At 32.4% G+C, this 288358-nt stretch overlaps 1 protein-coding gene across 1 annotated transcript; it reads left to right on the plus strand.

Moving 5' to 3' along the window:
* The first annotated feature begins 67434 nt into the window (after window positions 1-67434).
* On the plus strand, window positions 67435-71822 carry LOC126878614 (uncharacterized). The gene is made up of 3 exons (XM_050641437.1): window positions 67435-67697; window positions 68768-70043; window positions 71790-71822. The coding sequence occupies exons 1-3, from the start codon at window positions 67435-67437 to the stop codon at window positions 71820-71822; spliced, it is 1572 nt and encodes a 523-aa protein (XP_050497394.1).
* The last annotated feature ends 216536 nt before the right edge of the window (window positions 71823-288358 follow it).

Consider the following 288358-nt stretch of genomic DNA (forward strand, 5'->3'; position numbering starts at 1 on the left):
GCGAATGCTGTAAAAACATCTTCGCTTTTCCATTTTCTTTATGAGGTAAATCCTTACATTTAATTTAACTTAGCAATTGCAATTATAAACCCTTAAAGCAACAAAACAATAAATGCCGCTCATTATTCTCAACTGCAGCTTTTGTTCTAAGCCCTTAAATGATTCCAAGCCAACTCTGGCCATGAGGAAAAGTTAATATTTTGAGTGTCCTCCCCAAACACATCGGTCTGGGTAAAGGATTACGTATGTACGTCACGAGGCCGCTGGAACGAGGGGCGGCAGAGGCTGCTGCAGGAATAACGGACAAGAAATCTTTTCTGTTGATGGCGTCTAACGCAAGAAAGTGTGAAATTGGAAATCCTGATATTATTTTTGATCCTGAAACTGTAGGTGATTTAACATTTTGAGAAATTGCCGCTGGAGCGTATGTCGACTGCGCCAAAATTGTACATGAAGAGAATTTTTTACTTTCGGTAGATTTGATTTAGTCTGTCTGATATTGTCTTTTGTTAGTTAAGCGAAAATCAGATATATTTACTTTTTTCTTTTGATTTTCGTATTTCTTTTATCGTAAAATCTATTTAAGATTAGCGCGTCATCAATATTACTTCGAGTACACCCTTTTTCGAAGGTTCTGCGAAAATTTGGCAACAGTGCGTCGGCTGTAAATCAGCTTGACAATAACTAAGATGAAGGCTCAATATTGTGACGACTCATAGGTGTGCTAAATGGAAATAATAGGAATAATTTTATTATAAGTGAATAAAAATTTATACAAATAAACCAAAATAGATGAAAATTTTATTACAAGCGTGTATTTCGGTTTTATACTTAAATTTAAAATTTAAATTTTAACCTATTGATGATATTTCTAAAACAAAATCCTCTTAAAACTTCATATACTTGGATTAGAATTAGAAATATTTTTATGTAAAATATACTTACCTAAAAAACACAATTACCAATTATATATTTTTTCAAATAGTCCGACAACTTAGTTCTATTACACAAAAATATAATAAATTAATTATAAACAAACACTATTTCCATATGGATCAACAATAACGAATTCTAATATCTTCTTAGAAAATAATACACTACTGCACTGAACAGATATCGATATAGATAACAGAACAGGTAGTCTGGGCTGATTATCGGAGAATAGGCCATTTTTGGGAAAAGTTATTTACCAGCAATTTTATTGCTGGAATCGAATCTTATTATTGTATGTATTAATAATATAGGTATGCAAAGTCCGCATATAGTGTGCTACTTTTTTTATAAACAAAATGGCGCCCGAAAATCGTGTTTTTTTCAATTTTTGCTCTATAACTCCAAAGATTTTAACTTTACACCAAAAACACTTAAAAAAAATTCACCACAATTAAATTCTGCATAGAGACGTCTTTTCTCCGATTTACTTCGACGAAAACTTTCCCCGGAAAAAGCAGGTTTTTCCAACAAAATCTTTAATTTTCAACTAAACTTTTAGATAAGTAATTGTTAATCAATAATTAAATAACTTGGTAGTGTAAAAGCCCTTTTCGCATAGATTATAATTCCAGAATCCGATGGAAATTGAGTGAACAGTTTAGTAACAATTGAATTGTTAATTAAAAAGTTACGGTCGCTATAATAACGACAATAATTATGATGCATGAGAATAACTATGATTTTTTAATAAAAAGACACTATACCTATCTAATTTACTTTACAGAATTGAAATTGAGCTATTTAAGCGGCCTCAGGAATATTTTAAAATTATAAAGAATTTTGGGTTATAAACAAATAGAATATCTCGGTAAATATTAAACTAAATTAAATTATAAAAACGGTATTCGAAAAACAGCGGCAGGACGCTTCTTCTAAAAGAAAAAACGTTTAACTATGATGAGCAGTTCTTGAGATACAACCGGTCAAAGTTGACCGGAATTTACGGCAAAGATATAAACAATAGGATCATAATTTTCAAACCGTCACCTTTTTATTTTTATCCTCTTTCTCCACACCAATTTTCATATCCTTAAATTACCCATAACATATATTATTATAATAAAAACTATCGATAATACGTGTGAAAATTGCCAAAAATAGCAAAATTCCAATCAAAAATTAGGTTGGAGAAAATGTAACCCTCAAAGTTCAAAATTGGTATACGTTAAAAAATGCATTTTCTCGGCTTCCCATGGAGCAATTTCCTTCATTCTTTTTTTGTTCCCAAGTAACTCGAGTAGAGCCATAGAGAACTAACGCATTATTAAATGTCAAACTTGCTTTTGTTTTGTTATAATAAATTAATTTATTTATTCTAACACAAAATTTTAATTTGTTTAAATAAAAATTGTTTAAATAATTATGCAGCTTTCAAATGAGAATATTTATGTTTTTAACTTTAAAAGGTACACTTGTAGTAAGTTTATCTAAAAAAAAGCCTACAACTGGAAAAAATATGTAGTTTTCTGTTCGTTTAAATAAATTAATCTATTATAACAAAACAAAAGCAAGTTTGACATTTAATAATGAGTTAGTTCGATGGTTCTACTCGAGTTATTAGGGAACAAAAAAAGAATGAAGGAAATTGCTTCATGAGAAGCCGAGAAAATGCATTTTTTTAACGTATAGCGATTTTGATCTTTGAGGGTTACATTTTCTCCAACCTAATTTTTTATTGGAATTTTGCTATTTTTTGGCAATTTTCACACGTATTATCGATAGTTTTTATTATAATAATATATGTTATGAGTATTTTCAAGATATGAAAATTGGTGTGGAGAAAGAGGACAAAAATAAACAGGTGATGCTTTAAAAATTATGATCCTACTGTTTATATCTTTGCCGTAAATTCCGGTCAAATTTGACCGGTTGTATCTCAGGAACCACTCGTCATAATTAAATGTTTTTTCCTTTAAAAGAAGCATCCGGCCGCTGTTTTTCGGATACCGTTTTCACAATTTAATTTGGTTTAATATTTACCGAAATATTCTATTTGTTTATAAGCCAAAAAATTGTTTATAATTTTAAAATATTCCTGAGGCCGCTTAAATAGTCCAATTTTAATTCTGTAAAGTACATTAGATAGGTATAGTATCTTTTTATGAAAGAATCATAGCTATTCTTATGCACCATAATTATTGTTGTTTTTATAGCAACCGTAAATTTTTAATTTACAATTCAATTGTTGCTAAACTGTTCATTCAATTTCCATCTGCTTCTGGAATTATAATCTATACGAAAAGATCTTTTATATTACCAAGTTATTTAATTACTGATTAACAAATACTTATCTAAAATTTTAGTTGAAAATTAAAGATTTTGTTGGAAAAACCCGCTTTTTCCGGGGAAAGGTTTCGTCGAAGTGAATCGGGAAAAACACGTCTCTATGCATAATTTAATTGCGGTGAATTTTTATTTGAGTGTTTTTGGTGTAAAGTTAAAAACTTTGGAGTTATAGAGCAAAAATTGAAGAAAACACGATTTTCGGGCGCCATTTTGTTTATAAAAAAATAGCACACTATCTGCGGACTTTGCATACCTATATTATTAATACATACAATAATAAGATTCGATTCCAGCAATAAAATTGCTGGTAAATAACTTTTCCTTGTATTTTGCTAATTAGCCCAGAATAAGGTAAGAGAATCGTGCTATTGTACTTAACGCAGGTTTGTCAAAATGACAGTGACAATTTCTCTATGTTTCCTAATCAGTTATTAGTTATATGATTATTATTTTCGATTTATTGTTATACAGTATGTCCCTGTAAGTTGTATCCATATGGAAAACTTTTTTATTATTAATTTTACGAAAAAAAGTTATTCTTCATAAAAAGCTCTGCATGATCCAAAACCAAAGATTCAACCGCCAGATATAAAATTTTATGAATATTATACGAGGTATGTCAAAAAGTTTGAATTTCACTCAAGATTTAGCTTTATTTTTCACAATATTGAAAATTGCTACATATTATGAAAAGTTGTTTGAAATTAAAAACTATATACTAATATGCAATTACATCCTTCTAATTGAAAAATGTTTTTTTGAAAAATTATTATGGATAACTAATATTATTTTCAGTTATTTCAAGTCTGATAACTCTTTTATTATTAATTTTACGAAAAATAGTGATTCTTCATAAAAAGTTCTGCATGCTCTGAAACCTAAAATACAACCATCGTATGTCAAATTTTATCAATTTTATACGAGGTATGTCAAAAAATATGAATCTGGCTCAAGAGTAAAATACTTTTATTTTTCATAATATCGAAAGTTGTTATTATGAAAAGTTATTAAGAATTAAAAACCATGTTTCAGTTTGTAATTACATCCTTCTAATTGAAATATTTGAACTATTAAGGTACTTTACATTTGATCTAAATTTATCTTTTTTGATATACCTCGTATAAAATGGACATAAGATTGTTGTATTTTAGGTTTTAGAGTGTTTTAGACCATGCAGAACTTTTTATTACGAATCATTTTTTTCGTAAAATTAATAATAAAAAAGTTATTAGAATTAAAATTACTGAAAATAATGTTAAATATCCATAATTTTTCAAGAAAAAAATTTTTCAATTAGAAGGATGTAATTGCATATTAGAATATAGTTTTTAATTCCGAACAACTTTTCATAATAGCAATTTTCAATATTGTGAAAAATAAAGCTACTTTACTCCTGAGTGAAATTCAAACTTTTTGACATCGTATAATATTCATAAAATTTGATATCTGATGGTTGAACCTTAAGTTTGGACCATGCAGAGCTTTTTATGAAGAATAAATTTTTTTCGTAAAATTAATAATAAAAAAGTTTTTAATTACGTATTTTTTATGGGAAATAAGCCACAATTTTACTAAAAAATGAATTTATTAACGTTTCGAAGCCCAAATCGGGTTTCGTTGTCAAAATACAAAATACTATTAAAATAAAACAAACATGTTGTTGCTAAGTAAAAAAAATTCTTCTAATAATTTATTTAATCTGACTCATTTATATTGGCAATTCAGACGTATATTATACATTTTAAAGTAGAAGACTTTAAAATGATATCGCCAATATTTATGAATTGCGTTCCTGGGACGACTTTACTAAAAGATAGTTCATTCGATTACATGAAATCAATCCCAACTCAAGAATATCCGTCGCAAAAAAATCATAGCATGTGATCTGTCTTTAAAAAGACAACCAAATGCAACGATGACAGTAAAATTCTCGCGTTAGAGATTCCGTAGTAAATCACGAGGGAAAACCAGGAAAAAACCTCGTGATACTATCCCGACATCGTAAGTATTTGGTCTTACATTTAATCTACCTTCAAAAAACTAATACCAAATTCTGACTTTAATGTGTTTAAATTATAAATAATATTAATATTACATAGATATACAATAAGTAATACTAAAATATAAAATTTGTACTCGATATGTTATTGACTTACTAATCGTGGTATTTTCTTTCTATTGACTTCCTCTTTCAGTATGGGTAACCACATCCTACTGCATTCTACCGAGGAATTTGCGACACAATTGGTTTCATTTAGCATAGAGTCGCTTCTTTGATTTTTCTCTTTTTACTATCTGATTCTTTCAGGACTATACTTGAATCTCTCCACTGAACTCTATGTTCATTATCCCATGCGTGTTGACATATCTGAGATCTATCAAATTCTCTGTTTTTAATATAAGACTGATGTTCACTTATTCTAACGTTTAATGGTCTTGATGTTTCACCTAAATAAAATTGTTCGCATTCACATATTTAGGTGAAACATCAAGACCACTAAACGTTAGAATAAGTGAACATCAGTCTTATATTAAAAACAGAGAATTTGATAGATCTCAGATATGTCAACACGCATGGGATAATGAACATAGAGTTCAGTGGAGAGATTCAAGTATAGTCCTGAAAGAATCAGATAGTAAAAAGAGAAAAATCAAAGAAGCGGCTCTAATTATGCTAAATGAAACCAATTGTGTCGCAAATTCCTCGGTAGAATGCAGTAGGATGTGGTTACCCATACTGAAAGAGGAAGTCAATAGAAAGAAAATACCACGATTAGTAAGTCAATAACATATCGAGTACAAATTTTATATTTTAGTATTACTTATTGTATATCTATGTAATATTAATATTATTTATAATTTAAACACATTAAAGTCAGAATTTGGTATTAGTTTTTTGAAGGTAGATTAAATGTAAGACCAAATACTTACGATGTCGGGATAGTATCACGAGGTTTTTTCCTGGTTTTCCCTCGTGATTTACTATGGAATCTCTAACGCGAGAATTTTACTGTCATCGTTGCATTTGGTTGTCTTTTTAAAGACAGATCACATGCTATGATTTTTTTGCGACGGATATTCTTGAGTTGGGATTGATTTCATGTAATCGAATGAACTATCTTTTAGTAAAGTCGTCCCAGGAACGCAACTCATAAATATTGGCGATAACATTTTAAAGTCTTCTACTTTAAAATGTATAATATACGTCTGAATTGCCAATATAAATGAGTCAGATTAAATAAATTATTAGAAGAAATTTTTTTACTTAGCAACAACATGTTTGTTTTATTTTAATAGTATTTTGTATTTTGACAACGAAACCCGATTTGGGCTTCGAAACGTTAATAAATTCATTTTTTAGTAAAATTGTAGCTTATTTCCCATAAAAAATACGTAATTATAAAAATGCCACAAGGAAATAGCTTCAGAAAAACAAAAAAGTTTTTGCGGTACAGGCCCGTTGTTGTAATATTTTAGTTAATTATAGAGTAATTTCCACATACTTACATATTTTTTAAATTGGGCTCAGTACCGCCATTCTTTACCATATTACGAATATGAGCCAAATATCTCAACAAAATATTCAAAATTAAAGCTGAAATCTTGGAACGCGTTTTCTGTTTTGATGACGTGCTGATGTAGCCTCTTAACCTAAAATACCAAACACATCGTAAACGTAAGCATTTTCCCAGAATTTTCTTTTTCAATTTTGTACGAAGTTTTATTTATACTGGTGTAGAGAACCATTGATATTTCATTATTTTATTTTACCCAAATTTTTATTATTAAAAGGTTTAATAATAGTGAATTATGAATTCATTAAATAAAATATGAATTATTATTTTAACATTAAAAAAGGCACAAATAGGCGGCATTTATGAATAAAAGACAAAAACACCTAAAATATGCAAAATGGGCAAACAATGCATTTTGATTATTATCCGAGATTTACTTATTGTGAAAATTACTTCTTGTTTCAGGGGAGCCCAAAAGACCAACCTCTCATCCTCTCCACACCGAAGAAAGCGATACAGTTCTGAAGATATCGATGAAACAGGGTTTGCTGGTGTTATTCAAAGAACACCTCCACCAGTACCCCCGGCGTTGTTAAGGAGAATTGGTGTAAAAGAAGTAACAGGGCTCGGAAAGGTAAGTTTTTATTTTATTTCAATACGTGTATGGAACGTGTAAAAGACCCATGGCCGGTGAAAAATTGTGTTAAATAATAATTTAACTTTCTGAAACTACATTTGAATCATGTTACTACATCAGGGATTAATATTTTGGTCCATTGAGCCTTCTCCGTTTGTGCCCCCATTTATTTTGCTATATCTGGAGCCTACGTAATTTTAATTCAGATTTTATTTTCGGTATATGACGGTATGTTTTCTACGTTATATAGAGTTTCTCTTTTTTAGTAGCTAGGAGGTGAATGGGAAGCGTACCCGTTATGACCAGTAGGGAAATCGTAGAAAGTGTCCGGTACGCAATTGCTACCTTTAGAAGCACTTGTCTTTGTGACTTTGTAAGCAGTTCTTTATATTTAGCCATTCTCGAGTCTTCTTACCATATGGAGGCGGCATATAAGAGGGTAAGAAGTACAACCTGAAGGCATAGGCTTCTTTTGAGTGGACTTGGACCGCCGCTGTTTGGCATATTTTTTATTAATGACGCAGTTCTATCTTTTATTCTATGGACTACTTTCGTCAGCTGAATTAAATTAAATCTAAACAATTAAGCAATTAGCTAAAAAATAGGTAATTACATTATAGGGGAGTGCATACTTATAGATTTTCACTTCGGAAAAAATCAAACAAGATAGAACTTTTTGTAATTTCATTAAGAAATGTTTAATAAACAACATATCAAAACAACAAAACAAATGAACTACGAAATTAGATGTTTTTTTAAATAACTCCGAAAATATAAATTTTAGAAAAAAACTGACTTAATTAACCATTGAAAAATTCAGAAAATTATACGAAAAAAATCTTATATAAAGAATTTTCTAAAATTAAATCTGTATCTTCTATAATTTTTTATTTATAACGTCAAAGTCACCCTTCTCACAAACATTGGCGCACTGTAAACTAGCGTACGGCGAAGTGCACGGTTGAGTTATTTTAATGTAATTCTTCAACTAATGGATCGAATGAAATTTTACAAATTGAACTTGAAAGAAGAATAACTAAGCTATCTTATGGTTATAATAAAAAGACATAAAATGTATGGGCATAAGTACGGTGGGGGCGGAAAATGAGCCTGACATGAATTTTGTTAAAAAATGATTTAACAATGTGCAACTAATAAATTTTTTTTATAAAACCCTCAATTTTGCACAACTTACCTTTCAAGTATCTTACTAAATGATGTTTTATAAAAAAAATCTCAAAAATTTAATTCAAATGATATGACGTCTCAAAAAATGTACTTTTTGAAATCTTTGTAACTTTATAGAATTACCACCATTTTAAGACCACCATATATATTACAGTTTTATAAGTGCTTTTTTAAAGCTTAGGATGTAGTCTTTAAAATGCACTGAATTATTTTACTTTAGAGATGTAATATACTATTTCTTTTTGAGAAAATTAAGAAAGATAACAAAAATGTAATACAAAAATCGAAAATTACCAACTAAAATTTTTTTTATATAAAGTGATCAAAACTTTTTTCTGCAAAACTTACCTAAAATACATTTAATAATAAGCTTCAACAATAATAAATGTTTTTAAAATTTTTTTTTAGCTCTTATACAGTATGTCTGCGTAACTTGAAACCTATTAATAACTTTTTTATTATCAGTTTTACGAAAAAAAGTTATTTTTTATAAAATACTCTGCATCGTATATAATCTAAGATGCAATCATCAAATATCAAATTTAATTAATTTTATACGAGGTATGTCAAAAAATATGAATTTCACTCAAGAGTAAAGTACCGTTACATTTCACAATATCGAAAATTGTTATTAAGAAAAGTTGTTTGGAATTAAAAAATTTGTTTTAGTGTTTAATTACATCCTTCTAATTAAAATATTATGAATAATAAAGGCACGTAACTCTTAAGAAAAATTCATATTTTTTTCATACCTCGTATAAAATTAAAAAAGTTTGATATATGATAGTTGTTTCTTAGATTTTAGACCAGAGAGAGCATTTTATGAAGAATAACTTTTTTTCTTAAAAGTGATAATAAAATAGTTATCATAATTGTAATAAAATGATGATGATTATCCGTAATTTGAGAAAAAATTGAAAACTTTATTTTCGATTAGAATGATGTAATTGTATATTTAAACATAGTTTTCAATTTCAAACAACTTTTCATAATTTTTTGATATTCTGGAATATAAAGGTACTTTACTCTTTAACGAAATTCATATTTTTGACATAACTCGTATAAAATTGATAAAATTTGATATCTGATGGTTGAATTTTAGATTTTTGGCTATCCAGAGCATTTTATGAAGAATAACTTTTTTTCGTAAAATTGATAATAAAAAAGTTTTCCATGTTGTTCCTAGCTACTCAGACATACTGTATAAGAGCTTCTGTATAAGCATTTTCAAATTTCAATGCCATATTCGGATTCAGCATAATCAAAAACAAAATAGAAACATATTTGATCAAAGTAAAATGATGAATTTAACGATATTTTTAAAATGATTTATACAAAACAATTGTTATTGGTTAAACAATTAATAAACAATTAGCGGCCAAATCTGCGAGTAGAACTTTTTACTTTAACATGTATATAAACTACCAAAAAAATTTTAGAAAAATATATAGTCTAGTAAAATAAAATTACACTACATGTAAATCAAAATGTAAATTCGTACAGGTTGAAACAAATTTTATATCAAAGTTTAGGTGGGTTCAAAAGATATTTTCAAGAAAGTATCCAAATCATACAAGGGAATCATTGTTTAGATAATTAAAAAGGGGTCATTTTTGCAAAAAACTTACTTTTTTAACTGCTGAGGTCATTAAATTACTAATGAAGGTGTATAGGATTGTTTTCTGCAAAGATGAAGGATAAATTTTTCACATAAGACTTACAAAATTAAATTTGACCCCCTATTTATTTAAATAATTATACATAAAACTTTTAAAAAAAAATTGCAAAAAATTATTTTTATCATTTTAAATAAGCACTATAAAATATCTTATTTTACAGGAGAAGTTGCGCTATATTATCAGTATTAACCAAAAAAAAACTGGACCAATAATATTTAAATATTTTTTGAGATATTGAATTTGTTTATTAAATGTTACTCTATTTTCAATTGCAAAAACGCGGTTGTTTCCAAAGAAGTATTCACCTGTATTAAATCTTATTATTTTTATTTTTTTGTATGTTTTCGATAAATGTATTGATAAATTCAAATTTCAATTAAACTTCCCCCTAAAATGGCATTTGAAAATTATTCAAATTTGTTTATAACTTGTTTTTTTAATAACGTCGCGGGGATTAAACATTTTGAAATACTGTTTCGATAATTGGATTCCTGGGAATTTTTCACTAATTAACAAGCCTTTTTGCCTTTTTTTCTCTTCTTTTTTTTTCTTGGAGTTTTATTACTACGGGCCCTTTTAGGGTTAAGTTTCATTAAGAATGTCGAATCTCTAAGTTGTAGATTCTAGACCTAAAAATATTAAGATTGGTCTAAAATCACTTAAATAAAATGTGGCTACTTACTGAGTTACAGGGTGTTTAATTTAAAAATTTAAAAATTATTTTTACCAAGTATTTTCAAACTATTTGACATATCCTTATCATACTTGGCAGAAAGTGTGGGTAATATACATTCTACTAAATTGTGATAAACAAAAGTTTCTAGCTACTACCAGAGGCGTACGACAGGGGATAGTTAATGATTGACCCTTCCCAAATTCTACGCCACTAAGGGAATTACTATTTTAGTGAAATTTTTCGATTCTCTAATACTTTCTATGTAAATAATATACTCTTGACTCGTAACGATTTAGTCATTAGTTTTCGAGATATTGGACGTTAAAAATGAAACGGCATAGTTATTTTGATTCATTCATTCATTCATTTTAAACTTCCAGTACCTCTCAAACTGATGACTTTATCGATACCAATAAAGTTATTTACATACAAAGTATTGGAGAATCGAAAAATTTCGCTAAAATAGTAATTCACTCAGTGGCGTAGAATTTGAGAAGGGTCAATCATTCACTATCCCCTGTCGTACGCCTCTGGCACTAGCTAGAAACGTTTATTAATCACAATTTAGTAGGGTGTATAATAGGTACACTTTCTGCCAAGTATGGTAAGGATACGTCAAATAGTTTTAAAGTACTTGGTAAAAATAATTTTTAAATTTTTAAATAAAACACCCTGTAACTCAGTAAGTAGCCACATTTTATTTAAGAGATTTTAGTTAAATCTTAATATTTTTAGGTCTAGAATCTACAACTCAGAGATTCGACATTCTTAATAAAATTTAACCCTAAAAGGGCCCGTAGTAATATAACTCCAAGAAAAAAAAAAGAAGAAGAAAAAACGACAAAAAAATTTTGTTAATCAGTAAAAAATTCCCAGGAACCCAATTATGGAAACGGCATTTCAAAACACTTAATCCCCGCGACGTTATTAAAAAAACAAATTATAAACAAATTTGAATAATTTTCAAATGAAATTTTTGGGGGAGTTTAATTGAAATTTAAATTTGTCAATGCATTAATCGAAAATATACATAAAAATAAAAATAATGAGATCTTAAGCAGGTGAATATTTCTTTAGCAACAACCGCGTTTTTGCAATTGAAAATATAATAACATTTAATAAACAAATTCAATATCTCAAAAAATAGTCAATATTTTTTGACCAATTTTTTTTACTTAATACTGGTAACATAGCGCAACCTAGTCTGTAAAAAAAGATATTTAATAGTGCTTATTTAAAACGCTAAAAATATTTTTTTGCAAATTTGTTTTTAAAGTTTTATATACAATTATTTAAATAAATAGGGGGTCAAATTTAATTTAATAAGTCTTTTGTGAAATATTTTCTCTTCAACTTTGCAGAAAAAATCCCGTAGACCTTCGTCGATAAGTGGATTACCTCAGCAGTTAAAAAAGTATTTTTTTTGCAAAAATGACCCCTTTTTAATTATTTAAACAATGATCCCCTTGTATGATTTGGATACTTTCTTGAAAATATCTTTTGTACCCACTTAAACTTTGATATAAAATTTGTTTTAACCTGTACGAATTTACATTTTGACTTTTTTTATTTTATTAGGCTAATAAGCTTGTTTGAATTATTCCGAAACAATACATGTTTGCGTTCTAATTGAACTCCCCTATCAAACAACTTACTTTATACTTTTTATTTCTTTTGTATATACTGTTTAATAATTTTGTACTAGAAGGCTTTGGTGATATACAATCTTCATACAAAGGGATGACACAAAGTATACATTTATTCACGTTCTAACAAAGCCCAATAAACTTGTATACCTCACAAATTAAAAAAAAAAAATAGAGCTACACCCTTTATCTGCGTACATACGAGACGAATTAGCCCCCAACATTTGATGGAAGAGTTGAAAATTAAAAATAATGGGCCTGTTTAAACTGACACTCTTCTCATCTCTCCAAAGACCGAACAACAAAAAACGCCACTTAACAGCGTCCATATACAACATTGCAGACGTACATAACTTGGCAATTTATCTAATTAGGTCCAAAAAGTGACTAGTAGGTTGCAACGGCCTGGCCTCTGGCCTGCCATATTTTGATGGAGGGTCAGAGGGCCATGCCCATTGGCGGCGCTTGATGGACGGTCATTTATCGTTGTTTTTGCGCCCGACGGAATATTACTCAAAATAGTCATATATTAGGGGACCTATTTTCCCCTTTATAATTGTTTATGGGAGTGCACAGTGGGTTTACGCTTTTAAAATATGGTTTGTGAAATTTATTAATTAAAACACCGAAAAAAACAAAACTAAAGAAGAGACAGCATCTCAGAAACTTATGATGTTTTCGATGTATGCAATATGGATTAGTAAAGGGCTCTTACTGAAAACTAGATGGTTTGTAACGGTATAAACGTTACCTTGTTATTATTTTGTTTTTGTATAATTAATTATTTTATTCTACTTTCTTTAATATTTCGTTAATCATATTCTTTTTGGGCTCGTTTTATTCGTTTCTCGTTAAAAATTTGTTGTCTAACAACAAGTTTTTAACGGGAATAAAGAATTTCCTATCTTTATAGATAGGAAATAGAGCCCTCTATTTCTTATCTATAAAGGCCTTTCAATGGGTCTATTGAATAAAAAGAAGTATTTGCTTTTACTTACAAGTATTTAAGTATTTACTTAATAGTAACTGAATAAAGTCATTTCTTTAATGCTTTATTTAATTACTATTAAGTAAATACTTAAATACGAGGAAGTAAAAGCAAATACTTATTTTTATTCAATAGACCCAATGTCAATGTCAATTACTATCATTATATATGTCAATGTATTATCAATACACAATGTCAATTATTATCATTATACATTCAATGTCAATGTCAACCCCACCGTTTCAGTAGTGTCATTATCCCTACTTCAAATATGGTGTGAGAATTTAACAATTTTTACTATTTAAAAGAGATGTAGTGGATAATAAATCATTTTATTTCAAACAGACGATCTCCTGGGGTGAGTAGTTACACTATTTTACTGTTAGCCTACACTCATAATTTTTTTTACCAGTTTTTCATATTACTCCATCTCCCAAAGGACATGTTCTCTCGATATTATACATTTTAGATATTTTCTTTTACTTAGTTATATGCATGTGGTAATCATATAAATAATTTAATTACTAAAAAATAAAAATGTATACCATTTTTATTCAGTTGCGATGCGAAGGCAAAACAATCTTACTTTTCAATTAGAATACGGAGCGCAGTCCAGTCCTCTGAATCGCGATTTTCGGCTCTTATTGGAGCCTCATCGGAAAGAACGTAGGCACTGTTCTCCGCTCCGTATTCTAATTGAAAAGTAAGATTGTTTTGCCTTCGCATTGCAACTGAATAAAAATGGAATACATTTTTATTTTATAGCCGTATTACTCCGTAGAGTAACCAGGTGCATTTTCCGTTGGAACTTTACCAAGCTGCAGACGGGGGATGTGAATTGCATAGTGTAGAATTCCTTCCCTTTGTCTTCACTGCAGGATCCATTTGGCTTGCAAATTGTAGAAGCCTTGGAGGTGTCACCAGGGAAATTTACCAATAAGTTTTCAATTTAAAAATCTTTTAGTAATATTTTTAATATTTTCAATATTATTAATTTTGCTATTAGGATTGAAAACTACTTCATCTTTCAAATTTAATTACCTACTAATCATTACTATTAATTTCTAAGTCGAGTAATCATATAGCTAGTCTTATAATCTATGGAAATGGAAGGTGTGGACACCATCATGTTTTTTCACACTACTGAAATCGACCAGTAGCAAATAATTTAAAAGAAGAATCCGTTTTTTGTAGTAAGTTTGAGACTGTAATGCTTTTTCTACGCTGTCTCTCTATCAAATCAATCCATCCCTATTTTGGATGACATGTAACGCATTAACGAAATTCATGTTTCTCGACTCTATCAGTCTATTCGTTTAATAAAAATAATAAGAGAATGTTAATATTTTTGAATATATGGAACCGGAGAGACCTTATGAATTTTTAATCTCCATATTATAGTCCAAATAATGAAGCTTCAAACAGGATAAAACCTCGCAATTCTTACAGAATGAATCGATTTACTTGAAAATTTGAGAATAAGTAGTGGATAGTCCAAGAATCAAAATCTATATGATGCCGAAAGACGCTTTTACCATGGGGGTGGTTGCCACCCCATCTCGGGGGTGAAAATTTTTTATTATATTTTAACCGCAAAAGTTGGTAAAAACATTCAATCTAAACAAAAAACGTTTTATACATTTTTTTGATAAAGTTAATAGTTTTCGGTTTATTTGCTATCGAAAGTGTTAGTTTTACATAAAAAAAATAAATGTTTTTAATAAGATTTCTTCTAATAACTCCAAAAATTTTCGTTTTATCAAAACAACTTTACTTAACAAAAATGTAACTTTTAAAAAAATAAACAAAACCGTTTTTTAATATTCTTTAAGACCAATAGTAATTGAGCTATACTTTATTATATGTTATCTCTTCTTCGTAAAATGCTAAATATTGCAGTTTCAAAGTCAAAAGACCGGAAAACTATGCATTTTTGGAGGATATCTTGTTAAAATTAATTTAAAGTATTTAAAAATATCTATCTCCAGAAATAACAAAAAGTCTGTAGCTAAAAAATTAAGTGACTTATAATGAAAAGAATGTCAGTCCCTATTTTTTTCAGCGAAATAGTGATCGGAAGCAACCTCCTAATCACCACCTTAATTAAAATTAATCATTGACCTTATTTGGTCTTCTTTATTTATGTATTGTTTATGTATGTAAAAATGTTTAAATATGAAATTGTAGCTTGTTTACTTCCCAAGAACCTGATCTGCAAAATTTTTTCTATGACTGAGGATTTTAAAAAGATTTAATATTAATAGGCTTATAGAACTGGTAAAAACCATCAAAATACTTGTTTACCAAACTTTCTAAGATAAAAAAAATCTTTCGGTTAAAAAATCAATATTATACTTTATTGAAAAAAAAAGGGAGAAATCCAATTGGTAGCATAATAATGTAAATTAGTGGTGTTTTTAGTAATTGGCCTTCTTCATTCTTCTTTATTTGTGTATTATTAATAGATTCTAGAAGTTTGACTGGCTTACAGTGATTAGTTTTTAAAAAAACTCGAGTTAAAAGCGAATAACGAATTTTTGTAGTTTGTTAAAAAATGCCGTTTTCTTCAAAATAGAAACATTAGCATCAGAGATACGAAAAAATGTTTAAGTATGAAATTGTAGGTTATTTAATTCCGAAGAACTTGGTTTGAAAAATTTTTTTCTACGGCAAAAATTGAGTGAATCGTAAATGAGTATTTTCGAAAAACATTGATTTTTTCGATATAAAACTAAGTTTTTATGAACTGTTGTGGTCAAAATATAATAATTACTTATTCTCAAATTTTCAAGCAAATCTATCCATTCTGTAAAAATTGGGAGGTGAAAAGCTTCGGTTCTTGGACTAATAAAAACCTATGTATTTTTTTCTAAGAAAAGGGAAAAAACAAAAATAAAAAACGTCACAGATATGTAAAATGGATACGTCTCTACAGGAGAAAGTCTAGAAAAGTGTAATTAGTGTAATTAAAGTGACTGGATATTAAACCTTCTACATTAGGCGGTTCGTGTTGTACAAAATAAAATATTAATTCTTATAATCCTTATTAAAGTTCATCCCAAAAGTCCATCATTGTTCCAGGGTCATCCCGATCCTTAATTAAAGAACGGAATCTACGTCTGTGGCGGCTCATATTTTCGGTTTTCCCTTGTCACAGACTGGCTTGTTTTTGCTGGCTCATTGGACACACACACGGCCAACTTGACATGGCACTAAATTATTCAATACCACTCTATCTCTCACTGCTATTTACGTTGTTTTAACTCGACTGACAACTATGGCTCTGTCGGCAAATATTTTGCAAAAAGCCAATTGATCGACGAATATTTTCGATTGATAGACAAATACTGGGATTGTTTTGAGTTTTTGTGAAAATGTTCGAGTACGAATGGGTAAAAGGAAAACGGAGCAGACGGCAGACGATGGTTATGTAATCTTGACGATGTACATGTACAGGTTGTCCTGATAATATTTGCCTATATAAAAAGAAAAACTTATCTGTTTCAGAGTTTGAACATTTTTGCCTATTCTGAAATCAGAAATTACTCCAGTATTTGCAAGGATCATCGTACAATTTTTCTTCCTTTTCGTTTGTATTTTAGTATTTGTTCAGTTAGCACATATACAGAGTGTCCAGAAACTCTACCGACAAAAGAAGACAGGAGATTTCTCAGATAATTTTAAGACAATTTTACCCAACTCACCTAGTCCGAAAATGCTTCTTAAGGAAGCTATAGCTCTTTGAAGATGGCGTCATAAAATTAGTTTTTCTTAAATACCTCCAGAACGCTTCTATTTAGAAAAACGAGAATTGGTATGCTTATTTACTTTTCAGAGGTGAATCGATTTCATCCATTGCAAATTTCTGGTACCGGTCATAGGCGTCCGTTTTGGGTAGAGCAACGGGTATTTTATCGCATAACTTTTTGTCCTTAACTTTTATGCATTTTTGACACCGGTTTATTAAATTGTGAGGTATTCTCGTACTAAAAGGTACTCTTGCTTTAAGTCGGTAGGATACACCGTTTTCTAGAAAAATCGATTTGAAAGTTTTTCGTTTTTGTAATTTGAAAAAAAATTGAAATATCTTTTCAACAAAAAACGAAGTTATTTACCAACATAAAGTAAAACTAACTTTTAGTACTCGAATACCTCATAATATAATATTCTAGTGTCAAAAATGCTCAAAAATTTAAGACAAAAAGTTATGCTATAAAATAACTGTTGACCTACCCAAAACGGACGCCTATGACCAGTACTAGAAATTCGCTATTAATGAAATCGATTTATCTCTGGAATATAAATAAATGTACTAGTTCTCGTCTTTCTAAACAGTTTTTGTTTATTTTTTTTTTAATTCAAAAAGTGAAAAATTTTCAAATCGATTTTTCTAGAAAACGGTGTGTCCTACCGACTTAAAACAAGAGTACCTTTTAGTACTAGAATACTTCACACTTTAATAATCCAGTGTAAGAAATGCATAAAAGTTAAAGATAAAAAAAGTTATGCGATAAAATAACCGTTGCCCTCCCAAAACGGACGCCTATGATCGGTACTAGAAATTTGCAATGGATGGATTAGATTTATATCTTGAAGATAAATACGCGTACCAATTTTTGTTTTTCTAAATGGAAGCGTTCTGGAGGTATTTAAGAAAAACTAATTACAAGACGCCGCGCCATCTTCAAAGAGCTCTAGCTCCCTTAGGAAGCATTTTCGGACTAAGTGAATTGGGTTAAATTATCTTAAAATTATCTGAAGAATCTCCTGTCTTCGTTTGTCGGTAGAGTTTCTGGACAGCCTGTATATTTATTATATCAAAATTATTTTTTAACGTTATTAACCTAAGTAGGACCAGCAGTCTTGAAAACTGAAATTATAAATGCCATTAATCAATTCAAAACACATAATAGTCCATGTCCAGATGTAAAAATGGGAAAGTTAGATGGGAAAAACATCAAACTAGTAAAAAACTTATACTGAACCAAAACGCCAAAGTTAGGATCAAAGGTTCTACGTCCGCAGTAGAAGTAGAGGTAGAAGTCCGAAGTAAAAATTAGGAGGGTAGTTAGAGAAGGATGTGTTCTGCCATCCCTGATATTTAATCTTGAGTCCGAGTTTCTATTTAAAGAGAACCGGAGTATTCCAATAACGAAGTCAAGATAATTGACGTCAATATCAACAGCATCAGATACGCCGATGATACGGTGTTGATTTGTTGATATCGGAATCCGACTAGGGTCTACAACGACTCATTGACAGTACCAACTCGATCTTTAAGCAATTTGGTATGAAATAAACATTACGAATACCAAAGTGATATCTTCTTCTTCTTCTTCTTCTTCTTCTTCTTCTCCTTCTTCTTCTTCTCATTCTTCTTCTTCTTCTTCTTCTTCTTCTTCTTCTTCTTCTTCTTCTTCTTCTTCTTCTTCTTCTTCTTCTTCTTCTTCTTCTTCCTCTTCTTATACTTGTTGTAGATCTGTCGATCTGTTAATTCCGACGTTGAAGTATTTCTTGAGAGGTAGACTGCCAGGTATTTCTCCATCTTTTTGGTGGTCTCCCCGGTGAACGCTTGCCTGCTGGTTTTCCTTCTAGCGCAATTCTTGGTAGTCTGTGCTCCTCCATTCTTTTTACATTACTGAACCTTTCTCTTCGTCTTTGCCTGCTCCATCTGAATACATCTTGCACGCCACATTGTTCCCTGATGATGTTGTTTCGTATTCTATCTCTTCTTGTCTTCCCTGCTATTGCTCTTAGTGTCTTCATTTCGGCTGTTCGTAACATGCTTTTCGTTTTATTGGTGTCTTCTTTTGATTCAATGCCATAGGTCATGACAGGTCTGATGCAAGTTTTATAAATTCTAACTTTGCTATCCATTCTCATAGTATGGGTTATTCCAGACCACATCTCTCAAATATCCGGACAAGACAGCGGCCTTGTTAATTTGTCCTCTTAGGTCTCTGACTGGATCATGATAACTTGATAATTCTACACCTATATATTTGAACTGGTTTAGCTGTTTTATGGGTTTCCCCTCTACCACGAGCTTGCATCTTATTGGGTCTTTCGCAATGGTAATGCATTTTATTTTATGCGTGGAAATGTTCATGTTGAGTCGTCGACATGCTTGATAGAATCGATAAAGTTGTCTTTATAGGTCATCCTCGTCCTCTGCAATCAGGGCTGCATCATCCGCGTAGCACACTATACTGATTTTGCTGATTCAAAGTGATATCAATCCTAAAAATCCAATATTTAAGTACCTAGGATATTGATCGATAGCAGCCTAAATCCTGATCTAGAAGTAGGATCGAGAATATGACAGGCGGGAAAATATTTCTAAAAAATCAAGAAACTACTATGTGATTCTCGAATACAACACGAACTTCGACTACGGTAATCAAAATGCTACGTCTAGTCGACTTATTTCTAAGCAGTTGAGACGTGGATAGAGATGGCGGTTTTTGACAAAACACCGGTTTTCGGTTATACTGGTTTTTCTTTGCTTACGGTTTAACCTGGCTGTTATAACCGGTCAAAAAAAATCGGTTTTTCCAAAAACCGGTTTTCGGTTTTTGTAATCCAATACAATGTTACAGTTACAATGCACTTTAGTTTGCGATACTCCACTCGACTCGATATTCGATATCAATATGATCAAAATTAGTACTATCGAAAGAACAACAATATCAATATAAATAAAACACAATTTTTAATAAAACCATTTTATTCTATTAATTAATTAATTAATTTATTATTTTATTATTACTATCTATTTACCGATTATTATTAAATATAAATATTAATATATACATATTGCAATAATATACAATTTAACCCAACCAATTTAACTTATAAAAAATTTCCCAGACTCTTTCAAATGGGCTTGAAAAAAATAATATCAACATAAATATTTTACTTAAAGATAAATTGGATAATGCAATCTATCTTTTATTTTTACTACCATCAAAAAAAATTTATCATGTATTTCTTTTAACACGTTTGTATATTTCTACAATAGGTACATTTTAACTCATTTAATACTTCCTGTATGGGTTATCGTTTTGAAAACCTAGGGAAATCCTTGGAGATTCGTATTCGTATTCAGTAATTCGATATTCATAGTCAGAACATTATTTTTGGTAATCAGAAAAAGTCATTCACCCACTTTCAATGTCAAGAGTCAAGTGTGAAAAATAGATGATGTTTGCGTCTACTTAAACCAGATCACTTCTTATGTAAATATTATGATTACAAATACCTTTTCAACGAAATAATATAATAAAACCTATTTGTTTCTGGCTGATGTGAGTTTGCTTTTTCAGTTTGCTTCTGTATATATAAAATAAAATTTGAATTATGGTTTTGTTTGGAATAATTACTTGAGAATAATAATTATGATTGGGACCCAAAATAATACCTAACCTACTCCTAATCACCGTAAAAACCTAATAACCTGTTTTTACTTTAAAAAGAAAAAACCGGTTATAACCGGGACAAAAAACAACCGGTAAAACCGGTTATTGCGAAGTAAAAAAACCGGTTTTAGGTTAAAACCGGTAGGTTTTTCCCATCCCTGACGTGAACCCTTAAAACATCAACAGTTAATAAATTAGAGGTCTTTGAAATGTGGATCTACCAGAGAATCCTCAAAATTATATGGACGTCGCATACCTCGGACGTCGCAATCTAAGAAGAGCTGCATAGAATAGGCAAGGAACGAGAAATGTTCAAAACAGTCAAAATTAGAAAAATATCATACCAAGAGAAAAATATCATATACTGAGAAATAATAAGTAGCAATATGCTCAACTAATAGTGAAAGGAAAGATCGAGGGAAAAAGCGGACTAGGAAGGAAAAGATTATCGTGGCTTAGAAAGATCCGACAATGGGCACGGCTAAACTTTGCATAACTAATAAGAACAGCCGAAGACAGAGAAGAGTTTGCAATTGTAGTAGTTTACCTCCATTGAGGAGAGAGCACTTTAAAAGGAAGAAGTACATATTATTTATCCTTTTTGGTTACCTGTATGTTGTTTCCATTTTGCAATGTATTCTGTTATTTTATTAGTGCTATGGGCCGAGCGCGAAAGCGTCGGTAAAAATCAATATTGAGCAAGAACGACTAAAGAGGATAAAAAGTAAAAAAAATTAAACCTTGGATATGCCCAAAGAATGAAATTGATTTAGGAAAGTATATCAACAGAAACTTAGGAAAATAGGAAACCAACAAAAAGAGATGTAAACAACCCAAGAAGAAGTAGATGATATAATAAAACCTTCAGACAGCACTAGATGCCCTAGAAGAATGGTGCATACATTAAAAAATATTGCAGGTAATCCAGAGACAACTAAAGGAGTGACCTTTAAGAAGAGATGCATCATACCAGCTGAACAACTAGAGGAGTTTAACTTACACTCCCATCGGATGGTCAAATAAAGCAAAGTAATTCGAGGTCACCATGGATAAGGAACTCACGTTCACATTCCATGTTAAAAGAACAGTAAACCACAGGAGGCCAAAATAGTAGAAGCCGATATCAAAAGTTTAACTGGGAAAAGAACCAAATTATCATTCATAATAAAGACAAGGATCATTAATAGCATAATATTAACCATCATAACATAAGCATCTCTCGCATGGGGACAGACTTACAAGGCTTGTTTTTTGTAAATCTCAAGTTATCGGTCTCTTATTCTTGCTTTGCAATTTCGTTTCGTTTTGTTTCCATTAGTTTTTTATTCAGATCAGATTAAATGTAAGGGGTCTAGGACGTTTCGCCACGACAACCTTACTAGTCCAGGAACCGAAGCTTTTCACCTCGCAGTTTTTCCAGAATAGATCGATTTACTTGAAAATTTGAGAGTAAGTAGTGGATAGTCCAACGATCAAAATCCATATGATGCAGAAAGGCGCTTTTACCATGGGAGTGGTTGTCACTTCATCTCGGGGATGGAAACTTTTGACCGCAAAAGTTGATAAAAACATTCATTATAAGCAAAAAACGTTCTATACTTTTTTCGATAAAATTAATAGTTTTCGATTTATTCGCTATCGAAAGTGTTAGTTTTATATCGAGAAAATCAATGTTTTTAGATATACTCATTTACGGTTCACTCAATTTTTGCCGTAGAATCATTTTTATCAAACCAAGTCCTTGGGAATTAAATAACCTTCAAACAATTTCATCTTTAAACATGTTTTCGTATCTCTGATGCTAATCTTTCTATTCTGAAGAAAAGGCCATTTTTTCCATATTACAAAACTTCGTTATTCGTTTTTAACTCCGTTTTTTAAAAAAATAATCATTCTAAGCCAGTCAAACTTCTAGAACCTATTAATATTACATAAATAAAAACGGCCAAATAAGGTAAATGACTAATTTTAATTAGGGTGGCAATTAGGAGGTTGCTTCCGATCACCTTTCGCTGAAAAAATAGGAACTGACCAGTCATGACAGTTTTTTATTAAATCAACAGCAATGAAAACTTTTGAAAACACCCGGTATGTGACAGAATGCCTTGGATGACAACCCCAAATAACCTTACATAATTCATTACTCAATACACAATTTTCCACACTCAAGACGTATCAATTTATCTGATTAATTTTAATCCGAGGGCAAGTTTAATCAACCCTTGTCGGTAAAAATAAATATTCAGCCCTAAAGCAAAAGGGGAGGGTTTGACTTTCACGCCTCATCACCTCCCCTCGCAAATCAACTTCTACGTTTGTGGTGAGTATGATAATTCAACTTGATTGGGGTTCATTGTGGCCTCTCCGAAGACATTCGCCACAAAAAGGGGCGATACAGTGTGTGGTGTTCGTGATTTTGTGGAGGTATTTTAGCTGAATCGACGATATTCGATACGGATGATCCATAATTTAGTTTGTACTGTAGAAGTTAATAGCTATACGTTCATTAAGAAACAAAATTTAAGATATTTTTCAATTTAAAATATCGTATTGTAAAGTACCAACAATAGTTCATTCAGATTGGCACTGACATTTATTATGTTATATAAGAAAAGGTCCTTGAACACCAAGATCTGCCAGAAAAAAACAAGCCCACAGGGCTTCCAAATCGTTATCGCGCTAAGTTCCTTTGACAGGTAAACGGAACAAGAAAATAAATATAAAAATTAAATCAGGTATGAGAATATGCACAAAGAATATGAGAAATCTATATGATCCAGTTAAGACCCAAAACGCCATATGTGAGACAATAAACGATCACGACTTATCTACTACTGTGGGTTAAAATCAAAGGTAATTTGTTACTTATGGTTCAGTACTTTAGAGAAAAAAGACGGCTTTGTAACCTCTCTCACCACCCTTTAAAAACAAGCGCTTCTAAATATAACAGGAGCCTTAAAAAGTACGGAAATAACTTCTTTAGATGCTACCATCGTTCTCCCTCCGCTGAAATTATATATTTCGGCCATAGCCTTTATGACCATCCTGAGACTCAAAGCAAACAATACTTGAAGGTGGAATTATGTATTGAATACCCACACAAACGTTACTGGGACTATACTTGAGGAACCCATGTTTATGATCAACTCAGATATGATGACACCAGAACTAATCTTCATTGAAAATATTAACACAATAATTATACCATCTAGAGAACAAAGAACTTAATATGGTTCACTGATGGATCTGAAACTGCCCAAGGTACTGATTCAGAAGTCTTTGGGCAAATATGCAATTATAATGAATTTTATAGCCCAAGTCAATATAAAACTGCGTTCCAGGTTAAATTTTTTGCTTTGGTGGCCTCTACTGATGGAATCATAGATGAAGACCACAAAGCAAAGAGAATCAACATTTACACAGATAGATATCAAAGCAGCTATTCTGGCAGTAAAGAACCTACTCACCAAATCAAAGATCTCTTCAATAACGTGGTAAAAGATAATAAAGTGCGATTAGTATGAATCATGAAGCCGGGTGATGAAGTGGTTCATGGGAATAAACGAGCAGATCTCTTAGCAAAACAAGGAACGAGAGAAACCTTTGTAGCTCTAGAACCTTTCTGTGGCATCACTAAAGATGCTACAAAAAACAAGGTTCAGAAGTGGCTCACACGAAATCATCTAACGAAATGAAATAATCAAGAATATTGGTACCATGGTGCACAAAGTGCGAAATGGAAAAAGAGACCCATACACGTACTATGCCATTGCAATGAACAAAGTGTTGCGAGGCAGGAATTCAGTGGTTAACTGAGATTTAACGAGCGGAGGTCCTAAAACTACCAATAAAAAACTGCTAGCCTTCATTGAGGTCACAGCACTTATTAAAGTTTAACGAAAAAACAAGGTATTGTACAAAGGTTTTATGATCTAGTGCCTGAAACTAACGGTCTTGACTCATTTAAGAAGAAGAAGGGCTTTTGTAGTGTAAAAAATACTCTGGAAAAATTATGGAGTTAGATAACAACACTCTATTGGCATAAATGGAGGTTTGAATAAAGAACCAACCTTTTGACTGCCACCAACAATAAGAGGTTACCTATTGACTGCCGGCAACGCGCTTTTCGCGTTCTTCATATGATTTATTTTATGGGTCTAATATTTCGCTGGCATTTGGAATAACCTCTTATTGTGGGTGGCAGTCAAAAGGTTAGTTCTTTATTCAATGAAAACTATAGAAAAGTTCTAATGCATTAATTTTAAAAGACGAGGCAAATTATCGGATTATCGAAGCACCTAAAGTACTTTTAGGTGCTTCTTAGTGATCATCCTCCTCTATTTTTTCTCCTTGGCAAGGATGTAGTGGCATCATGTAATTTGTTTGACTATTTCTGTCGAATTATCTCTTTCATGTGCGTGCTGTTTTGCTTCGGAGAATGAGTAACCAGTCATGTCCCCTATTTGGTCCGACCATCGTAATGGAAATCTTCCTCTGGATCTTTTGCCCTCTACGTTGTCTTCAACTCTCATTCGTTTCATGCCTTCTCTTCTTCTAGTTATATGTCTATATGAGAATATCTCAGTATATTTTGGTTGATACTTGTAGTTTGTGGAGAGTTTTATGTAAGTTCTGCTAGTATTGAATTATTTTTACGATGTGCGTTCCACGGTATGTGCAACATTATACGGTAGATCTACATTTCAAATACCCTTATAAGCTTCGAATCTGCTTTTTGATGGTCCATGAAATATTAGTGATAATATTATTGATTAAATACAATTACTGCCACATTTTAGATTTCATCGACAGAACGCTTTACGACATAACGTTAAGAATTGTCAACTGGGTCATAAAAAGTGTTCTAACAAGAATTATTAAACCTAGTATACATATATATTTTTGTTTTTATTGCCAATCCCTTTGCTGCTTAAAGTGATTTTGTTTTTTAATATTTTTATTGCAGGTAAATAGACAGAGCCATTTTCTAAAAGAAATAAATTATCAAATTAATGCATTACAACTTTTGAAGATTACCTCAAATATTTGCTGATGTCATTGCATCCCTATTCAAACCAATTTCGTCCGGTTTAACTCAATGTGTATACGCTCACCGGTGATCTAATTCCCAAGAACCTCTTTGTACCAGTTAAATTTCGCATTGTGCATGTGCTCTCCAAATCCCCCGCATTAATAGCCACGATGCTGTCCAGCGCCGAGCTCGATTCTGAAACTTTTCCTTGGGCTGTCCCTCCAAAGCGCGCTTAATCTTTTATTTGTGTTTGAAAGTTTTCCTGTCAGTTCATTAGGAGGAGTTCGCTGTTAGCATCCAGTGACCTTTCTGGACAATTGCTTTATTTCAAACTAACTGGATTAGAAACGAATAGGTATGTAGAAAATTGGTTGGGAAAACGGAATCGAGACCAACAAACAAACAACAAATTTGGAAGATTCTGATGAGTAATTTAGCTAGTTTTTTTTTATTTGATTAGTAACGAATAACTCACAAAGCGCTATTAGGTCTGGATCCCGCGTACGAAAAAAAAGTTGATTAATAGCAAGCTGAAAATTTGTCAATAGCTTAAGGGTGTCTAGTCGGACAAACTTTGATATATGGGAACACTGGAACAGGGGAAGTTTTAATTGTGGAAGAGGTTAAAAATTTGGAACGTTCACAACACGAAAACGGCACATGTATTTTGTCCGACAGAACAGACTTAAACTCTTCGAACAGAGATTAAACTCTCATGCAAAAATCAGGCTGCTATTTATCACCAAATGGGCGTTTTAATGAGTGGAACATGTAGAATATAGCAAATGCCAGGAATGATGACAGGTGATAAATAACAGTCTGATTTTTGCATGAGAGTTTAATCTCTGTTCGGAGAGTTTTAGTCTGTTCTGTCGGACAAAATAAATGTGCCGTTTTCGTGGTGTGACCGTTGCAAATTTTTAACCTGTTCCACAATTAAAACTGCCCCTGTTCCAGTGTTCCCATATATCAAAGTTTATCCGACTAGACACCCTTAAGCTATTAACAAATTTTCAGCTTGCTATTAATCAACTTTTTTTCATACGCGGGATCCAGACCTATATAGAATTGATACTTCTACTGTTTTATTAATAATAAATTTTAAGTTTATTTTAAGCAAAATAAAAAGTATTGCAAATCTTCAATTCAAATAAATTATTTTTATGGATACTAAAATAAAACATTTCTGCCTCGAACCCGAATAGGAGCTCTCATCCTTTCTGTATAGACTGGATCAAAACAGCAATTTTGTTGCACTGTAATTGTTTCCACTCGCTTATTAACGCCTGTTGTAATGCTACCACAGTTTAAAACTCGCCATAATTTTGCGTAACAACTCTTCCGAGGGTGTCCCATAAGTGCTCTATCGGGTTAAGATCTGGACTTTCAGGAGACCAGTTAGTAGCTGAATACCAAAATCTGTAAAGTATTGCAGTAACAACCAATAGATAAGAGCCCGCATCGAAAAGCTAGATTCACCTTCAAACAGATGGGATCCCTCTTCAATCGCCACAACCTCTCTCTTGGTATAAAAGTAATAATGCTACGTTGCTACGTCCTCTCTGCCCTTTTTTATGGTGTTAAATTGTCGACCTTGAACGAAGATATGTGCAGAAAATTGGAAGAATTTGAGATGTGGCTATATCGGAGAATCCTTGTGGTGTGACCGAGTTAGAAATGAGAAGGTACTCAGAGGAATGAAGTAAAACCACGAAGTACTGGCCACCATCAAATTTCGAAAGTTACTTCGGACACATTATGCGAAATGAATCTAGAAATGCCCTTCTACAAGCCATCCTGCAAGGAAAAATATTTGGAAAGTGGAGTCCAGGAAGAAGAACATCCTGGTTGAAGAATTTCAGAACCTGGTTCAACACAACATCTGTGCAGCTGTTCCACGCTGCGGCAGATAAGGTAAGTAAGTAGATTGCCACGATGATCGCCAATATTCGCCACGAATAGGCAAGAAGAAGACGTTTCATATTTTCATGGTTGGATTTAGTCAGTGATGGTGATCGGTTCTATGAGAATTTTCGGTTTTACCGTGGTAGGTCGCTAGCCTCACCCCCGAACCCTCCTCCTTTATCCGGGCTTGGGACCGGCAACCCGTTGCTAAGCTACTCAGTCCACCCAACAGCGGACAGGCGGAGTTAAATAAAAGTCAAAATGAACTAACATTGGAAGAAGAAATCAACTTGGGAATCAGACAAGGGGATAGCTGGAGCCCATTGCTTTTTAATTTAGTAATGGACAAAATCATAGAAAACATTAAAGTTACTGGAAAAGGATATAAGATGGCAGAAAAACAAATAAAAATCATCTGTTATTCTGACGACAATGGACAAAATCCCTGGTAGTGCCAAGGGAACCCATAAGATGCAAATTAGTAATTAACAACGAACTAATTGAACAATTCTCGAGATTCAAATATCTGAGAGTCGAAATATGTAGTTGTGGAGATGTTAAAGAGAGCGTTAGAAAGCAAGCAAATAAAGCTAATTACGTGTCAGGATGACTGAGGGATGTCATCTGTAGAAACAAAGATATGAGGCTGGAAGGGAAAGTACGCATATAACAAATCATGTGTAAGACCGATCATGACGTACGCGATAGAAACAAGATGTGACACAGCAGAAACCAAGAGGATAATGAGAACATCAGAAATGAGAACGTTGAGGTAAATAACTGGGAAAACACTGAGAGACAGAATACCGAACGACAGAATAAGATATCTCTGTAACATACAAGATATAGTACGGTGGGGAAGACAGAGACGACGAGAGTGGAATCAGCATGTAACGAGAATGGACAGCGAGAGAATAGCCCATATAGCCAGGGATTCGAAGCCAAAAGGCAAGAGACCAATAGGAAGGCCCTATAAAAGGTGGCGAGATAGCTCGCAGTCAACATCACAGCTACGAATACAAGCATAAAATCAGTTAAGAACAGGCCAAGAGGCCTGATATAAGAAGAAGAAGAAGAATCAGATTTAGTCAGTACACGAAATGAAAATCAATACAATTAATTCTTATGATATTTTTTACTAAAACATAGATTTTCTAATATACTTCATGTCTGTATCAAAAAACTATCCATCTTAATATATTTAAAAGCATTGGCCATCATCGGTTGGCCGTGCTTTAGGAATCACTCTGAATATTTCACCTTATCTCCCGTTTTCCCCCTTCCTTATCACGGCCCTCTCGCTGATTTAAACTGACCATGTGTGGTTGTGGCTGTCGTATGTTATACGAGTGTATCGAATAGATTCGGATGTTTCGGAAAATGGAAGATTTTATTGAAAGTTTCCATTGCGACTGCCGGCTAGCGAAGATAGAAGTAGCGTTAGCGAGATTGGATTTGGTTTATGTAGGGGATCATTTACCATTCATTAGGTAAACTTGTTTCAATGCATAAATCACGCTATAGTTTAAGTTAGTCTGTATCAAATAGAAATAGAATTAAAAAAAAAATAGAAAAAAATGTGTCTCCACAAATTTATGTGTAGTTGTATTTTCTTATACCGGGTGTTTCATTGGGAAACGGAAATACTTTAATGATGAATAGAGGTCACCAAGGTGTACTAAATTTTTTGCCCTACCGACTTTTATATCCGAGTTACAGGCTGTTTTATCGATTTTGCTCATTTCTTTCCTAAGCCCTAACTTTAGAACCACCCTGTATATTTTTTTATTATTTGGTACACATATGTCTCATTCAAAACCCAAACGACCGACATACTAACCACAAGAAAAATCCAGGGCCGGATTAACAAAAAATTATAAAGTAATTGTGACCTTTAAATAACACCGTAAGTATTGAAATTTTGAAAATCTGTTTGCATATTTAAAAAGAGCTCAAAAAACTAAGTCTAATGGTTTGCTTCGATTTTTCAGCCCAGTTTTAGACTTTAATTTTGAAAAAATTATATTGAAGTTTTTAAGAATTCAACATTAAAAAGCAAGTATTATTAACTTTTAATTACAAATTCTTAAAGTTATTGAATAAATACTCATTTTAAAATGAATCAATACTTATTTTCCACATTAGAAAGACCCAATTATTAATTGCAAGAAAAATCCAGGTCCGGATTAACAAAAAAACGTAAAGTACCTAATTTTGACCTTGAAACAACACCCTGTATATTGACATTTTCAAAAATTTTTTTGCACATTTGAAAATACCACAAAAATCCGAGTTTATCGGTTCAGTTTGATTTTTTGTGCAAAAATTTATTAACTTTTAAAATTAAATACCTATATTAACTTTAATTTTAATGAATAAATACTGATTTTAAAAATAATCAGTTATTATTTACTGCGTTAGAAGGACTCACTTAATAATCACAAGAAAAATTCAGGTCAGTATTAACAACAAAATACGAAGTAATTGTGACCTTGAAAAAACACCCTGTATATTGAAATTTTTTAAATACGTTTGCACACCTGAAGAGTGCACGAAAAACTAAGTTTAATGTCCCGCTTTAATTTTTTGTGCAGACAATTTAATGACATTACTTTTGAAATTATATCGACATTTTTATTATGAGATCCCAGAGTTCTTAAAAATTTCGACATAATTTCAAAATTAAATTCATTAAATTGTCTGGCCAAAAAATTGAAGCGACCGATTAAACTTAGTTTTTTGTGCTCTTTTCATATAGTCCGTTCTTTAAGGGTAAAATATTGTAAAACCTCTAAATTTTAAAGAACCGCTTGGATTGACATGAAATTTGGCATACACATGGCTAACAAGTCAAAGAAACAAAGTGATATTGTGCCGATATGTGCTTTTGCCCTGGATTACCTCAGGACAAAAGCACACATCGGCACAATATCACTTTTTTTCTTTGACATGTACGCTATACGCATGCCAAATTTCACGTCAATCCAAGCGGTTATTTAAAATTTAGAGCAAGAACCGTGAAAGAATGGACTAATACGTATAGGGAACACAAAATTTTACGAAAACTTCCAAAAAAATAAAGGAAGGATGAAAATTTGGGAATAGGTAGTTGAAATCGTCTATTATTATATAAGAAAAAGTTTACAATTCTACATCCCCTCCATTTTACAAAAATTGGGAAATACGGGGTGAAAAATATTTTCTCGAGAGTGAAAAAATATACGTTTAAAATAATTCCGGAATAGTATAAAATGACTAATTCTAAGTAACTTTTGTTCTATAGAGTTTTTTCACTAAGTTAATACCTTTCGAGTTATTTGCGAGTGAATTTGTTCATTTTTAACAAAAAAAAAACATGTTTTTGGACGGTTTTTCGCAAATAACTCAAAAAGTAAGTATTTTAACGAAAAAAATATTCTTAGCAAAAATAGACAAATAACAAATAGACTTATAACAAACTGAAAAAAAAAAATGGTGTATGCATGGGGTCTGTAGACCCAGTAGAAGCAGATTTGTAACCAATGAAAAGTAGGTATTTCTTCGTCAAATTCCAAATCGAATATTTCAATTTGAAATAACCAAAAAACGGAGCACTTTTTGGAGAAAATTGATCACAACTTTTTTAAAGTATTTAAAAAAAGGTTTATTTTTGTTTTTAAAAACACTTATAACATTAAAAGTAAGTGAGTTACGCTCAAAATATTGCTGGTCTTCTTTATTTTTTTGTTACAAAAATCGCGAAAATCGTCCCCTAATTAGCTTCTTAAATAAAATTAATCGTTACCGTTTCACAAGTTCCTTTACTTGTGTATTTTTTATATTATCTATAAGTTTTATTGGTTAAAAGTGCTTCTATTTGAAAAAACTGGGTTTAAAATAAAACATTTTTTCTTAATTTTGAAAAAAATGGAATTTTTTATGGAATTAACTTACTATCAGTAACACCAAAAATCTAGAAGAGTAATAAAATGGTCGTTTTGCTTTTCTGAAGATTTTTGATTTTTTGTTTTCTTGTTAGACAAAAATTGGTTATGCTATGGCTGTTCAAAATTTTTCTAAACTCGTGATTACTCGTTCAAGCAATTTTAACTACAGCTTTTTCAAAAATAAGCCCTTTGAAAAGATGAAACCTACAGATCATATAAATAATACATAAGCAAAGTAGCTTGTCAAGTGGTAATGATAAAATTTATTTTTGATGCTAATTAGAGGGTGATTTTCGCGATTTGTTTTACCAAAATTAAAAGGGACTAACAATATTTTGACCGTAACTGACTTACTTTTAATGTTAGAAATTTTTTTTTATAACAAAAATAAAACTTTTTTTAAACATTTGAAAAAAGTTAAAATGAATTTTCTCCGAAAAGTGATCCGTTTTTGGGTTATTTCACATTGAAATATTTGATTTTTAATTTGACGAAGAAGACCCTACTTTTCATTAGCTACAACTATGCTTCTGTTGGATCTACAGACCTCAGGCGTATACCATTTTTTTTCAATTTTTTACAAGCTATATTTTTGCTAGGAATATTTTTTTCGATAAAATACTTACTTTTTGAGTTATCTCCGAAAAACCGTCCAAAAACATGTTTTTTTTATTAAAAATGAACATATTCACTCGCAAAAACTCGAAAAGTATTGACTTAGCGAAAAAACTCTATAGAAGAAAAGTTGTTTAGAATTAGTCATATTATCCAATTCCGGTCTTATTTTGAATGTTAATTTTTGACCTTCGAGAGGGGTATTCCCCTCCACTTTTGTAAAATGGAGGGGATGTAGAATTGTAAACTTTTTTTATATAATAATAGACAATTTCAACTACCTATTCCCAAATTTTCATCCTTCTTTTATTTTTTTTTGGGGTCATATTGTTCTTTGATCGAGCTACTATGTGCAAATGGATTTTGAAAATTTCAATATACAGGGTGTTTTTTCAAGGTTACAATTAGTTTATATTGTTTTGTTAATCCAGACCTGGAATTTTGTTGTGATTTGTAAGTGGGTTGTTCGAATATCGTAAATAAGCATTGATTATTTTTAAAATGGGCATTTATTTAATAGCTTTAATAATTTATTGTTAAAAGTGCTTTAAAAATCTGCTTTTTAATTTCAGTGTTCTTAAAAGTATTAACGTACTTATTTAATTTCAAAATTAAAGCCATTAAATTTCCTTCACAAAAAAATTAAAGCAAACCAATAAAATCAGATTTTTGTGGTCTTTTTAAATGTGCAAATAAATTTTGAAAATTTCAATATACATGGTGTTGTTTCAAGATCACAATTCCTTTATGTTTTTTTGTTAATCCGGACCTGGATTTTTCTTGTGATTAATAATTGGGTGGTTCCAATGTGATAGTTCCAATGTACTGATTAATTTTAAAAAGAGTATTTATTCAATACCTTTAATAAATTATAATTACATAGTTAATAATACCTGCTTTTTAATGTCAGAGGTCTTTCAGTAAAACACCGGTAGATGACTACATAATTACACCATATTATGTACTAAAATAGCAAAAACCGAGAATATTACTTAACTCTCTCAAATAAGTATTCTTCCGAATGAAAAAATTATGATATGGACAAAGCTTCCATTTTCTTAAAACTATTGTATGGAATTGAAAGCTGGACACTCACTAAATCGTTATTAAATAAACTTCAACCTTTAAAATGTGGGTGTATCATGTTAGCGAGGCGTATCAATTTGTCAATTGATAGATTGACGAATGAAGCGGTATTACAACTTTAAAAAAACAACCCAAACCGTTAAAATACGAAAATATTATAAATATGCCATTTACCTTTTTTGCAATCACTGATTTACTTTCATGTCTTGCCGAAACGTATAATATAGTCCGTCTAGAAAGTATCCGGAATTTTATATTTTTCCTAATTTTAATAGATTTCCTTTTTGTAACATTTTAAGACAAAAGTAATGCATCAAGTAGGTTGTGCCGATAGTAGTTTATGGACAAAATCGCATGACAACACCATCTGTCAAATATTGTTGTTTGTAAACATACTATTTGTGAAATAATGTCGCAAGTAGAAAAAAGAGGTGCTGGAATATTTGTATAGAAAGGGTGTCCGAAACGTTAAAAAATTAGTGCAATTGACTGAACTCGGAAAAAGTGCAGTGTATGAGACAATAAAGAGGATAAAAAATGACATATATATGAGACATAGAACAGTTTCGGGTAGACCGCGTAAGATTCGCGGAAACAATTTAAATGCTTTAGTGGCTTTAGGACGACAAAATCCGCGCCTAGGGTTTCGAAAATTAGCGAACAGATTTGGAAATCAACGAAGAATAAAAGTGTGCCCAGAAACGGTCAGCATGTCACTGAAAAAGCAAGGCTACATATCAAGGAATCAAAAAACAAATCCCTACAATGACACCTCTCCAAATGCAACGAAGAATAGATTTTTGTCAACATTTTCGAGAAGATAATTTTAATAATATCTGATGAAAGTTGTTTCCAGCTTGGTGCAAATCATCTAAAAGTCTTATCAAGAGAAAATGTTACCGTTCAAATTTCCAAATTTCCCACTAAAATAATGGTTTGGGGAGCAATATCTCAGCGTGGTGCTACACCTCTCTGTATAGTTAATGGTACTGTTGATAGTGCGAAATATTGTGACATCCTAAATGGTTTTTTTCTTGAAATGACTCATGTTTTATATCCAGAGGGGTGGCGTTTTCAGCAAGATAATGCAAGATGCCATACTTCTGCTTATACTCAAGGATGCAACAACACGAATTGGCAACAATTCCGTGGCCAGCAGCATCTCCAAATCTTAGCCCCATTGAAAACTTATGGGGACTGATGGAGATTGAAGTGGAACGAGCAGCGCCACGAGATAAAGACGGTTTGATTCGGCCAGTTTTACAGGCCTGGAACACCATTACCGAAAATTATGGCTTTGACCTGGTTTCGGGTGAACCTGGACGTTTAGTTAAGTGTTTAGATTTAAATGGAGGTTGTATAAGTAAATGAGATGAAAATTATTTGTTGAAATTTTATATTTCAAGTGATAGAAATAAATACCGTAAAATTATAATTCTGCTTTCTTTTTTCCGAATACTTTATAGACGGACTATAGTTTCTATTTTATCGTTATTTCTGTGCCTAACACCTAATACATTTTATTACTCTTTCCCACAATGTTGTATCACCGTGTACGTACCTTAAACCTTAAGGTCACTTAAAGGATATATGTATTCCGTACTAAAATATAGTTTGCGAGGGGGAGACTGGTCGATTGGCAATCTGAAAGTTGTGCAAGCATCCAGCCTCTTCTTCATCCCGGTCTCGTATCCAATCTGTTTAACGTGCTTCATTGAATTTTATGCGCCATTGATTTGGTTGTAAAAGGTAATATTTTAGTTTTCTTATTATCTGAGAAAAGCGTATACCCTCAACAGATCGCATTGTGGTTTATAGAATTTTCATTACGAAGCACTTTTCAATTCGCTATGGAAAAATAAGATAGGTAAGCGAAGGAAAATCTGAATCGATTACGCTCTTTACAAATATTAAAAGTCTGTTTAGATATATTTAAAATAGTATCGCGATTTTTCAAATTTATTTAATATGCAGTCAATTTTGCAGAAGTCTTATTAATATCTGAATCAGCTAAACATTGGCATATGTTAATGTAATTTGCTCTATTGTTACAGACCATGAAGATATAAATTTTAAATTGGACAAAGAAAATTAAATCAAGGTGAGCTTTGGTATAATACTCTTTTCCATAAATTCGTTGTCCTCGTTCTCGCTTTGATCGTAATAATAAAATCATTTATAAGAAAATCATTCTATGAGCTGTATGGTTTTAAAGTCTATCAATAGGAGCACCCTAGTAAAAATAGCACTACATATATTAGTCCTGTCGCCAGGGGGGGTACAACGGCCTCCTGTATTCAGATGGACTTACCCAAGTTTTTTTTATGTATTTTGACCTGTAGAACACGAATTTTTTGGGTAACAGTTGATCCGGATGTCGATAAGATTGTTATAAACCAAGAACTTGAGGAATCACATAACAGCGATTTCTCGCAAAACAAAACATTTTTTTGTATTTTTTGGGCCACTCTAACCAAAAAATGCTCCTACAAATTTTTTCGTAGGATGCATAGTTTTCGAGATAAACGCGGTTGAACTTTCAAAAAAACGAAAAATTGGAATTTTTGAACCCGAAAAACTTTTGATTAAAAAATAAAATAGCAATTCTGCTTCCCGCATTTGAAAGTTCAAGTCAAATTATATCGGTTTGAATTATTTGTATTGCTAAAAATGTATTATTTTATTGTTAAAACAAAGCTATAAACACCTAGTGCTTGAGTGATGTTTCAATGATTTCTCATTTAAAATCGAACGAGTACGTAGAGAAGGTAAAAGTGCAAGCGGGGCTATTTCTAAGTAGCATGCATTAAAACGCATGTATTAGGCACGGGAAACACTATGTGTTTATAGCTTTTTTTAACAATCAAAAAATAAATTTTTAGCAATGCAAATATTCAAAACAGATATAATTTGACTTAAACTTTTAAAGTTTCTTTTTATCTCGAAAACTATGCATCCTACGAAAAAACTTGTAGGAACATGTTTTGGTTAGAATGACCCAAAAAATACAAAAAAATGTTTTGTTTTGCGAGAAATCGCTGTTATGTAATTCCTCAACTTCTTTGTTTATAACAATCTTATCGACATCCGGATCAACTGTTACTCAAAAAATTCGTATTCTACGGGTCAAAATACATAAAAAAAACTTGGGTAAGTCCATCTGAATTAAGAAGGCCGTTGTACCCCCCTGGCGACAGGACTATATGGCGAAACTGACATGTTAGCACTGAGAAGAATCTATATAGCCAGTGTACGACCTATAATGATACAGTTTGTAATTTCGTGACCGTGAATTTTTAAGAAGAAACTTTTTTTATTCCTGGGTGTGTCGTTCTGATAAAATAAAACACTTTATTTTTGCTTAAGCCTTTCGGCTAATTGCCATTTTTAATAAGCACTTTAAACTTTAATGATTAAAACATTACACGTAATATTATATTTTCACATACACGTTATATTTTAACATTCATAAAATGCATGCTTCATTATCGATGTTTTAAATGAGAATGAAAAAATTTAGCCTGTTCGCACCATATGTAGACACTTCAAATCGGTTTCAGGTCGTAAACTAAAGATTATGTATACAAGAGATTATTTTTAAACGTATGCAATTGTTTAAACAATATTTCACAAACAATAATCAAATTAGTTTGATATTTGTGGAATTAAAATATTAAAATACAACAAAATATGGAGTAAGAAAATAATATATTAGACAAACATTGGTAGCCGCAATATTCGATATTTTTTGACAGGTCAATGGAATGCCCAATCAGAGCAAACGTGACCGCTGTCCTGTGCGTAGCACCTAATATTAGTGTTTATTTAAAAAATTTCTGACGCTGTGGTAGATAACCGTTTTTAATTTTGCAAATTGCAAATGAAAGGTACGGTACTTTTCTATATGCAAAAAAATTCAACTTGTTACGTGCTTTATTTTCAGTCCTGCAACATTTTGAAAAAATGATTTTTTTTGCAAAAGCTGGATTTCAAAATTTATTTTGCAAAATTTATTGAACCGATGTTAACGAAATTTACAGTATTCTTTTAATATATCATAAAGTTTTTCTGGGTGAAATATGAAGCCCCTAAGGGTAGCAAAAATGGTTAAAAAACGTAAAATGCGAATACTTGTTTTTTTATGGTTTTTTCGCAATTATTGCTATTTTGCAATAAGAGTGACAATTTTTAAAATTTTTAACCAATCCTATACTATAGGAAATTTAATTGCGCAACTTTTATGTTAGTGCAAGTTTTATCGGAAATGAATACTTTTAAAGTTATAATCAAATAACGAAGGAAAAAAATCGAATTTCTCCTTCATTTTTTGACATTTTGATTATTTAAACAATGTTCTGGCGCTTTTTGAGCGGGAGGATAACTCAATTACTATTATATGAGTTAATTCCAAGCAATTTCTGCAACAAAATATGAGTCACCTCTAAAATCCATCTCAGAACAGATGCGCCCTAGACTATAAGAAGAATTACAGGAAATATTCTGAGAGATCGAAAGAGGAGTGAAGACATTAGAAGACAATGTAACGTACAGTGTATTAATGAATGGACACTAAGAAGAAGACTATTCGACAAGGCTAAGAGACATCCAATAATTAAATGGACAGGGCTAAATTTTGAAGAGTTGCAATTCTTCCATAGCACCACACACATTGGTGCTATATAAGAATTTTAACAGTTTCTCGGGTGGAGAAGATTTGAAACTCCACAATTCTAGAACATCTCAGTAAGACTACTTAGATTTTAAAAAGGATCAAGAAGAGAAAGGTGGAGTATTTGGACATGTAATGACAGGTCTCAAAATATAGGTCGATACACAATATTATGCAAGGAAAAATAGCAGGCAAACACAGTCCTGGACGAAGAAGAACTGCATGGTTAAAAAACTTGCGAATTTGGTATGGTGTTGATACAAGCATATTATTTAGGATGCCCGTAAATAAAATTAAGATAGCTATAATGGTAACCAAGAAGAAGATTTATATGAAGAAGATGTAGTTAATATTGTTTATATGCGATATCTCATTATTGTCGTCTATAACTTCAGTTGTTCGAACGACATTAAAAAAAACTCTTAACCTCATTAAATCAGTGTCAGATCTAGACATTTTCCTTGGTGGGTCCCCGTTCTGACATAAAAAATATAAAACCAAACGGCATAAAACATAGACCAGAAAGGATCTGTTTTTAGGTGGATGTGAGAGGTGGCATTCGGATTTTTGCGGATAAAATTAGGTGATAACTTCGTTAATAATAATTGATTTATGCTCTTTCTTAAATATTCCCGGAACATTAATAAAAAAATATTTAAAATATTCAAAAAATTTCGTTTTTTTTTTCTAATTTCTTTGCTTATAACTTTAAAACGATTCATTTTGGAAAACAAGTCGTATAGGAATAAAACAAAGATAATTAAATTTTCTATCACGATTGGTTAAAAATGTCTTAATTTAACAGCCTTGCTGCAAAATAGCACTAAATATAAAATAAGGGGGCAAAACAAGCCTGTCTTTATTCAATGTTTTTCCATCACTTAGTTTACACTTGGAACCTTCCTAATTCGCTTAGAAAATTTTTGTACATAATGTACTAAATTCGTCCACCAAATTTTATTAAAATTGACTTACTAGATTTTGCATAATAATTTTGCAATCTAAACTTTTTTTTTAGATTAAAATTTTTTTAAATCGTGCACAACAAAAACTAGAACAGACAAAGATTTGTCAATTTTTTTACATATAAAGAAGCACTCCACCTATCTAATGCGCTTTACAGAATTAAAATCTGATTATTTAAGCAGCCTCAGCAATGTTTTAAATTTATAAACAGTTTTTTGGCTTATAAACAAATTAGTGCTGTGGCCAGGAGGGGGTGCTACGGGCTCCTTTCTTTAGATGGACTTACCCAAGTTTTTTTATGTATTGTGACCCGTAGAACACGAATTTTTTGGGTAACAGTAGATCCGGATGTCGATAAGATTGTTATAAACAAAGAACTTGAGGAATACATAAAATCGATTTTTCGCAAAATAAAAACATTTTTTTGTATTTCTTGGGTAATTCTAGGCAAAAAATGTTCTTGCAAGTTTTTTCGTAGGCTGCATAGTTTTCGAGATAAACGCGGTGGACCAATCGATAAATTGCAATTTTTGAAGGAGAATAACTTTTGATTAAAAAATAAAATAGCAATTCTGCTGACAGCATTTGAAATTTTAAGTCAAATTATACCGGTTTTAGTTATTTGCATTGCTAAAAATTAATTTTTTTATTATTAAACAAAGCTATTTGTTTATAAGCCAAAAAATTGTTTATAATTTTAACACATTGCTGAGGCCCCTTAAATAATCCGATTTTAATTCTCTAAAGTGTATTAGATAGGTACAGCACCTCTTTATATGTAAAAAAACTTAGCCAACTTTTAAATGGTCTACTTTTTGTTCAGAAAGATTTTAAAAAATTTGAACTTTTTTAAAAACATTTATATTGCAAATTTATTATGCCAAATCTATTAAGTCGATTTTAATGGAATTTGGTAGACCATTTAAGTAAGGTATAAGAATTTTCTAAGCGAATTACTAAGGTTCTTGCCCATCAAAGTGGTTAAGAAACATTGAATAACAACAGGCGTATTTTGCCCCCTTTTTTTGTATTTATTGCTATATTGCAGAAAAGGTAATACCTTAAGACAGCGGTTCTCAATCTTTTTGAGTCATGTACCACCAAATACTTCTTAATATTTTTGGTACCACCTAACTGAAATACCTATATAGCTAGGTGATCTAATTAACTATAATAGTGGTGCTGATTTTGGTTGTTTTTGCGTTTTGTGTACCACCTCAAATAATGATATGTACCACCAGTGGTACATGTACCACAGATTGAGAACCGATGCCTTAAGACATTTTTGACCAGTTGTCTATCATACAAAATTCAATTATCTTTATTTTATTTCTGTACGACTTTGTTCCAAAACGAACCGTTTTCAAGTTATAAGCAAAGAAAGCAGAAAAAATCGATGTTTTTCGAAATTTTTAAATATTTCAATTATTTTATTAATGTTTCGGGCATATTTGAGAAGGAGCATAAGTCAATTATTATTACTGAAGGTGTCACCTAACTTTATCTGCAAAAATCCGAATGCCACCTCTCACATCCAAAAATACACATTTTTTACAAATTAGTCCTGGTATTATATTAATACCCAATATTAATAATAAAATTACATATTAACTTCCCTTAATTTTTCTTACTAGCTGATTTATTGGGATGAATTTGTCTGTCTATAGTTTAAGTTTCATGAATTTGAATCGTGTTGGAGGGGGGGGGGGAAGAATTCACCCTATTTATCCCCCTGTAGATCCTCAACTACACATTATATTCGTTAAAATTTCAAATATCGAATATTTCCACTTTAGCTGTCTGTGATACCCAAATTATTTAATAGATAACATGGTTCTTAAAATACCGGGAAACCGTTTCATATTGACTGGAACAGATTTGCAATATTATATTCTATCCAACGCGAAAATCCACTATCCTTTATCAATCACTACCTATCTACACATTAAAATTTGTGTTATAATTTATCACAATATTCACGTAACTCCTAATCTGAAATAGGTATGACGTTGCTTGATATTCTGTCTACAGAGCCGCATGCCGGCTGAAATATGCAGATTATGAAACCCGTTTTCGCCCTTCTTAACTGTCATGCTACAACAGAGTTTAACATACCAAATAATTTAATAAAATTCCTTTAAACGTGGTAAATAGTTTCACACAGGTCTACAAAACATGACATGGCATTGTTTAGTGCGGTGTAAAAGATAACACCTGTATACGGTATGTCTATAAAGTCTGGTAGAAGTCATATAATTGTAGAAAAAATATAACAGAGCTTCTTTTACTAAATAAGCGTCATTTCGAGATGTACCATATCAACAAAAACAAAAACATCCGGTTCTATAATAAAACTAGATTGGTCTAATGTTACATCTGAAAAAGGACCGAAATCAGTAAACAAATTACAAAAAGAATCAAACAAGGTAGCAAAAGCATCTACAAAACCAAGGAAATTCGATTTGGTACCAGAAACAACCAACCTATTTTAAAGGCTCTTTATGCCTGTAATATGGTTAAAACATATTATAGATATCCAAGATGTACCCAACTAAAACTAATAGTTTTAGGTTTCTATGTTCTATTTTCACGGAATGGTTATACGTAAGTACCGTCACGCGTACATAATAGAGAGAAAGAAACCACCTAAATACATCACCAAGTTCAACATAGAATCCCTACAAGACGAAAGTACTAAGGATCTCTACCAAAAAAGACTTGAGGAAAAGATCAATCTTAGCCGTATTGAAATCACAGACAATATAAACGAAGCATGGGAAAAAATAAAAAATCATATAACTAGTAGTGCAAAAGAAGCCATTGGAGAAAGAACAATTGACTTAAACGGCGGCAGAAACCAAAAACCATGGTTCACACAGGAAGTCAAAGATTTAGCAAAAGAGAAGAAAGATGCATACGTAAGATATATTAACAATAGGACCCCAGAAGAGTATCAAAGATATAAATCAGAAAGAAATAGAACAACTAACATAATCAAAGGTCTAAAACAAATATATTGGGAAAAATTCTCAAATGACATAGAACATGATTTACGAGGAGGTCAAAGGAAGGTATGGAACATGTTGAGGAACAGGAAGAAGCCGGTCACCGAAGAATTACAAATTAACGCAATAAAACCAGAAGAATGGGTAACTCATTTCGAGAATCTATACAAAGACGATAACGACGATAATAATGAAGTACAAAGAAATGACCTACAAAACATTCACCAAGAAGAAACAGAGAATGACAACATCACCCAAGAAGAAGTAAACGAAGCAATCAAAAGATCAAAAAATAGAAAATCACCAGGTCCGGATAATATATCAAATGAATTAATTAAATACGGAGGTACAAAAATAATAGAAGAGATAACAACATTATTCCAAAAAATTGTAAACAACATGACAGTACCACAGGAATGGAGAGAGAGTATAACAATACCCATCTACAAGAAAGGCGTAAAGACAGATCCTACGAACTACCGAGGAATTACACTACTCAATTCTACATCAAAACTATTGACAAAAATTCTATCCCAAAAAATATATAAGAAAGCCGGTGTATCGGAAGAACAACAGGGTTTTCGCCCAAACAGATCTACAATAGACGCTATTTTCATAATGCGACAATTAGTTGAGAAATCAATAGAATTCGACAAGCCCATGTTCACATGCTTTGTAGATCTGAAACAAGCATTCGACAGAGTACGATTAAAGGACGTGCTCAGTATCCTTGAAAAGAAAAACATAGGTCAGAGGTATAGAAACATAATCAAAGAGCTCAATAGATCCAACAAAACACGAATTAAAACCACACACGGGCTCACGGAAGAAATCAAAATCAATGCAGGCATTAGACAAGGGGACAGCCTCAGTCCATGCCTATTTAATTTAATAATGGATGAAGTTATAGGTAGTGTTAACATAATGAATCAGGGATACAAAATGGGTAACCGAACCATGAGAATAATTTGCTACGCAGATGATGTAATCTTAATAGCCGAAAACGAAGATGACTTACAACGCCTACTACAAAAATTCAAAATAACCGCCGAAAAGTATAACCTGACACTATCCAAAGAGAAAACCCAATCGATGGTAATATCCAGGAACCCAATTAGATGTAAGTTAGTAGTGGACGACCATATAATCGAACAGGTAATGGATTGCAGATACTTAGGTGTGGAAATATCTAGCGACAGGCATCTGTGGCAAGAATCAAAACAGCAGGCAATGAAAGCAGCGAGAATATCTGGCTCCCTGAGGGATATAATCTGGCGGAATAAATATATGAGCACCGAAAGCAAAGTCCGCATTTATATGACATGTGTTAGACCCGTACTGACATACGCAGCTGAGACAAGGGCCGAGACAACAAAGATCAAACAGATAATGAGAACAACAGAGATGAAAACCCTAAGATCCATAAGAGGTATCACACTCAGAGATAGAGTACGAAACGAAGACACATTGAGAGAGCTAGGCGTTCAGGACGTAGTGAGATGGACAAGAGCGCGACGACGCATGTGGAGGGACCACGTAGATCGGATGGACCCTGAACGTATGGCGCATTGGGCGAAAACACAGAAGCCCAACACCAAGCGACCCATAGGAAGACCCAAAAAACGATGGTACGAGAGTTGGAGCTCCGGATCGCAGCAAAGACTGTAACAGAAGAAACAGGACATAGTCCTATTACAAGAAGAAGAAGAAGAAGAAGCAGAAGAAAATGTTCTATTTTATACCTACTAAATTTTCTTTGAAATACTCTTCCCAGTCTTCATGCTTTATGCTCTATATTATGTGTTTTTTCCTCAAACTTTTGATCAATTTACTGTTTTCTCTACTTTTGGTTGTACTTCTACTATTTTATCATTTATTGATTCTAGTTTTAGGTTTTGTCTGAATGTTTCAATTAGTATTTTATATTTTTCTATTTTCTATTTTATACCTACTAAATATTCTTTGAAATACTCTTCCCAGTCTTCAGACTTTATGCTCTATATTATGTGTTTTTTCCTCAAATTTTTGATCAATCTACCGTTTTCTCTACTTTTCGTTGTACCTCTACTATTTTTTTTATTGATTTGTTCTAGTTTTAGGTTTTGTCTGATTGTTTCGTTTAGTATTTTGTCTGTACTTTTTATGTTTGCTATTTTTCTCAAGAACCTGAATTCCTTGGCATGACTCTGGATATTTGTCTCGGTGTCAATGTTCATATTTCACTGCTGTACATGTTTGTTGGCCTAGCTACTGATCTAACGACTGCCGTTTTACCTTCTCCAGTATTTTTTTCCCCAAAAATGTTGTTTTCGTGGTCTTAAATAAACTTTCTGTTTGTCTCATTCTCTCGTTTATTTCCATACCTTGTTTACCATTTTGATTTAATTATTACTCCTAGGTATTTAAAATATTCCACTTGCTCTAGTTGTTTCCCGTCTAATTATTATATTGCGCGTGTTTTCCTTGTAATTGAATTTATCATTATTTTTGTTTTCTCCGTATTTATATATATTTCTTCTTCTAGGATTTCAAGGTTGCTCTGTAAGTCTTCTCTGTTTTCTGCTATCAATACCATGTCGTCTGCAAATAGTAGCTCCGATAGTTGAACCTGTTTCATTTGTCAGTATTCTTCTCTTGGCTTTCTTTATTGCTTCATCCAGAATCACTGAGAATAGCAGTGGACTCAACACGCAGCCCTGTTTGACGCCTTGACTTGTAGTAAATTATCTGTATTCCCCGTTATTGGTTCTTACTGTAGTTAAAATATTTTTGTACATATCCTTTATTACTATTATGTTCCTGTCAGTTTCCCTTTCCGTTAGTGATTTGTATACGTCCTTTATTCGGATTCTGTCAAACGCCTGTTCCAGATCGATGAAGCATAATATGTATCTATCTATTCTTATTAACTACCTTCTCACTTACTTTTATTATTGTGAACATTAGGTCTTGCTTGCTTCTGTCCTTCCTGAATCCACACTCTGTATCTTCCATAGTTCTGCCTATCCGGGGTGTTGCTAACATTTCAAATAAATTGAGTATATATAGAATTCTTGTTGAAAAATATTGTTAACATTCCAATTGGAATAATAGTGCATCATCCATCAGGTTTTCTCGTCTTCGCATACGTGCATGGAAATGAAATTTTCCTGTTTTCCTTAAAATCGATGACATAGGCTAAGAATTTCTAATGTCGGCCACGTATGCTCCTCGTCAAAATCGAATGATAGCGCAAAAAGAAATATAAGCGTTGTACACGAATCCAAGAAATAGTATGGGAAAATTATATTTGGTTAACATATTAATTTAAGCCTAAATATAAAACCTAATTGTGATGATAAGGATAAAGTTTTGCTTTCTGTTTCTCTATCAAAGCTATACCAACTAATTATTTCTTCGTATAATAGGTTAATCTTTATAATAGGTTATTAATAACAGGTTCTGCCCCACTGTTTATTTTACTGAGCTTTACAATGACCGAGAATTCAATCTTGGTTATTCTAAAAGTGAAATGTGAAATGTGAAATTTAAAAGAAAATAAAGAAATTAAAATTCTAAAACATGGCATCTCAAAATAATAGATATGATATTTAAATATATGTAAAGTTAAATACAGTTAAATACATATGTAAAGTTAAACTCATGTCTACTTATCCTCGTACTTGCTAGAATCTGTATTTTTTATTGCTAGCAGGTAGTCCATTTTCTCAATGATTTTGAAAAAAAAAAATTCATTTCTCCGAAATTGTTATTTCTGTTTGCTCTCAATAAGTTATTTTATTCTTTTGTTGTTTATATAATGTAGAAGGACTAAAAGATACAAACAAAAATGGAGAATATAATCATCAAGCTAGAAAATAGACTAAAACATGAAAACATAAATGGGGAGTGAGGAAACATCACAAAAGAAGCAGCTAAAGTAGTATTAGGCATTGAAGGTAAACAAAAGACTAATGACTGGTTTGACGAAGAATGTCAGATTATAAAAAATAATAAAGAAAGTATATTTACTGATGCAACAGGAACACAGAAGCCGAAAATCAGAGAGGAAAAATAAACAACTGCGTAAAGAAGAAAAGAAAATTCACCGAAGAAATAAAAAAAATATAAATAACTTCAAGAATGATCTTCAAGAACTATGAAAACTAAGTAGGTTAACATGAAAAATCATGTTTTACCAGAAACTGAACAAAAGTAAAAAATCTTAAGTACATACTCTAATGGAGAAGAAGGTCACAAGACAGATCTGAATGGCAAGATATAGCCAGACAGGCTAAATCCCATCCGAGATTATGACTCCAAAGGAAGAAGTATGTCTCTTATAGTGTATACTTGTAGAGTATACTCCATAATTACCTGTGATTGGCAGATTATTTTCCCTGCAGTTAATTCTGTGGAAGGAGCAACAGTAGGACTGAAAATTAATGAAGAGAAGATGAAATATATGTATATACTTAAATAAAACGACAAGAAGAGACAGGATAGACACAAAGGTCTCATGTAACCAGCATCCTAGATATTTAAACTTTTCAATTTGTTCAATTAGTTTGTCATTTGAAACTGGCTTAGGCTTTTCAAATATACTATACATGTCACATATTTCTACAGATGTTTGTATACATCTCACGGAACTGTCTTATCAATATGTACTTAGAAGACTGTATAATGAATCTACCATTCTACCAGACATTAAAAAATGCACTATAGATCTACTAATAAAAGCCAAAATAATTAAAAACTAATAAAAGAACCTTTCGTCAATTTAAATGAAAATACGGATATTCCCAAACTTTCGGAATGAATATGACTCATTTTATTATTTGGAATCTCTGGAGATTTCCCTAAAAATTGAAGAGAAAAATGAAATTAAAACTAATTGACAGAATGAAATAAAAATATCAAGTAATTAAATCCCCAGAAATAATAAGTTTTTTAAAGGTCTTTATCTTTCTTAATAATTTCACTGTATTATTTCAGAATAGGGCATTAGAATAGCAGCCGATATAGACTGGGAAGAAAATTTATATTTCTAAAAATCGTATGGAAGTCGCGTGATTATTTTAAAAAATTTAAGATTACTGTACTTCTTCTTTTGGTAGCTATTCGTTTCGAATATTGGCGATCATTCTGGCTATAATTATTTTATTACCTGATGCTTTAAATAGATTAGTTGTTGTTGTGGAGAACCATTTCCTCAGGTTCTTTAGCCATGATATTCTTCTTCTCCCAATTCCTCGCTTTCCGAGTACTTTTCCTTGAAAGATTACCTTCAGTAATCTGTATTTACTGCCATTTCTCATAATGTGTCCGAGATATTCCAACTTTCTCCTTTTAATGGTATACAGTATACATCACCTCTCTTTTTTTCCCATTCTTCGTAATACGGTCTCGTTGGTTATCTTGTCCGTGCATGATATCCTTAGGATTCGTCTGTATAGCCACATCTCGAAGGCTTCAAGTTTTTTCTCCATTGCTTCAGTGAGTGTCCAGGATTCAACTCCGTAATATAATATTGAGAAGATATAACATCGTAGGAGCCTTACTTTTATCTCCAGATAACGGATGTGACTTTTAAGAAGTTTGTTCATGTTATTGAATGCACTCCTAGCCTTCTTTATTCTATATTTTATTTCTTGTGAGTGATCCCATTGGCCATTTTTACTCTTCTCCCAAGATAAGTATGCTGTTTTACTCGGTTCCCTGATGTATTCTTGATAAGCATTACTGTGCTAGTAATATGTAAATATAAAATCCTTTTGTTATTTGCCAAAATTTCTTCTACTTGAGTAGATGTGATTTGTTTGGGTTCACCATCAAATATTTTAGTATAAAGTGACCCAGTTTTACTAGTATAGACGATGAAGTAAATTTTGCTTGATTGATGAATACACCAGGGAAATAATGCAAAAATATACCATGCTCGGGACACTTGAGCAGCCAAGTTGGAAATGGGTTTTTTTGCGTACTATATACCTAATAAATTATAAATAAAAAAAATGCCCGTCACAGTTCGGACGAGAATTTTAGTTATTAACAAATAAGTGTCAAAAATGGCAGTTTTTTTATTTAAATCGCCACAGTGGTAAAAATATGGTAATTAAATATCTTATTTATAGTATCCATCTTTTAGTAGATGAGCAAAGGTTTAAAATGGCAGTTTTTAAATTTTGGTCCGATTATTTGTTGCTTCGCAAATTTCAAAATAAAACTAAAATTTCGAAAATAAAAACTTTGCTATAACTTTTGCGAAAATGACCTTAAGACTTTCAAATTGTATGAAAAGTTGAGTAAAACAGTCCGTATAATGCACAAAAATTTTTAAGACGATTCCCCAGTTAGTTTAAATTTTATTCAATTTGTTTATTTCAAAGAGTTTTTGCAATATTATTGTTCAAAAAATTATAATAATATATAGGTCTGGATCCCGCGTATGAAAAAAAAGTTGATTAATAGCAAGCTGAAAATTTGCTAATAGCTTAGGGGTGTATAGTCGGACAAACTTTGATATATGGGAACACTGGAACGGGGGAAGTTTTAACTGTGGAACAGGTTCAAAATTTGGACGGTCAGACCACGAAACCGGCACATGTATTTTGTCCGACAGAACAGACTTAAACTCTTCGAACAGACATTAAACTCTCATTCAAAAATCAGACTGCTATTTATCACCAAATGGGCGTTTTAATAAGTGGAACATGTAGAATATGTCAAATGACAGGAATTATGACAGGTGATAAATAGCAGTCTGATTTTTGCAAGAGATTTTAATCTCTGTTCGGAGAGTTTAAGTCTGTTCTGTCGGACAAAATAAATGTGCCGTTTTCGTGGTATGACCGTTCCAAATTTTTAACCTGTTCCACAATTAAAACTGCCCCTCTTCCAGTGTTCCCGTATATCAAAGTTTATCCGACTAGACACCCTTAAGCTATTAACAAATTTTCAGCTTGCTATTAATCAACTTTTTTTTCATACGCGGGATCCAGACCTAATACCACATAATAGCAATTATGTGAAAACCACATGAAAGAAAAATAGTTATATTTTCAAAGTATTAAAAAAAATCATTGAAAAGTCATTTTAATCATACCGAAAACATTTTACTAAAGAAGACTCATTTTTGGCTTATAAACAATTTGAATAACTTTGTTAATATTGCCTGTAGACTAAAACTACTTTGAGATTTGAAAATCTGGTATTTTTACACGAATATAAAAAAAATTTTTGCCTTGGTTAATTACGGTTAAAGTTATCCACTTCTTTTATTTAATTTACAGCTACTTTTTTTATAACAATTAAGCAACCTAGCTAGCGCCATTTTGAAGTTAAAGGTATATAGTTTATGTGTACAAGTACGAGTAAACTTTGATCTTCAATAGAGTGGCTAAAAATTACCTTAGGCAAAAAGATTTTTTTTTGAAAATTCGTGTAAAAATAGCTTTTGAAATCCCAATAGTACATTGTTTACCGGGTAGGAAAAGCTTAACATTCCTGGACGACTGTGAAGATTGCTAAGTCGAGGCGCAAGCCGAGACTTAGCAACACAGAGTCCAGGAATGTGGCTTTTCCTACGAGGTAAACATACTATTTTTCCGCAAATCGTTTAAAATTCGACAGATATTGATTGATTTAAAAAAACGCGATAATTTTATTCCCAAATAAATGGTGCTTTGAAATTCCTAATAAAATTACTTGGGTTACTATGGAAACGTATTGAGGTTGAATTGTCAAACTTGACGCTTATAAATTTAATTGCTGGTGTTCTCGAAAGTAAAATGATAAGTGATGATGAAATTTCCATTCCTGGGACTCCTCCAGAGCTGGTTGAGGCAGTGAATACTGCTTCATTAGAATTATTGCCAAAGAAATCAAGAGAAAAGTACGAAAATGCATACAGACGTTTTATGGATTATCGCATGAGTAAAAATACGAGTTCTTTCTCAGAAAATGTTGTAATGGCATACTTCCTAGACCTTTGTTTAAAGATGAAATCTTCAACATTATGGGCCAATTATTCAATGCTGAAGTCAACCCTTGCACTTAAACACAATGTAGATATATCTACATACTCAAAACTTCGTTCTTTATTGAAACGGCAAGCTCAAGGTTATAGGGCAAAGAAATCTAAGATTTTAACGAAGGAAGAAATTGAAAAATTTATCCAGGAAGCTCCAGATAAAGAAAATTTAATGATTAAGGTAATTTACAAGGTTTTAATAGCAATGTGTTTTCTATCATTTATGTAGAACACTAACAACTGTACGGAAATATCATTTCCTTACAGTAAGGAAATGACATTTCCTTACAGTAAGGAAGTCCTGACTTTTTCTTCAAGAAATTTTGACAGGAATGTCAAAATTTCCTGGCGATTTGCGGAAAAGTACATTTACTCTACAGTCAATATTAACAAAGCTATTCAAATTGTATAGAAGCCAAAATTGACCCTACTTCAGTAAAATGTTTTCGGAATATTAAAAATGACTTTTTATTGATTTTTTTAAACATTTTGAAAATATAGGTATTCTTGTTTCAAGAGGTTTCCACACAATTGCTGTATCGTTATTATTTTCTGAACAATAACATTGCAAAAAAAAGCTCTTTGGTATAAACAAATTGAAGAGAATTTAAACTAATCGCCGAATAACCTTGAAATTTTTAGGGCATTATATGTACTGGTTGACTCAACTTTTCGTGCAATATAAAAGTCTTAATTTCATTTTCCCAAAAGTTATAGCAAATTTTTTATTTTCGAAATTTTAGTTTTATTTTTGCAATTAGCGAAGCAACAATGATCGGTCCAAAATTCAAAAACTGCCATTTTACACCTTTGAAGGGTTGTAACGAAGGGTTGTAACGCCACGGTGTAAGTAAGTAAACCCTTCACAACTGTCACCTTACATTTCATTATAACCAAGTCCTATGGTATATTTACAATTTCTATAGCTCTACATACTGATGTGATCTCGATTATTGATATGAGATAATATTCTTATATGTCATTTAATTTAATCAATGCATTAATCATAATCTAATTAATTTACCAGATCACATATCAATATGTTTTCAATCTCAGGGCGAATTATAAAATTAATTACTTACTCTCGTGGCTTCTAAGTATTTCTCAATGGTTCCTAATCGGGATAGGAAAGAAAAGAGTAAAATAATACACACATATGGGTTACAACTATAATCAAAATATTGTTTATTTTATTTAAATGGCAATCACTGCTTAATATTTGCTAGATCTTATTTTTCTTAAACATAACATTTACAAATGGGAATCTTATTTCCTTTTGGTTTCCAATTGAAAGTTTTTATTAACATTTAACTGAATGAAGTAAAACTTACTCTCAATCTTTATTATAACTTCCGACGACCGGTTTCGCTCTTTAAACTTTGTAGAGCATCTTCAGGTCAAAGGTAACAAGTTACAAATTGCTACAAATAAAAACCAGAATTAGCACATTGTCTGGTTGTAAAAGATGCTAAAGATCCATATGATCAAGCCAATGTTGAATAACATACATAAAAGTAGCGAAATAGCATACCAATGCACATGCAAGCATTCATGGGGGTGGTGGTACAAAACTTCCCTCAAACGCGACAACATGCGCAGAAGTATGCTATACATAATCATGCAATCATAACGTGTCGTACTTACATTCGGATACAAGGTGCCATCAACTCAGTTTTCATTATCATGATGTTTCTTTTAAAGTTATGTTAACGGGATATGGTGGAATAGACGGGCGATGCAGCAAAGGTAAACAAATCTATGGGAATTAGGAGTTCTTGAGGGTGATGAGATAGTTGGTGCAAGTTAACCAGCAAATCTATGTCTGTTGTTATGTTTGTGTAAATCAAATTAGTGAATGACTTTTTTACAATTTAATGTGTGTTGATTTTAAAGATTTTATTTTATTTTATTTTATTTTAATTTTATCTATATTTATATGTATATTAAAGAATTCTATTTATTATTAATGTAAGATTGTAAGATTGTACATAGCATTTTGTAACTTGTTACCTTTGACCTGAAGATGCTCTACAAAGTTTAAAGAGCGAAACCGGTCGTCGGAAGTTATAATAAAGATTGAGAGTAAGTCTGACTTTTACTTCATTTAAAATGAACTCTCACATGCAACCCATTCAAGACTTAAAATTTAACTATTAGGATTTATTAGCAACAATTCTATTTAAGTTTGATGAAGCTTTTGTGATATTATTTATTATGTTCTTCAATTTATAATGTGGTATTTAATACGAAAAACCCATACATTCATGTCCAAACAAATGAGACTGACCTTTTTCTGGTGAACTGAGAATGTCTTCACACAAGACCCGTTTCCTGCTATCCTTGGCTGCGATCAAAACCTCGTCCTGGCTTTCAGTAATGTTCTCCTTTGAAAACTAGCTCGTATAGCTCTCGTACCTGCTTCTGTCGTGATGCTGTATTCTACCTTTTTCGAAACTGCAATCAGCTACCGGGACACTCTTGGCTCAAGGAGGTTCTTTTACTCTCAACCTGGCCTACCTCTCGTTCCACGATAGATACTCCACACTCACGGAACTACACCGGCTTTCTCACTCTCCGTACACTACCGTCTACTACTGGACTTCACTTCTCGACAGCTCAAAACATTCTGATCTCTATTTGTCATTCATTCCCCTACTTTCTAAATATCCCTTCCAGATTCACAAATCAACCTTCCACCACCAACTCTCATTCGCAGTATTCCTCAAAACCAATTTTTAATCTTTCTAAATATGCTTATTGGATTTCAAAAAAAATAGTTAATTCCCATTCTAAAATTACTTTCTACTATTTACAAAATTTAATGACCTATTATCTACTTCAACTGAGTCTTATTTAGCATAGGCTAATAATCGAACCTTCCGCGAACAACGATTATGACCTATTATCGATTTCACTTGAGTTTTATTTAGCATAGGCTAATGATCGAACCTTCCGCGAACAACGATAATGGTACGTGCCATTCACTTTGTTTATTCTAAGCGCATTGTCCCGAGTTTCGTTTAATCACTTCTTAAAATTAAATATAACAGTTTGTTGTATACAGGTTGTTCTAAATTTATATGCCCGTGGTTGAGAAAATTGAAAATATTTTATATTAAATTGAACCCTGTTTATAATTATCAAAATTTAATTTTCATATCAAATAGAAATATAACAAATCCCCGCCTTGTATTCGATAAAATTTATCTGCAATTTTAAATAAATTTTCTCGAGGCACAACCAACTCCCTGTATATTTCCTTACTTTAATCTACGTTTTATACCCCTTCTTCTTGTATTACTCTAATTAGTCCCACCTGTAGAGTAATTGTTTCCTTATTTTCAGTGTCCTCATCCTGTGTTAGAGTGTCAGCTATTATGTTATCTTTCCCTTTTTCCCATATCAATTTTCTGTCTTTTTTCTCAGATTCTTCACACATGTTTACCGTGCATTCTGCATCCTCGTTTGCATATACCTCCTCTTCAAATACTACTGTTTCAATCATATTCTTTCCACTTTCATTTTTTAGCTTTATTTCTTCTTCTCCTGAGCTCATCTCTTCTTTTGAGGAATCCCAGTTTTCTTTTGCTTTTGATACTCTCAATTTTTCTTCTTCTGGGCTCAACTCTTCTTTTGAGGAGCCACAGGTTTCATTTTCTTTTGTCTTTTTCTGACTTTTTCTCCCTTTTCTTCTTTGTCCTTGCTTCGTTGCCAAATTCCTTTCCACTGTTTGTTCTTTACCTGATTTGTCCGTATTTTGTTTCTCCTGTTCCTTGTCCTGTTCTTCTTCTTTACTATCGAACCATAGGCTTGCTTCATATTTGAGATGGTTTCTGATAGTTTCTTTTGCTGTTTCGAAATTTCCGATGTGCTGTATTTTCTTTTTCAGGCTATTTATGAACGGCACTGGGTGTAATCTTCTTACATCCCCGCCAAACCTTATCTTCACGTCATCTGTGCTATGCATAACCATTTCTCTTCTTTCTCCGACATTCTGTTGCGTATTGATTTCCGCAATCTTTCTTTCCACTTCTTCTCTGTCTACTTGAATAGCATTTTCCAACTTATTTTCCAAATTTTCTATTTCCTTTTTCTGGCAATTCGTTATTTCCTTTATTTTGCTTTTGATTTCTTTTTGATTGTCATCCAGTTTTTGTTGTATTTCATCCATTTTCTGTTCCATTCTTTGTGAGTGGAGTTGCATCATTTGTAATAATTTATCTATTCCTGATAATTCTTGCTGTTCTGATGCCATGATTGTCGTGTCTAAAATATCTTCTTGGTCTGAATTATTCTCTTGGTTTGAATGTTCTTTTTGTTTTTTGTTGTCTTTGCTTTGGCTTCTTGTCACAGACATTTGTTTTCAAGAAGTACTGTCCCCGCCAAATATGAAATTTTACTAGTATGTTACCAAGACGACTTTTTCTCACCCAAATATTATAAATTGTCAATAAATATATCAAATGTAAATATCGTAAAAATAAAATATTAAATCAGTTATGTAAAATTTGTACCTAAAGAGATCTAAAATTTTATGTTATCAAATGTAAGTATCTCACTTTTTACCACAGGCATATAAATTTTCAAATACCGGCTTTACTCTTTCTATCCTTCAAATTTGCCACTAGAAATACTTTACAATGCCCCACGTTGGGCGCCAGTTGATGTGATCTCGATTATTGATATGAGATAATATTCTTATATATGTCATTTAATTTAATCAATGCATTAATCATAATCTAATTAATTTACCAGATCACATATCAATATGTTTTCAATCTCAGGGCGAATTATAAAATTAATTACTTACTCTCGTGGCTTCTAAGTATTTCTCAATGGTTCCTAATCGGGATAGGAAAAAAAAGAGTAAAATAATACACACATATGGGTTACAACTATAATCAAAATATTGTTTATTTTATTTAAATGGCAATCACTGCTTAATATTTGCTAGATCTTATTTTTCTTAAACATAACATTTACAAATGGGAATCTTATTTCCTTTTGGTTTCCAATTGAAAGTTTTTATTAACATTTAACTATTAGGATTTATTAGCAACAATTCTATTTAAGTTTGATGAAGCTTTTCTGATATTATTTATTATGTTCTTCAATTTATAATGTGGTATTTAATACGAAAAACCCATACATTCATGTCCAAACAAATGAGACTGACCTTTTTCTGGTGAACTGAGAATGTCTTCACACAAGACCCGTTTCCTGCTATCCTTGGCTGCGATCAAAACCTCGTCCTGGCTTTCAGTAATGTTCTCCTTTGAAAACTAGCTCGTATAGCTCTCGTACCTGCTTCTGTCGTGATGCTGTATTCTACCTTTTTCGAAACTGCAATCAGCTACCGGGACACTCTTGGCTCAAGGAGGTTCTTTTACTCTCAACCTGGCCTACCTCTCGTTCCACGATAGATACTCCACACTCACGGAACTACACCGGCTTTCTCACTCTCCGTACACTACCGTCTACTACTGGACTTCACTTCTCGACAGCTCAAAACATTCTGATCTCTATTTGTCATTCATTCCCCTACTTTCTAAATATCCCTTCCAGATTCACAAATCAACCTTCCACCACCAACTCTCATTCGCAGTATTCCTCAAAACCAATTTTTAATCTTTCTAAATATGCTTAATGGATTTCAAAAAAAATAGTTAATTCCCATTCTAAAATTACTTTCTACTATTTACAAAATTTAATGACCTATTATCTACTTCAACTGAGTCTTATTTAGCATAGGCTAATGATCGAACCTTCCGCGAACAACGATAATGACCTATTATCGATTTCACTTGAGTTTTATTTAGCATAGGCTAATGATCGAACCTTCCGCGAACAACGATAATGGTACGTGCCATTCACTTTGTTTATTCTAAGCGCATTGTCCCGAGTTTCGTTTAATCACTTCTTAAAATTAAATATAACAGTTTGTTGTATACAGGTTGTTCTAAATTTATATGCCCGTGGTTGAGAAAATTGAAAATATTTTATATTAAATTGAACCCTGTTTATAATTATCAAAATTTAATTTTCATATCAAATAGAAATATAACAATACATTACTTTTTAATTTCGACGATATCAATTTCACTCATGTATTTCTCTCGAAAAAGCTTCGTACATTTCTGGTTCAATGCCTGTTCCATTTTATTCTATTAAATGTAAGAATATGAGTACTTTTCGGTTATTTATAAATTGGATAAATTGAAGTCGTCATAGTGTATTTGAGCTGTTGGCAAAGACCCCACATATTCCCCACGAGAGATCAATCAAGAAGTGCTCTTGCACCTGAACCCGAAACGGGGCTCTGATGCCGAAGTTTCGCAACCAGACTATTAGAAACCGAGAGTAAAGAGAAATGAAAAGAAAGACCAATAATTGGACTCAACTTCGCTCCTTGAATACGAATCGGGAAGTGACAGTCGAGCAGATGAGACCAGAGAATTGTTTGGAATAAAATGAAATTTTCTATTCTCGCTGCTATTTCGGGGCTGAATTAGAGGTAATTGAGGGCTTTATAAATATGCATAGACTTTTAATTGGGAAGATGACACTGCAGAAAGAACGGACTGTGCCTGTGGTGTGAGATTTACAAAACCAAATACAATAAAAATTTTCTTCTTTCGAAAGTATTTCATTCATGCCGAAATTGTGGACGCCGCAATATAACGGGAGCCGGGGAAGAATGCGGCTCGAGTTATTATAATTTTTGAACGAGTTAGAATAAAAATGAATCTGAGAAAGGGTTTATTTATATAAAAATTACTGGATATTAGTAACTGTCAATATCAATAAGCAATTGGTTTATTAGGGTTGCAGTCAGAACGTCTTCCAGGATATCAAAGAAACACTCTTTTGACTTTTTGTCTCGCTTTGGGGATTGTTTTATCCCTTTATCAAGAGTATGTAATAAAAAACTAAAATGTAAGTATTAATAAAATATTACATTGTATTAATCCACTTACTAGTCGTAAAATTATTAATAGAAAGCTTGATGGTACTCAAAATGCTAAAGTAACACAAATATTAAAAACATAAGACAAAGGACATAATACATTCTAAAATTTTGATTAAACAGCAGGAGTGAGCATAATAGTTACTCTGCCATGTCTATCTATTAAGATATCTTTGACATACATTTTACAAAATGTAGACAAAAAGTCAACAGAGCGTTTCTTTGATATTTGATATTTTGGCCAACCTTCTCACTGAAACTAATAAACCACTTGTGGCCATACCTGGCTATCGAATCTCACCTTCTTTTTGGTATATTGTTTCTCAGCCGGTGCTCTATTCTATTCTTCTTCCTTCCACCCAGGCGCGGATACGGGGGGGGGGGGATAAATTTATTATTTTTTTCTGTTAACTCTAAACTTTAAACCATCAGTATAACACTAAATTACACGACAACTGCTTCCAAAGAATTGAAAGAAGCCATAAAATATAACACCTTTCTCTGAAAAATAATCTGCAGGCGCACTTGTTTGGGTACCGGTGGAACCATAAACAACGGAAATATTTTTCTTAATTCAAAGAATAAAAAAATGATATTTTAAAGTGCAAATACATTAGACTGGGTATAAACCTTATCTCATGAAAGTCACGTTTCAAATTTGCGATAGAATAAAGATATAAAAATTTGCATTTTACTAGATAATCCATGCGTACCTACCCATTGATGGTAGAAAGGTTAATCTTTATGGTAAAGAATGACCAGTGAGATTAATAGTCGTGCATTGTCTATCAATCCTTTTGATACCGTAGGTATCTGGGATTATATAGTGTATTTTATTCTTAGAGTAAGTGTGAGTCGTATGGCTACATCTGGAAAATATAATATTTGAGCATTGTTGAGCAGTCTTGGACAAAATTTCGGGAGACTGCTTCTATTTTTTCGGTAGAAATCGTAAAATTTAGGTAGATTTCATTTTTTGCTTCTTTTGCTATCACATTGCAAAAAAAATGATGCTTTAGGTATGAGTATTCAAAAATAAACTACATTCATCATCATATATTGATCAATAATCAACATTCATCATAAAAATCATTCAAAGTTCAAAATCGGTATACCTTAAAAAAAATGAATTTTCTCGACTTTCTAGGTATTATAGAGCAATTTTCTTAATTTTTTTTAATCCAAAATAACTCGAGTAGATCCGTCTAACTAAAGCAATACTAAATATCAAGGATGCTTTAGTTTTGTTATAAGGAATTTATTTATTTATAATAAAATAAAACTGCATATTTTTCCTTTTGTAGACTTTTAAAAAAAAATACCACACGTGTACCTATTAACGTTCAAAATAAAAATATTCTTATTTGAAAGCTGTATAATTGTTTAAACAAGTTAAAAAAATAATAATTATATCTAAGTTATTAACATTTATAAATTACCGCAAAAATAAGGGTTTTTTGCAATTAGCTCCAATTGTTTATGTATTTCAAATTAGAAGCTGTTTTATTAAGATCTAGAATATTTATTTGAAACACTTTTCTCTAAAATTTACAAGGAATGTTTTATAGGCAAAAACACGATTTTTTACACTTTATAATCGTTTAAAAACAAAATAATATCGGATATTGAAGCAATTGAGATCGAGAAAAATTTTAAAGTTCTTTAGTTATGTCGAAATACTGTAAGTTAAAAAGGTGCAAAATACATTTCTTCTGTTTTAAGATTGTAATATAAATACTATTTTTAGTTTGGAATTTTCTTCTATATCAAAATAAGCCACAATCCTTCAGTATTCACTATTCAGATTCAGGTAGATACATTTTACTCCCAAAATCATAATATAAAAGGACAAAGGACTGGTCAGAAAATTGATATCGGTAAACCTGTATCTGCTGGTTCGCACATTTTGTCACAAGCTAGTAAAAGCAATTCAAGAATTCTTGAAAAATGCCTAAACTCTGTTACCAAATCTATCCGCTAAAACAAATTTTCTAATAATTTTATTTTTCGGTAGAAAAAAAATCGGCAAATTATTTTAAAAATTAAGAATTTTGATTTTTCGGTAGAAAAAAAGGAGAATTAGGTAGATCGGTAGATTTGACAGGTATTCGGTACATCTGCCGAAAAATTTATAGCTGTGGCATCACTGTATTTGAGGTAAGTCTGGCCCCCCCTATTATGAATTTCTAGAGCCGCGCCTGCTTCTACCTTTTCTATACTATGTCTCCTTTACTTTATTTCAAATTGCATACTAACTTCGACTATCTTCCCTTTCCAAAACCGAGTTAAGTGTAGCAAGATATTGGCTTTGTGATATGCTTTCTGTGGTTTCCGGGTTTGACTCCGTGTTTAATAATTTTGGTTTTGAGAGAACCATTATTTTGACGACGTTTCGGTAAGATCTCACATGCCATTGTCAAATCAGGTAGTTCTGCTTCTCGCTGCTGCTTGAAGTAAACTGCTTAGGAACAAATTAATTATAATAAGGAACGGAATCAAAATACAACCAGCATTGGAGTTTATATAACAGAAGCAGCTGAGTTGGATTGGTCATTTACACCCGATAAAGTACACCATAACAGTTAGAGGACTGTGAGAAGCAGAAATATTGGAAAATAAACAAATCGAAAGATTGAGACCGACATGCGCTGAAGTAATCAGAAAGTTGTTGGAGGGAAGGAGAATGACATAGATAGAAGGATGTTGAGGAAAGGATAGAAGAAATTTTTTAAGAAGTAAAAGAAATATTGTTAAAATAGTGGTAAAACATTGATTGTCTTCCAGCTAATTTTCTTTACCATTGTTATTTTTAACGGACTTGTCAATTGTTCACATCTTTTACAGACCTTTATGATATAGCTGTTCAAACTCTACTTTTAATTTTTTACTATTATTGTTCAGTAAACTTCATGATGAGTAAATAATTGAATCAAAACAAACATAATAAAATATCGCGATTCTATCGATTTCTATCTTAGTTGGTTATTTCCTAGCTTCGGCCATGAAATCGCGTTAGGGCATCCTTTATTTGATCCTAGAATTCCGTAGAGCCAAACATTATTAAATATATAATCTTATTAGAAAAATGTGAGCCCGATAGAGAAAAATACGTAATTACGTTAAAGTCCCGTCTCTTATAATTAAAAATGAAAAAGGATAAGGCCTAAAGGAAGCCCGGACTCGACCAAAATCCGTTCATTATTAAAGGTTTCTTATATTCTCCTATTCTTCTATTTTTAATTTATTATGTGCTTGAATAATTAAATTAATTTTTAGCGTATTATGGTTAAAAGGAATTTTTAGAAACGAATCTACGAATCCTAATAAACTGGCGAAAATAAAATAAATTTATTCATTGTTTTTATGCAGATATTACTTGAAAATTTGGACGGAGAGACGACAACAGCGCCGAGGAATCCATATACAGGGTAGCGACAAAGTATGGGGACACGGTAATTTCTCGGAAACCGCTAAAAAGATTTTAATAGATTTTGGTGGGTCAGGGTCTTATAATGAGGCCGATATTATAGTGGTAATTACATTGTTGTCGAATTTTCAGTTTTCCTGGAAATCTAATAAACTTTCTTATTTCAAATGGAACATCCTGTATATCTTTTGCCTTTTGAAGTCCTTAAGAAATACTGATTATTTTTCATGGTATATTCCCAATACCTAAATGCTATAATTTCGGAGTTATTGTTACATTTATTAAATTTTTTTTTAGCTAATACCTCGACAACTAATGGCCATTGGCATGGTAGGTACGGTGAATTTTTGCAGTTAGGTACTTAATGTCATGTGTAGTGTGTGTGTTGAGTAAATGGATTGTTACTTTGCAAAGTCGACGTCATTGTCTTTGCAAAAAGACGCTAATTGTATCCGAACGTCTGCGGTCCCTCCGGTAAGTACCGATCCCACAAGGACAGAAACTATTTTCATTGTATTCAACTATTGTGGCTGTATAGCCACATCTCTAAGGCTCCAAGTTTTTTCTCCATCGCTTCAGTGAGTCTCCAGGATTCAGCTCCGTAGTATATCTTTTAATATTGAGAAGATATAACATCGTAGGAGCCTTACTTTTATCTCCAGATTAAGGTTTAAGGCTTTTAAAGAGTTTGGCCATGTTATTGAATGCATTCCTAGCCTTCTCTATACTACTGGTGTATTCTTGATAATCAGTTGGGCGTCTCTAATTTATTCGACAATGGAGAGGGCTAAATTTTGAACAGCTAATAAGACAGAGAAGAGTTTGCAATTGAAGACCTTGGGACCAGAAGGGGACAAGCCACAATTTCGTCAAAAATGAGTTAAAGTAGAAATCGCACATTTTAAGACCATATTAATGTCCCAAATAGAAAATTTCAGCAGTTTTCTCATAGATGGCGCCGCTGTAGTTACGCCCCGTTGTGTCACCATTACTTTATATTGCAACAGAAGGAGACAAGCCACAGTAGTAATCAACATGGCGGCGGAACATTTCCGTGCATGTAAACGGAAAATAGATTTTTCTGAGTTTGATTCTGAACACAGTGACCAAGATCCGTTTTTAAATAAAACCTAAGATGACCAAGACTATACAGTATCCGGAAGTAGCAGCGATTGGGAAAATATAAACTCAGGAAAAATAAGTTTATTAAATGTGTGGCTTGTCCCCTTATGTTATATTTTTCGAACCTAAAAATATTAGGATTGTTCTAAACGTTTTTTGTGGCTTATCCCTTTTTAGTAAAATAACAACTTTATTGTAGGAAAATGATTAGGTTTATACCCCACAGACTTCTCGAGTTCTCTTGCCAACTCCAGAATAGAAAGCGCCTTCTAGATGGAGGCATAAGGATACCCAACGACATAAAAATTAAGCGCAAGACTAAAAAAATCTAGTTTACGAATATGTATATAAATACAAAAGGGAAGGAAATAGAACCAAAAAAATTAGGTCCACCTTGCGGTTGCAAAAAACTGTGTAGGCAGAAATTGGTGCTTGCCAACAGATTCTACCCGATATTGACAATAATGAACCACTGGAAGACATTAAACATTTGGACGACTTTTTAGATATTGAAAATTTTGACAACAGAATTATTTTATTGTTGCATTTTATATTCATATTTTAGAATATAATTTTTATAAAAAGGGGATAAGCCTCATATTTTTCAAAAAATGTTCAAAAACTCAACAACCGTTAAATAAACATTTGTGTTACTTTTGTTGTGTATTTAATTTAAAAACCTTTGAAATTATAGTATTTAGGTACAGAGAACGTTACACAAAAAATAATCAGTATTTCCTAAGGGCCTCAAAATATGAAAAATATACTGGGTGATCCATTTTAAATAATAAAGTTCATTGGATTTTCAGAAAAACCGAAGATCTGACAACAATGCAGATACCACTGTAATAACAACTGTATTACAAAACCCTTACATACCAAAATGTATAAATATCCTGCAAGACATTTCTAAGTTCCCTACATAAAACTCACTCAGTATATCTCACGGTTCGCTCTGTATTTCAAAGCCTCTATCAACGGCTTAGCTCTTATGCACCATTTTTTACATAAACTCCCTGTTATTGATTGATGCAGAAAGTCTCTAAACTTTCTACAATGTACAAGAGTAAGTTAGACTGAATCGACTAGTCCTGAAAGGAGACAAAACACTCGTTGATAATCTGGGAACGATACCGGCTTCATTAAGTTGCTAGCGTTTTCGGATAGACCGACGTTGAGGAAGAAAAATGCGTTGGAACAACAAAGAAGGCGAATGTGAATAGGAATTAAGGTCGGAACGTGTCATTGGAGAGGTGCTGTAATTGAACTGTTGCCACAAAGACGTTTTCGAAATGTTTTTTGAACAAATGGCTACAGAAATTCAATAGACTGTTTAACGCGTTAAACTATTGACTATTGACTTTAACAAATTAAAGTATATTCGGACAAAAAATTGCTAAACTGAATAAATATGTGCATTTATTATTTGCATTGTAGATTTCGAAAATTGTTATAAATAAAAATAATAATAAATCCACAAGGAAAAAAGTCTCCTTAGTGCAGCCGATATGTGAAACAAATTGTGCATTTATTGATAGAAGTATATAATTTGGACCACATATACTACACATATAAAGGTACAAATTTAGATATGAGACCATCTCAGATTTTGCCTTATAGAAAAATGGCGGGCATTCAAAATGGCGACTATACATATGTGACTAATAGCACGATAACTTATATACATATAGGTTAAATTCTGATAGGTTCTTTTTTTGATAAATAAAATCAAGGTGTTGAACCGGAAGAATCGGTGTACCAGAAGTTGTGTTTTTACTGTTTTTTTTTATGTAAAAATATGTTGTTCTTTTTCAGTTCTTTTACCCTGTATATATAAATTTTTCAAAAAGGTAATACCGCCATTGAAAAGAGTGTAAAAATATTTTTTAGGAAATATTTTGAACTTTTTATTATTTTAATTACCATTTAATAAATGCATAAATGTTCACATGTACCTATGGGCGGCAGATCCATTTTGAATGCCCTCCATTTTTGTAAAAGACAAAATCTGAGATGGCCGCATATCTAAATTTGAATCGTTGTATGTGTAATATGTGTGGTATAAATTATACATATATGCTTCTACAATTAAATGCACAATAATTCTTTTATTATTTGCACGAATCTATCGCACATAGGTACCTACCTACATGTGAAGATAAGTTATGCATTTATTAAATGGTAATTAATATAACTAAAAAGCTCAAAATATTTCCTAAAAAAATGTTTTTACGCTCTTTTCAATGCCGGTATTACCTTTTTGAAAAATTAATATATACAAGGTGAAAGAATTGAAAAAATAAACAATTTTTTTTTACAAAAAAATCAGGAAAAACAAAACTTCTGGTAAACCGATCATTCCGGTACAAGAGCTCGATCTTATACATCAATAAAAGAACCTATATAACAAAATTGGTTGAAATCGGACTTTTAGTTCAAAAGTTATCATGCTATTAGTCACATATGTATAGTCGCTGTTTTGAATGCCCGCCTTTTTTGTAAAAGGCAAAATCTGAGATGACCTTATATCTAAATTTAGATCTTTGTATGTGTAGTATATGTGGTCCAAATTATATGCTTCTACCAATAAATGCACAATAATTCTTATAATATTTGCACGAATCTGCCGCACCTAGGTACATGTGAAGATAAGTTATGCATTTGTTATATGGTAATTAACATAACTAAAAAGGTCAAAATATTCCCAAAAAATATTTTTACGTTCTTTTCAATTCCGGTATTACCTATTTGAAAAATTAATATATACATAGAATAGAATGAAAGAATTGAAAAAAAAACAACATATTTTTACATATAAACCAGGAAAAACAAAACTTCTGGTAAACCGAGTCTTCTGGTTCAGGAGTTCGATCTTATACATAAAAAAAAAGAACTCGTATACCAAATATGGTTGAAGTCGGACTTTTCGTTTAAAAGTTATCGTGTTATTAGTCATATACGTATAGTCGCCATTTTGAATGCCCGCCATTTTTGTAAAAGGTAAAATCTGAAATGGCCTCGTATCCAATTTTGAACCTTTATATGTGTAGTATATGTGGTCCAAATTATATGCTTTTACCATTAAATGCACAATTCTTATAATATTTGCACGAATCCGCCGCACTACCTGCAGCTGGCTGTATACCATCACAAAATATAATATCACAATGTATAATATCACAAAAAACTTTTAAGTAATAGTATATTATTCAACGAGCATGTAATAGCCATTACATGCGAGTAGAGTACTATACTTTTTCTGCGACCTTTTTTATTTTAATTAGTAAAAAATATACTCGAATAAACTAAGTACTCGTTATTTAAATTACAATAATTTACAAAAATTTCTAAATGCTGTTTACCCCTAATACGTAGCTGAATAATTGGTTGCCTACTATTAGGCATTCCAATGAACTGTCAAACATGGCTGAGGAGGTCAAAATCTAATGTTTATATCGACATTAATTTGTAAAGAAAATCTTGTTTGGTTGTTTTTTTTGTTAATTGTATAGGGAAATCTGCGAAATTGTGATAACACATTAAATATGAAGTGGTTTATCGCCTACAAAACTGAATTATCCCATAGTAGTTACCAGTTTGTGTCAATAACTACTATGGGATAATTCAGTTCTGTAGGCGATAAACTGCTGTATATTTATTTGCTATTACAATTTCGCTGTACAATTAACAATAAGAAATAAAACCAAACAGGATATTCTTTACAAAAACTGATGTAAACACTATATTATTAAATTACTAAGGAAGTAAAACTTTTTAGAAATTTTATTAAAATTTTTCTAAAAGATCCAAATTGGATAAAAGTGTGTACATCTATAGTACAAAAATCACACAAACGTTTTCGGACCTATCAGTCCATCATCAGGTGGTAGATACTTTAGATCCAAAGTAGTTGGAACTAGCTACATATTTAGGTCAAAAGACCTTAATGTTACAATAATTATGCCATTTAGGCTACGACAATGTCGACTATAAGTCGTCAGTTTGAAGCCAAGATGAAGACCACATTGTAATACCGCTGCATTTTTAATTTTCTTTCAACATCGACTTATAGTCGACATTGTCGTAGCCTAAATGGCATAATTATTGTAACATTAAGATCTTTTGACCTAAATATGTAGCTAGTTCCAACTACTTTGGATCTAAAGTATCTACCACCTGATGATGGACTGATAGGTCCGAAAACGTTTGTGTGATTTTTGTACTATAGATGTACACACTTGTATCCAATTTGGATCATTTTAGAAAAATTTTAATAAAATTTATATACCATTTACAATACAAGTGAAGTTTTAATTCCTTAGTAATTTTTTATCATGGTATACAGCCAAGGAAAGGAATCTTTTCCTTTATATACTATATTACTAAATTTTTGCCCTCCTCCGGGCATATTATATCACGTAATTTGGAATGGTCAATTAGCAAATTCTTATGATTTGTAAAAATACAACAAGAAATAGTCAATATAAGTTCTAGTTGTTTCAGAAAAATTATAAGCATAAATTTGTACCTACCGTCAATGAATCTAATAAATAGCAAATAGCTATTATCGGTGAACGTATTTCATTAAAGTTATAATGTATATTTACATTTACCATTTACCTATATATAATATAGTAATATGTATAACTATATATTACAATATGTTGTAACATATTTAACACAATATGATTTAAAAAATAAACACAATATTAGTTAATTCCAATTAACACAAACAAAATGCGCTAATGTTATTGTCACTAAAATAAATTAATGATAAACGTCAAAATTTTTAGCTGACATTGTTAGGTACAGTTAAAATTCCTTTAAAAATTTTTCGAAGATAATAATTATTGATATAAATTACAATAATTATTGTATTAAATAAACAAGTTTAAGTAATTTTATTTGCAGTTTATATACGATTAATATTAAAAGTGGCATGCGCCACTTGAATCCAACTTCAGCCCGTGAGTAATGACCCGGGAGTAACTTCAGCGAGTAATGAAATATTACTCACGGGTAAAGTAATGGGTGCTATTATCTATGAAAAAATAGCGAATAATGAGCATGTTATTAAACGGTCGCAGAAAAAATCCTTTATAAAAGGTATATTTATTAAAATTTAGTAAAAATGGCTACATCCCAAAAGTAGAACTAGTTTTCGATCTGATAACAGATCATCATTAGTGCTGACCTAAAATAAGTATAATCTAGAGTAAGTTAAAGCAAAATTTAAAATGTTGACTAAACTTGAAGAAGATACTAAAGATACTACCAAAAGATACGCTCACTATATAAAAGGTTATACTCACAAGATGCTGAAATGCTTAGCCATCAGAATTGAAAATATTTGGGTAAGAACCCTTTAAACTTAAACAGTCAAGGAAACATTGACTTTAAATATTATACCTAATAAACATGAATATATACAATATCACATGAGTAGGCCCCGGATACCACCTGATCCTCACTTGAGTTGAATTTTTTCTTCACATTTTGAACGATCGTTGGCAACTAATTATAGTTACAGGAATCTTGAAAGATGTCAAGACTAAGCTGTCAGTGCAACAAGAAGTACTAATATGTAGGTACCTATTGGTTATATAGCCAACAGAATAAGACTTGTTGAAATTAAAACAACGGTATCGAACATCACTCTAGGAGAGAGAGAAACATGGCGCCTCAGAAGAACGGTCGTGTTTACGACTCGGAAGTTAAGTGTTGTAAAAAGTGTTATAAAGTTGCACAAAGTGGTCTATTATGTGCGAATTGTGGAACGTTATCCCATAGTGGCTGCCTGAAGCAACTAAAATCGATCAAATATATCGATGATGAGACAGTTATATGCTGTGAGGAGAGTGTGAGGTTAAGTGATCCACCAAACAAAACCTTGGATAGTGAGGCTGACGATGAGGATCCGAGACAAACTGAAATAAGGTACTTAAAGAAAATTATTAATCAGAATGAAACAATAATATCAAATCAACAAATTACGATAAATTTATTGAAGGAACAACTAGATTTATTTAAATATATGCAAATAGCTGATCAGTCGCCATCTACAAAACAAAATACGAATTCAATCAACCATTCAAACAGAGACCCAAATTTTGAACGACCGAAACAGTCTAGCAGTAAAATATATCCAAAAAACGAAAACACTACACCCGCAAAAAATGTTGCTGTAAATGAAAGTCTTGTTGTTGATAAAGAAAGGAGTTCCCCAACAAAAACTCTATTTAAAAATAGTACCAATAAAAATAAACAAGTTGTTTCCTTAATCGAAAATAATAAACAATTATCAGCTGATATTTTAAGAATACAAACGGAGGCAAAATGTTCAGATATCATTAATTTAACAAACGATGAGAATTTGATAAATACTGAGAGTAAAAATTCGGTTCCAGTTCCAAATAATAATGGGCAAGAATGGAAAACTGTTAGGTATAAAAGAAGGAATGGACCTATTGTTATTGGCAATAATGAAAACTCTGAAATCAGTGGTGTCCCAAAATTTAGTCATCTTCATGTTACTAGGGTAAACCAGCATACAACGGCAGATAATCTTAAGAAGATGTTAGAAAAACACTTTCCAGAAGTGATATGTACGTCCTTAACGGCTAAGCATCCCAACATATATTCATCCTTTAAAGTCTCAATTTTTGAACAACATTTTGGTTTAGCGATGGACCCAAAACTATGGCCCGTAGGCTCTTATGTAAGCAGGTTTTTTATGAAGCGTCCAACACATACTCAAATAAAATGAAGGATGAAGAAACGACCGTTAACCCTCCATCAAATTTTTAAAATAACCTAATTCAACAAGGCACGGTAAGCATGTTTCATGTCAATTTACAGTGTATATCAAATAAAGTCGATATGATCAATGCTTTTCTTGCGGATAAAAAGTTCTATGACGTCATATGTTTTTCAGAGCACTGGCAAACTGAAGAAAATCTAAAATTAATTAACATCTCCGGCTTTTCACTAGCTAACTTTTTCTGTAGGGTTGAAAAGAAGCAAGGTGGCGTTGCAATTTATGTAAAAGAAAATCTTATGTATTCTTCTCTTAATCTAAATGAATATAACGTAGAGCAAACTTCAGAGTTTTGTGCAATTTATATACCTTCAATGAGAACCAATGTTTTAACTGTATACAGATCAGGTAATGGTGACTGTGACTTGTTCTTGGTGAATTTTGAGAATGTTATAGCATTCTTACTTAACAAAGCAGACAAACTGATTATACTTGGGGATTTTAATATAAATTTTAAAATTAAATCTGAATCTTCTTATGATATTCAAAATCTGTTAATGTCTTTTGGTCTAGAAATAACGATAAACGATTATACTAGAATCACATCTCAATCCAGTAGTTGCATCGATAACATTATGACTAACTTTTCTGAAAATATCTACAGGGTGGGCGTATTTGAACCTTGTTTCTCTGACCATCGAGCACAATTTATATCTATTGATTCTGATCTTAAAGTTGTTGACACTAATCAATCACTTCAACGGTCTATTACTTCTTCTGGTTTGCAGAAGCTTAAATATGCACTAGCTAGTACAAAGATGGACTTTTTCTATGACACCAATAACGATCCCGATGTCTTGATGTTCTTTTTAACTGAAACTTATAACAACTTAATATTAAAGTTTTTTCCATTAAAAAAAGTACGACAAACTGCTAAAATAACACCCGTGCAATGGTTTAATGACGAATTAAGGTCTTACAGATCTAATCTTTCTCTCATTAAACACATTGCAAATGTCACTAAGGATCCCGATATTTTCAAACTATATAAACAACAAAAATATGAATATAATCGGCAGTTACAAAATGCTAAAAAGTCGGCTTACTCTGGTTTTATTACTAACTCCAATAATAAACCTAGAGACTGCTGGAAAATATTAAACTTCGAAAGAGGCAATACAAGATCCAGTTCGGTACAACCAGATCTATCTCCAGACGAAATAAATCAATTTTTTATTACAATCGCAGAAAATATAATTACATCCCTTCCCACTATTAATAACGATATCCTCTTCAGTTACAGAAACTATCCTTCCCCGAGTAAGTCCTTTTGTTTCCGACCCGTTGTGGAAGATGAGATCTCTCAAATAATTAAATCTCTTAATAATTCCAATTGTAAGGACGTTCACGAAATAAATAGCAAAATTTTAAAAGAAACTTACCAAATAGTTTTAACACCTTTCACTCATCTTATTAACTTAATTTTATCAACTGGAGTATTTCCAGAAGCACTAAAGTACTCAAAGGTACTACCTATCTATAAAAAAGGTGATTCCTCGAAAGCTGACAATTACAGACCCATAAGCATTGTTTCTACATTCGGGAAAGTGATTGAAAAGGTGATCAAACAACAATTATATTCTTATTTTGAGTCTAAAAGTTATTTTAGCAACTCGCAATATGGATTCAGAAGTGCTCGTTCTACTACAAACGCGGTATATAATATTGTGAGCGAGGTGATTGAGGGGCTTGAACGTGGCAATCGCATAGCAATTTCTCTCTGCGATTTGTCGAAGGCTTTTGACTGCGTTTCACATGACATTTTGCTCCACAAATTAAACTATTATGGAATCAGAGGTATCCCTCTTAAGCTTATCTCTTCGTACCTATGTGGTAGACACCAGGCTGTAGTGTCTAAAGGTTATCTCTCCGATTTTCGACCCGTAAAACATGGAGTCCCACAAGGTTCGGTCTTGGGACCTCTTTTATTCATTATATATGTCAACGATTTGCCTCATTTCATATCTCCGTACAAATCAGTACAATTTGCGGATGATACGACATACATAATATCAGGTAATAAAAATGAGGATTTAAAAATGGCTTACGAGGAAGTCTCTGATAAATCTAGCACATGGTTTGCTGCGAACAAACTAAAACTCAATACTGAAAAAACGCAGGACTTGATTATATCTGCAAGTGGTTTACATGACGATCCAGATGACAAAGACACTGCTAAACTATTAGGAATAACCATAGACAATCGATTGAACTGGTCGGCTCATATTTCACAAGTAAAGGCGAAGCTGTCTAGTTCATTGTTTCTTATTCGTCAACTAGCAAGGGTTGTCAGCTTTGAGACATTGAAGGTGACATATTTTTCTTTATTTCACTCACACCTAAGCTATGGATTAATCTTATGGGGCAATTCAACAAATGCTCTTCAAATTTTCAGGATGCAAAAGAAAGCTATCCGGATTTTAGAAGGGGTTAGTTATCTGGAACATTGCCGACCTCTCTTCATCAAATTAAAAATTATGCCGCTACCTACTCTGTTGATATATCAAGTTCTGACTGAAATTCACAGAAAAAGGTCCCATTTAACAAAGCAGTCTGATGTTCACGTTCACAATACGCGATACTCTCACTATTTACGAACAAATCGTTCTAGATTGCGTCTTTCAGATAAAAATTGTCTTAATTATAACTACTACAATATTTTACCAAAAGATATTAAACAGCTAAGCTGTAACAGTTTCAAAAAAGTAATAAAAAGGTATCTGTTGAAACATTGCTTTTATTGCTCGGAAGAATATATGACTCATTGCAGAACATCTACTGAAATGCTTACCGTGACACAAAATATTTTTTGTTAATCTATATTCTTGTTTGTGATACATATTTATAAGTTGTGTTTTATATTTCTGTTTTATATACCTTGTAATTTTTATATTCCTTATTTTGACTTTGTAATTTTGACTTGCTACAAACAATTTTTTTTGTAAAGTAGTTAAATAAATCTATCTATCTCTACTGTGATTAAAAATTTAATTAAAGTAAAAGCTCGAATGTTAAAGGTAAGAACATAAAGAAAATATACATATAACTAAGTTGCACAATGATGATTTTATCTACGATGAGGGCAGGCAAGCAACAATACTCGTAGGATAAATCAACTAAGAAAATTAATAATAAATCCTTTTGTGTTTGGCCACACCTAGGATGTATTTTGTGTCGATGTAAATTTCTTAGCTATTGAATTTGTTTAACAGGTTGACTGCCAGGCGGTCGTATACGACAGATAGTTCAATAAGTACTTCATGCCACGGCGGTCGTATACGACCAATTTGATACGGTCTGTGATATACACATCCCTAATAGCACACGACGTCCTTTGGACGTCCAAAATAGGTCCATTTTTGGTCCTTACGTCCATGGACTATAAACGGACGTCCTTTGGACGTCCCATGTTGGACGTCCTTCGGAAGGAATAAATATGGACGTCCTTTGGACGTCCGACGTTGGACGTCCTTCGGACGGAATAAATATGGACGTCCTTTGGACGTCCGACGTTGAACGTCCTTTGGACGTCCATACTGGACGAAATACGGACGTTTTATGAACGCTTATATATTATACTGGACACATACCAATTACGGGATCAAATAGCAAAATAATTCAATAAAATATTAACTTACGCGTTAACTTTCCGTTAATGAAATACAGTCAAACCTGTCAGTAACGGCCACTAAAATGAAAGAACTATTGGCCGATATAGAAAGGTGGCCGTTATTGCCAGTTTTTGTAGTCTAGATATACAGTAAAACTTGTGTTACTGGCCACCTGATAAAATCGGCCACCTGTACTAACGGCCAGTTTAAATATTCCCCAAACCAATTATATCTAGACTACAAAAACTGGCAATACCGGTCACCTTTCTATATCGGCCAATAGCTTTTTCATTTTTAGTGGCCGTTACTGACAGGTTTTACTGTAATTGGTTTGGGGAATTTTTAAACTGACCGTTAGTACAGGTGGCCGGTGTTTGCAGGGGGCCGGTAACACAGGTTTTACTGTAGTTTAAATCGAAAAGATTAAATCTTAATTCAAAATTGTATATACAATTATTACAATTATAAACAAACTATATAGTTTAATATCCAAAACATGTTTTTGATTTTATGTAATGTAATGAAAATCTTATTTGTAAATTATTGGTTACAATGTTTAACAATAGGAAATATTCAAGAATAAATAAAATAAAAGTTTAATCCTAACAACACAAAACATTCCAGGAATGTAGGTACTACCGTTCTATTCCGTGAACATCTATCTGATTAAATTATGGGTGGAAAGTTACCACAAGATATTCTATGAACATAGTACAATGTCTTCCTGGAGGGGTAAAATTTTCCATTACAAGGTTTTAAGAGAGGCCATTTACTGTTCAATTTGCGTTCATTTTCAAATTTGCCGCGCGAGTATCTATGTAGCGTCGCGTGGTCATTGGTCATCACATTTCATTTTCATAAGATAACCGATAACCTAAAAATTTAGTAAAAATTTTGATTGGAAAACAATGCAGTGATAAGGGGGTGTGGGAAATGGAAATTAGTGGCTTTTTTGCTGTACTGCCTGCTAGTTTTTGCTCTGGGCTCTGGCTTAATCTCTTGTTTAAACAATTTTGTAAGTATTATAGAATCCGTTTTCAATTTTCTTTATTCTTTATGAAACGAATCATTTATGCATGCATATTATTACCTGTAAATAGTACATATTTCTTTTGATTTTTAATTGTAAAGAATAGAAAAATTACCGTTCATTTTAATTTTTTTTAGAATCAGCTGAAAGTGGCCTACAAAAAAAAACCAAGAAGGAAATGTATAGCCTTGTGGCTATGAAAGGCAAAAGAGAGATATAAAAAGTGTATTGGCTAGTTGGAAGAAAGTCCACATTGTCCATGCATAATAAGTTATTACTTTATCAACAAATATCAAGAAGATAGCAGGGTCACGAGCAACAACTTCATAAGTTCAAGAATATCGAGGAAATCCAGCTCCTACTGGGCAAACTAGAAGATTGAAGAGGACAAAGCCTTTTGAACTAGTTTGAGTGATAGGTGATAGTGAAAAACGGAGCATAGTGCTTGTGTGCTGTGCCTGTGTATGTTAGAATAGTGCACGATCTTGTTAGATTAGATAAGAGACGCTATGGGGTAAGCTCTTCATTTTAAGAAACAGTAGTAATTTAGGTTAAATTAAAATTGCTCATTGGTCAGTTATGACCAGATTGTTTTTTATGTTTGGCAAAAAGGAGTTAAGTCAGAATTGCACATTGATAATGTTTTGATGATTTCTGGACCAGAAAAAAACTGTTGTAGATGTAAACTGTATGTACAGTAGAGTCTACTACAGTACTGTAGAAATCATCAAAACATTATCGATGTGCAATTCTGACTTAAGCCCTTTTTCCCAAACATCAGAGAATTGTAATGTACAATAATTCTCCTATCTGCTTTTTCATGAATTTTGTAGGAGACGAAAAACCATTTTTAGGATCATCTGCTATCACATGTAAATTTTGACATGTTTTGTAGTAAATAGATAGTTGAATTTACTACAAAACATGTCAAAAAATATATGAAAACAGGAGGTGACTATAAAAAAAGTTTTTAGCCTCTCTTACAAAACTCATGAAAAAACAAATCGGAGGTATGTCACATCAGTGACTATATCCAGGGAATGTCTAAAAAATATACTTTGATGTCCCAAGAACCAAATATAACCTACAGTCCATCTAATTTACTTACTGTTGCACGTCATTATATACGCCAGAGATCTAAGTTGACATAGTTGCCAAAGTATAAAAAGATCCTGAATCCATTTTAAATCAAATATATCACATAATTATTGTAAACGTGGATTATACAACAAAACAAATTAATATTCAATGTAAATAAGTAAAAACTTAAGAAATAGAGAACAAGAATTAAGTTATAATCTTTTAAGATTTGCAGTGCAAGAGTTTTTGCACTGCATTGTTAATAGGGCTTTTCATTCACAGTCATTTGTTTCGAGCTTCTGTCATATGTTGTATAATCCGTGTATATTAATATTATACACGGATTATGCGACATTTGACAGAAGCTCGAAACAAATGACAATCGATGAAAATCCCTATAATTAAAAAACGGCTCCGAACTCTTGGCAAAAAGCCGGTAGGTTTCTTTGTATAAGTATGTCTACAATACCAACTAAAAAAGTTGTCAGATACCTCGATTATTCTAAGTCATTATAAAATTAGGTGAAATTTATATTTTTATAGTAGAGGATCTTTTTATAGTAAAGTAAATAATAAAAACAGTAAATATAATAAATAAAACAGATACTTATAGTAAAGAATATAAACAAATATGAAGTGTCATCACTAAAGACCGGATTATATGTTTTTTGCATATCGATAACCATCAAAGATACAATCAAACGCTTCAGGATGTGGACGAATTATGATAATTAAAGGCGTTTGACACTAATTTAATTTTACATATTTAGAATATTTTCTGTTTTTTAACATATTTTGATGGTTTGAACATATTTTCGACCGTTTGACATATTTTTAACATATTTTGGCATATTTTTAACATATTTTGGCATATTTTGACATATTTTTGGCTGTAAACAGCTTGACACAGTTAACCATGTAACAATGGTTAAGTTTATAAATGATGCATTCATGAACTTTTTCCTTCCCGACATTGTTCCAGCTAACAAAATCTTGCTTATGGTTTCCGATGCTGCGTCATACATGGTCAAATCTGACCAACAACTAAAAGTTTTATATCCCAATTTAATTCATGTGACGTGTTTGGTGCATGGTTTAGACAGAGTGGCGGAAGAAATTCGAAATTCATTTCCTACATTTAATAGTTTAATTAGCAACGTGAAGAAAATATTTGTAAAATCGCCTTTAAGGATTCAGATATATAAAGAAAAATTACCAAATACTCCTTTGCCACCGGAGCCTATAATCACAAGTTAGGGAACATATTTAAAAGCTGCCTGTTTTTATGCGGAACATTTTCTCCCTATAAAAGAACTAATTTTATGTTTTGAAGAAACAAATATTGGTGCGATTTCAAAATGCAAATCAAGTTTAGAAAACAGATCACTGCACAATGAGCTTTGTTTTATTAAATCGAATTATGAATTTGTTTATAAAACCATCCTCAATCTTGAAACTGAATCGTTTCCACTACAAGAGTCTCTTAATTTAATTCAGAAATTTAAGGAAAACGCTGAAGAAGTTTCTGGAAGAATTGGACAATCAATAAATAAAAAATGGATTGAAACTTTACAGAAAAATAGTGATTTAAAATTATTATTACAGGAAGCAAACCAAATTATTTGTGGCGATTTTGATGTCAATACCAATTTAAATGCGGAGATTGTTAATGTTTGCACCAATCACATCAGTTGATGTTGAACAAAGATTTTCAACATACAAATTACTACTAACGGATAGGCGGCATAATTTTACTATTGAAAATATTTAAAAACATTTGATTGTGAATTGTTTTTATAAGAAGGAATAAAATGTAGAAACGTAAGTAATAGTAATAGGTACTAAATAGGTATACATTCGTATATTTAGGTTAATTTTGTCAATATATGTACTTACCGTTATTTAATAAAACTTTTATACATTTTTTAATGCATATTTTCTTGTTACTTTAAAATGTTTTTCACATATTCCACATATTTGGAACATATTTTAAACTTTTAGGGAATATTTTCAACATATTTTACTCATATTTCAGACATATATATGCACATATTTCAGTCAAATCAGGAACATATAATCCGGTCTTTAGTCATCACCGTAACTGTCAAATAAATGTTACCAATTTATTCTAAAATGTCACCTTCGTTCGATTACAGTTACAGTGTGATCCGAACAAATCTGCTTCATAAAAACGCTTTATAATCCATTTATACAAATTAAATGAAACATATTATTGTGTATTTCTTTAGGTTAATATTAATAGAAATCTTCAAATATTATTTCTACGCGTATATAATAAAATATGTCTAGTGGCTGTAATTCCAGTGTACTCGGCAAAGTGATTCTAAAAAAGAACACACCTACCGCCTAAATATTTCGTGTTGGTATCATGCGACCTCACAGGCTACGACGCGGATGACGCGCAACAGTTAGTAAATTAGACGAAGTATGTAGATATATACAGGGTGTAACAAAAATACAGGTCATAAATTTAATCACATATTCTGGGACCAAAAATAGTTTGATTGGACCTAACTTACCTTAGTACAAATGTGCACACAAGAAAAGTTACAGCCCTTTGAAGTTATATATATATATAATAGCACTAAGGGCATTCTCGTCCCGGACGTCGAAGAGTAAGGTCACTGCGTGCACACCCCACTCTTACCGACGAACAGCGAGAAGCCTGAGAGCACCAAGTGCTGAAGAAGCGGCGCACGGTTAGCCCTAAGCTATTAGTTTGGAACCAGCGTGAAAAACCAACGACGCTTGGCCGTGTAAACCAAAAAGGTAGACGGATTACTGGGTTTCAGAGGAATACTCTGGCCCTGGGCTCGAGCGAGTTCGCTCGCCCCGAACTCTACCTAGTGTTCACATACGGTTACAAGAACAAGTGCGAGTAAGGGGGCCAAACTAACTGCGATAAAGGCTTTCAACGAGGGACCCACCAGCAGCAGGGTAAACTGCACCCATCAGGTAATTATAGTCACTGTCTTACGCCGGAAAAGCACGGAGGGGTGGACAAGCCACCTTTATCCCTGGGGTTTACCCCCCAGAACACCTTGAGGCTGAGGTGCCCTCCGATCGCTCGACTTGCATCCTCACCCATTTGTAATGCCTTCTTCTGTAAGGTCAGTCAGCTCCACCCGGTCGCTTCGTCCTCGGACGACGACCTCGACAAGCGTTGCCACCACCACCACCACCACTACAGCCACCACTACTGCCAACCAGTTCTCTTCCTTACATCAGGAAGGCACTGTACCCCCAGCCAGAGGTTACAACCGGCTCACGGCGGAGCTAGACCTCGAGACGCTTAGCGCGGAGATGGAAATCGTCCGCAACAAGTATCGCGAGGCCTACCTTCGCATCGAGCAGGACGACGCCTCCAACCCCCTTCTGCAGCGATATGCTAATGATTTTCCGCCTCTAAGAACACCAGCACAGGCTGGTCCTCAGCGACAGAGCGCTCGGAATATTCACGGTGCCATACCCAAAGTCCCAACTCAACCGTCTAAGCAAGCACCCAAACAACCGAAACAACAATCTTCTCAACAGCAACCCTCTTCTCAACCACAAGCAACCATCAGCACTGAAAACAACCCTGAACCAAACGATTTCGTCTTCCAAAGAAGACAAATAAGACAAATGTCTTACGCCAATGCCGCAGCCAATCCACGCCCCAAAACCCAAGCCAGAAATCAAAACGTCATCAACGCCATAAACGATCCCACACTGTCCGAATATCTAATCAAAGATCTCCCAAAAGATCTTTGTAACAAACGTACCTTCTTTCGGCAAATAAATGCCACCACTCTTTTGTCCAACAAAATTCACTCTTGCAAAGTCCTCTCACATGGAATCGCACATCTTCGACTTTTTAATCCTATAAATGCAGGGGATATCGAGAAAGCAATCCACACAGCAACTGGCCAAACCATGGTTACGGTCCATAGCCGTAGCAGAAATGCAAACACTTCCGCAAAAGAGCCCACCTATCTCCTCTGCATAACTGGAATCGACGTGGATTACTCCGAGCAGGAGGTCACCGACTTGCTCACAGAACAGCAATTCCCAGTCGAAAGACTGTGGAGAGTCAAATCCTATAAAACAGGCAAGGACTCCAAAGTGATCAAGGTGGTGACCAAATCCTTGGAAAAATTCACGTCAGCACTGAGCCGAGGCATAACTCTAGATGGCGAGATCTATAATGCCGAACTCCCTCATGGCTCCGACCCTACAATACCCACTCCAAAATATTGCAGCAAATGCTGCATCAACGGACATTCCATCGACGAATGCCCACAAAAAGCATTCGTCTGCCCCCACTGCGGCGGCAACCATAAATCCAGCGCCTGCACCAAACAGCAGGAACCAAAATGCCCGAATTGCGGCGGTGACCACCCCGCATATTCCAACAAGTGTCCTCAAAGACACACCATCCCCTCCGCCCAACATGAAATTCAGCCACTTACGATCGAAAGATCATTCCCCCCTTTCGAACTCCCTACAGAAACAAAAAACATCTTGTCTATTCAGACCGCTCTGTTGCTTAACTTGTTGCCTGAACTTCGTGAGCATATCGCTGCAATCACGGCTAATCTGATTAGCCAAGTCTACGACCACTCGACAGTGGTCCACGGGTACGGGAGCAATGTCACGGTGACATTCCGCTCCAACCACTAAACACCCTCCCTTTATGGATTTCACCCTAGGCACAGTCAACTGTCAGGGTCTCTCCAAAAAGAGACCCCTCATCAAGAATATCCTGTCGAAGCATAACATCCAGATCCTCGCACTCACAGATACTCTGTCGAAAAACGATCCACACTTCGCAGGATATTCGATCATCCATCGAAGCCGCTGTCAGGTTTCACGTGGGAATGGTATTCTCGTGAAACACGGAATACCGCACAACACACACACATTCCCACAAAATTTTCGTCCACCTGATGTGGACTTCCTGGCAATTGACGTGCACATCCCCAACAACGAAACCCTCACGATAGTCTCTTACTACAAACACCCGGGTCAACCACTCAACAGGCATTTGCTAGAGTACTTTTCGAGGCTCGGCAAGGCTGTGTTGATGGGTGACCTAAATTGTAGACATACACAGTTTGGTGATCACCATCAAAACCCAGAAGGCATCCGCCTCACGGATTATCTACTAGACCTTCCCATTTCAAGAATCACCAACACTGAATTCACGTTTTTGAACGCCAATGGGGCCTCTATTATCGACCACATCCTAGTTACTAGTAACATTCTGGATCGGTTCGGGGATAGATGCCACATAGGCGATTCGATAACGTCAGACCACGTACCTCTTCTTGTCGACACCGACATTCTCACTCCAAAACAACCAAACCCTCCAAGATCTATAAGAGACTATCGTCACGCTAACTGGACTGAATTCCAAAACTTCATCACACAAAATCTCCCAATGTTAGGCGAACTCGATACTAACGATAGTATCGACACCAGTGCAACCAATATCGAGAACCTCATCACTGAGGCGATCACGCACGCAATTCCACTCAAACAAATAACTTATACATCACCGGCACTTCCACAATACATCATTGCCAAAATTCAACAAAAACGACGTCTTCTACGTCAATACAAGGCCAACAGAAACCCACTAATCAAAACAGAGTACAACCGAATCTGTGCCAGGATAAAGAGGGAGATATCTGTCCTAACGGCTCGCCGGTGGGAAGAGACTACCTCAAAACTGGACTACAGAGACGGAGGTAAATTCTGGCAAAAATTCAAAGTCCTAACAAAACAAAAATTATCTCAACCATCTCATCTGTTGGTCAACAATCACATAGTCAATTCCCCAGAAGGGAAAGCCGAAGCATTCAAAAATTCGCTTCAAAACAATTTTCAAACGCCAGATAACCCGAACTTTGATCGCATATTTAAATTCAACACAGAATACATTGTAAATGTTACTCTCAACCACCACATTCCAGTCTATGATCCTATCATGGACCCCCTCACAGACAGGGAAACGGAGAGCTTTTGCCAAATCGGCAAAAACAGCGCTCCCGGACCTGATGGCATCAACCGAAGGTGCCTCAAAAAACTTCCAGAGAGTATCATCCCTCTTCTAACTAAAATATTCAATGCATGTCTCAAAAACAGCCATTTTCCTACTCCTTGGAAAGTGGCCAACACCATCATGCTTTTGAAAAAAGGCAAACCCCCAACCGACGTGGAATCCTACAGACCAATTTCATTAATCAATACTCTGGGAAAAGTTCTTGAGCTAATCCTAAAGGAGAGGCTCAATAACTTTCTCGAAAACCACAATATCATACCAAAATTCCAATATGGATTCCAGTCAGGTAAATCTACCAAACATGCATTAATAGATTTCACTACCAAAGTCACTCAAACCATCAACGATGGTTCTATCGCCATAGCCACATTTCTGGATGTGCAGAAGGCTTTCGACCAGGTCTGGCACGACGGGCTTGTTCGGAAACTTCTGGACATCGGGCTTCCATTGCAATTTACCAAAATTGTACACTCCTACCTCCACAACCGTACTGTCAGAGTGAAAATATGCGATCAAAAGTCCACCCCCTTCACTCCACAAGCTGGAGTTCCCCAGGGTTCAGTCCTAGCGCCGCTGTTGTACATCATCTACAACAGCGACATCACTAACCAAAATATCCCAGGTACTCGGCTGTTTCTCTATGCAGACGACACGACTCTGCTCTCAACCACCTCTCGATACAACCCAAGACTCCTCTTCAGAAGAGCACAGGCTCTGTTGGACGGTGTCGGCGAATGGTGTTGTAAGTGGAGAGTCACGCTCAACGCGAACAAAACAACAACAATTGTGTTTCGCGCCCCTACTGTGTCAAATAGAATCATTCGCAATGAAGACGACCAATATCCTCTGAGTTTGTTGGGAGAAAGGCTTGTTGTTAGCCCGACTGTGAACTATTTGGGAGTACTGTTTACCAGGACTCTCAACTGGGACGCAGATCTAAAGGCAACTTTAGATAGGGTAAGGAACAGGGCCAGACTTCTCAACGCTCTCTCGGGAAAAATTGGCAAGACACACAAGAAGACTCTCATTCACACTTACAAGACCTTTATTCGACCCGTCATGGAGTACAAATCATGTATCTACTCTCTTTTCTCAAGACAAAAACAAGAGAGGTTGTTGAGGACGGAGCGCAGAGTCTTGCGTAGATGTAACTATGAGCACTGGCGATATCCCTCAAACGAAATCCATAACATCTCGAACATCCCCAAAATCACCGAGAGAATAAACTCTCTGAACAGGAACTTCACAATCAAAGTAATCAACGGCCCCCCTTCCGACACACAAGAATCTCTCAAATGTTCCTGTTCATCTTCCGGCCACGTACTCTACCGAAAGCCCAAACGCAAAAAGATTCACGTACCGTCCGCTCTAATGCAAACATGCATTGACGAACTCCCGGTAGAGTACGAAAACATCCTTGAGGCTACCCCGTTAGCCTTCCGTACCCACCTCTAACATTTCCTCTTCCTTACCCCGAACAGGGAGAAGTTGGTTTTTTGCGGTTTCCCAACTTCATTGCACAATTATACCTGTTCGTCCCAAGAAAATAGCCGCAACTATTTTCTCCACTCGAACGCTCACTGTCCACGCTGCGCTCAAAGCCACCTCCTGACCGCCGACGAGGGACGCAGGTTCGCCTGTCGTTGTACAATGGTTTCTAGGGAGCTTGGTCGAAAGCAAAGCACGGACAGTACACGTAAATGTCTATGGAACCAACAACAATCCATCAAACTTTCTTCTCTGTTGACTTCTGGCCTTCTGGACAACACCGTCTGGCATAACCCAGGATCCAAGAACACCAGGACACGGCGCTTGCCCCGGTGTGGTTTTCGGACTGTTTGCTTTGCTGCCAACACAATACATTCACCTCAAACCCTGAAGAGGACAAAATCCTAAACGGGGAAGCACATTGAACGCATTTCTTCTAAACATTATCTAGACAAGCAAATCAAACAATGTGGCAGCACTAAGGGCCTTAGAGGCCCATGGCTTGAAAAGTTTGTTTTTTTTTCTTCATTTTCACGTTTCTTTATGTACTGAGATCTTCTCTGGCTTGATATGTGATTTTTCTCCATTCCTTCCTGTTATTCATTTTTCTTTTCTGACCCTGTAGCACCATTCTTTCCAAATCTTTTTCGACCTCTTGCTTCCATCTATTTTTCGGCCTTCCTCTTCTCTTTCTTGAAGCTGTAGTGTAGTTTAGTACCATTTTTGGAGTCCTCGTGTTTGGCATCCTTTCAATGTGACCTCGCCATCTAAGTCTCTGTGCCTTTATCACTCATTTGAAGTTACAAGATGAAGTGATTTTTTCCAATATATCGAAAACTATTAGAGATTTTTTATTGAAAATGGATATGTGGCATTATTATGGCAGCAGTATCTTACGAAAAAACTATAGTAAAATTTGGACACCCCATAAAAATTTTATGGGGGTTTTGTTCCTTTAAACCCCCCCAAACTGTTGTGCACGTTTCAATTTAATTATTATTGTAGTACCATTTAAACACAACGTTTTAAAAACTTTTTTGCCTCTTATTGCTTTTTTTGAAAAGTCAATTTTTATCGAAATATTTTGAATATTTGTCAAATCCACCACATATTTGTATATGGTTAAGTACAATTATGGAGACTTGGTAATAATATGCAGACTTATTTATGCTTTACATTTTTAGGTATATTTTGAACCATATTAAAAAAGAAGCCAGATCTCGATAAAATGTGCCTTATCGAAAAAATACAAAGAGGCAAAAAAGTTTTAAAAACATTCTGTTTAACTAATGGTACCTCAGTAATAGTTTAATTGGAACGTACACAAACATTTGGGGGGTTTAAAGGAACAAAACCCCCATAAAATTTTTATGTAGACATGTTAAAAAAGAAGTCGCAACTCGATAAAAACTGCCTTATCTGAAAAATACTAAGAAACAAAAATATTGAATTTAACTAATGGTACCACAATAATAAAATTGAATTGGAACGTACACAAAAGTTTGGGAGGATCTAAGGGATCAAAACCCCCATAAAATTTTTATGGGGTGCACAAATTTCACCATAATTTTTCTTTAAGATATTCCTGAAATAATACTGCCACATGTCCATTTTCAATAAAAAATCGCTAATAGTTTTCGATATAATCGAAAAAATCGATTTTCATTTTGTAATTTCAAAGGGCTGTAACTTTTTTTATGTGCATATTTGTACTAAGGTAAGTTAGGTTCATTCGAACTATTTTTGGTCCCAGAATATGTAATTTAATTTATGACGTGTATTTTTTTTACACCCTGTATATACAGCCGATTACGCACCACCTTAAAAATTGGGCATTTTTGATGTCTCGAATTTCCTAAACCTGTTGTTGCATCTAAGTGATTTTTTTATAATATTCTAGCCTAGGCCCTAGGCTATAGGTTAAGTACCTCCTTATGCTTGTCATGCACGGGGAGCTATACTGTAATATATATTATATCACATTGCACTCTATAGTAATGAGTGAGCCTGCACATACGGAACCATTTGTTTCCTGTCTGCAGGCTCACTCATTACTATAGAGAGCGATATGATATAATGTACATATATTACAGCATAGCTCCCTGTGCATGACAAGCTTAAGGAGGTAACCTATAGCCTAGGCTATAATATTATAAAAAAATCACTTAGATGAAACAACAGGTTTAGGAAATACGAGACATCAAAAATACCCCATATTTAAGGTGGTGCGTTAATTTATTGGAGAAGTGTATTGTAATTTAATGTAAATAATGTAATATCCAATAATTGTAATTTAATATAAGATGTAATATAAGTTCCTTAAAAAACATATTTTTTATTTCCCACGACATTAGATGGATGTTCGGCAGCAAGACATTGGACCAAACTGGGACGTCCTATGAAGGCCCAATTGACGTCCACTGAACGTCCCTTCGGATGTTAAGTGGACCTCCATTGGGCGTTTGGCAACGTGGCATTTGGACCAAAATTGGACGTCCTGTTAAGGTCCAATTCACGTCCCCTAGAACGTCCGGTTAAGGTCCAATTTACTTCCGATTAAGGTCCAATTCACATCCGATTAAGGTCCCATTTACGTCCGATTAAGGTCCAATTTACGTCCGATTAAGGTCCAATTTACGTCCGATTAAGGTCCCATTTACGTCCGATTAAGGTCCAATTTACGTCCTATTAAGGTCCAATTTACGTCCGGTTAAGGTCCAATTTACGTCCGATTAAGGTCCAATTTACGTCCTATTAAGGTCCAATTTAAGTCCGAGTAAGGTCCAATTTATGTCCGATTAAGGTCCAATTTACGTCCGATTAAGGTCCAATTTACGTCCGATTAAGGTCCAATTTACGTCCGATTAAGGTCCAATTTACGTCCCCTAGGACGTCCGATCAAGGTCCAAATTACGTCCGATTAAGGTCCAATATACGTCCCCTCGGACCTTAGATGGACGTCCAATGGACGTTCGGTAGCGCGACATTTGGACCAAAATAGGATGTATAAAGGACGTTCCTCGGACGAAAACGGACGTCCAATGGACGTCCCTAAAGTCCGTGAAGGACGTCCAATGGACGTCCATTGGACGTCCTTGTGCTATTAGGGATATGTCCAAAAGTTTGGAATATATTAATATTTCGTCTTTTTATTGATTTTTATTTATACTTTTCTGAATAGTTAAATATCATTTTGTTTCAATTCTTAACAATACTAAATAAATCTCAAAACCAGATAAACGATATGCAAAAAAATTATTTATTCTCTTGGAGTGAAAAACTTAGAAAGTACAACTTACATTTAAAAATAAATTAGTAAAGAAAAAAATAATTTTCAATAAAACTAATAATTAGTATTTCTTCCATTGGCCTGTATGCATGCCTGTAGGCGAATTGGTATGCTGCCGATTAACTGGTCGAGCTGGACTTGCGGAATTCTCTCCCATTCTTCACGAGCAGTATCTTTTAGTTCTCGAAGTGTAATAGGGGAATTGTTTCGCTTTTTGATGCGTGTTTTGAGAATGTCCCAAGCATGTTCAATAACGTTCATATCGGGGGAATTCGAGGGCCACTGTAATGTAGATATTCCTTCTTCTTCCAGAAAATTTTGTACTGCTGCTGTTCGATGAGGAGGTGCGTTGTCATGCATAAACACAAACTCATCACCTACTGCCCCTTGGAATGGACGTACGACAGGATTTAAAACTTCCTCGATGTACACAGCACCAGTGACACTTCTCTCCAGAACCAGCAGTGGCGTCCGTGTACCACTCATAATATCACCCCAAACCATAATACTGCCACCTTCAAACGGGACACGCGGTTGGGCTGTTTCTAGTCGGGCTTGTCGTCCTGGGGCCCTTCAAACCAGTGTTCTTCTCGAATCAGATACCAAGCCAATTTTTGACTCATCAGAGAACATCACGTTATTCCAGTTAGGAGCAAGTTGCACCATTTCCCTAGCCCATTGCAACCTTACTATTTTGTGTTGGTAGGTTAGTATACGAACATGTAAGGGCCTTCTACGATACAAATTTACCGCATTTAGTCGGCGTGATATTGTTTGCCGTGAAATATTCAGTCCTTACAGCCTAGCAATTTCTCTGGATATACCACTTGTGGATTCCAGACGATTTCTTCGAGATATCAATGTTATCTGCCGATCTTGTACTGCTGTTTTACATCGACTTCTACCACTTCTGGGACGATCCTTGACGTCACTTGTCTCTTGGATTTTTTTTTAAATTTTAGATACAGCACTCTGAGTAGCATCAACAATATTCACTATATTTCTTTGACTAAAGCCCTGTTGTAACAAAGCAATTACTCTAGATCTCTCAAAGTGAGATATCACGTTTCTAGGCATTCTTAAACGGCTCAATTCAAATTTAAACACAGACTGAAATAATGTGTAAATGCGCTAATCAGTTGAATGTGACCAAAATGGACAAAATGATATAAAAACGATTCAAAGTTTTTATCATTTTCTTGTAAAAACGCTTAACATGAATATCAACAACAGTTTTGAAACCACCATAAGCGTAGATATATTATTTGTACGTATTCCAAACTTTTGGACATGTGTGTAGTGCCTGTTTTGCCAGAGCTCGTGTAGAGAAGCGGAATTATTGCAGTATTCGACCGCTGTGGCATACAGTCGTCGCATATGAAGAGTACAGGGGAAAACAAGGAATGTCACATTTTATACATATGGAGATAAACACCAATAAAGGTTTAATTCTTATGAAACCTAAAAACTACTTAAGAGTTTCTTAGCAGAATTCTGGCAATTCTTATTCTATAATCCTAATATAATATGAATCTAAATTAATTTATTAATTTAATAATGCACCAAAAACTGATTACATTCCTTATTTTTGTCCAGTGGCATGCGGACAATCCTGGTCCTTCTACTGGATACAAAAGCTTAGAAAATTTATATAGACTGATCTTTCTGTTCATTGTTCTGAATCGATATCCTAGTCGGTAGTACTCAGTTTTTGCTACCACATGGCGAGAAAAGCCAAAATTAATGAAAAAGTGACATTCCTTGTTTTTCCCCTGTACTCTTCATATACATATCAGTTTTCATTTTGGCAGAATAGGAGAGACTGAAATGATATCGAAATTTTGACATGTCTAATTCGGGTAAAAAATATAAAAAATATTCATTCCAAACTAAATAACATACAAAAGTTAAATAGGAACATGAAAGAAATTAAAAATTTTCAGTTATTTGGAATGTTTGTCGAAACAATCTAAACAAACGTGAGGTTGACCTTCACAAGTGTCTCATTAAGTTACTAATTTTTTGACCCGATTTTTTGTTATGCTTCCCCGAATCATTTTTTGTTTTATCATAATGGTCCTTCTTTTTTCACCAAAGTATGAACTTGCATCGATCTTCTTGTAGTTCGTCTTAATTTGTTGTTGTTTCCATTCGGAATCATTATGTGGCTCAATGTTGTCTTCATAATTTAGGAGCGACTTTATTACATGCTCTCTAAATTCAGTTATTTTTATCTTTTTATCGGCTAGTTGGTTGAAAATAATATGAGAATTTACGAGTGATGAACCAAGAAGAAATTCCACAGCGGGCTTCATGTACCATTTCAGTGATTAGGGCTGAATTAAAACTTGCAATCTGGTCTGACTGGTCAATTGAGGACTTTCCATCATTGTATTCCATTACAGCCTGAGGTTTATGAACAACACCACTTCGTCGTTGAATTGCCTGAATTTCGGTAGTGTGTTTAGTACATAGTAACAAGACATCGCTTTTGTCCTTCTACTTCAAAACGCAGATGCCTCTCTGGTCTTTTAACCCAAACGTTTTCCCTTTTTAAATTTTTTATTTATTACTTCTTTTGGGTTTCCACGACGATTTGTTCTTAGTACTGTATTAATTATTTTTTGGTGGTAGGAACCCATCGATGTCGTCTAGATTCGTTACTGATATGCAGCGTAATTTGTCTGTAATCCAGCTTCCGCAGAATAGTTGAAAATATTGTGATTCCCAATAGGTTTTTTTCCAAGAGAGTTGTTCGTATCCATCAGCCTGGCTTTGGTTATCTTCATTTCCCTGTATCCTTAAAAATTAGACGAGCACGTTGTCTTACTAACACTCAAACCTCTACTGATGAAATGAAATATTAGTCAAAGCAACCACTCGGCGGAATAATACACGACAAATCTCATCATGAATAGAACGACCGCCCGAACAACCGCTTGGCACCATGGGAATAAGTATGTCGGCTACGCCCCGGCGGTCGTATACGACCGCTGACAGATTTTTTCAAAAATTTGGACTATTATAGTCGGTTCGCTAAACTCAGACGCAATTGGCTAGATATTTTAGTCGATAATTTTTTTGTTTTTTGCCAATTTTTCAAAAATTTGCAAAATTACTAACCATTTAGTGATTATTAACTATTTAGTAATTATTTTACTAAAATTGGCAAAATTACCGACTAAAATATCTAGAAAGTTGCGTCTGAGTTTAGCGAACAGACTATAAATAAAATTGATGAAAAATTAGTAATGAAAGTACTTCAGTTGGTTGCCAGATGCACTTTTTTCAACTTGGCACCATTTTTTTTTTTGGCAACAGTCAACAGTTTTAGCAACATTTTTTTGTGGCAGTCAACCTGTTTTAAATAGTTGGTCGCTACGTTCCGGTCATACTATTAGACAAAAAGACGAAAAATGGAATAAAATTATTACAGAGTGGTGACCATTGACATACAAAAGAAAGACAGGGAGATCACAGATGAGATGGGTAGATGACCTAAAACACCAAGCTGGCTCAAAACGGATGAACATGGCTCAGGATAGAGAAACATGGAGGAGCGAAGAGGATGCCAATGTCCAATATTGGATGTTGCAAGGCTGATAGATAGATAGAGACGGTCAATGTTGAGATTTATATAAAAAACAAGAATAAAATACAGTAAGGGTGATGGATGTATGAAGTTATCTCAGTTAATCCAAAGAATAGATTTCATTAAACAAAAACTCAGACTTAGTTCTTAAGAACCCAGACAGCTGAGGAAGCTAGGACAAATAATCCCGGACAAAAAATCCCCACAAATTATCCCTGGAAAAAAAATCCCCGGACAAATAATCCCCGGACAAAATATGCTCACAAAAATTTCCGGACAAATAATCCCCACCAATTTTTTTAGTCAAAATATCCCTACAAAAAATCCCGGACAAAAAATCCCTAAGAAGTATTTGCTGCCAAATAGTTCTCTAAAAGTTTTCCCGAAATTTTACCAAATTTCGAATTCCAATTCCATGCTGAAAACTTCAAATTTTACATGACAAAAGTGTGAGTTTTTTCAAAGAACGTGGAAGATATGGGGAATGAGCTAAGGCCTCGTTCACATGCCAACGCGCGTTTTAATGACCTAAAACGCGCGTTAGCATGTGAACGGTCTTAAGTAAAATGAATGTAGTTGTAATCGCGCGTTTTCAAAACGCGCGTTAAGAGCCTGTCATGAGAAAGGGTCCTTAGCTCCTTCCCCTTATCTCCCACGATTTTTGAAAAAATTCACTCTATTGTCATGTACATTTTGAAGTTTTCAGCATGGAATTGGAATTCGAAATTTGGTAAAATTTCGGGAAAACTTTTAGAGAACTATTCATTCGGCAGCAAATATTTTTTGGGAATTTTTTGTGGGGATATTTTGTCCAAAAAATTTGTGGGGATGTTTTGTCCGGAATTTTTTGTGGGGATTTTTTTTCCGGGGATTTTTTGTCCAGGGATAATTTGTGGGGATTTTTTGTCCGGGATTATTTGTGGGGATTTTTTGTCCGGGATTATTTGTCCGGACCCCCAGCTGAGAACCCTAAGGGTATGACACCAATAGTTCAAAAGACGTGGGGTTGGTGGGGGAGGAGAGGTTTGAATAGAAAATGTATATGAAATAATTAATAAGAATTTAGGATATACGGATCTTTGAAGGAAACTGTAAGACGTAATGATTTGGTTGAAGTATGAATGTTAATGGCAGATTGAATAAATGGGGCGAAATTGGTCATATGGAGAATAAAGGGGATGGATTGAATATAGATGAAAAAATATTGTTAATAGGAATGTATGTGGATGAATTAAAGTCAATAATTTACAAATATGTCAATGGATAGGTGATAGTGGTTTGATGAATGATAATGAGAAGTAAATAATCGTGGATTGTACCAAATCAATTATAATGACATAAGAAATGTACATTTTACCCTTTTATTGCTCGAGAAGGGGTGAAACTCACTTGAGGGCCAAAGTACACATCGGCACAATATCACTTTTTTTCTTTGACTTGTTAGCAATGTGTATGCCAAATTTTGCAATATTTTACTGTTAGCGAACGTACTAATATACATATCAGTTGCTCATTGACTCGCACTAAATATGCTATAATTTACATTTACGCAATCAGATAGTGACACTCTGTATGCCTACACTACGGAAACCTATCAGAGAAATGGAACCGCTCGCTCTAAAATAATTTGAAATAATTAAATTCTTCAACACCACCTGCCAAAGTTAGTCCTCTGATAATCCCGCCGTCGTAACATCTTCTAATCTAGCAACGTCCAAACGGCTTTTCTCGTTTCGAACGACCATAAATCCACGTGATCACATATATCATCCGAAATCTTTTAACAACTTTATCACGTGACGCAAAGTAAATGATTCGACATAATCTCTGGTCGTAGGTCGGTGGGCTCAGGGGTCACGAGCAAACACAGAAAGGAGGATGACCAGAGAAATTAAACGGACCACCACAAAGAGAATCGATAAACGTCAGTTTACACTCGAGTTGCTGGTCATTTTGGATAGGTCTACGTAATAATATTGGATCTAGCTAGACGGTAGAGGAGATTAGTTATATAATATATTTATAGTGGGGCTTTTACGAATCAATCTCTAAATTGAAATGGCTTGGTTGTATTAATAAAGCTTTGGATATTGTTTGAGATAACTAATTTTGAAATATGAGTATGTTATTTATATACAAAAAAAAATTATTACAGTTATTTCAGGACAACAGACACAGTAAAATGCAAGAAGGAAAAAGGAAGAGGTTGTTTTGATTTTGAATAATACTAAAGCATCGCCCTGTATTGTATTTGTTTAGTGATTCATAGGTAGGGTCGTTTTATTGAATTCTCAGAGATTTAGATCAAAAGGCAAAATACAGTAAATTGATTTTTTAAATTAACGAAAAGAAAATACATATTTTTTACAATTTTTTTTTCAGATTTATAGCAGATTTTCGAAATGAAATCCATCTTTGTCGGATCATCAACTGTCTAATAGACCTCCTGAGAGTTAAGGGATTATTTCTAATAATGTTACAAAAATCAATAATTTTACCAATTACTTAGTTCTTGTCGCGTATTAATATTTTCTCGATAAACCATTTCTTTTAATCGACCCCATAGGGAATAGTCGACAAGGTTAAAACCAGGTGATCTAGGTGGCCATGCATGGGGCCCTCCGCGTCCTATCCACCTATTTCCATAAGTTATATGAAGATATTGACGAACAGCAACTGAAAAATGTGGTGATGCCCCATCGTGCATAAAGTATATACCTCGGACGGCTACATTGGCAACTAGATTTGGCAAACTCTCTTGTAAAATATGATAATACAAAAAAAGTACAAAGAGTGTAAGAAACACAAATAAATAATAACGATGGCGAACGAAAAGTCAAATTATGTACTCAAACAACGAAAATGTCAAATTATCATTTTTATACACATACATTTAATACTTAATCAGAAAGTAATGATGCAAAAACCGACGGGAAAAATATTAATTTTTGTTTTTGTTTAATTTAGGTTTATTTGTTTATAATTGACATACAAATACTATACAGGATGATGTTTTAGTATTACTCAAAACAACTTGCTCCTATTAAAATTCTGGAAATTGGCTAAAAAGGTTGTATTATTTAAAACGTATAGCACGAGCAGTGGTAGTATTATTACTTATAAATTAAATATTTGTGCAAAAAAAATTTACTTTTGTAATAAAGTTAATTTATTTTAATCTATATGGTTCACTTCACCAAACTTTTAATAATTCATAGTCTTTGATTTTTTTTTATAAAAAATTAAGCAATCGTGTGGGAAATAAAATAAATATGCCATTTTAATTACCTAGGTATTTGTCTAATTTGTAAAATTCTTAGTAGAGTTTTCAAAAACCGTATACAGGGTGAAATTTTTTTCTAAGACCAAAACGAACTAATTTTTTAAAGCAGGACCTAATTTTTTTCTAGTTTGAATAAATCAGTTGATTGGGCGGTAACTTTAAAATTAAATATATTTTCAAAAAAAATTAATTTTTATAATAAAAGTTAATTGTTTTAAATCTATGGTTCACTTTACCAAACTTTTAATTCATAGTCAAATTTGATTTTTTTTATAAAAAATTAAGTAATTGTGTGGCGAAAAAAATAAATATGCCATTTTAATCGCATATTTTTCCAAATTGACCAAAATAAGAGACACATCGATCTTAATGTTAAAAAATTATGACGAATAGAAATTTCTGTAAAAATTAACAACTCGCCCTGTATATTATTAAACAATGGGAGCAGACACTTTTTATTGGTCATTTTTTATTCCCCATAGAGGCCTGCATACGAAGTAGGAGTAGGAGGAGGACTTGCTTACCATTTTTTGTCTCTCGCCCAGTACTTTTATACTAGTCTAAGAGCTGGGAGCGGATTTTGTGCGTGATAAGTAATATGGAAAAACTAAACGGGGATATGTTGAATTAGTTGTGGACATGACTTTCACCAACGGCCGGAAACCAGAGTTGGGGCCGAGGGTAGTTATAAGGGGTCAAAGTCGCGGTTTTTATTATTTTTTTTATGACGCTCATGATCGAGATAGTTCACCGAAATTTGGGAATAAGTAGGTCATAACGTACCGAAGTAAAATCTATAGGGGCTAAACGCTGCGTGGCCGACAAAGGGGTGGGGGTAGGGGTGAATATAAAAAATATAAGGGGTTTTTTGCGACGTTCATGATTAAGATAGTACACCAAAATTTGGGTATAAGTAGATCATGACATAAATAATTAAAATCTCCAGAGCCGGAAACCAGAGTGGGGAAGGAAGGTAATTATAAGGGGTCAAAGTTCCGTTTTTTTATTATTTTTTTTGTGACGATCATGATCGAGATAGCGCGCCAAAATTTGGGAATAAGTAGGTCATGACGTAACTAAGTAAAATCTCCCGGAGTGGAACGCTGCGTGGCCGAGAAAGGGGTGGGGTAGGGGTGAATATAAAAAAATGTAAGGGGTTTTTGCGACGACCAAAATTTGGGAATAAGTAGACCATGACATAACTAAGTAATATCCCTAGAGGCGGAAACCAGAGTGGCGGACGAGGGTAGTTATAAGGGGTAAAAGTCGCGGTTTTTATTATTTTTTTTTGTGGCGCTCATGATGGAGATAGTGCACCAAAATTTGGGAGTAAGTAGGTTATGACGTAACTAAGTAAAATCTTCAGGGGTGGAACGCTGCTTGGGGTACAAAGGGGTGGTAGGCAGGGGTGAGTATAAAAATATATGGGGTTTTTTTGCCGTCCATGATCGAGATAGTGCACCAAAATTTGGGAATAAGTAGATCATGACATTACTAAGTAAAATCTCTAGGGGCGGAACGCCGCGTGGGGGACAAATGTTGTGCCGGGTCACAAAAAAATAATACACACTGCGACTTTGACCCCTTAAAACTACCCTCATCCCCAACTCTGGTTTCCGGCTCTGGGGATTTTACTTAGCTAAGTCATGGTCTACTTATTCCCAAATTTTGGTGCACTATCTCAATCTAGCACGTCGCAGAAAACCCCTTATATTTTTTATATTCACACCTAGCCCCAACCCTTTATCGGCCACGCAGCGTTCCACCCCTGGAGATTGTACTTAGTTACCCCATGACCTACTTATTCCCAAATTTTGGTGCACTATCTCGATCATGAGCGTCACAAAAAAAATAATAAAATCGGCGATTCTGACCCCCTATAACTACCTTCATGCCCAACTCTGGTTTCCGGCTCTGAGGATTTTACTTAGTTATGTCATGGTCTACTTATTCCCAAATTTTGGTGCACTCTCTCAATCACGAACGTCGCAAAAAAAAACCCTTATATTTTTTGTATTCACCCCTGCCCCACCCCTTTGTCGGCCACGCAGCGTGCCACCCCTGGAGATTTTACTTAGTTACGTCATGACCTACTTATTCCCAAATGTTGGTGCACTCTCTCGATCATGAGCTTCACAAAATAAAAATAATAAAAACGTCGACTTTGACCCCTTATAACTACCCTCATCCCCAACTCTGGTTTCCGGCTCTGGGGATTTTACTTAGTAATGTCATGATCTACTTATTCCCAAATTTTGGTCCACTATCTCAATCACGAACGTCGCAAAAAACCCTTTATATTTTTTATATTCACCCCTACGCCACGCAGCGTTCCGCCCCTAGAGATTTTACTTAGTTACGTCATGACCTACTTATTCCCAAATTTTGGTGCACTATCTCGATCATGAGCGTCATAAAAAAAATAATAAAATCCGCGACTTTGACCCCTTATAACTACCCTCGGCCCCAACTCTGGTTTCCGGTCGTTGGTGAAAGTCATGTACACAACTAATTCAACATATCCCTGTATAGTTTTTCCATATTACTTATCACGCACAAAATCCGCTTCTATCTCTCCGACTATACCGTTGGTCGCTGTATAAAGTGATATAAATTTTTTCAGGACAAAATTTATTTTTATTCAACCTGCACATGGTAGTATATCTAATATTATTTTAAATAATTCTTGTATCCGAAAATTAACGCCATGAACATTATAGTTGATGAAGTCCCCAACGTTGTTCTATTTCTGGATGTCTAATGTGTAAATTTATCACATCTCCCTATTACAACCTGCAATAAACCACATTTGTAATAAAGAATCGCTGCGAGTTTGTCATCTGATCCAATCTAGCGGGCTAGCCCCCAGGTGATCAAAGAAATTCCCCGAGATCGTTCGGAAACCGCCGGCAAACTCAGGAAGTGGCATATCCTCTCTGAAAATCGTGGCAAAAAATCACCAGGTAGTTTTAGGACAATCGTCTTATCATATTCGTGTTCGATGACCTCGAAAACACCCGAGTGATGACTGTCGACTAATTTAAAATTAAATTAACATGAGCCACCAGGAGGTGAGGTCCACCGTGGGCACCAAGTAGCTCGAGTACTATCATCGCTATTGTATTATTGAAATCTACCCTGTAATACGAGGTTCAACCCTGAGCATTAGGTAGCCCAATCATCGTTGGTCTCATATTCGTGTTTAAAAGCCTCGAAAACCCACGAGTAATGAATGTCGACTGATTCAGAATAAAACTACCATGAAACTCCAGAAAACGAAGTCCGCCCTGGGCACCAAGTAGTCGGAGGATCATCGTCGTTACCATGTTAGTGTTCAGAGACTTCAAAAACCCTCGAGTAATGTTTGTCAACTGATTTCGAATAAAGGACACTGCACACATCGTATGGAAAATATAATGTCACCCAAATTCAATAAAATTTATACGAATAGATTCGTTTTAAATTAACGGTCAAATCTTATCATTTCGCCAACTCCATATTTTCAATAATAAGAGCAGAAATTGATATAAATAAATCTGAAATCAAATGGATACGTACATAAGTTAGAGAGAGAAAAAATATTTTATAATACCCAAATTGTCGGTACTCCATAAATCAGCGGATTAGTTTCACTAATCCGCTTAGGCCCAGCGGGGTTTTTAAGCTCTTTTGAATAGCACCCAGAGCAATAGTAATTGTAACTGACAGTTTTACTGACTCCAAAAATGTGATTTCGATAAACTTTAATTACAATTGGCGCCGTAATTAATCATAATTAAGAGTTGGCGCAATGATAAGATTTGACCGTTAATTTAAAACGAATCTATTCGTATAAATTTTATTGAATTTGAGTGACATTATATTTTCCATAAGATGTGTGCGATGTCCTTTTATGGAAAATATAATGTCACTCAAATGAGATAAAATTTATACGAATAGATTCGTTTTAAATTAACGGTCAATTCTAATCATTGCGCCAACTCTTAATTATGATTAATGCAATTAAAGTTTATCGAAATCACATTTTTGGAGTCCATAAAAGTGTCAGTTACAATCACTATTGCTCTGGGTGCTACTCAAAACAGCTTAAACCCCGCTGGGCCTAAGCGGATTAGTGAAACTATTATAATAAGATACTTAATAGCCCGAGAAAATTTATGAAGTACCGATAATTTGGGTATTTGAGAATATTTTTTCTCTCTCTAACTTATGTACCTACCCATTTGATTTCAGATTTATTTATATCAATTTCTGCTCTTATTATTACTCAAATTTTTTGCTCTTATTATTTCTTCAAATTATATTTTCCATAAGATGTGTGCGGTGTCCTTTATTAACATGAAAGTCTAGGAGACGAAGTCCACCCTGAGTACCAGTTAGTTATTGGTTTCTAAATAATAGAACTGCACAGAATTAAACTACTTAGCTACACCATAGAAATACGGAAAAGAGTAATAATTGATAGTCGGATATGTAGAGAAACTACATATTCGATAATCAGTTTGGTTTTATGCAAGGCAGATCAACAACACATGCAATTTTCATTCTAAGGCACTTACGGCAGGCAAGATGACAGACAGATGGAATTACATACCATTTTTGTCTCTCGACTAGTGCTTTATATCCTGTTGGTCGTTGTATAAAGCCATATCAATTTATTTTTTCAGGGCCAAAGGTATTTTTGTCAAACCTGTACATGGTAGTAAATATTATTTCAAACAATTCTTGCATAAGAAAATTAACGCCGTGAATATTATAGTTCTTGTAGTCACCAACATTGTCATATTTCTGAATGCCTAATGTGTAAATTTATCACATCTCCCTATTACAACCTGCAATAAACCACATTTGTAGTAAAGAATCGCTGCGAGTTTGTCATCTGATCCAATCTAGCGGGCTAGCCCCCAGGTGATCAAAGAAATTCCCCGAGATCGTTCGGAAACCGCCGGCAAACTCAGGAAGTGGCATATCCTCTCTGAAAATCACGTAGGCCGGTGGCAAAGAAGCGATCCGAGTCTGCGACCGCATTACACATTCAGAGATGGAAATTGAAACGTGGATTGGCTCCTCTAAATTTGCAAGTCAGATTTCGCGGAGGATTCTCAGTGTGACACCTTCGCACAAGGTCGTGCGAAAAGGAACGTGGGCCTTTGGACCCACCCGCTGCTGTTACAAAGTTGGCAGGTAAAAGGGAACTCCGATTATAGGACTGTACAGGAATTTCTAAATATTCATAGCCAAAGGTGAATTGTATTGTGTTTGTGTTAATGGAGAGAAATAACATTATTGACATTCTGGAATGAATAAGTAACTGTACGCACCCTTAGTAATATAGAGGCACAATTCAAAAAAGTAGATTTTTGGGAAATCGCGTTTAAAGATTCTGGTTTCCAACATTACAGCTATTTTTTCAAATAACATGCTTATTAAAATAAAAATGTATACCATTTTTACATACACATGCTTATTATTTAAGTTATAAATGTGAAATTTGGCAGATTTGTTACTTGATAATTGCACTACAGGGTGAACTTTAAGCGTCACATTACAAAATTAGTTATAATGTTACAGGTTGTTCGATAACACAGTGGCAGACCAAACTTATGTTTTTTTAAATGGAACACCCTATATTTTATTTTATATTCGAAATCCTGTTAACTTCTCCATCACAAAAATATAAAGGTTTGTTATGTTATACAGGGTATTTACAAAGTTATAACCAATTTTGTATGAAAATCGTAACAAGTTCAACTCCATGTATAAATAAAAATAAGCACAATAGCAATGGTTTATTAATACCATATTTTTTTGTTTATTTTCAAAATTTTCAAGAACTATTGACCTTGCTATTTTTCTATATATCAATACAGGGTGAGTCAAAACGCAAGTACATTATTTTCTCAGTAATGTTAAATGGAACACCCTGTATTTTATATAATTATTGAAAAGTAACATTATGTCCAAATTTATTAGTTTTTGAGATATTTTAATTTTCCAGAGCAAATTATTTTAGGTGTCTAAATTTATCTAAATTTTAAGTAAGCCATGACTGAATTGACAATATTGACGATTACAGATTATCAATCTGGTAATCAATGTAACAATGTAGCAAATTATAAAGAAATAAAAATAATTTATTAGTAATATATTTGACAAAAAAAACACAACCACAACATGCAACATTTTTGAAACAACTAAAAACTACTTTTTTATGTAAATGTAACAAATAATGAAAGAAAATTATTAATAAATTTTACAAAAAAAAACACACAAACACAAAATACAACATTTTGTGAAGACAATTAAACACTACTTTTGTATGTAAATGTAACAATGTAACAAATAAAGAACGAAAAATAATTTATCAGTAATACGTTTTACAAACAAAACATGTTTGAAAAAATTAGAAGCTACTAAGGTGTTCACAATTACCTCGTAACACATTTATGTACGCCTAAAAACGATCATTGAATGAGCTACTTACTCTACGAAGCATTTGTAAATTAACACATCGAAATACACTTTGTACTCTATTTTTCATCTCATACCTTGTTGTTGGAGGTATTTTATAAACTTCATTATTAACATAACCCCAAAAAAATCAGTCCAGTTTATTAAATTCTGGTGATTTGGGTGGCCACGCTACTGGTCCATTGAAAAATGAAAATATCTCGAAAACTAACAAATTTAGACATAGGGAATGTTCTCTAAAGATTAAAGTACCATAAAGTGTTCTCAATAGTGATATAAAATACAGGGTGTTTCATTTAAAATTACTGAGAAAATAATGTACTTGCGTTTTGACTTACCCTGTATTTGATATAAAGAAAATTAGCAATATCAATCATTCTTGAAAATTTTTACAATACGTAAAAAATATGGCATTAACCCGGCACCTGCCACGTGGCTTTGCAAGGCGCCAACTGGCATGTGGGGTGCTCACAGCACCCCTTAAAAATTTTCTGTGATCTACTTGTTTAAAAAACAAAATAATGTGTTGAGTAACACAAGAATATAAATAAACATGTTTTATTAACTTATTGGCCACTAATATGTTATACAAGTTAAAAAATAAAATGAAAAAGGTGTTATAAGCAAATTAGCAAGTATCAAGCCGTAATAAATGAAGTCAAGTAAAATATCTAAAAAATTAAGATTTAGTGAGTATAGAGTCTATATTAATAATTTAAATCAGGCATTTCAATAAAAAATGTAAATTTGACCTGTTTATCCAAAATACAAAAAAAAATTTAAAACTTAAGTACCAGATGATGACACCCAATTCGACTTTAGAGCTATAAGTTCAGAATTACACTAAATAACCACTTCAAACACTAAACACATATTATATTCTATATAATATTATAGAAAGCTACTATGACGCACAGCTCGGTTACCAAACTTGAAGCAACTTGAAGTACCAAATATTTGATAGAAATGTGTTATGGGGTGCTGGTAGCACCCCACGTGGCAGGTGCCGGATTAATAAATTATTGCTGTTTTGCCTATTTTTATTTATACAGGGGTTTGAACTTGTTACGATCTTCATATAAAATTGGTTATAACTTTGTAAATACCCTGCATAGAATAACAAACCTTATATTTTGTGATTCAGAAGTTAACAGAATTTCGAATTTAAAATAAAATATAGGGTGTTTTATTTAAAAAAAACATACGATTGGTCTGCCACTGTAGTGTTATCCAACACCCTGTAACATTCTAACTAATTTTGTAATGTGAAGCTCAAAGGTGGCTAACATTTTTGTTATTAACTTTTATTACTATTTATTACTATAGCGAATCTATTGAGGTTTACCCCACTAATCAATCGCCCTGTATAAATAGCAACGAGAAAAAATATTAATATAAAATAAATGCCACTAATTACATGTAACTGAAAACAAGAATGTGTGTGTACTTTGTACGCACGTAAGAAGTTATACTTCTATTATATGATTATATGATTATAAACGAAATTAATATACTTTTTATTTATATTTTATTTAAATATTAAACTAATTTATACTTACTACTTCTCAAACATTTTTATTAAAACAGTGCCAAAAATTAAAATAATAAAAGAATAAAACACACACAAACACATTAAAAATGCCACAAATGATTTCTGAACATTAATTGTTGGAAATTTTTTTTAACTAAATACTTACTTACTTACTTTACTTACAATCATAAAATGTATAAAAAAAATAAAAAAATAAAAGTTTCTATTGGGATTCGAACCAACTTACCACGCGGCTGGTATTTGCGTTGTATTGGGGTTCACTTGCATTAAAAGCTTCGCCACAGAGACAGTTTGTCATTGTGTGCTAAGATCGACTAACTAAACGGATTAAACTTTTGACATTTTTAACTTATGTAAATCAAATTATTTTGATTTTGAATTGAAATGATTTAGAATTGAAAAAATACAACAAAACATAGAGTAAGAAAACAATATATTAGGTGAATATTGATAGAAATTTTGATGGTAATCAAATTATGTAAATAAAAGTATTACATACTACTTATGTATTTTGGTAGGTTCAAATAGGTAGGTATCGGAGCCCGTATAACGACTAATAAATTTCGCAATCACTTGCATCGTGCAAAGTGGCTATGTTCAAATATCATAACAAAATTTGATCAACTATTTATAAAACACTTACCAGTGTAAGATTCTTTAGCTTTGAATAAGCGAGATCTGCGGCACTCATACTAGTCACAGTTTGATGGGCTTTCACATTGGCATGCAACAATCATCTCTTCTATGTAAATAAGTCCAAAAATATAATACGAAAACTATTTAAAAAGGCAGTATAACCATTAACTAACTTTTTGTTTGTTGTTTCTCTTCCTACAAATTTTAAAACGCAACAACCATACATTATAACCTAACCACAGTCCCACAGCTGTGCCACAGCTGCCATATTGGATAATTTTTGTCATGTCATTTGAACATCCAATCAGAACAAAGTTATAATGCGCATGCGCCCGGTCGCTAGGTCTTACCATATAAAAATTCACCGTCATTACGCCCGTAAAGAAGTGTAACTTCAAAAACACTTTCAAGTTAGTCCCATATAGTACAAAAAAACATAATAGTCCCATATAGTTAGTCCCAGAAATAAGGAACTGTTTAAATTTGATCCCTTATATTATTAATGCTCTTTCATTGTTTATGCAAAATAGCGATCCCAGTTATGGGAGACTGAATGAATTAGACCCAATTTATTTATTATATTTTGCATAATATAACGGCTCAACTAAAAACTGTTCTATATAATACAAAATGTTAAAACACAAACTCACCAGGATTCTCGTCATAGAAAGACATGTTATTGATTGCTCCCTTGTAGCAGTAAAAGCCATAGGTGACCGGGGAGAGTGGAGAGAGACACAGATATATTTACCAAACAATTCATGTTCTTCTTCTCTTTCTGTCAACGCTAACCGGTAGAGAATTTCATTTTGTGCCCATATCATTTAAAATCACAGTTATCAGAAATTTTGAGTTAAGCCCTTATATTACTGAGTGTGTGATATATTCCATAGACCCTTTATTTTGAATAAGGCCTTTATTTTGAATAGGAAGAATATGAAATTGCAATTAAAAGAATGATTATGACCTAGAATGTGAAGTGCGTATCTGTTTTCTATTATTAAAAGCCCTTTTGTGTTCTGTTATAGGTTTCTTAAAGGTTCTACCAGTTTGACCGATGTAAGTTTTTGGGAATTTACATTTTCTTAAAAAAATTCATACACTCTGGGCCAAAATTAACGGGCCACCTTAAAAATAGGTAATTTTTGATGTCTTATTTCTCCTAAACCTGTTGTCCGATTTAAGTAATTTTTTAATATGTTATAGCGTTATTTCTTGACAATATCGTTATAATAATATTGTTGCTAAACAGGTAGATTTTCATTGTATACCGGGTGTACGAATCAAACTGTGTTTTATTCTTAAAGTTTGCATCACCCTGTGGAATATTCTAGTATTTGTAGAATACTGAAATTAAAACCTAACTATAGCCTCATGCTTTCTCAACATTTTGTTTCTTGATTGATTCGCTTGTGTTAAATAATAAAAAAGTTAGGTGCTTTAACAACTAAACATGTTTTTTATCAATACAGGGTGTTTTTAAAAAATTTTGGAAAATTTTAAGGGGTAATTCTGCAAGAAAAAATAATGACAGTTTGCTTTATAAACTTATGTCCGCAAATGCTTCGTTTCCGAGATAGGGGGTGTTGAAATTTTTTTGACAAACTGACGATTTTTTTATTACTTTAAAACCGGTTGAGGTATGCAAATGCAATTTAGTGGGTTTTATGACGTAGTTATTGCATATTTTTTGACACACAATTAAGAATTTAATTTTCACCATTGGCGCCCATACGGGTAACATGATAGCTCATATGATGGCTCATATTACCCATATGGGCGCCAATGGTGAATATTAAACGCTTAATTGTGTGCCAAAAAATATGCAATAACTACGTCATAAAACCCACTAAATTGCATTTGCATACCTCAACCGGTTTTAAAGTAATAAATAAATCGTCAGTTTGTCAAAAAAATTTCAAACCCTTTATCTCGGAAACGAAGCATTTGCGGACATAAGTTTATAAAGCAAACTGTCATTATTTTTTCATGCAGAATTACCCTTTAAAATTTTCCAAATTTTTTTAAAAACATGTATTGATAAAAACATGTGTAGTTGTTAAAGCACCTAACTTTTTATTATTTAACATAAGCGAATCAATCAAGAAACAAAATGTTGAGAAAACATGAGGCTATAGTTAGGTTTTAATTTCAGTATTCTACAAATACTAGAATATTCCACATGGTGATGCAAACTTTAAGAAAAAAACACAGTTTGATTCGTACACCCTGTATACAATGAAAATCTACCTGTTTAGGAACAATATTATTATTACGATATTGTCAAGGAATAATGCTATAACATATTAAAAAATCACTTAAATCGGACAACAGGTTTAGGAGAAATAAGACATCAAAAATTACCTATTTTTAAGGTGGCCCGTTAATTTTGGCCCAGAGTATATATTCATGCATTTAGCAACATTCGAACAACCTGAGTTAGTGAAAAAAAGAGCAACCGTCTCTTTGTAATATACCCCATTCCACGAACATACGCCTGTTTTGGATTACTTCGAAAACGAATATTTTACTGTGCAAAATAAGAAGAACGAAAGTAAATTTCAAATTACATTGTTGTGTATTTGGAATAATTATTAGCGCCATTTACTTTCGTGTTTCTTATGTTGCACAGTAAAATATTCGTTGTCGAAGCAATCCAAAACAGACGTATGTTCGTGGAATGGCCCATATTATTATTATTCACACCAAGCTAATCATAAAAAGCTTTATAGTTTTTTAATGAAATAATCAGTTCATTATAGAACATAACAAACCGATTAACAGCAACATTATTCTGATTCCAACACCTCATCATTGAATTCCAGCATCATTTTGCTTTTACACCGCCAATAGTGTTAATATTCTCATAAAACTGTCACTGGATTAGTAGTAAATTGTAATCAGCAGAAATGCGGGCATAAACCAAATAATGGTAGATTTGGCTCAGGAAAATAACTGGCCATAATATATTGCAAATTGATGTTTATGGCCAAAACAGTAAATCTGCACTTTCACGATAAACAAAATGTGTAATTTAATAAGGGATATAAAAATCAAATCGAAATTAGGGATAAATTTAGGCTTAATTTATATTTTTATGAGTTTTCACTGAATAATGGTGAATATTTTATCTATAAACCCAACTGAGCGTATTACAGGATGGTCCGATATTGGATAAAAGGAATTGGTTAAGTATCCAAAAGTGTAGAATTGAAAATTCTTAACAAACGAAGTTTAATATATTCAGCAAACCCTCCTCGAAAACAAGACATTTACGCCGGATTTTTTCTACCCGGTACTTTCGTAATTTCCAAAATTTATGCTTAACCTCTGAGTGGCGCTTTCCTGCTATGGACGTGGATAATATTTTCAGTGATCTTTTAGATAAGCTTGTCTGTATCTTCAATAAAGCATTTTCTTTAATTCCAATTAAGCCAAAACATCGCAAACCCTGGACTACTAAGGGTATCCGAATATCTTCCAAGAATATCCGTTCTCTACTCTACATCAAGAAATTTACTACCAACGTTTCTATCACTGAATATATCACCAAGTACAGGGCAACCTATCTTAAAATCAGCTAAAAAAGTCTACTACCAAAACCATCTGGGAAGCTCTAAAAGTGTTGCAAAAGAAACTTGGTCCATAATAAACGATCTTCGAAATAAAACCCACACTGCTCAAACATTTTCCCTTCCAGACCCTGAAAATCTAAATGAATACTTTGTTAATGTAAGTAAAAATATTACATCAACTATTTTGCAACAAAAAGATCCCATTTCCTATCTCTCTAATTCAAGAAAGGTCTCGAATTCATTCTTTATAAAACCAGTCCCTAAAACTGAACTGATCCAAACAATCGATAGTATTAAAAGCAAATCTTCCTGTAGTACTGATGGTCTATCAATAAAAAAAATTTTAATCTCCCAGAAAATGTGTTGGAAGTCCTCATCTCACTGATTGATGATTATTTTGAGAAAGGCAAATTCCCAGAGTGCCTAAAGACTGCCATGATTATTCCTCTTAGGAAGGATACCTCAAGGATCAGTATTGGGTCCTCTACTTTTTCTTATCTGTTAATGACATCACTAGTTTAAAAATCGATGGAAAAATCTTTATTTTTTGCTTATGATACCAGTATCACTTGGAGCAACTCAAATATTGCAACTCTTCATGCTACTATAACTTCTGATCTACTTACAATAAAAACCTGGTCTGCCTATAATTTACTCTCGTTTAACGTAGATAAAACAGTAGCATTATCTTTTAAAGGACCTCTTCAACCCTTACCTCTTAATAACAGCCAGATCAGTACCCTTGATTCTATAAAATTTCTTGGTATTTTTTTAGACAACAACCTTAAGTGGTCCCTCCATATTAATTTGTTAAGGAAGAAACTGTCTTCAGCTTGATATGCTATAACATCTGTTTCGAATGAACTCAATTTAGCATCTTTCAAAATAACATATTTTTCTTTGTTCGAGTCACATCTTCGTTATGGTCTTCCTTTTTGGGGTTCTGGTACAGCTGCCCAATTCGATGTTATTTTCAAATTACAAAAAGGAGCAATAAGATATCTGTTTGGCCTCAGAAGAATAACACATTATAGAAGTTACTTCAAAGATCACAGAATTTTAACCCTTCTATCTTTATATATTTTAGAAACTGTTTGCTTAATTCGTAAACATCTATGTACATGTCTTTCCACCAAGACCTAATCATGACTACTTCACGAGAAATTCTACCTTTGACGTCTATTTACCGACCCCGTTATCTAAGTTAGTAAAGAAATCTATATTATATTCCACAACAAAACTTTACAACCATCTCTCTCTCTACAACTTAAATCTGCAGCATCTTTCCCCAAATTCCGTAAACTGACAAAAGCCTACCTATCCGAAAGACCATATTATGCAGTAGAAGATTTTCTTAATCAATAACTAAGAAATTACAGTACCCTTTGTACAAGTAGAATTTTTATTATTCTTTTTCATTTCTATTTGGGTGTCATATGCAGCAGCTTAACTTTTAAAATTTGAAACTTAATTACTAGGTAGACTATGCAATTTGCAATTTATTTAAATTTTGCAATTGATTAACTGTTTAACTTCATTATTATTATTTTTTTAATTTATACTAACAATTTATGCAATTTTAGTAAATTGAATTGTTATTGTTTTGTTTTCTTGATTTTTGTAAGCTTTGTCGATAAAATTGTACAATTTTTCATGACAATAAAGCATATTTCTATTCTATTCTATTCTATACTGTCCTCAATCTACTAATACATAAACCGACAATAAATATCGTTCTACATACCACCAGATTGAGAACAGATGGAACCTCTCTGGTTACAACCTCCGAGGCTTTTAAAAACTATAAGCCATGTGGGTGCCAAGACGATCAGAAGATGAGGGAATTTTAAATAATTCACGTCCCATCTGCTCAGCGTGGTAAAGCTCCAACAAGAAGGTTTCCTAAGTACTCAAAAAAAGAGTAAATAAATTAAGCATTAAAAATGTTTCATTTCCAAATTTTCAATTTTTAATTTATTTAGTCTTTTTTGAGTACTTAGGAAACCTCGTTACCAATAGTCATACCATACATAATATTTACAAGAAAGCTAAAATTAAAACACAAATAAAGAAGAAAACCAAAGCTATATAAATCAAGAGAGGAGTTCGTCAGGGAGACGTTATCTCACCAAAGCTATTCCCACTGTGGCTGGAAGAAGTTTTCAAAGACATTAACTGGAAGATAACCGAATAAATGTTAATGGACAACCGTAAATTGAGTCATTTGAGGTATGCTGATGACATTGTAATATTCGCTACAAGTTTAGAAAAATTATTACAGATCATGACGACGCAACTATTTCTAGCTTCGGAAACGTAGGTCTTAAGATGAACTTAGAAAAAACAAAAATAATGACAAAGACACCGAAAATTATAAAAATAACGTTGAACGATATAAATTAAGAAAGAGTAAGCGAATACATCTACCTGGGACAGATAATGAAAATTAACAAAGAAAATCAAACTACTGAAATTACCAAAAGAATATGGTTAGAGTAGGTAGGATTTGGAAAACTGAGTTGGATCTTGAAAAGCACTAAAATAGAACAATGTTTGAAAACCAGATTTTACGATCAGTGTATACTCCCTATACTTACGTATATCATGTGTCATTTTTTTAAACGCTTTTCTTTACTTTAATAGTTTGCATCAAATCTTTAGACGTTAATTTGACTGACTTTTCTTCAATGAAAATTAATGAAAATTTGCAGACATATGCATTCCCAGGAATAATACACGAATAGTCAATAACATTTTTTTATGTTTACTAATTGTTTAAATAAAAATCGATTTTAATAGAAAATACTTAAATTCTCTTGTCTTTTTACAATGTAGAAACTTGAAAATTTTACGGATTGTAGCTAATGATATGAACTATACATAATTTCACTTTTTACGTTAATTGTTTACGTTGATTCATAAATAAACAATAAAGTTTCAAATTTTGAACGCTCATATATTTATTTCGGCGTTTATTCCTGTAAAATTTCAAGACGATACGAAACAAAACTTCAACCAAAACTCGAATTCAAAAAATTCGTGTTTTTATCGTAGTCTTAGAAAAACCACCGGTAGAGACGTTTTGTGCTACAATTAACATTAGAATTCGTTTTGTCCTATTAATTAATTAAACGATTTTCTTTAGTTCAATCGTTTGGGTAAAATCTTTGGACGTTAATTTGACTGCCTTTTCTTCAATGCAAATGACTAGAAATTTGCAGACATATGCATTCGCGGGAACAATACACGAATAGCCAATAAAAAATTTTTTTGTTTATTATTTTTTTAAATAAAAAAAAAACGATTTTAACTGAAAATGCTAAAATTCTCTTGTTTTTTACAATGAAAAAACTTAAAACTTTTACAGATTGTAGCTAATTATATGAACTATACATAATTGCACTGTTTACGTAAATTGTTTACGTTATGCTTCATAAATAAACAATAGAGTTTCAAATTTTTTGCCGATTCCAACTACTATTCATGTTTGTACATCATATGTTTTATACATATATTTTAATAAACATAATGATATATTTTAATGTTTGAAAAGTGTAAGACTAAAAAGTAAAAAAATATGAAAAAAATATTTTTAAGAAACGCTTTTCTTTGGTTACGAGTGACTAAAATTAAACATATTATAAAAAATTCAACGAAAAAGCAAAAAATAAAAAAAATTGAAAAAATCTACCTAACATATTCGTTAAAGAAAAGCGTGGGGCGAAAACCGTATATTTGATGAAGACGCGCCACGTTTTTCTTTGACAAATGTGTTAGATTTTTTAAATTTTAGTTGATTTTTTATAATATGTTTAATTTTAGTCACGCGTAACCAAAGAAAAGCGTTTCTTAAAAAAAAAATTATACTTATTTTTTTATTTATTCATTGCTGTTAACAGAGCATCCCATTATATTGACGTTATATTCAACATTTTTACTACTGCCTAATACTGAAATACAATAAACAATAACTTATTAATTATATATCATTTTGTGTAGAGAGAGAACATTTCCAAATTTTGTAAAATTATTATGAAAACACCCTCTATAGTGAAAATGGACATTTATAGCCAAGCAATAAATAATATAGACTTTCATGATGAATAAAATTTGTAAATTTATAAGGGCTGTAAAAACGGGAACGAAATTTAGACCAAATTTGAATACGATTCCTGTTTTTACAACGCACATAAAAATAATAAATCTTTTTATCGGCATCATTTCTGCTGCCGCACAAATCTGATGCCGAAAATATGGTGTTATTTATATAAATTTAATTAAACTTAACGAGTTTAATGCCATTTAAAATAATAACTTGCAATTAAAATTTATTATGACGTCATTAAATATTTCTGCTGAATATTATGTTGCTATTAACTGGCACTTAAAATTTCCATCAAGGGTATTAAGTTCAGTTTCAAGACTAAATTAATTTGCAGATTATTTTATTATACTGTGTGACAAAGCCAAATGGAATAAATTCATTATATCCTGAATGAGCGATTTTGGAAATAAATCCCGAAACGAGTCGATTTTTATTTTTAAATTGGGATTTTTTGGCATATATATCATACTAGTGACGTCATCCGTCTGGGCGTGATGGTGTAATCGATGAGTTTTTTAAATGAGAGTATGGGTCGTATGCTAACTCATTTGAAAGGTAATTCAATTCTCTATTCAGTAATATAAACAGTAACATAATTATTTATAGAGGGTTTCCAAACAATTTTTTTTTGTATTTGATTATTTTTTTCACCTGTCAAATTTTGACGTTTTTGCTTTTTCAGCCAATCACCACGCGTCGTTCTAGCCAATCATTGAGTGTAATACTGATAAAACAGCCTCTTCCTTAATAAAACAGTCTCTTCCCTGATAAAACTTAAGGTACCCTAAATTTCACATAATACGTACATACCTGTGTTTACTAACTTAATTTATGAACAGTCCTGGTACATAGATATTTTAAAAACACTAACCACGATATACTCAGATTTTCTACAGTTTTTATTTTCAAAATAAATATTTCTAAACTTTTCATAAACGTCAAACAGAACCGATGTAAACCGTACACAGAACACAGAACTAATTCTTCTACTTTGTTGCCGATTTCAACAAACCAGTGTTATCACATAAAAGGATTCGAATATTTACAACGTAATATTTTGGAACAATAGTTACTTTTAAAATACACGTTATATTAGTAGAATTAGTAAAATAGTTCTAAAATTACATTCTCCTATTTTATTATTACAAAAACACGGGTGAATAATAATTAAATAAAATGCATTTACCTGGGGGTTAGGCAAAACCAATTACACCACTGCACTGTGGTGAACTCACCCAGCGTAGCTGGGTAAGACCACGAAGCAAGTAGGCCGCGCAATTTTGACCGATTTAAATTTTCGCGATTTAACATCGTCATAATTTAATTTAAACAAAATGGACGTTAGCGTTAGATTTGGTGACAATAATCATGAACAAATTAAAGATTTGTTAAAAAATAATACGCCTCAAAATACAATTAAGACAAAAAGGTCTGTTTGGACACAATTTGAGCAATTTTGCACAGTAAGGAACTATCAGTTGAATGATAATACAAGTATTCAAGAAATTGCAAAAGTTCTTGAAGATTGGGGAATGAATATGAAGAAAATGAATGGTGAAGATTACAAGGAATACTCTGTTAAAACTACTTGGAATGTAACAGCCAAAATGATTCAAGAAAAATATTTTTCAGAGTTTAATATAAGTTTTAACCCGTTTATCGACATTGAATTTAAGAAGGCAAGAGACGTGAGAAATGCAAAAAGGAAAGAGTTACAAAGTCGTCCCGAAAAAAGAAAACAAAGTGCTATAGCGCTGGATGAAAAAGAGTATTTGAGTATTATAGACTCGTGCGATGAAAATAATCCGCCAGGATTAGAGATGAAATTTTTTCATGTTGTCTCTTACGAGTTAGCATGGCGCGGTGGTGAGGGTGTTCATTGTAGAATTGATTATTTCAAATATGAAATAAATATTGCAGGCAAAGAAACAAGAAGGATTGAATATAATCCAATTTTTAACAAAACATGCCAAGGTGGTCAAAAAAAGTGTTCGGATTCAAAATGGCTGACACCAAACATTAAAGATCCAGAAAGGTGCCCAATAAGACTATATAAAAAAATCATGGAGAAGCGTGGTAAAAATATTACCAGCGATAGATTTTCCTTACCCCAAATCCATACTGGCAAACAGGTAATGGAATATGGTTTAAAAATACTCCCATTGGACGAAATGAAATGGCTAAATGGTTGAAGAACACTGCAAAAAAATGCGGATTGGACACACAAAACCGAAAAATAACAAATCATTCAAGCCGATCCAGTGTAGTATCTCATCTTGTTAAGGCAGGAATTCAAGAACAGGAGGCAATAAAAATAACTGGACATGGCACAGCTTCTTCGTTAAAACCTTATTTACAAGTTAATGAAGAACATCATAAAAAAATTATTAATAAACTTAGAACAACTACTACAACTGAGTGCATTGCCAGTACATCAACTGCGACTGTAATTAATGTACTGAAAGTGACGACAGATTAGACGTTACGAACGACATTGGAAAATCTCATATTAGTTATAAAAATTGTGTTTTTAATAATTGTTCATTTTCGATTTAAACAGTTTTTTATGTATTAACAATATAATAAATAAATTGGTTCATTTTTAAATCATAAAATAATTTATCTATAACCTACTTTAAGACATTGATCCTAGTTGTCTTAAAAATATTTCACAGATGCCCGTATTTACTAATAATACATATTGGTTCACAAAATAATCTTTTCAAATACCACTTGTCCTCTAAATTTTGCTTGACAAATTTTTTCGTTTTCATGCTTAAACTTCTTTATTTAGGGTAAAATCACTCAAACAAACCGAAATATATAAAATCACTCGTCCTTCGGACTCGTGATTTTATCATTGGGTTTGTTTTCGTAATTTTACCAAATAAAGAAGTTTTCGTGAAAACAAAAAAATTTATTGATAAAATTTAGAGGACTCGTGGTATTACCTTTGATTATTTGACCCAAAAAGGAGAATGTGTGTAATTTATTCAATTCCAAATACATTTTACTGCACCGTCGTTTTAAAAGTTCAAAGCTTCTTAAACCACCGCAGTGTTTATTGCTTGATTTACCACTTGTACTAAAATTATTATGCATTAGTCTAGGCACTATACAGGGTGTCCAGAAACTCTCCCGACAAACGAAGGCTGGAGATTCTTTAGAAAATTTTAAGACAATTTAACCCAATTCACCTAGTCCGAAAATGCTTCCTAAGGGAGATAGAGGAGCTCTTTAAAGACGGAGACTTGAAATTAGTTTTTCTTAAATATATCCAAAACACTCCTATTTAGAAAAACGAAAACTGATACACTTACATATTTATCTTCCACAGATAAATCAACTACATCAACTATGAATTTCTAGTGCCGGTCATAGGCGCCCGTTCTGGGTAGGGCAACGGTTATTTTATCGAATAACTTTTTTATCTTTAACTTCTAAGAATTTTTTATACTGGATTATGAAATTATAAGGTACTATAGTACTAAAAGTTATTCTTGTTGTAAGTCGGTAGGATGCACCGCTTTCTAGAAAAATCGATTTGACAATTTTTCGTTTGTTGAATTAGAAAAAAAAATTCAGAAAAAAATTATTTAGACAAACGAAACCTGGTACGTTTATTTATCTTCCAGAAATAAATCGATTTGCTTAGTTGCGATATTCTAGTACCGGTCATATGCGTCCGTTTTGGGTAGGTCAACGGTTATTTTATCGCATAACGTTTTGTCTTAAATTCTTAAGCATTTTTGACACTTGATGATTAAATTATGAGGTATTCTAGTACTTAAAGTTACCCTTGCTTTAAGTAGGTAAAATACGTCGCCATTTTTTGAAAAAAAAATTTGATTTTTTTTTAAATTCAATAAACGAAAAATTTTCAAATCGATTTCTCTAGAAAACGGTGCATCCTACCGCCTTAAAGAAGGAGTACCTTTTACTACAAAAATACCTCACAATTTAATAATCCAGTGTCAAAAATACTTGGATGTTAAAGATAAAAAAATCATGCGATAAAATACAGTTACCCTACCCAAAACGGGCGCCTATTACCTGTACCAGAAATGCGTAATTGATGGAATCGATTTATCTCTGGAAGATATAAGCGTACCAATTTTCGTCTTTCTAAATAACAGTGTTCTAGAAATATTTGAGAAAAACTAATTCCAAGACGCCATCTTCAAAGAGCTCTAGCTCCCTCAGGAAGCATTTTCGGATTAGGTAAATTGGATTAAATTGTCTTAAAATTATCTGAAGGATCTCTGGTCTTCGTTTGTCTGGAGAGTTTCTGAACACCCTGTATATCGTAAACCTGGTATATACATTGCTGAACCTCTGGGTACTATTTCCTAATTTACTTTATATAATATGTAAAAAGTATTGGATCAACTCATTTACAGATATGTAGTGCCAACGAAAAAATAGATAATCTATGTTCGTAAAAAAATAACGACTTTCAATTTCTCACATTACTTTGTATATGACGACTGGAAAAATTCTAAAATTTAACATTCAAAAAAATCTTAAAAGTGTCAGATATACTGTAAAATGATTAAACCGTAGAAACTAACAGAAAACTCACAAGTATGTAGTATAATACGAAAAATATTATCAGTAGTAATTGCACAAGAGCTCTAAAATTCTATATTAATTTTAGAGATCGAGTGCAATTTGTTGCGATTATTTCATGAATAAAACTGTTGAAAACGAAAATTTTATTGTAATTTATTTATGTAAGTACAAATTAGTACAATTAAACACACAGTTGTTATAAGTATTTTACGGTTGAAAATCACCACTTTTATAATTTTTAAAATATTAATTGTCATTAATGTCACTGAATGTATTTTTTCATAGCAACGAAGGGTATCTGACGTAATATACTTGACGACGGGAAATTATCAAAAATTATCAGCTTAATTTAGATTTCTGTAGCTTTCTATTTAGCTGAATCTCCTATTAATGAAATAATCGTATACAGGCTGTTTCATTAATAATTGTCCATATAATAACTGGAGAAACCTTAGCACAAAATACGAAGATTTAAAATAAAACACTTAAATAAAATGTGGCTCCTTACTGAGTTACAGGGTGTTTTATCTAAAAATTTAAAAACTATTTTTGTTCAGCATTTTAAAAATCTTCGACGTATCCTTTTCATATTTGGCAGGTAGTATAGGTACTGTACAAACTACTAAATTATGTTAAACAAACGTTTCTGGATATTACTAGAGGCGTACGACGGGGGAAAGTGAATGGTTGACCCTTTCCAAATTCTACTCCACTGGCCAAATTGCTATTTTAGTTCATTTTTTGGATTCTCCAATACTTTCTATGAAAATAATATACTCTTCATTAGCAACGATAAAGTGATTAGTTTTCGAGATCTTTAAAGTTAAAAATGAAACGACACGGTTATTTTGGTTAATGTATTGTGTCGCTTCATTTTTAATTTCAAATATCTCGAAAACTAATCATTTTATCGTTACGAATGAAGATTATAATATTTACATAAAAAGTATGGCAAAATCAAAAAATTACAATAAAATAGCAATTTTGCCAGTGGCGTAGAATTTGGGAATGGTCAATTAGCCACTATCCCCTGTCCTGCGCCTCTGGTAGTAGCTAGAAACGTTAATTTATCTTAATTTAGTAGGGTGTACAGTACCTACACTTTCTGCCAAGTATGATAAGGATACGCCAAATAGTTTTAAAGTACTGGGTACAAATAATTTTTAAATTTTAATCGTATGTATCATATCATAAATTAATCAAATTAACTGTGCCGTTTCATATTTAACTTCAAATATCTCGAAAACTAATGACTTTATCGTTACCAATGAAGAGTATATTATTTACGTAGAATGTATTGGAGAATCTAAAAATGGTACTAAAATAGTAATTACTCCAGTGGCGCAGAATTTAAGAAGGGTCAACCAGTCACCATCCCCTCTCGTACGCGTCTGATAGTAGCTAGAAACGTTTGTTTATCATAATTTAGTAGGGTGACTAGTAGTCGCACTTTCTGTTAAGTATGAAAAGGATACGTGGAAAAGTTTTAAAATGCTGAGCAAAAATAATTTTTAAATTTTTAGATAAAACACCCTGTAACTCAGTAAGGAACCATATTTTATTTAAGTGTTTTAGGTTAAATCTTCGTATTTTGTGCTAAGGTTTCTCCAGTTACTATATGGACAATTATTAATGAAACACCCTGTATAATATCACAAGAGAGAAAATTTTGCCGGCAATATTTTCGACTGGTATGAAAGTTTGTTGCCTGGCAATTTCTGCGAACTAAATTTTGGCTTAAATCACGAGACGTCGGTCGAGTGATTTTGTCAAAATTTCATAAACGAAAATTACCAAAAAGGAACGAACTTGAATGAAACCAGGAGAAAATTTTACCGGTAAATAATTTTCTCTCGAATGATATTCGACAAGACTATTTCACGAGACAATTATTGCACTATATCAACGAAATATAACCTTTATTTATTTGTTATTACCAGACACTTTCGTGACGGATCTGTCATAATTTTGTCGCTGAGAAACCACGTCGCTAAAGAGTTTTGTCAGTAGAAAACGATACGTTGCTATGCCGTTTTATCAGTTAAAAACAGTCTAGTGAAATAGTCAGTAGTAATTGCACAAGAGCTCTAAAATTATTGAATTTTCCCGAGTGACACTTTGACAGTTTTAATTTCAAATTATGTCAAAAAGTGTCAAAACAAAAAGTGTCAAAAGTGACAAAAATTATGTCAAAGTGTCACGAGGGCAAAAATTCTATATTAATTTTAGAGATCGAGTGTAATTTGTTGCGATTATTTCATGAATAAAACTGTTCAATACCAATATTTTATTGTAATTTATTTATGTAAGTACAAATTACTACAATTAAACAGACAGTTTTTATATATATTTGACGATTGAAAGTCATCACTTTTATAATTTTTAAAATTTTTTAGTCATAAAAAAAATATAATATATTATATTATGTAAACCATATACGATGAGGTTAACACAATTTACAGTGTGCTAGTTTCAAACTACTCGGCAGGATGTAAGTATTCCCACATTTTTCATTTTAACAGTGACAATTTTAACCTTTTGCTTTAAACTAACTTGGAAATACTTCATTCTAGGCACTGAAGATGTTCTGTACAGAACGAAAACGTTTTGCAATCCATGACATTTTATAGTTTTAAATAAACGATTTTATACCAGAATACATCTCGAAGTTTTTACTTCTGTATTGAATTTTTAAAACATTAATTGTCATTAATATCACTGAATGAATTTTTTCGTAGCAACGAAGGGCATCTGACGTAATATACTTGACGACGGGCAATTATCAAAAATTATCAATTTAATTTAGATTGATGTAGCTTTCTATTGGTCAGAATCTCCTATGAATGAAATAATCCGGGATATATTTATCCAGAGTGAAGCACCAACTGTCTAGCGTTATTAAGAAGAAAGGATCAGCGAAGAAAAATATAAATATATGAACAAAAAATGTTATAAATTTTTTATGCACGCATATAGCAATCATTTAAGGGCATAGGCGGCCTGTAAAAATTTTCAATGTGTTTTAAATGTATTTATTTTTTAGAATGCTGAGAAAACTTATAAGTATTTTTGAAAAATTTAAACGTAGAATAAAAGATTACGTTATTACCAAGAAAAGAAACTCCCTGAAAACTTCTACAGTGTTTATTTTAATAAACTAGAGGGGTAAAAAAAAGAAAATTTAGTGTGACTTTTAATTTTAAATATCTCACTCAAAAGAAACCTTTTGGTTATTCTAAGGGACCTTTGGCCCTCGGTAATAATGCAATCTTTCATTATGCGTTTAAATGTTTCAAGAATATTTATTAGTTTTCTCAGGATTCGAAAAAAATGAATACCTACTATTGTGTTTCAATTTATAAATCAAAGATAGAATAAAAATTTAATTTTTTTAATATAACGCGGGCACATATTGATTTGTAAATATTTATTAGAAGTTAGCTTTCACGCAAGGTGGTTTCTCCTTAATGAGTTTTCCATGAAGAATTAAAAACATTTTTGTAAATAAAAAGTGAAACGAACATTTATTTAGGATTATAATTTTAAAAAGATTGTTTACGGGAAAGGTCGAACCACAGGTAGATATAATTATTAGTTTTTAGAAAAATAGAGGTAAAGAGAATTGGAATTTTAAATATGTTTGTTTAATGACAGGAATATTTAGATAATTTCCGAAAAGTCATAAGTTTTGAGTAGAAGTATTGTTTGAAAGAATGACTGGGTTTTTCGAATGAAACAGAGGAAGGTGGAGAGAGAAATGTCTCTGATTGGCTTGGCAATTTGGAATGGGGAAAGTTTTGTTTGAATGTTGAGACAGTTTGGAAAAGAAAAGATTATTGTATTACCGGCATCCGAAAAGAGCAGTCAAAAGTTTTCGTGAGTAGTTCAGAAGCAAGTACTAGTGGTGATTTTGATAGTGAGAGTAGCTGAAAAGTGGAACGAGAGACAAATCAAATTGAGAAGAAATACCTCTTTGATTCTGTAAAGTCCAAGAGAGTAAGTTACAAGAATTATCGTTATTAAAATTATTTGTGACACCAAGAAAAAAAGATACTTGGGTCTCAGGATATTATTGTTGAGAGAAAGAGAGGAGAGAGTTTTGGAGTTATTGAACAAGTACTGGCAAAAAGAGGCCTGGCTTGTGTTTTGGAGAAATAGTTGCTGGTATGCTGCTGGATTTTTGCTGAGAACGGAGAGGGCTTTGATTGGTAGCCTAACATAATCAACAAGGAGGAGCTGTTTGGGTCAAGAGGAGACATCATTGTGTGTGAATCAAAAAGGTCAGTCAATAACCTATGTGATAGATTTTCTTTATAATCAGAAGTTATTTTTTTTACGTAAAAGCATATGCATTTAAGATTCCAACATTTCAAAAATTTAGTAGGAAGTATAAGTAATTTGAGAATACCAAATTTGTTTGTTTAGCTTGTTTTTTATTAAGGGTATCAAGAACAAAAAGCGATAAATATTTGTTTGAATTAGATTAATTTATATGGTAAAAGTTTCTTTTGGACAGTTATGCCCACAGGATTTAAGGTGATACAGTAGCGATCAACAGGTAGCCAAAACGCGTTCCAAGATTGCGGCTGTAATTTTGAATATTTTTTCGAGATATTTGGCACACGTATTCGTAATATAATAGAGAATGGCGGTACAGAGCCCAATTTGAAAAATATATTAATATGTGGAAATTACTCTGTAATTAAATACAATATTAAAAAAACGAGCCTGTACCGCCATTAAGAAGAACAAAAAAATACACTTTCTTCAAATAAATTTTTTTATCAGATGCGTAGAGTTTTTGTCATTTTGGAACTCCTAATGAAATAAAAAATTTTAGTAGTTCCAAAATGACACAAAATCTAGGCATCGGATAAAAAAGTTTATTTGAAGAAAGTGTATTTTTTGTTCTTCTTAATGGCGGTACAGGCTCGTTTTTTTAATATTGCATTTAATTACAGAGTAATTCCCACATATTAATATATTTTTCAAATTGGGCTCTGTACCGCCATTCTTTATTATATTACGAATACGTGTGCCAAATATCTCGAAAAAATATTCAAAATTACAGCCGAAATCTTGGAACGCGTTTTCGCTACCTGTTGATCGCTACTGTCTCCTCTTAATTGGTAAATTTATAGAGCATTGCTTTTGATAATAAAGGTATTTGTATGTGTTTATTTATGATTTTTCTATTTATTTCCTTTTCCTATTTTATCCCGATAAGGATCAACTAAGAGATACTGAAGCCACGAGAAAGGATAAGTATAACCTAAGAGAATTGAATTAAATTTTTTTTTGACAAAAGGCACCCTGAGATTTTTTCTTAATATTTTTATGTATGATTTGCGTTAATTAAATAATTGATCAAATAAATAATAATTAATATAAAAGTAATAGAAAGCAGATCATAGCACTACATTTAAAACACATTGCCCATTTTGAAAGGCGACATTTTGGGCCTATGCCCTTAAACAGCATCTGAAGAAGTAAGTATGGTTTGTTCAACAGTAAATGGTTTGAATTCAATTAGTGCGGTCGTAAATATTATTCAATTTATCTGACCTGGCCCATGGTTAAGACCCACCCGGAGCGATAAGCCACCGAGGTAGACAGAGTTGGTCTTTTGCAATTAACACTGACTAGACGGTACTACCATAATAAAGCCTAAAATAAATTTTACCTGAAACCGGGCCTTTTATACTATTATCGGTTAATCTGGGCTGTTTATAGTGGTAACTAATTGAACTTAACCATTTACTGTTTAACATACCATACATAATAGTTTTCCATATATTATTTACACAACAAACTTTCTTAATGTTTCAAACACTTTTTCCATCAAACTCTACAAAATAAGTTATTTACTTAAAGCTTTTATGTCATGATTTTATTTAGACCAAAACAAAATTGCAGCACTATTAACAAAACAATCAAATAAAGTACCTGGATTCCCACGAGAAAACATTCTACACCGTCTTCAATTGAAGTCATCCACCTACTTTAATGGATTCATTACTTCAAATGTGTAACAAACAGCTCAAACACATCGCTAAATTGTGTGGAAACGTAATCAGATAAACGAAAACAGTGAGTTCATAGATAATTAAGCATATCGTAATGAAATCTGAGCAAAATATGGGCCATGAAGAAGAATATAAGCAACGTAAAAGGGTTAGGCCCCTTTGAACTTGCCAAGATTTCGTTTCACGTGGAGATTTCAGTGCGGAGAAGATTCGGCAAGGGTTGTCTTGCGGACAACAGGATAGCGATGTTGCCAGTTGTTATAGTACTCTAACTTTTCCCATGCACAAAATTATTCACGAACTACTTTTTATACTAGGCCTCTTTTTAAGTCACAGAAATTAGTATCGCAAAATTAAACCGCTTTTCCATATAAATCACAATAAATTAAGCAAGGATAAACAATATCGAAGGTCTTTGATAGCTTATGAATTTTGAAGTTTATAATATTACTTTCAATGACAGTAAGTTTTTTTTATCTATTTGCTTTTATAAATCAATAAAGTTTTATTTATTCATCAAAAAAGTTTATTTGGGTTTATATTTATAAAAAATAAATATAATATATCGGTTAAATAAAGGAAGAGTTGCAATATACTGACTTTTGTGTCCCCAGATATAGTCCTGTCGCCAGGGGGATACAACGGCCTCCTTAATTCAGATGGACTTACCTAAGTTTTTTTATGTATTTTGACCCGTAGAACACGAATTTTTTGGGTAACAGTTGATCCGGATGTCCATTTTGTGTAACAGTTGATCCGGATGTTATAAACAAAGAACTTGAGGAATTACATAACAGCGATTTTTCGCAAAACAAAACATTTTTTTGTATTTTTTGGGTGATTCTCAGCAAAAAATTATGTTACAAGTTTTTCGTAGGATGCATAGTTTTCGAGATAAACGCGGTTGAACTTTCAAAAAATCGAAAAAAGTGCAATTTTTGAACCCGAATAACTTTTGATTAAAAAACAAAATTGCAATTCTGCTTACTGCATTTGAAAGTTCAAGTCAAATTCTACTGAAGATTACTCGTTCGATTTCAAATGAGAAATGCATTGAAAACATCATTAAATCACTATGTGTTTATAGCATTGTTTAACAATAAAAAAATTAATTTTTAGCAATGACAGTAATCAAAACCGATAGAATTTGACTTGAACTTTCAAATGCAGTAAGCAGAATTGCTATTTTGTTTTTTAGTCAAAAGTTATTCGGATTCAAAAATTGCGATTTTTCGATTTTTTGAAAGTTCAACCGCGTTTATGTCGAAAACTATGCATCCTACGAAAAAACTTGTAAAAACATTTTTTGCTTAGAATGACCCAAGAATACAAAAAAATGTTTTGTTTTGCGAAAAATCGTTGTTATGTGATTCCTCAAGTTCTTTGTTTATAACAATCTTATCGACATCCGTATCGACTGTTACCCAAAAAATTCGTGTTCTACGGGTCAAAATACATAAAAAAACTTGGGTAATAGGGTGGGTCGAAAAACAATAATGTTTCATTTTTTAATCGCTATACCGCGAAAAACTTGCCTTTGGGGTATATAAGTAAAATGCAAAATAAAATATAGTTATATATTGAACTCCCAGCTACCGCATCACACTTAAAATTTAGTTTTTTTCAGAAATCAAGACATTTTTCAATAATTTTTACAATCTTTAGCCAATAATATTTGAACGTGCTATAGTGAAAACTGTTTAGTTAATAGTTTAAAAAATAGGAAATTAATTTGAAACAGACACAATCTTTTAATTTGCGATAGCGCAAAATACAAATAATTGTTAAAATTCATATATAAGCACCTTAAAGGAAGGTGTGGTCTAGTATGTTGTGTTGGGTGTTATTAGCATAATCCATTTTTTGTTCTTTTATTTTACACTTCATTTAATTTGAATATAATTATTATAGTGTGTTTAAAGTTATAAAGGATATAAATAAAACAACTTATAATTTTAATAACATGTTTAATTGAAACAAAAAAGAAACCAAATTATAGCCAAACAACGTCAACAAATTAAATGAAATTTTGACTTTGGAAAGAGTCTTTTACTCACTATTTCTGAGTGGGTAAGTTGAAGCTGCGATTGCTGTTAAACTTTGGAATCGAAGCTCTGGATGCTACGGCAGATCTTATGAAATCATCTCATTACTTAGCACCGACGACTTTTTTAGATGCTTCAGTCACTAACTTGACGCAGCGTTCCACGGCTTGAGTATGACGTGGAAATTTTTTAATGTTCCAATCCTCGGGTGTTTCACCAGCAGTGATTTTAGCCCAAACTTCATCATTAGAGACTATCCGTAACAGTGATGGTGGTGTAATTTCAGTGGTGTTCCAATCAAATAATTCAGTAGAGTCAGTCGCGTGAAAGGTGATTTTTGGAGATCGAAAAACCCTAATTGTTTCTGTTTCTGTAGGTAACATCCTTGCTTTGATTATTCTTCGGAATCCTAATTATCTTATGTGTTTCCTTTCATCCACTATCATACTCAGTATCAAATTTTTTGGGTGAGATTTCCTTCGATTACAGGATCAACTATTTTAGTCAAATTCTCTGGTAGAAATCTGGTTGATTTGATAGCCTCAAAAACGTGATCAGGTCCATCTGTAATGTATTTGCTGTAGTTTATTTTGAACCATACAGGCATGTATGATTTAAAAATGAGGATACTAACAATGTATGTTCAACTCAAGAAGTTTCCACACTTACATACAGTCTCAAAACTCTGTTAGCTGTAGTCAACCATCGAGAGTGGGAAAGTGTACCCGGTTCTCGAACAGGATAAGTCCACAGGGCAGTTGCCTGACTTCATCGCACAACTTATCGTTAGAAGATACTATTCATCTTTACTCAATAGATTGCGATTAACTAGTCCTCCTAGTGGTTAGGAACGAGATGGTTTCATAAGATCTGCCGTAGCATCCAGAACTTAGATGCCAAAGTTTGACAGCAATCGCAGCTTCAAGGTACCCACTCAGAAATAATGAGTAAAAGACTCTTCCTAAAGTCAAAAGTTCATTTAATTTGTTGACATTGTTTGGCTACATTTTGTTTCCTTTTTGTTTCAATTAAACATGTTATTAAAATTATAAGTTGTTTTATTTATATCCTTTATAACTTTAAGCACATTATAATAATTCTATTCCAATTAAATGAAGTGTAAAGTAAAAGTACAAAAAATGGATTGTGCTAATAACACCCAACAAAGATACTAGACCACACCTTCTTTTAAGGTGCTAATATGTGAATTTTAACAATTTTGTAGTATTTTGCGCTACCGCAAATTAAAAGATATTGTCTGTTTCAAATTTATTTCCTATTTTTTAAACTATTAACTAAACAGTTTTCACTATAGCACGTTTAAATATTATTGGGTAAAGATTGTAAAAATAATTGAAAAATGTCTTGATTTCGGAAAAAAAACTAAATTTTAAGTATGATGCGCTAGCTGGGGGTTCAATATATAACTTTATTTTACTTTGCATTTTATTTATATACCCCATAGGCAAGTTTTCCGCGGTATAGCGATTAAAAAATGAAACATTATTGTTTTTCGACCCACCCTATTGGGTAAGTCCATCTGAATTAAGGAGGCCGTTGTACCCCCCCTGGCGACAGGACTAAGTATAATGTGTATTTGTTTATTATTTATATGTATTTTATTAATTCTTACCACATTCTCCGGCTAACCCGGATTTCAGATAACCCGGATCAGCCGCGTTCCCGATTAATCCGACTTATCGAGGTTCCACTGTATGTATATTATGCCGTTAGATTATACAGGGTGTTTCATTGGGAAACGGAAATAATTTAATGGTGAATAGAGGTCACGGAGACCGTTCTAGGTATACTAAATTTTTTGCCCTAGCGTCTTTTATATCCGAGTTACAGGGTGTTTTATCGATTTTGCTCATTTCTTTCCTAAGCCATAACTTTAGAACCACCTTGTATATTTTTTGAATATTTGGTACACATATGCCTCATTCAAATCCCAAACGACCGACATACTAATCACAAGAAAAATCCAGGTCCGGATTAACAAAAACTTATAAAGTAATTGTGACCTTAAAACAACACCCTGTATATTGAAATTTTGAAAATCAGTTTGCATATTTGAAAGGAGCACAAAAAACTAAGTCTAACGATTTGCTTTGATTTTTCGGCCAGAAAATTTTTTGACTTTAATTTTGAAATTATAATTGAATTTTTTAAGAACTCAACATTAAAAAGCAGGTATTATTAACTTTTAATTATAAATTATTAAAGTTATTGAATAAATACTTATTTTAAAATAAATCAATATTTTTTATTACATTGGAAAGACCCAATTAATAATAGCAAGAAAAATCCAGGTCCGGATTAACTAAAAAACATAAAGTAATTGTGACCTTGAAACAAAACCCTGTATAGGTATTGATATTTTTAAAACTTGTTTGCACATTTGAAAAGACCACAAAAATTCGAGTTTATCGGTTCACTTTGATTTTTCGTGCAAAAATTTAATTTAATTTTGAAATTAAATATATTCAAATTTTTAAGAGCCCTGAAATTAATAAGCAGGTTTTTAAAGCACTTTTAATAATAAATCATTTAAGTTAATGAATAAATACTAATCTTAAAAATAACCAGTTTTTATTTACTGCGTTGAAAGGACTCACTTACCAATCAGAAGAAAAATCCAGGTCCGTATTAAAAACAAAATACAAAGTAATTGTGACCTTGAAAAAACACCCTGTATATTGAAATTATTTAAATACGTTTGCACGCCTTAAGAGAGCACGAAATTCTAAGTTTAATGTCACGCTTTAATTTTTTGTGCAGACAATTATATGACATTACTTTTGAAATTATACCGAAATTTTTATTATAAGTTCCCAGACTTCTTAAAAATTTCGACATAATTCAAAATTAAATTCATTAAATTTTCTGGCCAAAAAATTTAAGCAGACGATTAAACTTAGTTTTTTGTGCTCTTTTCATACCTATGTGCAACCGGATTTTGAAAATTTCAATATACATGGTGTTGTTTCAAGATTAAAATTACTTTATATTATTCTAATAATCCGGACCTGGATTTTTGTTGTGATTTGTAAGTGGGTCCTTAGAATGCCGTAAATAAGTATTGATTATTTTTAAAATGGGTATTTATTTAATAAATTTAATAATTTATTGTTAAAAGTGCTTTAAAAATCTGCTTTTTAATTTCAGTGTTCTTAAAAGTATCAATATATTTAATTTCAAAATTAAAGTCATTAAATTTCCTTCAAAAAAGCTAAAGCAAACCGATAAACTCAGATTTTTATGTTCTTTTCAAATGTGCAAACAAATGTTGAAAATTTCAATATACAGGGTGTTGTTTCAAGATCAGAATTACTTTATGTTTTTTTTGTAAATCCGGACCTGGATTTTTCTTGTGATTAATAATTGGGTCGTTCCAATGTGGTAAATAAGTATTGATTAATTTTAAATTGAGTATTTATTCAATGGCTTTAATAATTTATAATTAAAAGTTAATAAGACCTGCTTTTTAATGTCAGAGTTCTTAAAAAATTCAATATAATTTCAAAATTAAAGTCATAAAATTGTCTGGCCGGAAAACTGAAGCAAACGATTAGACTTAGTTTTTTGTGCTCCTTTCAAATATGCAAAAAGATTTTCAAAATTTCAATATAAGGGTGTTGTTTTAAGGTCAAAATTACTTTATAATTTTTTGTTAATCCGGACCTGGATTTTTCTGCTGATTAGTACTTCGGTCGTTTGGGTCTTGGATGAGACACATGTGTACCAAATATCAAAAAAATATACAGGGTGGTTCTAAAGTTATGGCTTAGGAAAGAAATTGGCAAAATCGATAAAACACCCTATAACTCGGGTATAAAAGTTGGTAGGGCAAAAAATGTAGTATACCTAGAACCAATTTGGTGACCTCTATTTACAGTTAAAGTATTTTCGTTTCCCAATGAAACACCCTGTATATGTATTCAACAGCGTAGCCAGAATGATCATAAGGGGAAGTTACAACTATTTGAGGCTTGATTTGTTAGCAACATCTTTGAATATTCATAATGATGTTAAGCATTAATGTTAAACATGTAAGGTCTCGTTTTATGCGATACGTTCTACAGAAACGCGCATATAAAAAAATCGCATAAAAAAGACTTTACTTGCATTGAAAAAGTAGGAATACGTTCCGTATCTTTCTAAATTCACATAAAATGGTGGAAGTTTGTCCACCAAAAATTGTATGTGTTTGATTTTTTTTTTCTCCATTAGGCCAAATAAACTCCCAGATAGCACAAGTACGTTTTATGGACATCCAATGGACGTACATCTGTGTATATTTGAATGTCCAATGGACGTCCCGCTAAGGTACAATGGACATCCGATGGACGTCCAACGAACGTCCAGAGTTCACAAAATTGGACGTCCATAGAACGTCCGCTACAAACGTACAGTGTACGTTGTTGAAGCTTTCAGTGTACATCTTATGTACATTCAATGTATATCTGATGTACATTCAATGTACGTCTTATGGACATTTTTGTTGGGCACTTTTCAGAAAGCAATCTAGTGTCCATAATTTTTTGAATACATACATAGCAAAAAGCCTTTAGGTATCGGAAATAGTTCCTATAATACGAAACTTATACTTTAAAATATTACACAAAATACCTTTTTTATTTCTCTTTATTATAACTTTATTATGTATACTTTATTATAGGAACTTCATTAATGCACGACTGCACTTTCACGATAAACAGCAAACACAAAGATATCACAGGATGTATTATATTGTATGTAATAACTTAATAAAGACAAAATTCAGATAATGGCGCACTATGAAGCATGCACATTAAAAGAGGTTTATTTCTGTTCTGTTCCTTCCAAACATTATTTCTTAGAACTTTAGAGTCAGTACGGTTGTATATTGCAAGCGGGTTTGCCATTCTGTGAATTATCATAAATAAATCCTCCTTCAGTATTCCACAACAATTAATAGCGATAATCCCCTAAAAGTACCTGCCTAATACAACCTTTTACGACCGATATCGTGAAGAGCGACAACGTTGTCAAGAAGATTCTCATTTAGTTTGGCGGGAAATTTAATAGTTACAAAATGCACAATTAAGATTTAAATTGGTAGTGTCTAATTACTGTAAGTTCTATAATTACCGATGCGCGATGTAGCTCCGTTATTCTGAAAAAGTTTACCATCGTTTTATCATCATCTAATATTATATAGGTTTAATTAAAATAAATTTAGTGGTTCAGTGTTTTAATCTAATGATGAAAAAATATGTGACTACATTTATTAGAAGCTTCTTGTATTCTACTAATAATATTGCTTTGATTAAAACAAGAAGCTATATATAATTACTCATAATAATAGTCGCGTTTTGTGTAAAATCTCCATGGACCACAAATGGATGTTCAATGTACGTTCAAATCAAACGTCCAATGGACGTCGCGTAATGGACGTACGTAGTACGTCCAGTTTTGGTCCACGGACGTTTTGACTTTAAATGTACGTTATATGGACGTCCATCGGACGTTTTGTGCTATATGGGCTCTTAAAGAAGGAACTAAAAACGCAGACTAACGATATTGAAATTGCAAAAACCTCTTCTAATAAAACATAAAACTTTATGACACTTAATTAAATGATTCAATCCAGAAATCAAAATGTGCTGTTTATTATACTGCAACTTGAAATCAGCAACATTTAAACTCTTAAATAATTCTTAAACATTTAAATTTAATTTCAAAAGAATTACAGGTTATACCTTTCAATGCGAAACTCAGATTGATGTAAAAGCTACATGCTACATCATGGAACAAGAGGAATACCCGAATTGAAAACCCTCAGATTAATGACATCTGGATGGGAATAATTTATATTAATTATACTAGTTATTAATAATGGAAATTTTTGGATGAAATACAAACCGCATAACTTCAAAATCGCATTAAAAAAGTCCCCATAAGAAGAGACCTTACTGAATAGAGCTCAAAATACATCCAAATGAGGGGTGGGATTATAACTCACAACCCCCCTGGTTACGCTACTGTATGTATTTATATAATAAATCGACAAAATGAAGACGTGCTCATTTACGACACCCGCATATAATTCTCTGAATAGCGTTTTAAACTGTACACCATTAAAATATGAATATTAAATATAAAAAAAAATCTTGTATTCCGGGGAAATTAAATACCAAGTGGCAACGATGCGAGCCTTATTCATAAGACCCGCGCTGAATTCTGAGTGTGAACGAGAGGTTAATTGCAAGACACAATTAGTCACAGAGAATGCACAGCCTACTAATGACGGGATCGTTTATTTTACGTCGCATGCTGTCAAAAGATGATACTTCAAAGCGGAACGAGGGCCTCCACTAAATTTAACTAATACTAAAAGTGAACCTAAGCAAATACGGGCACGAAATATGCAGCCGGAATGTATGCAGAAATGAGTTTTGCTTTAAAAGGTTATTTCTGTGAAAGTATGCTGTTTGATGTTCAAAAACACCAAGTCTACTACAGTCTACGGGGACGTTTGCATATGTGTAGGTAATGTTCTCGAAAGAACTCCTAAGAGAATTCAATTAAGGCCTTTCTTAAAGCAAATACTTTTATGTTGCACTTAGCATTGTTTGTTCAGATACTCGTAGTATCAAGTAGTTTGCTTACGTTGTGGCAAATAAGCAACAGTTAAGTATATCAATTGTTAATTTTTTAGTTAGAAGTGTGTTTCCAAGTAATATGTAATAACAATACCGACTGAACCATAAAATGGTGTATGCGCTTGAAAATGGTGTAAGCGTTTTCGTAAATTAGAGTATTATAAAGTATGTACATACAAAATATTGTCGGGTATTAAGGAGAGTTCTTCTTCAAATAAATTACAAACCTAAATATTATTCAGCTATATGCACCTAAAAAGAAAGAAATATAACTGGCGAAAGAAATGCATAGAAGAAGTATTGAAATGCATATTGAAGTATGTAGTAACAGAAGCTAGAACAGAAACAAAAAGAAAAAGTAGGAACCACGATATTGTGGCTCCCCCACGATATTGTCAGAACAATAGAGACAAATTCCTATTAAGTCTAGCAGAAAAACTATACGAAATAATAATAGAAAAAATTCAGAATAGAACTAGAACATAAACTAGAGGACGTAAAAAGCGGGTCTAGAAAAGAACACAATACATAAGACCATTATTATATTCACCATTCAACATGGAGGGTGATGTTTTATTGACATGGAATAAGCATTCGATTCAATCGAAACTGAAAATGAAAAAGAAGAACTGATAGAAGCAACTAAAGGTATATATTTTATATGAAAACAATAAATACAATATAAGAATAAAAAATATGCAATGGCAACTACTATTTGAAATAACGCAAGGAGTTAGACAAGAAGGTAGTGTAATCCTTAAACTTTTTATAGATGTAATAGATGAGGTAGTGGAAGAATATAAGGAAAGCTTCAAAAATACTATATTGGTAGGACTGTATAGGACAGGGGTCACCAATTGGTTTCCCTGAGGGTCCGTTTCGAAAACCTATGACACTTCCGGGGTCCGAATTTATGCTGCCTGTGCCTGACTGTTCTGATTCGGTTTCTTTGTGGATTCTTGTTAAAAAATATCCCCTATAAAAAAATCAGAAGGGTGCCGGGCGAAATTTTTGGGCAGAAAGTGTTTAATATTTTTTTTTTAATTCAAAACATCACCTTTTTTACCCGCGGAAATATGTTTTTAGCATTTTTGGGTCATTTTAAATAAAGGGATCTGTCATTTTATTAAAACTTAAGAGTTTTCAAGCATGGCAAATGCATATTTTCGCATTTTTCGCAAAACTATCAACTTTTCAGAAATATGACAAGAGACCTTTATTGTTTATAATTACCCAAGAAACCTAAAAATAAATTTTTTGAGGCAAAAAAGTAATTTTGAATTTGCTTAAAAAATTGTTTCACCCGGCACCCTTCTGATTTGTTTAAAGGGGACATTTTTGAACAGGAATCCGCAAAAAAATCGAGACAGAAACATTTTTCATACGAAGTGGCCTAACCCATGAACTAATATGGAAAGGAAAACTAATAATATTTGATTGTTTTTTGGTTACTGTATGCTTTTTTGTAAGTTTTCCTGGTACAATAAATAAAATATAAATTCATTGTGTATTGTTTTGATGTTATTATCACTATATTTTGAAAACAGCAGTATTGTAAATTGTTACTGGGAATATTTTCAAAATTGGAATTTATATTTTGAATGCTAATTAAGTTTTTAGGCATTTTCAATTTTGTAGAAAGGAAACAGGAATTTAAAATAAATAATCATAGTACAAAATGCTAATAAACATCTTTTCTACATTAGTTTCAATGGAAGGTGTTTGTTGCAAACTTATTAAATCTGAAAATTATTTTAGTTAAATGCACATCTGAAAAGTACTTCTACTTAACATACGGTAGACAGGAAATAAATATAAAAAATGCACATGACAATTTTATATTTCAGCTTATTTAATTTCAAAATTAATGATTAGTAAGTGTAACAATAAGGGGGATAAATCTTTATAAAATTAAACTACCAGAGAGGAAAATGACATTTTTTTACTGTTTTTAATTTTTATTACATTTTTTATGTACAACCTGTCTGAAGTTTAGAGTGAGTTTAGTGCAACGTGAGTCTCATTAGGGCATTGAGATATTCATCTGTTAAGGTGATACAGTAGCGATCAACAGGTAGCCAAAACGCGTTCCAAGATTGCGGCTGTAATTTTGAATATTTTTTCGAGATATTTGGCACACATATTCGTAATATAATAAAGAATGGCGGTACAGAGCCCAATTTGAAAAATATATTAATAGGTGGAAATTACTCTGTAATTAAATACAATATTAAAAAACGAGCCTGTCCATTAAGCAGAACAAAAAAATACACTTTCTTTAAATAAAGTTTTTTATCCGATGCCTAGATTTTGTGTCATTTTGGAACTACTAATGAAATAAAAAATTTTAGTAGTTCCAAAATGACACCAAATCTAGGCATCGGATAAAAAAGTTTATTTGAAGAAAGTGTATTTTTTTGTTCTTCTTAATGGCGGTACAGGCTCGTTTTTTTAATATTGTATTTAATTACAGAGTATTTTCCACATATTAATATATTTTTCAAATTGGGCTCTGTACCGCCATTCTTTATTATATTACGAATGTGTGTGCCAAATATCTCGAAAAAATATTCAAAATTACAGCCGTAATCTTGGAACGCGTTTTGGCTACCTGTTGATCGCTACTGTTTCCTCTTAAGTGAGATCTCTACCGATTTTTAATAAAGTTCATTTTTGATAAAGCGGTTTCGCACACTAAGTTGAGCCAAACATAGTACACAATTGCATGGCCAAACCTTTTTAAAATTGTCAAAAACTAGATATATTCTGAATTTATTGACGGTCCGCACAAAACTAGCTCACGGTCCGGATGCGGACCGCGGTCCGTAAATTGGTGACCCCTGGTATAGGATATAGTATACTGTATAAAATGGATATGATAAAAATGCAGAGATAAATATGCGTATTTGTAGATAACAATATTATTCGCAGAAGCACCAGGAAAACTGTAATACAACTTAGAAAACTGAAACTAAGAATCAAAAATTTCATCTCAGGTGAAATAAAGAGCAGTTACAGATAATCAAGAAGACTAAGTTGCAGTGATCATAGGCCAATAAAAAATAAAGCAAACAAATATGTGGAAATACCTGTGAACAGTAATGAATAACAGAGAAAGCATTGAGGACGAGCTCCACAACAGACTAGAGAGTACCGGTAAACTATGCCAGACACTAAATAGAGGATTCCTCAACAACAAAGAAATATCAAGAAAAAGGAAGATAAAAATATATAAACCAATATATGTATAGGCCAACGTTTACTACGGAGTAGAAAACTGAATTTTATACAGGAGACACCAAAGTAGGATATTAGATATAAGCAGTAGTAGTATCTGAAATATCTCAGAAGTATGATAGAAAGAAGAAGTACAGACAGACTAAGAAATACGAAACCGACTTAAAATTAAAACGTTGCTTGACACAAGAAAGGAGAAAAAATTAATTAGCATGGTTCTGTCATATATCACTGAAGGACAGTAACATCAAAGTGAAAAGAGTATAGGAAGTTAAACAAAAAGGGAAAAACAGAACAGCCCGACCAAAAAAAGAGTAGCGACATGGCTCAGCTATTACAAAATAAGGGTAAATCTTGGCAAAAACTAACACAAATGGACAGCAACGAATGGAGAGGAACCATTACACATTGGAACAGGAGAAACATTGTTGTTTTTCTTCTTCTGAAAATAAATTCCAAATTAGTGGATATAAAACTTATTCAGGTGTATTCATCTGTTGTTGATAATATGCCGAAGTACTAAGGTACTACGATTTCTAAAACCTCAAAAACATATTAATTTTAGGTGACCTATACAATAAAGTTGTAAGACGCAAAGTTTATTAAGTAAAATGAAAAATGAACTAGATGATCAATACTTTTAAAGCCAATTTTAAACCAAATCTAATTTTAACGGTTTTTTAATAGTTATTTAAACAAATTTTGTATACGGTTTTATTCAAAAAGCCTAAAAAGAAGCCTGTTTAAAAAAATTTAAGAAAAACTGTTAAAACATCTATGGAAGCTAACTTTTTTATTTTAGCTATTTAAAAAACTAAGTTTTTGGTAATTTTTATAATTTTATTTAAATACAATTACTATGCGGCAATAGTTTTTCTAATAGCAAAGAAACTTACTATGAATCAAACTTTTAAATAAGTAATTTTATTCTTAAATCCTAACCACATATTTAAAACCCTTTTCAGTTGACCGTGTGGTTTATTTTTCTATATAAAACAATCTCTGCTTCTTCAGAATAACCCTGTATATATAGGTGGCAATTCCCATTCTATTTAAAATCCCCACTCATCCACCTTTATCATTTGTGCTGTATACCAGATGTAAACCTCCAATAAATTCCGGATTATTGGGAAAGATTTTGTTAAAAGATCATCGAAATATAAAAAAACGGGTCAGCAGGGGATACCGACAAGGATTCTGCAGTGATTCTGACGGGTCCCTAGGAGGTGCTCAAATCTAGGGTCAATCATCTCCCTTGTTTGAGACACGATTTTAGATGGGTATTTATGGACCTTTCGTACCCTCCTCCGGGTGCAATGAAGGAGACGGATTTTTAAGCAAACAGGAGATTCGGGATAACTACGAGGCTATATGGAGAGAATTTGTTGGATCCAATTAAAAAAGGTTTAACATATTTATAAAAGAACTAAATACAAATATTTAGATTGCATGGTGTAAAAAGCGGTTATAATACCCCAGTCAAATAATTTTTTTTGAAGTACACATAGAGTAAATCATTTTTTAAATACATCTACCGAAAGTCCCTAGTAGTCCATTCTTTCACGGTTTTTGCCCTAAATTTTAAAGAACCGCTTGGATTGACATGAAATTTGGCATACGTATAGCTTACATGTCAAAGAAAAAAAAGTGATATTGTACCGATGTGTGCTTTTGCCCTGGGGGTGACTTTCACCCCCACTTGGGGGTGAAAAAATGTATGTCCAAAATCAGTCCGGAAATGGGTAAACTGACTAATTTTAAGTAACTTTTGTTCTATGGAGCTTTTTCGCTAAGTCAACACTTTTCGAGTTATTTGCGAGTGAATATGTTCATTTTTCAACAAAACCACCACATTTTTAGACGGTTTTTCGCAAATAACTCAAACAGTGAGTATTTTGTCGAAGAAACCTTTTTAGCAAAAATGTAGAATATAAAAAAGTAAAAAAAAAAATGGTGTACACGTTAGGTCTCTGGATCTCGTAGAACCAGAGTTATAGCCAATGAAATATAGATTCATATTCACCAAATTTCAAATAGAATAGTTCGATGTGAAATATCCAAAAAATTAAGCACTTTTTGGGAAAAGCCCATTATAACTTTTTTAAAGTACCTATTTAAAAAAGCTTTATTTCTATTTTTATAAAAATTTTCTAGCATTAAATTTAAGCAAGCTACGCTCAAAATAAAGTTGGTCCATTTTGTTTTTGCAAAAAAAAAATCGGGAAGACCACCCCCTAATTAGCAACTTACATGAAATTAATCGTTACCGCTCCACAAATTATTTTACTTATGTTTTGTTTATATGATCTGTAAATTTCATCGATTAAAGTGCTTATTTTTGAAAAAATTTGGTTTCAAAATAAAATTTTTTAAAATTTAAATTTTGAAAAATATGCTTTTTTTCAAAATAACTTAAAAATTGTTAGAGATACCAAAAATCTCTAAAAACAAAAAAAGTTAGATTTGCTTTTCTGAATATTATGTATTTTTTGTTTTTCTGTTAGACAAAAATTGATTGAGATTTGGTGTTTCTAAATTTGCATATATTCGGGATCAGTGACTCGTTCAATCCCTTTTAACTACAGCCCTTTCAATAATAAGGACTTTGAACCGATGAAACTTAAAGATCATATAAACAATATATACACGAGTCAAGAAACTGGTGAAGTCGTAACGATTAAGTTCATTTAAGATACTAATTAGGGGGTGATTTTCTCGATTTTTTTACCAAATACAAAAGGGACTAACTTTATTTTGAGCGTAACTTGTTTAATTTTGATGCTAGAATTTTTTTTATCAAACAAAAATGAAGCTTTTTTTAAACGCTTTAAATAAGTTTTAATGAGTTTTCCCCGAAATGTGCTTCATTTTTGGTTATTTCACGTTAAAATATTCCATTTGGAATTTGACGAATATGAATCTATTTTTCATTAGCTGTAACTTTTCTTCTGCTAGGTGTAGAGACGTGATATATACACCATTTTCTAAAAATTTTTACAGGCTATATTTTTGCTAAAAATGTTTTTTTGACAAAATACTTACTATTTAAGTTATTTGCGAGAAACCGTCTAAAAGCGTGGTTGTTTTGTTGAAAAAATGAACATATTCACTGCCAAATAACTCGAAAAGTATTGACTTAGTGCAAAAACTCTATAGAACAAAAGTTACTTAAAATTAGCCAGTTTATCCATTTCCTGACATTCTTTGGACGAATATTTTTTCAGCCCCAAGAGGGGGTGAAAACCACCCCCACGGCAAAAGCACATATTGGCACAATATCACTTTTTTTCTTTGACTTGTTAGCTATGTGTATGCCAAATTTCATGTCAATCCAAGCGGTTCCTTAAAATTTAGAGGTTTTGCAATATTTTACCGTTAAAGAACGGACTATAGGGAGAAAAAGTTAAAGTGACGTCATGGAATGTCATTGATGAAATAACTTATTGATGCCCTGTACAATATTCTATTATCTATTACGTAAGTATCTATACACTTTAACGTTTATTTATAGAACACCTTGTATTTTCCAGAATGGTAAAAAACAGTAGATTGTTATTTTGATTTAACAATGTTTACATTAATAATTTGACTTATGGTTGACAGTTGGCAGTTATAATGTACTTACTTGTTAGTTTTAGTTCTCTAATAAATTTTGTCAGTTAGTTATATAAATAAATTATTTAAAAATGAAAAAATGACTTATTTGAGGAAGGTGGAAAAATCATATGTATAACATGGGAGTAAAGTGCTTTTTGCTCCCTTGAATGATTACTACCCTCCACTACGCGTCGTGCAGTAAACTTCATTCTCGGGAGGAAAAGTAGCACTTTCCTCCCTTGTTATACAAATAGCTATTGGTTTAGGTTTCAAATTCAAATTTAGATCTTTTCCAGATCAGAGTTAAGATGAAAACAATAGTATATTGTACAACAAGAGAGAAAAAAGACATATTTCTCACGAGCGCAGAAGTTTGTTGACACGAGCCGAGGCAAGAGGCGAGTGCCGCAAATCAAGCGAGAGAGAAATATGTCATTTCCTCTCGTGCCGTACACTGTGCTTTTTCAATGGATGCGTTTTTGTCAAGAGTTCATACATCAAAATTAAATAATTTAGCTACTTTTAGGTATATTGTATGCCTAAATTGAAATAAAATACATATATAAACATAGCTACTTAATATTCTTAATATTTATTATATACTTTGTTTATTTAAAATTATAATTCACAGTTGAACAGTCTTAAAAGGTAATTTTTGATAAGTTTTGACAAGTTTGAACACATTTTGTTTGACAAAAATAATTGAGTTTGTATTGTGCATGTTACCATGGAAATGGCGATCATATGTATGTAAACCGGCGGTCAACCCGTGAGAAAAATATTTCTTACTGCAATGGCCGACTTTTCTCACTGCCTGAGAATTTTTTCGTTTTGAATTTATGTAAGTAGTGTGAGAAGTTGCACATTGTATAGCATCCATAGAAAAAAATAATTGTTCCATGGAGGTATCGGCTTAATTTTACGGAATCAGTGTTTAAACAATGACTAAAACATTAAAATTACCAAAAATGAGTTCTTTATATCCCTCAAAAAAATCGTCCCAATAGAAGTTTTCATTTGTGTTCTTGAATTTTTTTTGTGCGACTGTTTTTTATCCTTTTGAAATAGAAGTTTATATTATATTTGTTTAAATAATTATTAAAAACCGATAAAATTTGAATTGTCATTGCAATAAACAAATGCTTTTATCGATAATATCTTCAATTTGTTCCCAACTGTGGATCTTCAATAGCACCCATTTAAACTTTGAGGAAATATTAAACGCTACACTCCATCTTTCAAGATACTGTATTCAGGTTTCATAAAAGTCATTAACTTCAGTTCTGAAGTTAATTTCGTGTTGTGGGTAATACTGCCACGCTTAAGAATATATTTTACATTAAATGATAAGAACTGTTCTACTTTTCTGATGGTCAAAGCTGTACAGAGATACATCAATAACTTGCATAGCACTTTGTTTTTCCTTCAATTGTATTAAATCTTTGCTATAAATTCTACGAGATACCTTGTTCTAAACAAGGTATCATTGTTTTTCAAGGTTTCTTGTAACAAATACACAAATAAACGTCACAATTAAAACAATGTTAGGAATCTGGAAAACACTGGAACATGCCGAATAAGTCATTACGTTCAGAATATATTGAACCATACCAAAAAAAAAATTGATTAATAGCAAGCTAAAAATTTGTTAATAGCTTAACGGTGTCTAGTTGGACAAACTTTGATGTATGGGAACACTGTAAAAGGGGAAGTTTTAATTGTGGAACAGTTTAAAAAATTGTGATTGGAACGTCAAATTACGAAAACGTCCCATGTAAGTATTTTGTCAGACAGAACTTTTAACTGATTTGTTACCCTTTCAATAAACTCTCATGCAAAAATCAGATTGCTATTTACAACCAATATAATTCCTATCATTTGACATGTTCTTCGTGTTCCACTCATTAAAATGCCCAGTTGGTGATAAACATCAGTCTGATTTTTGCATGAGAGTTTAATGAAATGGTCACAAATCAATTGAAAGTTCAGTCCGACAAAATACATGAAACGTTTACGTAGTCTGACGTTCCAAATATTTAACCTGTTCCACAATTAAAACTTCCCCTGTTCCAGTGTTCCCATACATCAAAGTTTGTCCGACCAGACACCGTTAAGCCGTTAACAAATTTTCAGCTTGCTATTAGTCAACTTTTTTTGGTACCCGGGATACAGGACTATTAATCGTGTGTGTGTTTTTAATATTGTTTATTTCGTCTTCTCTTATCTATATACTGCAGGGCATCTTTTTTCAATTTCATTCTTCATCTTTTACAGTGCTAAGGTCTATATTCAGAAGAATGAATCATAGAACACCGGTACATAATAGGCTTGAAGGCGTCGTTACATCCTTGTCTCCTCATTTGTTATTTTGTCTCTTCCAGTCAGACCATAGCATCTTCTCCAGTATTCCATTTCGGTCGCTAGAATGCTCCTTTGCTTTGTTGCTCGTACTGTTGTTTGTAATATAATATTATTTGTTTTTTATTTGATGTTTTTGTTTGATAAGATTTTGTTTGTCCCAATCTATTTCTATATCTTCTTCGTTACTTTTATTTATGCGTGTTCCTCTATTTCCAAATTTTTAACGTCTTCTTCCTATATTGCTAACTATTCCGTTTTTTTCATATATATTTCCAGGCCGACCTTTATATATTCCTCTTTTAGATTTTTTACCATGTAACTGATATGTTCCTCATCTTGAGCCATCACCAGCTGGTCATCTGCGAAACAATGTGTAGAGATAATCGTCACTTACGGTATTCCCATACCCCTGCAATTTGACTTCTAAGTTGTTAGTGCGTGTTCTAAAAATATTTTAAATAGAGTTGATGACGATTAATCTTGTTCCGATTTTTATATACAGTGAGCACGTAAAGGTTGGAATAAATTCATTTTTTCGAGAATGGACGATTTTTGAAAAAAATCCCGAAACAAGTCAATTTTTATTTTTAAATTGCGACTTTTTGGCATATATATCATACTAGTGACGTCTCCCATCTGGGCGTGATGACGCCATCTATGATTTTTTTAAATGAGAATTGGGGTGGTGTGATAGCTCATTTGAAAGGTAATTCAATTCTTTATAATTAATATAAACATTAACCTAATTATTTGTACCTATAATAATTTTTTTTAATTAAATTTATTGACATAAAAATAAGAATGTGTAATTTATTTAACTCAAAATACATTTTACTGCTATAATAAAACAAGAAATAATGTTTATATGACAAACAAATATTGTTTATTGCTTAAATTCAATATTAAAACAGCCACCCACCTTCCTCTTGACGGTTTGAACATTTAATTTAAGCGAAAAGCACTGATTATTTTTCAAATAAATATTTTTTCTGTTTTCTAAGAGCAGTAAAATGTATTTTGAATTAAATAAATTACATGCATTCTTCTTTTTATATTAATAAATTTAATTCAAAAAATTTTTTTGGACACCCTGTATAAATAATTATATTAATGTGTATATTACTGAATAGAGAATTTAATTACCTTTCAAATTAACTATCACACGACCCCTGTTCTTATTTAAAAAAAAATCATCGATGACGTCATCAGGCGCAGATGGGTGATGTCACTAGTATGGTGTATATGCCAAAAAGTCGTAATTTAAAAATAAAAATTGACTAATTTCGGGATTTCCTTCCAAAATCGTCTATTCTAGAGAAAATGAATTTATTCCAACCTTTAGGTGCTTACTGTATACTTCATTTCCCCTGTACATGTTCTTCGATTGCTTGTGTTAGATTAGCTGGTATACCTATTTTTGTCATTGCTGTAAGGTCTACAAACGCCATTTGTAGATACATCCCTGTTCTTAGGTCTTTTCTTCTCTATTGTCTGTTGTATTGTATAGATACGATAATTACTCTACTGTAAATCCTGCTTACTCTTCACCGATTTTACTTTCTATACTTTTCTCTATTTTGTTCTTGAGGATCCTGCCATTAAGTCTTCCTATTGAAGCGATGACCATGTAGTTTTCGTATTCTTTTTATTTCCTTTTTTATGTAATGAGGTTATGTATGTAGGCTTCCTGCCATTGTTTAGGAATTTCCTCTCAATTTATTGCTCTTTCCAGCATTCGGCATTATCATTCTTCTCAATGTCTCCGTTCCGTATTTCAATTAGATCCGCCACAATCCCTCCTGGTCCTCCAGCTTTATTGTCCTTCATGGAATATATTATTGCTTGTTTTATCTCTTTGTCTGTTATGACTATTTCTTCTTTATGTATGATCATTGTTTTTTGTTCGCCTCCATCAACGCTGAATTTTAGTCCGTGTTCTATCAGTAGACTTTTATAGAGGTTATCCCACTCGTCGTCGTTAAAAATGTATAATTAATACGTATTTCAAATGTTGAATTGGTTGCATGTGAGAGTTCATTTTGAATGAAGTAAAAGACAGACGTACTCTCAATCATTTATTGTAACTTCCGACGATCGGTTTCGCTCTCTAAAGTATGCAGAGCATCTTCAGGTCAACGGTTACAAGTCACTAAATGCTACAAATAAAAACCAGAGTTAGAACAGTGTCTGGTTATAAAAGATGCTAAGGTTGTGTGTGTTTGTGTGAGATCCTGGCATCAGACAAAATCTATTTGCCACAAAACATGTAAATTCTTAATTACATTAAATGATTTCATATTGTCTATTTCTAAACTATACCGCTATATTTGAATTTCTGATAAAATTAATGATGGAATCTAGTACCGCTTTATCTGAGGAAGAAAGGAGAGCTGTAATATTTAGTGGCAATGGACACCCATAAGATAAAGCCAATATTGAACAATATACATAAAAAGTAGGTAAGACAGCAGACAAATACATATGCATGTACACTCGGGGGCGGCAACAAACGTCCCCAAGCTAACAAAGACATGCAAATGTATGCCGTCTGTACATATAATACATATCGTCGGCTTACTGCCAAAACCAACTAACTCCACTTTTTAAAGTTTTGAGGAATCGACGTTTTAAACTTTAATTTGAAATGAAAAATCGTTTGAATTTAAAAATGATTTAATGACTGAAAAATATTAAAGTAAATACATTATAAACGAAAAATTTTGTTAAAAACTTATTAAAATGAAGTAAAAGTTAAAAAAAAGTACAAAAAAACATTTTTTTTTCAGCACTTGTCGGGTTTTGGCTGTACAAAGTTAGTCAACTTCTAGGTAACTTTGAACATCACTGTCCTCCATATCAGGCACTTGTCTTGTTTTGGCAGAACTAGAATACTGTAAATGATAAAATACTATTTTATTTAAACAGAGATGTGTAGACAACTGCACATATCTGTTTTTGGCTGAATAAAAGTTTCATCATTGGAATTAGTTGTTTTGAGACCCTTCTGTTTTCCACATTTAAAATCTGCTTTTGAAGTGTCTGGTTTCATCAGTACATTCTTTGATAATTATTAAGTACAAAGGCGTACTTAACTCAGAATCGACAAAAAGTGGAGTTGGTTTTGGCAGTAAGTCGACGATATGCATGTACACTCTGATTACAGACGGCATATATTTGCATGTGTTTGTTAGTTTGGGGACGTTTGTTGCCGCCCCCGAGTGTACATGCATAAGTATTTGTCTGCTGTCTTAACTACTTTTTATGTATGTTGTTCAATATTGGCTTGCTGTTATGGATCTTTAGCATCTTTTATAACCAGACACTGTTCTAACTCTGGTTTTTATTTGTAGCATTTAGTGTCTTGTAACCGTTGACCTGAAGATGCTTTGCATACTGTAGAGAGCGAAACCGGTCGTCGGAAGTTGCAATAAATGATTGAAAGTACGTCTGTCTTTTACTTCATTCAATACGTATTTCGTTTATGCTGCAGAGGTCCGTCAGAAGTACCGCTTAAAATATTCAATTGTATTCTGACAGAACAAACTCTCTCACATATATGAATTCGATTTTGATGAGTAAGTTTTAACTCGGCAAAATTTGACCTGTAAAAAGTCCTAAAAAAGTAACTTTTACCTTTTGTCCGGCATTTCAGTGTTAATTTTCGGGCGTTTGAATGTTGCTTTCTTGAATAATCACTCTAATAGATAACAATTTTAATATAAGTCCAGCCCCTAGCATCATTTTTTCTTCCTCTTCTAGAGCTATTTTAGATAATCAATCCCTGTATCCTTTTCTATACATTTTGTTGGATTTGTCAATTTCATTAGCTCTGTTTTTTACCTATTATAAAGCGTCATATTTTTTTTTTCGCAGACCCTAAATCAGGTTCCATTTCTTTTGAAAAAGGTTCAGAGTGATCATTTTTTATGTGTTTTGATTCGTATTTTTTTTTCTATTATCATTTGCCTCATGTATCTTGGTCGACATGTATTTCAGATAAGTATCATGTAAATTTTTTCTATTCTTTGTATATTTCCTTCTCTTCTATACAAAACCATGGATTTCTTCGCCTAATTCGTAATACGCAACTTGTGGAGGCATCCAGTATGTTTTCGACTTGTATCTTTGTAGTATGGTTATTCCGGTGTTTTGTTATCATATATTATGTAAGTTTTTATTCGGATTTTGCACAATATCAATTCATAATGACTACTTATTCCTGCTGATGTTAGAGCTCATACATATAAGATTTTAAAGGGCTCTAACTGTTTATTATACAGAATATAGTCTATCAAAAATCTTTCTCCCCTATTGTTTTCAAAAGTGTATTTGTATTGTTCTTTGCCAGGGAAAATTGTGTTTTTAATAAGTATTTCGTTTACGCTGCAGAGGTCCGTCAGTGAGTACCTCTTAAAATATTTAATTGTATTCGGAACATGTTCTGCAACACATAAGTATTCGATTTTGATGAGTAAGTTTTAACTCTACTCGACAAAATTTGACCTGCAAAAAGTGTTAAAAAAGTAATTTTTACCTTTTGTCCGGCATTTTAGTGTTAATTTTCCGGCGTTTGAACGTTGCTTTTTCGAATAATCACTCTAATAGATAACGATTTTAGTATAAATCCAACCCTAGCAGCGTTACCAAATTAAGCGAAATTCCGTTCGGGGAGCCGTAATTGTCGAAACTGCATTTGGATACAATCACACACCAATAAAATATCTGCTGGCCCTCCTGCGCTTATTTCCCGCTCATACAACTTTAAATACGTGAATATCCTAAGGCCCTTTTTGATGCACGCCGAACGCAGGGTCGATTCCTACGCTCAGCCAGAAAGTCCGTTGCTCTTGAAATATTCACGATGGTAATTGTCTGCTATAAAACGAGGAAAAAATGTGCCATACGAGGGATAAAGGCATCAATTATGTTGACTTTTTATACATGAATAAATTTCTGTAAGATAATAAAAATAAAATAGTTTTTACTTTCAAAAGGTGGCTTTACCTACCTAAATGTTGCCCCCAAAATACCTGGCAGGTAGGCAGTTAAATTTGATTGTAATAGATATCATAGTCTAAGAGCTAGTGAACCCTCCGACTAATGGTCGTCCTGTAAGGCTAGAAATTTTTCTAGTGATAATTCATAGCACACCAAAACTAAAAACCATGACCTGGCAGGCATCAGCGGTGCACGTGTATCTACCAGGTGAATCAAAAAGTGCAAATTTAGGGGGTAAAATAAACTTTCTCCTGTAAGGTTTAAATTTAAGTATGTGTATGAGTAAGTCATTTAGAAGAAATGTGTACAATGACAGGCGATTCTGAAGAGCATAAGACCTTGCCAGGCGAGGAGAAAGATTAGGGGTTTTTCCTAAAATTATTTTTTTTGAATCGAACAAATTTTTTTTAAGTTTTTTGAATCATTCCAAACAGAAAAGGTCTTTAGTGATTTTTCTCTTAAGTTAAGAGTTTTTGTTATATAAGCGATTGAAAATTTTGAAAATTGCGAAATCGGCCATTTTTAACCCTAAATCGGACATTTATCTAAAAATTTCAAAGTTGCCAAGGTAGGTAGATATTCTTTAAACATTGATTGATGAAATCCCAAAGAGTTTTTTGCAATACGATATCGGAAACCCCTTTGTTTTTTAATTGCTAATCAAGCGGGCGCGACACTGTAGTATAAGTGAGGACGTTTGAGTTGGCATAAATTCATTATCTCGAGAATGGGCAAATTTAAAAAGAAATCCTCAGACAGGTCGATTTTTATTTTTAAATTAGGACTTTTTGGCATATATATATAATACTAGTGACGTCATCCATCTGAGCGTGATGACGTAATGGATGATTTTTTAAAATGAGAGTAGGGGTTATGTGATAGTTCATTAGAAAGGTTATTTAATTCTATATTCACTCATATAAACATTAATATAATTATTTACACAAGGTGTACGAAAAAAATTTTTTTATTAAATTACCTTTGATTAAATTTGAGAAATCGAAGAAAAATTTTTTTTGTATTAATAATTATGTTAATGTTTATATTACTGAATAGAGAATTAAATACCCTTTCAAAGGAGCTATCACACAACCCCTACTCTTATTTAAAAAAAATTATCGATTACGTCATCACGCCCAGATGGATGACGTCACTAGTATTATATATATGCCAAAAAGTCCTAATTTAAAAATAGAAATCGACCTGTCTGAGGATTTCTCTTGAATTTGCCCATTCTTGAGATAATGAATTTATGCAAACTCAAACGTCCTCATACTACAGTGTCGCGCTCGCTTGACTAGCAATTAAAAAAACAAAGGAGTTTTCGATATTTTATTGCAAAAAACTCTTCGGGATTTCATCAATAAATGTTTAGAGAATATCTAAGTACCTTGGCAACATTGAAATTTTTAGATAAATGTCCGATTTAGGGTTAAGAATGGCCGATTTCGCAATTTTCAAAATTTTTAATCGCTTATATAACAAAAACTATTAACTTAAGAGAAAAATCACTAAAGACCTTTTTGGTTTGGAATGATTCCAAAAATCTAAAAAAAAATTGTTCGATGCAAAAAGAATAATTTTAGGAAAAACCCCTAATCTTTCCCCTCGCCTGGCAAGGTCTTATGCTCTTCAGAATCGCCTGTCATTGTACACATTTCTTCTAAATGACTTACTCATACACATACTTAAATTTAAACCTTACAGGAGAAAGTTTATTTTACCCCCTAAATTTGCACTTTTCGATTCACCTGGTAGATACACGTGCACCGCTGATGCCTGCCAGGTCATGGTTTTTAGTTTTGGTGTGCTATGAATTATCACTAGTCAAATTTCTAGCCTTACAGGACGACCGTTTTTTGGAGGGTTCGCTAGCTCTTAGACTATCATGTTCGAGTTCGTCGTCTATTCTGGACGTCAGATTTATTAGTTTTAGAGTCACAAGTTACATTTTTTACTTTTGTTTTCTCTCTTATCCATTTGTTTGATTTTCTCTCTTGTAGTTTTATTCCCAACATGGATCTTTCCATTTTTCTTAGGTTTTTAGGTACTTTTGTATCTTTGTGCTTTTTAGTATCCATCTTAACTTTCCAAACGCTGCCCACGCCAGTCGCAAGATGGACGCAATTATGAGTTAGTAAAAAGAATTGGTTTAGACACCGCAAAATATTTACGTGAAATTTAGTTTTGTTTTCTATTACCTATCAATATATTGTATTTATCGCTTATAGTTTAAAAACTACACGTTAGTTTAAACAGTTATCCGGCCAAGCGTGCTTTATGCTAACGAGACCTTGATCTTAAGCAAGACCATAGAACTGAAGCTAGACAGATGAGAGCGAAAGATACTCAGAAGAATATATGAAGGTATAAAAGATATAATTTAGAAAATAATGGTACTAAGCGAAATCTTCTTGTGTCGGAGGCTTCAGAAATTGTTGCTCAAAAGGTTGAAGGAATTAGGAAATCTTCTTCAATTCCAATTGTAAGCCATCTCATTAATTAAAGAATACCAGAAAAATCTTCTGAAGCCATATTTAAAAAGAAAAGACGTCGCTTCTTACAAATCAAAATTAGATGTGTTTAAGACAGACAGTTTGCGATTGTTTGACATTGCTGCGTGTAAATACGAACATTTTAATTCATGTTCGTGTTTAAAGCAGAACAAGGTAAGGAAATAAGTTAATAATTAATTTAATATGTAACTGTTATTTAAACGCGTCTTTAAAGGAATGTATAAACTTCAATATTGTTTTAGGTGCCGATAAAGGAACGCCCATTTCTCCAAGACCAGAGGTCATGTCGGCAAATGATGATTGGCTCTGTAGATTTTGAAGCTGTTCGGCAACAACAAAAACGGGAAATGAGAATTAAGTGCGACAAAGGAAACAATATAATTGATGACGCAAAACCTAGCACATTCTCTTATAACAGACAAGTAGATGGTATAGAACTAGAAGTTGAACCGGTATTTAACAATATCGACGAATATGAGGTAAGCCAACCTGAAGAGAAAAAGGAGCAATCTGCCGTTATTTCTGATGAACAAACTATAATACAACCGACCAAACGTAATACAAGGAATCTCTCTGAGTTAGCTAAAATGCTTGATAGATACGCGGTATCAGACAGCGCAAAACTACTATGAACTAGTGGATTGTTAAACCATCCTATGGACTGAACCAAACTGCTCGATTAACGGATGCCCAGTTGAAAGAAATAGTAGAAGACCCAGAGAAATCCGAAATTTCTCATATAAAACAGTATCCTTGTCACACACAGGCCGTGGAAAGAGCAGCAAAATGGTAAATGAAGCATCTTTTAAAGTTTGTGGATATGAAAGACGAGATGGACTAATTAAAAACCAATTAGCTTCAAGATCTATCATGCCGACATTTGAAAGCAAGAAAGATTTTATTTCAAACCTGTAAATTGTTCACACACGTTAGTTTAAATTTATTATTAAGTATTTTCTATAGGAAATAAGCCACAATTTTACTAAAAAATGAATTTATTAACGTTTCGAAGCCCAAATCGGGTTTCGTCTTCAAAATACAAAATACTATTAAAATAAACAAAATTGTTGTTGCTAAGTAAAAAAATTATTCTAATAATTTATTTAACCTGACTCATTTATATTGGCAATTTAGACGTATATTACACATTTTAAAGAGAAGGCTTTAAAATGATATCGCCAATATTTATGAGTTGCGTTCCTGGGACGACTTTACTAAAAGATAGTTCATTCGATTACATGAAATCAATCCCAACTCAAGTATATCCGTCGCAAAAAAATCATAGCATGTGATCTGTCTTTAAAAAGACAACCAAATGCAACGATGACAGTAAAATTCTCGCGTTAGAGATTCCATAGTAAATCACGAAATAGCTTCATAACAACATTTAAATTTATTGTAGTAATAATCAAAAAAATAATAAATACTTTGGTTTAGTTTAGCATTTTAATTTATGGATGAATAGAATTGTTGTGAGAAGTACTGGAGGGTATCAAAAATCACGATTAAAGGGAAAATTGTATAGATACAAAGGAGATGTTATTAAAGAATTTAACATCACTTCAAAATAAAGTACGTTTCTTAATTAAAATGGTTCAGAAATAATTTTCATGTTGAAATCATGAAATCACATTGTCATTTCATGTACATATTAATATGAGTTTGGCAATGGTTGACTAAAGTTGAAATATGATTATTCTATATCAAATGTACACAATTCACTAAAGGTTTGTTGATTTCTTTATTGAGAAGAATACCTACTCCTACACCTACTATAGAGGTTCTTATACTTTGATATTTAGTCTATCCACCTTGGGTACAACGTTCTCCAGTTTTCCCGGTTGATACAGAGTTCTAATGTTGCAAGTAGTCCTTCGAATATCATTCTTTTACATTTTGAGAGGTTTTCTGGACTAGCTGAGATTCTTCGCATTGTCTACACATCCGAACAGTGTATTTTTGAACTATCAGTCTATCTTGGAAAACTTCATAGATAATCAATCTATAAAAAAGCGACAGAAACCAAAGTGGGAATTATAGAGGACTATCCGTCACAAGTCAGTCAGTAGAGTATAATATATATACAAGTAATGAAACTATATATTATGTACAAGTGCAGAATAAGAAATTATAGAAAAAGAGCTGGTTCATAATAAATGGATTTAGGAAAAATCACAAACTGAATACCTCCCTGCACAGGTTGTTATTGTGTCCCCAGGAAAAATACATATATTTCTAGAGAGCGATAGCAGATTGCGGAGGTTTTAGAGTAGAAAGGAATTTATGACGCCATTCTCGATACATTTATAAAAGAAATTTTCGAATTTTATGTTGGTTACAAAATTGAAGCGGCTCTTATCGAATTGGGACAAAGAAAAACGCATAAAAACGTGTACGTAAGTGTAAATAATGTTATGTGTACGAAAATAGGGAACGTTGGGTACTAAAAATATAAAATATCAGTTGTTAAAAAATTCCATGTATAAGAGATTTTATTGTCTTTACTGCTAGTATGCGTGATATTATATACCTACGCCCTAAACATTTTGTATATAAAGTATTATGCACATAAGTATACATATAGGTCTGGATCCCGCGTATGAAAAAAAAGTTGATTAATAGCAAGCTGAAAATTTGTTAATAGCTTAAGGGTGTCTAGTCGGATAAACTTTGATATATGGGAACACTGGAACAGGGGCAGTTTTAATTGTGGAACAGGTTAAATATTTGGAACGGTCACACCACGAAAACGGCACATTTATTTTGTCCGACAGAACAGACTTAAACTCTCCGAACAGAGATTAAACTCTCATGCAAAAATCAGACTGCTATGTATCACCTGTCATCATTCCTGGCATTTGAGATATTCTACATGTTCCACTCATTAAAACGTCCATTTGGTGATAAATAGCAGTCTGATTTTTGCATGAGAGTTTAATCTCTATTCGAAAAGTTTAAGTCTGTTCTGTCGGACAAAATACATGTGCCGTTTTCGTGGTCTGACCGTTCCAAATTTTTAACCTGTTCCACAATTAAAACTTCCCCTGTTCCAGTGTTCCCATATATTAAAGTTTGTCCGACTAGACACCCTTAAGCTTTTAACAAATTTTCAGCTTGCTATTAATCAACTTTTTTTTTATACGCGGGATCCAGACCTAATAGCTGAATATGTAAGATACTTTTTTTATTACAAGTTGGCCCCGAATGGCTCTAAAAATTTCAGTTGTAAAATAAATGATTTATTTACATTCTCTTCCGAATTATGTGTTTATATTGTTTAGCTGAAATAACTTATTATAAATAATAATATACAGTAAGAACGTTTAGGTTGAAATAATATATTCATTTTCTCGAGAATGGGCGAAATTAGAGAGAAATCCGGAAAAAGTTGATTTTTATTTTTAAATTTTGATTTTTTGTCATATATATCATACTAATGATGTCATCCATTTGGGCGTGATGACGTAAACGATTAAAGTAAATGATTAAGTGATTTTTTTTTAATATGACTAGGTGTTTTGTGATAGCTCACTTGAAAGGTTGTTTAATTCTCTATTCTTTAATATAAATATTAACATAATTATTTATACAGTGTGTCCAAAATTGTTTTGGAGTTAAATTAATTTCGGAGATTAATTGGAGATTTCGAATTAAATTAATTGAGACAAAAAGAAGAAAGTATGTAATTTATTTAATTCAAAACACATTTTACTGCTGTCAGAAAACAGAAAAAAAGTTTTTTTTTTAAATAATATTAAATTATTATAATATTATTTTTCCCTTAAATTAAATGTTAATACTGCCACCCAACTACATCTTAGCACTTTTAACATTTAATTTAAGCGAAAAGCAATGTTGATTTGTCAAGTAAACATTTTTTGATGTTTTCTGAGAGCACTAAAATATATTTTTAATTAAATAAATCGCATACATTCTTTTTTTGTCTCAATTAATTTAATTTAAGAAAATGTTTTTTGGACACCCTGTATAAATAATTATGTCATTGTTTATATTACTGAATTGATAATTAAATAACTTTTCAAATGAGCTACCACACGACCCCTACTCTCAAGCGTTATTATCCTTATAATACCCTTGGTGCCTTAATAACTATAATTACTACTCATGGAAAAAAAACCAAAATTTAATAAAATTTTCCAATAAAATTCTCAGGGCTAATTGATTTTAAATTATTACCTTTAGTTTGTGGCTTCTAGTATTTCTCGTTGCTTACTTCATCCAGGACAAAACAAGGAAAATAAATTTACTCAAAATCATGTAAATTTTACAAATATTATTTATTTATTTGCTATACCATAAATGTACGATTCCAAATGTAAGCTAAAACTCAATTTTGTTGTAAAAATTTCTTATCTAATAAATTATTCTTTAATTCTATGTACAATCTTTTTTTTTTTACAAATTTTCCTTTAACATATTCGGTAGATTGTTCTTATTATTATCAAAATAAAACAAATTTTAATTATCACCTTTTTAAATAGATTACTTATATCTTCTATGAATTTATGAATGAATGAATTATGCTGTAAAATTGTTAAATTAAACCGAATATGGTATGTAATATAAAACAACTCTCTCCTTTTTACAAATGATCTGACTAACCTTTTTTATCTTCTATACTTCTTATCATGGATTGTGTTGTCCTCGGTTCCCCTACGCGTGCTCCTTCGGATGCTGCGACGCTCCTTCTCGTCCAACTGCTTCACCAACAAACAGCACTCGCTAGAAATCTCTCCTCAATTTAGTCTCTGACTCGATACAAACAATATCAATTTTTATACTTCCAAGATTTTTTTCTCAGCTCGATATCATGTGCAAAATTGATAAAAAGCCGGCTACTCGTTCCAGACAGAAACTGGAATCTATTCGGACACGAGGAGATTTTACTTTTTGGCTCGATGACGATTTCGTCTCAACAGAAATCTGCTTACACGGCCACCAAATTACTCATTTTACACAAATTCACTACTTTTCGAACTGGAAACACAGTAATTTCCTTAATCTACCTGAGACTCAAACACTCTCCTCCCCTTCAACAGTCTCCTCGCCAATCACAAGCATTCTCTCTACACATTACATCCCTACTTTCCTTTCTTAAAAACAAATAGTGTTGTATACAAATTTTCCATCTTGTAAAATTCCAAAAGATACCAAATTGATTTTTGTCTTACATGCTAGAAAAAACCCTATATTCTAAAACTAAACAATTTTGTTTTTTACCGTCTTTACTTTCTAGGAAGCATTTAGAATAATTGTTCTATTGTTCACGTCAAACGCAAATACATCCACTTTCTAAATAGACCAGTAAGGATCTGTGAAAAAACGTCTATTTTTGGATGTGAGAGGTGGCATTCGGATTTTTGCAGATAAAGTTAGGTGACACCTTCAGTAATAATAATTGACTTATGCTCCTTCTCAAATATGCCTGGAATATTAATAAAAAAATTAAAATATTTAAAAATTTCGAAAAACGTCGATTTTTTTCTGCTTTCTTTGCTTATAACTTTAAAACGATTCGTTTTGGAACAAAGTCGTAGAGAAATACAATAAAGATAATTGGATTTAGTATGATATACGACTGGTCAAAAATGTCTTACCGTATTACCTTTTCTGAAATATAGCAATAAATACAAAATAAGGGGGCAATTAACGCCTGTTGTTGTTCAATGTTTTAACTACTTTGGTGGCACTTAGAACCTTAGAAATTCACTTAGGAAATTCTTTGTAATATACTTCAATCGTGTATCAAATTTCATTAAAATCGACCTAATAAATTTTGCATAATAAATTTGCAATCTAAATGTTTTTAAAAAAGTTCAAATTTTTTAAAATCTTTCTGAACAAAAAGTAGACCACTTAGAAGTTGTCTAATTTTTTTACATATAAAGAGGTGCTCTACCTATCTAATATACACTTTACAGAATTAAAATCGGATTATCTAGGGGGCCTCAGCAATGTTTAAAACTTATAAACAATTTTTTGGCTTATAAACAAATAGCTTTGTTTAATAATAAAACAAATTAATTTTTAGCAATGTAAATAATTAAAACCGGTATAATTTGACTTAAACTTTCAAATGCTGTCAGCAGAATTGCTATTTTATTTTTTAATCAAAAGTTATTCGCGTTCAAAAATTGCAATTTTTCGAATTTGTGAAAGTTCCACTGCGTTTATCTCGAAAACTATGCATCCTACGAAAAAACTTGTAGGAACATTTTTTGCTTAGAATTATTACCCAAGAAATACAAAAAAATGTTTTATTTTGCGAAAAATCGATGTTATGTAATTCCTCAAGTTCTTTGTTTATAACAATCTTATCGACATTCAGATCAACTGTTACCCAAAAAAATCGTGTTCTACGGGTCAAAAAATACATAAAAATCTTGGGTAAGTCCATCTAAATAAAGGAGCCCGTAGCACCCCCTCCTGGCCAAAGGACTAATTTGTTTATAAGCCAAAAAATTGTTTATAATTTTAAAACATTGCTAAGGCTGCGTAAATAATCCGATTTCAATTCTGTAAAGAGCATTAGAGAGGTGGAGTGCTTTTTTATATGCAAAAAAATTGACAAAACTTTGTATGTTCTAGTTTTTGTTGTGCAAGATTTTAAAAAATTTGAATTTTTTAAAAAAAGTTTAGATTGCAAAATTATTATTCAAAATCTAGTAAGTCAATTTTAATGAAATTTGGTGTACGATTTTAGCATATTACAAAAATTTTCTAAGCGAGTTAGGAAGGTTCCAAGTGTAACCTAAGTGATGGAAAATCATTGAAAAAGGACAGGCTTGTTTTGCCCCCTTATTTTATATTTATTGCTATTTTGCAGCAAGGGTGATAAATTAAGACATTTTTAACCAATCGCATCTGATAGAAAATTTAATTATGTTTGTTTTATTTCTATACGACTTTGTTCCAAAATAAATCGTTTTAAAGTTATAAGCAAAAAAATTAGAAAAAAAACGAAATTTTTTAAAATTTCTAAATATTTTTTTTTTTTTATTAATGTTCCGGGCATATTTGAGAAGGAGCATAATCTAATTATTATTAACGAAGTTATCACCTAACTTTATCCGCAAAAATCTGAATGCCACCTCTCACATCCACCTAAAAACAGATCCTTAAAAACCGATCGTAATTTAGTTCTATTATTCTTGAATTGTTAAGTCCGTTCGTAGACTCTTAACCACTAATGTTTTCCACTTTCCACGAAACACTGCTTATGACTAAAAATATATTATTTAAAAATTTTGGCCATATACAGGGCGATGAAACTCTACATTCTCGTGGTCTTGGACATCAAATGAATTTTCTAAATTCTTCCCATAAAATTATATAATAGTATATAAGGATATAAAGGTATAAGGATATGAGTAATTTAAAACTACACATTTTATTTGTGTGACCACTTTTATATAGCTAATAAAGAGCAAATAATCTCCACCGCTGTTTTCCAAGTGGAAATTATCAACAACAGAACCTATTAGACACCAAATTCAGAACCAGAGACACCAAATTTCCGTATTGTTGGGATGAAAAAATATGATGCTGAAAAACAATACAAAAGCAGACACAAACCAAAGTACGAAGAATGACACTAGTAAGAAAATAAAAATATGACGTAAAAGCACAGAAAATCGGAAAGTGTTAAAGTCACTGCGACAGAAAAAGAAAAGAGATATAATATCACCAATTACACCTGATAAATTGGATGAATACTTCGAAAGACATTCAAATGAATGTAGTCAAGACTTCAAAGATAACAACGAAACTCATAATATAAATATCTCATTCTCACCCAAACGAATAATATCAAAAGAAGTAGAAGAAATATACAGCAATATATCCTAGTACGTAACACCTTGGTACGTAGTATAATGACCTATGAAGCAGAGAATTGGGTAATAAACAAACGGAATAAGTCCAAAATTATAGCAACTGTTCGGAAAAGGGATACAGAGGATCTGTAAAACTATTCTCGCAGATTTTTAAGCCATGACATTCTTCTTCGATCTGGCCCTGTTCTTCCGTCCAGCTTGCTTTGTAAGTCCAACCTTCGACACCGTACAAAAGAGTAGAGAACACATAACATCCCACTAATCTAATTTTCAGATTCAAAGTAATATTGTTTTCACATAACAGTTTCTTTATCTTAAAGAATGCAGCTCTTTCAATTCTATACAAAGTCTTTTTCCTAACTGACTTAGTTAAATGTTTAACTAATAATTGTTTTTTGAAAAACTATTGCTAAGGATATAAGCAGTTTGAAACAATTCATTTTACTTGTGTGTCCACTTTTATGTAGCTAGTAAAGAGCAAAATAATCTCCCCCGCTGTTTTCCAAGTGACCTGAGGCGAGCGATAGAAAGAGCATGAATTCCCCAAATGTCTCGTTTTAACAAAATCATGTCTCTCAGTGTCTGATATCTCCATTCCTAGCCCAAGGACAGATCCATCCACTCCGGTCTGTCCGCAGAGTACCAAGTTTTCGCTCGACCTCGGCGAATGGTGGCAGCCATTTTACGATGCACTTAAAATTTACAACTTCGGCGCTTTCCGATAAAACTAACAAAATGGAAGTTTGAAAAGCGTCACGTTCTGTCCCGAACCGAGTTAATGAAAAATTCAGTCAGGCGGGGTGAGTTCGAAATTTCAAAGGACATAAATATTTCAACTCTTTTGTTTTACACCTCGGGAACTGTAGAGAACGATCTTAAGGTATTGTTACTTTATGGCGAATGCGCTTTTAAACGTCTACTGTTGGAGCGCAGGATTTACTCGTTTTACTGACAAGGAAAATGTACGAACTATTTCTGCTGACTGGTGAAGAAATGGTTACCGCCTTTTTATATATAATTTGTTACAAAGTCTAAAACGTCATAAATAACTAAGACTTTTTTAAACGCTTTTCTTTAGTTCAATCATTTAGGTCAAATCTTTAGACGTTAATTTGATTGCTTTTTCTTATATCGTGGGTATACTGCAAAAACTGACCAAGTCAATTTTTATCGATTTTTAGTTTATGTGACCAAGTCACTCAAAAGTAGTAACCGAATACCTGAAAAAATGCCCAAGGCAAAATTATAAGGTTTGATCCCGCAACACACATAACATACAAATGTCTATGTCTGGGTATGCGTATCAATAGACTGGAAGAAATGAACATGTTGACTTGGTCAATTTTGCATGAAATATGATTGATATTTATTCATGTCAACATTGAACTGCGACAATTGGATATTATGGCTTGGTCACTTTGATGTTTTAATTTTACGTATACGTTGTATGTTTATTTGTTGAACGATCACGCGTTGGAAAAATAGATATTAATATCTTTCATTTTATCGTATAAAACAGCAATTTAAGTATTGTGCAGCATAACTTTTTTTAATCTGGGCATTCTTACATGGAAATAGATTACATGCACAGTGCCCTAAAAAATGCTAAAAATAATGTTCCAGTAGTATGCATGATTGGTTACACATTTTTAGACGGACCGAAACAAAAAAAGTGATTCATATAATGTACAGGAATTAAGGTATTCTTGTTCTCGTGATCATTTTTCAGTGCGTCACAGTTTTTAGATTTCTCTCTAATGCATTAAGTTAGATGAGACGGAAAAAGCGGTAGCTCCGTGATTAAACACAAAAATAATGCAGCATTACAATGGTTATATACATAAGATGTCTATTCCTAACCTACGTTTGATTCGTTGATATTTAGAATGCGCGTTTTTTCTAGCCAATCAAATACACGTATTACGAACATTTGACGAAAACTTCGTTCATTTTGGCCATTTTTTAGAAGTGTCAAAGAGTCAAGTGACGGTTATTATTCAGGTCAGTATTTTGTGTACCTGTCATTTTGAAATTTCGAATTCGACTTCCCTTGTGTTTCACAACGCCTTTGTGCATTTTTTTGTGTTTTGGTTTAGAATTTAGTTCGTTAAAAGTTAGTCATTGGCGTGAGGAGACTAGAGACATTTGAGATGTACCGAAGAGTGCTAAATATCTCATGAGTAGATAGAATAGCCAACGTGGATGTAATGAGACTTATGCATAAGGAACGAGAAGAACTAACAAATAAGAAGAAAACTGAGATATATGGGACATGTGATGAGAGATGTATATCTAATACTCCAGGTCATTATGCAAGAAAAAGATCTATAGTAAGGAGACGTAACTCATGGCTGAAGAACCTTAGGCACTGGTTTGGATGTAATAACAATGAATTGTTTAGAGCCGCGGTTTCAGAAATAAAGATCGCTCTGATGACTGCCAACTTTTGAAGCGGAGACAGCACCTAGAGAAGGAGATAAAAACACAATTAATGGATAGTTTTGTGTCATTTTTTAATGTTTCCATATTTATAAATTTAATTAACAATATTGTTTACTTTTTAATTTTATTCCCCTTTATAAAAAATACCTACATGTTAACATATTGTGTAAAAATCAAATATACTAAATTACTATTAATAAGTTTAATTCCGCCAGCTTTTCACCTATAGCTAAGTACGATTCTAGCATCTGTCAGATTCGTCAATAATTACATGAAATAAGTCTCGACACACCCAATACAGTATATGACGTCATAATTAATGACGCACTGAAAAATGATCATGAGAACAAAAATATAATGATTTTCTTGATTTATGTAAATACCCTAGCTGCTAATATTCCAAAATTTACTGATCAAAACTGACCAAAACTAAAATCGTGTTAATTGGTTAAAAATTAAATGTATGCAATATAAAGCAGATAAACCGCAATATATATTGATTTAAGTACAACTATAGTGATCCAGAGTTTCTTATATTCAATGTAGTTGGACATACTAAACGAGTTATAAATCCTATAAAAGATTCAACTACTATTATACTCCAAAGAAATTCCTCTTTTTAATCTAAAAAAGCCAGGATCTTCTAAAATTGTGTAAGACAGGAACAACTCCCTCTGAATTTCATCCTTGGGTACCAGTCAATACCATCAGAGTGGAAATATGTTGCTCCAGAGCCATCAGTATCGTCCGATTCGGATTCAGATTAGTTCAACTTCTCCTATTCGGATTCAGATTAATTCTAGTAGAGAAACTTTTACATTTTTGTTATTATTTTCCAATTTAAAAAATAAAGTAAATGTTTTTATTTGAAACTTCAGCCTTACACTGCAAATAAATAAAATTAGAAGTATTTTCTTTCCGTTTTATTATTGACTAATAAGCATCTTCTTGTGATCACGATTTAAATTTGAGCACTACATCAAAAAGTGACCAAGTCAATTTTTTTTTCGAATAACGAAAAGGTTATTGCCATTTTTAGAGCTATTTAGAATCACTAACTTCAACCATGTAACACCTGAAAAGAAAAAATACATATCCTTTTAAAATTATTTAAAAAAAAAATTCAACAAAAATGACAGAATATTCAACATCGATTATCTCGAAACCATGATATTTGACTTGGTCAGTTTTTGCAGTATGCCCACGATATGCAAATGAACGATTTGCAGACGTATGCATTCGCGGTAACAATACACGAATAGTCAATAAAAATTTTTTTTATGTTTATTAATTGTTTAAATACAAAAAAACGATTTTAATGGAAAATGCTTAAATTCTCTTGTTTTTTACAATGTAGAAACTTGAAACTTTTACAGATACAACTATACATAATTTCAGTTTTTACGTTAATTGTTTACGTTATGCTTCATAAATAAATAATAAAGTTTCAAACTTTTTGCCGATCCCGACTACTTTTCATGTTTGTACATCATGTTTATAAACATCCTAAGCGGCGACGATTTTGAACGCTCATATCTTTGTTTACATAAACATCGGCGCTTATTCGTGTCAAATTTCAATACGATACGAAACAAAACTTCATCCAAAACTCGAATTCAAAAAATTCGTGTTTTTAACGTAGTCTTACAAAAACCACCGGTAGAGACGTTTCGTGCAACAATTATTAACATTAGAATTCGTTATTCGCGAGAAATTAACAGGGTTTACACCGTGCAAAAGTAAATCATTAGAAGACATGGAAAGACTGCGAAAACTGTAATAGGTATAAATAATGAGTTTGATTTAAGAAATGTATGAAGAAATTACAGAAAATATACAATGTATGTATCAAATGTTGAAATAAATCCAAAAAGATGTGTCTATCATATACATTCTTTTTTTTAACATAACGATATATTTTAATGTTTGAAAAGTGTAAGACTAAAAAGAAATAAATAAAAAAATAGAAAAAAGTTTTTTTAAGAAACGTTTTTCTTTAGTTACGAGTGACTTAAATTAAAAATATTAAAAAAAATCAACTAAAAAGCAAAAAATAGAAAAATTCAAACTCAAAGGATTATTCGAAAAAAACTGTTAAACAGATTAAATATACAAAAATCTGACACATTCGCTAAAAATTGAAATAAACTAGCACATTCGTTAAAGAAAAGCGTGGGGCGCGAAAAGTAAAGAAATATCTATCATCAAACCGTTTATTCGATGAAGACGCGCCACTCTTTTCTTTAACGAATGTGTTAGATTTTTTCAATTTTTTAACGAATGTGTGAGATTTTTGTATTAATCTGTCTAACAGTTTTTTTTCGAATAATCCTTTAAGTTTGAATTTTTTTATTTTTTGCTTTTTATTTGATCTTTTTGTAATATTTTTAATTTTAGTCGCTCGTAACTAAAGAAAATCGTTTTTTAAAAATTCTTTTTTTATATTTTTTTATTTGTATTTAATTTTTCAAGACTCATCGATAATCTTGCTTTATAACTGTTATATTAGAGAAAATAACTGAAAGAAAGACTATCAATTCGGTTTCCGAAACAGACATGGCACCGTGGAAACGATTTATTGTGTAGCAGGAAAATCAGATGCCCTAAAAGGCAAAAGATACTGCAGTGCAGCCTTTCTAGGCATAAGTAAGGTATTTGATAAGAATAAGTATGCAATTAAGCCTTACTTTACAAAATTAAATTTCCATATCCCTTTTATGAAATGAGCAAATCTTACATGAGTGTTCGAAACTTTCAAGTCAAAATAAACTCAACCCACTCCGATATTTTTCCTATCTCCGCAAAAGTACCACAAGGAAGCATACTGAAGCCAAACCTATTTACTGCCGATCTACTTAATACCAAATTAACACTACATATTTGCAACCTATGCTGATGACACTGTTATTATACCAGGCCTGTAGCTGTTTTTCTTCTTCTTTAGGTGCCATCTCCGCTACGGAGGTTGGCAATATTCATAGCCATTTTAATTTTTGTGGCAGTAGCTCTAAATAGTTGTTTTGAGCTGCATCCAAACCATTCTCGCAGGTTCTTCAGCCATGAAATTCTTCTTCCGATGCTTCTTCTGCCATCTATCTTTCGCAGGATGCCATACTTCTAGCCCCGCATTACATGTCAGTATCTCGTAGTTTTCTTTCTTTAATTGTAAGTTCAACTTCTTTCTCTTTACCTATTCTTCTTAGTACTTCGTTGTTCGTAACTCTTTTTACTCAGGAAACCCTCATAATTCTTCTATAAGTCCACATTTCAAAGGCGTTAAGTCGTCTCATTGTCTCTACATTTTAGCTAAAGCTACATTGACAGCTGTCTTTAGAGGCTTACAAATAGCTTTAGGGTAGTTTCACTACCGAGAGCAATGGATTGTATCCTTGCCTTGTATCTATTGTTGTCGTCCCCCTTCGTATTTACTCAGTGTTTGTTGTACGTTTGCCGACAGTATACCTGGTATTGAATACATGGGTACGATAGATACATTGATCGGTGTAAGGCTTGGCCACTCGTAGTGAACAAACCCTTAGACCAAATTAAAGACTGGTTACAAATTTAATGTATGAAAGCAAATTCCAGTAAATCTGTTCATGTAATGTGTGATATGAAACGAGATAACTTTCCACAAGTCGAACTTAATGGACTCTAACGTCACCATTCCTACCACTAAGTAACTAGGGATGCATCTGAACTCCAAATTAACATAGCAGAAGCTAATATTCGCTATACCTAAAATAAAACTAGGTCTGAAACTGAAATAATATTAATCTCAGCATCCGTTATGGTTTGCAAATTGTAGAAGCTTCGGAGGTGTGACCAGAGAAGGTTCCTATTGTTTTCAATCTGGTTGGATGTAGAGTAATATTTTTAGTATTATTTTATGTGCTATTAGATTGAGAACTTAGTCTTTTGCTAGCAGTTGCCGCTAGGGAAAACCTGCCATTTCGTTCGTTACAATCCGTAACTGCACGCCGGGGTTTGTCCTGGTTGGATCAGAGAGAGCAGCATATGTGCCTCCTGATAAGAGACTAATAAATTTCGAAACCGGTAGAGGTGCTTGCAGCACTCTCTCATTGAACTAGAATATGATGCGGCTGTAGTTTTTTGTTGCAACGAAATTGAAAAAGGTTATTAATTTTTGATTTACATGTTTACTCTGATTGCAGTACAAAGGGAACCATTATTGTTGGAACTTTACGGCGCTGAGCAGATGGGACGTGAATTATAAAACTTAGTCGTTTGTTAGCAGTTGTCGCGAGGGCATCCCTGCCATTTCGTTCATTGCAATCTGTAACTGCATGCCGGGTTTGTCCCGGTTGGATCAGAGAGAGCAGCATATGTGCATCCTGATGAGAGACTAGCAAGTTTCGAAACCGGTAGGGGTGCTTGCTGCACTCTCAGATTGAACTAGAATATGATGCGGCTGTAGTTTCGTGTTGCAACGAAATTGAAAAGGGTTATTCATTTTTGAAACAACATTATTGGCTTATACAACGAACATTTTTTAGGATAATTTTGAAAATACCTTGGATTGATCATACAGGGTGGGGCATTAGTGTGACAAAGTCCAATTACTCGTTTGTCGTAAGAGATACGAAAAAAAGTTATTTAGGTAAAAGTTGGGGCACACATAGTATCATATTTTAAAAATATTTTCAAATATACATGGGCGTCCGTATTGACAGGGTGACACAAACTTATGTTTTTTTAAATGGAACATCCTGTATATTTTTACATTTTTGGATTCTCCTCGATGTTTCCTTTCTTAAAATATATGGTTTTGTAATATTGTACGAGGTAGTTTAAAAGTTAATTAAGTTTTTCTGTTAAATCTACACCCTGTAGAATTGTAGTGATTTGACATCAAATTTTCTATTTACATTCAAACGATTTTTAGTATAGTCTACTACTGTTAATCATTAATAGTATAGCGAAATGTTTAATTTTAGTATACAGGGTGGGTCGAAAGTCGGAATGAGTATTTTCTGAGTTTTCTTAAATAGAACACCCTGTATTTTAGTATTGTAATGAAATTACATTTTATGGTACTTTTTTATTTCTTAAGCATTCCCTATACCTAAGTGCTTTAATTTGTAAGTTATTAGTCATTCTTTAAGCAAACATTAATTGCAACAAAAATTACGTAAAATTTCATTAGGTAGCCGTGAAAATATCCAATCAAAAGTAATTTTTCGAAAAAAATACATAATAATCTAGCCTGATCCTTAATTTATTAATATTGGATGAGATATCTAAATAGATTCGTAGTTAAGGTTGTTGGTGCTTAAAATATGAATCAAACATACAAAATTCTGCCTAGTTGGCTATGACACAAAATTTGCTTAAACATTTGACATTATGCTATTTTTATAGTTCCAGTTGATTTGATACCATTACTAGTATTAATTTTTCTAATGAGTAACGGATTAAAATGGCTTTGTGCTAGGAGAGTATAACAAAAATGAGTTACTTGCAATAAAAATCTATCATCAGCAATTCCCTGATAGACGACAACCAAAAAGAGAAACTTTTGAAAGTATACTAAAACGGTTTCAACAGACTAGATACTTAGATTGTAAAAACGATTGTACTAATATGCAGATCCTCAGTGACACTAAGGATTACATTTAATTGCTGTTTTCTTCACTTACAATAGTTTTTATTCGAGCAGATTTATCATTATCTAAGTGATCAGTCCGTTGAAACCGTTCTAGTATATTTTTAAACGTTTCTCTTCTTAGTTGTCGTCTATCAGGGAATTTCTGATGAAAAATTCTTATTGCTAGTAGCACATTTTTGTTATATTCCACTAGCACCAAAACCTTATTAATCAGTTTCTCATAAGAAAAATACATATTAGTAATGGTAACAAAGCAACTGGATCTATAAAAATAGTATAATGTCAAATTTTTTAGGAAATTTAGTGTCATAGCCGACTAGGTAGAATATTGTATGTTTTTATTAATATTTTGCGCACCAACAACCTTAACTACGAATTTATTTCGATATTTCATCCAATAGTACTAAATTAAGGATCAAACTAGATTATGATGTATTTTCTTTTCCAAAAATTATTTTTGATTAAATATTTTCACAGCCACCTAATAAAATTTCACGTAATTTTTCTTACAATTAATGTTTGGCTTAAAGAATCACGAATTACTTATAAATGAAAGCACTTAGGTGCAGGGAATGCTTAAGAAATAAAAAAGTATCATAAAATATCATTTCATTACAATACTTAAATATAGGGTGTTCTATTTAAGAAAACTCAGAAAATACTCATTCCGAGTTTCGACCCACCCTGTATACTAAAATTAAACATTTCGCTATACTGTTAATGTTTAACAATAGTAGACTATATTAAAAATCGTTTGAACATAAAATAACAATTTGATGTCAAATCACTAAAATTCTACAGGGTGTAGATTTTGCTAAGAAATTAACAAAAAAACGTAATTAACTTTTAAACTACCTCGTATAATATGACAAAACTATATATTTTAAGAAAGGAAACATCGAGGAGAATCCAAAAATGTAAAAATATACAGGGTGTTCCATTAAAAAAAAACAAAAGTTTGTGTCACCCTGTCAATACGGACGACCCTGTATATTTAAAAATATTTTTAAATTATGGTACTATGTTGCCCCAACTTTTAGCTAAATAACTTTTTTTCGTATCTCTTAAGACAAATGAGTAATTGGACTTTGTCACACTAATGCCCCACCCTGTATGTATTACGAACGAAATGGTGTTGCACAGAATGGGCAGAGAAAATTTTACCACCATTAAACAGAGGAAAGGTATATTTGGGCAACTACTTGCAAATGATTAGTACGAGTTATTAAAGCTGATTATGAAGAGTAAAATCGAATGAAAAAGGAGTCTTGGTAGACGTCAAATATCCTGAGTGAAAAACATTCGCGACTGGACCGGGTTAAATACGCATATGCTTTTAAGAAAATCAGAAGATGGAAGCGAATTTGCTATGGCTATAGCCAACCTTCATTAGTGGAGTCGCCACTATAAGAAGAAGAAGAAGAAGAAGACAATCAAAAACAAATATGTCATAAAGGCGGATCCACATCAATAAAAATTTATGTTGTACGTTGTATTTGACGCAAATTTGCTCGTGTGCCCTGAACTTTTTGTTGATGTGGACTGTGTGTCACATAGAATAACCCAAAAATATTTTCGTGACGAACAACGCACGCTATCGATCGTATTGTCGGTTTATCAATCGACTTCAAAGAAATTTGCGCCGAAGAGCAATGTTAGTGTGAACTTGATTATCCACTTCGATTCGGCGGTACAACACACGAACTAAATATTTACGTCGTAAAAATACTTGACCATATTTAAATTTACGCCGTAAATATGTTTTCTGTATTTTAAAATACAACTCATACACAAATTTTTATTGATGCAGTGTAAAGCAGTGTATAACAGTTGTTATGACATTATAATTCCCTCAGGAATTGTTTTGATTGCACTGTTTCGTTTAGTTTAAATAAATCAATTTCAACTTTTTTTGGTTGAATGACTATATAAAATTTCCATTTTTATTTCTATTTGTTATTCCGGATATTGCATTGTTTTCTATATAAACGAAAAATAGCTAATACACTTCAATGTGTGCTTTTATTGTTGTCATATTTTTTAAACATTTAGTCCAGGCTGAATGGTCGCCCCCGTTAGGTAAATTATTATATTCGTTTATATTTTGCACAAACTTACTCAAAAACAAATGCACAGGGTGCCAGGACCTCGATTTTTGACCCTTCGCTTCGTTATCGAACGTATTCGCTTCGAATCTGTTTAGTATACGAAGCGAAAACGTTCGATAACGAAGCGAAGGTTCAAAAATTGAGGTCCAGGTGGTACCGCAATCGGAAAATTGTTTAAACAAATTCAAAAAATCAATTTTTTTAATTCGGACAATTTTTTTGGATTCTTTGTGTTATTCTGAGCAAAAAAAGTCTCTTGTGATTTTTCACTATAATTGATTGTTGTTATACTCGACTTAAAATTTTAAAAACGCAAAAATCAAAAAGTCAGAAAGTGACCAAATCAAAGTTTAAAGCCCTTCCGACAAGATTCTGAAGAAATTTTTTTCTATATTTCATTACAAAGCTGTTATTTTTAATTATTAACAATGAGCGCTAAGCGCGTATTGAGGCGGTCGTTCAACAGAGTGCGAGAGAGATGTGCGTCGCGGCAGTTCAATGATGAATCTCTCTCGCACTCTGTTGAACGGCCGCCTCAATACGCCTTTGTCCCCATTGTTAATAATTAAAAATAACAGCTTTGTAATAAAATAATGAAAAAAATCTCTTCAGGATCTTTTAGAAAGGGCTTTAAGTATTCACTTCTTGACTTTCATAATAATAATTTTAAACCGAGTTTTAAGTTTTGAAAATGGCTATTTTCGCGTTTTTCAAATTGTAAATCGTGGATTACTCGACAACCATCAATTTTAGAGAAAAATCAAAAGATACCTTTTTTGATCAGAATGACCCAAAGAATCTAAAAAAAAATTGTCCGAAGCGAAAAAATTATTGATTTTTGAATTTGTTTAAGAAAAATTGTTTAAACAATTTTCCTCCTGGCACCCTGTAGATATGTTATAAGGACCTACGTTTGAGTAAGTTTGTGCAAAAAAAAACGAATCAGAATAATTTACCTAACGGGGGCGATCATACAGCCTGGACTAATTACACATACGTTTATTCATGACCGACAATCGAAAAAAGGAACTGCACAATGTCCGCTTTATAATGAACTGATAACAAATACAACAATTCTCACTCATTTTTTTAGCACACGCTTTGCATACATACATGAACACCAGGGCCAGGCACGTATTATATTTGGGTGATATATTTGTTTCTTTGTTCTTTAGTACATAAAGCTTTATTTAATGTTTTGCAATTTCCCGACTGCGAATTTTCCATAATACTTTTGTTTAAATTTTATTGGTTTATCTTGGTTACTCTGCGCTGAGTGTAGCACTCTCATTTTATTTAAAAGTTTTGGCGAATTCTTACTTTCAACGAAAATAAACTAACAAAGGCCTCCCCATGAGTTCTTCATTCTTTTCTGTTTTGAGCTATTTGGTGATAGTTTTTCCCATTTTATCTTTGATGTCGTCTAGCCATCGTTTTGTGGTCTTTCTCTACTACGACCGTGCTCGCGTAGTCTCCAATGTACAATACTTCTCGTCCACGTTTTGTTGATTTACCGTGCAACTTGCCCTACCGAGTTCCATTTCATTTGCACAATTCTTCCAATTACATCTTGCACCTTCGTCCTGCTTCGTACGTCCTCATTTCGTATATGTTTCCTCAAAGATACTCCTAACATAGCTCGTTCGATTGCCCTCTATATCGTTCTCAATCTATTGGCTGATACCTTTGTAAGTGTCACAGTCTCAATTCCATAAGTCATAGCTGGTAGATTACAACTGTCGAACACCTTTGTCTTTAGATTTATGGGTTTATTACTGCTGTCTAATGAATGAGTTAGAGGTTCTAGATGTAAAACTCAACTTGGCCAGTAGATCCAACTATTACGTCTATAGAGACACAATCTGGTGTCCCTTAACCACTGGGTATATAGTATACAATGGATGTGGGTTATAATAGTAGGCAAGACAGGGTGAAAGACGAGTTTCCGGCGCCTCAAAGTTAGAACTTTTTCGATTAAAGGAAGAAACCCCGACAAAATATCAAACTAATGTAACTGCGTGCCATTATCTGATTTTTTTATCTAGCAAAAAATCGTAGTCAGCCTAGTAGTAGAACTGGAAATATTAGACGACAACGACAATAACAAAAGACTATGATTTTTGGCACATGAAATGTAAGGAGAATAAGACGTAAAATGGAAGAACTAATAAAAGAAACTGATAATGAAAATAGAAACCTAGTACTACTAACGGAAACGCAGAGGAAAAGTCAAGGGACACAAAATGTAGGTAACAGTAGGTGAACAGTACCATCACTAATAAAAAAAATATATAAGAAAAAAAAAATAACTAGCTATGACATTATCAACCAAAGATTAATCAAGATTTTCGTTTCTTCGCCTTTCTTTAAATACGGAATATAATATTCTTGTAATCACTTACGATTTGTATTTTGCATATTACCTGTTTAAAGACATAGAGGTAAAAAGTCGTAACTCACAATGTCATACACCAAGTAAATAATTTATTAACAATACTAATTTCCAGTAATAGATTTTTTTTAGCGTATGGACTTTCTCAGTACGATAAATACACAAATATAATATATATTATTCAAACACTAAAACATAATGAATGAATCTAAATATTAATGTCCAATTTACATAGCCATTCAATTGCATCTGGGGAGCATTTCACAAAGTCCTGGAGCTTTCCACGGTAGGCACGATTTAGGCAATCTGAAACACAATGACTTATGGTCTGTCTAGGCGATCCAAAATCGCACCGAGGACTCTCTGCACGACCCCATTTGAACATAGAATCAGCACATTTACCATGTCCGGTACGTATGCGATTAAGCCTCGCCCAGGTGGGCCGGGGCAGACCCGATCCGATGAAACCCTGGGTTGGGGTGGATATCTGAATATAGTCTGCTGCTATTGTTGGCATCCATCTTGTGGACCATTGCCTTTGTATATCATAGGAATCACCAATTGTTCGGGCAGTTCTGATTGGAGGATTTCTAGACCTCAGTCGCTGGTGCTCTTTTGAGATGTCTGGTATGTCTTGATGGATTGGTAATTGTATGTTGGCTACAATTTTCTGATACTCTCTCACTAATGCTACTGTACGGCGTAGATCTGGTGGAGCGATATTGCTCAAAGTAGGCAGCCATCTCACTGGGGTTGATTTTATTGTTCCGGTGATTATTCTCATGGTTTGATTAAGTTGGACATCGATTTTGTTTGTATGTGCACTATTTAACCATACTGGTGCACAATATTCTGCCACTAAAAAAACCAAAGCTAGAGCAGAGGTCCGAAGAGTATCTGCAGATGCACCCCAAGTTGTTCCAGCAAGTTTTGTTATTATATTGTTTCTTGTTCTCAGTTTACCGGCTGCGTTTGTAAGATGGCTTTTGAAGGTGAGTGTTCTATCAAGTGTGACGCCTAGATATTTGGGGTTGTTGTTATGTTTGATAGCTGCATCATTTAGAGTTACATTGAGGGTATCGCCCGCAAGTTGATTCGACAGGTGAAAGAGACAGGTTTCAGTTTTGCTTGTGTTAGGACGTAAGCGCCAGTTCTTAAAGTAGTTACTAAGTGTAGTTAGGTCCTCGTTTAGAGCTCGTTCTCCAGCTTCCTTACTATTATCTTGGAAGCCAATGGCCAGGTCGTCTGCATAAGCGAATTTTCTCGATTTTGTTTCAGGTATATCCGCCGTATAAAGGTTAAATAATAAAGGAGCTAGCACTGAGCCTTGAGGTAAGCCGTTGTTAAGTTTTCTAACGCTACTTCGTGCATCATTTATATATACCTGAAACAGTCTGTTAGTTAGTAGATTGTTTATCAGCTGACAAGTTTTAAGACAGGGTATGATTTTCATCAACTTATAAATAAGGCCCTCTCTCCACACAGTGTCATAGGCAGCCGTAAGGTCTATAAATGTTATGGCAGATTTTTCACGTCTTTCAAAGCCAGCTTCGATGAATGTAGTTGGTCACAACAACTTCGTCCTTTTCTAAATCCAGCTTGCTCAATTGGTACAGCGTCCTCAATGGTGTTACATATTCTATTATATAAGAGTCGTTCTAGTAATTTATAACAGCAACTGAGTAAGGCGGTAGGCCGGTAACTTTCAGGCAGCTTGTTGTCTTTGCCAGGCTTCTGGATTGCGATAATTTTTGTTCTTTTGAATTCTGGGGGTAGCATAGCTGACACAATGCCGCTAAAGAATTCTTTGAGCCATTGTCTTGTTTTTGTACCAGTGTGGACTATAAACTCAGGATATATTCCATCAAAACCAGCTGCTTTTCCCGTTTTGGTTTGGTTAAGCGCTTCGTTTATTTCATCCAATGAGAAGGCACGTAAGTATTCTGATGTTGCGGGGGTATTTGCTTTAAGTTTAAGAGCTTTTTTTACCATCGATATATGAGTTTTCTCAGATGGAGCTCGAGAGTTCTCAATTATTCTATTGTCTATCTTATTTGGCTCAATTGTTCATTTGTTTAAGTGTTGTGCTCTGCTTGCTTCGCCCAGTTTGCGGATCAGTCCCCATGCCTTCCGACTGGAACGGGAGAAATCAATATGTTCTAAGGTAGATTTCCATTTATAGAGTCTAGTTGAATCCAGTGACTTGAGTAAGTTGTCACCGATTTCGTGATCTTCTGATTTCAAAAATTCTTCATATAGTTTTTGGCTTTCTTCCGTCCAGCCTGGGATGTACTCCTTTCGGAAACCTCGGGGGATATGTTTTTTGGCGATAGAGATAACCATTCCTAAAAAACGGTGGTAATTGTTGGCCTTCGGGTCAATGAAGCGAATGCAGGTGTCCAGCTCTTTGGTGTATTCAGGCCAATTTGCTTTGTTAAAATTCCAACGGGGTCTCGGCGTGGATTCAACGATAGAAATTTGTATGCCTATTTCGATTATGACAGGTTGATGTTGGCTGCGAGGGAAACTAGGCAGTACAGTTCGGGAGCTTGGGAGTGGTTGCAGCTGTGAGTTACTCGAAACCCAGCATAGATCTGGGTTGTAGCCTTTGCGCCATCTTCTAGAAAAGAAAGTAGGTTTATCTTTTAGACTATGGATAAGGTGGATATTGTTTTCTTCGGCCCACTCCAGGAGTTTTTCCCCATTTTCATCATTGTTTTCATACCCCCATTTGTTGTGGTGACTGTTAAAGACCCCTATGTAAACTGTAGGTTGGTTGTCCTCATTTTTGATTACATTTATTGGCCATTTAGTTAATGGTGGTTTGTAGATGTTCTTTATGGTTATGTCATTCACTTCTGTAGAGATTATGGATACACTATTTTCGCAGCTGCAGTCCTTCACCTTGGAATTTTGTATACTGTTATTCACGTAAGTTGCAGTTCCGTAAACATTGCTGTAAGTGGCTCCAATCCCGGAATTTTACCCCTCTTAAGAAGCTCGGTTTCTGATGGTGCGTGAGTTTCTTGAATGGCAATGACGTCAACGTTATTTTCGATTAGTATTTTTGAAAGAAATTCAGATTTTGATCTACTAATTCCCTCTATGTTTATTTGACATATACGGAGGGTTGGTCCAATACGTCTCGTCAAATGGTGTTGATAAACACCTTTGTAGTTTTCCATATTCCTATATGGAGATTCCTTTCCTTGCTTTTCTTTATCGTACTGGTTGCCAGGAGAGCTTAGCAGCTAGTTTGGCGTCCAAAAATTGATAGACCATTTAACGTTACCCAGGGTGCACCACGTGGAGGCGATCTATCACTACACCCCAGTAATAGATTTCCATTGACGTAGTATGATATACCAATAATGTTGAATTCAACGTAATGGAAGTAAACTTTTTTTGTAGTTTATTGACTAGTCGGTATGTTTTGCGCTTTTTTGAAAATGCATACATTATGAATATACGACTGTTTACGTCAACGGTACAGAAATAGGTATGTAATTTTTTATTACAAAACTAAAACATTTACAATTATTTACCTGTTGCTTTTAGAAACTATTTAAAAGTTCACTACAATTATAAACTTGCTTTTGTCTCTGTCCTCACAACAATAAAAACCAATATAAACAACATTTGTTTACTCATAGCCGCCATATTGAACAATTTTTGACAGGTCATTATAATACCCAATCAGTCAGACGTATAACGCATGTCATCTGCGCATGCCACCAAGACTTTTGATGAATTCGCGCACATATAGATTTACTCCTAAACGCGCCTTAATAAGTATAACTTAAAAAACTATTAAAAACATCTACCACAACAACAAAACGAAAGACAGAATAGATGCACAACTTATAGAATTTAACCAAAAGAATAAGACAGAGGGTTTTATTAAGGATTAGCTCTTCAATTTAATCATGGATCAATTGCTGGTTTCTAGTATGCAGACCACGCAATATTGCTAGACCAAAATGAAGCTAGTCTACCATGACTAGGTAATCCACAAATTTAACATTTTTTTATTGTTTGTTTACTGTGCAACCAGTCTAAAAAAAACAGACCATAAACACATTTGTTGAAATTTACAATGGTCCGAAGAGAAATATTTCAATAAATATTTACTCTACATGAGTATTACAATTACGTTTACAATTAGTGTTTCTTAAGTTAAGAATGGTAAATCTAATAGAAATTTTTGCGTAAGGCGTCTAATGTGTTGACTATTGTCTAATAAATTTAGCGCTAACACATTTGGGTGGTTTTCTAGTCGCTTTAAATATTTATCACTGTGTGACACTATCACTTCACTCACAGTTGGCACTTGAAGGTCTTGTAGGATGTCTTTGTTGCTTACAAACAACGGCGCATCAGTTATTGCTCGTAACACCTTGTTTTGAAACCGGTCCATGATTGCTAGAATGGATTTTGAAGCAGTGCCCCACAACTGTATTCCGTACGTCCAAATTGGCTTGAGTATATTATTGTAAATTTAACATGAGAGCAAAATAATGTAATATCTCAACTCACAAACCCTAACAGGAGTAATCAGCAAAGAACCAACCTATAATCTAGAACCAACTAGGAATCACTGGCTTCAGGAAATATTATACCTTCGTAATACATTACCCAGCTATGGAGACCTGGAGAGAGACGTGCGAGATCAAGTATATACAATATACAACAAGCAAATAGACTGGCATGATGATTTGGCAAATAGACTCGGCGTGATGGTGAAATAACACGAAGTATATGCTGAAACTGACTTATTAACACTGAGATGGAATAAAAAATTTATAAAACCAACAATGACGTATTCGTGAAAAATAAGATACAATTACAACGCAAAGGCTATTGGAAATGGCGGAGATCAGAGTATTGAGAAGAATTAAAGGAAATACACTGAAAGATCGAAAAAACAGTAAAGACGTTAGAAGAAAATGTAACGTAAAATATGTAAATGAGCGGACACGAAACAGAAAAAATGGGAATAACTCCGTAAGTAGAATGAAGAAACCAATTTGGTGCAAATAGCAGGAGATAAATCACAATCGGTAGAAATCTCGGATGACCGTTTAAAAGATGAAATGACAACCTTCCATAGAGGTATCAATCCACCAGTGAACAAGCATAATTGCTAATGTTCCGCCTCCTTATAATTTAGTTAATTTTAGTTTTTTCGATTTTCTTTTACGATGTAAATTCATATCAGACCATTCTTAAAGTTTGGGTAAATTATTTTCCAGAAATCTCTTAAGAGATTAAAATACATCCATTCTTACCCATATTTCTAGGTAACATTTGTCATTTGTATTCATAATCCTCTTTAGAAAGTAGGTATTTGGAAAGTTATGTGAGTCAAGCGATATTGTCAGATTCTGAGAAGGACAGTGATGACGATTAGTTAATTACGTTTTTTCCAAAGTGAAATTGTGTAGGACAGATATATAGACATTTTTGTTTTCCCCACCACCCTGGATTTCTGGTCGAGAGCCGTTTTGTAGTTTTAGTAGTAGCAAAGAATACTCCATCCAACAAGAAGCGAAAGTACCTGTCGGCTCCTTTGATATTCAGGGGACAGAAATATCCGTCAGAGAATGGTAGGGGTAATACTTCACACTACACTGAGAAAAGTAATGAGAAATTCGTTCAAGACAGTAGGAAATTTGAGTTACACTGAGAAACAAAGTAATAATTAAAACTATAGTGTTTTTAAGTTGATCTATTTAATATGAATTGTATTTTTTTCTGTATAATTTAATATAACCCATATAACAACGGCACCCGATTTGGGCGTCGAAACGTTAATAAAATTATTTTTTTCATTTTAATTGTGGCTTATCTCCCATATAAATAATTAATAAAAAAAAATGGCTTCAGAACACCCATATATCAATTTTGTACTGATAAGTAAAAAGATCGATAAAATATCGATTTTGACTAAGTTTTGTAAACTTATATAAACGTGATGGATTTTTAATGCTTAGTTGAATTTAATAGTTAATTTCAAAATAGAGATTAAAATTTCTATCGATTTCTATTACATTTTTTCGTACTAAAAAACTTGTCAAAATAGATATTTTTGACCCAAGACCTTTTAACTTAGTACAGAATTATACTTTCAAATTTTCTATGAACTTTGTCTTATGTTGATAACTTTTTTGCTTCCTTTTGAGAAATTTCTTTGAATGTCTATTGACCTCCAACACCACCATATTCTCGTTGCACGAGGAAACTCTGCGGCTGAGGCTAGAATAACTTTATTCACCTTCGATTTCTTTCTGTGCATCTGAGGTTTCTGGAAACTCTGGTTGTACTGTACCAAATTCAACTTGCCTGGATATATAACAATTATTTCATCACATCTAGCATCTAATCCCTGGGAATTAATCTATCAGCTGACAACAATATCGAAGAAGAGGTAAAAGAACAAGTCATTAAAGATAATAGAACGGCACGGCCCGATGCTTAAATGACACAATTTGGAAAAACAAACACGTAAGAGTACAAACAAAGGCCCAATAAGTCAGTTATTAGGCCGTTATGACTTATACGGCCGAAACAAGACCAGATACAAGCAAAACACACAGACATCTGGAGACCAACGAAATGAAGATCTTAAGAAGGATTGCTGGAAAAGGACTACAGGACAGGGTAAGAAGTGAGGAAATCAGAAGCATATATGTGGGGTAGACAATATAAATACCTGGGTAAAGAACAGAAAAGAAGAGTGGACTCAACATATAAGCAGAATGTTTTAATCAAGGATAGTAAGAATAGCCAGGGAGAGGTCACTGTTAGGCAGAAGTATAGGACGCCCAAGGAAAAGCTGTAATGACAATTTAGGGACAGAATGAAATGCACCGTTGAAGAAAAACAGGCAGTACTGCCTATATGAAACAAAGAAGATATCAGATCTAGCATCTAGCCACCTTAACCTGTTTCTTATTTTGTTTCCAATAGAATCCACACCTAATTTTATCGTATATACTGATTCCTAACATTATCTTTTTTAGTTATTCGCTAGTTCTAGTTATTAATAACTGCGGGTTTAATACGGAACTTAACCTAACCCTAATGAAGCTCTGCTTTCACACAAAATTTTCCAGTTTCAGCTGCATTAGCTGCTCTCTAATTGTTACCGTCTGACACATATCTTATGCCACTCTCACATATGCAGCTGACACTCCGTTCCTACTTCATACCAATAGGTTTCTGGTAACTTTGCTATATGCCTTCTCAAGATTAATAAACACTATGTGCAAGTCTTTCTCTTCCACTCGTAAGTGTTTCCCTCAGCTGCCATAAAATAAAAATTGATGTTGTGGACCTACCTTGCATAAATTTAAAATGACTTATTTCTAGAACCGTATACACTAAAGTTTGTTAGATTTCAAATGTATTACGATGACGAAAACTTATTTTGAATAGGGTGCTAAGACAAATACTAAATGATCTGAACAAAATTAAGCAAATATTTGTTAACTGGAAATAAAATAATACTATTGCAAATTACATAAAACACTAATAAAATAGCTATGTTTAAATTGTTTTTATTCTTTATTAAAAATCAGGGAATAAATAATTTTAATAGATAGGTACGTAGATATATGAAATCACATAAATGTTTGAAAATTAATCACATAATGTTTAAAAGGAACTTCTCTCATTGCGCTACGATCGTTTACCTGCTACGATTTCTCGGTACTGAAAAGAATTATTTGTTCACGATCTAGTGGAGTGGGGCATCCCAGTACGAACTACGAACCACACAAGAAAATGCACCTTTGCGTGGAGCCATCACAATGAGAGTTTATTTTAACAATAGATATATTTAATAGTATTATCCTTTTTTGTACAATAAGAAAAGATTAAACAACACAATAATAATTATACAAATACATTCACATTATTTGTTAGGTTCAACAAACAGTTGTTAGGGGTTAGGTTGAGAAATAAGAAATAATACATGAAACATGGCGGATCGTACATGCGCAAAGAAATTTGGATCCTGAAATAGTCGATGCTTTCGCTTCTTGTTGGATGGAGTATTCTTTGGTAGTAGTAGTAGTGAGCGAAAATTAGAGCTGTAAACACGTATAGCCATCAATAAAGAGTTCTATCGAAAAGTGTCGTCGCATATTATTTTAATATGCTAAAGTAATATTTTATAGCAACGTATACCCACGCAAAAGTAATCGTCGGTTAAACAGCCAAAAAAGAGGAATGAGAAAATTATTATTCTCCAAATTGGCAAAACGAATTGCCCTGAGTAATTTTAAAAAAATATTAAGACAACGTTCCCATTCACACAGTTCAAAAGTTATAGCTTCAAAGTGGTTAGATCCACATTCTTTGCCATATTTAACTTCATTTGACTTCATCCATTTTCAGATCTTTATATAACGATCATACATGATGTTAGTACCGATGGTCAGCAAACGAAAAGGTAACAGCAGTTGTGGAAGAATATTGTGAGAGTGTTCCGGATTCTCAGTTCTCTCGAACATTACTGGAACCAGCCTATTAAAGATATAGAAGAATATACTGAATAATAAAATGTAGCTTAAGTCATACAATCTTGCTATTCTTATCGAATAACAAATTTTATGAAGAAATCAAAACTCATATAGAAATTACAAGAGGAGTATTTATGAAACTTAGATCCATTGTGGGCAATTCTCAGCTGAAAATAGAACTAAGAATTGTTATTAAAATGTTATGAATGATTAAGTTATAAACTAATTTTGTACCGTTTTACAATAGTAAATAATTATATCTGACTATGATTTTCTTACTTACTATGTGTATTTTTTAAAATAAAACATATTTTGAAAATAGTGTCTTTGTTAGAACATAGTCCCTTTTTGCACCCTATTCGCTGTGTACAAGTACTTGGAGGGGATACGAGGAATATAATCGTGCGCGAATGGCGGAGAAATCTTGCAACTTTCTTAAATAATTCATATTGTCAATTGAAATTGTCAAATTGGCGTATATTCATACCTACTGCCATTGAAGAAGAAAAATTATATGTTGCTCCACAATATTGACAAGATATGCAATTATTATATAAAAGTAAATTTAATTAAATATATTTTGCTTGCAGTACTGCATTTTAATAATTAATTTTATTTACTACATACAATTGTTTACCTTTTAATAACATAACATTAGTCTTAATTTTTCTTCTTATAACTTTTTTGGACTATGGCCTTGACAATTATCCAGCAACCAGGACTAATATAACGGGCCAATATAATTAAAAGTGCTAAAATGTTGCTGAGCTATGAAATCAGGTGTTGCTTTTCGGAACTTGCACGGTCCCAATTTTGTTTTATTACATCATTAAATTTTATTACCTATTGGATTGCATATTTTGTACTAAAAGTCAATATTTGTGGATATTCTCACGAAAAATATGCATATAATGAGCACATTTTTTCAAAAACATGTTGCATATTCCGCGATTTAGTTATGTGTATCCTGTATTATTATATGGACGTGAAACCTGGATCATGAAGTTAACATGATGAACAAATTAGAATCCTTCGAGATGTGGTCATATTTATCGTAGAATGCTCAGAACATCTTGGGTTCAATACATTTCAAACAGAGAAGCTTAAACAGAGGTCAATACGAAGATGACTGACTTAATGAAGATGATTAGACTTAGGCAAATATGCAAATTGCATATTTTGCCTATAATGCATAAAAAATGCCAAAATTTCCAATTTTGCATATTTTTATATAAGTGTGCATAAAGTGCATACAATTTTAAATTTTGGTTGTACTATACATATATTTTTATATCACTGTAGCAAGTAGCTTGTAAATCTCAACATTAATTTTATTTTATAATCTCTTGGTACATATTCAAATTTTGGGTACCTGAATGTAGTAAATACTGAATGTAGCGGCTTATTATTATGTACACAGTTTTGTCACGTTTTGGTTACAAAGTTTCCAAAATTAGCCAGTTTATCTTTCTAGGTAAAATTTTTTTATTTTGACGGCCCATTTCGCTTTTGTTGTAAAATAAGCCGTGAACACGTATCTTCGTAATTGTGAATTATGTAAACAGTTCAGTGTCGTGGTGTCATTCATAAAATCAAACTATAGCTTTGTTCAGAAAACTATTACTCAATTAGAATCCTCCAAATAATTATCATTGTTAGACAGTACATTTTAGATAAAAGAATTTGAATGATTGTTTCAAAACGTTAAAAGTAATACATATTGGATAAGAATTTTTCCAAAAATTTAAAGCAAGTATGGAAAAAAACAGTGGTTATTGCCAGATTCTTTCTCAAGTGGTTTTAGTACTAGCTGGGACATTTTTAGAAGCACTTAATTTAGAACCAACTATTATCGTAAATTTGAACAATGCCCCAATTACATCAGTTAATCTTGAAAGAAGTTTGTCTATGTAATCAGATAGAAGCTATAAGTATTTGTTAAGAAAATTTTGAACAGCATTTGATAATTATTTATTGTTACCACAATTCGAAATAATATCAATTATTTATTTGATAAAATACACTTAAATATTTAATTAATTAGCTTAGTTAGTAAAATATATACTGAGATATTGTAAATTGTTTGTAAATAAAAAAATACTGTAAATTTTTTTTTTAATTACATGCATATTTTCTAGATAAACGTGCATATTTTGGGTAAAATACTGCATATTTATGCGCATATTTCATACCTTTTTATTTGCATATTTGCCTAAGTCTAAAGATGATAAAAAAGAGAAAACTTGAATATTTGGGGAATATAAAGAAAAGTGGCAAGGAAGTACCAATGAAGAGATCGACGGAAAAAGAGGAATTGGTACGAAGAGGAATAAATATTCATGTGTCCGAAACCTTCGTCAATGGATTGGCTTATCAGCAGATCAGTTATTACATGCTGCGCAAAATCGAAAACGATACAGGCAAATTGTCATGGAAGCTACCTGCGCTTAAAATTTGGACACGGTACTTGAAAAAGAAGAAGAAGACAAATTTTAAACAACAAAATGGAATAAATAATATATACGTATAAAAAATAATAATAAATAAAAAGCACACGGCCCTGTTTAAAAGCACCATTATTCATCGGAGGCATTTATTAACAAAGCGTCGGAATAAATAATATTTTTTCACGAGCAGAACGATGTTAATAACAGAAAAAATTTAATATTTATACCCTTTTAAATTTTAAAATGTTTTAGATGTCCGCTTAAATTGAGGCCAGCTGACAGCGTAGCGTTCGGATAAAGCTGCGGCTTCGAATATTAAGTTAATAAAGTTACGCAAACTAAAATCCATAACTAGTCTTTTCAAAAAATGTTCATCAACATTTTTGTTTGTATACATTCACTGGTATGAAACATGGAAACCACCATAAATTTTGATAAAAGTTTCATAAATTCTTAAGTGGTTTTGAAATTAACACTATTTTCCAAATTAAATACAGTGGAACCCCGATAAGTCGACCCCCAGATTATCGGAAACAACAGGCCCTGTAGTATTCCTTTATTTATTTCAAACTGTCTTAGCATTGTTTAAAAAAGACTAAGACTATTTAAAAAATTCTTTTTTAAACAATGGTCTTAGTTTTCACTGTTCTTAAATAACATAATATCGTTCCGATTGTGACTATATTGTGTGTAGTACAATCTTGTATTGTTCGCTTCCGTTTGCTTAGGTTTGTGTTTGCGTGTTTTTAGTAATTTAGATGTGTAGGTACTGGCCATATATACATATATTTCATGTTATTTCAATTATATCGGAGTTTATCTGTAAGTATACCGTATTTTATTAATTTTTACCATATTCTCCGGCTAACCCGAATTTTCGATAACCCGGATCGGCCGCGGTTCCGATTAATCTGAGTTATCGAGCTTCCACTGTATTTTCGATATTTGTATTTAAATCCAGGTTTAGCCAGACGGCCCTCCCTTCATCTAAGGGGATAATTCACTCATTCCAGATACTTGAGGAATCAAAATGATTGAGCTCTGGTGGGACTCTTTCTGGGAAAATTTGTGGGATCTCCCACGAATTTTCGTACACATCTGGCTTTAAAAGTAGTACAGCCTTTTGCATGGTCTTATAAAGATGTTCATTTAGACCCAGCATTTTATGTTTTCAAGGATGTTCTTCGGAATGACTCCAGTAGTAGATATAATAATAGGTATTATCTGGGTACTTTACATTCTCCATTGTTTTCGTATTTGAATTTCCAGATCTTTGTACTTGGCACGATTTTTTCAGTAAATTTAGTACATACCTCGATTATTGTTGTTAGGTATCGCCACATCAATCAGTGTCGTTTGTCTTGTTAATTTATTATCCAGTACGAGATCTGGTCTATTATATGCCACTGTGTGATCTGTGAGTACAGTGAGGTCCCAGTTTAGCTTGTAGTTGTCATTCTCAAGCATACTCTCAGAAACGTATTGATAATATGGTAGATGGTCCGTGTGGAGTAGTCCCAGCTTGATAGCAATCTCTTGATCTTTCCTTCTAAGTCATGCCGTTCCTTGTATTCAGTTGCAGCAAATGCCTGACAGCCCCTTGTAAGATATTGGATGGTTTCTTGGGCTTGACATCCATATCGGCATTTGTCGTTTTGGACCTGAGGGTTTTTGATGATATATTTCAGGTAATTTTAGGTTGGTATAATCTGATCCTGAATGGCTAGTAATGAACCTTCTGTTTCAGGGAACATTTTCAAGTAATAGTTCGACGCTGTATTGTCGACATAATCTTGGCTGACCTCATTGGGATGTTCCCGTGCAGAGTTTTACCCATCCAGGTGCGCATTTTTTTTTGTACAGTGGTTTATACGCATTTATGGTTAGGAGTTTGATTGGTGGTGTGTCATCTACTACGCAGATAGTGCGTTGTAGAGTAGAAGTCTGAGTTAAAACAAAAAGAAAAAAAAATAAACAAACAAAAATCTTAAATAACCATCTATAGGACAACATGACTTTGACACTTATTTTAGAGATAGTTATCTCTGTTCCACAATCTTAAAGACAACGAGAAACAACAGTGTAGCTGCTGTGGTAAATACATATATGTTTTTTTATTTTGCAACAGCGCTTTCCTTCTAAACTGTAGCGAAAAAACTAATAAACGCGGAAAAATTTGTTGAATTTATTTGTCGCCAAGTTTGTAATAGTGGGATATGATATCATTAAATCTATGACATGCACGTCAAATTGTTTGAATCTAACTTTAATATATTTCCATAAGAGGTAGATCTTATTTTCAGCTATTGATTACTTTGCCATAATCATTATCTATATCTTCCAGTAACCTTTTCCACAAGTAAATTATATGAAAATTGGTTAAATTTACAATTTGAATACAGTTGTACATCTAAACCTCATAAAACTCGTTAAACACGAACACACGAATTCAGAAACGAGAAACAAGTCGAGAGTCTACAAAGTTGGTACATACGTTTATATCAGCACATGAATTGCTAGCTGCAAGGTGCCTCCTCCAACTCTTTATCTAGTCCACGGAAGCGCTTGCCATGGGCGTATGGAATAGAAGAAAAAGGGGACATTTAGTCGGAAATCGGTAACCGGAAGAAAACTGTAAGTTTTACAGATAAAAGTTAGGTACTTTAACAGCTAGCCTTGTTTTTCTTCAATACAGGGTGTTTCTTAATAAATATGGCAAACTTTAAGGGGCAATTATAAGGATTTCTTTCAGGCTTTAGAAACATCAATAACTCTAATTCCCTCATATTCTGAACTTCACACACTTAGCAAAACTACCCTTAATGATTATACTGCCTGATTTGTGCGAAAATTGCAATACAATAAGTGACTTGGATCATATATTTTTTGCATGTGACAAATATGTGACAAAAAGAAATTTGTTGAGTATGCAAGAAAACGTTTATCCCCCATATAATCTTATGAACTTACTAGCTTTGAACAAACCGTCACTCTTTAGGATTCTTCTAAATTATGTTAAGTCGTTCAAATTGAAAGTTTAGATTATAAAATTAGTCGTGTAAATTAATAATACTCCGTATCCCTACTTAGTATGTGGTTAGTCACCCTGAACGATTTGGGCGCGAAAAGTTTTTTCCCTTACCTACCCTGGATTGTTTTTGTAATGGATTCGGAGATGGCTTCGTAATGGTCTTGGTGTATGGTGAGGCGTCGATTTCAAGAAGTGTTGCTGGCTAAACGCCAACGGGCTCAGTTCCCAAAGGCCATAAAACAAGAAAAAAGAAGAAAAAACAAAAAAGGGGTAATTCTGCATGAAAAAATAATGACAGTTTGGTTGATAAACGTATGTCCGCAAATGATTCGTTTCAGATATAGAGGGTGTTGAAATTTTTCTTACAAACCATTTATTTATTGCTCCAGATGCAAAAGTGGTTAAGATGCACAAATGAAATTTGGTGGCTTGTAAGAAGTAGTTATTGTACATTTTGTGATATAAAACTAGGAATTTAATGTGCGCCAATAGTGAACATAAAATTCTTAATTTTATGTAAAAAAATGCACAATAACTACCTCTTCAAACACACCAAAAATTTGAACACCCTCTATCTCGGTAACGAATCATTTGCGGACATACGTTTATAAAGCAAACTGTCGTTATTTTTTCATGCAGAATTACCCGTTAAAATTTGCCATACTTGTTTGAAAACATCCTGTAATAATGAAAATCAAGGCTAGTTCTTAAAGTAACTAACTTTTTTATTATTCAACATATGCGAATGAATCAAAAAAGAGAATGTTAAGAAATCATGACGCTATAGTTGGGTTTTAATTTTAGTATTTTATAAATGCTAGAATATTTTACAATTTGACGAGAACTTAAAAAAAATCACAGTTTTATGGGTACACCCAGTATACAATAATTTTAAACAAGCAGAAGTTATAATAATACATAAAGGGGAAGATAAAGATCCTGCCTTACCGAAATCATATAGACCGGTATGTTTATTGAATACAATGGGAAAATTACAAGAAAAATTACTATGTAAAAAATTAAATCAAATAAGAACAGAAATTGGATTACATCCTGGTCAGTATGGTTTTAGGAAAGGTAGATCAACAGAAGATGCAATAAATAAAGTATTTGAAATAGTAAACGAAAGCATAAAAAAGTATGTTTTAATGATCTTTATAGACGTGTCTGGGGCTTTTGAGAATCTTTGGTGGCCGTCATTCTTTGAAAGACTTCGAAGAATGAGATGTCCAAAGAATCTGTACGGAAGTCTCAGAAACTACTGTCAAGACCGATATGCAAGCCTAAGCTGTCCAACAGGAAAAAAGACAAAACATATCACAAAAGGATGTCCACAAGGATCAGTTTGTGGACCTATGTTCTGGGATGTAATACTAGAGGAACTGTTGGAACAATTGACTATAGATCCTGAAGTGCTTGGAAGCATAGCATATGCAGATGATTTGTTGTTGATCATAGATGCAAACTCAAGAAGAGAATTAGAAAATAAATCAAATGAAGTATTAATAAGATTAAATGATTGGATGAATAAAGTAAAATTAACAATATCAGATTCAAAAACAATATATAGTTTAATAAAAGGAAATTTAGAAAGAGATCCAATTATAAAAATTAGAGGGAAAACAATAAAAAGAAAAATGGAAACAAGATATTTAGGTATTATAATAGACGAACAAAAATTATTTACAAAACACGTGAATTGTGTCTGTGAAAAGGCAACAAAGATCATGCATAGCATTGCTAGTCTAGCACAGAAGGAATATAGAATTTCGTTCCGACAGATGAGAATATACCTAAGTACAATACTTGCATCAATTGAAGGGTACGGTTCAAGTGTATGGGCACATAGATTAATAAATAAAAAAAATGCAGAAAAATTAAATAGAGCTCAGAGAGGATTTCTTGTAAGAATGACGGGAGCATTTGGAACAACTGCAACACAGGCACTCACAGTTTTAACTGGAATAATGCCAATGCATTTAGAAACACAAAAAAGAGCATGTAATTATTGGCTAAAAAGAGAAAAATATGAAAAAATAATACAAATAATAGGATTAGATATAAGAAATAAAAGAGAATTAAAAAAATAATAAATAGAAAAAGACAAAATGAATGGGAAAATTCAACAAAATCTAGACGTTTATACAATTTTATACCAATATTAGAAAACATTCCAAATTATTTTAATCCAAAACAAGGTTTAATATACTTTTTAACAGGATATGGACCGTACCCAACATATTTGGAAAGATTTAACTTAAAAGATGATGCATATTGTGAATGTGGAGAACTAGGTACACCAGAACATATAGTGTTACATTGTGAAAATACTATAGAAAATGAAGAACATAGAGAAATGAGAAGAAGATTAGAAAGAATTGAAATAAGAGATATATTACAAAATGAAGAATATTTTGAAATATTAAACAATCTCACACAAATAATAGCTAAAAAAACAACAAGAAATCTATAGTAATAGAAGAAGACAACCAATAATCCAACCCTGATGAAGTTGAGTAAGATAAAATTAAAATAAATAAAATAAAATATAAATTCAAAAATAGATATTTACAATTATAATATTAATAATTCAATATAAAATAAATAAATAAAAATAATAATTCAATACAAAATTCATGAAATTAAAAAAAAAACTACCAACTCTCTTCTGAAAATAGAGGGACTGTCTTTATAACTTAGAAGGGAGTTGATAGTACCAAAAATATTTTAAATTGTTTATTTAAATTTGTTTTTTAAACGTAATTAATAGATTATGGCAAATTGTTAATTGTAAAAATAGATTTAATAGTTGAGTAAAAAATGTAAAAATATAAAAAAAAAATATCTGTAATCCCATCAGGAAAAAACGACCTGGATTAGTCACTAGAGGCCAGGTCATATGTATAAATAATAAATAAATAATAAATAAATAAAAAGTATACAATGACAATTTACCTGTCTAGCAACAATATCATTACAGGGGTATTGTTAAAGAATAAGGTTAGAAAATGTTAAAAAATCACTTAAATCGGACAGCAGTTTAATGAAATTCGAGACATCAAAAATGACCCATTTTTAAGGTGGTGCGGTAATTTCTTGGAGAAGTGTATATAAGGCATTTGCAATTTGCATTGACATTTTCTGGAGCGACCTCTTTTAAAATCGCCCCAAATTACCAAATTTCCTTCCAGGACGCCTTTGGGCGAAAGTTGCGCGAAATAACATTCGACTCTCAAGGGTCTCATTGATAATTATTATAAGAGGAACAGAAACGTTAAGGGCAAGTTCAAAGGGCACTCAAGGGCCTTCGGGTGGAGGTCAGAACTCCACCGGAAGTAAATTTGCAATTATAAGGAGTTATTCACCTGGCTAAAGAGTAAAAGAATGAAAGAGGATTAGACAATAAAAGGGTCCGAAACTAATATTATGCAAAATATGGGTGATGAGTTTTCTTCGGGAATGTTGATGAATAGGGTAAAACGGTTACATTTCAGCGGCCTGATATTCGTAGGACTCTCTGAAGTAAGTAATAAAATGAGGAAGGAGTGGAAAGACGAAGAGACGTGTATGTAGTAAAAATACATGAGGCAAATCAAAACATATGAAATGAATTACAAAAAAAAAAACGAAAGTAAAGATTGATTTCAATAATACTTGTACATATTAATCTAAGATACGATATAAGGTCGACTTGCACCAACCTGTTTAATGGATAAAAATTATTAGATACGTAATTTAGCATATTAACAATTTCAATAAACAAGGCTTGCCTGATTTAATCTTGTTCTAACTATAATTAATTAATAATTACAAAATGAAATTTTTTATGAATTTAAAAACACATTTTGGCAGATATTATATCAGGTTTTTTGGATCATTTTAAACACACCAGGTCTTTTGTAATTTTTCTCTAAAGTTGATCGTTTTCTAGTTATAAACAATTTAAAACTGAAAAAAGAACGAACGATGACGATTTTTAAGGTTCAAAATCATAAGTATAAAATATCATTTTTGAAATTACGAAATAGTCCAAATCTTATTCCATCAGTTCTTGATAAGTCTTTTGGACTTATTTAATTCTGAAACATTGTTTTTTAGTTGTTAATGCTTCCTCATTACTAATTAAAAAAAATATTTTAGAATAAAACATGGCTAAAATTCTTATCGAGACCTGAGAGAAAAAGGTTTGAACTTGAATTTATGTACTTGATAATTACAAACATGCTATTTTTTACTTGTGTTTTTAAGTCTTGAAAATTCTTGTCATCTTTCGTTCTTTTTTCAAATTTAAATTGTTTGTAACTCGAAAACGATAAACTTTAGAGGAAAATTACAAAAGCCTTTTTTTGTTTAGAATGATCCAAAAAATCTGATATAAGTAATATCTGCCCGGGTCGACAATTTTTTTGAAATTCATAAAAAAATGTCATTTTTTAATTATTAATTAATTATAGTTAGAACAAGATTAGATTGGGCCACCCTTGTTTTTTGTAATTATTAACATGCTTAATTACATATACAATATTTTTTATCCATTAAACAGATCGGTGCAAATCGAACCTTATATCGTATCTTAGATTAATATACACGTATACTTTAACTTCTCTTCTTCTTTATACGTTCTCTTCCTCATATTTTGGTCATTATCCTTATTATGAAATCAATCTTTACTTTCGTTTTTTCTAATTCATTTCATATGTTTTGATTTGCCTCATGTATTTTTACTACTATATAGAAACTATACAGGGTGTTTCATTAATAATTGTCCATATAGTAACTGGAGAAACCTTAGCACAAAATACGAAGATTTAACCTAAAACACTTAAATAAAATGTGGTTCCTTATTGAGTTACGGGGTGTTTTATTTAAAAATTTAAAAACTATTTTTGCTCAGCATTTTAAAACTATTTGACGTATCCTTTTCATACTTGGCAGAAAGTGCGACTACTAGACACCCTACTAAATTATGATAAACAAACGTTTCTAGCTACTACCAAAGGCATACGACAGGGGATGGTGAATGGTTGACCCTTCTCAAATTCTACGCCACTGGAGGAATTACTATTTTATTGCCATTTTCAGATTTTTCAATATGTTTAACGTAAATAATATACTCTTTATTGGTAACGATAAAGTCATTAGTTTTCGAGATATTTGAAGTTAAATATGACACGGCACAGTTATTTTGATTAATTTATGCTATGATTCATATGATTAAAAATTTAAAAATTATTTGTACCCAGTACTTTAAAACTATTTGGCGTATCCTTATCATACTTGGCAGAAAGTGTAGGTACTTTACACCCTACTAAATTAAGATAAATTTACGTTTCTAGCTACTACCAGAGGCGTACGACAGGCTATAATGGCTGGTGGACCCTTCCCAAATTCTACGCCACTGACGAAATTGCTATTTTAGTGTAATTTTTTGATTTTGCAACACTTTTTATGTACATATTATACACTTCATTCGTAACGATAAAATGATTGGTTTTCGAGATATTTCATATTAAAAATGAAGCGACACAATACATTAATCAAAATAACCATGTCGTTTCATTTTTAACTTCAAAGATCTCGAAAACTAATGACTTTATCGTTACGAATGAAGAGTATATTATTTTCATAGAAAGTATTGGAGAATCCAAAATATGTACTAAAATAGCAATTTCGCCAGTGGCGTAGAATTTTGAAAGGGTCAACCATTCACTTTCCCCCGTCGTACGCCTCTGGTAATAGCCAGAAACCTTTGTTTAACATAATTTGATAGTTTGACAAGTAACTATACTACCTGCCAAGTATGAAAAGAATACGTCGAATAGTTTTAAAATGTTGAACAAAAATACTTTTTTAAATTTGTAGATAAAACACCCTGTAACTCAGTAAGTAACCACATCTTATTAAAGTGTTTTAGGTTAAATCTTCGTATTTTGTGCTAAGGTTTCTCCAGTTATTATATGGACAATTATTAATGAAACACCCTGTATAATATACTACCTATATAGAAATATACAATCAATTGGCAAGTAAAGTAAAACAAAAGTGTAGGATGGAAAAAGAAATTTTTAGTTCACCAAAATTCACAGCATAAAAAATGATAAGTTATAAAATATAAATAATAAGCTGCGCAACTTTCACAAAAATTTAAAATGAATAGAGAAAGAAACATGATTTTTTTTTCTCATATCAGATCTAGCTTCAATTGATTATGCAGGGAAAGGTTCAAGAATAAAAGAAGCATAGAGAGACGTAGAATATCATGGCTGCGTAAGCTGAGAAAATGGTGCGTATGTACATTATGAACTTCTCAGAGTAGCCGTCTCTTAAGTCTGAATAGCTATGACGATTGCCGATATTTGTTGCGGAGATTGTACTTGAAAAAGAATATAGTGTACCTATTCGTAACGATGTTGATTCGTGATTGTTGTTAATCATCACCATGTCAATCTTTACCTTGTCTACAGCAGAGCCGAAAAGCTGTACTGATGTTGTATCAAACATTATAGAAGTTTTGAGGAACTTTCGGCCATCAGTAATAAAGTAATCTTTCATTCTGCGTTTAAATTTTTCAAAAATATTTATTAGTTTTCTCAGGATTCGGAAAAAATGAATACATTTAAAACACATTGACAGGCGACATTTTTCGCCTATGCCCTTAAAATTATCAAACACTAGGGAATGATCATGCCAATTGTCTTGCTAATTATTTGTAGATACATAAATATAGATACGTAAATAAGGGGAAAGATAAAAAAATTAACAAAATTTCAAAAAGGGACAGTTTTTTGTATTAAATAAAAATAATATTGTAACCGGAAGTAGCAAGAAAACTTATTCTTACCATTGTTTATTTGTTTCAGGTATGTTATTTTCGATGACAACTGGATGCATTGTAAGTTATTTACAGTTAACAGCATTTATTTATTTCTTTAAAAGCATAATAATAGTAAAATGATAAATGGGTTTCACATGTAAGCTCATTTCAACAGGGTTGTAGAAATAAAATTAAGACTTACTTACAATCAATTTTATAATTATGTTACTTTCGAGTATTCGTTACAAATCGTTACTTTTGTATAAAGTAATCATTTACAGTATTCATTACTTTGATTACTATGATTACATTTGTTACTTTTGCATTTGAGTATCGGTAATCATATCGAGAATCGTATTTCCCAGTAATTAGGTATTTTGTATAGGTATTCCGATATAATAACGACCTTCAAGAAGTACGAAGTAATCAGAGTAATCAAAGTAATTAAAGTAGATACAATATTCGTTACTCGCTCTGTTACCATAAGACGAAGCAACGAAGCATTAAACCTAGGAATTTTGTGCAGTAAGATGAATCGTCATGCAACTTTTTGCCGATTAGAGACAGTGTCAGGCAACTTTGCGAACTAAATTCATCTAGGTCAAAAATTTTTGTGCATAAGAATGCATTTTAAAAGTGCATCTCGAAGAGGTGAAAATGAAAAATTTAGAACTTGGGTAATATTGATGGAAATGAGTTGAATTTTTATAATCGGGGGTTTTGGGGATCGCTGAGCACGAATTTCATATCGGCGATGGTCTCGAAGATACCTGGTGCCCACGGTGGAACACGTCGCCTAGAGTTTTACGTTATAATCATTAAAAATCAATCAATATCCATTACTCGGAGGGTTTTTGGGGTCGCCGGCCACGAATTTAGTGTTGGCGATGGTCTCCAAGGTACCTGGTGCCCAAGGTGGAACTCGTCGCCTGGAGTTTTATGTTATAATCATTCAAAATCAGTCAATAACCATTACTCTGAGGGTTTTGGGGGTCGCTGAACAAGAGTTTCATGTGGTCGATGGTCTTCAAGATACCTGGTGCCCAGGGTGGAGCTCATCGTCTGAAGTATTATGTTATAATTATTCCAAATCATTTAAAACCATTACTCGGAGAGTTTTGAGGGTCGATGAGTACGAATTTCATGACGGTGATGGTCTCCTGTGTACCTGGTGCCCAGGGTGGAACTCGTCGCCTGGAGTTTTATGTTATAATCATTCAAAATAAGTCAATAACCATTACTCTGAGAATTTTGGGGGTCGCTGAACAATAATTTCACGTGTTCGATGGTCTCCAAGGTACCTGGTGCTCAAAGTGGAACTCGTCGTCTAAAGTTTTATGTTATAAATATTACAAATCATTTAATACCATAACTCGGGGAGTTTTGGGGGTTGCTGAACATGAATTTCATGACGGTGATGGTCTCCAAGGTACCTGGTGCCCAGGGTCTAACTCGTCGCCTGGAGTTTTATGGTATAATCATACAAAATCAGTCAATAACCATTACTATGAAGGTTTTAGGGGTCGCTGGGCACCAATTTCATGTTGGCGATGGTCTTCAAGGTAGGTATACAATAATCTAAAAAATACGTGTTAAATTAAATGTTAGTGCACGTATTCATAATCAATTTATTTGTGTAAAATAATGAAAAAATTAATAAAAAAGTAAAATAAAATAAAAAATATATATTTACTTACTTGAAGTTACACAAATTTCTATCTTCCGCTATTTCGAAAACCAAAATTATAAAACAGCGCAGCTATATAGACTGTAGATAATGAAAATTCCTTTAATACCAATCTTAAACGGCTTGATATTATAATATTATTATTTATTCTGTAATTAACAAAACTAATAAGTATAAAAAATATGATTTTTTCAAAACACCAACATTAAAAACTTACTTTGCTTTAAATACGTTATCACTTTTTCGATTTTTTTTAGAATTAATTACAATTTTTTAAAAGAACAGAACTACATAAAAATGTAGCTTGGAGGTATTCACATAATATATACTATGCTTTGTTTTTAAACCAGGAGCAGTAAAATAAAAAGACAGATTCACAACCAAGAAAGTCAATAGAAAAATCAACATATACATCTTCTTTTTTGGTTGTTATATCGGCCTTCGACGGTAATCCATCAACATTATCAGTCGCTAAAGAGTTCTAAAAACCACTGTTTTTTTTTATATAAAAGCAGATTAGAAATCTAAAATTTAAAATAATACTGCAGAAAACACAAAAAATCGCTGATATAACTTATTGTAATTACCCTTGAAATGCCAATTATGTCAAAATTTCATAAATGTCGTTAGTGTCAAAATTTAACGACAACTGCTTTAAAAGCGACAAAATTTTAAAATAATTTTTAAATAGGTAATTTTTAGGATATAATATAAAAGTGTTTTAAGAAAAACTATTAATGAAAAATATATTTAGCGACACCCAAAACACCGAAGTACTGGATATTGACTGATTTTGAATGAATATAACATAAAACTGCAGGCGACGAGTTCCACCTTAGGCACCAGGTACTTTGGAGACCATCGCCGACATGAAATTCGTACTCAGTGACCCCAAAAACCCCCGAGTAATGGTTATTGACTGGTTTTGAATGGTTACAACATAAAACTCCAGGCGACGAGTTTCACCCTTAGAAACCATCGCCGACATGAAATTCGTGCTAAGCGACCCCCAAAACCCACAGATTAATGGTTTTTCACTGATTTTGAATAATTATGACATAAAACTCCAGGCGACGAGTTGCACCCTGGGAACCAGGTACCTTGGAGACCACCGCCAACATTAAATTGTGTTTACCGACTTCAAAAACCCCCCGAGTAATGGTTATTGACTGATTTTGAATGGTTAGAACATAAAACGCTAGGCAACAAATTCCAACCCTTGACACCAGGTACCTTGGGCACCATCGCCGACATGAAATTCGTACTCAGGGACCCTCAAAACCACCAGGGTAATAGTTTTTGACTAATTTTGAATAAATATAACTAAAAACTCCTGGCGACGAGTTCCACTTTAGGCACCAGGTATCTTGGAGACCATCGCCGACATTAAATTCGTTGTCAGTGACCCCAAAAACCGCCGTGTAATGGATATTGACTGATTTTTAATTATTATTACATAAGACTCCAGGCGACGAGTTCCACACTGGGCACTAGGTACCTTGGAGACCATCGTAGACATGAAATTCGTACTCACCGTCCCCCAAAACCCCCAGTGTAATAGTTTTTGGCTGATTTTGGATAATTATAACTAAAAACTCTAGGCGACGAGTTCCACCCTTGGCACCAGGTATCTTGGATGCCATCGCTAACATTAAATTCGTGGCCGGCGACCCCAAAAACCCCCCGACTAATGGATATTGACTGATTTTTAATGATTATAACATAAAACTCTAGGCGACGAGTTCCACCGTGGGCACCAGGTACCTTGGAGACCATCGCCGATATGAAATTCCTGCTCAGCGATTCCCAAAACCCCCAAGTATAAAAATCAACTCATTTCCGTCAATATTTCCCAAGTTCTAAATTTTTCATTTTCACCGCTTCGAGATGCACTTTTAAAATGCATTTCCTTATGCACAAAAATTTTTGCCCTAGATGAATTTAGTTCACAAAGTTGCCTGACACTCTCTCTAATCGAATGCAAAAAGTTCCATGACGATTCATCTTACTGCACAAAATTCCTAGGTTTTAGGCTTTTTAGTGCTTCGTTGCTTCGTCTACATTGGTACGAAGTAATCAGAGTACTCAAAGTAATCAAAGTAGTTACAATAGTCGTTACTTGCTCTAATACGAAGTAACTATTGTAGCTCTGATACGATTGATATAAAGTAACGAAGTAATCAGAGTAATCAAAGTAACGATTTGCCTCTCTGTATAGTAATCGTTACTTTCGGTATTCGTAAGTAACGAGTACTTTGTAACGAATAGTTACTTTTTCAACATCACTACCATGTTGTTGAGGAGATCTTTGCAGTTCCTTAATAACAGCTATTTTATTCTGCTTCTCTTGTCTATACTCGCCTTGTATTATAAGTTTCTACGAAAAAAAACTTTAAACAAAACATAATTTACTTTATTTTTACCGAAAACGTAAATTTTATCTTTCTATAAAACAGCTTTTATTTTTATACATATTTTAAAACTGTTTTTCTTAGTTCAAATTGCCACAATACATTCCCGATAATTTCTCCCTCACGGCAAATAAAGAGCAAAAAACACGAAAATATATAATAAGCCGCCGGAAAAAGTTTCCAAACTCAATTAACGTAACTTTGCAAATATATTCTGCCCTTAGGAATTAACCCTTTCATAAAACGTTTCAGCCCACACCACCCTCCTCCATTGTGCTCCAAGGTTAATAAATATTGATTGGTTAATGTTGGAGATAATGAGGTTCCGAAAATGTTACACACTTTTAAATGACTCTATTAATATAAATTAAAATATGATGGATAGTTAGACTGCCAGGGCCGTTAATTGGTTTGGTTTAGGTCTAAATAAATAATTAATAAATTATTTCGCACAAAATGACTAAAACTGTGGACAATTCAAACTGTAATTTTTTTAGTTGTGCCATTTAAAATTGCCAATGCGTTCATTGACTGCGATGACCATCAATTGGTTTAGGTGTAAATACTTACTTACTTACTTATTCCTCTTCACTACATGCTAAGCATATGGCGTGAACTACTGTCTGCCTGCATTTTGTCCTATCCTTTGCACTGATCTTTATTTCTGCCCAGGTTTTCCTGATAGCATTAATTTATTCCTCGACACTTCTTTTCCACGTCTCCACGGGTCTACCTAGTCTTCTCTTACCCCTTGCAGGATCAACCTTTTAGTAGAAATAGCAGGACCAATGAAGGGCCAATAAATGTCCACACATAAATTAATCAAAAATGTGCTTCTTTATTTAAACTAATTTAAACATAACATTTTTACAATTAAAAAAATTTTTCCTAGACGTTAATACAACAGTTAAAAGACAAGAATTTTAATTTACCCGGAGTCTTCGGCTTCAGTGGAAGTGGCATCATCGTAAGATACAGAAACATTTGACTTCTTGCTGTGTTTATCGCATAATATACTTCTGGTATTTTGAACAAACTATGGTTGTTTTTGCGATTTAATTGGTCTTTTTTCTTTTAGATTTTGCTAATTTTCAATATGAATGGTATCGTCCCTTTCCATTTTGGGATGGTGTTGAGGGTATTGAAGGGGGATTATTTATAGTCCACTATCAAGTTTTTATAAAAGTGTGAGGAAATGAATGGAAATATTGAAATGCTGATTATGGCATTCCTTAAACTAAAGGGAAATATTTGTTAGGTTTAAGATAATATTATTTATTACTAGCATAATTGATTAAAAATTGTTTAATATTGCAATAAATAAATAATGTTATTCGGAAATTTGTTCTTGTATGCATTTACAAACAAAGATTAGAAGCCGCTTTTAATTGACCCCTGTTATCTATCGTAAATTATTGAAATTACTGCAACAATAAACTTGAACATAGTGGTCGTAAACAAATTCTAGGAAGAGTAGCATTGTATTGTATTTTAATTGGAGACATAATAGATTTTATCCACATTTAGTTATTTGGTTTTTGTCAATATATGTGTATACTTGAAAATTATCATGAGTAATAATTATTCTAAATTTAGTTTACCGAAATGCCGACAACACAGGTATACATAGAATAGAATCAACAAAGAAAACTTATGAGAGATGTGGAATATGGAGTCTCTGCCACTAATATGTGCAGCAATGTCTCGTGATCGTTTCTCATGCTAAGATTTATAAGACTTGACAACGAAAATACCCGCCAATAACGCAAAAAAGCGGATAAGGCTGCACTCATAAGAGATACCTGGACAATGCTGAATAAAAATGTGCACCAAGGCTACAAACCATCAAAATGCATAACCATAGATGAACAACCGTTTCCGTATAGAGGCCACACACAATTTACACAATATGTATCTCAAAAATCCACTATACATGGTATTTTCGGTTTGTAGTCGATCAAATCCCATACAAATTCACCTTTATATTTGAAAAATAACAAATAGTTCCCGACAATTTAATGTTGGCGAAAGGACAGTTTTGGATCTGGTCGTTTTCTAAAGGTTCTGGGCGAAATATTATCACAGATAACTTTTTACCAGTTTTGAACTATCTAAAGTCTAGAATTCATGTCACATGAGGTTAGTGGGCTCAATTAGAAAAATAAGAGATTTCTACTCATCAATATGCAAGCAAGCAAGAAAATAGCTATTTTTTCCAAAAATCTTGCATACAATCATGAATGCTCTTATTTGCTAAAGAAAATCAAAGCAGTAGTGTTTTTCTCGTCCATGCATATAACAGGACAAGTAGCCAGATTTGATTGAGTATTGCTATTGAGAGTAAAACTAAAGGGATGTTGATACCATGGATAAAATTCTGATTAAGTATACGGTCAAACGTCTAACATTGCTTTGGCTTTTGGCCTTTTTTTTTATAATATGATTGACGTCACTGGCCTAGCATCCTATATTATATCGAGATCGAGAGCACAATCCATTACAAAAAACAATGGACCAGCGCAAAAAGTTTTTGAAGGATCTTTCTAAAGATCTTTGTCTTGCTGTAGATACTCTTCCTCAAGTATGTCACAGCATTCGTGAATATACTCCAATAACCAGAAGTTGCCATGTTTGTCAAAACGAACGGAAAAAACAACCTAAAACGAGAAAAAGTTGTGTAGTATGTTTTCTACTTATGTGCGATACACATTCTTTATCTAAAACGACATGTATGTATTGCGAAAATCCACACTAACATTCATTTTTGTATTTTGGTTCAAATAAACTATCATTTAAATACAAAATGTATTGATATTTTATAACATTCATTAAAAAAAAAATACAAGATACAAATGTACCTATGCCGTCGTTTATGGGGGTAGGAACAATTTAAGCCCCCTCATGGAAACTGAATAAAGATTTCTTTGTTATATTTGGCTGACGTAATCTACTGGATAAATGTAGAGACGTCACAAAATTTCAAGTCTCTATCTCTTTAACAAAAAAAGTTATCACAATTTGAAAACTCAAAAGTTACAATTGTACCTATACCAACCGACGAAGGTTAAATATGCAGTGGCGCCGAAACAATCCGAGAGGATTGCATTAAAAAATTGTATGTTTGCTTAATACTCGGCCTGAGAGAGCAGGATTGAAAATAAACGTTGAGAAAATTAAACTTATGACAAATCTCTTAATGAGTGGAAATATAACTATTGAAAATAATACTATACAACAAACAGACACCAACAAATATCTGGGACACCAGATCAATATAAGTAGATACAATCAAACTCATGAAATACACAGGCGAATAGGTCTGATATGGGCAGCATTTGGCTAACTAAGCCATGTTTTAAAAAAATCAATTCCCATGTGTCTCAAGCAAAAGGTTTATAACCAATATATTTTGCCTGTACAAACTTATGGAGCAGAGAGTTTAACATCATCATCATCATCACGTAGCGCTACAACCCTGCGTGGGACCTGGCTGACTGTACAACTTTCTTCCAATTTGTTCGGTCTTCCATCAACCTAGGGTCAAATGGAATGTTCATTTTTCGGAGATCTGCTTGGATGTTATCTATCCGTCGCATCCTTAGACGTCCGAGTGGTCTTTTGCCTGTAGGAATCTCCTCCCATACCAGTCTTACAAGTCTCTCGTTATGAAGTCTGTGCAATTGGTCTGCCTATCTTAGTAGCTGTGATTTAATTTCTTGGACAATATCGGTGTCATTGTAGAGTGCTTTTATTTCGAAGTTGGTTCTGATCCTATACTGGTTTGTGTTAATGTCGTGGTGAGGTCCAAACATTTTTCTAAGTATTTTTCATTCAAAACGTCTGAGCTTTCCTTCGTTTGATTTGGTCATGGTCCACGTTTCGCAACCATTTGTTAGTACAGTTCTGACGATGGATTTATAGATTTTGATCTTGGAACTTCTTGTAAGATTTTTTGATTTTATAAGCTTATCCAGTGCGAATAGACAGCGATTTGCTGATTGGATTCTCTCTTCTATTTCTTCAGAAACATCGTTGTCAGCTGTGATTACGGCCTCAGGCACTTAAAACGTTGTACTATTTCGAAAATGAAGGTGTTGACCGTCACATTTTGTCCTATCCTGTCTCATCGTGTCGTTCTATTTATACACATACTGTTATGATCTGCTTCTTATTAATTTTATATTAATTATTGTTTATTTGATTAATTATTTAATTGTCGCAAATCATACATAAAAATGAATAAAATAATCTCAGGGTGCCTTTTTATAATATTAAAAAATGTCTCAATTATCTTACGTTATACTTATCTTCTCTCGTGGGTTCAGTATCTCTTAGTTGATCCTAATCGGGATAAAATAGGGAAAAGAAATAAAGCAAAACATAAAATAAACATACATAATTGTCTTTTATTTATCAAAATCGATACTCTAAAAATCTATCAAATCTAAAACCTGTGGACACAGATGTCCGAATGAAATTTCTACCATTTAAATTTGTTCTAGTTAAAAAAAAACAATTTATCGGTTTGTTCCCGATGACTTTGATACAACAAAATAAACAAAACCAAATTATGTATTCGCAAGATTAGCTATACTCCCTATTTATTTTCTGAAATATTGGAATTTTAATTCCTGCGCTTTTTACTCAAAATTTTAGTTTCCGAACATAAAAATATCTTTCACATAAGTTGACTGACCTTTTGCTTCACTCACTCTGATGTCTTCTCGTGACCCAAAAACAGCTCTCCCTCGTTGACTCTGTTAAAAGCTACTCATCAAAGCCCTCTCCGTTCTCCAGCTTCAAAACTATCAGCATACCAGCACCAATTCTCCAACAAGCCAGGCCTCTTTTGACCAGTACTCGATTCAAACAAAACTCCAAAAATTCTCTGCTCTCCTTCTCACAATAATACAGAATCAAAGAGGTATTTCGTCTCAATTTGATCTGTCTCTCGTTCCACTTTTCAGCACTATTCTCCACTATCAAACGACCACTGGTACTTGCTAACTATCTATCCACGAAAACATCGAACTGCTCATCAGCGATGCCAATAACATAATGACTTCTTTTTCAAACTCACTCAATCATTCCAACCACTTTTCCCCTTCCAAATTGCCAAGAATCAGAAACATTTCTCTTTTCCATTCGACAAACAAACAGTCATTTTCAAAATTATTCCGACCATCCTAATTACTTTCGGGGAAACTCTACATTTACTTGGGGTGAAACAAAGATATTAAAATTCCAAACTTTCTTTTAAACCATTTTTCTAGAAAATGATAATTATCTCTACCTGTGGATTCTATAGTTCCCGTAATAAACAATCTTTTTCCATTTTAAACCTAAATATATCGTTCTTTTCACTTTAATTATTCACAAAAGTCTTTAATGGTTCATCAGAAAGCTCATAAAAAAAAGACATCCACTTACATCCAAACTAAATTCTAATAAATATTTACAGATCAATATACAGGGTGTATCAATTTTATGTGCCCGCGTTATTTAAAAAAAATTTAATTTAATTTTTATTTTGCCTTTGATTGATAAAATTGACAACACATCCTGTATATATTTCGTCTTCTCTTCATTAATTCTCAGCCCTACTTTGGTTGTTGCTCCTTCCACCTTGTTGAAAATGGCTTTTGTGGATAGAATGGAGTCTCCAACGAGATCAATGTCATCTGCGTATTCTAGTAATAGCTTGGGACCTTGAACAGATAGCAGTTCTGTTTTTATTTCGGCCGACCTCATGGCTTTCTCTAATACAAGGTTAAAAAGTAGTGGAGATAACGCATCACCCTGTTTGAGTCCACTGTTGATTTCGAAGTTGTCAGACAGTTTATTATTTATACCACCCTCTATACAGACTTTAGTCATCCGAATGAGTTTCTTTGGTATTGAGAACTCCGCCATGGCATTCCATACTTGGCTTCTTTCTACGCTGTCATATGCCTGTCAAAAGTCTATGAAGAGATTGTGTATGGGTCTGTTATACTCCCATCCCTTTTCTAGAAGGTGTCTTAGAGTGAATAGTGGATCTATTGTGGATCTGTTTTCCCTAAAACCGGCTTGATATTATCCTAGGACATTTTCATCTACTAAAAATGATATTTAAGAGGATTTTATATGCCGTGTTTAAGAGTGAAATTCCTCTGTAATTCGCTCATTTTGTTTTGTCCCCTTTTTGTGGATGGGCACTATGATGTTTTCCTTCCATCTTGCTAGTAATCTTTCTTCTAACCATATCTGTGTTATTAATTGGTGGATTTGGCGATGTAGTGTTTCTCCACCATATTTTAGAAATTCTGCTGGTATCTCGTCCGTACCCGGCGCTTTGTGATTTTTCAGGTTATTTAAGACCTTTTGGGTTTTTTCAAAAGAGGGATTTTTGACGGGCATATCTGCTGTTATATAGATCTCTTCTTTGTGCTGTTCTTCCTGTATCATGTTTAGAAGGTTCTTGAAATACCCTTTCAATTTTTCTGTTAGTTCTTTATCGTCGATTATTATCTGGCCTTGATAGTCTCCCAGTGTATGGATAGAATTGGTTCTATGTCCTCTTTTCTCAGTGGAGATTGCTTTATAGAATTCTCTGGGGCCTCGTTTGGGTTCGTTTCTCTCCATAGCTTCATATTTTTGTTGTTAATAGTTTCTTTTCTTTGTGCGTATCATTTTTCTTGTTTCTTTTCGGCAGTCGTCGTATTCCTTTTTACTTTTGTCTGTTTGTAGTTGTATCCAGATCTTCCTTACTGTTTGTCTTTATTCCAGCTAGAAAACACTGGAAATAACTGTGGGAGACCTATGTCCAGCAGTGAACACGATTGACTGATTGATGATGATGATGATGATGATGATAATGATGATGATGACGATAATGATGATGCTGTTTGCTTGACAACACAGCTATTAATCCCCCTGCAGAATTTGGCATATATTTCAAGCGTAAAGAATATCATTGCCTATATTTTTTCTAACTTTTTTTGACATTTTGCACCACACGGGAATTATGGACCAATGTTGCAAGAAAAACTCATCCTGTATATAATTAAACCATCCCAACGTATGCCTGTTTTGTTTAAACGACCTCTTTCATTTTGTTAAACAAATTAATTAAATATTTGTGATCATCACAGAGGACAAACACTTCAACGGTATTTATGTTGCCAGTTTAACCACATATACACTACTTACTCGAGTATTACACCAATAAACCCATTTTTCTCCATTGAACGGCAAACATAACGATGAAAATCACTGCAGCTTACCCATAATACAAGTTTAACGAGCACTTAAGCTGATTGATGTATTTTCCCTGGGGATATTGAACTCTGGAATAAAATCAAATTAACTAGTTTCAGATTAGCAAATGATAAGGCCAAGTTTACGAGTTGCGAGATCAACCTGTCGTAAACTTACGTACTATTCGGTTTGGTAAGAGGAATTGATTTTATCTACTTGTTTGTTTGATACTACTACCTGCTTGTATTATGTGTATAATATATTCTGCTACAGAGAAAGGAAACTTTGTATTTACCCATATTTTTGTCAAAGTATTTTGATATCTTTGGATGTTCACAATTCCTTTTATCTCGTTTGGTCCCTATTTTTAGAAATTATAGATACCGAAGAAAAGATATATTCCCAATATCGCTCTGCTCTCGGTACAATTTTGTTACATTAAAATACATTTTCATGTAAGGTAATGGGCTTAAAGGGAGAATAAAAGAATATTGGCTATATAAAAATTCATACCAGTAATGGTAACAAAGTAGCTGGAACTATCAAAATAGTAGGTATAATGTCAAATGTTTAAGCAAATTTAGTGTCATAGCCAAGTATACTCCATCTAATTTACTTACCGTTGCACGTCATCCGCGTCATATCCCGTGACATCACATGATACCAACACGAAATATTTAGGCGGTAGGTGTGTTCTTTTTTAGAATCACTTTGCCGAGTACACTGGAATTACAGCCACTAGACATATTTTATTATATACGCGTAGAAATAATATTTGAAGATTTCTATTAATGTTAACCTAAAGAAATACACAATATTATGTTTCATTTAATTTGTATAAAAGGATTATAAAGCGTTTTTATGAAGCACATTTGCTCGGATCACACTGTAAGTGTAATAGAACGAAGGTGACATTTTAGAATAAATTGGTAACATTTATTTGACAGTTGCGGTGATGACACTTCATATTTGTTTATATTCTTTACTGTAAGTATTTGTTTCATTATATTTACTGTTTTTATTATATACTTTAACGTAAGATTATAACTTAATTCTTGTTTTCTATTTCTAAAGTTTTTATTTATTTACATTGAATATTAATTTGTTTTGCTGTACACTTCCGCAAAAATTGCGTGATGTATTTGATTTAAAATGAATTCAAGAATTTTTTGTAATTGGGCAACAATGTCAACTTAGATCTCTAACGTAGATAATGACGTGCAACGGTAAGTAAATTAGATGGACTATACGTAGAATATCGTATGTTTTAATTAATATTAAGGATCAGTCTAGATTAATATGTTTTTTTTTCGAAATATTATTTTTGATTGAATATTCTTACGGCTGCCTAATAAAATTTCATGTAATTTTTGTTGCAATTAATGTTTAAATTAAATAATCCCGAATAACTCAATATTAAACTAGCCATAGGGAATGCTAAAGAAATAAAAAAAAGTACCATAAAATATCATTTCATTACACGGGGTGTTTCACTTGAGAAATCTTAGAAATATTCATTCCGAGTTTTGACCAAGGCTGTAAACTAAAATTAAACATTAAGCTATATTAATAATTTTTAAGAATAGTTTTAACAATAGATATTAAAAATCGTTTGAACATAAATAGACATTTTGTTGTAAAATCACTAGATTGAATTCTACCTAATGGGTGCGATTTTTGCTACGAATTTGACAAATAATACCGTAATTATCTTATATACTATTTCGTATAATATATTTCAAAACCCTATATTTACGAAAGAAGACATCGGGGAGAATAAAAAATGTAAAAATATACAGGCTGTTCCATTTAAAAAACATGAGTTTGTGTCACCCGGTCAATACGGGTGGCCATGTATATTTGAAAACATTTTTTTCACCTACCTCTACCGAAAGTATACTTTTCCTGACCTGATTGAAGGGAGCAAAGTCGTACTTTTCCTCCCTAGGGATGGAAAGTATTTTTCCTCCCTAGGGAGGAAAAGTAAAAGTGACGTCATCGTTCGTCACTGATGAAATAACTTATTGACACCCTATACAATATTATATTATCTATTACGTAAGTATCTATACATTTTAACGTTCATTTATAGAGCACAGCTCTATTTTGCAGAATGGTAAAAACAGTAAATGGTTATTTTGATACATGTTTTGCACAACTCTTGGACTTAGTTGGTCGTTAACCTCTCACTTGTGCACTACCTTGTGCAATTTTCGAGCAAGGATGAAGTACATCTACATGTTAATTTAAAAATCTTAAGACATCCACTCAATGTCGACTACTTTTTAATGTCTAATGCAGCAGTAATGTAAGTTAGAGGTTTTTACACCTATTGAAGTGGCTAGTTTCAATTACTTGTACACTGGACGTTCACACTGATGATGGTAAGTTTGACCGAAAACGTTTTGTACGATTTCCACTTCCTCGTATAAATTTTACAAATTTTAATAAATTCATATAGGTAGCTAAATAAATACAACAGAAGTGTATATTTCATTCCACGTTGTTTTATCGAAGGTATACAGACAACTACAGGGTTTACCTTTTTAAAGTTATAATAATTTTTACTATTTCGCATTAATGCCCCACCCTGTATATACAGGGTGTTTGGTAAAGAATGGGCCATAGCTTAACCTTAGATTCCTGAGCTTAAAATAGGTCGATTTAAGCTAACTTACCTTAGTACAAAAGTGACATAATCTAAATACAGTGTGTCAAACTTTTATTTTATTTATTTTTGAATATTTCCTGACAGGCATGGGACAACAACACGAAATTTGGTAAGTGGTGCTGGTATTGTATAACCTACTAAATTAAGTTAAACAAACGTTTTTGGCTGCTACCAGAGGCGTACGACGGGGGAACATGAATGGTTGATCCTTCCCAAATTCTACGCCATTGGCGGAATTACTATTTTAGTGCAATTTGTTGATTCTCCAATACTTTTTAGGTAAAAAACATACTCTTCATTCGTAACGATAAAGCCATTAGTTTTCGAGATATTTGAAGCTAAAAACGAAGGAGCATAATACATTAATCAAAATAAGTGTGCCTTTTCATTTTTAACTTCAAATATCTCGAAAACTCATGACTTTATCGTTATGAATAAAGAGAACATTATTTGTATAGAAAGTATTGGAGAATCTAAAAATTATGCTAAAATAGCAGTTTCATCAGTGGCGTAAAATTTGGGAAGGGTCAACCATTCACTTTCCCCTGTCGTACGCCTCTGGTATTAACCACAAACGATTATTTAACATAATTTAGTAGGATGTACAGTACCTATACTTTCTGCCAAGTACCATAAAGTTATGTCAAATAGTTTTATAGTATCGGGCACACATAGTTCTTAGTTTTAAATAAAGAATAAATTATTTAAAAAAAGAATACTTTAAAATAATTTGACATATCCGTGTGATACTTGGCAGAAAGTGTAGGCACTGTACACCCTACTAAATTATGTTGAATAATCGTTTTTGACTACTACCAGAGGCGTACGATAGCGGACAGTGAATGGTTGACCCTTTCCAAATTCTACGCCACTGACGAAACTGCTATTTTAGCATAATTTTTAGATTCTCCAATACTTTCTATGCAAATAATATACTCTTCATTCTTAACGATAAAGTCATGAGTTTTCGAGATATTTGAAGTTAAAAATTAAAGGCACACTTATTTTGGTTAATGTCTCCTTCGTTTTTAGCTTCAAATATCTCGAAAATTAATGGCTTTATCGTTACGAATAAAGAGTATGTTTTTTACATATAAAGTATTGGAGAATAAAAAAAATGGCACTAAAATAGCAATTCCGCCAGTGGCGTAGAATTTGGGAAGGGTCAACCATTCTCTTTCCCTAGTTGTACGCCTCTGGTAGCAGCCAAAAACGTTTGTTTAACTTAATTTAGTAGGTTATACAATACCAGCACCACTTACCAAATTTGTGTTGTTGTCCCATGCCTGTCAGGAAATATTCAAAAATAAATAAAATAAAATTTTAATTTTGACACCCTGTATTTAGATTATTATCAACTTTTGTACTAAGGTAAGTTAGCTTAAATCGACCTATTTTAATCTCAGGTATCTAAGGTTAAGCTATGGCCCATTCTTTACCAAAGACCCTGTATAGTTTCAAAATATAATAATCTATAATGGGCGTTTGCATGTCAATGTTAATTAGTATCTAACTGTGTGAATTATGGAGGAAAACTGGAAATACCGCACAAGAAATAGAAGTAAATGAGTAAAAATCCACTGTTTCAGCTGGTATCTAAATCCAACGGGGTGTTCCACCCGGTATAAGAGTTCTAATTAAAATTAGTTGTACTAATTTCGAAGACTAATTCTAAATATTCGAACAATTAATTCCAAGACATCTCGCCGAATTCAGATACTCCCTCTTTAAAGACAAAAGGTCGGCACGAACTCAGCCGCAAGCTGTCTTTATTGACAATAAGTCGGTTTTATTACAAAAGCCGAAGCCAAAGGGTCTCCGGAATATTTCCTTTAACTATCCCCCGAGAACAATGGAAAAGAGTGAACTTGCGGATGATGAGTTTCTATAATGCCAAAAATGATGAGTAATTTACGGAGAGAATACACTGCGAAAACGACCGAAGCCAATGAGTGCCATGCTTTATTGTGGTTTAAAGTACATTAAGGATATTAACTTAATCATTGAGGCATGGTATGGCGGATCGGAGAGGCGAGAAGCGACAAATCGAAGCGGCGAATTGAAAAGGTGAAAAGTGCAATAAGGCAGCAATAGAAAACAATTTTCGATCGCATCGAATAAGAAATAGCGATAACAGTAGTTTATTCCGTAAGTGTAAAATAAACGAAAAATTGTTTTTCTATTTTATTTGGATGGAATCATAAAAGCTTTAGTTACACATAGACCAGGCCTAATCTTTAAAAAAAAGTGTATTTTTGGATGTGAGAGGTGGTCTTCGGATTTTTGCAGATAAAGTTTCAGGTGACACATTCAGTAATAGTAATTGACTTATGCTCCTTCTCAAATATGCCCGGAACATTAATAAAAAAATTAAAATATTTAAAAATTTCAAAAAACATCGATTTTTTTCTGGTTTTTTTGCTTTTAACTTTAAAACGGTTCGTTTTGGAACAAAGTTGTACAGAAATAAAATAAAGATAATTGAATTTTGTATGATATACGACTGGTCAAAAATATCTTAAGGTATTACATTTAATACAAAATAAAAGGGCAAATTACGCCTGTTGTTATTCAATGTTTCTTAACCACTTTGGTGGCACTTAGAACCTTAATAATTCGCTTAGAAAATCTTATAACTTACTTAAATAGTCTACCAAATTTCATTAAAATCGACTTAATAGATTTTGCATAATAAATTTGCAATATAAATGTTCTTAAAAAAGTTCAAATTTTTTAAAATCTTTCTGAACAAATAGTAAACCATTTAGAAGTTGGCTAATTTTTTTACATAATATAAAGAGGTGCTCTACCTATCTAATACACTTTACAGAATTAAAATCGGATTATTTAAGGGGCCTCAGTAATGTTTTAAAATTATAAACAATTTTTTGGCTTATAAACAATTAGCTTTGTTTAATAATAAAAAAATTAATTTTTAGCAATGCAAATAATTGAAACCGGTATAATTTGACTTAAACTTTCAAATGCTGTCAGCAGAATTGCTATTTTATTTTTTAATCAAATTTATTCTCGTTCAAAAATTACAATTTTTCGATTTTTTGAATGTCCACCGCGTTTATCTCAAAAAATATGCATCCTACGAAAAAACTTGTAGGAACATTTTTTGCTTAGAATTACCCAAGAAATACAAAAAAATGTTTTATTTTCCGAAAAACCGATGTTATGTAATTCCTCAAGTTCTTTTTTTATAACAATCTTATCGACATCCGGATCAACTGTTACCCAAAAAATTCGCGTTCTACGGGTCAAAATACATAAAAAAACTTGGGTAAGTCCATCTAATAAAGAAGCCCGTAGCACACCCTCCTGGACACATCACTAATTTGTTTAGCCAAAAAATTGTTCATAATTTTAAAACATTGCTGAGGCTGCTTAAATAATCCGATTTCAATTCTGTAAAGACCATTAGATAGGTGGAGTACTTCTTTATATGTAAAAAAATTGACAAATCTTTGTAAGTTCTAATTTTGGTTGTGCAAGATTTTAAAAAATTTTAATTTTTTAAAAAAAGTTTAGATTGAAAAATTATTATGCAAAATCTAGTAAGTCAATTTTAAAGCAATTTGGTGGACGGTTTTAGCATATTACAAAAATTTTCTAAGCGAATTAGGAAGGTTATAAGTGTAACCTAAGTGATGGAAAAACATTGAATAAAGACAGGCTTGTTTTGCCCCCTTGTTTTATATTTATTGCTATTTTGCAGCAAGGGTGTTAAATTAAAAAGAAAATTAGGAAAATTAAGAAAATTTAATAATTAAATAATATCTAATAAAGATAATTATTATCTTTGTTTTATTTCTATACGACTTTGTTCCAAAATGAATTGTTTTAAAGTTATAAGCAAAGAAAATGAAAAAAAAAAACGAATTTTTTTGAAATTTTTAAATATTTTACTTTTTTTATTAATGTTCTGACCATATTTGAGAAGGAGCATAAGTCAATTATTATTAACGAAGATATCACCAACTTTATTCACAAAAATCCGGATGCCTTCTCTCACATCCACCTAAAAACAGATCCTTCCTGTTCTAATAATAGATACATAATAATAGAAACGATGGTAGAATGAGTCGATTACATTTATTCATATTTCTCTAGAAATTAATATGGATTGATCGACAATTGCCTTAGCTCCACAACACTTGCTATTCAGTTTTATAAATTCTACTTTTAAGTACCCCAAAAAAATATTTTTAGGTTTTAAATCGGATGAATAAGGAGGCCATTCAATATTACCTACCATCTATTTCTAGCCAAAGTGAAGCGATAAACTACCACAGATAATTGAAGTACTATGGAAAAATAATATTTCAATTAACTATGATAGTTATCGTTTACCCTAGACTAGCTCAATCTCCCAATCCTTGCCGAAAGCTAACAGATCAGATTATACTTATATGATGGCACTTGGTCCCTCTCTGTGGATTCTTGGTATTTTGCTGTTGGTTCTGCAACTGGCTCTGTGTTGCTTGGTTGTTAGATGTTCAGGTTCAGTTGTTCTGGTTATCGCTGCGTCGCAGTTGACATTGGGGGCTCCAGGGTCAGGGAATCCTCCCACGAAGAAAAGGGTTGTTTGTGATTTTGTAATTTGTCCAAAAAATCCAACTAAGAACGTCTGTTGGAAGATAAAAATGTTGGAGATAATTTGTTTCCAGAGTTTTGTGACCTACCTAATGGTTGGTCCAATTCATTCTTCATAGCTCTATCTAAAAAGACGACAGCAAAAACCTGTGCTGATTGTAGAACCATCAGTTTGTTAAACCATTTATTGAAAATTGTTCTGAAGGTCATATCTACAACAAATGCGAGAAATATCTAAGTGACACACAGTTTGGTTTCCGTAACGGGTTTGGAACAAGGGAGGCATTTTTTCGGATAAACGTACTTAACCAAGATGCTGTGATATAAAATTTAACGTGAAATAAAACACTCCCTGGTGTAGTTGGTATACTTTAATAAAAATTCATAAATTTTTTAAGAATCCAAAAGGATTACGTTCAGAACGTTTTCGGACTTATCAGTCCATCATCAGTAAACTCCCTGCCCTTGCTAAATAGCCACAATGCCAAACACTGGTTAAGTTGTATGTTTCAACTACATAGTAAAAATTATAAAAGAATTTGGCCTAAATTGGATGCCAATGGATTACTTTCAGCAACATGATGCTCTACTGTATTACATTAAAATTTTTTTGTGATTAGGTCTTCATTGAACCACGTTTAGTCTGTCAATGATTTAGAAGGAAGTAGGAATACTTCAAATGTCAGTGACATTCAATGTCAAGACCTAATCACAAAAAATTTTTTAATGTAATACAGTAGAGCATCATGTTGCTGGAAGTAATCCACTGGCATCCAATTTAGGCCAAATTCTTTTATAATTTTTTCTTATGTAGTTGGAACCTACAACTTAACCAGTGTTTGGCATTGTGGTTATTTAGCAAGGACAGGGAGTTCATTGATGATGGACTGATAAGACCGAAAACGTTCTGAACGTAATCCTTGTGTATTTTTGATTTTTTTTTAATTTTCATTAAAATATACCAACTACACCAGGGAGTGTTTTACTTCACGTTAAATTTTATTTAACTCTGTAGATGGTATACAGCCAACCTTCGGGTATTATTCCGTTTTATTGTTTTCACCCAATTTTGACAAAATGTAAAAATTTTGAATTATCCACGTCTGTCTGTCCGTCTGCCTGTAATCACAACTCCTCCGTCAATATACAACCTAGTATGACAAATGAGGTGTCAAATGAAAGCTTATAATCCAAGGATGGTACTAAAGGTGAGATATTTGACCTAGGCTGTCCGACCGCGAATATATCTCCTCCGTCATTATACCAGGTAGAATGACAAATAAGGTGTCAAATGAAAGCTTATAATCCAAGGATGGTACTACCAACGATGAGAAATTTGACATCGGACTTCCGGTTTTAGAGTTGCATTCGTATGAACTGTTCTAAAGTCACCTAAATAGTATAAGCGATATATCATTCGACGTGCCTTAGCAAAATGAGAAAAAATTTTGGTTTTGGTTTTTATATCATTTCCGCTTAAAAACTTTAACCAGAAGTGCCGTTATAGTCGCAGAAATAGTACATGTAACACATCAATTGAAGCGTATTGAAAAGTTGAGTTTTAATCTTTAGTTCCTGTTTTGAAGTCATTTCTGTTTAAACAATGATGACCCAAAGTTTAGTCAAAATGACCCAAAATTAGTAAAATCGTATATCGATCGACTCAAAGTTACACGAAGCGTTCAAATATCAACTTCCAGTTATACTTTCGATTACTTTGGGTGAAAACCTAGGACTTACGAAGTCCAATAACTTGTTTATATTGTGATGTATCTATAGACATAAACTGTTGTTTTATTGACTTCCAGAAGGCATTTGATCTTGTTGAATAGCCTTTATTGATCGAAGTTCCAAATGACATTGGCTTGGACTGCAGAGACATTCGCATAATTGCAAATTTGTATTGAAATCAAACAACATTACTTTTAGTAGACGGTTTGGAATCAGAGGCTCCTAATATTAAAAGAGAAGTGCGGCAGGGATGTCTCTTGTCGCCCCTGCTTTTCAACGTTTACTTCGAAAGAATTCTCACAAATGCACTTTCTGAAAAACAAGAAGAAATAATTGTGAATGGTGAAGTCATCAATAATTTGCGGTATACGAACGAAACAGTACTCTTAGCTTCTACTCAAGATCTGCAAATATTACTTAATAGTATCGTCATAGATAAGGTATATATAAGTAGAAGTATCGTTGAAGTAGAAGTATGAGTATCGTTGAGAGTTGTAAGGAAGCAGGTGTGTAATAAGTAAATATTTATAAACTTGAGCAAGTTGGTTTAATTTAGTGGAGTTACTGAAGGTTTTCACCTCCGATTTCGTTGAACCTCCATCGATTTTCATGAAAATTGGTGAGTAATTAGAGGATACCTCAAGAAACAAAGGTGACATAATGCTAACTTGCGCTTTTACCCTGGGGGTGGATGCCATCCCTTCTCGGGGTGAAAATTATTTTATTAAAAATAATACCATAAATCGATAGAGGGACAAATTATAAGCAAAATTTGTTATATCAAGTTATTAATATAATTCAACACTTTTTGAATTATTAAAGACCAAAGATTTTATTTTTTCGTAAAAAAATGCATGTTTGAAATCGGTTTTTCACATATAACTCAAAAACTATAAGCTTGTACAAAATAGTTATAATTACTGAAATTGATGATAATAAAAAACTGAATACATTATTCACTTAAAGAACTAAACTAATGTTAGTTCAAAATGAGTTATTGGCAATTTAAATTGTATTTTTTTCGACGAGTACTCAAATCTAAGTATTCAAGCTTAAATAACGGGAAAACGATGCAATGTATAAAATATACCTGCTTATCATTTGTCAACGTACTTCGAAACACCTATTAAATGAGCTTCAGAACAAGTTAATAGCGTCAAAATTAAGCAAGTTAAAATGAAAATAAGAGAACCGTTTCGAACTTTTTAGGAAAAAGTGAAAAATAAAATATACGTCATTTTCACAAAAATTAAAATTTATAATAATTCTTACAATAACTTCTTTATATTAGCATAAGTAATGATTTCAATAATTTTGACCGGTTTAGAATGCATATTTTTGAAAAAAAAAGTATAATTTAAAAAAAATTATAATTTTTAAAATTATTGTAATTTTCATATTATTTTGATAACAACTCCAAAAATACTTAATATATGTAAAAAATTATAAACACAAAAATTTTAGTTCATTCTGTGTCAAATATTTTTCCTGTTTTACTATTTCCATAGGGTAATAAATAACCGAGAAACAAACCTTTGAATATTAAATTTTGCTGTGAAAACCGTGAAACCGGGGCAATTTAACCATTTATTTTTAAAAAAGTGGGGGTTAAAAAATTAAATTTAAAGTGCTTAAATAGCCCTTGGGATTAGCTTCCAGACAGTTTTTAGATAAACCTGATATCTTAAAAATAAACGGAGTTATTAAAAAAACAATAACATTTTTTGGACAATATTTAAAAAATATAAATTTTGAAAAAGCTTTGGTGCATAAATTTTAACTCTATCAACATGTTCGGGGGCTCATTTAATAGACACTTTTAAGTACTTTGACAAATGTTTAATAAGTTTATGTTATAAAATGCATTATTTTCCACTTATTTCAGCTTGAATACTTAGATTCTTTACTCGCCGAAAAAAATATATATTCAATTACCTATAACTCACTTTTAGTTAATGCCAAAAAGTTGTTTCTAGTAAAGAATTTATTTCATTTTTGACTATCTTCAATTTTGGTAATATTAACTTTTTTGCAAAAACTTATAGTTTTTGAGTTATTGATGAAAAATCGGTTAAAAACATGCATTTTTCTCAAGAAAAATTAAAACCTTTTATCTTCAATAACTCAAAAAGTTTTGATTTATTTTAATAAATTTATATAACAAATTTTGCTTATAATTTGTCCCTCTATCGAATTATGCGTATATTTTTAATAAAATAATTTTCACCACCGAGAAGGGGTGGCATCCAACCCCAGGGTAAAGCGCAAATTGGTACCATGTCACCTTTGTTCCTTGAGATATCCTCTCACCACTCACCAATTTTCATGCAAATCTATGAAGGTTCAACGAAATCGGAGGTAATAGCTCATATCCACCTCCAGTGACTGCACTAATTGTTTAACTTAGATATCAATGAAATTGTAATGCAGAAAGTCACGGCGAAATTAGATCTATGATAGAGCAGGTCAGAGCCGCTTTTAGAAAGATGTCCAAGGTATTATGTAACAGAGACCTAAAATTGGCATTGAGGATCCGCCTACTTCACTGCTACGTATTCTGAGTGTTACCTGGCTGTGAATAAAATAACTATAAATCGCCTTGAGGTTTTCTAAATGTGGTGCTATAGAAGAATTTTAAATGTTTCTTGAGTGGAGAAGATTCGAAACTCCACAATACTAGAACGTCCCAACAAAACTACTGAGATTAAAAACGCATCAAGAAGAGAAAGCTGGAGTATTTCGGACATGTAATGAGAGGTCCCAAATATAGATTGCTACAAAATATTATGCAAGGGAAAATAGTAGACAAACGCAGTCCAGGACGAAAAATGCACGTTGATAGAAGCATGTAATTTAGGGTGGCAGTGAATAAAATTAAGATAGGTATGATGGTAACCAATGTTCTGAAAGACGTGGTACATTAGGAAGAAGAAGAAGACTTTTGTTCCACAGTGTATCACTTTCTAATTACAGCTTTTGAATATACTAAATACATAAATTTAAAATAGTAGTGTCGTATAGAAAGTTAATCTTATTTTTTCCTTTTTTATATAAAATCAAACCAATTTATTACAAAATACTCACACCCAGATAGGTTAGTAAATGTAATTACTAATTTCGAAACGCCCCCGTGCCTTGGCCACGCTCTCCACAAAATCGTGTCCCAAGGGCTCCAGAAACAATTTGCGAGGAGAAAAACATTAAATTTAATAAGCATTATGTTCTCGAAATGCTATATTTCAGCCCGTTTCTTGTTTTTTTTTTACTTTTTGCAGAAAATATACCGAAACTACCTAACATGAGTTTCGTTCGTTACAAATGGGTCTTAGTCCCAAGAGGTTTTGGGCCCGTCAGTTTGGATTTCTTTGTTGGAAACACTTTTCTTTTATCTGCCTTTACCTTTAATATATTTATGGAGTTGTGCCTTTCTTTTCAAAAACGTCCAACTTTTTCTCTTATTTGAGTACGAAAAGCCAATTCAGTCAGTTCTGATAAGACTGGCTGTGTGCGAGTATACAGGGGAGTGAGTTAGACGTTATTGAGTCTTTTCATTCTATAAATTATATACAAAATGAGTTTATTGAACGAATAAATAATAAATATTTTCTACTTTTTAAACAATTAGAATAATTGAAATAAAAATATAATAAACAATATTTTAAATCTAAGAATTTTCGTTAATAAACTGCTTTCTGGCTGCATCCCATATCTCCGGATTTTACAATATATAATCACGTAGAGACGACGAAAATAGGAGAAAGCAAATAGAGGACACTTAGGCCACGCATTTACCTTCTCTTCGTCTAGGAAAAGGACCGAAAGACAGTTTCTAAATACTCAAAAACTGAGTACCTAAAATGAAAAAGATTAAAAAGGGTTCAAGGCAGGTTTTGCTTATATTCGATTCAGAGTTGGACTACCATCTCCATATAGCAACTATTTCAGCATCCTTATGCATCATCAGTGAAGATTATGCAGTCACAACTCTGAAGGGAATACAAACATTCTGCCTCTTTTCAAAGAGATGCAAGAAGGCAAAACATCGCAATGCAATGAACCCACCTTTTGAGACGCAAATCAGCGACATCTCTCGTATTACGAGGAAAACAACGAAAAGCCCCAGATACAAAGTTTACTACTTTTTAAACAATTAGAATAATTGAAATAAAAATATAATAAACAATATTTTAAATCTAAGACTTTTCGTTAATAAACTGCTTTCTGGCTGCATCCCATATCCCCGGATTTTACAATATATAATCACGTAGAGACGACGAAAATAGGAGAAAGCAAATAGAGGACACTTAGGCCACGCATTTACCTTCTCTTCGTCTAGGAAAAGGACCGAAAGACAGTTTCTAAATACTCAAAAGCCAGAAAGCAGTTTATTAACGAAAAGTCTTAGATTTAAAATATTGTTTATTATATTTTTATTTCAATTATTCTAATTGTTTAAAAAGTAGTAAACTTTGTATCTGGGGCTTTTCGTTGTTTTCCTCGTAATACGAGAGATGTCGCTGATTTGCGTCTCAAAAGGTGGGTTCATTGCATCGCGATGTTTTGCCTTAAAAGAGGCAGAATGTTTGTATTCCTTTCAGAGTTGTGACTGCATAATCTTCACTAATGATGCATAAGGATGCTGAAATAGTTGCTATATGGAGATGGTAGTCCAACTCTGAATCGAATATAAACAAAACCTGCCTTGAACCCTTTTTAATCTTTTTCATTTTACTCAGTTTTTGAGTATTTAGAAACTGTCTTTCGGTCCTTTTCCTAGACGAAGAGAAGGTAAATGCGTGGCCTAAGTGTCCTCTATTTGCTTTCTCCTATTTTCGTCGTCTCTACGTGATTATATATTGTAAAATCCGGAGATATGGGATGCAGCCAGAAAGCAGTTTATTAACGAAAAGTCTTAGATTTAAAATATTGTTTATTATATTTTTATTTCAATTATTCTAATTGTTTAAAAAGTAGTAAACTTTGTATCTGGGGCTTTTCGTTGTTTTCCTCGTAATACGAGAGATGTCGCTGATTTGCGTCTCAAAAGGTGAGTTCATTGCATCGCGATGTTTTGCCTTAAAAGAGGCAGAATGTTTATATTCCCTTCAGAGTTGTGACTGCATAAACTTCACTGATGATGCATAAGGATGCTGAAATAGTTGCTATATGGAGATGGTAGTCCAACTCTGAATCGAATATAAACAAAACTTGCCTTGAACCCTTTTTAAATATTTTCTGGTATTACATGTCTTTGTCCCTTTGGAGTAGTTGTATTTTTTGCTTTATTAATTAGGTTCTTCATTATATTAATTATACAGCTTTAGTATTTCCAATGTAATATAAATAAATAATTGAAAAATAAAAATAAAAGAGAGACGTATCCACAATAATCCTTTATTGTATTACTCCGAGTGTTTTTCACTAAGTCAATACTTTTTAAGTTGTTTGCAAGTGAATATGTTCATTTTTCAACAAAAAAACCAAATAACTCGAAAAGTATTGGCTTAGTGAAAAAAAGAATGTGTGTGTACTTTGTACGCACGTAAGAAGTTATACTTCTATTATATGATTTAAACGAAATTAATATACTTTTTATTTGTATTTTATTTAAATATTAAACTAATTTATACTTACTAATTCTTAAACATTTTTATTAAAACAGTGCCAAAAATTAAAATAATACAAGAATAAAACACACAGAAACACATATGCCACAAATGATTTCTGAACATTAATTGCCGGAAATTTTTTTAACTAGATACGTATTTTCTGAAAATAAAATTATGTAATAAATATACTTACAATCATAAAATGTATAAAAAAAATAAAAAAATAAAAGTTTATATTGGGATTCGAACCAGCTTTTTTCAGCGCGGTTGGTATTGGGGTTCATTCGCCTTGAACGCTTCGCCACGGAGACAATGCGTCATTATTTGCGAATATCGACTAACTAAACGGATTAAACCTTTGACATTTTGAATTAAATCAAATTATTTTGATTTTGAATTGAAATGATTTAGAATTGAAAAAATACAAAAAAACATAGAGTAAGAAAACAATATATTAGATGAATATTGATAGAATTTTTGATGCTAATCAAATTATGTAAATAAAAGTATTACATACTAATCATAGATACTATGTATTTTGGTAGGTTCAAATAGGTAGGTACCTACCTATGGAATTTTTTATTAGGATACTGATACATTTAACAATTATTTCGTACCTGTTGCTTTTAAAAACTATTTAAAAGTCACTGCAGTTATAAAACTTTTTTGTTTCTGTCCTCACAACAATAAAACTAATATATTATACAACATTTGTTTACCTCCATATTGAACAATTATTTATTATTGACAGATCATTTCAACATCCAATCAGAGCCCGTATAACGACTAATACAATACCATACTGTCGGTGTGCGCATGCGCGCAGATCAACAATAAATTCACCCTCAATCTCAATCGCGCCTAAAGAAGTATAACTTCAAAAACTGAGTAAAACAAGAGTTGCTTAGAATTAATCAGTTTATCCACTTCCGGACTTATTTTAAAGGTTTCTTTTTTCACCCCCGAAACGGGGTGAAACTCGCCCTCAGGGTAAAAGCACACATCGGCACAATATCACTTATTCTGTTTGACATGTTAGCTACTTGCATGTCAAATTTCATGTTATTCCAAGTGGTTTTTTAAAATTTAGAGCAAAAACCGTGAGTAAACGTACTATAAACCGGTATTTTTGCAAAAATTTATTAATAACAAATTCGGAACGTGGCTTAATCTATCACGACTAGTGACAATCGATTTAGCTTAAAAAATACTATGAAAAAGACTACTGAAAACTTGCTGTAGATAACGCAGTTCGAGCTTTTCGGCGAATAAACAATTATTTTGTTATTAACAAAATAGGAACAAATTTTGAGTAATTACAACTAGTCGCATTCGATGTAGCGGCCAAAAATACACCAGAGAAGAACTTAACACTATAAATTTATTTACAGGGCTTCTAATAATTCCTGAAAAATACCTAATTTTACCATAATTTGTTAATAACAATTAAACGCACCACATTTGGGCTTACAGACCACTTCCATTGGATTCAGCGACCCAAAAAACCTATAATACCACCATCAAATCGCGGCGACCTAAAAGTGTACACGGGACCCCCTATGTTGCGACTAGACTATTTAATACGTTTCTTAATTTCTTTGGTTTGGTCTACATTTGATGTTATTCATGTTCCTTAGTATTTGTAGTTATCTACAGAAGCCCAGAAAATAACAAGCCTTAAACAACAAGTGAAACATTTTATAACGAATTACAACATGTAGTAGATCAAGTTAGAGGCAAGATGATAATACTGGGGGATTTTAAAGCTCGAATAGGTAACCTATTATATAGGGTGAGGCAGATAAAGGGCCTATTAGAAATATCTCGAGAAGTAAAATAAAGAAAATTATGAAAATTGGAATGTAGGGGTTTTGAGGTGTGAACTATTTAATGAAAATATTTTGGTCTCTTTGCTACTTCCGGTTATACCGGAAGTTGATTGTAACTTCGTTTTTTTAAATGGGACACCCTATATATTTTTACGTTTTCGGATTCTCCTCGATTTCTTATTTTTAAAATATAAGGTTTTGTAATATTAAACAGGGTAGATTAAAAGATAATTACGTTTTTTTATTAATTTCGTAGCAAAATTCACACCTTGTAGAATTGTAGTAGTTTTACATCAAAATCCCTTTATATGTTCAAATGATTTTTAATATGGTCTACTATTGTTACCAATTATTAGTATAGCTAAATTTTGAATTTTAGTATACAGGGTGGGTCGAAACTCGGAATGTGTATTTTCTGAGTTTTCTTAAATGGAACACACTATATTTTAGTATTGTAATGAAATGGTATTGTATGGTACTTTTTAATTTCTTAAGCATTCCCTATACCCAACTGCTTTAATTTGTGCTTAATTGTTAATCGCACCAACAATCTTAACTACGTAGATATTTTGATAGCTCAACCATTATTGGCAATTTTAAGTATCAGTCTCGATTAGTATGTATTCATTTCCGAAAAATTATTTGTGATTGAATATTTTTACGACCAACCTAATAAAATTTCAGGTATTTTGTGTTGCAATTAATGTTTGGCTTGAATCACCAATAACTCACAAATTGAAGCAGTTAGGTATAGGGATTGAAGAAATTAAAAAGTATCCTAAAATAACATTTCATTACAATACTAAATTACAGGGTGTTCCATTTAAGAAAACTCAGAAAATACACATTCTGAGTTTCGACCAACCCTGTATACAAAAAAGAAAAAATTTAACTATACCAATAATTCTTAACATAGTAGACTATATTAAAAATCATTTGAACATAAACAGAGTTTATTATGTCAAACTACTACAATTCTACAGGGTGCGAATTTTGCTACGAAATTAATAAAAAAGAATGTGTGTGTACTTTGTACGCACGTAAGAAGTTATACTTCTATTATATGATTTAAACGAAATTAATATACTTTTTATTTATATTTTGTTTAAATATTAAACTAATTTATACTTACTACTTCTCAAACATTTTTATTAGAACAGTGCCAAAAATTAAAATAATAAAAGAATAAAACACACACAAACACATTATACAAGCCACAAATGATGTCTGAACATTAATTGTCGAAAATTTTTTTAACTAAATACGTATTTTCCGAAAATACAATTATATAATAGATATACTTACAATCATAAAATGTATTAAAAAAAAACAAAAAAGAAAGTTTCTATTGGGACTCGAACCAGCGCTGATAAGCGCGGTTGGTATTGGAATTCATTCGCCTTCAACGCTTAGCCACGGACACTATGTGTCATTATTTACGAAGATCGACTAACTAAACGGATTAAACTTGTGATATTTTGATATTTTGAAAATTGATCAAATTATTTTAATTTTGAATTGAAATGATTTAGAATTGAAAAAAGACAACCAAACATAGAGTAAGAAAACAATATATTAGGTGAATATTGATAGAAATTTTGATGGTAATCAAATTATATAAATAAAAGTATTACATACTATGTATTTTGGCAGATCAAATAGGTAGGTTTATACTCATGATACATTAACAATTATTACGTACCTGTTGCTTTTAAAAACTATTTAAAAGTCACTACAATATTATAAACTTTTTTGTTTCTGTCCTCACAACAATAAAACTAATATATTATACATTTGTTTACCTTTACCTTTACCTCCAAACCACAGCTGTCCTACAGCTGCCATATCGGATAATTTTTGACATGTCATTTGAACATCTAATCAGAACAAAGTTATAATGCGCATGCGCCGGGCTGATAGGTTTTATCATATAAAAATTCACCCTCTATCGCCGGTAAAGAAGTATAACTTCAAAAAAACGTAATTATCTTTTAACCTACCCTGTATAATAATACAAAAACTTATATTTTAAGAAAGAAGAAATCAAGGAGAATCCAAAAATGTAAAAATATACAGGGTGTCCCATTTAAAAAAACGAAGTTAAAACCAACTTCCGGTATAACCGGAAGTAGCAAAGAGACCAAAATATTTTCGTTAAATAGTTCACACCTCAAAACCCTTGTATTCCGATTTTCATAATTTTCTTACCTTGAGTTCTCGAGATATTTCTAATAGGCCCTTTATCTGCCTCACCCTGTATATATTATTATATATACCTGGAATTAAGCAAAAACATAATGAGAATCTCAGAATATAATTAATATTATTAAAGTTAATAAATTTAAAAATTTGTCAATAAACATCTAAATTAGCCATGTAAAAGAATTGTCCTCCCTTTTATTCAAAATACCCAAACGAAGGAAAAACCGCTGTATCGAATAAATCAACCGAGTACTCGACAAAGTATATGAAAACTTTTTTAATCAGAATATTTAACAATATTCTGTAGCCGCAAGGCATTCGGAAGAAGAAGAAGAAATTTTCCATCAAAGTTGAAAGTGTAGAATTTAATCAAAGTTTGCCGCGTTCATAACTCGGCGGGCTCTTATCGCCTGCTTTGAAAATATGTTTTTGGAATCTTTAGAAGCTTTCCTAGGATGCATTCATACTACAAATTATGTAGCAACTTTTTACTTCAAAACTTAATCCGCCCCTACCACTAAAAATAATAATTAAAGATCTCTACAGTATAGAGTGTGATCAATTTAGATTAGAACCAGCTCTGTAATATTTGAATTAATGTTCGATGTTAAAAAGTTTTTAAACTTAGATTATTCTTGTGTTTCGTTTCGCAGACACTACCTGTTCGTTGGTAATTTGGTATTTTAAGTAAACAATAGTATATAGCTATATAAAAAAGGAAAATTTCCTGTCCAATGGCTTGTATCTACCTTCATCCCCTCGCCAAAAAAGAACAACGCAACAAAGTGTAAAGACTACCGACTGATATGAGCCATTCCTTAAAATTATTCCTCAAAGTTGTTCACTACAGAATCTCCACAAAATGCGACAAAGTTATTGGTTGCTCACTGGATTCAGAAAAGACCTGGCGAGGGAAGCACTAGTTGCAACCCAGGTGCTAGTCCAGAACTGCTACGATCAAAGAAAATATATACTAATGTGCTTTACAGATTATGAAAAAAATAATTACCTCTTTAGCTGGGAAATAAGCCACAATTAAATTGAAAAAATAATTTTATTAACGTTTCGAAGCCGGTTTCGTTGTCAAAATACAAAATACTACTAAATTAAACAAAAATGTTGTTGCTAAGTAAAAAAATTCTTCTAATACTTTATTTAATCTGACTCATTTATATTGGCAATTCAGACATATATTATACATTTTAAAGTAGAAAACTTTAAAATGATATCGCCAATATTTATGGGTTGCGTTCCTGGGACGACTTTACTAAAAGATAGTTCATTCGATTACATGAAATCAATCCCAACTCAAGAATATCCGTCACAAAAAATTATAGCATGTGATCTGTCTTTAAAAAGACAAAAATGCAACGATAACAGTAAAATTCTCGCTTTAGAGATTCCATAGTAAATCATGAGGGAAAACCAGGAAAAAACCTCGTGATACTATCCCGACATCGTAAGTATTTGGTCTTACATTTAATTTACTTTCAAAAACTAATACCAAATTCTGACTTTAATATGTTTAAATTATAAATAATATTAATAATTATACAATAAGTAATACTAAAATAGAAAATTTGTATTAACTCAATATGTTATTGACTTACTAATCGCGGTATTTTCTTTCTATTGACTTCCTCTTTCAGTGTGCATCTTTTCTTTTTACTATCTGATTCTTTCAGGACTATACTCGAATCTCTCCACTGAACTTTATGTTCATTATCCCATGCGTGTTGACATATTTGAGATCTATCAAATTCTCTATTTTTAATATAAGACTGATGTTCACTTATTCTAACGTTTAATGGTCTTGATGTTTCACCTAAATTAAATTGTTCGCATTCACAAGGTATTTTATTAATGCAATTCTTTGTTCTTTCTTGTTCACTGTTAGGTTTAGTTTTAGATAGAATAGATATCAATGTGTTTGTTGGTTTGAATGTTGTTGAAATGTTGAATTTATTTCCTATGGTTTTAAGTTTCTCGGATAGTCCTTTTATATATGGTATTGATATTTTCCTCGTATTATTTCTTGTGAATGTTGTAGGATCCCGTTCTAAGTTGTTCTGTTCCATTCGATCCAATCTTGACAATTCCTTATTTATAAACGATAAAGGATAATCATTTTTTAATAAAACAGATGTTAGCAATTGTTTTCCTTCTAAAAATTAATTTTCGTTAGAACAAGTAATTTTGGCTCTATCATATAAGGATTTAATGATTCCCTTTTTAACGTTGATGTTGTGATTTGACTTTTAATTTAGATATCTGTTAGTGTGTGTTGGTTTTCTATACACTTGACTCATATCCAGTATCCTTCTTTGAGACTAAAACATCGAGGAAAGGCAAAGTGTTATTGTATTCCTTTTCCATTGTAAATTTTATTGTTTCTTCTTGATCGTTTATAATATTCAGGAATGTATCCAACAATTCTGATCTATGGGGCCATATTGAAAACACATCATCTACATATCTCCACCATAATGAGGGTTTTAAATTTTGTTTAGAAATAATATTAGTTTCGAAATCCTCCATAAATGTATGACCCAATAATGGAGATAAAGAAGAGCCCATTGCTAGACCAAAATTTTGTTTATAGAATTCATTATTTAGTTGAAAATAGGTATTATTAGTACATAATGTCAATAACTCCATTATAGCTGATACATTTAGTATTTATTATATATAATAAAATTATTTTTTCAATTTAATTGTGGCTTATTTCCCAGCTAAATAGTTAATAATAAAAATGCCACAAGGAAATAGCTTCAGAACAACATATAAGAAAAATGTTACAAATTATGTAGCAACTTTTTACTTGGCAACTTAATCCGCCCCTACCACTAAAAATAATAATCAAAGATATCTACATTATACAGTGTGATCAATCTAGATTAGAAAGAGAGTTATTGTTCTATATTAACAAGTTTTTAAACTTAGATTATTGTTGTGTTTTGTTGCGAAGACAGTAACTATTCGTCTATATTTCGATATTTTGAATAAAAAACATCAAATAGGTATAATATAAACATATACATATCTAGGTATAATAGTTATTTTCAAGGGATGAGAGACAATGAGAAGAAATAAGTAGATATCTTTATATGTAAAAATGGCAAAGATTTGCGGCCCCTAATTTAAAATAGTCAATTAATTTTGTTTGAACATTTTACAGCCTTTGAAATAAAATAAATCAGATCTTTCTAAATAACCCTGAAAAGTCCAAATAACACAAAGTAGGTACATAAAATAAAAGAAGATACAAAGTAAATGAAAAACTATTATGTTAAACAAAAATAGATAAATTCGTCGATGTCTTTTCACTGAAACCGTAGTTTATGAGTTCATCGCCGCACCCGACAAAAGGCACTTTCATCTAACGCCATCTTTCGTGACAAATGCAAATGACAATCACAAATACATTTGCTTGATGACTACTTGGTATTGGGTAACTTCTTTATGGTGTTTACATAACATTCTTTCTTATGGCGTAATAACAATACGAAGTAATAGGTGCAACCACCCTAGTGTAAATTATTGCTACAACCAGTGACGTTCAAGGTGTTATGTTTCTTTGATATATAAATAGAGAAATGAGTAATAAAAGCTCCGCAAACTCAAATGACAATAATGATTTTTGACAATACATTTTTTAAATCCGCTGATCAAATATATTTAAAAAGATAAAACTATTTACTATAATTATATTTACTAGACCAGATAATTGAATTTTGTATGATATACTACTGGCTAAAATTGTCTTAAAGTATTACCCTTTCTGCAAAATAGCAATAAATAAATATAAGGTGACAAAATAAGCCTGTTATTTTTCAATGTTTTTTAACCACTTTGGTGGCACTAATGCCTGGTTGCACCAACAGATCTTAAGCTCCAGCTTAGCTAAGCTCTACTTATAAATAGGGCCTCCTTGAGTATCACTTACGTTGCACCATAATTTTAGATTCTTACCTTATCTATTATATTTATTATTATATTATGGTATTCTTATTGTAATATATTATAATTATATTATATTAATTCTAATGATATTCTCGACTTAAGCTTAAGATCTGTTGGTGCAACCGGGCATTAGAAACTTATGCCAGGTTGCACCAACAGATCTTAAGCTTAAGTCGAGAATATCATAAGAATTAATATAATATAATTATAATATATTACAATAATAATACCATAATATAATAATAGATATAATGGATAACAAAGGTAAGAATCTAAAATTATGGTGCAACGTAAGTGATACTCAAGGAGGCCCTACCTATAAGTAGAGCTTAGCTAAGCTGGAGCTTAAGATCTGTTGGTGCAACCAGGCATTAATAATTCACTTAGAAAATTCTTATAGTATACTTAAGGCTATGGGTACATAATTCGCAAATATTTTACGTGTATCCCTACTTTTTCTGTCTTTACACGGCAAATTACGTGTAGTAAAATTCACACTGGTATGGATATGTAAACATTACTAGAATGTCATTCTACTTGAAAATGTCATCATTAATTTAAAGAGATGGGTTTTGAATGTTCTTGGATAACTGTTATTTTTATAATTGCAAATTATTAATTCAGTTAATAAATGTGATAATTTTTTCACTAACTATGTATTCAGTGATTGTAATAATTTATTTGTACAACAAAGACTAATACCCAATCGAGAAAAGTGGAAAAGTGTTAAAGTGATTTTTTAATAATATATTGTTATGGAACGCTTACAATTTTGAACATCTTTAACAACAAAATACTTGGATCACACAATATAATATTATCCTGATGTATTCTCTGCTTGGATCTTCCACAAATAATACACAATAAATAACTTTTTATTAAGTTCACGTCTTAAATCAATTATTTATCAAATATATCAATAATATTTAATCAATAACTCAACATATTCCCGATGCAACGTCAAATATTTAAAATTGTCACTGATTGTCAGTGTCTGACTGACAATATATGCTGACAATATTATATTCGGCTGAGTGCGTTGTAAGACAAAGATAGATTTGGGAAATATTACCACGGCATTATGTTCATTTTTTTCGAATCCTGAAAAAACCAATAAATATTTTTGAAAAATTTAAACGCAGAATGAAAGACTAAATTATTACCGAGGGCAGAAAGTCCCTTAGAATAAATAAACAGTTTATTTTGAATGATATATTTGAAATTAAAAATCACACTAAATTTTCTCTTAGTTTTTCACCCCTGTAACTTATTAAAATAAACATTATAGAAGTTCTCAGGGACTTTCTGCCCTCGCTAATAACGTAATCTTTCAATCTGCGTTTAAACTTTTAAAAAATACCTATTAGTTTTCTCAGGATTCGAAAAAAATGAATCCCCATTTGAATAGCATTGCAGCCGAAAATACGTACCGATCCTCTTAAACCGTCTACCAAATTTAATTAAAATCGACGTAATAGATTTTGCATAATAAATTGGCAATCTAAAATTTTTTTAAAAAAGTTAAAACTTTGTAACAACTTTCTGAACAAAAAGTAGACAATTTAGAAGTTGGCTAATATTTTTACATATTATGGGTGTCCCGAAAAGAATGGTCATAAATTATACCACACATTCTGGGGTCAAAAATAGTTCGGTTGAACCTAACTTACCTTAGTACAAATGTGCTTATAAAAAAAGTTACAGCCCTTTGAAGTTACAAAATGAAAATCGATTTTTTTCAATATATCGAAAACTCTCAAAGATTTTTTATTGAAAACGGGCGTGTATCATTCTTATGACAGGTCCACCTTAAAACCAAATTATAGTGAAATTTGTCCACCCCATAAAACATTTATGGGGATTTTGTTCCCTTGAACCCACCCAAACTTTTGTGTACGTTCCAATTAATTCATTATTGTGGTACCGTTAGTTGAACACAACATTTTTAAAACTTTTTTGCCTCTTAGTATTTTTTCGATAAGCCAGTTTTTATCGAGATGCGGCTACTTATTTACTATATTTACATAATAAATTTATGGGGGTTTTGTTCCTTTAAACCCCCCAAATGTTTGTGTACGTTCCAATTAAACTATTATTGTGGTACCATTAGTTAAACACAGTGTTTTTAAAACTTTTTTGTCTCTTAGTCTTTTTTTGATAAGTCAACTTTTATCGAGATGTGGCTTCTTTTTCAAAATATACCAAAAAATTTAAGTTATAAATAAATTTTCAGATTATTAACAGGTGTCTATAATCATACTTAACCATATACAAATAGGTGGTGGATTCGACAAATATTCAAAATATCTCGATAAACACTGGCTTATCAAAAAAGTACTAAGAGGTAAAAAAGTTTTAAAAATATTGTGTTTAACTAATGGTGCCACAATAATAATTTAATTGGAACGTACACAAAAGTTTGGGGGGTTTAAGGGAACAAAACCCCCATAAAATTTTTATGGGGTACACAAATTTCACTATAATTTTTTTTTAAGATGTTGCTATGAAAAAGATTCCTCATGTCCATTTTCAATAAAAGACCTCTAGGAGTTTTAGATATATTAAAAAAAAAATCGATTTTCATTTTGTAACTTCAAAGGGCTGTAACTTTTTTTGTGTGCACTATTGTATATAGGTAAGTGAGGTTTAATCAACCTATTTTTGACCCCAGAATCTGTGGTATAATTTATGACCAATCTTTTCGGGACACCCTGTATAGAAGCGCTCTACCTATCTAATACACTTTACAGAATTAATTTCGGATTATTTAAGCGGCCTCAGCAATGTTTTAAAATTATAAACAATTTTGTGGCTTATAAACAAATTGCTTTGTTTAACAATCAAAAAATTAATTTTTAGCAATGCAAATAACTAAAATTGATATAATTTCACTTAAGCTTTCAAAAGTTATTCGGGGTCAAAAATTGCAATTTTTCGATATTTTGAAAGTTTTATCACGAAAACTATGCATCCTACGAAAAAACTTGTAAGAACATTTTTTGCTTAGAATTACCCAAAAAATACAAAAAAAATGTTTTATTTTGAAAAATTTGTGTTCTACGGGTCAAAATACATATAAAATCTTGGTTAAGACCATGATATGCCTAAATAAAGGAAGCCGTTGAACCCCCTCCCTGGCAACAGCCCTAATTTTTTTATAAGCCAAAAAATTGTTTATAACTTTAAAACATTGCTGAGGCTGCTGAATAATCATATTTTAGTTCTGTAAGCTGTATTAGATAGCGTTTGTTTATATGTAAAAAAATTGGAAAACTTTTTAATGGTCTACTTTTTGTTCAGAAAGTTTTTAAAAATTTGAACTTTTTTAAAAAAATTTAGATTGCAAAATTATTATGCAAAATCTGTAAGGTCAATTTTAGTGAAATTTGGTGGACAGTTTAAATATGTTATAAGTATTTTTTTAGCGAATTACGAAGGTTCTAAGTACAACCAAAGTGGTTTAAAAACGTTGAACAAAATCAGGATTATTTTGCCGCTTTATTTTCTATTTATTGCCATTTTGCAGAAAGGGTAATAATTTAAGACATTTTTAACCAATCGTATGTCATACAAAATTTAATTATCTTTATTTTATTTTTTACAAACGATTTATTTTGACAAAGAACTTGAGGAATTTAGTGAAAGAAGTGAAAGAAGTATATTAAAGTGTGTAAATGTATTTTAATTTCCTTAGCTAAGCGCTTTCGATATAAAAGTCATCTTCAGAGCTAATGGTCAATATATAAAAAGTACCGGCTACTTAGGATTGTATTTTCTTGCATCGCATTAAGAAATTTGTAATTCAGGTTCACTGTACAACTCCGGCTGATGAAAGCTAGTTTTAATTTTTAGTTTTTCTATGGTAAAACAATAAAAAATCGCCAGCTCATATCACTTCAAAATGGTTGGGTAAAACCTTTACCATGAAAAAAATTTTATATGTATGTATCGTCCCAGTGGTTGTTTTTATTGTTTTACCATAGAAAAACTAAAAATTAAAACTAGCTTTCATCAGCCGGAGTTGTACAGTGGAACTGAATTACAAATTTCTTAATGCGATGCAAGAAAATACAATCCTAAGTAGCCGGTACTTTTTATATATTGACCATTAGCTCTGAAGATGACTTTTATGTCGAAAGCGCTTAGGTAAGGAAATTAAAATACATTTACACACTTTAATATACTTCTTTCACTTCTTTCATTCATTTCAAGTATGTACAAAACCTATCAGTCTTTCAACTTGAGGAATTACATACCAGCGATTTTTCGCAAAACAAAACATTTTTTGTATGTTTTGGGTCATTCTAAGCAAAAAATATTCCTAAGTTTTTCGCAGGATGCATAGTTTTCGAGATAAACGCGATTGAACTTTCAAAAAATTGAAAAATTGCAATTTTCGAACCCGAATATCTTTTGATTAAAAAATAAAATGGCAATTCTGCTTGCCGCATTTATTTTTTTATTGTCAAACAAAGCTATAAACACACAGTGCTTGTGTGATGTTTACAATGCATTTCTCATTAAAATCGAACGAGTAGGCACGCCTACAAAGAGGCTATTTCTTTCTACGTAGAATAATATATTTAAACACATGCATTGGCCACGAGAATCACTATTTGTTTATAGCTTTGTTTGATAATAAAGAGATTAATTTTTAGCAATACAAATAATCAAAATCGGTATAATATGACTTGATCTTTCAAATGCGGTAAGCATAATTTCTCTTTTATTTTTTGATCAAAAGTTATTCTGGTCCAGAAATTGCAGTTTTTCCATTTTTTTAAAGTTCAACCGCGTTTATCTCGAAAATTATCCATCCTACGAAAAAACTTGTAAGCCCCAAAAAAAAAAATATAAAAAAATATTTTGTTTTGCGAAAAATCGCTGTTATGTAATTCCTCAAGTTCTTTGTTTATACCAATCTTATCGACATCCGGATCAACTGTTACCCAAAAAATTCGTGTTCTACGAGTCAAAATACATAAAAAATCTTGGGTAAGTCCATCTGAATAAAGGAAGCCGTTGTACAGAAGTTGTCCTGGCGACAGGACTAGTAAAAATACATAGAAATATCAAAGGATAAGAGCAAATTTTCCTCTAAAGAAAACACTGAGTAGAAAATATGTTGTATTGACAGATACCTTATGACCTATAAACTTTCTTTTTTTTTAATTTCGTTCAACAATGATTAGTAGTAGTTACTTATTACCAAATCCTTGCTTTTTCTTCCCTTCGTCCCATTCTGAGCCTACGACTTTAGCGCTGCAGCTGGCTCATATTGGAAACGTGTCCTCTTTTTTACGAGTTAATTCCACGCACTTTCGTCGATAGTTTAGTGGAATCCGACACGCGAGCATTCATCGGTATCTCGATTTACGCCATCCAGAAACGCGAAATTCCATTCGATCCCGAACATACTGGATACTCTCTAATGATCGCATATGTTGTGGGCTTTTGTACCTATAACCAAACTTATATGGAATCACATGATATTTTTTAAACACTCTTCTTTAGTTCAATCGTTTGTGTCAAATTTTTAGACGTTAATTTGACTGCCTTTTATTTCTTCAATGCAAATGAACAAAAATTTGCAGATATATGCATTCGCGGGAACAATAATCGTTATTTTCCTAACTAGTGCGGAAAGTGATACTTTCACGCACGAGACTGCCGTTGACCCGAACGACGCGATAACGGAGTTAGAGCAAGCAGTCGAGTGCGGAGAAGACACTTTCCGCATGAGTTAGGAACAATATTTTTTCTAGGGCCGTACGTTTGGAAAAAGGCCACAAAAAATATAGTTATATCAATTTTTATTTAGGAGTGAAAATACACAAATTAATTCATTGGCAAGGTTGTCAAAACCAAACTTTTAATATAATGGGTTATCACGACGACGATATTGGTTTCCATGACGATGATTCAAAACGACTGTTATTGTCTACCGATTTGACTTTCGAATATTATGTCAAAATAATTTTATTTCATCGAATTATCAGTAGTAATTGCACAAGAGCTCTAAAATTCTATATTAATTTTAGAGTTCGAGTGAAATTTTTTGCGATTATTTCATGAATAAAACTGTTCAAAACCAAAATTTTATTGTAATTTATATATGTAAGTACCAATTAGTGAAATTAAACACACAGTTTTTATAAATATGTATTTGACGGTTGAAAGTCATCACTTTTATAATTTTTAAAACATTTGTCATTAATGTCACTGAATGTATTTTTTCGTAGCAACGAGGGGCATCTGACGTAATATGCTTAACGACGGGAGATTATCAAAAATTATCACCTTAATTTGCATGTCTGTAGCTTTCTATTGGTCAGAATCTCCTATGAATGAAATAATCGCTCTAATTTCATTAAAACATGAACACAATAACATAAATTTAAAATAAATTAGTAAATAATATCTAAATAATAGTTTATTGCATGTATTATAATATATTATATTGCCATATTACAAGGTATTTTACTTTCGCGCACGCCGTGCGGGAAAATTTACTTTCACGCACGCCGTTCGGGAAAGTGCAACTTTCGAAAACGAAATACATGCAGGAAAATGGCTCTTTTAGCACGGCCGTAGAAAATTTTTTTTTATGTTTACTAATTGTTTAAATAAAAAAACAATTTTAATGGAAAATGTTTAAATTCTCTTGTTTTTTACAATGTAAAAACCTAAAACATTTACAAATTGTAGCTAAATAAACTATACATAATGTCACTTTTTACGGTAATTATTTACGTTATGCATCATAAGTAAACAATAAAGTTTCAAATTTTTGGCAAATTCCGACTACTTTTCGTGTTTGTATATCGTGTTTATAAACATCCTAAGCAGCGACGATTTTGAACGCTCATGTTTATTATAAACATCGGCGCTTATTCGTGTCAAATTTCAATACGATACGAAACAAAACTTCAACCAAAACTCGAATTCTAAAAAATCGTATTTTTAACGTAGTTTTAGAAAAAGCACCGGTAGATAGGTTTCGTGCTGCAATTAACATTAGAATTCGTTTTGGCGTATTAATTCAAAGTTTGTTACGAACCCTTAATGAATGGATTGGAAATTAACAGGGTCTACACCAGCGTTTCCCAAATGGTGGGTCGCGACCCGGTACCGTGCCACGGACGCAATAAATGCCGGGTCGCCTCGCCGTTTCACAGCTGTAGCACCAGAATATGTTTGGATGCATCATAGCACCCACAGAGGCATTAGCTGTCAAAAAAATGCCACTGTTTTTAACCAAATCTATGCAAGAGTGTGTAAAACTTATCTTCATAAAATCTTGCCCACTGAACTCAAGAGTATTCTCTGCTTTTTGCAAAGAAATGGGAAGTGAACATGAACATCTTTTACACTGCGAAGTGCATTGACTATAAAATGGAAATGTTTTTAAAATACTTGAATTGAATGAAGAAATTTCAATGTTCTTAGAACAACATCCACCAACGACTAGGGATGCAATAGCTCAATTTAAAAACAGTTTGTTGTCATGATGTCAATTAGTTAATCAAGGCAGCCTATCTTTGTGATATTTTTGATCTTTTGAACAATTTAAATATGACCTTACTAGGTAGCAATGTAACAGTATTTAAAGTACAAGAGAAGGTGGAAGCTTTAACAAAAAAAAAAAACGTAATTTGTGGACACGCCGCGCGGAAGCAGAAAATTACAAAGCTACAAAAAGAGTATAACGTGAATTCATTGCCGAGTGATATTCCAGCGGCTTTCAAAGAACACCTGCTAGGACTGGAGGCAAATCTGAAGGAATATTTCCCCCCCCCCCCCCCCATCCACAGCAGCAAAGCATGGATAAGAAATACATTTATAATGGACGTAGAATCCGAGACAGGACTTCCGGATTTAGCTATCGAGTCAGTAATTATTGAACTATCGTGTGATTAGGGCACTTAAAGACATATTTGATAAAATACCACTGATAGGTTTTTGGCTGTCTTTATAAAATATATATTTTTAAAAGCGATAATATTTCTAATTCCTTTTGTCAGGACCTATAAGGGTGAGGCAGGGTTTTCAACACTAGTTTCCCTCAAAAATAAATATAGGGACCGTTTGGAAGTGGAACCGGATCTGAGGATAAAATTAACATCTTTTCCTCCAAACGTGCAGAAATAACTGCATACTTCTCAAAAGTAAATGGGGTATGCAAAAAAAATAGTGGGTCACGAAGGATAAGCACAAAAATAACCGGGACACGGAAAAATAAGTTTGGGAAACGCTAGTCTACACCATGCAATAGTAAAGCATTAGAATAAATGGAAAGACGGGTAAAACTGTAATAGGTGTAAATAATAATTTTGATTAAAGAAATGAATGAAGAAATTACAGAAAATGTACAGTGTATAATATAGTCCTGTCGCCAGGGGGGGTACAACGGCCTCCTTAATTCAGATAGACTTACCCAAGTTTTTTTTATGTATTTTGACACGTAGAACACTAATTTTTTGGGTAACAGTTGATCCGGATGTCGATAAGATTGTTATAAACAAAGAACTTCAGGAATCACGTAACAGCGATTTTTCACAAAACAAAACATTTTTTTGTATTTTTTTGGGTCATACTAAGCAAAAAATGTTTTTACAAGTTTTTTCGTAGGATGCATAGTTTTCGACATAAACGCGGTTAAACTTTCAAAAAATCGAAAAATTGCAATATTTTAACCCGAATAACTTTTGATTGAAAAATAAAATAGCAATTCTGCTCACCGTATTTGAAAGTTCAAGTCAGATTCTATCGGTTTTGATTATTTTCATTGCTAAAAATTAATTTTTTTTATTGTTAAACAAAGCTATAAAGGCATTATGCCTTTATAGCTTATGATTGATGTTTTATGCTTGAATGATGTTTTCAATGCATTTCTCATTTGTAATCGAACGAGTAGGCGCGCATACAGACAATTTCCACGTAGATTACGTACATTAAAACGCATGGATTGGGCACGGGAAACACTATGTGTTTTTAGCTTTGTTTAACAATAAAAAAATTAATTTTTAGTAATGAAAGTAATCAAAACCGATAGAATTTGACTTTAACTTTCAAATGCGGTAAGCAGAATGGCTATTTTATTTTTCCATCAAAAGTTATTCGGGTTCAAAAATTGCAATTTTTAGATTTTTTTAAAGTTCAACCGCGTTTATGTCGAAAACTATGCATCCTAGGAAAAAACTTGTTAAAACATTTTTTGCTTAGAATGACCCAAAAAATACAAAAAACGAACGTTTTGTTTTGCGAAAAATCGCCGTTATGTGATTCCTCAAGTTATTTGTTTATTACAATCTTATCGACATCCGGATCAACTACTGTTACCCAAAAAATTCGTGTTCTACGGGTCAAAACACATAAAAAAACTTGCGTAAGTCCATCTGATTTGAGGAGGCCGTTTTACCCCCCTGGCGACAGGACTAATATATCAAATGTTGAAATAAATGCAAAAAATATGTCTGTCATATAGAACCTTTTTTTTTAACATGATGATATATTTTAATGTTTAAAAAATGTAAGACTAAAAAGTAAAAAATTAAAAAACATGAAACTTTTTTTAAGAAACGCTTTTCTTTAGTTACGAGTGACTCAATTTAAAAATTTAAAAAAGTCAACTATAAAGCAAAAAATAAAAAAAAATAAAAAACTGTTAGACAGATTAGATATACAAAAATCTCACACATTAGCTAAAAAATTGAAAAAATCTAACACATTCGTTAAAGAAAAGCGTGACTAACACTAAGACAAAGTAGTTGCTTTTATTTCTTTAAATAATTGATGGATTCGACCGTTACTTGATGGAAGTTCATTTTATCTAACAATAAAAAACTGAAAACGTTTGTTTTCTATACTTCCACAAAATTTATTATATCTAAGTGACTACAGCTGTTTCGGCGGGGTGCCTTTCTCAAGTAATATAGTTTACAATGTGTTTGCCTTTTTAATCTTCAACTGAAGAGGTTGAGGAGTGGGGAGCTGTTTGTCTCGAGTTGGTCATTCAGAATTATATCTGTATTTTTCAGTTTATTAATTTCCATAGATTCTAAAAAAGATAGCTTAAGGCCTTTATTTTGAATATGTAGAATTTTAAACTCTTCATTTAAACTCTTCACCTTCTAGATCATAATCATTCTTTCAATGAAGAGTTTAAAATTCTACATATTCAAAATAAAGGCCTTAAGCTATCTTTTTTAGAATCTATGGAAATTAATAAACTGAAAAATACAGATATAATTCTGAATGACCAACTCGAGACAAACAGCTCCCCACTCCTCAACCTCTTCAGTTGAAGATTAAAAAGGCAAACACATTGTAAACTATATTACTTGAGAAAGGCACTCCGCCGAAACAGCTGTAGTCACTTAGATATAATAAATTTTGTGGAAGTATAGAAAACAAACGTTTTCAGTTTTTTATTGTTAGATTTTATTTCTTTGTTATATTTTATAGTGTTGTTTGTCTTATTGTTGTTTTAATTAATTATATACGTTTAGATCTGGACAGTGTTTATTTGTTTTTTACATAGCACACTACTTTTCCTTAATCTCGTTTACCGGTGACAGTAACAGTGATGTTTAAAATTTACACATTTCATAAGATATCTCGAGATAGGAATGCGGTTTTCGGTATTGTGTTACTAATTTGGTCTAATTTTGTAATACAGGATTAAAAATGCATACTTGTATTTAATATTTTCCAAAAAAATAGATTTTTGAAAATAATTAAATAAAGCCTCCTAGCTTGCATATTACTTATTAGGCTATTTCGAAAATAAGACTCTTATATGGACGAAAAAGAGCTGTTTTCAACAGGACCAAGTATGCAAAATTCGATTTAGCAGAACTTACAACCATTTTTTCATAAGAAGGTTCCCACTCACTCCCCTCTTTTATTTGCAAAGGTAGATTTAAACGTGTGGAATCCAATATGCGCAGAATTTTATGAAGAATACGATGATTGGATTTCCAGTGCCCTTTCATTGGGTAAATTTTGTAAAATTTTGATTTTTTAATTTTTAATATTCAATTATGCCCTCTAGCGGTGGACCTACAATTATGAAAATAATTTCCAGGCTTTTCCCGAGGCAACTTTTATTCTAAATATTTTTTTCGCAAAGCTGTACTATAAACGGTTCCTCAGATATGGACGAGAGCCATTCTTATTGGGACACCCGGTACATTGAAAACGTTTAAGATCATGTTTTGCCATTTGAAAGCCATATCGGATATGACATATTGGTGTTAATGCACGTCTTTAAGTCGCTAGTATAATGAAGACTTACCTAGAAGAGATTCAATTTAAAAATTATACTGGCCAGCATAAAGCCAAGATCAGATTTAATTCCAATTATAGTATTTATATGATACTTCAAAACATCGCATTTGGAAAGGAAATCGTATTCCCATGATACAGGGGGGCTAAGGATAACAGAAAACAGTTTTTATTCCACATGCATATTCAATATTTTTGTCCGTGAGTATTCTAATCCTAATTTTATTTCTATAACCCATTTAAATGGCGTGCTAAATGAACGAACAGACATTTTTATAGGGACAAGAACATTTTGATACGTTGTACGTATATCGCTACAGCCATTCTTATCTCTTTTTTATCGTTTTTGTTGGAAATTAAACGGATTATTTTCACCGAGGGTGACATTGTGTCACGTTAAAAACAGAAATTGTAAAAAGCTTTTTAAAAATGCACAATGACTAGCTGTTTTGACACGGCCTCCCGCCCTCCTGCCATTACGGATGCTTTGAATATTCCACGCATTTTCCAAAAAAAAAAACAACGTCGTAAACTGATTATCATCTTATAAAATTCTCCATTAAAAGTTTACGAGAATGTTGCAAGTATCCAGGTTACAGATGAGCGGAAAAATGTAACGACAAGAGCAGTGGTAGCTCCGGAGGGTGGAATTGTGTCAGTGATGTGTTAGTTTGAATTTTTTTAAAATATTAATAATAATAATTTGCACTGTTCCGATGGTGGTTTGGTAAGGGTTAACTTGAATTGAAATAAGTGTAAACAACGAAGAATAATATATTTATTTATTTTTGGTTAAAAGACGTGCTTATTCATCTCATAAAAGAGTTTGATTGTTTGGACCAGCGAGGGTTTGTTGACCAACCGACGCCTGCTGCGTGTGTGTGAAACGACCCGTGGTTGTATCTCAACTGCTGTAGCTGAAAAAGACCACACACGCTAATATGTTTGTGTTTCTACCATCTGGCCAGAACGGCGATAAATTATTTAGATCTGACGTTTAAAAGTTGAAACATTTCTGCAGTTTTAAGAAACGTCTTCGAATGCATTTCTAAAGTGAGTTATTGACATAAGGTCTGATAAGGTAATTAATTTATAGGGAATTCAGTTTGTTAAACTGAACACACCAAAAACATCTGGTTAGGGATACATTTAGTTTCGTAAAACTTAACGGGCATCTTCTTAGCATCTGGTTTGTATATTAAATGTGAATTTTATATGACCCATATTATTTAGTTTTGAGAAAAGTTATTAAAAATTAAAATTAGCAAAAATAGTAATTTGTCTCCACATGCACAATGAAAATAATGAGAAAATACGAGAAATGATGGGAGTTACATATACAATAATTGAAGACAAAAAAAACAAAACAACTCATATGGTACGGCCATGTACAGAGAATGCCAGATGACAGGATCCCTAAACATATTTTGACGTGACACCAAAAGGGAGAAGGAAAAGAGGAAGGCCGAGAAGAATCTGGAGGGAGGGAATTGAAAAAGAACTAGAGGAAAGAGAAATCTTCCAGGTCTATGGCTAAATAGAGAAAAATGCCGGTTAGGAGTCGGAAGGCGTCGGATAACGCTGTAAACCGATAGTAGTAATAATAATTTGCAAAATATCTCTACCTTCCAGAAAATTCTCTCTCTCACCTCAGTCGTGACCCCGGAAGGAGTATATCACGACATCGTGATGTCGTATATCGTCCGGCTCCAAAGATCCCTATCTATGGTCATTTCTTTTAATTCATGCATATTATTGCATAGTCTTTTGCATGTTCCTGTAATTTAATCGATCCATCTTGTTGGGATATTCCCTGTGATCTTGGATCTTCTACCTTTTCTTGGATAATAATTTTTCCATGTTTTGTATGTCTGCTCTCACAACATGTCCAAAGTATTTCAATTGTTGGTGGTGGACTTTGCTGGGGAGCTGTTAGGTGACGTTTAGCCCATTTAAAATTTTAGTTATTTGTCCTGTGGTCAGTCCACCAAATTCAATATTTCATCATTGTTCTTCAATAGAACATTTAAGTAGCATCTTTCTTCTTTCTGCTTGAAAAAAAAATAACGTCTATGAATTCATTTGTAGAGTGCGGCATATTATGTCTAAGAAAAAATGAATACCTGTCTCTTCTCCCTAAGAATCTATCTTCGTTTCCACGATGACAAATTTCAGTTCTTGTGGTGGGATCTCATCATTGGACCGTTTTGCTCTTCAACTACCGACTTAGAAAGACTTCTTCTTATTAACGTACCTTATCACGTTTCCTTAACTTTGATAATTTTATTACAACATGACTCTCTGTCCGGAGCTATGCTGAATAGTTGTTCGACTCTGCGTATCCCGGTATATTCTTCAACCTCTTTTCAGGGTTATTTTACCAATTCCTCTTCGTCCTTTGATTTTACTCATCATAAGTAGTCAAATAATATAATACTTTAAAACTTTAAAAAGGGGTAAACCCAGTAGTTGGCTGTATACCTTCGATATAACAACGTGGAATGAGGTAAACACTTTTGGTGTATGTAGGCATATGAATTTAATTCATATGCCTACATCTTCATTCCACGTTGTAATATTATACTGTTTTCCTGCATTATATGTCAAAAACATGGACGTATAAACACAGATAGACTCAGTTCAAGGTATCTTATTGATGGGTCCATGGTCCAAAATATGCTATTTTTCTGGTTTTAACTGACGAGTGGTTCTGCTCTCTTGAGAACTGCTTCATTTGTCTGCTTAACCGTCTATGGTATTTTTAGTGTTCGTCTTGTGACCGGTAGCTCTTTCAAGACGACAGACTCAGTAAAACACAGGTTAAAAATAAAGTAAATATATTTAAGATAATTATATACAGTTTAAAATGAATAAAATAAAATATATTTCTATCTTCTGCAAATGAAAGGCAATATTATACTTCTTACTGCCATCCGAACATAATAGTAATATTAAAATGATACGACAAACAATACAATATATACAATAACAATCTCGCTACGTTAAATCAACATAGCCATATATCCTTACACAGAGACACCCCATTTAACTTCAATGCAGCACGGTTGAACAGCGACACGCAGTCACTCGTTCCTTGCTACTACCGCCTACTGCGGTTAAGGTTACGGTTGACGCCACGTCACTACGGTGGCATCCGCCTAGGTACAGTTCCACCTCAAATACGGTGCATCTCTGCCAATCGAGCTATTGCTAATTCAACACGTTAGCAACAACTGATTTTTTCATTCTCCTGGCTCGTCTTAAATATGCTCTCGATGCTATTTCTTCTTCAGTTTCCCCCAGCGGTGTTATGAAGAAAGAGTGCGCCAACACGGACACTCCTACGGTCGTCTCTGGTAGACCAGCTCATCGATTGCCGTGGTATCATATCGTTACAGTTTATCTATACAATTACATTCCAAAAGCCTTAAGCCATAGGCGGTTAATAGTCCATACTTGCAAGGTCCATGCTTTGACACCATATAAGAGAACTGATCATACTTAACATTTAATCATGCGTTCTTTACGTGATTCAAAAATTGGGAGAAATACGTTCAAACTTTCCACAACCATGTTTTCCAAGGTGTTTTGAGAGTTTTTGCGGGGTTAATCATATTTATTGAGATCGAGAAAACCCGAATAAACTTTTTTATTTTTTTATGTGATTAAAGTGTATAAAGTGTTTAGAGTTTTTGTGTTTAAAAGTAAAAAAATATTATATATATACCTAATCTCATGTTTTTCAAGAACATACTTTGAAACGTGACATTTAATAGCACATACCGGCAAAACATTATAAAAATCCAGTAAAATCCCCAAATACACTTAAAAAATGGGCTCTTCGCACTTTTCAAGCAATTTATAGCCTATCTGAATGCGGGAAATACAACGCCTCATGTTATGTTATAAAATTTTTGAAAACATACTGTTTAATGGTGTAGAAATTTAAAAAGAAGTTGAGAAAATTAAATAAAAACCCCCGGATACCCGTCGAAAATCTGGTTTCCGCATAAGCGGTTGTTCTATTTGTTTCTTTGGGGCATTAAAATATTATTTTTCATATATTGCTTGAATTCAAATTGGACACGCAACAATTCAGGTTATATAGATCTCAAAAAATATGATAAATCCCGAAAAAACACACAGAAACCTAGAAAAAAAATTCTTTTAGGGGGGATGGAACCTGATTTGTTCTATTTTGAAGTCTATAAAATGGGGAAAATCCCTAAAACACCATAAAAGACAATTTTTCTGGGTTTAAAAGGTGGCGCACCTTAATATGTAAAAAATTAAAATACGTTTTTTCATACAATCCACAAAATTAAAAAAAAAGACTGCAGCCACTAAAAAAATTGATTGCATCCCACCTACAAAAAAAAAATAAACATCAAAAATGATGGCAATGGTATGGGCACGAAGCCGAGGATGACGGGTTAAAATTGCGCCTGAATCTTATTTTTTAATTAAAAGAACATAAAAAAAATTAAAAAATTTAGTTCTGAGACTGAATTTTGTCTATCTTAACGGGGGCTGCCCTTTAAAACATGTTTTAAAGGAGAAACAATTAATAGTATTTAATTATGCCCAAGCCTAATTCCGCCATGATTATTATAATCATCATCAGGGTTTGTTTTTGGGGAACAAGTAGCCATGTTAATGTAGTCTTTATTGCAAAAAGGGATAATTTTGGTGGTATAGCCCAGAGGTAATACTAGTTGCAGACAATATTTTAAAGAATTAAAAATCCTGCCTTTGGCCTCTCTTTACATTCTGGAAACTTGTATATTTGTATTTAATATCCTAAAATGTTTTAAAGCCAAAATCGACAACCTAATTACTATATTAGTAATATACATATTATTTCAAATCAGTTAGTATAATGGGATACAGTTTTAACTGCTACCCTTTTGTTGTTACTTATTTTAATGTGTTGATTGATTTGTTTGTTTTTTTACTATTCTAACAAATTAAAATTTTACACAAACTATGTAAAAAAAGTATTTATTGAAGTTATACTTCTTTAGGCGCGATGGGAGTGAAATTTAATATGCGCGAATTCATCAAAAACCTTGTTCCCGGCGCAGACGCATAATACTTTTGCTCTGATTGGGTGTTCAAATGACATGACAATAATTGTTCAATATGGAGGTTACGGATAAACAAATATTGTTTATTAGTTTTTATTGTTATGAGGACACAGACAAAAGCAAGTTTATAATTGTAGTAACTTTTTAAATTTTATGATTGTGAATAATATATTTGTTATATAATTTTTTTCAGAAAATGCGTACTTCGTTAAAATTTTTGCTAACAATTATTGTTCAGAAATAATTTCTTTGGTGCATTTTTCAATGTGTTTGTGTGTGTTTTATTCTTTTATTTTTTTAATTTTTGGTATTGTTTTAATAAAAATGTTTAGAAAGTAGTAAGTATTAAAATTAGTTTAATATTTAAATAAAATATAAATAAACTGTTTAAAGTACATATATTAATTTCGTTGGAATCATATAATAGAAGTATAACTTCTTACGTGCGTACAAAGTACACACACATTCTTTTTTATTTATTTATTAGTACCTAAATTAGGATTTAGCAAAAGATCCGATTTGCAAATTGTTAATATTCCTTTAACTTAGACTTTAATAGTCTATTGTGGAATCTGTTTCCTTTTAGAAAATGTATCTAACTCCGCTCCGCTCTCCAAAGATACGAAAAGAAAGAGCATAACTCATTTCTCGTTTTTATGACCCTTCTTGTTATATTATGAAACTCTTACTGGCTTAAAAAAGAACATTTTCTGCTTTACTTTCCGCTTATCTTCCTAGGTATACATTGTAAGTTTAAGGGTCAAATCGTAAAATATGGAGGAGAAGTGATAAGTTTATTCGAAATTATTCTTGTCAATTAATTTTTTCGCGCTCTTTCAGAAACGTTAAGTGTTTAAGTTTCTTTTTAGTGTGAGTCTGGCAGGTTTGATAAGGGTTTTACGATTCCATTAATTATTATTAAGAATTATTATAGAATTTTTACAGAAAAGTTAACGTGATATCATAATATCTAATTATACTTCTAAAGATATTACTGGGAAAGTTTTTTAAACAAATAATTAAAATAATCCTTTTTTCTAACCCTCTAAAAAATTGGGATACTTTGCTTTAGCGTAAGCATTATAGAAGCTATACACTCTTGTGGATTCCGTGGCTGTTTTCATTTAACAATAATTCTTTTTATAAGAGGAATCATCCTATTCTAAATTTTGATTAAAATTTTTGGTTTATTTTCCACCATTTTTGAAGTTATATTTCTTTAGGCACGAGGGTGAATTTTTACATTCCCTGGCGTATGCGCAAACCGACAGTATGGTTTTAGTCGCTCAAACATTATACAGGATCTGATTGGGTGTTGAAATCATCTGTCAATAATTATTGTTCAATATGGATATTATGGATAAACAAATAATATTGTGTATATTAGTTTTTATTGTTGTGAGGACAGAGACAAAAAGCAAGTTTATAATTGTAGTGAATTTTTAAATAGTTTTTAAAAGCGACAGGTACGTACCTTATTGTAAATGTAAACTCTTTTCCAGAGTTTTATTATTCAGTAGATAGCAGAGCCAAACCGCAGTCGCGTCTTTTCTATTTTAACGATAATCCCCGCAAAACTTTCGTTGAATCACAGCCGTAATTCCGTTATTATACTATAAAGCTGGAAGCAAACTACCCCTGGAAAATTGAACCATAGGTTTCGATTAAGTCGGACTGTTTTGGCATTCCTCGCACATACTCTGAAATAACACGAATGCCAAAAAATATAAACTGCTCTTCCGCAATGGGGCGAATGGAAATATATTTTCAATCACGGCGTGTTTTTATTTCGGTCAAACTCTGCTGCTGAGGGTTCTTGTATTTGGTTTTCTAGACCGGTTATTGGACGGAATTTTAATGGGTTTCCGGATGGGCTTTAGGCAGAAAAGATATGATCATAAATTGATTCTTAAACTATGAACTGTCGTTCTAGGCTTTTTTTTGACAATCATTTAAGAAGACAACCAATAATCCAACCCTGATGAAGTTGAGTAAGATAAAATTAAAATAAATAAAATAAAATATAAATTCAAAAATAGATATTTACAATTATAATAATAATAATTCAATATAAAATAAATAAATAAAATTAATAATTCAATACACAATTCATGAAATTAAAAAAAAAAACTATTAACTCTCTTCTGAAAATAGAGGGACTGTCTTTATAACTTAGAAGGGAGTTCATAGTACCAAAAATATTTTAAATTGTTTATTTAAATTTGTTTTTTAAACGTAATTAATAGATTATGGCAAATTATTAATTGTAAAAATAGATTTAATAGTTGAGTAAAAAATGTAAAAATATAAAAAAAAAATATCTGTAATCCCATCAGGAAAAAACGACCTGGATTAGTCACTAGAGGCCAGGTCATATGTATAAATAATAAATAAATAAAAAAAAAATCATTTATGTAATAATAACAATAATTGTTTCTCATTGATAGTGAGCCTATCATAGCATATTGCAGCATTTTTGTACATGGACCTGTCCTTATTTCTTCTTTTTAATTGAAAATTAACATAAGCTATAGTGGCATAAGATGATAAAATCTGCACTCTGTGGTAAAATATGATTGGTTGTTGGGATACGGTGCCTTAAGTCCTTAAATACGTTTAATAAAACTTTTTCAATCTGACAATATTATAGTTTATTTACTGGTATTCAAATTACGAGTATGAATATCAAAAAATAGTAACGACCTAGACCAAGGCATGTCCTAATCGTCCTTACATTAATAAATACTTATTACAATAATAAATCTATATCACGGAGGTTTACGTATATACAGTTTAAACTATGGCTAAATGAAGCACTACTTCGGTGACGGTTAGTAGAGTTTATATTTACTTCGATATTATTGACTTTGAGTGAGGTTTAAGCATATTTTATACAGCGTGTTCTAATATTACTACAACTCGGCTGGTTCTTATTTGACATTGGGCAGTCGAAAGTACATATTTAAAGACCCATTTAGCCAAGTTATTAGCTCCCTAGGTGGCCCACAGCGGTCCCCTATCGCGAAAATCCATTTCGAAAAAAAAAAAAAAAGAATGTGTGTGTACTTTGTACGCACGTAAGAAGTTATACTTCTACTATTATTTCAACGAAATTAATATAGTTAACAGGTTATTTGTATTTTATTTAAATATTAAACTTACTTTCTTTACCTACCACTTTTAAAAACAATTTTTATTAAAACGATACCATAAATATAAAAAAAAAGAATACAAATCGTCCGGGATTTGAATTCGGGACCTCTTCATCTCCGATCACACGCTCTACCACTGAGCTATATCGCTTTTGCTTTGACAGGTTACAAGATTTCTCGTACATACTGTCAAATTTAATAGACCAAGAAGTGAAGTATACAAAAATACTTTAAATATACTTACTATTATTATAAAATTTCTTATTCCCGAGGAAGACAAATCCAAAGACACAAAAATTATAATAAATAATACATTGACTAAGAACACTAATATATCCTTTTATATGATATAATATGACTTATTTGCGCTGACAGCGCTGATACATACATATCTTGAAAGATTAGCAACGGACTACATACTGTCTGTGTGCGCATGCGCCCGGTATTATAAAATTTCACTCTCTATCATTAAGAAGTATAACTTCAAAAATTGTTTTCCTTTGCAACATATTTATTATTGTTAAATAAAAAATAAGCATAAAAAAATAATATCTCGACAGTGCTATCTCACGAAATGTCTAAAGAAAATTGCAAAGTTTCAGGTGGATCAGTTGAATCATTTTTGAGTTACAATATCCACCGCCTTTAAAAAAGCAGGTTTGACAAAAATGCGTTAAAAGTTTTGACTTTTTTTTCAATACACACATGGAATCATCAATTCCACACCCGTAAAGTGATGCACTGTCCATAGAGTGTAAGTCACTTAAGAAATCCCCCTCCACTACCACTCCCCAACAAGGCCGACCGCTTTGTTTTTTGTGCTTTCAAATCTTCTTCTTTTCCCTAGCCGTTAACTGTCATGTCAACTGTCAATTCTTCTTTATTTCCATTTGTCATGTCGTCTTCTTTTCCTTCTGTTAATACGTTATCTTTTTGTTTGTGGAGACGTAAAGTGATGCACAACGGAATATGTTTTTGAATAGTGGAGTAATCCAGAAAAGAGAAGGGGAACAGCTACTGAACGCTTCTCAATCCTCTCAAGCGCGCTAGCGCGAAGTCGCTGCAAATCGAGTCGAAATTAGAGATATTCAAGAGCTGACTCTCAGATAATTTTATTACGACCATTCCGAAATTTTCAGAAAGTATTTTTGACGTTATGTACTTTTATTTAGAGGTGTAGAATGCGGATCTGACCATTACCTACTAATATCTCGGATCCAAATCCTCTTTAAATATGCAATAAATGAAACATCGAAAGAGAAAAGAGAAGAAATAATCAAAGAACCCAAATAAAAACTATCTGGGCTATATGACGACAGCACCAGGTTCCTATACCAGAACAGACTGGATCAAAAACTTGATCAAATTGACCTGACATATAGCACCAATATACGACAAAATAACACTTGCGATTAAGGAAGCAGCCAGTGAAGCATTAGGCATGGAGGAGATAAAAAATACCAGGAAAAATAACAACATAGTCTGGAGCAATGAACTTGAACAACTGAAACAAATAAAACAACAGAAATATCATAACTGGTTAAAATCACAAAACGCATATGATAAAACCCAATACCGCCAAAAATTATTCAAATATAAAAAAATGTTAACAAAAAATGAGAACAATACCTGGGAACAGAAATGTAGGGAAGTGGATTGCCATCTAGGTGGAAGCAGATCCTCAGAAGCTTGGAGGTTCATTCGAAATCTAAGAAATGAAAACAGAAATAATAAAAACATACAAATAATTGATTTAAAGAAATAGAAAACCCACTACAAAGAATAACTTCAAGAAAATAGACAGGAATACTTAATACATCACCAAAACACTACAATTTAAATGGTTAAGTCGTAGAATTAAATGACGAATTCGTTGAGAGAATGATTAAATCACTAAAAAATAAGAAAGCATGTGGTCCAGAAGGAATCCCAGCAGAACTTATAAAAAATGGAACTGCAAAATTGATCAAACTAATAACCATAATTTTCAACAACTACACAAATGGAGAAAACATACCAGAAAATTGGAAAACAGGATGTATAACCCCAACACACAAAAAGGGTAACAAGAAATACTGCAAGAACTATCGCTGTATTACTGTAACCAGCACCTTTAGCAGATTATAATATGGGAAAACTCTAAAAACTCTAATAGAAAATTAATATGCACCTTTAGAGATATGCACCTTTAGAGATCGAACAACAAGCAGGATTCCGAGCAGGAAGATCCTGTATCGACCACATCTTCACGATCATCCAACTCAACGAAAAAAAAGTAGCCATAGACAGAGAAATACATCCACTATTCGTCGATCTAACTAAGGCATATGATACCGTACCACTTCGTAAATTATGGCAAGTCCTGGAAAAATCCCCTATTAATATAACTTTATTAAAAGCAATGCAACAATTCTATAACAATATCCAAGCAAACATAAAAATCAACAGCAGATTATCCAATAGCTTCATGGTAAATAAGGTACTACGACAGGGATGCAGCTTATCGCCAACACTGTTTAAAATCTATATAAATGAGGTCTTGAATAAGTGGCGGAAATCGTGTTCTGGAATGGGGATACAGCTAAACGACGACTCAACACTATACACACTGCATTTTGCTGACGATCAGGTGGTGATTGCCCAGGATAAAGATGATCTAATATTTATGATAAACCGGCTGTTTCGAGAATACAAAAAATGGGGCTTATACGTTAATATAAAGAAAACCAAATATATGTGTATAGGAGGACCGAAAGGTGAGTTACAACTAGAGGATGATATGGTTATCGAGCCAAGATCTGATTATGTATACCTTGGAACGAGAATCCAACAAAGTGAAAGACAGAATTCGAAATAGAGGAAAGAATTATGAAAGTAAAGAAGGTAATAGGAGCTATGAACTCACTACTTTGGTCAAAAACCATATCAAAAGAAAAGAAAACACAGCTTTATAATAGCATCTTTAAAAGCGTGGTATTGTATGGATGTGAAACCTGGCAACTGAATAAGCGAACAGAACAGAAGTTGCTCGAACTGGAAATGGACTTCTGGCGAAGATCGGCCTGCATCTCCAGACTCTCACATATAACGAATGAACGGGTACAAGATATTATGAATAGAAAAACAAACATAATTGAAGAAGTCCAACAAAATCAACTTTGTTGGTATGGCCATGTACAAAGAATGGAGGAACATCGACTCCCAAAGCTAATAATGGAATGGCAACCCCCGGAAAGAAGGAAAAGAGGCAGACCGAAAACAACTTGGATAAGTGGAATCCAGAAAGCCATGTCTGAGAGAGATTTCCGACTCGGAGAATAGATTGGAGAATAGGAGACCGGAAGGCGCAGAACGCTATAAACCGGTGTTATATATATGTACTTTTATTTAAAATAAAAAAAATCGAAAATTTCAAAATATTCAAACTATACTCTTCTCCCCACCCTTAAACCATTAAACGACTACAGTAGCTTCGTTGCTGTTTTCTTTGCGGCAATTTCCTACAGCACATAATTTCATATATTATTTAAACTTCGGACCATTTACATAACTAAGTTAAAAATACTTTCGCCACAAACTTTATTTAAAATTGGTAAATTTAAATTTCGAGCAGAACCCGTCCACTTACAGGCCTATCCGGTAAAAACAAAGCTGGCAAATACAATATCGACGGGCGGAAGATAAGGAAAACAGACATAATCGAAAGATTATGCAAATGTAATATTGTTTGGGATATTGGATTTATGAAAATGGCGATGACGGGAGCTTTGGTGGTGTACACTGTATTGATAGATGTGTGAATTCCCGGCATAAATATGGTAACTAGATTTTTGTTTCGTGTGAATAAATTATTAACTAGTGTAACGGCTCCGCTTTTGGTTGCGGATATGCCGAGCCGAGGGTGAAATACGATTTTTCTAAATAGATCTATAAACCAATAAGAAAAAACTATAACCAGTGTTATTCGTTAAACGAATGAATAAATTGGTTTCAAATAAAAGGGAAATCTTTTATTTGTTGAATAATTTATAGATAAGCAGTTTCCCGTGGCTAAAGATTGGCTAGTTTCAGAATTTATTACCTTACCAAAGAAACAGGGAGCAAAAAAGTGAGAAGAATATAGGCCAATGAGTCTAATAGCCATACATTAAAACTTTTTCTTAAAATTATACATCATAAAATATACAAGCTATGCTTAGAGAGAATACAAGACAATGAAGACAAATAGTTTGGATTCATAAAAGGCGTAGGTACCACAGATGCACTGTTTAATCTACAGGTATTATTTCAAAGATGCAGAGATATGACTTGCGATATTTACACCTGCTTTGTGAACTACAAAAATGCATTTGATACAGTTCAACACCGAAAAATATTGGATGGTATAACAAAAGCAAAAATGGATGATAAAGACCGACGTATAATACAAAATTTATACTGGAACCAATCAGCCTCACTAAGAATAAATCTTGGAGATGAACAAACGGAAGGATGTATACTTTCACCTATATAATTACACTTATATTCAGAGGACATATTTAGTGAAGCCTTGGATAATTGCAAACATTAAATACTCCTAAATGGAGAACGCCGAAACAACACCCGCTATGCAGACGATACCGTTATTTTTGCAGACAGAACTAAATTTATGGTCATCAGCAAAAATAAAATTAGGGGTCCAACTGCTTATCAAGAATACACCAGTGGACAGAGTAAAACAGTATACCTATATTGGAACAATAGTAACTATTTATATTTATTTCTATTTATAGTACTATACAAATGACCTGGCATCTTGTGACTAATCCAGGTCGTTACCTGATGGGATTACAGTAGTTTATTACAATATTATTACTTTAAGAATTTTTTCTATTTGACTAATTAACAATAGCCCTAATCTACTACTAATTATGAAAACTACAAATTGTAAACAATTCTAATAAACAATTCTAATGAACAAATTTTAACAAATAAACCAAAACTAATAAACAAAAAAAAAATATTAATTTTTTTTTAACATATAATTTTTATAAAAATGCTCCCATTTCTCATTCTCAGATGAGAAATGCCAGCACTATTCATCTAAAAATAGACACGAATAATTTTAAGTGCAGGTCTAATCGACTTTATGATATTCTCAATGGTATTTCGGTGAGCCTCAGACCATTGAGTTTTAAAATTTCAGGTTTTTAGTTTAATTTTTTTTTGTTTGATTAATAATTTTTTTTTTGATTTTTGATTTATTTTATTTATGTTATAATATTTGATATTAATTTTTAATTTTTTATAAATACATATTTATTTAATTATTCCAATATTCTATTTTATATTTTTATATGTAATTTTAATTTTTTTTCTGTATAATTTCTTATTCAAATTCATAGAGGTTGGATATTATTTACTTGATTTCTTCTTCGTCTAATATTATATAATTCTAATTGTTTCTTTCATATTATGTCCGCTATATTATTTAGTGTATTAAATAATTCTTCATTTTGTATTATATTTTCTATATTTATGCCAACAAGGTCTCTTCTTATTCTTTGTAGTTCTTGTGTATTTGTTTGTCTTTCACAAGTAAATACTATGTGTTCTGGTGTGCCTATTTCTCCACATTCGCAATATTCATTGTCTTTTAAGTTAAATCTATGTAGGTATGTAGGGTACGGACCGTGCCCTGTAAGAAAATGTATTAATCCTTTTTTTGGGTTAAAATAATTTGGTATATTATTTAAATTTGGAATAAAATTATAGAGACGTCTCGCTTTAGGGGAATTATCCCATTCGTTTTGCCATTTTCTATTTAATATTTCTTCTAATTCTCTTTTTGTTCTGATTTCTATTCCCATTAATTTTATTATTTTTTCATAATTTTCTTTTCTTTGCCAATATCTATATGCACGTTTTTGTGCTTCCAAGTGCATGGGCATTACACCAGTCAAGACTGTTAAAGCTGATGTTGCTGTAGTACTGAAGGCTCCTGTCATTCTAACAAGGAAACCCCTTTGTGCTTTATTCAGTTTTTCAATATTTGTAATATTTGTTAGTCTGTGTGCCCATACACTTACACCGTACCCTACAATTGAGGCAAGTATCGTACTCAGGTATACGCGCATATGCTGGAACGGAATTCTATACTCCCTTTGTGCTAGGCTTGCAATGCAATGCATGACTTTCGCTGCCTTCTCACAGACGCTATTTATAGGGTTTGTAAAGAGTCTTGGTTCATCGATTATGATATCAAGATATCTAGTTATTTTTTTCTTTTTATTGCTTTCCCCCCTATTTGTATACTTGGATTTCTTTCAAGTCTTCCCTTTATAAGGCTATATGTTGTTTTTGTTTCTGATATAGTTAGTTTGACTTTTTTCATCCATTCATTTATATTTTCAAGTACTCCATTTGATTTTATATTCGGAAAAATAGTAACCGAAGAAGGGGACCACTCACAAGAAATAAAATGTAGAATAGAGAAGTCTGGGAGCGCATTCAATAACACAGCCAAAATCTTTAAAGGCCACAACCTTAATCTGGAGATAAAATTAAGGCTCCTACGATGCTAAATCTTCTCAATATTGTATTACGGGGTTGAATCCCTGATACTCACTGAAACGATGGAGAAAATACTTGAAGCCTAAGGATATCATGGACGGTTAAGATAACCAACGAGACCATATTACGAAGAATGGGGAAAGAAAGAGAATTGATGTAGACCATTAAAAGCAGAAAGTTAGAATATCTTCGACACATAATGAGAAACGGCACTAAATACAGATTACTGAAGGTAATCCTTCAAGGCAAAGTATTCGGAAAGCGAGGAATTGGGAGAAGAAAAATATCATGGCTAAGAACCCGAGGAAATTCTTCTCCACATCAACAACAATAACTAATATATTTAAAGCATCAGTTAATAAAATAATTATAGCTAAAATGATCGCCAATATTCGAAATGAATAGACACCAAAAGAAGAAGAAATTTCATGTGGTAAGGTTTAGAAATTACGAAAGGATTTACGAAGCAGCGGAGATGAAAACAATTCGAAAAATCGATGGTAAGACTCTATGGGACAGAGCTAGAAGTACAGATATACGACAGAGACGCAAGGTGGACATCATTAATAACTGGGTAAGAAACAGAAGAATAGAATAGAATGACCACATAAGCCGAATGACAACAAATAGGGTAGTCAGGACAGCGAGAGACGGTTCCCCAATAGGAAGACGATCAGTGGGAAGACCACGAAAACCATGGAACGACAACTTACTAGAGGCGCATTGAAAAAACAGAGAGTCATGTCTATACAAAAAGAAGAAGAAGAAGAAGATTTAGGAATAACTTTCTACTATAATATTGTAGCCTATTCTTTCAATTAAAAAAATATTCAGCTTGTGGATATCAAATAAGCAATATGTTTGGAACGTTATATCATTGTTATATTTCAGTCGTTCGTCAACTCTATAAATATATTTCGAAATGCCATGGTACATCAATTTGTTTATGGATATTTTAAACTGATTTCTGCATGTCCTGAAGAAGCAGAAGGGTGGGTACTTACACTGTTTCTTTGGTCATTATTAATTAAAACTCTATTTCGGTTCAGATAACATTATATTTACAATTCGCAATCGGTGACTAAACCGTAACAACTGTTTATAATAAGCGTGACCTAGCCATTTTATTCTATATTTTTGTTCTTTCTATATTTCTTTTGGTTTATTGTGATTTTTTACGTTTGTTACGTTTGTGCAATATAGTTGTGTCCTTTACTATCCCGTAAGGGTCCATTGGGTCAGTGCCATACGTTTTCGGACTTGGTATGCAGTATCCATATATTGCTTGAATCTTGGGATCCAGTGCCTCGTAGTTGCACAATATATTTCTATATATTGCTCTATATATCTTGTATATTGCACAATATGACTGTCTTGGTCTCTCTATTGCATAGTCTGCAACTGAGATCCCCATTGTATGATCGTATCGTGTGTAGGTCTCCTTTTACTGGAAAATCTCCAGTTAGGAAACATGAAGTAATTTTGAGCTGATTCCTATTCATTTTGCGCAGTTCTTCAACTCTTTTCGCACATGTCCGAGATATAAATCTCTTCTTATGCCTTTGTGTGGGAATTTTTTCCCAGCAGTCTTTGTGTTATCTTCGTATCCAGCCTCTTAGTCGGTCTCTGATTGTGCTTTTGGGCACGCCCAGTGTCGGTTCTGGACAGAAGTATCTTGTTGCTGATCCTCGTCTAGCAAGTTCGTCAACTTTCTCATTGCCAGCGATCCCTTGATGTCCAGGCACCCACATGAGTTTTACCTCGTAATATTCCGTCAGAATGTCAAGTTCTTCGCGGCATTCCCATACCAGCCTGGAGGTTCTGGGTTATTTAACGCCCTCAATGTCGCTTGGCTGTTTGAACAGATATTGAATCTCTTATTAGTAGGATGAGTCCTCAATCTGTTTATACTTGCACAGTGCAGGATTGCATATACCTCTGCCTGAAATACAGAGGTAAGTTCTCCTAGTGGGATGGAACTCTCTATCTTCTCTCTTTGACCTATCTGTATACCAGGTGTGCCCCTCATACTTTGGATGTCTGCCACTATCTCCTTATACCTCCCTGGAGTGTATTTCTACCTGGAAAGGTATTTCTACCTGGAAAGGTATTTCTACCTGGAAAGGTATTTCTATTTTATATTTGGGGACTGAATGGTCTGTTGTCCTCTCCAATATCGGATCCCCGCATATGTATATCCTTGATGCGGCAGTGTCCTTTGTCCACTGCAATTTAACTTTGATTTAGCTGCAGTATATGTAACCATATCCTTGCCTCACCCTTCACTATCATGTGTAAGAGAGGAAGGCTTAGTAAGGCTTCCATTTTTGCAGTTGGTGTGCCTCTCATTGCACTTGTTATGCTGCGACAGGTAAGCCTTTGTATCATGCCTAACTTCCCTATACCATTTCTCTGCTGCACCTTTGGCCACCATACCAATGCTGCTTAAGTTATTGTGGGCTTTACCATAATGTTGTATATCCAATATATCATATCCGGTTTAAGTTTCCATGTTCTGCCATACGTGCATCTGGTCACCATTAACGTGGCCGCCGCTCTTTTGATTATTCCTTCTAGGTGTTGATTTCAGGTAAGCCTTAATTACGCCCTGTAATTTTTCTATTTTCTAAGTGCTTTTTCGGATTCGTATCCTGGGATAGGCATTAGTTTCTTTTTAATCAGTCTAGGTCCTCTATTTTATTTGGAGCATGAACTAAAATGACATCAATTATCATAAAACAAAGAATTCCACAAACAAACAGTTTTGTTCGATAGTATCATACCTATACCATATATCAAAATAGGGTTGAAAATTCACAGCAAACTTTTTCTCTAACGTTCCAACCCTCCACAGACCTCGGAACGACCGGTAATTTCCTACTGCAATAATAAATCCGCCGCTCAAAGACTTCCTTTCGATATATTTTCCAGACATGACCCGTTCAACGTTAAGTGTCTTTTATATCCGCGAGACGCCAAGCAATTCTACAAATCTAAAGACCATATTTCATCCATATTTATCGTCGATTTTATTCAGCTAAACATCGCTTTCCACCACCGACACTACATTATCATTCCCGATTGTTATTTAACGAAAACTCGAACATAATTTTGCTTTTATCCGTCTCTTGTTTTTCGAGCAAACACACACAGTGTTCTGGTGGTGTAGAATAATTTAACGCAGAGCGCTGGTGGGGTACTACCAATTACTTCGCTACACAGGGTGCATTATCTCAGTACAAAATTTAAATTGGTCCAGATTCTTATCGATAATAAAGGAAAATCAAATTGTAGTACATAGAGTAGCAACGGACAAACTAAACCAAATTCTTAGTTAAACTTATTATACAGACCATTATGTAGACCAGGGCCGAAACTTTTCAAAATGGGACAAAGGAAAAAACAGAATGGGACTCGACATAAAAGGAAAAAAAAGATAACAAACATTAAAGAAAAATAATTTACAGGAGATTTGAGATTGAGAAACGGGAGAGGGTGAGTTTTTGAAGTTATACTTCTTTAGGCACAGGGTGAATTTTTACATTCTCTGGCGCATGCGCACACCGACAGTATGGTATTAGTCGCTACATCTTTTAAGTTATGTAGCGCAAATAAGGTGTGCGTGAAAAGAATATATTATTAGTGTTCTTAGTAAATATATTTATTATAATTTTTATGTCTGTGGATTTGTCTTCCTCCTAATAAGTATTATTAAAAATGTTTATTTTCAATTAATGTATCTGTCACGGTGAATATAATTATGTCCGAGAAATGATCGACTGAATACAAAAGCGGTAGTAGCTGATCGGTAGAGCATTCGCCTAGGGATCGAGAGGTCCCCTGTTCGAATCCTGACAAAGTCATATCCTTTTTAATTTTTGGTATTTTTTTTGTTCTTTATAAAATTAGTCATCATCATCATCACCTTGGTGCTACAGCCCTTAGAGGGCCTCGACCTTCTCAAGCTTTCTACGCCATTCTGTTCTGTCCCTTCCTTGCATTTTCCAGTTGCCGACTCCGATCTTCTCGGCATCTTGTGTTACCCCGTCCATTAGCCCCGTCCATTACCCCCGTCCAATTTATAAAATTAGTTTAATATTTAAATACAATACAAAAATCTGTTTAAAGTAATACGTATATGTATTGATTTCGTTGAAATCATAATATGAAGTAAGATTATATTATAATAGAAGTATAACTTCTTACGTGCGTACAAAGTACACACACATTCTTTTTTTAGGGTAAAAAACCGTTTATCAGAATTTCCCAAAAAATTGTTAGCCCAGTGGAAAACAATTAAATGACAAATTTATTATTTGCAGAAGAAAATAATCAATGTCAAAGTTTAAAAGTTTTTAACTTAATAGAAATATTAAAAATAGTGAAAAATATTAAAAATATTCCTAAAATATATTTAATTGAAAACTTATTGGCTCTCTGTTCTAAGTGAAAAATAAGACAGTTTTGCCTTCGCATTGCAACTGAATAAAAATGGTATACATTTTTATTTCATTAGAAAATAATCATTTTTCATCTGTGCAAAGCACCGTGTCATTTGGGCATTTTGAAAATGGCTAAAATCCATAAATTAAAGTTCGAGTTGTTGGATCATCCATGGTATTTACCAGATTTAGCTCCCAGAGAGCTCCATCTGTTTCAATACCTAATAAAATCCATAAGCCGAAAGACTTTTTCATCAAATAATGAGTTTAGAACTGCTGAAGATAGTTATAATGGAATACAAAGGTTATAATAGACAACAGTAAAGAAGAACTGAAAGATATGCTTGAAGAATTAGAACACCAGGAAAAACAATAGGTTTAAGAATGAATTTAAGCAAAACAAAGACGATGACAAACCCAGAACAAGATACTGCTATCACAATTTGAGGAAGTGAAATAGAACAAATACTTGAGTATATATATTTGGGGCAAGTAATAAAAGCGAGCAGAGGAAATCAAACAGAAGAAATTAAGAAACGTAAAAGATTGGCATGGGCGGCATTTCGCAAATTGAGCTACATCCTGAAGAATAAGAAATTTGCGCAACATCTTAAGTATAAAGTCTTCAACCAGTGTGTAACCAGTGTTATCAGTAATCACGTATGTAGCTCAAACTAGGACACCAACCAAAAATGTTAGAGCAATGCAAAGACAGATGTTGCAAATACGCTTAAAGGACAAAAAAAGATACGAGTGGTTTTGAAATATTACAAAGTTAAAGTATGTAAGAGAAAAAGTAGCACAATCTAAATGGAAAGTGGGGCACAACATCAGACTCAGAGACGATACGTGGAACAAGAATATACTATACTGAAGACCATACGAATACAAAAGAAGTAGAGGAAGACCAAAGATGAGATGGGTTGATGACTTGAAGAGGCAAGCCAGTTCCAGATGGATGAACTTAGCTCAGGACAGACACAAATTGACATAAGAAGGGGATTCCTATATCCTTAAATGGATAACATGGCAAGGGCGGATCCAGGGAGGGGGCCATGGGGGCCATGGCCCCCTCCGAGAATTTAAAATAATATAAATTTAAATATTTCCAGTTCAAATGTTTTTAATTTCAAACACATATAGTCGGAAAAATGAAAGAATAGGGCTTTTCATTCACAGTCATTTGTTTCGAGCTTCTGTCATGTGTCACAGAATATTAATATATCTACGTCATACGTTATTATTGGTATTGCCAATGATACAAACCAAAGACGTATGACGTAGATATATTAATATTATGTGACACATGACAGAAGCTCGAAACAAATGACAATCGATGAAAAGCCCTATACCCATGAACGATCACATCAATCACTTATTTTGTATTTTCTGTCCTTTTGTATAAATAACAAACGTTTGTTATAGAAAAAGACATCAAATACAAAATAAGTGATGTGATCATTCATGGGTATTCTTTCATTTTTCCGACTGTATATGTACAAAACAGGGGATAAATATACGTTTTCTGGACTAGAATTGAAAAAAAGAAGTAACGGAGAAGCTTCAAGAATGATTTTTGGGTTTTTTATAAATGAAAATGTTGATAATTTTACAAAGTGCCAATTGTTAGAACGATCTTGAGAGCCATAAAAATCGTATAAATTTCCATATTCTATACACACAAAGAATAAAAAAGAAGTGAAGCATTACTTGGGTCACTAGCACTTAGACTTAGAACAAAGGAGTTGGTTGGTAGTTTCGCACAGTCAAAAGAAACTGTTTTACAAATATTGCGTTGCATTTTTCTAATGAAAAATATGGTCACAATAACGGGATGAGAGCCCAAAGCCTTGTCACGAAACCTTTAACATCTTTCGCCAAACTCATGAGCAAAGACGGAGTCATATAAACTTATGAAAAAACATCATACTACAAGGAGGGCGTTCAGGTTGAGCTGGATTTTCTAAAAAGTTATAGCAACCCTTAAAAGCCAGTCATTAACCAGATAGACTCTCAGAGGTTTAAACAGAAACAAAAAATAAAGAAAGACTACGACCAATAGTAGGGTCTATAGTCTATAGTGTTCTTAGGTCGACAAAATATTCCTCTAAGAGACCATCGTGATGATGGCCTTATGCTTCTGAACGAAGATGCTGGACCTAGGAATGAGGGGAATTGCTGTGGTACTAAGGCAAAACCCGATCGTGTTAAGGTTTAAAATTGCATCAGGAGATAAGACTCTTAAATTATACCTATCCACAGCATCTTCCTGAGCAACATGCATTAGTAGCAGCACTCAAAATCAATTAATAACATGTTGTGGTGAAGAAATAATTGAACAAATAATATTTGACGAAACGACTGACGTATCCCACGTGGAACAGCTTTCTCTAAATTTGGGATATATACACAATAACAACATTCGTGAAGACTTTGTCAAATTTATTGACGCTTATGAGAACCTAAAAATAATTAGTAAAAATCAAGAAAGAGGGAAAGAACAAGCTTCTCCTGGCAGGAGAAGCATTGGAAAAAATAGTATTAAACTTGTTGAAAGAACTGCACTTGGATCCGAAGAAATGTGTAGGAATCGGTACTATGGCAGGAATGGTGAGTTTTAAGGCACTTCTCAAAGTCTGTGAAAAGTGACTTAAAACTCACCATTGTAACCCTAATTTTTTAAAATTGCTCCCCGTACTTCTGGTACTCCTCCCCAAAAAAAGTTTATGGCCCCTCCCGAAAATCGGTCCTGGATCCGCCCTTGTAACATGGGCTATATAGATAGATAGATAGATAGATAGATAAATAGCTGAAGAAACATATTTTGCAGCCATTCCATATTCTCACTTCAGGGATTGAATTTATATATTGGAATATCAATTGAAACAAGTGTATTGATGTTCAGAGAGACTATCTGAATAATAATCCATAAACAGTATTATTATATAATCCATAATCATTATCAGCCGTTTTGAGTCCACTGCTGAACATAAGCGTTCCGTAAATAATTTCATTTTATCCGATCATGGGCACCCTGAATCCAGCTGTGCTGGATGCGGTTGATATCTTTCGACCACCTTGTTGGACGGTTCGACTACGAGACCTAAACATCGTGTCTAGGTGTCCATTCTTAAATTTGTTTGGTCCATCTCATGTCGCGCCTTGTTTCATTTAGCGTTGTAATTCTTTTTACTGCGTCCGTAACACCAGTGTTTCTCTTATTTTATTTGAGACTCTCTTTATATATTTAACATTGACCTCTCCATTTCTCTCTGTGCCACTTGTATTTTATTGATTACATTTCTGGTAAGAGTTAATGTTTGTGCTCCATACGTTAGAACTGAGAGTACACACTGATCACAGACCTTCCTTTTCAAGCAAATAGGAATATCTTATCTAAAGACTTTCTCAGTTTTCCGTAAGCTGCTCATTTATAGGTATACTTGATCAAATTGTGTGCCATTAGTTGAGATGTTTTGGGCCAGTATAAGTTTGGTCGTGTATTGTGTTCTCGAAAAGTTCATTTTAAGACCAACTCATGTACAAGAGATCTGAAGGTCTTAAATCGTTAGCAGGCATGATCTACCCGGTCGGTAATGTCGTCTGCAAACCTCAAGTTGTTCAGAAACTCCCTATTTATGTTGACTCCAATTGACTTCCCATGGTACGCTGTAACAAAGGAGTGAATAGTTTAGGAGGTATGGTGTCTTCTTGCCTAATACCCCTCTCTAAGGGAAGTGTATTTGTGTTGTCATAGTACTTTCTCAATTGCAGCTGTTGCGCTATTATACGTATGTCCCTGTAAGTTGTATCTGTTTCATTGTCTTGAATTATCGGAAACAACAGGCACCTGTTGTAGTATTCCTTTATTTATTTCAATCAAACTCTCTTAGCATTGTTTAAAAAAGACTAAAAGACTATTTAAAAAATTCTTTTTTAAACAATGGTATTAGTTGTTCACTGTTCTTAAATAAAATAACATCGTTCCGATTGTGACTGTATTGTGTGTATTGTATTGTTCGCTTCCGTTTGCGTAGGTTTGTGTTTACGTGTTTTTAGTAATTTAGATGTGTACTCTGCATATATATTTCATGTTATTTCAATTATAACTGAGTTTATCTGTAAGTATACCGTATTTTATTAATTTTTACCATATTCTCCGGCTAACCGGGATTTTCTATAACCCGGATTGGCCGCGGTCCCGATTAATCCGAGTTATCGAGGTTCCACTGTACAGTATGTCCCTGTAAGTTGTATCCATATGGAAAACTTTTGTATTATTAATTTTACGAAAAAAAGTTATTTCACATAAAAAGCTCTGCATGGTCAAAAACCTAAGATTTAACCATCAAATATCAAATTTTTTGAATATTATACGAAGTATGTCAAAAAGTTTGAATTTCACTAAAGAGTAAAATAGCTTTATTTTTCGCAATATTGAAAATTGCTATTATGAAAAGTTTTTTGGAATTAAAAACTATATTCTAATAGTCAATTACATCCTTCTAATTGAAAAAAACTTTTTTTTTGAAAAATTATGGATAACTAACATTATTTTCAGTTATTTCAATTCTGATAACTCTTTTATTATTAATTTTACGAAAAAAAGTGATTCTTAATAAAAAGTTCTGGATGGACTAAAACTTAAAATACAACCATCTAATATTAAATTTTATCAATTTTATACGAGGTATGTCAAAAAATTTAATTTAGATCAAAAGTAAAGTACCTTTATAGTTCAGACTATTTTAATTAGAACGATGTAATTACATACTGAAATATAATTTTTAATTCTAAATAACTTTTCTTAATAACAATTTTCGATATTGTAAAAAATTAACGTATTTTGCTCTTGAGCGAAATTCATATTTTTTGACATACCTCGTATAAAATTGGTAAAATTTGACATCAGATGGTTGTATTTTAGGTTTTAGACGAAGCAGAACTTTCTATTTAGAATCACTTTTTTTCGTAAAACTAATAATAAAAGAGTTATCTGAATTGAAATTACTGAAAATAAGGTTAGTTATCCATAGTTTTTCAAAAAAAAATTCAATTAGGAGGATGTAATTGCATACTAGAATATAGTTTTCAATTCCAAACAACTCATAATAGCAATTTTCAATATTGTGAAAAATAAAGCTACTTTACTTTTGACTGAAATTCAAACTTTTTGACATACCTCGTATAATATTCAAAAAATTTGATATTTGATGGTTAAATCTTAGGTTTTGGACCATGCAGAGCTTTTTATGAGAAATAAATTTTTTCGTAAAATTAATAATAAAAAAGTTTTCCATATTATGGATACAACTTACAGGGACATACTGTATATGTATTGATGTGATCTTGATTATTGATATGAGATAATATTTTTATGTCATTTAATTTAATCAATGCATTAATAATAATCTAATTAATTTACCAGATCACATATCAATATGTTTTCAATCTCAGGGCTTTTTATAAAATTAATTACTTACTTACGTGGCTTCTAAGTATTTCTCAATGGTTCCTAATCGGGATAGGAAAGAAAAGAGTAAAATAATAACACATATGGGTTACAATTGTAATCAAAATATTGTTTATTTTATTTAAATGGCAATCACTGCTTAATATTTGCTATATCTTATTATTCTTAAACATAACATTTACACATGGGAATCTTATTTCCTTTTGGTTTCCAATTGAAAGTTTTTATTAACATTTAACTATTATGATTTATTAGCAACAATTCTATTTAAGTTTGATGAAGCTTTTCTGATATTATTGATTATGTTTCTTCAATTTTAAATGTGGTATTTAATACGAAAAACCCATACATTCATGTCCAAACAAATGACCTTTTTCTGGTGAACTGAGAATGTCTTCACACAAAACCCGTTTCCTGCTATCCTTGGCTGCAATCAAAACCTCGTCCTGGCTTCCAGTAATGTTTTCCTCTGAAACTAGTGTTCTACCTTTTTCGAAACTGCAATCAGCTACCGGGAACTCTTGGCTCAAGGAGGTTCTTTTACTCTCAACCTGCCCTACCTCTCGTTCCACGATAGATACTCCACACTCACGGAACTACACCGACTTTCTCACTCTCCGTACACTACCGTCTACTACTGGACTTCACTTCTCGACAGCTCAAAACATTCTGATCTCTATTTGTCATTCATTCCTCTACTTTCTAAATATCCCTTCCAGATTCGCAAATCAAACTTCCACCACCAACTCTCATTCGCAGTATTCCTCAAAACCAATTTTTAATCTTTCTAAATATGCTTAATGGATTTCAGAAGAAAAATAGTTAATTCCCATTCTAAAATTACTTTCTACTAATTACAAAATTTAATGATCTATTATCTACTTCAACTGAGTCTTATTTAGCATAAGCTAATGATCGAACCTTCCGCGAACAACGATAATGACCTATTATCGATTTCACTTGAGTTTTATTTAGCATAGGCTAATGATCGAACCTTCCGCGAACAACGATAATGGTACGCGCCATTCACTTTGTTTGTTCTAAGCACATTGTCCCGAGTTTCGTTTAATCACTTCTTAAAATTAAATATAACAATTTGTTGTATACAGGTTGTTCTAAATTTATATGCCCGTGGTTGAGAAAATTGAAAATATTTTATATTAAATTGAATTTTGTTTATAATTATCAAAATTTAATTTTCATATCAAATAGAAATATAACAGTATATATATTCCGAAGACGAGTTGTGTACCAATGATCACTACTGCATTCTGTAAGAGCTCTTAACATAGAGCTACGTTGGACTGAGGCAAACGCTTTCTCAATGTATACAAATATTAATATCAATGGCTTGTTGTATTCTCTAACTTCCTCTATTAAGGATTTTATTACTTGTAGGTAACCGTTCGAAAGCACTCCTAAATCCGCCTTACTCTAGTGGTTGGTAGAAAAACCAAAAGTAAAAATTTCAGCTTTCAGTAGTTTCGAAGGACGCCCCTGTCTAGAAAAGGAGTCGAACCGAGTTCATCGTTTTATTAAAGATATTACCACCGATCCGAGAAATTTTGCATAATAAAATTTTTACGTCATTGACAATCGTTTTCAAATTGGATCCGTGTAATTTACTTTTACGGGCTTCACTCTACTTTTAAGCTACAGCGAGAAAATATAGTAAATAGCTGTAGAACTGGATGAAATGTTTAATTTACTTTAAGGGGGTAGTAAAATGGAAGAGTCAATTATTGTAGATGCTTTGATAAATATGTCTCTAAAGGAAGTATTTTTAGAGAATGAAGGAGTTCTTTTTCTGTTACTCATAAATGCCAAGACTTATTGTTAAGTAATATGAAGAAAAAATGAATTTTTGAAGTATGGAAAATTTTCTGAAAACATCTTCGGACAAGTCAATTTACTTACGTATATTCACTCTACTTTCAAACTATCATCAGTGGCGTCACAGCTCTTTATGAGCCAAAGACTTATTCACAACAATCCTCCATTCGCCCCTGTCTCTGTCAACTATTCTCCATGCTCCAATTCCAATAGATTTCAAATCAAAAAAACCGGTTTTTGCAAAATCCGGTTTTCGGTTTTTTTAATCCAATAGATTACAAAATTACATTTACAATACACTTTAGTTTGCGATACTCCATTCGACTCGATATCAATATGATCAAAATTAGTACTATCGAAAGGACGTGTATTACTTTTAACACGTTTGTATATTTGTAGAATAGGTACATTTTAACTCATTTAATACTTCCTGTATGAGTGTATCGTTTTGAAAACGTAGGAAAGTTTTGGAGATTCGTATTCGTAATCAGAAATTCGATATTCATAGTCAGAGCATTATTTTTGGTAATCAGAAAAAGTCATTCACCCACTTTCAATGTCAAGAGTTAAATGTGAAAAATAGATGATGTTTGCGTCTAATTCAACCAGATCACTTCTTATGTAAATATCATGATTACAAATACCTTTTCAAGGAAATATAATAAAACTTAATAATTAATTGTTTCTGGCTCATGTGAGATTGCACTTTCAGTTTGCTGCTGTATTTTATAAAATAAAATAAAATTTGAATTATGGTTTTGTTTGGAATAATTACTTGAGAATAATAATTATGATTGGGATCCGAAATAATATCTAACCTAATCCTAATCACCGTAAAAATCATTGATATAAAAATACCCAGGATAGAACCTATGAGCAAAATTCTGGCGTCCAAAGTAGCTAATAAAAAGTAGCTGATAACTTGACATAACAATGGCCGACTCTTAGTTTCCGGAATAATTTCTTGATTTATCAAGTGGAATGCATTAAATTATTGACTTAATACTTGCTTAATACATAATGTTACCTGTTTTACAATGCGTTTTACATTAAAATATGTCACCAAATAAAATATTTATTATTTATTAACCACATTCACACCTGTCAACGCCAACTTCACGTCAGAAATTTTAAACAGTATGTGACGTCAGTTCCGTCCCAGATCAGATGTATGTAAAAGTACACACAGTTAGACCGCTTGGTAAAAACCTAATAACCGGTTTTTATTTTAAAAAGAAAAAACCGGTTATAACCGGGACAAAAAACAACCGGTAAAACCGGTTACTGCGAAGAAAAAAACCGGTTTTAGGTTTAAACCGGTAGGTTTTTCCCATCCCTACTATCGGCCTTCTCCGATCAAAAACTTTTCTGACTATGGCGTCTTCCTCTCGCCTGGTTACATGCCCTATCTATCTAAGGCGTGCTACTCTAGTCATTTTACGTCAGGTTCTTTAAAACTTTTATAAAACTCAAAGTTGTAACATCTGCGCCACAAACCTTGTTCTGTTATCCCTCCATATTCTTCTTCTTAGGATTTTTCTCTCGAAACGTTTGAGCAGTCATTCTGTGTAAGTGTAAGTGATCAAGTTTCTGAACAATATGTTGCCACTGGTGTTATTAGTGTATACAGGGTGGGGCATTAGTATGACAAAGTCCAATTACTCGTTTGTCGTAATAGATACGAAAAAAAGTTATTTAGATAAAAGTTGGGGCACTGATAGGATCATAATTTAAAAATATTTTCAAATATACAGGGGCGTACGTATTGACAGGGTGACACAAACTTATGTTTTTTTAAATAGAACGCCCTGTATATTTTTACATTTTGGATACTCCTCAATGTTTCCTTTCTTAAAATATATGGTTTTGTAATATTATACGAGGTAGTTTAAAAGATAATTACGTTTTTTGTTAATTTCGTAGCAACATTTACACCCTGTAGAATTGTATTGATTTGACATCAAATTTTTATTTTATGTTCAAACAATTTTTATATAGTCAACTATTGTTAAACATTAACAGTATAGCGAAATGTTAAGTTTTATTATACAGGGTTGGTCGAAACTTGGAATGAGTATTTTCTTAGTTTTCTTAAATGGAACACCCTGTATTTTAGTATTGTAATAAAATGATATTTTATGGTACTTTTTTATTTCTTAAGCATTCCCTATACCTAAGTGCTTTAATTTGTAAGTTATTCGGATTCTTTAAGCCAAACATTAATCGTAAGAAAAATTACGTGAAATTTTATTAGGTGGCCGTGAAACTATTCAATCAAAAATAATTTTTCGAAAAAAAATACATCATAATCTAGCCTGATCCTTAATTTATTAATATTGGATGATAAATTCGTAGTTAAGATTGTTGGTGCGCAAAATATTAATAAAAACATACAATATTCTACCTAGTCGGCTATGACACTAAATTTCCTTAAAAATTTGACATTATACTATTTTAATAGTTCCAGTTGCTTTGTTACCATTACTAATATGCATTTTTCTAATGAAGAACTGATAAGATTTTTGTGCTAATGGAGTATAACATAAAATGTGCTATTAGCAATAAGAATTTTTCATCAGAAATTCCCTGATAGAAGACAACTAAGAAGAGAAACGTTTAAAAATATACTAAAACGATTTTATCGGACTGGACACTTAGATTATGGTAAATCTGATCGAACAAAAACTATTATAAGTGAAGAAAACAGGAATTAAATGTAATCCTTAGTGTCACTGAGGATCTGCATATTAGTACAACCGTTCTTACAATCTAAGTATCTACATAGTCTGTTGAAACCGTTTTAGTATACTTTCAAAAGTTTCTCTTTTTGGTTGTCGTCTATCAGGGAATTGCTGATAATTTTTTTTGCAAGTAGCTCAATTTTGTTATACTCTCCTAGCACAGAGACATTTTAATCAGTTCCTCATTAGAAAAATTAATATTAGTGATATTAACAAATCAACTGGAATTATATAAATAGTATAATGTCAAATATTCAAGCAAATTTTGTGTCATAGCCAACTAGGGAGAATTTTGTGTGTTTTATTAATTTTTTAAGCACCAACAAACTTAACTACGAATGTATTTGGATATCTCATCCAATATTAATAAATTAAGGATCAGGCTAGAATATTGTGTATTTTTTTTTTTCGAAAAATTATTTTTGATTGGATATATTCACGGTCACCTAATAAAATTTAACTTAATTTTTGTTGCAATTAATATTTGGCTTAAAGAATCGCGAATAACTTACAAATTAAACCACTTAGGTATAGGAAATGCATAAGAAATAAAAAAGTACCATGAAATATCATTTCATTACAATACTAAAATACAGGTTGTTCTATTTAAGAAAACTAAGAAAACACGCATTCCGAGTTTCGACCCACGCTGTATACTAAAATTAAACATTTCGCTATAATGTTAATAATTAACAGTAGTAGACTATATTAAATATCGTTTGAATATTAATAGAGAATTTAATGTCAAATCACTACAATTCTACACAGGGTGTAGATGTTGCTAGGAAATTAACAAAAAAACGTAATTAACTTTTAAACTACCTCGTATAATATTACAAAATCATATATTTTAAGAAAGGAAACATTGAGGAGAATCCAAAAATGTAAAAATATATAGGGTGTTCCATTAAAAAAAAAACAAAAATTTGTGTCACCCTGTCAATACGTACGCCCCTATATATTTGAAAATATTTTTAAATAATGGTACTATGTGTGCCCCAACCTTTAACTAAATAACTTTTTTTCGTATCTCCTACGACAAACGCGTAATTGGACTTTGTCCCACTAATGCCCCTGTATATATATAGTCAATTTAATTTTTCTAGGTAGTTTTGAAGCCATCTGTCTTTTTAAGGCATAGTAGCACTTATTGGTGAGCACTACTCTTCTTTTAATTTCTTCACTGACATTGTTATCATTGGTTAGCAGCGAGCCTAAGTATATGAAGGTGTCGACACCTTCCAGTTCTAGGTTGTCAATTATTATTCTTTGTAGGTGTCGGGCTGCTTGATCTACATAGTGTAACATACATAATATAGGAGGAAAAATTGAAGATTACCCATGAGCGATCATATTAAACACATCTTTTCTATGTTCCAGAAAATATTGAACTAGTACCAGTACCATAAGAATAGCTTATATAAGTATTACATGTACCGGGTGTCCCAATAAGAATGGCTCTCGGCCATATCTCAGGAACCGTTTATAGTAGAGCTTTGAAATAAAAAATTTTATAACAAAAGTTGCCTCAGGAAAAGCCTGGAAATTATTTTCATAATTGTGGGTCCACCGCTAGAGGGCGTAATTGAATATCAAAAATAAAAAAATCTAAATTTTACAAAATTTTCCTAATGAAGGGGCACTGGAAATCCGATGATTGTATTCTTCATCAAATTCTGCGCATATTTGATTTAACAAGTTTAACTCTACCTTTGCAAATAAGAGGTGCGGGTGATTGGGAACCTTGTTATGAAAAAATGGCTGTAAGTCCGGTTCTGCTAAATCAAATTTTGAAAACTGGATCTTGTTGAAGATAGATCTTTTTCTTCAATGTAAGCGTGATAATTTTGAACCATCCTAATAAGTAATAAGCCAGCTGGGAGGCGTTATTTATTTTTTTCCGAAATATAGTTTTCTTTGGAAAATATTAAATACAAGTATGCATTTTTAATCATACTTTATAAAATTAGATTAAATTAGCAATAGAATAGCGAAAACCGCATGTCGATACCTTTTTTCTATCTCAAGATATCTCGAGAAACGTGTAAATTTTATACCTAACTGGTACTATCACCGGTAAACTAAGTTGATGAAAAGTAGTGTGCTGTGGCAAAAAACAAAATAACATTTTCCAGATGTCAACGTATAAAAATATAATTAATTAAAACAACAGTATAAAGAGAAACAATACTATTAAAATTAAATATAACACAGAACAAAAAGAACTACTTAGTGACGACCTAAATATTCAAATTGTTGCCCATCATACACTACTCTAGAATACATTATCCAGAGAATACTAAACGCCATTCAAAGCATATCGAGAGCAGAAATTGAGACAGCTGTTCAATCTACTCTTGAAAGAGTAAATGTTTGCAACGAAAATGATGGGCAAAAATTTGAACGTTTATGTCATCACTAAATAGTTGTTTTTATTTCTTTGTAATAGGGCTTTTCAACGCTTCTCATTTGTTTCGAGCCTCTGTCATATGCCGTATAATCCGTGTATAATATTAATATACGAGATATGAACGAGGCTCGAAACAAATGAGAAGCGTTGAAAAGGCCTAATATACATTGACAGCTGGAAAATGTTTCTTTGTTGTTTCCATAGCACAGTACTTTTAATGAATTTCGTTTACCGGTGACAGTAACAGTTAATAACATAATGTTTTTAAATTTACACGTTTTGTAAGATATCTCGAAATATAAAAAAGGTATTAACATGCGGTTTTCGCTATTCTGTTGCTAATTTTGTCTAATTTTGTAATATGGTATTAAAAATGCATGTTTGTATTTAATATTTTCCAAGGAACACTAGATTTCTGAAAAAAATTAAATAACGCCTTCTAGCTGGCATATTACTCAGTAAGTTGGTTCGAAATCATAACTTTTACATTGACGAAAAAGATCTGTCTTCAACAAGAATAAGTTTGCAAAATTTGATTAAGCAGAACCGGACTCACAGCCAGTTTTTCATAACAAGGTTCCCACTCACCCCCACCTCTTAGTTCCAAAGGTAGACCTAAACTTGTCAAATCAAATATGCGTAGAATTTTATGAAGAATACGACGATCGGATTTCCAGTGCCCCTTCATTAGGAAAATTTTGTAAAATTTAGATTTTTTAATTTTTGATATTCAATTACGCCCTCTAGCGGTGGTCCCACAATTATGAAAATAATTTCCAGGCTTTTCCTGAGGCAACTTTTGTCATAAAATTTTTTATTTCAAAGCTCTACTATAAACGGTTCCTGAGATATGGCCGAGAGCCATTCTTATTGGGACACCCGGTACATGTGTTGTCCAATTTTTTTTGAAAAAGTCCAGAAAAATACAGCGTGTTTTAATATGTTCGTTAATGGGTAATCTTTCGTCTTTCCTACTGTATACTGTATATATGTATTTGATCTTTTGAACATTTATATTTCGTCCCATTTTCTCTGCAGATGCTCTTAACGACCGAAATGCTTCTTTTAAGCACAGCGACAAAATATAGTAAATAGCTGTAGAATTGGATGAATTGTAGATGTTTTGATAAATATATCTCCAAAGGAAGATTTTTATTTTTAGATAATAAAGGGAGTTCTTTTTCTGTTACTCATAAATGTAAAAACTTATTGTTAAGTAATATGAAGGAGAGATGAATTTATGAAATATGGAATATATTCTTAAATCGTTTTCGTTCAAGATAATTTATTTATATATAGGGTGAGGCAGATAACTGGCCTATTAGAAATATCTCAAGAACTAAAAGGCAACAGAATCATGAAAATTGGAATGTAGGGGTTTTGAAGGATGATCTATTAAATGAAAATATTTTCATCTCTTTGCAACTTCCGGTTATACCTTCGTTTTTTAAATGGGATATTCTGTATATTTTTACATGTTTGGATTCTCCTCAATACATTCTTTCTTGAAATATGAGGTTTTGTAATATTATACAGGGTATTTTAAAAGATATTTACGTTTTTTTATTAATTTCGTAGCAACATTCACACTCTGTAGAATTGTAACAGTTTGACATTAAAAACTCTGCTTACGTTCAAGTGATTTTTAATATAGTCTTCTATTGTAAAGAATTATTAGTATCGCTAATTTTGAAATTTTAGTATACAGGGTTGGTCGAAACTCGGAATGAATATTTTCTGAGTTTTCTTAAATGGAACACCCTGTATTTTAGTATTGTAATAAAATGATACGTCATGTTACTTTTTGAAGATATTCTTCTTTAGCGGCGAATCGATTGATGGTAAAATTTGATTGATCCGCGCGCATGCGCACACCGACACTATGGTATTAGTTGTTATACGGGCTCTGATTGGCTGTTGAAATTTTGAAATTATCTGTCAATAATTGTTCAATATGGAGGTTATCGGTAAAAAAAATATTGTATAATATTAGTTTTTATTGATGTGTGGACAGAAATAAAATCAAATTTATAATTATAGTGACTTTTTAAATAGTTTTGAAAAGCCGTAGGTACGTAATTCTAAATGTTTCAGTTGGAAATACCCAATAGATTCAATACCTATCTATTTGGAAAATGCAAACAAAATAATGTAGTTACCTATTAGTAGGCAATGCTTTAATTTACATAATCTGATTACGAACAAACTCTCTACAAATCTTCATCTCATATATCGTTTTCTTACTCTATATTTTGTTGTATTTTATTTCGACAAAAATCAAACTAATAATTTTATTAAATTCATATAAATTTATGGTGTAAACGTTTAGTTTGTGTATGTTCCCACATGATGTATACGAGAGTTTGGTGCAGTTTGAAATGGCGTCAACTTTCGTACGGCGCGGTAGACGTGAAGTGGGTTCAAGCCCCAAGCAAGGTATTATTGTTTTATTTTTTTTATAGATTTTATGATTGTAAGTATATTATTATATAATTTTTGAAGGTATTCTTCTTTTTTGAAAGTGGTAGATAAGAAAGTTAGTTTGATTTTTAAATAAAATAAGTACAAATAATCTTTTAAGTATATTTACTTCATTTAAATTACCTATTATATAATAGAAGAATATCTTCTTACTTGCGTACAAAGTACACACACATTCTTTTTTATTTTATAATTATTCCCTATACCTAATTGCATTAATTTGTGAGTTATTGGTGATTCAAGCTAAACATTAATTGCAACAAAAAATACGTAAAATTTTATTAAGTTGGCCGTGAAAAAATTTAATCACAAATAATTTTTCAGAAATAAATACATATTAATCCAGTCCGATCCTTAAAATTACCAATAATGGTTTAGCTATCAAAATACCTACGTAGTTAAGATTGTTGGTGCGATTAACAATTAAGCACAAATTAAAGGAGTTAGGTATAGGTGTAGGGAATGCTTAAGAAATAAAAAAGTACCATAAAATATCATTTCATTACAATACTAAAATACAGGGTGTTCCATTTAAGAAAACTCAGAAAATGTTCATTCCGAGTTTCGACCAACCCTGTCTACTAAAATTAAAAATTTAGCTATACTAATGATTCTTAACAATAGTAGACTATATTAAAAATCATTTGAACGTAAGTAGAGTTTTATATGTCAAACTGCTACAATTCTACAGGGTGTGAATATTGCTACGAAATTAATACAAAAACGTAATTATCTTTTAAAATACCCAGTGTAACATTACAAAACCTCATATTTTAAGAAAGAAGACATCGAAGAGAATCTAAAAATGTAAAAATATACAGGGTGTCCTATTTAAAAAAACGAAGTTATAAGCAACTTCCGGTATAACCGGAAGTTGCAAATAGATGAAAATATTTTCATTAAATAGATGACTCTTCAAAACCCCTTAATTTAAATTTTTATTATTCTGTTGCCTTTAGTTCTCGAGATATTTCTAATAGACCCTTTATTTGCCTCACCCTGTACATACACTCTTTTAAGCTACACCAAGAAAATATAGTAAGTAGCTGTAAAACTGGATGAAATGTTTATTTTACTTTCAAGGGGTGTTACTTACATAGTAAGAACAGAAACGAAATTTTTAAAGAGAAACTGTAGAGTAACAAGGATAGATGGAATAAATATAGAGATTAAGAAAAGAATTAGAATGAACTCATTTATAATATAATACCGTTATACCGGGTGGTGAATTGGAACACGGGCCATAGGAAACTCAATGTAAAATTCTAAACTGTTGAATTCCTGCTTCCCTAATTATTTTACATCAAAAGTCATAAGAAACTATTTGTAGAGAATTGAAATCTGTATTGAAAACAACTGTTAATATTGTTCTACGAACAATAATTATTCAAAATTTTGTAAAAATATAATACAATTTTCAGAGAAATACGCCAAAGTTACGCCACACACAGTGCAATAATGTGTATAAGTTTGCATTCGGTGACAATGAATTTATTATATTTACAATTTGAACTGTCAATTTCTTTATTTATTTGATCATTTATTGTTTAAAACACAATAAAGTTGATCAGATACCCTCAGTTAAGGAGAAAGTATTAATAATAAAGATATTTTCTTCAGTCAATAGTGTGCTCACTGTCAGTTAAATAGTAACGTGAGGCCTAACATGCCCACACATACCTACTGCGGTAAATACATTATATTTTTCAATATTTTGGAATGTGTTTAAATCGTAGAACAATTGTAACTTCTGTTTTTATACAGATTTGAATCCTCTACAAATAACTTCTCATGACTTTTGATGTAACATAATTAGGGAAGCAGGAATTCAACAGTTTAAAATTTTACATTGAGTTTCCTATGGCCCGTTTTCCGATTCACCACCCTGTATATATAATTATATATTTATAATATAATACGGTTTTCGCTGAAATGTTTTATTTTAGTAAAAGTTTTGTCTGAATGGATTGAACTTTTTATATAGTTTTCAAATACGAAAACAAAAATGGCGGATTTGTGAAAAAAACTTTGTTGATCTTTTTTTAATGGAACACCCAGTATATTTTTTTGTAAATTGAAATAAAGGTCCCTCACCTATCCAGCGATATAAAGTTTTTCAAAATCGGTTGTCAAATCATTGAGTAATTAATTTTTAAAATGAGAGGTGCAGCATGGATATCACATAACATAATATCAATTTATGTGATTACCACATTGCATCTCTCATTTTCAAAATTAATTGCTCAGTCATTTGACAACCGATTTTAAAAAATTTTATATCACTGGATAGGTAAATGAACGCTTTTTCAAGTTTTTAGATAAATGACCATTTTTTATAACGCTTTTAAATAAAAAATGGCGGATTTTTGAAACAAAAAACGTTGTTGACTTTTTATATTAAAACACCCAGTATACTTGTTTATAACTTGAAAAAATGGTCATTTACCTATCCAGCGATATAAAAATTTTTAAAATCGGTTTTCAAATGACTGAGCAATTAATTTTTAAAATGCGAGATGCAATGTGGAAATCACATAACATAATATCAATTTGTTTAGTCATGTTATTTAGGTATGTGACATCCACGTTGCACCTCTCATTTTAAAAATTAATTACTCAATGATTTGACAACCGATTTTGAAAAACTTTATATCACTGGATAGGTGAATGATCTTTCTTTTAATTTACAAAAAAATATACTGGGTGTTCCATTAAAAAAAGTCAACGTCAAGTCACGTTTTTTTCAAAAATCCGCCATTTTTTTTCGTATTTGAAAGCGATATAAAAAATTTAATCCATTCAGACAAAACTTTTGCTAAAATAAAACATTTCAGCGAAAACCGCATATTTCTATCTTGAGCCGTTTAGAAGTTATAGGCAGTTAAAATGGGGGAAAATATAAGTGGACACCCGGTATATTATAGAACAGAAGAGATTAACCTGGTACTGACATGTCAGAAGAGCCGACAAAAAATATTGGATAAACAGAATAACACACTGGAACCTCATAAGAAGAAGGAAGAGAGGCAGACTCCGAAGATCTTTCAGAGATGAGGTGGAGGAAGCAATAGAAAGGAGAAATCTGCAAAAAGGAGATTGACAAAACAGAAAAAATTGGAGAGAATGGTTGAGTGAGGGAATACAGTGAAACCTGTGCGAATCCTTAATATTATACAGGGTGTTTCATTGGGAAACGGAAATACTTTAATGGTGCATAGAGGTCACCGTGGCCGTTCTAGGTACACTAAATTTTTTGCCCTACCGACTTTTATATCCGAGTTACAGAGTGTTTTATCGAGTTTGCTCATTTTTTCCTAAGCCATAACTTTAGAACCACCCTGTATATTTTTTTAATATTTGGTACACATATGTCTCATTTAAAACCCAAACGACCGACATACTAATCACAAGAAAAATCCAGGTCCGGATTAACAAAAATTTATAAAATAATTATGACCTTAAAACAACACCCTGTATATTGCAATTTTGAAAATCTTTTCGCATATTTGAGAAGAGCATAAAAAACTAAGTCTAATCGTTCGCTTCGATTTTTCGGCCAGACAATTTTTTGACTTTAATTTTGAAATTAGATTGAATTTTTTAAGAACTGAACATTAAAAAGCAGGTATTATTAACTTTGAATTATAAATTATTAAAGTTATTAAAGAAATACTCATTTTAAAATGAATTAAGATTTATTTACCACATTGGAAAGACCCAATTATTAATCACAAGAAAAATCCAGGTCCGGATTAACAAAAAAAAAATCATAAAGTAATTGTGACCTTGAAACAACACCCTGTATATTGACATTTTCAAAATTTGTTTGCACATTTGAAAAGACAACAAAAATCTGAGTTTATCGGTTCACTTTGATTTTTGTGCAAAAATTTATTAACATTAATTTTGAAATTAAATATATTCAAATTTTTAAGAACCCTGAAATTAATAAGCAAGTTTTTAAATTAATTTTTAGTATAAATCACTCAAGTTAATGAATAAATACTAATTTTTAAAAATAATCAGTTATTATTTACTGCGTTAGAAGTACTCACTTACTAATCACAGGAAAAATCCAGGTCCGTATTAACAACAAAATACAAAGTAATTGTGACCTTGAAAAAACACCCTGTATATTGAAATTTTTAAAATACGTTTGCACAACTGAAGAGAGCACGAAAAACTAAGTTTAAAGTCCCGCTTTAATTTTTTGTGCAGACAATTTTTAATGACATTACTTTTGAAATTATATCGAAATTTTTATTGAGTTCCCAGAGTCCTTAAAAATTTCGACATAATTTCAAAATTAAATTCATTAAATTGTCTGGCCAAAAAATTGAAGCAAACGATTAAACTTTGTGCTCTTTTCATACATATGTGCAAACGGATTTTGAAAATTTCAATATACAGGGTGTTGTTTCAAGGTTACAATTACTTGATATTGTTTTGTTAATCCGGAACTGGATTTTTGTTGCGATTTGTAAGTGGGTCATTCGAATGTCGTAAATAGGTGTTGATTATTTTTAAAATGGGTATTTATTTAATAACTTTAATAATTTAGTGTTAAAAGTGCTTTAAAATGTGCTTTTTAATTTCAGTGTTCTTAAAAGTATCAATATATTTAATTTCAAAATTAAAGTAATTAAATTTCCTTCACAAAAAACCGATAAACTCAGATTTTTGTGGTCATTTCAAATGTGCAAACAAATTTTGAAAATGTCAATGTACAGGGTGTTGTTTCAAGGTCACAATTACTTTATGTTTTTTTGTTAATCCGGACCTGGATTTTTCTTGTGATTAATAATTAGGTCGTTCCAATGTGGTAAATAATGTTGATTAATTTTAAAATGAGTATTTATTCAATAGCATTAATAATTTATAATTAAAAGTTAATAATACCGACTTTTTAATGTCACGAGTTCTTAAAAAATTCAATATAATTTCAAAATTAAAGTCATAAAATTGTCTGGCCGAAAATTTGAAGCAAACGATTCGACTTAGTTTTTTGTGCTCTTTTCAAATATGCATACAGATTTTCAGAATTTCAATATACAGGGTGTTGTTTTAAGGTCACAATTACTTTATAAGTTTTTGTTAATCCGGACCTGGATATTTCTTGTGATTTGTATGTTGGTCGTTTGGGTTTTGAATGAGACACATGTGTACCAAATATCGAAAAAATATACAGGGTGGTTCTATAGTTATGACTTAGGAAAAAAATTAGCAAAATTGATAAAACACCCTGTAAGTCGGTTATAAAAGTGGATAGGGCAAAAAATGTAGTATACCTAGAACCGCCACGGTGACCTCTATTCACAATTAAAGTATTTCCGTTTCCCAATGAAACACCCTGTATAAGAACATATTTATAAACCTCAATAAAATGGCATAAACGAGCAGTAAAATTAAGAAAACAACTTTTATTTAACTTAAGTTTGTTCAGAACAAAAAATTTCGGTCTTATCAGACCATCTTCAGTGTTTTTTTTTCAATATTTATTTCGATGACACTTGTTTATATGTATTTATTTAGCAAATTTATCTAAAAATTGGACAACTCGTAAATTACAAAATACTTAACATTCTGAATTATTCGTACGTGCCATCTTTGGCTTTAACTTAAACTCCTCACGTTCAATACGATCTCTTAAGGAAGTAGGGGGTGAATCCTTATTAATATCTTAACAGCGACGTCTTAGCGATATTAATGAGACATTTGAACCCTCGGGATGATTTTTTTAATTAAGATCAACACCCCAAATATTTTTACTGAATTATGATCGCTCTGGAAGTTATAATGACCAAGAAAGACGTGAGACGATTTAAATATTTGGTAGCTAGGATTAAGCTCTTTTTATATTGAATTAATTACGTTAGTTGATTAAATACGTCTTAAATTTTTATTAGATATGTAGTAGTTTTGACAAAACAGTATTGTTCTATTAAGGGCGCAAAATTTCGCGCCATTGTGTTTTACATCCATTCATTTTTTTTTTCGAATCCTCAGAAAACTATTATTGAAAAATTTAAACGCCGAGTGAAAGACTAGATTATTACTGAGGGCCAAAAGTCCCTAGGATAACCAAAAATTTCATTTGAATCAGATATTTGAAATTAAAAATCACACTTAATTTTCTCTTTTTTTTTTTCATCTCTGTAACTTATTAAACTGTACCTAAAAACCCGTGTATTTGACCAGTGCATCCTTCCGGTTCTGACGTATGGCTCAGAAACATGGACATTAACAAAGGCCAACATAAACAAAATTGAAATAACTCAGAGAAAAATGGAAAAATCCATGTTGGGAATAAAACTACAAGACAGAAAATCAAACGAATAAGATAGAAAACAAAAGTAAAAAACGTAACTGAACATATAACAGGGTTAAAATGGAGATCTGCGGGCTACAATGCGAGACAGGAAGATAAAAGATGGAATGCTGAAATACAAAACTAGAGACCACGGACAGGAAGAAGAGGAAGAGGAAGACCTCAAATGCGATGGAAGGACGATATTGTAAAAGCTGCAGGAACTAACTGGAAATGCGCAGCCAAGGACAAACGGAAACGGAAAGATGTGGGGAAGGCCTATGTCCAAAGTTGGATAGACATGGGCTAAAAGAAGAAGAAGAAGAACCTATTAAAATAAACATTATATGAGGCTTTAGGGAATTTTGGCCCTCGGTAATAATGCAATCTTTCATTTTATGTATAAATTTATCTTCCATTCTATGTATATATTTTCAAAAATATTTATTAGATTTCTCAGGATTCGAAAAAAATTAATGCATTTATAACACATTGGCGCGAAACGTTGCGCCTACGCCCTTAATGCAAATCGACGCTGTTTGACCCCAACATAATTTTTCTACTATCGTTATGACACACTATTAATTCCTTTAGGTAGTATCTATTTGTTTTGTTCACGGACAGACAGAGGAACGGATAGAAAGATATGGATAATTAAAGGTTTTTACCATTTTTGAAGTTATACTTCTTTAGACGAGATGGAAAAAAATGTTGAGAATGAATTTTTATAAAAGCGACAGTATGAAGTACGTGCATACCGATATTAGGTATGAAGTTAGTTGCTAAATCTTTCAAGTTACGTGTATGTATCAATGCAAATAAAGTGTGAAAAAAATATATATTGGCGTTTTTAGTAAATATATTGTTATGCTCTCTATTTTCTCTCTGTTATGAGATTGATCAGCATCTTATTAATTCGATTAATTAATTAATTATTTTAATTATTACTCATGGAAACAAAACCAAAACTTAATAAAACTTTCCAGTAAAATATATTCTCAGGGCTAATTGATTTTAAAGTATTACCTATTACCTTTGGTTTGTGACTTCTAGTATTTCTCGTTGCTCACTTCATCCAGGACAAAACAAGGAAAATAAATGTACTCAAAATCATATAAATTCTAAAAATATTATTTATTTATATGCTATATACCATAAATATACGATTCCAAATGTATGCTAAAACTCAATTTTGTTGTAAAAATTTCTTATCTAATAAATTAATTAATCTTTAATTCTACTAACTCCTTTTTTTAACAGATTTTTCTTTAAAAGATTCGGTAGACTCTTCTTATTATAAAAATAAAACAAATTTTAATTTTCACCTTTTTAAATAGATTACTTATATCTTCTATGAATTTATGAATGAATGAATTATGCTCTAAAATTGTTAAATTAAAACAAATATGGTATGTAATATAAAACAACACTCTCCCTTTTACAAATGATCTGACTAACCTTTTTTATCTTCTATACTTCTTATCATGGATTGTGTTGTCCTCGGTTCCCCCAAACGTGCTCCTTCGGATGCTGCGACGCTCCTTCTCTTCCAACTGCTTCACCAACAAACAGCACTCACTCGAAATCTCTCCTTAATTTAGTCTCTGACTCGATACAAACAATATCAATCTTTATACTTCCAAGATTTTTTTCTCAGCTCGATATCTTGTGCAAAATTGATACAAAAACCGGCTACTCGTTCCAGACAGAAACTGGAATCTATTCGGACACGAGGAGATGTTACTTCTCGACTCGATCACGATTTCGTCTTAACAGTAATCTGCTTACACGGCCACCAAATTAATCACTTCACACAAATTCACTACTTTCCGAATTGGACTGATCTTTTCATATCTTAATTACACAGTAAATCCTTTTCCTTCATCCATCTGAGACTCAAACACTCTACTCCCCTCCATCCGTCTCCTCGCCAATCACAATCATTCTCTCTACACATTAGCTCCCTACTTTCCTTTCTTAAAAACAAATAGTGTTGTATACACATTTTCCATCTTGTAAAATTCCAGGAGATACCAAAATTAATTTTTGTCTTACATGCTAGAAAAACCCTATATTCTGAACTGAACAATTTTGTTTACTTTCTAGGAAGCAGTTAAAAACGTTCCATTGTCCTGTCCACGTCAACCGCAAATACATACACTTTCTAAAACCGATCGTAATCACTCTATTGTTCTTGAATTGTTAAGTCCGTTCGTAAAATCTTAACCACGAATGGTTTTTCACTTTCCACGAAACAATCCTTACGACTAAAAATATATTATTTACAAATGTTGGCCATATACCTACAGGGCGATGAAACTCTACGATCTCGTGGTCTTGGACATAAAATTTATTTTCTGAATTCTTCCCATAAAATTATATAACAAAATATTTATTATTATTTTTGTATCTTTGGATTTGTCTTCTTTTGGAATAGCATAATAAGTATTAAAATATGATCATCATAATTGTATGATCAACAGAAGATTAAAAAGCAATGTTAATGGTATTTGTAAAATCTGTCAAAATATGCTTTTTTGGTAGCAATTTTATTCCATTGTTTGCTAAATACGGCCATAGCACCTTGATTTAGACCGGTTTTCGCCAGATCAGAGTAGTTCAGCAGCGTTGAGCGCGGTTATGGGTCGAATGTGTGACATCTTAGGAACACTTAGGAACACTGATGTTAGGAACACTTCAAGTTGTTGTCTTTTGCTCTTTTTTATTATTGTAAAATTAGTGTATACTGTGTCTTTGGATTTGTCTTCGTCGGGAGTAGGATAATGAGTATTAAAATATGATGAAAAAATTAAAAAGCAATCTCAATATTGTTTGTACCATCGGTCAATTTTGTTCTGAAGCTATTTCTTTGTGGCATTTTTGTAATTAACTATTCTAAATCGGAAATAAGCGACAAATTTAACTAACAAAAATATTTTATTAACATTTCGACGTCCACATCACACGTATTTTGACAACGACATCCGATGTGGACGTCGAAACGTTAATGAAATAATTTTTTTAGTTAATTTGTGGCTTATTTCCCATTTAGAAGAGGTAATCTGTCAAATTATTATCAATTTTACGGTCATAACATACTAGCTTACACGGTTGTCTCCGGATAACCGCAGTCAAGCAGTGTTTAGCTCGGTTATTTTTTAGATGGGTGACCGCTTAGGAACACCTCATGTTGTTGCTTTGCCTTAGTTTTTTTTTTAATTTTTGGTATTTTTTTAATAAAATTTTTTGGAAAGTAGTAAGTATTAAAATTACTTTAATATTTAAATAAAATACAAATAAGCTTTTTAAAGTATATCTATAAGTATATCAATAAAGTTTTTCAATTAAAAATCTTTTAAAAATATTTAATTTACAAATATTTTTATTAGGTTGAAAAACTTAGTCTTTTATTTAGCACATGCCGCTAGGCACCTACTACCATCTCGTCAGTTGCGGTGGGAGATGGATATGTCGAAGATTTTTACCTGGGCCAGAGAAATGCAGCCTATGCAGTCTCTGATGAACCTCTAACAAGAGGTGAAATCGTCGATAAGATTGCTGGCTGCTCTCTCTGATCTGAGTAAAAATTAAGACAGTTTTGGTTTCGCACCGCAACTGAATGAATGAAAATGGTATACATTTTTATTTTTATATCTATTTATTTCGTTGAAATCATATAATAAAAGTAGGTATAACTCCTTACGTGCGTATAAAGTACGTGCGTCCTCCCAATGCCAGGATATAGATATTAAAATAATTTCAAAAATATGCTACTCACTATGTAAGGGTATCTTCCCCAACACTTGTACAGTCGCATTTCTCCAATTTCTCCAACTTCAAATAAACCGTTCTGTCGCTTACGTCATTATGTCGTTGCGATTGATGAGCCCTTAAACGAATGAACAGATGGGGTGTAAAAAACTTCCCCCGTTTTTATACGTTTCAAACATGACTTGTTATCTTCGAAATTTTTACCTTCGTTTTTTATCTATGTGGTGAGAAGAGTCTTATTACCTTATTTCAACTTTCTGCTTTATGTCTCAATATTCGAGAGTTATCGACCGTGAACGTAGACAGGGGAAGGTAGAAGGAGATATTTTTCTCCAATTTTACTATACTGTGTTATTTTTCAAGTTTTGATTCTTAAATAATTTGAAAAAATGCAAATATAAGGTGTATATGTTACAGTTCAAGTTGATTATCCAGTTTATAGTTGACTATTCCTAGTTCGAGTCAACTCAAACGGCTGGTTTCAGTAAAAGTTGATTGTAAATATAAAATGAAGATTTTTATTCAACATTTACTAGTAAAAGTAGACTCCAACTAGTTAAAGTATACTCTTCCCAATGCCATTTAGTAAAAATTGATTCACATAAACAACCGATTATATTTAGAAATTAAATGTTACTGGATATTAGTTCAGGAAATGAAGCATTTTGGCTCGCAATATTTTCGTTTATCATGGATTTACTTGAAATTTTCACAGAAGGTAGGGAATAGTCCAAGGCTCATTTTCTATATCATGACGCTGTGCGCTGAAACCTTAGAGGTGGTTGCCATCCCATCTCGGAGGCGGGAATTTTAATTACATTTTAACCAAAGAAATCGATGGAAAATGCACTTCTAAAAATAATTTTTCCTTACGTGTTCTTCGTAAAACTAATATTTTTCGAGGTATTCGCAGTTGAAAGTAACAGTTTTTCGAAAAAAAATCAACTTTTTAGAGGGTTTTTTGAGAATAACTCAAAAAATCTACAGTGAATAAAAAAAATGTGGCTTTAAAAATTGTATCTTTTAGAAACAGAAACATAATCCTTTTTTTATAATTTTTTTACAACCAATACAAACTGAGATACGGCATGTTAAAGGTTAGCTTTTTTCGTCAAATGCATAATTTGAAATATTCAAAGTCAAATAACGGAAAAACTGCATTTTTTGAGGAAAACTTACAGAATATTTTTTTAAGTATAAAATTACACCTTTCAAAAAAATTTTTCTAGCATAAAAATTGAGCGACTTATGATCAAAATAAGGTCGGTACCTACTTTTTTCTTCGAAAAAATTAGTGAAAACAACCCCTAACTATCCTCCTAATTCAAATTGATCGTCGGCCTTCTGTCATTATTTTTATATATGTATTATCAATACACCCAAGAAATTTGACCTATTTAAAATTTAGAAAAATTGGAGTTAAAAGAGATAAAATTGGAGATTGGATAGATATTTTTTTTTGAAATTTCGTCAAATATCTCCCTTTTATTTAAAATATCTACAAAAGTATTAAAGATACAAAAAAGAATTTGTGTGTACTTTGGACGCACGTAAGAAGTTATACTTCTATTATAATATAATTTCAACGAAATAAATATACCTACTTAACAGTTACAATACAAAAAATTAACAATAATTACCAAAAATGAACCAAAACAATGCCAAATATTAAAAAAAAAAAGAAAAAAATATGAATCGTCCGGGATTTGAACCCGCAATCTCGCGATTTTTTGATCTCTGGTCCAATGCTCTACCAACAAGGCCATCAAGCCGCATGCAATTTACCTTTCAGATATACATAATTATACATCACGGTGACAAGTGAAATATAAAAATAGGTGTTTTATTATTTAACGCCCAAGGAAGACAAATCCAAAGACACAAAATTATAATAAAAAACCTTTTAAACCACCTTTTCCAAATTGCGAAAGTTGTATTATTAATATTAATGTTAATAAATGAAATATAAATATTTTGACGTTTCACAATTTGACAATTCACTTTTAACTGCAGTGCCTTAAAAATTTTAAAGCACTAGTGCCTTAAAGTAGCATTTTTAACACGTTTGTAGAAAAATATATTTAAAAACACTAATATATTCTTTCCACACCGTTTTTGGACTGATACATACATAAATTAAAACATTTTGAAGTATAACTTCAAAAATATAATATGAAAACTACTTAAAAAGGCAGTATAACTAAACTAACCTTTGTTGTTTCTCTTCCCACAAATTTTAAAACGCAACAACCATACATAACCAAACCGTCAACCGTCCAAACCACAGTTGCGCTACAGCTGCCATATTGGATAATTTTTGACATGTCATTTGAACATCCAATCAGAACAAAGTTATAATGCGCATGCGCCGGGATCGTAGGTGTTAACATATAAAAATTCACCCTCATATCGCGCGTAAAGAAGTATAACTTCAAAAAATTTTATAGTATGTATTAACTTGTATCTTTTTTAATAACTAAAATTAGCCTTTGCAGAGATTTTCTTTACAGTGAACATTTCGCGAGGTATAGTTGCTTAAAACCTCTATTTTTACAAGCAAACAACTCATTATTCGAGCCCTTTAAACTCACCCTACTTAAAAACTAAGGGATCTTACGGAATTTAATTTACAAATTCTTATAGCACCTATAGCTATAAAATAGCCCACCAGTTATAGAAAAAGACGAAGATGACATCGATCTCGATGAAGATGACTTAAAAACTATTTGTATTTGTATTTGTAAATTCGTATTTTTGTGTAAATAAATGTTTTTGTACGTAATTCTATTTTTTTTTTCTGTATAGATCTATTAAATTACTTATAAAAATTGCAATGTTATTAAGGGTGATTTTTAAGGTTTGAAATGTTATGATATTATATCCTAAAGCATAAAACAGTGATTAATTAACCAATCAAAACCAAATTTTACCAATATTAAGGTTTACAATATTTTTATATAATTTTTGACAATAAGGGGTAGTTTACACCCCTAAAAATAATCAACACCATTGGGCATGATATAGAATATGAAGTACAAGGTGATATGACCCTAATCCCAAATTTTTATGCAAATCGATGCAAGCCGAAATCATTATTTTAGGATAAATAATTTTTTTATACCTATCTCCAACAAGGGTGGTTTTAAGAGTTGAAATATTATAATATTATATCCTAAAGCATAAAACAATGATGATTTAACTAATGAAAACTAAATGTTGACCATATTAAAGTTTAATATGTTATTTTATATTTTTTTTTTTACAATAATTAGGGGTAGTTATCACCCTTAAAAAACCAAAAGCGTACAACGGCTCAATATTGAAAATGTCCTAGATAGTAAAATGAGCCTAATACCAAATTTTTTGTACAAATCGATGCTGGACGAAAAAGTTGCGAGGTTTTTCCATTTTTCAGCTTCATTTTCTCGACTATATGTTCAAATCATGATAAGTAGTTGAAACGGTCAAAACAAAGAGACGCACAGTCATCAAAAGAGCACGTGAGATTATACTCGTATAATCAACATTTACTGAATCGATCCAGGAATAATCAACTCAAACTAGTAAAAGTTGAATTAAATTTTTCAAATAAACTTTTACTGCTCGTTTTAGTTGGAGTTGACTCAAACTAGTCTAAAACTAATAAATTAACCAAAAGCATATATTTATTCTGGTTAGGACAAATTGGCAGAATGAAACCAGAAAGATTAGGATAAATTTTAAAATAGGGATAGGGTAGAAGAAAAATAAGAAGAGGAGTCCCGATGAAAATTGACAGATCAGATCGAAGAAGTTGGAAAAAAGAGAAAACTATTGAAAACTAAAGACGAGGGCCAAAAATATAAATGCATCAAAAATGGGTAAAGGAAAAACCAAAATCCCAATCCGACGCCTAAGAGGGCAAAAGTAGACGAGAAGAAGAAGAAACTAACTTCATATTTAGTCACCAAAAATAATTTTCCCTTCATAAGGTAAAACTTACAAAGCATTTCTTAATTTTATGTCCTTATGCCAACAGTTCTTTGCTTTACTTTTATCTTTCTAACATTGCCATGCACTAGCAAATCTTGTAAACAACCAACGTTTTACATTAATAACTTTTTCTACAGTTTCCATTCCAAAATGGTCGTTTAGTCCACAGCCAGAAAGTTCCAATGCAAACAACGACTTTAAGTTTCCACTTCGCATTATGTTCCCCAGCAGCAGGAAAAATGCGATAATTTCTTTCGTGGACTACTTCTAAATTACTACAATAACTATAAAGGATAAAATCAGGAATGCCACCGTACGGGTGGGTCGGTAGTGCAGCTTTAGCTTTAGCCCTCCAGGCATTTCAATAATTTTATCTCATTGTTTTAAACGGGCCGGACTTAACGAATCATTTTCATTGTCTGCGTTGAGATCGCGCAATTATGACATTTTCACTTCGTACGGATTTTAGTTAAAACAAGTACATAATAAACCAAATTACAAAAAACTCGAAGATGTACCACAAGGTTATTTTTTATTGTTAAAAAACATATATAAGGACGCGTTTCGGCTTAACACAAGCCATCATCAGCTTAAATACAGGACAAAAAACAACTGACTGACCTACAATGTAAAAATATCCAACGTTATATATGAGAATAAAGTAGATGGTGACAACGCCCACCTCAGTTTAGGAACTTACCAGAAAAAACAGGAAGGAGGAGGAATCAGCTAGTTTACATTATGAAATATATAGATGTACACATTTCTTCATTAATTATTAGCTATTAATAGCATTTTGTAATTATAGTGTTGTAAAAACCTCAAGAACTTTCACTTGTAGAGGAACCATCATGTGAGCCGGTCAGGTGTAAAGACCTTCCGGTGGAAAGTCAAATTGCTGTCAGTGATGACATAGAGTACTCAACAAAGAAGTGTCATTAATGGTGGTAAACTTGTAACTAGGAGACTGTTCGAACTAAGGAAAGAAAAGAAGAAGATAAACGTCAGAATTAATTTAAGTGAATTGAGCAGAGTGGAAAGGAAACTGAGACTGTATTAAAGTGTGACAAAGATGGAAACGACCAGAGAAAGTCTGTAATAATGTTGAATAGCAATAACTTTTATGTAAGTAACCACTGAGGCGGACGAGACCAAGTAAGGTTGGATAGAAGTAGGCCAGTCATTAAAAAGATTCAATCAGGGTAAAAAAACATATTATGGTAGCACCAAATAAATTACAATAAGATAATACTCCAAATTAGGTATCACAGTCAGGAAGAAAAATAAATAAATAATATATATTACAATATCTGTTTAGGTAAAATGGTTTAAAAAACCGAAATAACACCCTGTACACTCAAAAGTGTTAAACTAAAAGAGTACATAGATTAAATTTATAAGGTTATTTGGTAAGAGTATGGGTGTTAAAACAGTTCTATCACAAGAAGATGCATAAGTGATGGACTACAATAATTAGGTGAAAAAATGTAATATTGTACAAAAAGACCATGAGTGTCTTTGAACATGTTACTTGGGAGTGACACCATGAGAAAAATATGTGAATAAAATTTGTTTATATTGAAATTGATTGATTATTTAACAAAATTGATATGGAAAAAAGGTAAGTTAAAAAGATGGGATTCAAATAGCAAAAGAATCTTTAAGACACTAAAGCAGGTCGCAACAAAAACAAAACCCCAACTATCAGACAACCATACAAACAATCCTTAGAGTATATTGAAATAAAAGGAAGGGTTTAACTGGCTGGAAGGAAGAGGTGAATATTGGGATAAATGATAGGATATATCTAGATGTGTGTATTATGAATAGGTATAGTGTAAGAGGTTTTATGAAAAAAGTTCTATAGGAGGAAGCATCCTGCAAGTCCGTTTATTGAAAAGAGAAAAGAGATAGATTATGTTAAAAACAAGAATGAGATAATATTAACTGAGAATGTGGGTAAGTCCAATATCTTGGTGACTGAAAAAACTTAATTAGAACGCTAAATTAAGACAAATATAAGGTTCAGTAGGTAGGAATTGTTCATTGAGAACATTTAAAGATGAGTTATTGGTAGCTATATGTATTTCGAAGGCTTCTAGTATGTTTAATCTATTGCCTTTATTACAAGAATGAACTATTTGACATGTAAGTAACATGTTCAAAGACACTCATGGTCTTTTTGTACAATATTACATTTTTTCACCTAATTATTGTAGTCCATCACTTATGCATCTTCTTGTGATAGAACTGTTTTAACACCCATACTCTTACCAAATAACCTTATAAATTTAATCTATGTACTCTTTTAGTTTAACACTTTTGAGTGTACAGGGTGTTATTTCGGTTTTTTAAACCATTTTACCTAAACAGATATTGTAATATATATTATTTATTTATTTTTCTTCCTGACTGTGATACCTAATTTGGAGTATTATCTTATTGTAATTTATTTGGTGCTACCATAATATGTTTTTTTACCCTGATTGAATCTTTTTAATGACTGGCCTACTTCTATCCAACCTTACTTGGTCTCGTCCGCCTCAGTGGTTACTTACATAAAAGTTATTGCTATTTAACATTATTACAGACTTTCTCTGGTCGTTTCCATCTTTGTCACACTTTAATACAGTCTCAGTTTCCTTTCCACTCTGCTCAATTCACTTAAATTAATTCTGACGTTTATCTTCTTCTTTTCTTTCCTTAGTTCGAACAGTCTCCTAGTTACAAGTTTACCACCATTAATGACACTTCTTTGTTGAGTACTCTATGTCATCACTGACAGCAATTTGACTTTCCACCGGAAGGTCTTTACACCTGACCGGCTCACATGATGGTTCCTCTACAAGTGAAAGTTCTTGAGGTTTTTACAACACTATAATTACAAAATGCTATTAATAGCTAATAATTAATGAAGAAATGTGTACATCTATATATTTCATAATGTAAACTAGCTGATTCCTCCTCCTTCCTGTTTTTTCTGGTAAGTTCCTAAACTGAGGTGGGCGTTGTCACCATCTACTTTATTCTCATATATAACGTTGGATATTTTTACATTGTAGGTCAGTCAGTTGTTTTTTGTCCTGTATTTAAGCTGATGATGGCTTGTGTTAAGCCGAAACGCGTCCTTATATATGTTTTTTAACAATAAAAAATAACCTTGTGGTACATCTTCGAGTTTTTTGTAATTTGGTTTACCTCGAGACCACATTTGAGTAAGTATGGATACTTCTCTTCATGTTTAAGTACATAATACTATTGGTTCTTAGAAAAACACAAAATTATTAGAGAAGTAGAGTCAAGACTTAGAAAACGAAGTAGTGCTTTAGACAACATGGCATTTATTAACACATATCTTCAATATTTTTTAAACGAAAATATATCATAGCTGCTTTTTGGATATCGGAAGCGCTTTCGACAATATTAAGTACCTTACTCCAAATAACGTAACCAAATATAACATCTTCTTCTTTTTCAAATGCAAATCCACTAATGGATGTTGGCGATCATATTTTACATTAACTCTCTGTTTCTTGCAATGTGTATCAGAGATTGTATGTCGTTAATCCCTGTCAATTGCCTTATGTTTCGGAGCCAGGACATTTTCTTGCGTCCTATAAACATATAATAAATATAACGTATCTGGCAATATATTCTTCTTTCTAGCTCCACAGTCCAAAGGACCTTCCAGTGTTCCCCAGTCAGATCCAGTGTTTTCCATGTCCTTCGATGATGTTCCATCATTACCATCACAGCTCGTTATGAGCCAAAGCCTTCTTCAAAATAATTTTCAATTCACCACTGTTTTTGGCAACTCTTCTCCATGCTTTAACACCAATAGATTTTAATTCGGCCTCTAGATTGTCTTGATACCCAAGTCTCGGTATCTCTCTGATTCGTTGTCTTAACGGCCCTCTTCGATCACAACCTTTCCTGAATCTTGCGCTTTTCTCTTACCTGACATGACTTATCCATTTAAGGCGTGATACATTAATAAATTTTACAATATCAGGTTCCCCGAAACTTCTATACTACTCAAAGTTGTATACTCTTTTATTCCTCCATTTATTCTCCTTATTAGTATTTTATAGATACTTATTACTTACTCTGTGGCGTTACAACCCTTCGTGGGTTTTAGACGACTCGACAACATGCCTCCACTGTTTTCTGTCTTGAGCAACCTCCATCCAATTCTCCACGCCCATCGCGCTTAGGTCTCCTGCTATAATATTATCTCGCCACCGGAGTCGACGGCGTCCGCGTGGTCTCCTTCCAGTTGGGACTTCCTCCCAGACCAATCTTACTGTTCTTTGGTCAGAATGTCTTCTGAGATGTCCCACCCATTGGAGTCTTCTGGACTTTATTTCTTTTATGATGTTGGCATCTGGGTAAAGTTCTTCGAGCTCTTTGTTAGTTCTTATCTTATATTGTCCTGATGCTTCATCCAGCACGGGACCAAAGATCTTCCTTAGGATTCTTCTTTCCCAAACAAGTAGTCTCTCTTCGTTTGCCTTTGCTATCGTCCACGTTTCGCTTCCATACATCACAACGGGTCGTATTATTGTTTTATAGACTTGTATCTATATTTTATAGATGACCACTTTAATTTGTATGCATAATTTGAGGCCAGCTGTCTTTTTAAGCCATAGTAACATTCATTCGCAAGTACTGTTCTTCTTTGAATTTTTTTTGACATTGTTATCTAGGCATTCATAAGGGAAAATGGTGTTAAAAAATTTGAAGAGTATTCTCGGTTAACCATGGTTGTATAGATTTTCATTTGCTGGTAGGAGAAACTGGCGAATGTATAAAATTTTCCTTCTATATGTGAAGCATTAATCTAATTCCTTACTTATGGTACGTAATATAGTCATATCCATGGTATATTCCCAACAAGACGATCGCACGAGACTGCTTCAAAATTACAACTGTCAACGCAAAAGTCACCTAATAGTCCAGGGCGCATCTATTTTGAGATGGACGTTGAGAGGTGACTCAAATTTTTTTGCAGAAATTGCTTGAAAATAACTCAAATAATAATATTTGAGTTATCCTCCCACTCAAAATGGTCCGGAACATTGTTTAAATAATCAAAATGTCAAAATATGAAGGAAAAATTCGATTTTTTTATTGGTTTTTTGATTATAACTTTAAAATTATTCATTTCTGAGAAAAGTTGTACTGACATAAAAGTTGCCTAATTAAATTTCCTACAATATAAAAATTGGTTAAAAATTTAAAAAATAGTCACCCTTGTTGCAAAATAGCAATAATTGCGAAAAAACCCATACAAAAACAAGTATTCCCATCTTACGTTTTTCAACCATTTATGCTACACTTAGGACCTTCATATTTACCCAAAAAAACTTTATAATATAGTAAAACAACACTATAAATTTCATTAAGATCGGTTTAATAGATTTTGCAAAATAAATTTTGAAATCCACCTTTCGCAAAAAAAATTCATTTTTTTTTTAAATATTGCAGGACTGAAAAGAAAGCACATAGCAAGTTGAATTGTTTTTTGCTTATAGAAGTGTACTGTAACTTTCATTTGCAATTTGCAAAATTAAAATCGATTGATTACCACGGCGACAGAAAATTTTTTAAATATACATTAATTTTTGGTGCTACGCGCAGGACAGCGGTGTTCGATTAACACAAGTTGATTTCCACCAAAATTTCTTTCTATCTTTATCTAATATATTATTTTCTTACTCTATATTTTGTTGTATTTTAATATTTTAATTCCACAAAAATCAAACTAATTTTATTATTGTTTGTGAAATATTGTTTAAACAATTGCATGTGTTTAACATTAATAAACTTTTATTCTCTAAGTTAAAATATATGAACAAAGAAAGTTTTTGCTAAAAAAAGTGATATTTCAAAGGATAGAGTATGTGTTTTTATTTTGCAATAAACAAATTTAATTATTTATATCAAAATGTAATAAAAATTAAAATGTATCAATCATTATCAAAGGTCATTGGAATGCCCAATCAGAGCCAACTATGCGCTGTCCTGCGCGTAGCACCAATAATTATGGTTTATTTAAAAAAATGCTGACGCCGTGGTAGTTAATCGATTTTAACCTTGAAAATTGTAAATGAAAGGAACAGTACACTTCTATAGGCAAAAAAAAATTCAACTTGTTATCTGCTTTACTTTCAGTGATGTAACATTTTGAAAAAATTAATTTTTTTTGCGAAAGCTGGATTGCAAAATTTATTTTGCAAAATATATTGAACCGACCTTAATGAAATTTACAGTGTTGTTTTAATGTATCATAAAGTTTTTCTGGGTGAAATATGAAGGTCCTAAGTGTAGCATAAATGGTTGAAAAACGTAAAATGCGAATACTTGTTTTTGTATGGTTTTTTCGCAATCATTGCTATTTTGCATCAACGGTGATTATTTTTTAAATTTTTAACTAATTCTATATTGTAGGAAATTTAATAGTGCAACTTTTATGTCAGCACAACTTTTTCCGGAAATGAATACTTTTAAAGTTATAATCAAAAAACCAATAAAAATATCGAATTTTTCCTTCATTCTTGGACATTTTGATTGTTTAAACAATGTTCCGGACCTTTTTGAGAGGGAGGATAACTCACATATTATTATTTGAATTATTTTCAAGCAATTTCTGCAAAAAAATTGAAGTCACCTCTCAACGTCCAAATGTACCAATATTTTTACAGATGCGCCCTGGTCTATAACTCTACAACGATGTGAATAAAAACTTAACAGACCACCGCAATAATATTTGCAATGTCGGGCGTAATAACCAGGCCCACTTAAAAAATTTGATGCTACCTTTGCTGAATCTAAATAGGAAACGCTACTGCTCTTGCTGTATAACCCAGGATCAACAATTATTGCTGAGCAAACTCAGGCTAAAAACCTAGAACGACCTAAACGTCCTAGAAAAGAAGACTGAGACTGAGAAGACTGAAAAAAGAATGTAAAGTGGACCATAAACCACTATGCTTTATATAAATCTCTAGGTTCTGATGGATTATTTCCTGCCCTACTCCAAAAAGGATCAGACACATTATTTTCCAACCCAACAAACATTTTAAGGGCATCTTTAGCACTAGGTTATATACCAAAAACTTGGACAATTGTAAGACTGGTGTACATATTATATACCAAATAGGACGACAATATAACTACGACAACTACTACTACATGTTGGTTTATAATGTATCTTGCTCCAAAAGTATTTAATCACTTGCCCAACACATACAAGATAATATAAATACACCCAAACTTACATGGAATCACCATGTATTTCAAAGTAATATTTATTTCTTTTGAAAAAACTTGTTATTGTTGCGAAACTTGTTGTTATTGTTGCACGCTCATTACTGTATACATTCCGTGCATACGTGCTAATAACCGGCAAAATAACGCAAAAGATGGAGAACATAATACATTGCGGAACAAAAAGAGATGAAACTAGTGGAGGTGGAAATTATCGTTATAAACGTCTAAAATAATATTACATTCGACTGTCATATTATTACATAATTCTACCGTCGCAGTGACAGTTGTCATACTCCTCTGATACGTCTAAAGGTGGAAAACTAGGTAATGTACTGTTAATTTTTACGTGTAGAACGATAATTTCCACCTCCACTAGTTTCATCTCTTTTAGTTACGCAATGTATTATGTTTTCCATCTTTTGCGTTATTTTGCCGGTTATTAGCGCGATCATTACTCTATATCTTCGATTATAATTCACCACAATGTGTTTTTCAAAATTTTTTCAAACGTGTTTTTTTACGAGAAAACATTTTCTTTGATCAGATAAAATATTTTTATGACTTGAAAAACTTCTTTCAACATCAACAGAAGTAATTGGGGCGTATTTAAAATAACTTTTAAAATAATCAATTTCCAAATTTCCATTAAAAATTTCGCATAATATGTTCTCGAAAGTTTTAAAGCCGTTTAAAGACCTGATCTGATCTGATGAAAGGATCTGATCTGAAGCATGAATATTTCAATTTCCATTAGAAAATCGTAAAACTATGGTTAAAGGTGTAAATTCTCTTAACAAAAGGGATTTAAATGAATCACCAGAATTATAAGTACCTACTAAATTGGGATACAAATTGTACTAAATTTAATAAAAGTAAATAAATTGGGATTTCCCGTTAAACCGTCCTTCATCATTTTAACATCCTACAATCATTTCATAATGGCGTACTATAAGCACTATAAGTACTTTTTGTACTTGGGTATACTCGGGTGTACTAAGATCGGGTATTTTCTGAAAGATTCAAGGTAAGATTCACGGGTATTCAAGAAAAAATCAAGAGGCAGTGAATGAGCCGTCTCTCTTCAGGTAGTTCTCGAATTAATAGATACTACCGCTTGTGCGGGCAAATATTTTGTGTCTAATTAAAAAATTTAAATTTTTTTTGACCTACATGTTTTTAAATAGGCACCATATGCATGTTTATTTAAAAATATGCAAAAGTTAGTAAAGTTCTCAAATATGCGAAATATGCATGCAATATACATTTAGCATAAAATCCGCTCCCTAGTGATAATGTATGTGGATTTATTTAATTATACAGGGTGTAACAAAAATAGAGGTCATAAATTTAACCACATATTCTGGGACCAAAAACAGTTCGATTTAACCTAACTTACCTTAGTACAAATGTGCACATAAAAAAAGTTACAGCCCTTTGAAGTTACAAAATGAAAATCGATTTTTTTCAATATATCGAAAACTATTAGAGATTTTTTATTGAAAATGGACACGTAGCATTCTTATGGCAGTAGATTCTTAAGAAAAAATTATAGTGAAATTTGGACACTCCATCAAATTTTATGGGGGTTTTGTTCCTTTAAATCCACCCACACTTTTATGGTCGTTCCAATTTAATTATTATTGTAGTAACATTAGTTAAACACAATGTTTTAAAAACTTTTTTACCTCTTAATACTTTTTCTAAAATTCAGTTTTTATCGAGATATTTTGAATATTTGTCAAATCCACCACATATTTGTATATGGTTAAGTACGGTTATGGAGACTTGGTAATAACATGAAAATTTATTTATGATTTACATTTTTAGGTATATTTTGAACCATATTAAAAAAGAAGTCACATCTCGATAAAAGGTGCCTTATCGAAACAGTACAAAGAGGCAAAAAAGTTTTAAAAACACTGTGTTTAATTAATGGTACCGCAGTAATAGTTTAATTGGAACGTACACAAACATTTGGGGGGTTTAAAGATACAATACCCCCATAAAATTTTTATGTAAACATATTAAAAACG

The sequence above is a fragment of the Diabrotica virgifera genome, chromosome 1 (genome assembly GCF_917563875.1).
Source record: "Diabrotica virgifera virgifera chromosome 1, PGI_DIABVI_V3a".
Taxonomy (NCBI): domain Eukaryota; kingdom Metazoa; phylum Arthropoda; class Insecta; order Coleoptera; family Chrysomelidae; genus Diabrotica; species Diabrotica virgifera.

What these genes read in the sequence shown, in the direction of transcription:
- LOC126878614 (XM_050641437.1), top strand. Translation starts at nt 67,435, where the DNA reads ATGGCGCCTCAGAAGAACGGTCGTGTTTACGACTCGGAAGTTAAGTGT. An exon ending in CCGAGACAAACTGAAATAAG is followed by an intron (nt 67,698 to 68,767) that starts GTACTTAAAGAA and finishes CTTTTTCTGTAG; the next exon opens with GGTTGAAAAGAAGCAAGGTG. An exon ending in AAGCACTAAAGTACTCAAAG is followed by an intron (nt 70,044 to 71,789) that starts GTACTACCTATC and finishes TTTGTTTAACAG; the next exon opens with GTTGACTGCCAGGCGGTCGT.